This window comes from Oryzias latipes, chromosome 7 (assembly GCF_002234675.1).
Source record: "Oryzias latipes chromosome 7, ASM223467v1".
Lineage (NCBI taxonomy): Eukaryota > Metazoa > Chordata > Actinopteri > Beloniformes > Adrianichthyidae > Oryzias > Oryzias latipes.
The window spans coordinates 19,102,266-19,383,436 of NC_019865.2; the positions used below are offsets into that span (position 1 = coordinate 19,102,266).

At 39.6% G+C, this 281,171-nt stretch overlaps 13 protein-coding genes and 1 long non-coding RNA gene across 25 annotated transcripts; 6 read left to right on the top strand and 8 right to left on the bottom strand.

Moving 5' to 3' along the window:
• The first annotated feature begins 4,873 nt into the window (after positions 1-4,873).
• ddx23 (DEAD-box helicase 23) lies at positions 4,874-11,555 on the top strand. Its single transcript, XM_004070809.4, has 17 exons — positions 4,874-5,004; positions 5,680-5,837; positions 5,928-6,035; positions 6,202-6,295; positions 6,564-6,629; positions 6,709-6,847; positions 6,936-7,069; positions 8,449-8,561; positions 8,651-8,794; positions 8,896-9,121; positions 9,215-9,360; positions 9,481-9,658; positions 9,753-9,995; positions 10,073-10,224; positions 10,305-10,413; positions 10,807-10,981; positions 11,056-11,555. Exons 2-17 carry the CDS (start codon positions 5,680-5,682, stop codon positions 11,277-11,279), a joined length of 2,409 nt encoding a protein of 802 aa, XP_004070857.1. The 5' UTR covers positions 4,874-5,004; the 3' UTR covers positions 11,280-11,555.
• A 998-nt stretch (positions 11,556-12,553) lies between these two features.
• On the bottom strand, positions 12,554-44,756 carry LOC101157698 (voltage-dependent L-type calcium channel subunit beta-4). Of its 4 annotated transcripts, XM_011477395.3 has the most exons (15): positions 44,411-44,755; positions 43,348-43,440; positions 27,447-27,566; positions 26,708-26,830; positions 26,507-26,622; positions 26,336-26,415; positions 26,225-26,244; positions 25,816-25,893; positions 20,035-20,093; positions 19,847-19,947; positions 19,602-19,753; positions 19,440-19,535; positions 18,264-18,434; positions 18,029-18,074; positions 16,063-16,172 (listed from the first exon to the last, which is right to left on the bottom strand). In XM_011477395.3, the coding sequence occupies exons 1-14, from the start codon at positions 44,489-44,491 to the stop codon at positions 18,045-18,047; spliced, it is 1,320 nt and encodes a 439-aa protein (XP_011475697.1). In that variant the 5' UTR covers positions 44,492-44,755; the 3' UTR covers positions 16,063-16,172; positions 18,029-18,044. The 4 variants fall into 4 exon arrangements, with proteins under 4 accessions (XP_020560008.1, XP_004070858.1, XP_011475697.1 ...); XM_020704349.2 differs by lacking the exons at positions 16,063-16,172; positions 18,029-18,074 and adding an exon at positions 12,554-12,654 and having other exon boundaries at positions 44,411-44,756; XM_004070810.4 differs by lacking the exon at positions 18,029-18,074 and having other exon boundaries at positions 13,761-16,172; positions 44,411-44,754.
• LOC111947695 lies at positions 36,052-37,427 on the bottom strand. Its single transcript, XR_002873588.1, has 2 exons — positions 37,155-37,427; positions 36,052-36,492 (listed from the first exon to the last, which is right to left on the bottom strand). It is a non-coding gene; the product is annotated as an uncharacterized LOC111947695 (long non-coding RNA).
• A 13,370-nt stretch (positions 44,757-58,126) lies between the features above and the next one.
• adcy6 (adenylate cyclase 6) lies at positions 58,127-102,571 on the top strand. Of its 2 annotated transcripts, none has more exons than XM_023957129.1 (24): positions 58,127-58,343; positions 60,883-61,132; positions 61,225-62,164; positions 87,635-87,784; positions 88,969-89,090; positions 89,701-89,812; positions 89,900-90,027; positions 90,125-90,283; positions 90,663-90,804; positions 92,915-93,043; positions 93,139-93,167; positions 93,257-93,404; positions 93,511-93,608; positions 94,698-94,785; positions 94,871-94,987; positions 95,063-95,221; positions 95,332-95,507; positions 95,901-95,927; positions 97,016-97,045; positions 97,177-97,309; positions 97,478-97,741; positions 97,842-98,046; positions 98,118-98,242; positions 99,782-102,571. In XM_023957129.1, the coding sequence occupies exons 2-24, from the start codon at positions 61,113-61,115 to the stop codon at positions 99,908-99,910; spliced, it is 3,630 nt and encodes a 1,209-aa protein (XP_023812897.1). In that variant the 5' UTR covers positions 58,127-58,343; positions 60,883-61,112; the 3' UTR covers positions 99,911-102,571. The 2 variants fall into 2 exon arrangements, with proteins under 2 accessions (XP_023812897.1, XP_023812898.1); XM_023957130.1 differs by lacking the exon at positions 58,127-58,343 and adding an exon at positions 58,427-58,542.
• Positions 102,572-103,248: 677 nt separating this feature from the next.
• Positions 103,249-112,711, bottom strand: LOC101158608 (testis-expressed protein 49). 2 transcript variants are annotated; one of them, XR_002873587.1, is made up of 4 exons: positions 112,512-112,711; positions 105,676-105,825; positions 103,436-103,559; positions 103,249-103,351 (listed from the first exon to the last, which is right to left on the bottom strand). XR_002873587.1 is itself a non-coding variant. In XM_004070813.3 (4 exons), the coding sequence occupies exons 1-4, from the start codon at positions 106,943-106,945 to the stop codon at positions 103,303-103,305; spliced, it is 411 nt and encodes a 136-aa protein (XP_004070861.1). In that variant the 5' UTR covers positions 106,946-107,064; the 3' UTR covers positions 103,249-103,302. The 2 variants fall into 2 exon arrangements, 1 of the variants encoding a protein (XP_004070861.1); XM_004070813.3 differs by lacking the exon at positions 112,512-112,711 and adding an exon at positions 106,858-107,064.
• Positions 110,955-120,248, top strand: LOC101158357 (glucose-6-phosphate 1-dehydrogenase). 2 transcript variants are annotated; one of them, XM_023957141.1, is made up of 13 exons: positions 110,955-111,052; positions 113,018-113,139; positions 116,377-116,414; positions 116,493-116,601; positions 116,702-116,919; positions 117,198-117,356; positions 117,713-117,838; positions 118,177-118,270; positions 118,364-118,550; positions 118,626-118,861; positions 118,975-119,051; positions 119,174-119,266; positions 119,351-120,248. In XM_023957141.1, the coding sequence occupies exons 1-13, from the start codon at positions 111,031-111,033 to the stop codon at positions 119,439-119,441; spliced, it is 1,572 nt and encodes a 523-aa protein (XP_023812909.1). In that variant the 5' UTR covers positions 110,955-111,030; the 3' UTR covers positions 119,442-120,248. The 2 variants fall into 2 exon arrangements, with proteins under 2 accessions (XP_023812909.1, XP_023812910.1); XM_023957142.1 differs by lacking the exon at positions 110,955-111,052 and adding an exon at positions 111,093-111,239.
• A 418-nt stretch (positions 120,249-120,666) lies between these two features.
• On the bottom strand, positions 120,667-124,394 carry LOC101158855 (glycerol-3-phosphate dehydrogenase [NAD(+)], cytoplasmic). Its single transcript, XM_004070814.4, has 8 exons — positions 124,273-124,394; positions 123,364-123,541; positions 123,083-123,223; positions 122,868-123,006; positions 122,523-122,635; positions 122,129-122,365; positions 121,717-121,823; positions 120,667-121,622 (listed from the first exon to the last, which is right to left on the bottom strand). The coding sequence occupies exons 1-8, from the start codon at positions 124,314-124,316 to the stop codon at positions 121,526-121,528; spliced, it is 1,056 nt and encodes a 351-aa protein (XP_004070862.1). The 5' UTR covers positions 124,317-124,394; the 3' UTR covers positions 120,667-121,525.
• Positions 124,395-126,541: 2,147 nt separating this feature from the next.
• LOC101159102 (acid-sensing ion channel 1) lies at positions 126,542-186,730 on the bottom strand. Its single transcript, XM_004070815.4, has 10 exons — positions 185,360-186,730; positions 176,576-176,771; positions 133,177-133,327; positions 132,942-133,069; positions 132,080-132,230; positions 131,892-131,948; positions 131,422-131,575; positions 130,912-131,003; positions 130,748-130,827; positions 126,542-130,266 (listed from the first exon to the last, which is right to left on the bottom strand). The coding sequence occupies exons 1-10, from the start codon at positions 185,719-185,721 to the stop codon at positions 130,156-130,158; spliced, it is 1,482 nt and encodes a 493-aa protein (XP_004070863.1). The 5' UTR covers positions 185,722-186,730; the 3' UTR covers positions 126,542-130,155.
• Positions 186,731-192,579: 5,849 nt separating this feature from the next.
• spryd4 (SPRY domain containing 4) lies at positions 192,580-194,178 on the top strand. The gene is made up of 2 exons (XM_004070816.4): positions 192,580-192,854; positions 193,229-194,178. Exons 1-2 carry the CDS (start codon positions 192,722-192,724, stop codon positions 193,768-193,770), a joined length of 675 nt encoding a protein of 224 aa, XP_004070864.1. The 5' UTR covers positions 192,580-192,721; the 3' UTR covers positions 193,771-194,178.
• Positions 194,177-205,985, bottom strand: LOC101162292 (glutaminase kidney isoform, mitochondrial). Of its 2 annotated transcripts, XM_020704348.2 has the most exons (19): positions 205,674-205,786; positions 204,144-204,209; positions 203,563-203,650; positions 202,048-202,169; positions 200,946-201,075; positions 200,793-200,872; positions 200,538-200,701; positions 200,182-200,240; positions 198,581-198,613; positions 198,439-198,497; positions 198,276-198,342; positions 198,136-198,186; positions 197,033-197,209; positions 196,789-196,920; positions 196,601-196,693; positions 196,395-196,456; positions 196,018-196,094; positions 195,817-195,880; positions 194,177-195,744 (listed from the first exon to the last, which is right to left on the bottom strand). In XM_020704348.2, exons 3-19 carry the CDS (start codon positions 203,638-203,640, stop codon positions 195,588-195,590), a joined length of 1,605 nt encoding a protein of 534 aa, XP_020560007.1. In that variant the 5' UTR covers positions 203,641-203,650; positions 204,144-204,209; positions 205,674-205,786; the 3' UTR covers positions 194,177-195,587. The 2 variants fall into 2 exon arrangements, with proteins under 2 accessions (XP_020560007.1, XP_004070960.1); XM_004070912.4 differs by lacking the exon at positions 204,144-204,209 and having other exon boundaries at positions 205,674-205,985.
• Positions 205,986-212,615: 6,630 nt separating this feature from the next.
• LOC100529192 (collagen alpha-1(II) chain) lies at positions 212,616-233,950 on the top strand. 2 transcript variants are annotated; one of them, XM_023957127.1, is made up of 54 exons: positions 212,616-212,921; positions 214,320-214,526; positions 215,608-215,624; positions 215,755-215,787; positions 216,311-216,343; positions 216,541-216,594; positions 216,870-216,971; positions 217,418-217,495; positions 217,846-217,890; positions 218,004-218,057; positions 218,313-218,366; positions 218,896-218,949; positions 219,094-219,147; positions 219,255-219,308; positions 219,407-219,451; positions 219,557-219,610; positions 219,728-219,772; positions 219,848-219,901; positions 220,181-220,279; positions 220,393-220,437; positions 220,555-220,653; positions 220,748-220,801; positions 220,913-221,020; positions 221,141-221,194; positions 221,305-221,403; positions 221,496-221,549; positions 221,798-221,896; positions 222,006-222,059; positions 222,165-222,218; positions 222,300-222,353; positions 222,517-222,570; positions 222,835-222,879; positions 223,077-223,175; positions 224,300-224,407; positions 224,529-224,582; positions 224,682-224,735; positions 224,847-224,900; positions 225,034-225,087; positions 225,169-225,276; positions 225,427-225,480; positions 228,072-228,125; positions 228,221-228,382; positions 228,531-228,638; positions 228,986-229,093; positions 229,210-229,263; positions 229,360-229,467; positions 229,567-229,620; positions 229,732-229,839; positions 229,922-229,975; positions 230,459-230,566; positions 230,653-230,941; positions 231,870-232,057; positions 232,639-232,881; positions 232,964-233,950. In XM_023957127.1, the coding sequence occupies exons 1-54, from the start codon at positions 212,831-212,833 to the stop codon at positions 233,108-233,110; spliced, it is 4,470 nt and encodes a 1,489-aa protein (XP_023812895.1). In that variant the 5' UTR covers positions 212,616-212,830; the 3' UTR covers positions 233,111-233,950. The 2 variants fall into 2 exon arrangements, with proteins under 2 accessions (XP_023812895.1, XP_023812896.1); XM_023957128.1 differs by lacking the exon at positions 214,320-214,526 and having other exon boundaries at positions 212,617-212,921.
• A 2,104-nt stretch (positions 233,951-236,054) lies between these two features.
• On the bottom strand, positions 236,055-245,041 carry aaas (aladin WD repeat nucleoporin). 3 transcript variants are annotated; one of them, XM_004070817.4, is made up of 17 exons: positions 244,907-245,041; positions 244,597-244,709; positions 244,276-244,403; positions 243,891-243,946; positions 243,713-243,804; positions 243,570-243,616; positions 243,315-243,413; positions 242,089-242,232; positions 241,667-241,787; positions 241,452-241,576; positions 241,257-241,317; positions 241,087-241,177; positions 240,903-240,996; positions 237,354-237,421; positions 237,184-237,265; positions 236,985-237,069; positions 236,055-236,329 (listed from the first exon to the last, which is right to left on the bottom strand). In XM_004070817.4, exons 2-17 carry the CDS (start codon positions 244,690-244,692, stop codon positions 236,174-236,176), a joined length of 1,545 nt encoding a protein of 514 aa, XP_004070865.1. In that variant the 5' UTR covers positions 244,693-244,709; positions 244,907-245,041; the 3' UTR covers positions 236,055-236,173. The 3 variants fall into 3 exon arrangements, with proteins under 3 accessions (XP_004070865.1, XP_011475704.1, XP_011475705.1); XM_011477402.3 differs by having other exon boundaries at positions 240,903-240,999; XM_011477403.3 differs by having other exon boundaries at positions 240,903-240,999; positions 244,912-245,037.
• Positions 245,042-246,514: 1,473 nt separating this feature from the next.
• LOC101162759 (mitogen-activated protein kinase kinase kinase 12) lies at positions 246,515-257,788 on the top strand. The gene is made up of 14 exons (XM_011477404.3): positions 246,515-246,764; positions 247,826-248,345; positions 249,398-249,581; positions 249,676-249,867; positions 249,960-250,118; positions 250,225-250,383; positions 250,549-250,657; positions 252,733-252,842; positions 253,083-253,199; positions 253,281-253,415; positions 253,519-254,242; positions 254,333-254,400; positions 254,545-254,842; positions 255,564-257,788. The coding sequence occupies exons 2-14, from the start codon at positions 247,886-247,888 to the stop codon at positions 255,717-255,719; spliced, it is 2,871 nt and encodes a 956-aa protein (XP_011475706.1). The 5' UTR covers positions 246,515-246,764; positions 247,826-247,885; the 3' UTR covers positions 255,720-257,788.
• A 129-nt stretch (positions 257,789-257,917) lies between these two features.
• LOC101159823 (poly(rC)-binding protein 2-like) lies at positions 257,918-267,961 on the bottom strand. Of its 2 annotated transcripts, none has more exons than XM_004070818.4 (13): positions 267,800-267,961; positions 266,865-267,000; positions 263,246-263,269; positions 263,122-263,154; positions 262,873-262,989; positions 262,660-262,791; positions 262,450-262,578; positions 262,292-262,366; positions 262,082-262,123; positions 260,395-260,467; positions 260,255-260,310; positions 259,996-260,165; positions 257,918-259,102 (listed from the first exon to the last, which is right to left on the bottom strand). In XM_004070818.4, the coding sequence occupies exons 2-13, from the start codon at positions 266,931-266,933 to the stop codon at positions 259,066-259,068; spliced, it is 957 nt and encodes a 318-aa protein (XP_004070866.1). In that variant the 5' UTR covers positions 266,934-267,000; positions 267,800-267,961; the 3' UTR covers positions 257,918-259,065. The 2 variants fall into 2 exon arrangements, with proteins under 2 accessions (XP_004070866.1, XP_011475707.1); XM_011477405.3 differs by having other exon boundaries at positions 262,064-262,123.
• Positions 267,962-281,171: the final 13,210 nt, after the last annotated feature.

The window sequence follows — 281,171 nt, forward strand, 5'->3', positions numbered from 1 at the left end:
CCAACACGTTCCTTAATTGTTAGCTTTGCCTTAAAACAGAAAATTTAAGACTTTTTTGCCTCTTGAGCTTGGAAATTTAACTGACAAAAATGCAAAGAGCACAAACATTAAATCCTGCTGTCTATTGTGAGAACATTCAAACTTATCCATGAAGAAAAGTAAATTTTTCTTGAAATGAATTGATTTGTTTCCAAAACATCTCAAATTGACCAGTAAAATAAACATAAATGAAAAACAGTTTTGAATCATGCAGATGTAAAAATCGTCAGACATGGCAAAGCGCCTGAGCTCCTGTCAGGACGTTTAACAGGATTTTGTTAAAGGCTCAGCTGGAGGAGGACTAAGGGAAAAAGTCCTGCGGGAGCATCCATCCTGTGTCGTAAGCAGATGAGGTCCATATCATAAATTCCTGCATAACATACATTTTTGTAAAGCTTTATGTCTGATGGTGATGACAAAGACATCATGTTTTGAAGTCTGAATTCAGCTGATAGTTGGTTTGTTTAAAGCTTGACTAAAGCCTGAGCTCATCAAGGTCTGATATAGGAAACCGTCTTTCCCATGATGGCTTTTACTCTGGTCTTTTGCAATGAAAGGAGAAATGTTCAATGGCCTTGTGGTAGAGTGTTTGCCTTTGAAAGAGGAAGGTTATGAGTTCAAATACACAGTTGAGTCATGCCAAACCCTCTAAAAATGGGACCCAATGACCCCCTGCTTGATAACTTTGAACCATTCACTCTCAACACTTGGGTTATTTCTTCAGCCCAATTCTTGAGTGATCACGTTGGGGCATATTTTGGAGACAATACTATTTTTTGGGGTTACAGTGGTTTTATTTAAACCGAATTTATGAGATTTGGGATAAAAACAACCCAACTGTGGTTATTTTGTTATGTTTAGATTAACCTCATTTTAAATAAAACATTTTAAAACTATTGTAGCTTTAAATCTTAGCTAAAGAAAAAAAGGAAGGAAATCTGGCATCTGTGGCAGTAAATTGAAAAGTTCATTTTTGCTTCAGGCAGCTCCCAGCTTGTTTTTTCTGCTTCCTAGAGAAGGCAGACGTCACCACAGAGAAAATCTGTTGGTCTGAACCCTGAGGACTTACTCCCGTTAATTAAATATATCAACCACTAAACAGCATGTTAGCATCAGCAGGCCGCTAAAATGTGCCAGAAGTCAAATCAGACACTGAGTGAAATTAAGTGAAATATGTGTCACTGGGTCAGTCCAATTATCAGACCACGTTTTGGCCTCTGACTGAGCTGGATGGCCGTCCATGCATGAATACGCACACGCGTATTGGCGTATGAATGTGTTTGCTGCATATAGTGGATGGTATCTTCTGTATGCTCTGAGTGTATTTCTTTAGCTCGAGTGCAGCAAGGTGAGTCTGGTTAATGCTCAGCAGAGGTCAGGGAAGCTCTGCTGTCAGGACGAAACCCCCACTTCTGGCATGACAATCCTGCTCTAACCCTTCCCCATCCACCAGAACTCCCATTTACTGATTCCGCTCACCTTTCAAAGATCTAACGGCCCCCGCCCAGCCCTTTTCTCTTCTGGTGCTCATGCACATGTGCCCTGTTTGGCACAGCCTGGGGGCATGTCAGGAGCGAACGCTCCTCTGGCTCTTTAATCAGACGACTGGCATCAGGGAGTATGGGGGGGAAGGGAAAGGAGGCAGATGAGGTGCCCGTGATGGGGGTGGACTTGATATTGGAGTTGGGGGGGGGTATGCTGTGGATGAACTTTATGCATCTGAGCAGCTTCACTTAATCCTATCTGTGTCGTACTTTCATGACAGCCTGAAACAGCTCAAATAGTCTTTCAGCACTTGCTAAATGGCATTCTAAATAGATTTTTGCTCACACAGAGCCGCCTTTCTCAATCACTTTTGAGGCGTTAGGAAGGAGAGCTACAGTCAGTGTTACGCAACCATGGTTAAGAGCAGGTCAACAGTGAGACGTGTGGAATCACTATTTGTGTTGAAAACATTTTAAAAGATCTACACAAGGAAATTATTACTTGTTCTATTACAAAAACGTTGTAAAAATTCAACATCTACTAACTTGCCACATTATTTCAGACCATCACAAAAATAAGAGACCCTCTAGGTTGTAAAAAAATGACTCAGTTCTAGGAGTATGGAACTGGAAGTCAGTAAGATAACAGAGGCATTCTCCTGCGTAGGAAATAGATAAACCTAGATCGGAATTTCCACCCGGTTGGTTTTTTAACTTTGTTATGAAACCAAAAGTTTTTGACCAGCAGATGTCTGAAGAAAACTAACAAATGAATAGTTCAGAAATGTACCTGATTGGGTTTGTTTTTTATATAAATAAATAAATTATTTAAATACTTAACCTTTTAATTTTTTTTTTTTTTTTTTTACTTTGTCATTCATGTGAATAGATGCTAAGTCTACAGATCAGGAGGTGGAGTAGATGAATACGTTTGTAGTTTGATTCCCATCTTTATCATTGTGTCCTTCATTAATATGGATGTGAAAATGTGACAAGCTTTCAGGACTTCCTCCTGCCCTTGTTTCCATGAATTGTTTGGCCATTTCTTTTCTTGAGTAAATCAGGAATTTAGTCCAGACTCCTGTCTGTTTGAATAATAATCATTCTCTGGCTTGGCTTGGATGGATTTGAGTGAATGTTCTGACATGAGAGAACAATATTTTTAGTATTAGTGACTTACAAAAGTGTAAAACTTGATTCAATATGTTATCCTGAAGCTATTCCTTGTAAAATTGTACAAGTACTTGTCGTAAAAGTGTATTGTATTGTGTATTTAAGAATTAATTTATGTACTTTAGCTAAGCATCTTTGAAGTCTGACTCCTCCCTTTGAGGAGCTTATAAAACCAGTTCTCAAACCAGTTTGTTTCAGAATTGGGAAATCCTCTTGGATAAATGTTTTCAACTGATGACCCTTTCTTTAAAAGTTATGCAACGGAAGCACAAAAATGCATCTCTAAATGTTTGTTTGTTTGAAATAACCTGATTTCTGCCTGAGCTGTACGGTGGTGTCGTGGTTAGCACTCTTACTACATAGAAAAAGGGCCCTGGTGCAAATCCTCGCACATCCTGTCCAGAGTGTACTCAATCTTCAGCCGACAGTGGCTGGGACAGGCTCCAGCAACCCTGTAAGTAGCAGGTTTGGAAGATGACTTGATGATTACTGCCACTCTGCTCTCTAAAGGACAAGTATTTTGTGTTTCTTTTAGCTCTGACCATTTGAAAAATTACTATTTTAACTTTGCATTTGCTTTAATCTATAGCATCTAACACGCTTCTCACATGTGAGGACAGTGTGACATTTAGTGATAGGCTTCAGGACAAAATGACCACCAGGCTTCAAATTTGAACTCCTGACCAGCAAACTGGCTGATGGCTGTTCAACCCAGTAAACTAAGGCCATCGCCTCAAGATGCAACAATACGAACTGCTTCACCGTTTTACATGACATGGCTTGGACATGGCCTAAATACTGTGGCTTAGTTCATATTAACGGTTTTTAATATTTAGACTTTTTGTTAAAGTTAATTTGTTTCTGTTAATTAAACAGTTTCAAAACGGAGACCCTACACTAATTTAAAAAAATGATCCATGCTATGTTTTCTAGAGGATCAAATGTAATAGATCTATCTTTTGGCTTGGTCTTCTTAGACTTTTGCTTCTCTCTTTCTTATTCTTCCTATTCCAGCAGCTTTCTATTTTTATCTGTTTCAAACTGAAACAAATTACATTTTTGTATTTCAGTGGTTATATTTCAGATTTTTGCTTCAGATATTTTTTGATCAACTGGTGAAGGCCGAAAATAGAAATATGTGCGTGCGTAGCCAATTTGAACTCAAATTCAGCACACAGACATACATTTTGATTTCACTGAGGGGTCTGGGATCCATCATTTCTACAAAGTTTCATAAAAAGAATTTTAACTGCTAAATGTATGCATTTTTGCAAAAGGGAAAGTAACTACAAAATACATTCAGAATAATTAATTTATTTTCCATGGAGACTGCTCTTATTTGGAATAACAAATCTTTTTATATCTCAACCACAACCACACTTCTTAATTTAAACAATTTGAGTTTTAAAGTATCTATCTATCTATAGAGTGGCCTTTTCTTGTGGCCAGTCTAAGGCACACCTATGGCAGGCCATTTTAACATCAAAAGGCTAAGTTTGACTATCCGGAATGAACATTGTAGATATCAGCAACGTATTTCTGACTAGTCGTAATTACATTTTGGATAGTTGGAATTGTAATTCAAGATATCTGTAACGTAATTGTGATAGTCGAAACGACCGATAGAGATATGGCCTGCCATACACACCTGTGCAATAATCTTACTGTCTAATCAGCATCTTGATATGGCACACCTGTGAGGTGGGATGGATTGTCTTGGCAAAGGAGAAGTGCTCACTATCACAGATTTAGACAAATTTGTGAACAATATTTCAGAGAACTGGTTATTTTGTGTATGTGGAAAATGTTTCACGTCTTTGAGTTCATACCATAAAATATGGGAGCAATAACAAAAGTGTTGCGTTCATATTTTTGGTCTATCTATCTATCTATCTATCTATCTATCTATCTATCTATCTATCTATCTATCTATCTATCTATCTATCTATCTATCTATCTATCTATCTATCTATCTATCTATCTATCTATCTATCTATCTATCTATCTATCTATCTATCTATCTATCTATCTCAGATAAATGCATCGCGATCGCCACCCTGTGCCCAAAATGAAAAATAAACTGAATTTTATACAGGCATTTAGGTGGACATACATTAAACAATCTGGGTCCTCAGAAAGGTCACGAGATTGCTGGGTAGTGTAGTTGATATTTGCTTTTCATGCACGGATCACCAAAGCACGAAACTTCAACTCCCACGTACCCTTGCGAGGAAAGCTTATTTCGAGCGTTATGGAGTCTTCTTGAATCGTTTCTCTATCGCAGTACGTTTGTTGACAAGTGAAAAGGGTAAGTTAACAATCTGCTAAATATAAAGCCTCTGAGCGGGTTAAACTTATGGTTATCATAATGTGTTTTATATGATGTCGGTGGTGCAGAATTGGAGAGTTAATGTAGAAAGAAGCGGCCTTTGTAGCTAAGTCGTTTGCTAGCTAGTGTGTTACTAGCGCTAACTCGCGCTGGATATGCATAGCAGCAACATTCATTTCCCAAAGATTGAGTAAATCACGTTTCCTTGTCTTTTTTTTTTTAAAATATACATTATTTTTTAAAGTTCCTTTTGCTTTTGTATCTATATATTTTACTCGAAAGTTCAAACTCTAAGCATGTTTTTTTTCTTTTATGATTTACAATTTACATAAGAAATTGTTCTTTTTGTGGGAAAAACAATTCATTTAACTGGAACTTCGTAAAGAAATTGTTGTGAAAAAGCGAAATGTCAAGTTGTGACGCTGATGTATAAAATTTTTTTTTGGTAATGTGAATTTTAATGCAAAATTAATGAGCATTATGTCTTGTTTTCCAGTTAGTGCTTCTATCCATATATGTGAATATAATAAAACAGCACTTTATTTTGATATGTTGCAAAAACAATAAAAAAAATACAGAAACTAACTTTTATGATGTATTTCCCAGGTGATGGTTTTAAAAAAAAGTTCTGCTTACATGTTATTGTGTTTGCAGATGGCAGCTGACTCCACAGATAAGAAAGATGCTGAATCCTCAGCGAGCAAGGACAGGGAGAGGAAACGCAGCCGCTCCCGGGACCGAGATCGCAAAGCGTCTCCACTGCGCAAACGTCATCGCTCTCGCGAACGGAACCGCTCCAAATCCGCAGAAAGGTTGCTACACACGCAGAACTGTGTCAGTGTATCATGGCTAATTGGGTTCACGTTCTAATGTTTTTTTTCTGATTTGTTTTATATTTACAGAGACCGACGCATGAAGGACAGAGACAAGGACCGCGACAGGGATAAAGACAGGGACAGGGGCCGCAAGGACAGAGAGAGGGACAGCCATCGCCGGGATCGCAATAAAAGGTCTAGATATCTCGCAGAGAACACATCATTATTAATATACTGTGAGAGGAAATGGGAAAGGAACTCCCTTTGGCATTCTTGGGTTTGTAGAGACTTACGATGACCCGGAAATGGCTCTAACGGCTTGAGGTTATTTTATTTTTTTATATGTTTTTATCTTTTATAGAAGTCCGTCTCCAAAGTCAAAGGATGGCAGGATGAAGAAGGAAAAAGAGATCAAAACAGAGGAGGAAGAAGAGGAAAATAAAAAGAAAGAAAAGGTTTGATTTTTCTATCTATAAAAAAAACTTGAATAATAATCATTTACTCCACAAACAAGGCAAAGAGGGGCAGACATGGTTGTTTTTTAAGCTTCATTTTTTTAAACATATTTTTTAACCAAGATTTAGGAGTTTGAACAAAGAAAGATCCAAAAGTTTAATTTTTGATTGGGATTTCTTCTTGTTTTTTTAAGTTTCAAAAGTTTTGTGCTGATTTAGAAACAATACTTGAAGTGATGCACTGAACCTGCATTGTGTTGTGGTTCAGGTCCAACCGCTTTCGTTGGAGGAGCTTTTGGCCAAGAAGAAGGCAGAAGAAGAAGCAGAATCCAAGGTTGGATTATTCCCGAGAGAAGTGTTTCTTCTTTCTCATTTTTCTATTGTAAATTTTATTTTTTTGTTTTGTTTTTCAGCCCAAGTTTCTGTCAAGAGCAGAGAGAGAAGCCGAGGCTATAAAGCGCAGGGAGCAGCAGGTGGAGGAGAAGAAGAAATTGATGGAAGACGAGAGGAAGAAGAGGAGGGTGTTTCAGGATATGGGTAGAAAAATGTTGGGTGAGTTTCTAACTTGTTCCTCGAAAACAACCCGGCATTTTACTTTGCTAAAGAGACGTGTTAAAAAAGATGTGGCTGTCTCTCCCAGAGGACCCACAGGAGCGGGAGAGACGTGAGAGGAGGGAACGAATGGACCGAGAGAATAATGGAAATGAAGAGGACGATGAGCGCCTAAAGATGCGGGAGGAGAAAGATAAAACTAAAGAACTCCATGCCATCAAGGTTGGTTGCAATCCCAGTTGCGTCAAATGCTTTGATAAAGACAGGAAGGAAGCAGCTTTTGGGTTGTTTCTCTTAAATATACCTTATCTAGAGGCTTCGGGGTACTTTTAAGAGCAGTTTCCTGGTCTCTGGATTGTTCCATGTACCATAATTTCAGGATTATAAATCGCTATTTTTGTCACACGCTTTCAACCCTGTGGCTTATTCAATGATGCAGCTAATTTATGCATTTTTAAATGCAATTTTTCGAGCAGAAAGGGAAAGCGTGAGGCAGGGGGAATACGGTATATGTGTCGAGGAAGACGCAAGTTTAATGTAAATTCCTGCTTTGTGAATGAATAGCACAAACAGACCCTCATCATGGAAAATGCAAGAAGAAATGCATATGATGCAGCTTTCAAGTTAAAAGCGATCATTAAAAGCAGTGTGAAAAAAATCCACCATCACCAACGGGTTTGGAAAAGGTGGTCTGCTGCATGATGGAGAGGACAGCGCAAGCTCAGGAGAGAATTTGCCTCAGGATGAGAGTGACACTGACAGTGACAACGAAGGAGAGATGGAGAGAGAGTGTGGCGAAGAATCTCTGACGCTATTCCAATCAACACTGAGGAGGAAGACTTCCATGGTTTCAGTGCACAAGTGGCCGCACTGACGGAGCGGACGCCTTCAAGTTACTGCTGCTCTCAGTGACTCTTTTTTTTTTCTCTCTGTGATTTTTACCGGTATGTTTTTTTTACCAGCCCTGTTAGTGCTGTTACTACCATATTGCTGCCGTGTTACTGCCGCGTCACAGGCACTGTTTGGAATAGAGCTGTGACGGTGTGGGATTTTTCATCACTGCGGTGATGAAGCAGCAGGAATTGAGGTGTTGCGGTTTGCCCCTCACACACACACACACACACACACACACACACACAAAATCCCCAGGTGTCGCAAATGAATACCGGTACATGTAATAATTACATCACACGATTCTTTATTAACAAATAACAGTAACTACTAACTAATGAACTAACTATATAGGTGTTGTAGAATGAGTATGTGTGTGTGTCAGCGCGTTGCGTGTGTAAGAGGAAGGAGCGTGAGCAGAGCACGAGTGAGTGAGAGAGCGCTCCCTCTGGCGCTGCACGAATTCTCCCCTTTTTCTTACACACACACGTGGTTTCAGCACATACACATCCTCATTCTGCAGCACGTTTCAATATGGGCACATGCAGGTGCGGCTTATGTATGTACAAAATAGTTTAACCTTTAAAAATGTAATGTGTGCGGCTTATAATCAGGTATGCTCTATAGTTCGGAAATCACGGTACATTCAGCCTTTCTTGTCCAGTCGTTACATTTTTATAGAACTGTTAAAATGATTGACTCTTCTATAGGAACGTTACCTGGGCGGCATCAAAAAACGGCGGAGAACTCGCCACCTCAATGACAGGAAGTTTGTGTTTGAGTGGGACGCTTCAGAAGACACATCCGTGGACTACAATCCCATGTGAGTCTGCAAACCCCCTCCTGTCTCATTCGTTTAGTTTTTAATTTCCATGGCTGTAAAAAAAAATATATATATTTTTTTCCTTTTAGATATAAAGAGAAGCATCAGGTGCAGCTGTATGGGCGTGGCTTCATAGCCGGCATCGACTTGAAGCAGCAGAAACGAGACCAGTCTCGTTTCTATGGCGACCTGATGGAAAAGAGAAGAACTCTGGAGGAGAAGGAGCAGGAAGAGTGAGATAACCATGACACCGTCTGTACTTAAAAAAACTAACCCGAAGAAAAAGAAAGTTACTTGGTGAATAATTAAAATCCTTGATTTTCCTCTCCCTCAGGACAAGGTTGAAGAAGGTGCGCAAGAAGGAGGCCAAGCAGCGCTGGGATGACAGGCACTGGTCTCAGAAGAAGCTGGACGAGATGACGGACAGAGACTGGCGTATCTTCAGAGAGGATTACAGCATCACCACCAAGGGAGGAAAGATCCCCAACCCCATCAGGAACTGGAAGGAGTATGCGCTGCCCGCACACATCCTGGAGGTCATCGACAAATGCGGCTACAAGGTGGGATTATGAGGGCGCCGTCTGTCCTGCCCGAAACCACGGCCTTTGGGGAAAATGTTGATTAAAATCGTGTCCAATTTTTTTATTTTTTAGGAACCAACTCCAATTCAGAGGCAGGCCATTCCTATTGGCTTACAAAACCGTGACATCATCGGTGTGGCTGAGACCGGTAGCGGTAAAACGGCTGCCTTCCTCATTCCACTGCTGGTCTGGATCACCACTCTGCCCAAAATTGACAGGTAAACCTTGAGAAGTGGAACGAACTCGTAAATGTCAACATTTTTGCCCTCTTTTGCCCCTGATTTTCGGTTTTGTCATCTGCCTCTGTCTGTTCTGCCCCTCTGCTCTCCGCATGGCAGGATCGAAGACTCCGATCAAGGTCCTTACGCTGTGATCTTGGCTCCAACTCGTGAGCTGGCCCAGCAGATTGAAGAGGAGACCATCAAGTTTGGAAAACCTCTCGGTATTCGGACGGTGGCGGTGATTGGAGGAATCTCTCGAGAGGACCAAGGATTCAAACTCCGGATGGGCTGTGAGGTATTTGGAAGAGGATTGATTGGAGAAACCGTTGACAGCTAGAATTAAAAGCGAAGCATCGATGTGGTGAAAATTGTCCGTCTTTGCTGAACAGATTGTGATTGCCACTCCCGGCCGTCTGATCGATGTTTTGGAGAACCGCTACCTGGTCCTGGGCCGCTGCACCTACGTGGTTCTGGATGAGGCAGATCGCATGATTGACATGGGCTTTGAGCCCGATGTCCAAAAGATTCTGGAGTACATCCCAGTGACCAATCAGAAACCAGACACTGACGAAGCAGAAGACCCTGAGAAAATGACCATGAACTTTGAATCTGGGAAGCATAAATACAGACAGGTATGCCCGTGTCTCCGCTGTGCTCTGCTCCAGCTGGCATCTTCAGCTCAATCAGCTGTCTTTGTTGATCCCTGCAGACCGTCATGTTCACTGCTACCATGCCTCCTGCTGTGGAGAGGCTGGCCAGGAGCTACCTGAGGCGGGCTGCTGTGGTGTACATCGGTTCTGCTGGAAAACCTCACGAGAGGGTGGAGCAGAAGGTCATGCTGATGTCAGAGGGAGAGAAGAGGTGAGAGCTGGCGCCGACTGTAGAAACGAACATCCTCTTCTCATGGGGTTGCTGAGCGTGTTTGTGTCCCGTCCGTGCAGGAAGAAGATGCTGGAGGTTTTGGCCAGTGGCTTCGAGCCTCCCATCATCATCTTCGTCAACCAGAAGAAGGGTTGCGATGTGTTGGCCAAGTCCCTGGAGAAGATGGGGGTACGTTACCGCACTCAGACCAGCATCAGTTACTGGGTTGATTCTTGGTTTTGTCCTATATATTTTCCCAGAAATTTGCATAAAACCAGTGTGCAGCAATGGTCACTGGCAAGTATTGACCACAATGCATTGTGTTTGAATGTTTTTTTTTTGGGTGTGTTTTATTTTTAATAAACCATCCAAATTTTAATCAGCAACAAGGCAGATTTGAAAATAGTTTTTGTAAAATCTTGTTTATTAGGATTTTTTTTGGGAAAACTGTGACATCGTTCATAAAAATCCTAGTTTTAAAGCCTTGTGCTTTTGTAACTTTGGTGTTTATCATCTTCAGTTATTCGACTTAGGTTATTCTTGGTATTGTTTTTGGGCTGATGACCATCTTTATCTTTTTAGTACAATGCTTGCACGCTGCACGGTGGCAAAGGTCAGGAGCAGAGAGAGTTTGCGCTCTCCAACCTTAAGGCTGGAGCCAAAGATATCTTGGTGGCCACAGATGTTGCTGGTCGTGGTATCGACATTCACGACGTGTCCATGGTCATCAACTACGACATGGCGAAGAACATTGAAGGTAAATGTTTTTTCCCTTGGCTGTTTTATCATTGTTTTTTCAAGAATAACTCACCGTTCTCCTGCCTTTTATAGATTACATCCATCGTATTGGTCGTACCGGTCGTGCTGGTAAGAGCGGCGTGGCCATGACTTTCCTCACCAAAGAGGACTCTGCTGTCTTCTATGACTTGAAGCAGGCCATCCTGGAGAGTCCCGTCTCCAACTGCCCGCCGGAGCTGGCCAACCACCCAGACGCTCAGCACAAACCTGGAACCATCCTGACCAAGAAAAGGCGCGAGGAGACCATCTTTGCTTGATTATTATCTTTTTATGTCAAATGTTATTATAAAAAATAAAAGAAGGAGAAAAAAAAGCCCACTTCAGACCTCTGGGTCATGTCATCCCGGTTTGCATTCAGGATTTTGTGATCAGGTTAGTTATTTACCAGTTTTTTTTCCCCACCTTATTTTTTGTCTCATCAGTGAGCAGGACTCTGATCTACATTGTATACATGTGAAAAATAGCAGTTAGATGTTATGAAAATGAAAATTGACATTTTTTTTTTTTTTTTTAAATAAATGTCTTTCTCCAGACACATGTCTGAATGAATGTTTAAGAAACCTGAGTAGCAGCCCTGGACTAAAGACCCTTGAGCTAATTTATATAAAAACATTTGTATTAGTGATGGCTGCTTCTTTAAACCACAGCTACTTAAAAGAACATCAATGATGTATATGGATACAGAAATAATGGGATTTTTACTTCCTAATGGAAACTTGTTTAAATGTTGGTGGAAAAACACCAAAGTTATAATAAAAAATGTAACAAACTTTCATAGGGCCTTTAAGATGTCAGCACCTAAAACTAAAATGAATCACTGCTAATGAGTCACCTGATCCATACTTTCTTTTCTCACCAAATGAAAAACTAGCATTCATGACTAATGCAATTTAAATGGTAGCATCTACTGAACATTGACTTCAGCTGTTTGCATATTTATTATTAAATTAAGGAATAATTTCAACCATCCTATAAAGATTTTTGTTTGACAGTTAACAAATGTTAGCATGCATAACATGCTGTGCACATAAAGTTCTACATTTAAGGGGAAAAAAGGAAATTTAACACTTAAAGGGAAACCTTACATTTGTTTTTTCAGACTTCAATGGAAGTACAAACATTTAGAAGTTTTTTCGACTTTTTGTTTGCTTCATCTATGTAAAACAAAACAAACTAATTTTAGTCAAATACCATCCTAATCTAATATTAGCGTGATTTTTTTTATAGGCATCAAACAAATCAGCATTTTCTTTTTGAATCAGTAACAGTGTCACATAAAAATGTATCCTAAGGTTGTTGTACATGTCGAAGGAAATGTCTTCCAATCAAAATGGAAGGTTTACACTTTTTTCCTTTGGTAACCATTAGCAAAAGTTACTCTATTTAAGTTTACTTCAACTATACTTAGTCTATACTAAAAGTGAGGCATTATAGTTGAAATTTACTTTTTATATTCTATCTATGCATTATAAAGCTAAAATGCTTTAATTTCGTCTGAAGGATTCAGTTGGTATACTGGTACTTACTATGTAACAGAGATTAGACAGGAATCACCATGGACTATCATGTTTGCAGACGATACTGTGATTTGTAGCGAGAGCAGCGAACAAGTGGAGGAGGTGGAGGTTTGCCCTGGAAAGGAGATGACTGAAGGTTAGCCACAGCAAGATGGAGTACGTGTGTGAATGAGAGGGACCCAAGCGCAAGAGTGAGGTTTCATGGAGATAACGAAGGTGGAGGATTTTACGTATCTATGGTCAACAGTCCAGAGTAATGGAGCATGTGGAAAAAAAGTAAAGAAGCGAATGCAGGCAGCTTGGAATGGTTGGACAAAAATGTCCAGTGTGACGTGTGATTAAAGAGTTTCAGGTGTACAAAACTGGTGAGACCAGCCGTGTTGTTCGACGTAACCCTTGTGCTATCCTAGGCACTTTAACATTGGGAGTTGGGTCATCTAGACCCACTAGACAGTGCGCTGAACCTTTTTTCTTCAATGATTTGTGATCTTCACTGGTGTCCATGGATTACATGAAATCTTTCCACCTTTATCCACCTTTGTCATGGGAGGGAGAACATGTCAATGTAAGGGTGGGGTCATCTAAGATAACACAAGGGCTAGAGACAGTGGGGAAAAGACAAGAAGCAGAGCTGGAGGTAGCAGAGATGAAGATCCTGAGGTTCTCTTTGGGAGAGACCTGGATGGATAGGATCAGGAATGAGGACATTGGAGGGACAGTTCATGTTGGAGGTTTTGGAGACTGAGAAGGTTCTGACATGTTCAGAGGAGAGACTGTGAATATATTGGTAGAAGGATGCAGAGTCGAGAGCTGCTAGGCAAGAGGTCTAGCGGAAAACCAAAGAGGAGGTTTATGGATGCAGTGAACAAAGACATGAAGGTAGTTGGTGTTAGAGGAGACGATGAAGAAGACAGGGTTAGATGGACGAAGCTGATACGCTGGGAAACCTCCTGAAGGGAAAATCTGAAAGGAAAAGATACTTCTTACACTACACATTCATGGTTTATAGTAGACTTGCTATAATTAAAGTATAAATAAACTTTAAGTGCATAACTTTTTGCTAAGGGAAGTAACATTTTATTTTATTATAAACTGCTAAATTTGGACAAACAGATAATATCTCATATTCTGAAATCCAAATTAATTTTGAGAGCAAAGTTGATCTGTAATTTCCTTTTAGAAGTTGTCGGCATTCCAGAGACAGAAGACGCAGAACAAAAGTACATAAAATGTCATGTTTATTTTGTTTAAGTCATAATTCACTTGTCATTGTAAACTATTTTCAAATACAAAGCATTCTTTACAGCATCAGGCAGGAAATGTCTCAGTTTTTACACATTTTCTGTCTCTTTTGATAAATAGAGGGAAGAGGCGTGTCTGGTCACGCTAGCACGCTGCAGTAGTGTGGTGGATATATGATTATATTTAGTGCACTTATTGCATTACAATGCAACCATCCCAAAATTAAGTAGTGCAACTTTATTTTCTACTCACACAAAAGAGGAAGTCCAGATGGTCTAAGGCGATTATAGATTTTCAATGTTAGACTTCATATTGCATACAGAATGAGACAGGAGATTAAACAATAACCTTTGTAAAAATTGTGCTTCATAAATTGGAAAAAGCTTCAACTGCTTACGAGCTGGAAAATTGGTCTGTTCAGAAGAACGTTCTTTGCCAAAATAGAAGGAAAATATCTAACTAGGAAACTGAGACATGTTCAGAAATCATTTAATTCAGGTTTATTTAATTTGAGGGAATAAAGTTCAACTTATTTTTAATTTGGGACTGGTTATTATGAGTTCTTATGAAAGTGCTTCAGTGAGAAATATTGTCGTCTTAAGTGGTAAAAGAGAACAAAGTTATTATTTTTTTTGTAATAAGTGGTGTGAGGAGTGAGTAGCTCCAAAGACAAGAATATCCCTACAAGACAACAAGGAGAGTCGGATCAATGCATTATTAAAGTACTTAACAGTGGAAAAAAAGAAACCCCCCCAAAAAAGGAACGAACGTAAGAATTTCATGCAACACTTGCATAGATTTTTCTTTAACCATGCTAATTTTTTTCTATTAAAAATATACAGAACACTAGGTAAATACCCGTGAGACATGGAAGCAGTAACCCAGTAAAACACTGACCCTGTGAACGGACGGCGACGGTTCAGCCACTCTGCAGCCTCACGTCAAACTCGTCATCGGTTCAAGGACTAGAAATAATGCAGGAACAGAATGACGTCATGTCACAGGTGCTACGAGTCCCTTCAGGAGCCTGACGTGGAGTTGACTTACACATGAGAGGCCATCTTTTTTACAACCCATCTGTCAAACCAGTGTGATGCGATGTCGCACACAGAGAGGGTGTGACCAGCTTTGGGGGAATGTGGATGCTACAATCAGTAACGTGCTACAATCAGATCGAGTGTGAGCGTGGGAGACGCAGGTGGCGAGGGAGGTGCAAAAGGCATGCGTGCTTACATTCTTGATTCCAAGAGGAGCTGCGGCGTTGCAGCGTGTGCTTGACGTGGGTGAAATGGCAGGATGTAAACAAACGTTTTGGACGCCCAGCTTTTAGAGACTGATTGTGCAACAGCAAAGGCGAGTGATGCACCGTGGGTGACGCTCTTCTGCAGCCCCCACACGGCAGGGACTCGCACGGCGGCTGTTACGGAGGCTGCATGTGCTTGATCATTCAGCCAAAACATGGCGGGCAACAAACAAGTCAGCATCCACAGATTCAAACAAATGAAGAAGCAATTGAACAAAAGTGCCCATTAAGTATTTACACTGGAATCATTACTTAGTAGCCATAAATGAAGTCAACACGGGACATTCTTTCTTTACTGAGTCCATAAAGATCATTCGCTTCCTGTTCAGACGCAATGTGCAAAAAAAGTCTTCAAATAATTATCCATGCAATAGTAAAGATAGAAGTTTTAAGGCCAGTATAAGAGACATCCTACCGTTGACAAACCTTAAGCAAAGACGCTAAAGTTTGAGTTTGTGTACAGCTGGCAGCCTGAAACCTTCCTGTTCCAGGTGGGAGGGGCCCTGCTTCTACATGACTAGAGCCCACTCAGGACAAGCTTGAGAGTTATTAACTGAGATGTTGGATCATAAACCTGTCTGTGGATCTTCTAGACAAGGACTTTGCTTTAAATAATTATTTAGGGAATGTGTGGCAGTCGAAGGGCTTGGGGGACCTTGATGGAGGCTGGTGGGGCCCGTGCTTCAGTAGGTGTCTCGGGGCCACGGGCGGCTCCGCTGGCGGTTGTTCCTCTGGTTGTGACCCTGCTGAGCGTCGCGCTGCAGCAGCCTGTCCTGGGACTCGTGCCCGTTGGCGTTGTGGGGGCCGCCCGTGTGCCCGCGCTGAGACGGGTACATGTCCCTGTATGTGCGAACGTGGCGGGGGGAGGTGTACTCGTCGTCTTCCTCGTCTTCTTCCTCCTCCTCCTCTTCATCCTCCACAGCCACCCTGTGACAGGGGCTCCCCCTGAAGCCGCGGGACACAGAGTCGCTGGCCTCGTCTGATGGCATAAGGCTGTCCTGCTCCAAAGGGGAATGGACCTCTTCGCCTGCCTCCTCCTCGTCGGCCTCCAAGCCCTCCGTCTCATGTGGGGGTGTCTGGTTCTTGTTCTTGAGGAGGCAGGAATTTGTAGAAAAAAAAACAGGTCAAAAAGGAAGGTTTAGAGCAAAAACTACAGCCTCCAGAGGCAGCTGCTGTTAATATCCCCAAAGGTGATCTGGTTCCAATCTGCATTTTTAAGGGTGGACACTGAGGAGATGTTCTTTAGTATGACCCCTTAATCGTAACATCTCCAGAAACCTCCTCCCTACCGCCACTGTTTTGTGCTGAACAAATCTTACATGGATTTATTTTTCTAACAATAAATCCCCAATCATAAATATATAATTCACTGAATATGTTCAGGAAAAATCCTTTCTGCTCCATACGGAATAGTTCATGTTTGCCCCTCTAAAACATACTGACCAGCTACATAGATTTTGTTTAAATATATGATATAACCTCACAATCTAAAAAAAACATGAAATGCAAGTTTCTTTTAAGCTGATTTCAGATCCAAAGAAACCAGTATGATCATTCTCAACTCACCTAAACAAAAAATACAAAAATGTCATTTAAAAATAATAATTCTAGGCTGTCAATGGGATTTAATCGTTGTATGAATGTTTGACAAGACTATGAAATAAGGCTTTTGTTTTGTAGACAACAAGAACGTCTAAGAAGCAGATCAAATTACAGTCTGAAGGTGTTCATGTGGAACTCTGTTTTAACAAACAAATGAAATGGTCCATAACAGAGCTGCCTAAACCCAGGCCTGTAAGACTGACCACTTAACTTGTTTTCCAGTCATACCTGCAGATATCTTCTTTGGAAGAGTTTCCGGGTTCTGATTAATGGACTACAGCAAACCCGAGAACAGTTTAGACAGCTTCAAACAAGTAGGGTGGAGAACCTGAGGACTAAGTTTGGGCAACTCTGGTCTAAAAGCTTAAAAAATGCTAAACTATTAAAGCCTTAGTCACATTGGGGGTACGTGGAATTCACCCGTACTTGTGCTGCGGGTAATTGGGTTGTCCGGGTCCGTGGAGGCTCATAGAGAAGAGTGGCTGCATCTTCAACGGAGTGCAGGTGTGTGTTGTAGCCCTGGAGGCTCATAGGGCCACCTTAAGGGATGTCATGAAAATGGAACTTTGTCGTTAGGACCGGGCGGTTAATCGATTTAATCCATCGATTCGAATTTGTTGTATTTATTTTTTTGGGGAAAAAAAAAAAAAAATCGAGATTTTATCTTCCCAGGACTCTGCTAACTAATGGGCCCGTGGCACAGTACACAGGATTTGAGGGGGTTGAAAAAAAAAAGAAAAATCTGTACAACATGCCTGCGACTCACCTACGTCCCCCTGTAGTGTTTGCTACACCCAGCATGCCCGTAGAAAAACATGCACAAACATTCTATGGGCTCATCGAGTGGTCTGGGATCTTTATAATTCCTCCGGACCACCAACAGACAGCCCGTATCCACCCGTAAGGGGCAGATGTGACTAAGGCTTAAAACAAGCATTATGGGAGATCCTGACTTTTTACATGTAATCTGCGTTTACAGAAACAATCATCATGAATGACTAAACCACTCAAATACATGTGACTGTAGTGTTTACTTGCATTTAAATGGGCACCATCCAGTGAGAGTGTGAATATTCACAAACGTACCTTGCAAAAAGTCACTAGAATAGTAATCTTCATTGGATTACAGTGTAATCCCACAGGTGATCTCTGAATTATGGAGAGACCTCCCATAAAAAGTGTATGAGACAGTGATTTACAAGAAAAAAACAAACAAAAACAAAAAACACACAGAAAGAAACCAAGATGCAGAACAAAACCCCAAAAAATAAATCAGCAGGTGTTGGGGGCTTGAGGGTGGGTGGGTGGGGGGCAAATGCATATTATAAACCCTACTACTCACCCCTCTTTGTAAGCAGTCATTCAATTAATTCCTTTGTTTCAGAAAACTGCAAGAACGTTAAGCACGGATGAGTGAGGAGACAGACAACTGCAGGCAAAGCGAGACGCAGGAGTGAGTCTGAGATGAGAGAAGCTGGTAAACACAGTGACAACAAACGCCTTCAAAACCAGAGTCCCCAGTCAGGAGTCTTCCAAAAGCTGCGGGCCAAATGTCTGAGCCTGCAGATCGGGCTTACCTGGAGGCTGGACATGGCAGTGGGCGGGGTTATCAGACTCTGCTCCAGTAAAGGGTTCAGAGGGGTGTTGCCAGGGAGGTGAGTGGCTCGCCAGTAGACTTCCAGGTATTCGGCCAAGTGCTCACAGGCATCTTCCAGCTGGTTCTCATCCAAAATGACATCAAACATGTCCTGTAGGTAAACATCAGTAAAAGTCCAATTTTGGTATTCTATTTTAAAACAGACACCTTCTCAAATATGAGTGAGTTTAAGATAGAAGTGGATTTTGGGTGAGTTTTATTTTGAATAATTTAAAAGCAATAAAATAATACATAAATAATTAAACAGGAGCAGAGATCTGACACAAACACATTTTTGTCAGTGGATGCTTTTGGTGTTTTTAACATGTTCTTGTAGCATTTTTCTCACAATGGAGGACATGTATAAAGAAAATTAAACTTAAACCAGCAATTCCAATCGTTGTGATTCAGGAGCAGACAAAAAATCCTGTTTAAAAAACATTGTATTTGTGACGTAGAAACTAAAATTGGCAGACTACAAGCTATCTGCTCTGCTTCATTCTGACGCATCCACTTATAGACTAATAGATCCATGTACGTCTTTGTTTTCCTCGTCTGAGTTGGATCAACACTGTACAGCTGGATAGCTACAATATTGCTCACCTTTTTTGTTGCACTGGTAATGTTGGGTTGTGTGAGGGGCTGTAAGATAGCGGGAGAGAGTGCAAACAAATGGATGACGGGAAGTGGGGGGAGGTCTGCTCCTGGAAAACTGTCACACCCGCAACTCAGAGGGGAATTTCTAATGAACATCTCTCGCTAAGCAGAAACTATGTTCAAGAAAACGACACAGGTTTCTTGATTTTGGCTATAAACAGCATCATCAAAATGAAAAGATCGCTGGGAACACTTTTAGAATAGAAAAAAGTGAAGTTGGAGTGGGACTATAACACCGGCTGCTTTTTGGAGAACATTAAAAAAAACCATTGCTTTTGTACAGACCGTCATCAAGCCCGGCTTTCTCCACCATACTTTCCATGGAGACATTCATTCCATGAACTGGGGGCTGACAGACTCAACAGGGTCTCAGTCCCCTCCCTGAACATCTGGAGCATATTTATCATGGAAGCTTAGACGGAACAGGAACCCGTGCACTATGGAGAACATGTTAACTCACAGGAGGACACTGAGTGAGTTTGTCAGAAGCCATCATCTGCACATTCAGGTGTTTGCTCTGAGACTTGCCCCGGGACTTGATCAGCCTCTGCAGCACCTGAGACAGAAGAAGGATCAGACAGGACGGAGCGGTCTGAAGCTAGCGCTCGAGAGTGCCACGTACCTTTGGCGAGGAAACCTTAACGTAAACAATGATAGGAGCAAGGGAGGTTTTGGCGAGCTGTGCTGGGTGGTTGATGGTGTCGGCATCCAGAACCACCAACTGCAAAGTTTTGGCGAGCTCAAATATCCTCTCAATCTCACTCTGGACTTCAGCTGCTCAGAAAAAAAACAACACTTTGATGCATGCAGTCTTTCTTTGATACGTTCAAACCTATGCCGGTTTGGAGCTCACATTAAAGCAGTTACCTAGGCTAGAGCGGGTGTTGGATCGCTCCATTATGGGTCTTTTATTGAGGACAGACCTCTTTGCTAAGGAGAGGTCGGCAGTTACGTGGGTGATTGAAATTCTGTAAACAAACAGAAAAATCTCACAGAAATGTAAAAGAAATTCAATTTTTAGCAGTGTTGTTTTTGTCTCCATTTTTTCTACTGACCTTCCTTCAAATCTGTGTTTCAGAAAATCAAAAAGAGCTTTCTGCATCATATCGGTGACCTGGATGTAAAAAAAAAACATTAGAATGACCTTTTTTTCCAAGTTTAGTGTGCTTCACTGCTCATATGAAGACCATTTGTATCTTCACTCTCATTTTCAGTTGATCTAAAAACAGTTGGTAACGCTTTCTTTTACAGTACAGTACTTACAGTGTACTTAAGTGGTATTTACATGGTACTTATTGTGTAACTACTGGGTACTTTCAGGGTACTTACATGGTACTTTTTATGGAATTTACTGGGTACTTACAGTGTGTTTACATGATACTTTCTATGGGACTTTACTGGGTACTTACATGGTACTTTTTGTGTCTACTCTGTACTTGCATGGTACTTACCATGTATTTATATAGTGCTATTTGGTTCATACCTATGTGGTACATACTGTGTATTTATAATATTCTTACTGGGTATTCACATGTTGGCAAAGGTGTCTTTTGTGGTACTTACCACATGTAAGAACAAGGTAAGTACAAATAAAGTACCTTGACCTTTAGGTCTGCAGTCGCTGCATGTTTAATGATATTTACCATGAATTTACCACAGAAACTACCCCTTAAGTACACTAAAACTGTACTGTAAAAGAAAGTCAGCCCTATTTCCACTCAACTACATGGTACTTTCATTACTAAATACTGGGTATGTTCACTTGAATATTACTTGGTACTTACCCCTTAAGTACAATGAAACTGTACTGTAAAAGAAGGTCAGCCCTATTTCCACTCAACTACATGGTACTTTCAGTACTAAATACTGGGTATGTTCACTTGAATATTACTTGGTACTTACCCCTTAAGTACAATGAAACTGTACTGTAAAAGAAGGTCAGCCCTATTTCCACTCAACTACATGGTACTTTCAGTACTAAATACTGGGTATGTTCACTTGAATATTGCTTAGTACTTACCCCTTAAGTACAATGAAACTGGGCTGTAAAAGAAAGTCAGCCCTATTTCCACTCAACTACATGGTACTTTCAGTACTAAATACTGGGTATGTTCACTTGAATATTGCTTAGTACTTACCCCTTAAGTACAATAAAACTGTACTGTAAAAGAAAGTCAGCCCTATTTCCACTCTATTACTTGGTATTTTCATTACTAAATACTGGGTATGTTCACTTGAATATTGCTTAGTACTTACCCCTTGAGTACAATGAAACTGGGCTGTAAAAGAAAGTCAGCCCTATTTCCACTCAACTACATGGTAATTTCAGTAGTAAATGCTGGGTATGTTCACGTATTACCTTCCCGTACAGTGTACATACACACTTGGTCTTCTGACCTTACCAAATGAGACAATGTTAACTTGTTGGTAAAGGTCAAATAACTGCATTGTAAAAACATATTCCTACTTCTTGTAACATGAGGCAAATTTAAAGAGAAACAAGACAGCAGTGAAAACAACAATCTTTAATATGATACACTTCTGCAGCATACAAAGTGTCATCACAATGAAATATGTTTTAAGTACAAAACAGTGCAATGGAGCATTCCAAAAAACACATTATTGGCCTGAGGGTCGTGCTTTTTGTCCGACAGAATTCTTTCAGCAGAGTTTGGTAACGGTGCAGGACTTCTTCAGGGGTTGTAACTGCAAGAAAAATCAAAATAAAAGCTCAACTGAACCTAAAAAGCATTACGACTTTGATGAAGTACAAAATGTATTTTACTTATTTAATTATTTCTGTATTGAGTTTGATAAATCCCTGAATTCCTTATTGCTTTGACTGCAATGCTTGAAATTAATCAATTATCCTCATTTATAAACATGATAATAAATTATTCAAAACTTGACTTTTTTAAAATATTGTTCTAAATATGAACTTGTTTTAATATAAAATGTCAGGAAAATATGTAAAACAACAATGCTAAATATTTACTTTTAATACTAAAATCCCCCCGAGTGTGTGTTTTGGTTAAATAGATCGGGGCGAGCAAAGGTGCAAATTCCCAGCGCACTTGAATGCCGCATGACAACCACCATGGTAAACGTGCATTAATCCGGAGAGCCTCGAGGCGCGTGAAAGTTTGAAGTTCTCTTCATTTAGCAGGTAAGCCAGTGTTTTTGTTTTAGTAAATATTGGATAAATTACATGTAAATATTTAAACTGATCAAACTTTATAAAGAAGCTAATTTCGTGATTTCAGCTGCTCTCTCTCTCTGTGTTTGAAACGTGACGTAAGAGCATGTCTGCTACTGCAATAATTCAGTTATTTCATGTATAAATTTTCAAAGTTTGTAATGAAAATCTACAAACATTGTTGTTACTTACCAGGAGAGGGGCACCTAAACAAGCACGTCGCCTAAATGATAAAGTCTGTTGTTCTGTGCACGTTTGACTGAGCTCACGTCTTTCTGGGAAAATCAAAGAAAGGCGTTTATTTAAAATAATGATGACGTACTTCCGTTTTTTTACCGCTTCAGATCAGCTATGGTGAAGAAGACATCCCAGACGAATCCGTGAAGCCACAGGAGAGTAAGCAAAGTAAGTTAAATCCACCAAGTGGACATATTATTTACAATAATGAAGAGTTTAACTGCATTTTCCCCATTTTCTTTTCTTTCTTTGTTTTATTTTATTTTTATTTATTTATTTATTTTCAAATATGATAGAGACAATACCACCCAACAGTGAAGGTAACTGTTTGAAAATTTAAAACATATTTTTGAGTAACTGTGTTGACTTTGAAATTGCCTATTTATTTATTTTTTTCCTTTTCTTTTACACTGCCATGTTTTTCATGCTAATGCAAATTAGGTGCGAATAATATTTATAAAAAAGAAATACACACAGCAATTGCCAATTAAAACATTACTAAGACATTCTTTGTCTAAACAAATTAGATTTTTTATGGCAATTTTGATTTTTTTCTTTGATTTCTTTTTTGTTGTTTTTGTTTATGTAACTAAAATATAAAGTTGTGAATGATTTATCATGTTTTTATACCATGGTCCGGTTGAATACTCGATTCTGATTGGCTGCTGGGTACGCGTTAAAACCTGATAACCGCACGGTGAAAAAAGAAGTTCCGGTCGGCTAGCTTAAATGATTTGTATCACTGCGCCGGCTTCTGTAAAACAACCTTTTGCTTCATCATCGGGGCAAAAACAAGCGGTAAGCGATTAACTTTCCCTCTGAATTGATGCTTTATTCAACCCATCGGGACGATCAGCATATATATATCGCCGAATCTTAACTGCAGCGGTGGTGCTGCGCGACGCGGACTATATGTCACGTAACATATAGTCCGCTATTTATGAGAAAAGTGATACAAATCGAAAAAAAAAACCAAGAATTAAGGACTAAAACCTGGTTAATATGTATTGCTTTTGTAAGTGACCATGGTATAAGCGGGTTAATGGCCTTCGAAGTGTGCGGTTACTACTTTCGCGTCGGACGGTTCAGGCTTCCACGGCGTGCGTTAAAAAGTAGTAACCGCACACTTCGTCGGCCATTAACCCTTACATAAATGAGGATAATAGATTAATTTCAAGCATTGCAGTCAAAGCGATAAAAAATGCACAGAGATTTATCAAACTCATTACAGAAATGATTAAATAAGTAAATATATTTTGTACTTCATCAAAGTCGTAATGCTTTTTAGGTTCAGTTGAGCTTTTATTTTGATTTTTCTTGCAGTTACAACCCCTGAAGAAGTCCTGCACCGTTACCAAACTCTGCTGAAAGAATTCTGACGGACAAAAAGCACGACCCTCAGGCCAATAATGTGTTTTTTGGAATGCTCCATTGCACTGTTTTGTACTTAAAACATATTTCATTGTGATGACACTTTGTATGCTGCAGAAGTGTATCATATTAAAGATTGTTGTTTTCACTGCTGTCTTGTTTCTCTTTAAATTTGCCTCATGTTACAAGAAGTAGGAATATGTTTTTACAATGCAGTTATTTGACCTTTACCAACAAGTTAACATTGTCTCATTTGGTAAGGTCAGAAGACCAAGTGTGTATGTACACTGTACGGGAAGGTAATACGTGAACATACCCAGCATTTACTACTGAAAGTACCATGTAATAGAGTGGAAATAGGGCTGACTTTCTTTTACAGCCCAGTTTCATTGTACTTAAGGGGTAAGTACCAAGTAATATTCAAGTGAACATACCCAGTATTTAGTAATGAAAATACCAAGTAATAGAGTGGAAATAGGGCTGACTTTCTTTTACAGTACAGTTTTATTGTACTTAAGGGGTAAGTACCAAGTAATATTCAAGTGAACATACCCAGTATTTAGTACTGAAAGTACCATGTAGTTGAGTGGAAATAGGGCTGACTTTCTTTTACAGTACAGTTTTAGTGTACTTAAGGGGTAGTTTCTGTGGTAAATTCATGGTAAATACCATGAAACATGCAGCGAGTGCAGACCTAAAGGTCAAGGTACTTTATTTGTACTTACCTTGTTCTTACATGTGGTAAGTACCATAAAAGACACCTTTGCCAACATGTGAATACCCAGTAAGAATATTATAAATACACAGTATGTACCACATAGGTATGAACCAAATAGCACTACAGAGTAGACACAAAAAGTACCATGTAAGTACCCAGTAAAGTCCCATAGAAAGTACCATGTAAACACACTGTAAGTACCCAGTAAATTCCATAAAAAGTACCATGTAAGTACCCTGAAAGTACCCAGTAGTTACACAATAAGTACCATGTAAATACCACTTAAGTACACTGTAAGTAATGTACTGTAAAAGAAAGCGTTACCAAACAGTTTTTTTCTTTTTCTTTACATTTGACTGGGCATTGGGTGAGTGGGATACAACCTAGAAAGGCCCAGTATAAACAGTTGAGAGCAAAGTTCTGGACCTGAATCACACTGGAAGTTCAGACCGTGTTTGCTGCTGCCCCCTACTGGAGTTGTGGACTTACTGTCCAGGTTAATGCTAAAAAAACACAAGGACAAGCCTCTTTCCTTCTTTCCTTCTTCACTGCTGGTGTCTGGGTTTAGTGTTTGGTATATAGATTTCCTTCCTTAAAAATGTAGCCCTTTTTTTTTTGGCAGGAAGTGTCTGGATACATTTTCTGGTTTTCAATTGTTTGTGTCCGAGGCTTAAATGTGTAGCTTGCTTGTTCGTGTTTATTGAATGTAACTGAATGGCAAATCCAGAATAGCGGTAATCTGAAACTAAAGAAAGTGGATTAAGTACCTCTTTGTGTTCTAATTTGGTCTCCTAAACAAGAAGCTACAGTCACACCAAGAGGAAAGATCTGACTCTATAAAAGACCTCTCATTTGATTTGAGAAATACCCTGGGAGATAAAATATTCAGATTAAGGTTGTAGATTTTAGGAACAATCTACTAACTGGACATTTATGCAAAATAAGCTAGCTTCATGTTTGTCAGAACTATATGCTCTTTGTTGGCCAAACGGATGTTTAGTAACTTTGTCTAAAGAGAAACATTATTTATATTTGGAACTTTTTCTTTGTTCTCTCTGACATTCCTCTGCAGACATTTTCACTTTATGTTGACATAAATTCATGACAGTCATTTTCTTTATCACTATGAAAATCCCAAATACTCACAATGTTCAGTAACAACTTTCCGAAATCATAATTGATCTGGATGAGTTTAGCACTTACTAATCTACAACAAAAGTCTTTAGTGTTTCTAACGAGTTTGAATACAGTAACCCCTCAGAGTGAATGAAGCATCTGTGCTGTCAGCAGGAGGCGTCAGAAGGAGATGCTGACCTCGTATCCCTTCAGAGAAGGCCCCACGAGGACCACCGGCCTCATGGAGGGCACCACGTCATAAGGAGGGACATGCTCCTGCAAGAAACAGACAGAGAACAAAAGGGGAGAAGATGAAGAGTTGATAACACAGAGAAAAGGTTATTCCACAGTTAAGTTTTACTTGATAGTACATTTTGGGTTTTTTCATTTATGATTTTATAAAGAAAGATAATTCCTTGAACAACTTTAGATGCAAAGAGTAAAATTTTATAATGTATAATTTGTTTTTTATAATGTATAATTTGTTTTTCTTTACATAAAGATATAAATTAATCTTTGCTTCACTTTTTTGTGAAAAAAAATATAAATATTTATAAAGAACATTTTGTATTAGAAAATCTTGTATAGTTAAAAAGTAGAGACCTACCTGTTTTTGCTTCTGTTTGGCTTGTGAAAACAAACAGAAACAGTAAATGAGTGCAGAAAAGGCAGCAACAATGTGGCATTTTGCAGGAGTGAAGAAGTTTGCAATACTTACATTCACCTGCAGATGGCGGTGTGGTCCTCCAGCTCCCTGTCACCATGTCGCCTAAACTGGAGGAGTTTCCTCCAGTCTTCCTGCAACGGCATTGTCACGCTGAATTACCAGCCTTCTAAAGGGAATATGAACCCTTTAAGAAGCCTCATGCACCAGAATGCATTTTCCTACCTTTGTTTCTGCTCCTGTTTGAGTCTCATGGCTTCCAGTCGCAGAGGGCTGGGGATGAAGGCGATGTCTGCTCCTTCTTTCACTAACCGACCAATCCACCAGTCATTGTTGTACTTCTGTAGAACCCAGCGAAAGCAAGGTGTGACGCAGGTTTCTCCTAAATACTGCACAGTAATGCAGTGCACTGTCATGGCTGCTCACTTCTTTGATGTGCAGGAAGTCTTTGGCATCAAAGTTGACTGCAGCTCCTTGGACGGGACAGTCCTCATCCAGCGCTCCACAGTAACTCACATTTGTCTTGACCGCAAATGCTACAGGTTTGGACTACGGTAACAACAAAACCAACACATTCTTGAAGGAAAAGAGGTATAGACACTGCTATCTGGAAAAATACTTAAAACAAAGGCGCATTTATTGCAAATTCTTTTTCTTTCTGACAAAATAGCTGGACTCCGCCTTAGAGAAGCCCAACACAAACCGCCCAACAAGCTGTGCTTGGTTGCAGACTGGATAATAATTGATGTTTATTTAAAAAAAAAACAAGTGAGAAACAGCAGATAATCTATAGAATTTTACACAAGTGGGTCCTTGTTCAGTCCATTTTGGAACTTCACGATAGAAGCTAAAAAAATCTGTCTAAACAGCAGATCATGATAAATATAGACATTAGTTTTTGTATAATTTTCAACATTAACATTTAATTTAACATTTTTAACATAACATTTTGTTTTTTGCGGGCATTTTAAGGTTATTTCATTGAAGTTCCCATCAATAAATGTTATTTTTTTCCCGTTATACTTTCTCGTCAAACTCAAACCTTCAGGCTGACAATGACCATGCACATGTCCTCCTACATTCACGCTTCTACAAGCGTTCATCATGAAGAGTGAAGTATATTGCATGTTTTGGCTGGTGAATCCCATCAAACTGCATGGAATACCTTAGCTCTGTCGAGCTGTTGTTGTGCCTGGCGTTCGGCTTCGCGCCGATACGCCTCGCGGTCCTCCTCGGCTGACAGGTCTGAATCCGACGGTCTACTGGTATACGAATCAGCCGACCCCTGCAAAAAAACAGAGCTGTCATCGTTTTTTCATGTTCTTGCTAAGATATCTTCTATTACCTCCCCCTAAAAGCATGATTACTTCGCTGTAATAAACTGAGATCCCAGTGAGCTTTCATGTGTTGTTTTTGCTCTGCAGGTGTGAGTGCAAATTTGTGTCTCACATTCATGCGCGGACCCACCAAACAATGTGTTCCTCTCACACACCAGCCATCTTCTGACAAACCAAATATAGCACAAAGGAGCCAACTGCTTCCTCCTCTCTCCTGCTTGGCCCCAATCCATTCCAGCGTCCCCCACAGTGCAGCACATATACATCCTTTCTTCCCCCACTTTTTCCTCCAAGGACATCTTCTCATTAGCAAAATACATGCTGGTTATCCATTTTCAATGTAAGCAGTTTAGGGACACGGCCCATGGGATGCAACGGACGTTGAGCCAAAAGACAAAGCAAAGCCGTCACACTGTGTGACCTGTCATCACTTCCACACATGTCTGATGCTTGTAGATTAGTGCTGGTATTCAATCAGAGAAGTAAGTGAAGGGGGCATTAACTGGCACTAGGACTAATTTGTTATGATTTGATCAGTCCGTAGAAAAAAAAAAAAAAGATCTCTGGAAATTGAAAATCTATATTACAATTAATCATCGTTGCTGCAGCCTGTGTATAATGTGTTGTAAGTTAATGAAAAGACACAAAAAAAAGTCTGCAACCATATTGCTGATTTCCACAGAGAAAAGACCAAAAAGACAACATCATGAAGGCTCTGTGGAGGCAGCAGGAGTATGTTATGAGCGTCTGACAAGTCTCCTTTATTTGGCGCCCACCTGATTTTTCTGAGAGGAAAACGATGCCGCGGAAACCAAACCAAGTCGGGTAAGAACATCATGAGAAAAAAAAAAGAGATGGAAAGAATCTGCTGCTGAAGAAAAAGAAAGATGGGAAATGGTCAGTTAATCTCACAATATGTTGTAAACAAACCAAAATCTTCACTACCATAACCACAATACTTTTTTGTGCTTCTACAGTACAACAGCTTGGTCCTGGTCATCCATCTTGCAAGCGTACACCAACAGATCCTCGGGAGAACCAATTAACATCAGCACAAGTTCAGGCACCAAACCCAAAAAGAAAGGCCTAAATACCAAAAACAACAACCTCCTTTCATCCCTCCCCCTGCAACTCAGAAAGCGTGCATGCAACACCAGAAAAATGCTCAGCGACTGCACCGATACAAGCAAACACCTCTCCTCGTTTCTTTTTCCGGTGTGGCATTGGCGTTAGATAACCATATCTGATTTCTAGCACTCAGAATCTCTGCGGGGCAACACTGCACCAGCGCCGGCGGAGAGGAGGGTGAGGCGGAACAGGCGGAAAGAGGAGAGGGGAGGGGAAAGATCAGATGAGGGAACAACTGACACGATACACAGGGAGCGCTGTTTATAAGAAACTGATGGATGGTTGGCGAGAAGAAAGAAGCGAGTCTTCCTTCAGCGGGAGATGAAAATAGACCAGAAAAAATAAAGAAGTGGCATGATGATGATGGCTTTAGACTAATAGGAGAAACGAGGGAGGAAAAGGACAATAGTCCCATCATGCAGACATACACGGACAGACAGAGTTGCATACCTGGCTGATTAAAAGAACAACGCTGGAGTCGGAGAAAGACATGAATGTGAATTTTCTTACAGCAGTGGCTTTCCTGTGTGCGCTGGGAAAGCTCATAAGGACTAACAGACATGAAAGCAGAATAAACGTGGTGGTGGGTGCAGATCTATTTTGTTATTTTAGAAAATGTGACGCCACAGGTCTTTGCCTGTATGCTCACACATCTGTGTTTCGAGACAGAAAGCAGAAGGTTAAATCTAACTTTTTCTTTGCTTCTGTGGTTTTTTTTTCTTACTTACTGCAACACCGTTGGCCTCAACTCCTCAGAGAGGGACTGAGGAAGAAGTGTGTCATCCAGCTGGTTATGTCCTAGCGAGGGAAAGCTTCCTACTGTATGCGACACAACTATCATTTGATTAAAGATAACTGATTATTCTTTTTGACAGATATATTGAATCCAACATTTATTTAATATATAACTACTTGCTTGGTTTACCATTAATTTGATACTAAGACGACCTTTTATTTGAAGGTTTTTAGTCCATGTCATGGTACTCAGGGAAATTGTTATTGTTAAACAGCTAAATGTTCATTTATATTTAGGTGGATGGATAGTGTTAGTTTCCCTCTAGTAAATGGTAAATGGCGTATACTTATATAGCGCCTTTCTTCCTACAAGGACAAAGTGCTTTACAGTCACAGACCCATTCACCCAGTCACACACATGTGGCGGCTCTGCTGCCAAACACAGGCGCCCGCCTACCACCAGAGGCAAGGTGGGGTTCAGTGTCTTGCCCAAGGACACTTCCACTCATGGGCGTGCAAAGCGGGAATCGAACCTGCAATCTTACGATCATGGGTCGACCGCCCTACCGCTGCACCACGGCCGCCCGTCTTGTGCTTTGGTTTCAGGGTTTTCATTTGCTTTGTTCTTTGCAGGTTAGCTGTGCCTTCTCCTAGATGCCCTGTCCCCCTTGGTTCTCTTGGAAATGGTCACAGCTGCCTGCAGTTATCTCATTTGTTCTCATTATTTAAGGCGGTATCTTTTGTATGTTAATTGTCAGAGCATCCTTTGTATTGGTCTATTTTGCTATTAAACCTTTTAAATGATCTGGACTTGTTCGAGTCTTCCTGCTCCTGGGTTTATCTCTACCGTAACAGATGGTAGAGAACCAGCATCAACAGAGCTTCAAAACCTCTACTCCTAGAGCTAAATGATAAATTGCTGACAAAGAAGTGATTTTCTGAACCACTTGGAGAAAAACAGCTTATAAATGTGTGTAATACTAGTTACTTCTTTCTCATTTTTCTAGGTGACGTCCTTAGCCCCCTCTCCCATTTTTGTCCAGACAGTGAACAGGACTATCCTGAGGAAAATCACTTGTCACTAAAGCTACGTTCCCACCGCCCTCTGCAATGTGCGTTCAAGCAACCATTTCCAATGAAAAGTCTATGTAAACAGTCGTATAAGCGTGTTCGAGCTTCCACATTCAAACAAACACAAGTTTCTATGACTCTTCATTGAAAACTTTGACCAATCAGGGACTTGGATTTGGTATTCAACTCATGGAAGTGCCAACCGTTTGAAAATTGATCAGTAAGGAAAAATGATTAATTGCGGTTTGTGCCCGGCTGGAACTATAGGACACCAAGTCCTTAATTTATTGGAATAGAGCTGTGATAGAAAAAGCCTGGAACAAGAATTGCGATATTAGCAATGCTTCAACATTTTGCACCAAGCTTCTTCCTACTGTAGGTGACGGGCATGCACTAGTATTGGGTAGCAACAGTCCAGTGTAATCATCATATGCTTGATGTGCGTTCAAGAATGCGCTTTTAGCATAAACTTGAACGTGCATCGCATGCACAGAGTGGACTTTACTGAATTGAGCAATACATTTGTGTGACGTTTGTTTGGTTTATTTTAAATACAAGCCTAAGCTGTTTTTGATGCACTGGACTTTATATTCTATATTTATATTTGTTTTGTTTTTAGTCTCTAAGAAAAGCGTTTTTCTGAGTTTCTATTGTTGGGATTGAAATTCACAAACATGCTACATCTGGAGCAAACTCTTCAACGCTTGAGGTTCTGCTGCAGTTGGAATGAAAATGACCATCTTTTTTCTTTTAGATAAAGTTCCATAAAGTTCTTCACAGTTTTCTTAGGTGAAGGGGATGTCCACTTTGGCAATCCATGGATTCAAAATTATTTCTTGAGCCTTTGGGCTTCTTTTGTTTTCCAGTTGATGATAACTTCATCTGTAGACATCAGTCTACATCAGTATAAGATCAGAGACATTCCAAGTTTGACATCATAACTTTTACAAAGGAAACCTCTGTAAAGTTTTATGTAATTCACATCTTTGACAGGAAAAGAACCAAAAATCACTGCAGATGCTGAGATGCTTTGTCATATCTAGGTCACAAAACAACAATGTTAATGCAGAAGGAAGAACAGTAAAGAGTTCATTCTGTTGGACATTTTACAGCTGTGCTGACAGTCATGCAGGTTTTACCACAACATTTTAATTCGTTTGAGGTCTAATTTTTGATTGAATGGCTTAAAAAACAAATTTTCGTGGTTCCTCTTAATAGATAGGTACGTGTGTTTCAAATTTTCCAGATTCATATCAAGCTTTATCTGACAATCTTTAGGTCTTAAACGTACATCTAAAAAGCCCCAGCACTTTGGAGTCATTTTGTTTGGATATCCACCATTTTTAATCCTTAAACTTGTTATTCATGAATCTTTCTTGAAGTTATGCACTACACTTCATCATATTTGCCAATATTTTACCATCCTTTATACATTACCTGCCCAAGATAATTGCTAATGTCTTACCTTATTGACATAACTTGAAAACCCGTCTAAAGAGGCAGTTTTTAAATGGAGGTCAGCAAATAAGTTAATAAAAATGTTTTACCAAAGGCTGATATTCATTATCTACAACATACTTCTTTAAATCCTACAGAAGCAGTAAGAGACTTTTTTAAAATGTTTTTGTAAGTGGTTAAAACATGATTTGTCATTTGGTTGTATTTGTCTATCACCATCTTTTTAAGTTTTTTTGTGTTTGAATGTTCATGTTTAACTGGTATAACATTTCTGTATATATTTTAGATGGTTCTCATGAATGTGACTCTTTCATGGAATAGTGGAAAAACCAACAAACTCAAAATATTACGGCTGTGGATCGTTACTTAGGTGGCGTCTGATTCTATTCACAAATGAAGATTAACGATATACAGATTAAACTACAATTCTTACTATTTTATATACTATCTTTGAATGGTTGCTATATGTATTTTTTTTACAGGAAATATTAAAATATGCATTTTAACAACATCATTTATACCTTTATTTAGAACAGCGGATTAGAATTAAATAAACATTAGAGATAAAAACAAAGATTTTAAAAAGAAAGAAAAGGCATAACATAAATCTCACTGCTGCTTTGTATCATGTGACAACAAACCCAGATAAAATTATCAAGTTTTTCCATCCTCAAAGTTTTGCTGACTACATTTCCAATGACAGATGAGAGTGATGTATATCTGGGGAAAAAAAGAGGGAGAGAGAAAGGGTAGGGTAAGGGGGGTGAGCGAGTGATGAAAATTACAAGAAGATGTTAAATTAGGACACAGCAACACCTAAATAAAAATGACTTTATAAAATGCTTGCAACTGGCGAGTGTCAATTTCGTATATTTCGTATATTGCAATAGACTAAGTATTCTAGGCTAGAAAAGGGTAGATCGTGATTTATATCGTTATCGTTTTATCCCCAAGCCCTCTGGCATTCACAATGACACATAATTTATCACACAAGTTTTGTAAAATTCTTAATTTCATATTCATTATAATTTCTTTTCAATTGTCAACTATATTTACAACAAAATTGGTTCTGCAGAGCTGATATCGGTAAATAAAACTTTCTTCATTTTTTTTCAACACATTTTCTTCAACACTTGATTGCTGTACAGTGTTCCCTCCTTTTTCTCAGAAGTTACGCACCAAAACTAACTCACGATAGGTGAAATCTGCGAAGTAAGATTATAGATATTTTATAGGGTTGTAACAATTAATTTCAACGTTTTGATTCAAATCATAAATAGTGGTCAACAATACCACTTCATAGTGGATATTGGTTCATTTTGACGGAGTCGATTCTATTCGATTCACTGATCTAAAATCGATCCAGGATATATTTCGCTAAACACTTCAACCAGTGTGACTCAGAGCTAGATATCTGGGGATGGGCGATATATCAGTAACAGTATAGGCATTGGCCGATATTTGCAATTTTTTTAAGTTTATCGGTATCTGTCCGATATTAAAAAATCTACTGATATTCTTCTGACTGTTTTCAGAAACATTTTCTTTTTTAAATGTTTTCTTGTTCCTAATAGATTGGGAAACTTCTGTTTACAGTCATAGTCAGTAATTGACTGTTTTCAGGTAAATGTTATTTTTGATAGGGATACATGTTGTTCCTAATAGATCCCTGGCAATGGGGAGCTTATGGTGAATGCTGTATGTTAAAAAGGTCAAGTACAATGTGATTGCAAAGTTGTGCATTTCTAATACAGAAACTAAAAGGAAATCTAAACTTTGTGTTACTGTTGACGCTTAAGTATTGGTATTGGAAAATATCGGCTATCGGCCACAGTTGCAGGGGAAATTCGGTTATCTGTATCGGCTGGAATTTTTTTTATCATCCCATCTCTACTGGGTACTGAACAGTGCAGGTCGATTTTTCCAGATTCCTTGTATTTAAATCTTCAAGATACCAGTAATCAAATTTAAATTAAATATATCTACAAACAAACAAGTAAACGAGAATTAATGAAAAATCCAATCACATTTTAGTTCCATCAAGTTCAGCCCACTGTTGTTTTTCCACATCAAAATAATAAAATGGAACATTATTATAACATTCTACTACACTGTATTGTCACAGGTCTTTGCTAAATTCAAACTGTTTCCACACATTGGACTGGAATGATGGCCTGATCACTTTTGATGTCATCTCATGTGTGTTGTCTACTATAATGCACTTGGTCGTTTTTCCGTTATAGTAAAATAAAACTACCATATCTCAATCGCAGTAGTGTTTTCCAATAAAAATTTTATGATTCATTTATTTCTGAATCAATTTTATAAGTTGATTCGATTCAGTTTGGTTAATAACTTGCCTCAGACAGATCCATTTGGTTGGACAAATCGATTCATCATTTTATCGTTACACCCCTAATGTTTTAAGGCTGTAAAACCCCTCACTTTAAACCCTCATCTAAGACAAGACTTGCTCTTTTGTTTAAACTCTCAAAGTTCAAACCTTCATAGAAAAATAAGCCCAACTGTAGTGAATAAAAAACAAAGATCTCAATCAAAGATTTTTGAGAAGATTTGGCAAGCTGAACGCATTCTGTTCAAGAATAGGTATGGAGGTCATTGATTGACAATGGTCTACAGCAGGGGTCGGGAACCTTTTTGGCCAAGAGAGCCATAAACGCCACATATTTTGAAATGTAATTTCGAAAGAGCCATACAATAATGTAGTGTCCCTTTCCCACACTGAGGCACGGAGACTTAACCTCTTTTAAGGTTCTTTATTCGGGTTACTGCAGACCGCGACAAACGCCGAACAATTAATTCAGCAACTCCTGAATCTCTCCCGCCGAGACGAGAGCGCGTCTCCCAACTTTATATTCCCCTGCTCCCGCTGCAGCCCCTCCCCTTTCCCTTATTCGGCCCATAGCTGAACCCCATTGGTCCAAACTACCTAACAACAGGCTGAGCGACAGAACTGAGAGCCAATCAGCTCTCTGCTTGATGCGGTCAATGAACTCCAGAACTTTTAACGCGGCCCAACAGCCATCCAACTCAGTCCGCGACAATATGTTTAAAACTAAAATACAAGTGAATGTGTGCATTTGATGTAATTTCAACCTTTTTAAAGTACAATAAGTCTGTGGATTCTTTTTAATAACATTGTTATGCTGTTTCTAATAAATGATGAGTATTTCTCGTGGTAGTTTTGCTGATGGTCTAGTCTGGTTTACGTGGTGAGTTTCTGCTTCATGCAGGCGTTGAGACTTTAAACGTGATCTTAGGTTGGTATGAATGTTTTGTAGATGTGAGACAGACTGCTCACATGCGGACCTGGAGCCAAACACACACTCACACGCCGCAGTGACTGACGGGCAGCGGGTTTTACGTTTTTACAATCCCTGCGCGATTCACCTGCTGCCTGTCCCCACAACACCTCAGCCCCACCCCCCTGCTTTCTCCCTCACACATCCCGTCCCCGCAACTGCGCGCTCTTTCTCAGAGACGGGAGCGCGCAGTTTTAGGCACGGCAATTCACAGGTTTCCGGGTGGTACAAACTCTGTGAATTAATAGACAATTTTAAACTTATACTAGTGCTGGCGCAGATTTGTCTCTCTAAGCACCGCTACTACTGCGCGCCTCTGCCATCGCATCGCGCACGAGAAGGACTGGTCTAATGAAGAAAAAAAATTTGAATTAAAGATTTGTCTGCGAGCCACATGATGTAGGGACGTTACTAAAATTTTAAAGTTAACTGGATTTACCTAATTCTTATGTCATTGGAAAGGCCTTAAAGAGAGCTTTCCAATGACATAAAGATCATCCAGATAGCTCAAAGAATGAGAAAGTTATGCCACTTTAAGTGAGCAAATTTTGTCCGAAAATTCTGCCCCAGATAAACAGCAAAATTGTACAATTCGTGTGACCAAAAACAAGGATGAGAGGCTTCAAAGTGTCATAACTTTCTCATTCTTTGTCCGATTCAAGAAAGGGAGGCATCATTACAAAGCTAGTGAAAAGAGCTACAAGAAGGAAACAGCAAATCTTCTGTCAAATCTATATTTATTTCCAAATGATCGCATAAACATAACTTTTCTTCTATTATTGAGATGTAGATGGATGAGACAATTTAAATTTATCAGAAACTGATGGGGCCTCAGGTGAAGGCTGAGCTGAGGTGTGGCAAGTAAATTCTTGGTCACACACATCATGAAAATGCTGCTTATCACTTTCACGTGTGAAATGTGGGTATTTTCTTATTGTTTTTTTCAGCAAATAATTAATCTGCCATGGTTTCACTACGACATTTGATCCTAAGATCTTGGATATTTCCTGGATGGTCTGCGTAACTTTACGCTTTTGCTGGAAGAAAATGTTTAGCACATGCCCATTCCTCAATGGTGGAGCATCTGGGATGTTGCCATATTTCTCAGCAATGAATTCAACCATTGCCCCAGGTTTCTTTGGAGGCATGCTGAAAAAATCTGAAAGCACAGAAAAGATAAAATATTAATAACCAAGTGGCAGATCCAATTTTACACAGAAATCAAACGAGAAAGCATGATGAATTAAGTAAAAAAAACTAAAAAAAAAAAAAGTTAGGTCTAAAGAAATGTAAAAATTATAAAAATAAGTATAAAAATATATAATATTTCTAAAGTTCTTGTTTAGTGTTATTTAAAAAAAAAAGACTATACAACGTTTTACTGGCATTTACTCAGTTACATTTGCTCCTGTATGATTGTAAACAATGGTAGAAGCAAATCGCCTTGCTAGAACCGACCACGTGACCACGAGGCTCCAATCTAAACCTCTGTGAAAGCCTAAAAACAATCTACTTAAATCTCAGTAATCCAACGTTAAAATAAGATTTAACTGTTGTTAATTCGTAGAAAAAAGTCTTAAAAGTCATTTAGAGCTAATTTTACACGACGATTATAGAAAATAACAGAATTACGAAAGAGTATTGTGAGCCCTTTAAACAAAGGATTTTCCATCATGGCGGAGGCGGCGGACATTCACAACGCGGACTTGCGGTCTTAAAAAAGGTATTTGCTCGTTTGAATTTTGTCATGAAATTTGCAGGAGATGAAGAAAACACATATACAAATAGTCTCATGGCAAAATTATGATTCGACACACTCACCTTAAAATCTGCAAAGTGGTTTTTGACGACCGAAGTTTTTGCCGAATAAATTTCGGTGAATACCGCACGGTCAAAAAAAAAATGGAATGGAATTGAAACGACAAATATGTCGAGTAAGTTTTTAAAAAATTTGCCCAACTTTAGACGACCTCTCGAGAAAGTTATGTTCGTTCGAACAGAGAGTGGTTCTGCAGCTCATGCGTAGTCACGCCCGCTGTGTTTGGCAGAAAGAGTTCCGCCGGAAGCGCTGCTCAGCGCGCGTGCCTACCACATGTGACCATCAAAAGAGCCATATATGGCTCGCGAGCCTTAGGTTCCCGACCCCTGGTCTACAGCCAATCTGGATGCAGAATATGCGCTGTAAAAAAAGAAAAACATGCAAAACTGCACGAAAAAAAAAGCCGAACAGTAAGATGGCGATTGACGAAAAGCATATATTGAGGGAACACTGTACTTTGAAGACAGGTGACACTGACGTACATTTCATCATTTTTCTGCAATGTTGGAGCGGTACATACATTGCCCAAAGTGAATTTTTACTATACTTTGCATTAATTATAAAAATTGTGAATCAGTAATCTGGGACATCACAAATATTTGTACTTGACTGTTCGTGGATCGTGGACATCCAAATATTCTGATATGCGTTACAGCTTTACTAAATATACAGTAATATTGGAGAGGCTGGGACACCCAAAACACCAAATTTCCAAGCCACAGAAAAGCGAAAATCAAGCAGACTTTATACTTTATTTAAATTTTTCTATCAACAGCTGTATTAACGAAATAAACTGCTCTATGATAGAAGTGGTAAAAAAAATCCAGAGTGCTGCATACCAAATCAATCAGCCATAAGACTTAGCAAAACAGAGAAAAGAACCTCAAAGCTGTGGTGACCACAGTAAATTAGCTGAAAGAATGAAGAGGAAAAAAAGCACCGGAAAGAGGAGATCAGGTGAAGGCTGAAGAAAAAAAAAAAAGAGAAAAGATGTGATGGAAACAATGCAGACTGGAGTGAAAGAAAAACAGATGATGGGGAAAAAACCAGATCCCAGGAGTCTTTTGCACTTACTCGGTTAATGAAGTGATGGTCCTGCCCCAATCCTCTGTCTTTATACTACATGCCGTATGCAGACTGCACTGTCCCGTCCCCTAATAAAGGGACAACCTGCACTGGAGGCACCGGCAGCATCTTCTCCTTTACTCTTCCCATCACAACAGCAGCATTTGCGTCACTCGCTAACCCCCCTCACCCCACCCTTTCTTTCTTTCTTTCTTTTTTTATTTACATCACTCTCATTTGTTCAACCCTGGCAGTCCAATTCACCAGCACAGAGGAAACTGTTGTTATATCATGCACCCCTCCCTTTAAGATGTTTCTTGTTCCACAGCCTCATGTTCTACATAGAACACCATAGATCCATACTGTATCCTGCTGCAGAAATGAGTCATACTCCACTGCTCCTCCATCGTCACCCCACCCCTATCACAGCCAAGAAGGGATCTGCTCTGTTTGTGATTTTAACTCCCTCTGCATAAAACACTTTGTCACATCACCAGTGGGAGCAGGAGGGGGCGGGGGGTGTGGAGGGAATGATTGAATAAAAAAGGTGGTGTTCGATGAACCCACTCCTCTCCACCCGGCCTAAGGCCTTTGAAATGAGCAGAATAAATATTTTATTCTTTTGGAATCTGAAGAATTTCAGTTTTTCTTCCCCACCAATCAGGATAACAAATGGTCCTTCTGAAGACGCCAGCTCAGCTTTTTCCCTTTTTCAATACCCCCTTAAAGATAGAAGAAATCTGATTTTTATGGTTTTTAAAGCTTTTAAAAATGTCAGTGCTGTTGTTAATCAACTCAGGAAAATATGTCTTTTTTTTTAGATTCACAATTATGAAAGATGTCCATTTAAAAAAAATGATAAAACAGCACAGATAATACTGAAAGGCTTTTTTAAAATAATCTAATTAATTTAAATAAAATTAAATCAGAATTAATCTTGGAATAGTATGTTTTGATTTTTCCCAATAACCTTCTTAAAACAACAGAAAATTATATCATATACTAAAATAATAACAATAATAAAACAAAAAGCTGTAGTTGAGAAATGTTGATTATTCCTTTAAAAAGACTGTTACTTGAAATCAGCATTATAAATAATAATAAATAAACATTAGTATTATTAAATGTTGTCACAATATCCATTGCCATACATTTTAGACTTTTTGATTATTGTCCAGACTAAAATCTCCATGTAATAAAATTAAATCTACACCAAACATACTGTCATCAATTACAGACAACATAATCAACAAATTTAGATTCACATTTAACGTACAACAATTAGGTTTAGGATCCATGTTTAGCCATAAATATTGTTTTACATTTTTTATGCAGTATTTAAAACACATAACACTCTGTTTTTAGATCTACATTTTAGGTAACAATTAACTTTTACATTTTGAATTTTAATTTGGAATTTAAATGTAGATTTCGTGTTGGTTGAAAATTTATATTTTGCATTTTCCAACTTACACATTTAAAATTTAGGTTTGGAATTAAACTGACTTCTCTAAGATAAAAAAGCCACAAAGTTGGCAAACATAGGATTAATTGGATGAAACTGTAAACTTTAGTGTTTGATATGTCGTCAATTTTCAGACACAACAAACAATGTCTGCGTCTTTCAGTGCAATCCAATTGAAAGGTTTTCTACAAACCAAAATTCAGGATAAAACTTTATTATGTAATCTTGTATTCTAACTGTACACTAATGCAAAAACATTAATTTTATTCCATTTATTATAAATATTTGCAAAAAGTTTCCTACTAAAATAATTGACACTGGAATGAAATGAGGAAACAAAAAGTTGAATTTCACTGAATGTGTTTTGAGGATTTTTTAGGGCTTGTGTCCAATCAGGGTGACATGCTGAGTCCAGATCTAAATGAATTACAGCTCACAGTTAAAAATAGACCAACGCAATAAAGTGGACCTTAGACGAGACAACAATGCCATCTAGCTGCGTATCTGACATCTTGCTTGCAGCTTCCCTGCAAAACAACACATCTGTGTTGTTTTCTGGGACGTCGTTTCTGCAGAGCGGCAGGAGTTCATTAAAGTTGTGGGTGGGACCGTTGCTGTGGAGTAACCCCGCCCCTCTTCCCGTTCTCATTGTAGAGAGCTCAGCGCAAGGAGCTTGTGGCCCACCCAGAATATTTTCTTCATCAAAAATAAACTCTTTTTCAAACAGCATTTTTTTTGTCTGCTCCCGATTCACAACAATTTGAATAAAAAAATAATTAGAAAGGGAACTTTAAGCTTAATTTTCTTTCTATATGTCCTCCATTATTAGAAACATGCCACCAGAACATGCTGAAAACACATTTTTCAGTGTTCACACCCACAGGCATAGGGCATCCTCTTACTAAACACCCAATAGGTCTGTTGTCGGTTTCTAAGGAGACCAAAAATCAGAAAAGCTGTATTGAAATATAGATACAAAAAAATGTAGAAGTAATTTATTTAAACATGTAGATGCTTACCAACTGTATAGGAAAAAAAGCAGGACTAATATCAGGGACGTACCATCATGTGATGTATACGAACAGTAAACAAACATTTGTCCACTGATCTGTGCAATAAATGCAATTTCTTTATGATTTCATTTCAATCGTTTTTATAACTAACTTGGCTTACATCATAATGAGAGATGAGGCAGCAACAAGCTCTGTCTCAGGTTAGATGGTGAAATCCTTTGCAAACTGGGCTGAGTACTGTCTTCTCATAACTTAGTATTTGCTTCCAATACGATGCTTTAATAAGTGTTTTCATATATTGTAAACCTTTTTATCATATGTCCTCAGATCTGACATAAAGCTGCATTGAAAAGACAGAAGGCAAAGCAGGCAGTAGCTCTGCTGCAAGTGTAGCGTGCGCACGTGAGCTCACATTTGCTCGTTGGGGGTTGCTAATAAAGTTCAATAGGAATCAGTTACTTTGTTTTGCTCTGACTGCGAAAATGTGGGATGAGTTTCTCAAAATTGGACTTTCAATTAAAACTTGAAGACCAATAAAAGCTTCAAAGAAGAAGACAATAGGTTTCAAAACGCTTCTCAAACTAAAACAAAATAAAGACGAGTTGTACACCAAAAATCTGAGATTTTTGTATAGAAGGAGGGATTTTTTGGGAGCCATATTGCACCACTATACATTTCACATTCTTCATTAGCTCAACATGCACATGATATGTGTATAAAAAGAATGCTAATGTTCATTCATTTTCTTAACCGCTTTTCCCTTTCGGGGTCACGGGGCTGCCGGAGCCTATCCCGGCCACTTGTGGGCGAAGGCAGGGGACACCCTGGACAGGTCGCCAGTCTGTCGCAGCGTAGAATGTCCGCAAACACACACCCATTCACTCTCACACTCACACCTATGGACAATTTAGAATTGCCAATTAACCTATAAAGCATGCTTTTGGACGGTGGGAGGAAGCCAAAGACCCCGGAGAGAACCCACGCTTGAACGGGGAGAACATGCAAACTCCAAAGAGAAAGGTCCCCCGTTGATGTAGTTTTTCACATCCCCCAGCCGGGACCTGAACCGGAGACCTTCTTGCTGTGAGGCAAGAGCGCTAACCACTGTGACACTGTGCAGCCAGAGAATGCTAATATGAGATATGAAATCCAACCAGTAGTCTGCGAATATATTGGGTTCATGTTAGAGCTCGGTTGATCCAATCAATTAATCAATCTGAATTGATCAAAGACTAATAAAAAAATAATCAATTAATAAGAGTAGAGATCGATCTTTTGTGCATTTCCTTTACCGGTGTCTTAACGCATACCAGCAGTAAAGTTGAAGTCACTTAGCCTGATGCTAACGTATAATGAAATTTCCCATAGGACGGCTAATGCTAACGCTCGGTCGACCTTAACACATGTGTCGCTGACTAAATGAACAGCTTTATATACTCCAAATATACTCCAAACTATTTCAAGGAAACATTATTTTTTAAGTAACCATTTGTGGTCTAAAGCATCGTTTTTTACTCAAATCTTCTCGTAGAATGTGTGACGCAATAGCGTTAGCTCCACCTAGTGGCCAAACTGAAACGCCCTCCAGGAGAGGCAGAACACAACGATCTGCACATTTTTGTTGGAGCTTCTCTGTTGTTGAAACCTATGTAACACAGTATGGTGCCAACAACGTAATTGGTGTATTATTTCACTAATACATTTTACAGTATGTGAACTGTATCAGATTCATATGAATATCTTTAAAACATGTATAGATTATTCATGGATTTCTATGCAATTATGTCTAAATGTGTAAACCATGTAAATTCAAAAATAAATGGAATCAGTCCAAGCCTGGTGAATCAAATTGATTCTCGAAATATTTGGTGATACCCAGCTCTAGTTCATATATTTGTAAATCTGGCTCTGAAAGGGAGTCTTAAAAGTTTCAATGAGAAGCACTTCTGCATCAAACAGGTCAAGCTGGCCATTTATCTGCGTTTTTTCTGTCATTGGCAGATCCTGCTGTTTTCTTTCCAAAGACTGTACACATCTGGAGCTCAAACTCCTCACACCAAACAGAAAACCTCATAAACAGCAGTGTGGTCAATAACAACTCTTCTTTTGAAGGAACTCTTACCAAATCGACTGACTAGGAAGACATAACTAACAAACACAGGACGACAACTTTGTGCTTTTTTTCGCATCCAGACATATCACCTTAAATAAAGCGGATTCTCCACCTGAGTCTTCCTGAAAACAGTAATTAAAAAGCAGAAGATTGTGTTGGGATTGTTTTTAAACACAAACCTTTGGCTGCCCTTTGCTGGTAATATATATGTAAGCAACTAAAGACTGCTGGGTGAAAAAAATGAACAGAAACTGTCAATTATTGCAACACAAAAATGAAAAAGACCCAGCTAGAAATATCTTTGTGACTGCCTCATAGAACTAGTTAATCTTGAAAAATAGTGGTTGATGGCTTATAGTCCAGTGAAACACTACAAACACGGCTAGTAGTGTTCAAGAGCTTTGTTCAACGCTCATCTACATTTTCCATAGGATATTTCCAACTGCTGTCACTGATAGTCTTTGATGATCTGTGTTTGAATGTCAGCGGCAGCCAGAAATACACACGGAATAAATGAATGCAGGAACAGAGCTGTTTACCTGCCGTTTGATGAAGCTGGAGGTGGTGTCAGAAGAAGTGCTGCCATCGGAGCGTTTGAAGCGGCTCTTGCGCTTAGGCAGTTTCCTGGGCAGCTGAGTGGGGAAAAAAGACACAGAGGAGTTTAGAAGACAAAAAAAAAAAGACTCAGATGGAAGGTTTCTTAATGCTTAGATGGTTTTTAGAAGGTGTTGGAATGAATGGAATTCTTACTTTTGTGCACCGAAGTCCTTTTGGTGCACAAAAGTAGTGTATTTTCAAGACTGTCAAGCCCATAAGAGATGACATTTAGAACATTTGTTATAAAGTATACGTGAATGCAAACAAGATCATCCAAGAATCAAATGAGGCACAAAATAAAATAACTTTGATGTAACATTTTTGTTAGACAAAAATGGCAAAAATGCTATTTAAGAAAAGAAAAAAAAAGTCACAAATGAACTTGGATGTAATGCAAACTAACTAATCATCTGAAAACACCACAAACTACATGATTAGTGAGTGTCCTAGTGCTTTAAAGCAGATGTGGGAGTTTATATTTTTTGTGGTGCTCTCTGCTGCCTAAATTTCACAATCTTGCCATACCCACAGAAGAAGCAGGAGCTGCAAAAATCCCAGGGATACTTAGATTGTATAAAATTATATATGTGTGCGTGTGTGGATTTAGGCCACAGGTGGCACAGAGTGACAGAGTCTGCACGCTAACACCAACAAAAACACCTGCAAAACCGGGATGCTGCTGTGTGGCTGCACTGACTGTCAGAAAAACACACAGAATTTGATAGGAAAGCTTTAAAAAATTATATTTAGGCCTGATATGTGGCCAAAAATCCATCGATATTTAAGCGGAGTATAATTAAAACATGGTGGATGAATGTATGGGCTCGATGATCGATCCGCAGTGAGGTGGGAGTACAGCGGGGAAAAGAACTATCAGCTTGCCAAAAAAAAAACCAGAGAAAAAACGCGACGCCTCGAAATGGAACAACAAGTAGCTTTTTTAGACACCAGCGAGCCATTTTCCATCGCACCTCCCCTGCTGCGGACGGAGGGGCCGAGATTTACCTGAAAATACTGCGACTGCGAGCCGGTTTCCACGGCAGACAGCGGGTCCACAGGCGATTTGGACATTTTGACTTGCACCATCTATCGAAAGCGCAGGGAGGCGGGATGCACACACAGACATGGGTTACTGGAGGGAGCCAGAAGAACTAAGTGCATCAGGCGGAGCGAAGAGACGGTCGATAGCAAAGAAAGAAATATGTCAAATAAGCCATAATATCTTCCAATAAGAAAGAAAAAAACATGTTCTGATGGAGCAAACGTTGAGCGAGTGGGGGAAAACGGAGGTTTATTTGAACCGTTGACGCCGAGGCGTCATCGCACGAGCTCGGTAGGTCCGTACTAAGTGTGCGGGTTTGCCGGGGGTGTCGCGGTCGACTGAACCGACGCCAAATTTAATCTAAACAAGCATACAAACACTAAACTGCAAACCTTTTTACCTAAATAAAAATACGAATTCATTTTAAATTCCGTTTTTTTCTTAATTTCTGAAAGCGTTCTTTTTTTTCTCTCACGGGGAGCAAAAAACCTGAAAGCCGATGAGTAAAAGTGGGACTTCAGGAGATTCGGGTTGTTTAGATTTAGGAGAGGTTTCCCTACACGTTTTTTTCTTTATTTTATTATTATTTTTTTTAGCTAAACAATTGCAGAAAACACAAACGTCAACTATTACAAACACAGTTTCATCCTTGCTATACTTCTTTAACTTTTTTTTTAGATTAAAGTCCCATTCCAATAAAAATCGTATTTTGGATGTAAACATGGTCTTGTGCCTTTTTCTCATAATGGAGGAAAGATTTAAACTCAATTTCTTGGTATTTCTTTATTCAAATCGTTGTGAATCAAGGGCAGATGAAAAACTGCAGTTGGAAAAAGCTTTTTGCAGTGACGTACGTGCTACAGTAGGCGACGAGCTCCCTGCTCTCTTTTTCATTTGTTGCTGTTTTCCTTTGGCCCCTTTGTTTAATTTTGTCTTTCTTTGCGCAATTCTATGAAAAAAAGTGTGAATTTTCTTAAATGTTTTTAAATAAAGAAATAAATAACAAGCTCCCTGCTGTGCTCCATTCTGATGCATCCACTTGCAGACAAATAGATCCACATCTTTGTTTTCCTTGTCATTGGCATCGGGCTCAAAACTGTACGACTGGATAGCTCCAACATTGCTCACCGTTTTTGTTGCACCGATAATGTTAACTTGGGGTTTTGAGGGGCTGTAAACTAGCAGGAGGAAGTGTAAAGAAAGGGATGATGGCAAATGAGGGCAGGCTTACTCTGCGCTATCAGTCCTGCCAAAATTGGGAGGCGAATTTCTGATCAACTCTTGCCAGTTCCTCTAAGAATCAGGGCCTATGGAGGCTGGACTTGAATTGACGTTGCTGATGACATCAAAAACTTGGTAAAACCCTTGAGGAGGACACGAGTCTTAAAGCTCCTGATGTTCTTCTATTATCTAGGCACTAGGTTCCCCTCTTAATAAAAGGGCAGGTCATTATCTTATACTACAAGATAATGACATTGAGGTTGTTTTTTAGATATGAAACACTAGACCAGCTCTTTGGATTGGTGTAATCCTTAAAGTTTTCATGTCCCAAAACAATTTGTTGACTTGGGAAAAGCATTTAACTGCCTGCCTTGGGATACTTAGTTGTGTAATAAACATGGTCCCACAATTAATGTGGTACTATTTCACAATGAAGGTACAACTGTTTTGAACCAACAAAAGTGTTTGTCATAGTGAAAGGGTTGAAGATTAGGATTAGACAGCCTAAACCACATGGCATCAAAATGAACCAAAACCTCTTTCTGCAAGGTGCCATAACCTAATGGAGAAAAAACAAAGAACCATCCTATCCATCTTCAGAACCCACTGAATCCCTTTTGGGGTGCCAATCCAGCCACTATTGGGTGAAGGCATAGTTCTCCCTTAACAGGTTGTCAGTCTCTTGCAGGGCCACACATTCACACCTAGAGGCAATTTTTAGAGACACCAATTAGCCTATGAAGTACGTTATTGGACTGTGGGAGGATGTGCCCGAGTGCCTGAAGAAAATCCATGCATGTATGAGAAGAATGGGCAAGCTCCACATGGAGGAGCGCAGCTAACTGGAAGAAAAGCCAGGCGCTTATTGCTGTGAGGCAAGAGGGCTAACCACTACACCACTGTGCAGCCCCAAATAAACCTTATACTTCTCATTGTAAAAAATGGAAAAAAAGGTCTTCTGCTTTTAAACACAGTGATAGTCTTGCTATGCACTAAGCTAATGACTTTGATTAAAGTGAAGGAAAAATCGAACATTTGAAAAAAACAAAAAAAACAACAACCAATAATCGTGAGTGTTGCTTGTTTCCTAACTGTCCCTTTACACTTCTGTTTACTTGTTTTTTTTTTTTTTGGGTTGTCTTCTGCATTTGGGTCCTTTTACCAACTATATGAGCATCAATTTTCATAGACAGAACATGTTCTCTCATATCTTCAAACAATTCAGTTGAGTCCAGCTTATGTTTGCAAAAAATCTGTAAGTAGCACCAATCTAAGGTAAAAGATTACATAGTTTTATCTTAATTTTTAGGTTGTCATAGTCAGTCCAGTTCAATGTAAAATAAAAAAGCCTATAGACACATATATAAAAACCAAATCTGTGGACACTTGAAAACTGTAATGAAATTTAACATTTGAAAAAAAATCTTTTGTATAATTTCTAGCATAATGTACAGCCTACTTCTATGTGTAGAACATTCATTACATGTGACAAGCATAATTAAAGTGGAAGCTGATTGAAACTCATTTCCCTTCCTGAATTAACCTCAGATTGTAGGAGTAGCCAAAGTGACTAGGGTTTTTATTTGTGCAACATTTCTGAGTGGCAGTACATTTTTTAAAGTAAGGAAAAGCGCAAAAAAGACTCTGGCCAGCCCCAAAACAGTTCAGGTGAATAATAGAGTTTGAGTGCATCCACAAAGAGAAAATACACCACACACTGTTGCTGAAGATAACCGGTGCTACTCCAGGTTAATTACCCAAAAACATGTCATTTATTTTACATATCATGTATTTCATTTTAAACTGTATCTCACAGTTAATTATGTAGTTTTTGCATTTTAACACAATGACATTTGAACAGTTCACCCGGATATTTCTATGGGAGAGCTGAGAGATATCTGTCTTCCATCTCTCAGTTCTGCTCTGAAGCTTTTTCTTGAACGAGCATGTCCCACATACCTCGGATGAAATAGATAAAAAAGGATGCTCAAACTGCCTGAGCCAACTCATTTTGATGCAGATAAGTGACAGTTTTCCTCTGAGATCTTGTCTGGGTTGGATCTGGCATGCTTTTCAGGAAAATAGTTTCAGCGGATTATTTTCAACTGTAGATTTTAGGATTCATTGCCATATTGACCCACCATCTGCAGGGAATACCACAAGGCGTTGTTGTTGAGTGATTTGGGTGACTGGAAATGGGCTACAACTATCAGGACCTAACGGAATGTCACTTCAATGAGCTGGGAAGAGCCTGAGCTTGTGCTGGAGGTTGAGCTTTACAAGGTAGAGACAGTCAGGCTCGCCTCCGGGCATAGTTTGACCCCTGAAACTGAACTCCTAAGTGTACAATGACAATGACACCTGGAAAGGCGTGATCTGGAGGAATGGCCTCCTTGATCTAAACCAAAACTTTCGCCTTTGCCGCTTTGCTCACCCCACAAAATCTGCTATGAATTCACTTCAGCAACCAGTAACGTCAAATATACTGGTTGATAAATGTGAAAACTTTGGGATAAAGGGCTATTTGACAATTTTTGTTTGCAAAAGCTATCTGTATTCAGTTACTCCCTGAAACAAGCATGCATCGGGCCAATGAAATACGCACTGAAAAATATTAATGAAAATTATTTTTCATGAGCCTTGGAGGTAAAACAACTGGGAGTATACCAGCTAAAACCCCATCTAGTATACAATTTGAAGCCCCCACATTAGTTGAAATGCACACTATTCCAATCCTCAGTAGTAGGAAGAAGTTCTCTCCCCTCTTGGGAGGCGTTGGAGGAGCTATAACCCAAAGCTGACCTGGGAGCGCCTCGGAAAACTTAAAGTTTCTGTGGAGAGTGAGGTCTGAGCATTTCTTCTTAGATTTCTGGCTTCACAACCTGCTTCCTAATAGGCGGGATGGGATTTGTAGAAACGCAGGGCTGTATAGGAACACTGGAGTTCATGCATCCATGTTTCCAGAGTTATTTTGAAAAAATGTTGGTGCTCACGTTTTGACATGCCCTCTATAATGTATTTAGCTATAGTTGGAAAGAAGCTGTTCTAAAACTGGCTTTGTGATTGGGGATGCTCTGTGGCCAGTGCTGTCTCCAGATCCTCCCACATTACCTCCACTTTAATAGAGCAATGGCTGGATGGTTCCTGTCCCTGAGGATGTGTTGTGTATATATCCTGTCCATGGAAGGGAAGCTGGTGCTTCTAATCCTCCCTGCTGCCTTAACGACTCCTCAAAGTGATTTCCTCTCAGTCATAGTTTTGTTTCTGAACCATGTAAAGGGGGAGGAGGAGCCATCCTCTGGTGTGGATGCTTTCAACCAGAGCTGTGTAGAGTCTCGTAGAGGGAATGATGGCTGGGTCTGGCCTTCTTCAGCATCCTGATAGTGATGAAGTACAGGGACATCTCAACATTTTTTTTCCCTGTTTCACTTGGTTTTTGTAAAAGATCAGTTTTTGTCCTTGTGGAGGCCCAGTAACCCAAAAGCCTGTTCAACCTGTATTTTTTAATGGTTAAGGGGACAAACAAGGATTCTATGGTGCTGTAGGCTTATTTAGGGTGCATTGACAGCACCCAGTCTACACAAAACCATGCCAATAATTCAAGGGGGTGGGGGGTTGATTGCTTGGCTTGAACTAAAAACACTCTTTTACCCTTCATGCCTGGGCACAGATGTTACATTCACAGGAATGCTAGGGGATGGTGTTTACTCCCTTTTCGTCACAGCTTGCCTACAGCACCAATATTCGACCATTTATATCAAAATACAATGTCTGGGTTGAGAGGCAAGATAACACAGGAGGGCAAAATCAGACAATGAGGTTGGACATGTGCTTTCATTTGATTGCTACAGACCCATGGCTTTCGCATTGTCTGTCTGTGATCATTATACATTTTTGATACCTGCGAGTAGCAGTCTGCCTGGAGACTTCCATAATGGACTAAAATCAAGCATGGTTGCAGGTGTGCAGATCTGAATGGGAAACAGAAAAAAACTGGGGCCAAAACTCTGGAAGCATATCAGACTCCCTACGTGTTTGTATGCTGACGCATGGACATTTATTATCATTATTTTTTGTGGTATTTTTGATCACACAGCACAGTAGAAACATGTAAACGGACACCTTTTTTTTGGGTTATCTGGTTAAAATATTGATTTTATTACGGATTCATGAAGTGTTGACTTTAAAATCAATATGAATGCTAAATAAATCACATTTTTTGACATGGTGCCTCTGTCAATTACCTACCTCCTCCCCCTGTCCTGATCTGCTCTGGACTCGACCAGCTGGTTCCACTCACCTCATCTTCATCCCCGCCTACTTAAGGAGATCCAGGACCTGTTTTCAACGCCAGTCCGTTGTTCCTTCCACGGTGCTTATGTCTGGCCAGCTCATGTTTTGTGCCTTGTCTAGTTCCAGCCTCGCTGACTGTTCCTCTCTGCTCCACTCTCAGGAAATATCCTCATCACGAGTGAACCATGGGTCGCAATCCTCCGCTTTCGCTCCCCTCCTTGGATTCAGCCGAAGCCACGCACTCAGGGCCGTCCTGCCACAAACCTCCAGTCAGCCGCCACGCCACATCAAGAATCCTGCAACATACTCCCCCTCTGAGAATTAAACTCTCTTAACTCGCCTTACGTCTCCTAGTGTCCTTCTGGGTTCCAGCGTTTGGGTCTGTCAGAAATCCCGCGAGATCATGACATTTTTCTTTGTAAAAACAACAATAAAACAACTCTCCTGCAGCTGTACTGTGGTGGACCGAGCAGTATAAGACAAGGACAGTAAACACTGTTATCAAAAATGTTCAAATTTATTTTTCAAAACATGTAAATAGGCCCTTAAAAGAGGTCAAAGTAACAAAATTAACTCAAGCTTTAAATTTAACAGAGGACAACTGAACAGACCAGCAAACTTACTTAAACTGACCTACCTAATTGAAACACAAGGGAACGTATATAGTAGCTGATCAGACCAACTAGACACACAAGGGGAAACTTAAAAAGACTAAGACATAATACAGCAAACAAACTAAACTAATGTCCATCCTGTGGTAAGTTAACATCCACAATGTTTGGGTTATGTTTGAAAAAAGAAATCTATATGCAAAGAATTAAAGTAAACAGATATATGTAGGGTGTGGTGCAGGAGGTTAGTGCCATGATGGGATGGCAGCGTGGGCAGCCATCACATGTACCCAAACATGAAAAGAAATCAATCACTCAGGTCAGTAACTGTAAGTGACATGCAATCTAACAAGTTTTCATGACAGAGCGTTGTAGCAATTTGATCTGTCTCAGCAAGGTTACTCTGACGTTATGTCAAGTGTACCAGAATGACTGGTGTTCTGTAGTTCCTCATCTCTCCTCTTTTAAATACCAACAATGGACCTGTCACCTACATACTTAGATATAATTCTGCTGTATATTATCTGCATGATGGATTATGAACAGGAAAATGAGCTCATGGTTGAGACAGTGATCTGGATGTGTTCGGTTTTGCTCTTACGTAAACTCAAGGTCTCATTCCTCAACTTCACCTTCCTCTAATCTGTCCACCAAGAAGTCTTGAAAAGGAATTGGATGGATTTTAGGAAAAAGGGGATCGCTGATCTGTTTGAGTGCTGAGAAAAACTGACAGGGATGTGTGGAAACAACAGACCTGCTGTGTGTAAAATAAGCTTTTTTGGACAATTCATGGTGGCTGGTGTGAGCAAGTCTCCTCTGCGTGTGTCCATAGTTATTACAGGCTTTCTTTAAAGAATAAAAATAAAAATTGTGTTTTTAACATGTTCTTGTGGTGTTTTTCTGATCATGGAGGACATTTACAAAAAATTTAAAGCTTAAATTGCATTTCTGTGTATTTATTCAAATTCTTGGTAATCAGGAACAGACAAAAATGCCATTTGACAAAGAACACATTTGTTTAGTGGTTGGGCCACAAGCTTCCTGCTCCGCTTCATTCTGATACATCCACTTGAAGACAAATACACTTAATTACCAAAAGTATTTCCTCACCAGTCCAGATGATCAAAATCAGGTGTCCTAATCACTCGGCCTGGCCACAGGTGTAAAAAATCAAGCACCTAGGCATACAGACTGTTTTAACAAACGTTTGTGAAAGAATGGCTGAGCTCAGTGAATTTTGACGTGGAACTGTCATAGGATGCCACTTGTGCAACAAATCCAGTTGTGAATTTCCTCACTCCTAAATATTCCACAGTCAGCTGTCAGCTCTATCATAGCAAAATGGAAGAGTTTGGGAACTACAGCAACTCAGCCACTGAGTGTTAGACCACATGAACTGACAGAGAGGGGTCAGCCTCTCTGTCAGTTCAACTTTCTGCACAGTCAATTACTACAGAGCTCCAAACTTCATGTGACCTTCAGATAAGCCCAAGTACAGTACACAGAGAGCTTCATGGAATGGGTCTCCATGACCAAGCAGCTGCATCCAAGCCACACATCACCAAGTGCGAGGCAAAGCATCAGATGCAGTGATGTAAAGCAACTACTACTGGACTCTAGAGTGGAGATGTGTCCTGCAGGGTGATGAATCATACTTTTCCATCTGGGAATCTGATGGAAAGGAGGTTGCCAGGAAAACTGTACATTCTGGACTGCATTATGCCAGGTGGGAAATTTGGTGGAGGAGGAATTATGGTATGGGGTTGTTTTTCAAGACTTGGGCTTTGCCCCTTAGTTCCATTGAAAAGAACTCTGAATGCTTCAGGATACCAAAACATTTTGGACAATTCCATGCTCCCAATATTGTGGGAACAGTTTGGAGCGGGCCCCCTCCTCTTCCAACATGACTGTGCACCAGTGCACATAACAAGGTCCATAAAGACATGGATGACAGAGTCTGGTGTGAATGAACTTGACTGGCCTGCACAGAGTCCTGACCTGAACCAGATAGAACACTTGGAATAAATTAGAGTGGAGGCTGAGAGCCAGGCCTTCTCCACCAACATTGGTATGTGACCTCACCTATGCACTTTTGAAAGAAAGTATGTCGATGAAAACTCTCATTCATCCATGTTGATTCCATCATAGTTAGTCGGATTGACCTAAAATGGATCCAGGACATCTTTAACCAAAAATTCTATCAGTGTTACTCAGAAATAAATACCTTGGCACTAACGGTGCGGGTGAAGTTTTCCAGATTCCTTGTTCTTGCAAGATAATCAATAGAAAATTAAATATGTGTACAAACAAACAAGTAAACAAGAATTGATGGCAATTCGATTCATGTTTTAGTTTCATAAAGTTCAGCACACTGTTGTTTTTCCACATCAACATAATACAAAGAGAACATTATTAGAACATTCTACCACACTGTATATGGTCACATGTCTGAGTCTACACACAGGACTGCAATGATGGAATGATCAATTTTTGTTGCATTATATGTGTTGTCCGCTGTGATGCACTTTGCTGTTGTAGTCAAATTAAACTGCTTTACCTCTTTCCAAATAGTATTTCCAATATCGATATAATTGATTGATTTCATTTTGAAAGAATTTCGTAATGGTAGAAGTCAATTCGATTAATATCTTGTCTCAGACAATTCGAGCTGGTTGGCTCGTAAGAATATAAATCGATTCATAGAGTAAGTTGATTACTGTAATCGTTACATCACTATTTATAATGCGCCACTTGTGGGCATAATTTTCTCATATTTAGTTTAACTTTCAATCTTGCAGTTGGTCGTTTTTAATTATTCTTCTGTAGTGGTATGCTGTTTTTCAATCTTTTGTAAAGCTTTAGTAAAATTCTAAATTAATCAAGTTTTTTCATTATGACTTCTGCAGAAAGCTGAACATTGACAGTCTGGGTAATGTTCTTCTTCCCTCCCTTCTCCTCTGGTGGGAGGCGCGCGTGCTGGACATCACAGCTGGAGGGGCTTCTTCTCCTCTAGAGGGAGTACCAAGTTAGCGAGAGTGTGGGAAGAGCAGCGGCGCGCCTGAGCTGAACCGGGCTGCGCCAAGTGAGCGATAGTTTCAGCACATGACACCGGAAGTTGTCGGAGCTTTATTTCAAAATAAAAGACACGAGGCCATCAAAGATTGACACTTGGCGCAAATGTTAACTAAATTAAATAAACGCTTTTCCCAATAAATATAAATGTATTGCGTCATTGCACAGGTTTTACAGAAGTGTGTCCAAATTTCAGTTTTCAAAAGTAATTTCTCCCCTTTTGTTTTTTTAAAGACATTTACAAAGTTTTACTTCTCAAATGAAAAACAAATTTGTTTTTAAAACTTATTAGTTCCAATTTAGAGTCATTTTAGATTTCTTTGAAATTTAGTTTTTAACTGTTTAAAAAAAAATCAAATTCATTTTCGGCATAGGTTTAACGCATAAGACTAATGTATTATTCTTGTGTTGGCATTTACACAATGTATTTTTTCCAAGGATCCTGTGTACATTTTTTGAGTCTTCTTTCTCTTTCGGCTTTTCCCATCAGGGGTCGCCACAGTGAATCATCCTTTTCCACCTCACTCTATCATGAACATCTTCTACCCTAACGTTAGCCAACTTCATGTCCTCTGTTAAGACATCCATATATCTCCTCTTTGGCCGTCCTCTTGCCCTCCGGCCAGGCAGCTCCATCTCCAACATCCTTCTACCAATATATCCACTATCCCTCCTCTGAACATGTCCAAACCATCTCAGTCTGGCTTCTCTGACTTTGTCGCTAACACAGGCAACATGAGCCGTCCCTCTGATGTACTCGTTCCTTATCCTGTCTAACCTGGTCACTCCTAAGGAGAACCTCAACATCTTCATCTCTGCTACCTCCATCTCAGCCTCTTGTCTTTGTCTCACTGCTACCGTCTCTAACCCATAGAGCAGAGCTGGTCTCACCACTGTCTTGTACACCTTTCCTTTGAGTCTTGCTGGCACTTTTCTGTCACACAACACTCCTGACACTTTCCTCCAACCGCTCCAACCTGCCTGCACTCGCCTCTTCACCTCTTTTCCACAATCCCCATCACACTGAACTGTTGACCCCAAGTACTTAAACTCCTGCACCTTCTTCACCTCAGCCCCCTGTAACCTAACGCTTCTACCTTGATCCCTCTCGTTCAGACACATGTATTCTGTCTTACTACGACTGACCTTCATACCTCTTCTTTCCAGAGCAAACCTCCACCTCTCTAGCTGTTCCTCCACCTGCTCTCTACTCTCACTGCAAATTACGATGTCATCCGCAAACATCATTGTCCAGGGAGATTCCTGTCTGACCTCGTCTGTCAGCCTGTCCATCAGCATAGCAAACAAAAAAGGACTCAAAGCTGATCCTTGGTGTAGTCCCACCTCCACCTTGAACTCCTCTGTCTGACCTACAGCACATCTCACCACTGTCATACTTCTCTCATACATGTCCTGAACTACTCTGACATACTTCTCTGCCACTCCAGACGACCTCATACAGTACCACAGCTCCTCCCTCGGCACCCTGTCATACGCCTTCTCTAAATCTACGAACACACAATGCAGCTCCTTCTGACCTTCTCTGTACTTTTCCATCAACATTCTCAAAGCAAAAATGGCATCAGTGGTGCTCTTACGGGGCATGAAACCATACTGCTGCTCACAAATCTCCACCTTCTTCCTAAGCCTGGCTTCCACTACTCTTTCCCACAGCTTCATTGTGTGGCTCATCAACTTTATTCCTCTATAGTTGCTGCAGTTCTGCATGTCACCCTTGTTCTTAAAGATCGGGACCAGAACGCTTCTCCTCCATTCCTCAGGCATCTTCTCACTCTCTAAAATCCTATTGAACAACCTTGTTAGAAATTCCACTGCTGTCTCTCCTAGGCACTTCCATACCTCCACAGGTACGTCATCAGGACCAACGGCCTTTCCGCTCTTCATCCTTTTCAGAGCCTTCCTAACCTCATCCTTTCCAATCTCTGCTACTTCCTGCTCCACAACAACCACATCTTCCTCCCTTCTTTCCCTGCCATTTTCCTTGTTCATCAGCTCCTCAAAATACTCCTTCCATCTTTTCTGTACACTCTCCTGGGTTGTTAGCACCTTTCCATCTCTGTCCTTAATCACCCTTATCTGTTGTACGTCCTTCCCATCTCTGTCTCTCTGTCTGGCTAGCCTGTACAAGTCCTTCTCTCCTTCCTTTGTGTCTAACCTGTCATATAGCTCATCGTAAGCTTTCTGTTTGGCCTTTGCCACCTCTCTCTTCACTCTACGCTGCGCTTCCTTGTACTCCTGTCTACCTTCCTCAGTCCTTTCTACATCCCACTTCCTTTTAGCCAACCTCTTCCTCTGGACGCATTCCTGTACTTCCTCATTCCACCACCAAGTCTCTTTACCGTCTTTCCCCTTTCCAGATGACACACCTAGCACCTTCCTACCTGTTTCCCTGATAATCTCTGCTGTAGTTTTCCAGTCCTCTGGAAGCTCATCCTGACCACCCAGGACCTGCCTCAACTTCTGCCTAAATTCCTCACAAGTTTCTTCATTCTGTAGCTTCCACCACTTGGTCTTCTTTTCTGTTTTCCCTCTCTTCTTCTTCCTGACCTCCAGAGTCATTTTACACACCACCATGCGGTGCTGTCTGGCTACACTCTCTCCTACCACCACTTTGCAGTCATTAACCTCTCTCAAATGACCTCGTCTACATAGGATGTAGTCCACCTGAGTACTCCTACCTCCACTTCTGTATGTCACTCTATGTTCCTCTCTCTTCTGGAAGTAAGTGTTGACTACAGCCATTTCCATCCTCTTCGCAAAGTCCACCACCATCTGTCCCTCCAGATTCCTTTCCTTCACACCAAACCTGCCCATCACCTCCTCATCACCTCTGTTGCCCTCACCAACATGCCCATTAAAGTCTGCTCCAATAACAACTCTCTCTCCTCTGGGAAAACTCTCTATGACCTCATCCAACTCACTCCAGAATCTCTCCTTCACTTCTAACTCACAGCCAACCTGTGGCGCATACCCACTGACTACATTCACCATCACCCCTTCAATTTCTAACTTTAGGCTCATCATCCTGTCTGAGACTCTTTTCACCTCTAGAACACTGTTCACAAACTCCCCCTTCAGAATCACTCCTACCCCGTTTCTCTTCCTATCAACACCATGATAGAACAGTTTGTATCCTCCTCCAATACTACGTGCCTTGCTGCCCTTCCACCTTGTCTCCTGCACACACAGTACATCTACCTTCCTTCTCTCCATCATGTCTGCCAGCTCTCTGCCTTTCCCTGTCATTGTGCCAATGTTAAGAGTCCCTATTCTCAAACCTATGTTCCTGCCTTTCCCCTTCTCTCTCTGGCCACGGACCCTTCTGCCTCCCCTCTTTCTTCCACCAAAATGTACAACTGTACATTTTTTGAGTAATATGTTAAAAAATACTAAACAAAACAAAAATACTCTTTCTGCAGATGCTGAACACAGACTGATTTTAAATTGGTGTCAGCTTATTTATATTATTATAAAAGTAGATTTTCTTTTTAATTCAGGGCCCACATTGAAATAAACTTTTGCGATGGCCTGTAATCCAAAAGGTGAGTCTTGACCAAAACATCTCTACATTTTGAATAAAATTGTTAAATTTTTTTCAAAATAAGATGTTTTAAGTTAGACTGGAAAGAATGTACACTGGATTAATCCTAATATTTGATCAAAATATTCAAGGACTTTGAAATAAGTTTTCATTCATTCGTGCATCTTCTAAACCAGTTTTGTCCTTTTAAGCCACTTGGGCAGGGGACATCCTAGAAAGGGTTGCCAGTCTGTCGCAGGGCCACAAATCCCACACACATGCACACTCACACCTGGGATGATTTAGGGTAACCAGTTAACCAGTGAATTATGTTTTTGGATGGTGGGAGGAAGTCGGAGTCCCTGGAGAAAACAGGGAGAACATGCGAACTCCACACAGAAAGGTCCCCCATTGGTGTTCCATTTCAGGTCCCCCAGCTGGGACTTTAACCAGGGGCCCTCTTGCTGTAAGCCAGGAGCCCTAACCACTGCACCATAATAAGTTTTCAGTGACTCAATTATTGATACTCCGCAAATCCCTTAAAATTTTGAGGTTTCAAAAGTGAAATAAACTGGCCAGAGATTATCATTATTATTATTATTATTATTATTTTTGATGAAAAGGGGGTTTGTACAAATATAAATCTCGTGTGTCAGAACAGTCATACCCCTGTTGTAACAGCTCTGATCTGTTTGCTTATAGCTGCTTGACAGGACAACTAAAAAATAAAATAAAAAGTTGATTAATCGTTACACCACGATTACTACCAAAAGAAAACTTTGATCAATTGTTATAATGCTTTTAAAATAAATAATTTACCAATCAAAATATAAAACAATTTTTGTTAAAAAAAAAGGTTGGAATTGCCTGAGAGACTTTTAGTTTGAAAAGAAAAACCGGAAGTAGCGCGTTTGTATCACAGTTGACGTGACAGTAGCGCTTGAAGCCGAGAGGGTCAGGGGGAGGAGAGGCAGGGGAGTGTAGCGAGAGGACGACAGGAGGAGATCCACCACAGGGTGACCAGTTTAAACGGACCATCCTTTCACAGCTTGTCCACAAATGCTCCTCTACCCTGGAGGCTCCGAGCGACAGCGGCGCCGATCCGGATCGTCATCTGCGAACCTGTCTGTCGGGGAACAGAAACTGAAGATGATCACGGTAAGCCCCCCCCCCTCGCACACTGCAGGCCCATCCATACATGTAATGCTTGCACTCCTATCACACACACGAGCGTCTGAAACGCAGTGGCGCTGAGCCGGGGGCGCCTCAGCCACCGTCCGCCACAATGACAGCGCAGGCGACAGATCCTCTGAGGCCTGCGCGTTTGTGGCGGTGGAACTTCGGGAAAGGAGACATGGTCAGTGCATGTTTTTCCACTGGAGGCCAATAACAACACATCTATGCGTGTGCGGAGTGGACTGGGGGTGGTGGGGTGTTGAGGGATGATGAGCTGCATCCCTGCGCGTTCTTCGGCGCAGCTGACAGTCCCGAAGGGTGTTAACATCATTCTTTGGCGCTCAGAATAAAAACGCGTCTTTATTATTCTCGTAAAACAGGATTTTAACCTTTTTTTGCGGGCCTTGTTCAGGGCTAATCCTCAATCCACACACTGATGCTGTGGAATGTGTAGGAACAAAAAGAATCCTCATTTATTTTATCAAAAAATGCGCGTCATCACAGTAATCTGAGGAAGTGAAATGTGGCACAGAGGAGCAGATGCTTGACAGAGGGGAGTGTGCGTCCCAGGACGCGGCGGAGCGGCTATATGATTCCAGCTATGGCTGTCACACAGGCCACGGTGTTATGTAACGAGAAGCCTACGCTGCTTGAATGCGGGTCCTCACGCACGGCCTGCCCGTGCGCCGCAAGCCCGACTGCAAACACATCACCTGCAAATGATGGCGAAGGGAGCGCAGAAACAGCGTCAGAAATCATGATCCTTTAAATAAGAAGCAAAGGGGAGGCGCGCGCACTTTTATACTTGCGTTTAATGAAATTCTGCATCACACTGAACGATGACAAGTGAGACTGCGTGCCAAATAACTTAATGCTCGCTGCTTGTGTCCGGCCAAATGTCCCCCCGTCCTCCTTCTCCTTCTCACCCCAGAAATGCCCCCCCCCCCCCCCCCCCCAATAGCACTATCTGGCGAAACCGGAGAAGACAGCCGGGCAAAGACCCCCCCCTACAGACACACAAACACACGCACAGGCGACTGGCAGCAGCTAGACGTTGGGAGTTGGGTATGAGCTGGTCGACCTTGTGCGGGCGAGCGAGGGACGCAGCCGGGGAGGTGGAGGTGGGAGGAAGAGGTGGAGGGAGGGTGGTGGTGGTGGGGGGGTTGAGGAAGAAAAGAGGTGGATGTTAGTGTTGTAGTAGTTGTTGGTGGAGGTGGTGGTGGAGCTTCCTTGAATCTTGTCAAGCTGCCATGAGAGGTAGAGGGAGGTAAAGGGGGTGGAGGGCTCGGACGGAGAGGCGCGTGCCAGGGAAAGCGAGGAAATGCTATTTTTGCCCCAGCTGCGCAGCGGGACTCTCCGCTCAAAACCCAAGCGGCTGCGGCCGCAGAGGTGAAGGGATGCGCTTTTCCTATTCGCCCCCCCCCCCCCCCCCCCCCCCCCCCCCGGGGGTTGGGCTGGTGCGATCAGCTGGCCGCTATAGGCCACATATGGACGATCCATAATTCAATCAGGACTCCACGCAGCCATCTTCTTATTACATATACCGCCATAAACGTCCTGTAGTGATGCTTTAATTGGCAGCGCCTCACCATAAAAAGCGACCAGGTCACCAGAAAACCATCAAGGAACACCCACTGCTTTGATCCACTATCAAAAAAGTTAATTCGTCACATGTTTGGATGATTTTACTCACACAAAAGCAAAATATAATTGATCAAACATGGGACTTTCTGAGAAACATACTTTCTAAGCATTACTGACAAGCTTGTAAGTGTTTGGAAAGCCTATAAGGAGCATTTTCCATGATAACTGTCAGAGTTTAGGACACTCTGTCTGTCTGTTTGCATAGATGCTGAACTTTAAAGTTTTGTCACTGATGAGGACCAGAGTGAGGGAGCCTCGGCTTCTTCAGCTCAGCTGACTCCAAATTAAATCTTTGTTTATACAAGGGTTTTTCTTTACTCTGTTAGTCAACGTGTTTAAATAAGTTGCTATTTTGGGTTTCAGCCTCCTGCTTTCCTTTTCTGCAGTTTAGAGTTGGAGGTGTTTAAAATGTACAGGATCCAGACCAACAGAATTCAGTATATTTGACTTACTGTCTTTCCATCGTCAATTATTTCAGAAGCTTCAATGGGTCAGGGTTCTGAGGGCTTGCTCCATTTGAATTTGTGGGTTGTACCCTGGGCAGGTGGTTCAGTGTCACGAGACACGAGTCAGATGATTGCAAACACCAAACCTTTTGGGTTGTGGAGAGTAGAGGATTCTGGAAAATCGGGTTTAAAGACCCACTCCAATGGAAACCGTGGTTTTGGTGTTTTTAACATGTTCTTTTCTGATGATAGAGGACATAAATAAAGAAACTTATATTATTCTGCGCCAACAGTCACACCCACAACTCAGAGGCAAATTTCCAATGAACAACTGACGCTCTGCAGAAACTATGAACTTTAAACAATTACAATTTTATTAAATTCGATTCTGGTTGTCGTCTTATCATATGTGTGCTTGACTCTTCCTATAGACCCAGCAGAAGCCGTGGAGATAGGCCTGGCAGCAGGGATGCTCTTTCAACTTGGCTGATCTCTGGATCTTGGTCCAAACATCTGGAGTTTTGTCCACCATTTGACCTGCATCCACTCACTCCTGCCCAGTAGCCCAGCAGCCTGGGCTCTATAAACATCTCTGCACTTCATCCATATTTCATCCAAGGGGATAAATGAGTGAACCGGGTGGAAGGGAAAGGGCTGGGACATGTACCAGAACCCAGACAGGTGAGGAAATGGCTCCCAAAGGGGAACATGGAGGAAATGGTTTGTTGTCTAACTGCGTGAAGTGCCTGAGTACTCCTCTCTCTGTTTCACAGAATGTCCTGGTTCAGTGGTCTCCTAGTGGCCAGAGTGGATGACCGCAAGACTGCGTGGGGGGAGCGCAATGGCAAGAAGTCCAAACGGAAGGGAGGCTCATCTCTCTGCAACCCGCGTTACATGAGCTGTTTGCGGGATCCGGATGCTATGGAGCCCCCTTCCGGAGCCCCCCTCCATCAGCACCATCGCGGAGTGGTGGCTGGGGCCATGGGAGGTGGAGGCAACTTTGGTGTCCGTTGTGTATGGCAGGAGGACCACTACGGCAAAAGGGGAGGGGGTCCAGGAGAAGGAGTGGGGCTGAAATCTGTCAACCTGGGCTTTGAGGATGGGGAGTTGAAAGGAAGGAAAGGAGGTTGTAACGGAGGAAGTGGAGACGTGGGCGATGAGGGTCCCAACGGCGCGGGAGGGGTGATGACGGCTGCGGACTGTTGGCTCAGGGTGGTGCGAGTATTCCAGTCCAAAAAGTTCCAGTCCCGCAAACTGGAACGCCTATACCAGCGTTATTTCTTTAGGCTGAACCAGAGCTCCTTGACTATGCTCATGGGGGTGCTTGTGATCGTGTGCGGCATCATGCTGACCTTCCACTGTGTCCACGCCGCCCCTCACGTGGCTTATTCTTCTGCCCTTTCGGTGGCGATGGCTCTCTTTATGGCTCTCATGGTAGTTTGCAACCGCAACGGCTTCCACCAGGACTACATGTGGATGGTCAGTTACCTGGTAATTGGAGTTCTGGTGTCGGTACAGGTCTTTGGGGTGCTCATGGTGGCGCCCAGGAGCGCTTCTGAAGGAATCTGGTGGTCTGTGTTCTTCATTTACATCATCTACACTCTGCTGCCTGTGAGGATGAGGGCTGCGGTCCTGAGCGGAGCTGTGCTGTCCATCATACATGTGGTCACCACCTGGCAGATCAACCAGGAAGACAAGTTCCTCTGGAAACAAGTAAGAGAAGCTTGATGTTGGAATCTCTTTTCTTTGATTGTCATTTGATCTGAATTGGGAGGAGGCCAGTCTAATTGTTTTTCTGTTTACGGCACAGCATATTGATACTCTTTTTTTGATAAATGTTTAGGAAACAGCAGTAGCTACAGTCAGAACAAGCACATATGCATAAATAGGCTATTTAAATTTTCCCACCAATCACAAGCTCAAATGAGAGAAAATGCTATTTTATTGACTGACTTTGGTTGGACTTTTGGTTTTTTGAAAGCACAAAGCTTTAGCACAGGGGTCGGGAACCTATGGCTCGCGAGCCATATATGGCTCTTTTGATGGTCACATGTGGCTCGCAGACAAATCTTTAATTATAGTTTTTTTTTTTCATTAGACCAGTCCTTCTCGGGCGCGATGCGATGCCAGAGGCGCGCAGTAGTAGCGGTGCTTAGAGAGAGAAATCTGCGCCAGCGCTATCAGTTACTATTATCTATTATTTCACAGAGTTTGTACCAGCTGGAAACCTGTGAATTGACGTGCCTAAAACTGCGCGCTCCCGTCTCTGAGAAAGAGCGCGCAGATGCGGGGACGGGATGTTAGAGGGAGAAAGCAGAGGGTGGGGTGTTCTGGGGACAGGCAGCAGGTGAATCGCGCAGGGATTGTAAAAACGTAAAACCCGCTTCCCGTCACTCACTGCAGCGTGTGAGTGTGTGTTTGGCTCCCCGTCTGCATGTGAGCAGTCTTTGTCACATCTACAGAACATTCAGACCTAAGATCCCGTTTAAAGTCTCAACGCCTGAACGAAGCAGAAACTCACCACGTATCAACCAGACTAGACCATCAGCAAAACTACCACGAGAAATACTCATCATTTATTAGCAACAGAATAACAATGTTATTAAAAAGAATCCACAGACTTATTGTACTTTAAAAATGTTGAAATTAAATCAAATGCACACATTCATTTGTATATTTAGTTTTAAACAAATTGTCGCGGACTGAGTTGGATGGCTGTTGGGTCGCGTTAAAAGTTCTGGAGTTCATTGAACGCGTCAAGCAGAGCTCTGATTGGCCCTCAGTTCTGTCGCTCAGCCTGTTGTTAGGTAGTTTGGACCAATGGGGTTCAGCTATGGGCCGAATAAGGGAAATGGGAGGGCTGCAGCGGGAGCAGGGGAATATAAAGTTGGGAGAAGCGCTCTCGTGTCGGCGGGAGAGATTCAGGAGTTGCTGAATTAATTGAAGGGCGTTTGTTGCGGTCTGCAGTAATCGGAATAAAGAACTTTAAAAGAGGTTAAGTCTCCGTGCCTCAGTGTGGGGAAGGGACACTACATTATTGTATGGCTCTTTCGAAATTACATTTCAAAATATGTGGGGTTTATGGCTCTCTTGGCCAAAAAGGTTCCCGACCCCTGCTTTAGCACCTCTGTAATAACACAAGTTGTGTATATTTTTTCAAATTAAAAACATAATAATGAAAAAGGCAGGCTGCACGGTGGCACAGTGATTAGATTAGCACTCTTGCCTTGCTACGGGAAGCCCCTAGTTCAAATCCTGTCTAGGACCGTTCATGTGTGCATGGGTTTTCTCTGGTTATAGGTCAACTGGTTACTCTTAAAGTGTCCTTGGGTGTGAGTGTGTGGTTGTGTGGCTGGAACAGACTGCGACTGGGCCAGAGTGTACCCCGCTTTTGCCCAACAGTCACCAGGATAGGCTCCAGAGACCCCGTGACTCTGAAAGGGATAGAATGGGTTGAGAAAATGGAGAGTGAACATGAAACATGCAAGAAAATATTTATTGGGTTGTTTTGACACTCAGGCTTTTATTAGACAGAAACAGTTTTTTTCTGGGAAATTTGTATTGAAATATTCTCCTGTTTGGGCTCATAGAAAGCCTGCCACCATTTTTGGCATGCAAGCTACTTTTTGAAATGATCTACGTACCCATATTTAGGAATTATTATGAAAACCAGATTTATTTAGGATATTTCCGAAATGCTTTAAAGGAAAAACAGGACACGATAAAAAAACAAAAAAAAAAACAAGATAATATCCAAAAAGGAGTGAGAAGAAGTAAAAAGCTTATAGATTCTTACCCCCATGCCCTAGATTGAACTTACATCTAGTGCACCCACTTTTAAAGTTATTCAGGCAATTATTTTGAAACAAATCCGCAATCCAAATCAAACAAGTGACATACTTCACGGGGAGGATAATTATTGGCTGACAGCAATTCTTATAAAAAATATAAATAATTTTTTGTTTATCTATTTTTGGTTACCCACAGTATACCTACACATACTTTGATAAACGTGCTGGGGACCCCTGGCTTAAAGCAACTGTTGCATCAGTCCATTTGGACTCGTTCTTTACTTATAGAGTATATCCAAAACAAAAGCATGGCTTTGGCTGCTCAGAAGAGCATTTGCCCTGTAGACGGGTGGATTTCTCAAGTTGCTCATCCTGCCACACCACAGAGAAGAGAGACGTTAAGACAGATTCATCTCTCCTGTGAACGTCTTTTTGTTTGTTCTTCTTGTTTGCATTTAAGTTCAAGCCAAAGTCAAGGCAAAATATTGGATGTTATGATCAGGCTCTCCAGCACAAATCCTGTCTAGATGAATCAGAAATAGTTCTTCTTTCAAGCGGTGTTCCGCTTTATGAGGTGTAATCTTTCCTTGTAAAGCTACGGACCCACTGGGCATGTCATAAGCTTTTTAAAAATTTGCTAAATGTGGGTTCTTGATTCTGTGTTTAGTTCATGGTGTTCACACTGGACTAGCAGGGAGGGGCTTTTCTTCTTTTTCCACTGTTTTCTAGCGCATGTCCTCCATTCACAGATGGAAGAGGCTTGGTGCTAAATGTCGAAGCGGTGCAAATCGTGTGAATCTTGCTCTAGGCTTGTTTTTTCACAGCTCCATTCTGATATATAAAAGACTTGGTGTCATATGATTCCATCCGGGCACAAACTGCAACTACTAATTTTCTCCACCATGATCAATTTTCAAACGGTTGGAACTTCTGTTACTTAAAAGGGGCGCTATCTTTGTGTCACCTCCAAATCCAAGTCTTTGATTGGTCAAAATTTGACGTGTGTTCAATGGCCGCACGTTATGTACATGGAACCCAAAAACAGTCTTAAAAATGTTTGTAGCGATGAGTTAATGCCTGAGTTTTAAACACGAATGCGGCAACTTACGCACTTTTACATTGATCTATCATTGAAAGTGGTGGCTTGAACGCGCATTGCCAAGGGCAGTGTGAACATAGCTTTAGCTTTGTTTGGTCTAAAGCAGACCATAAAGGAAAAATATTCCTATTTAGAGGAAAGATGTATTATCTCATCACTAATTAGTTTTATCAGATGAATATTTTTATGTTTGTGTATTTAAAATTAAATCTTATAGATTACAGATTAATCCACAAGAAGTTTTTGTCTATAAAAAAGGGAAGCACTGAGGTTCAGTTCATTGGATCAAAGGCAGTTTCCAGTTTTGCTTCTTCAGTTTAACAGCTTAAAAAGAGCTTAAAAAGAGGCCATTTTCCCTTTCTTTTTTAAAGGAAGTGAGGTGGTTGCATATTTGTGAATGAGAAAAAGGGAAAATGTACTTTTACAGCACTTAAAAACCATTTTATGGGGAATTCTTGCTAAATCAAGTTCTCAAAAGTTGAAATCATATTTCTTAACCGAGTTTCCTAGAAAGTAAAAGCAAACGTGTAAACATGGCTCCCGGTAAAGGTGTTGTTAAGCACACCAAGCTGCAGCTGAAACATGATATTTATGATGGGGTAGGCGGTGGGTGGGGGTGGGGGGGGGGTAGCGTGTGAACCAGTGATGGCGACACTACAGTGTAAATTGCTCTGCTGTGATTTGTCACCGTGTTGAAGCAGTGTATTTGTGGCTTGTGTGGCCGGCTGCACAGTGTGTTGTTTGTGCGTCATGCCAAGGACCTGGGGGCTCGCTGAAGGTCAGTGGGCTGAATGAGGAACTCTGGCTGGACGGCAGCATGCCTGTTCTGGTGTGTGACAGTGGGAGAAAACCATGATATAAAGCAGTATCACTCAGGTCTCTGTGCTCATGCACAAGGGACTCTTTGTACTTTTCTCCAAGGGTGGGGTGACAGGGGTGAGGCCAGGCAAGGGGATGGCGGGGAGGGGTGACTGTCTTCTGTACTGTCTCAGCCATTTTTTGCAACTGTCATGTCCTCAGGGGACGAGTTATGCGAAAGCCACTGTACCAAAACAATGGGGGGATATCAGCCTTCATTATCACTGATTGTCACTTGAATGTGTTAGAGGTATGCATTCATTCAGATATCCTTTCACGTGTTTAGCCCAGTTATAAAAAAAAAACATTCTCACCAATCACGTCTCGTGCAATTGTTAAATTTGCATTAATTGTTGAGCTAAAGGACTGTCTGGAGCCTCCATGGGAATTCAGTAATTGCGATGTGCTCTCCAACATCCTGCGTGATATACGTAGTAGGAGGATAATCCATCACAGATCCAACATTGTTTGCCTTCATTACGTGAACGAACGCCACAAGATAGCTGCAGCACAGCAGTGCGGAGTACAGCCCCATCAATCACCGCTTCACTATTGTGCGCAAGTGTTTCCTCTTTCTCCGATAACTCATTAACCTCTTTGAATTTATGTCCATCTTGATTGGGTTGGAGGATTCATGTGTTTAAAGGAGGAATCCTTCTTTCACAGGTTTAGAGTTGATGGTTTTAACTCCTCATTGGGGAGCATTGAAAACTTTTCACTGCGTAATTTGCTCTGCTCTGCTTCCATGCTGAAGCTGACCAAACCTGCTGGAAACTCCTTTTTGAGTCATGAACCTCCAAACAGTCACAACTCTTGCATGTTGACTTTCTCTTGTCTTCATGAGTGTAAAATCCCTATAATTAAATTTTGATATCATATAGTTTTGGGCAAAAATGCTGTCCACAAGTTTAAATTATGTTAGACAGGCTTAATTGCAGTCCAGAGAACTTAAAATCCGATGTACTTCGATGAATTTGCACGCCACTTTACAGAAAGAAAGAACACAGACCAGGAAGTAAAAAAAAAAAACACAAGGAAGAAAACTGGCTAGTCCTGACTGACTTCTATATAATAAGTGTGTGCACCACCCTTAATAGCCTGTGGGCCTTTTTTTTTTTTTTTACTGTACTTTGATGTTTGGTAACTCTTGGTTTGCGCTTTCAAACTGGGCTGTTTGGTTGCCACCAGAGTTTAATTTCTCTGAATAACTTGTGGGGTGTACAATCAAACTGTTGAACCCTGGTGTGGGCCATTAGCAGCATGAATGCAGATGAAGTATTCAGTTTACTGAAGGAGCCACAAATACACACGTTAGGTCCTTCTCTATGATAGTTCTAAACCCATCACTGTTTTCACATGCACCCATATGGGTGCTGTGGGTTTTGGGTTGTCTGTGGAGGGTCCTAGAGAGTAGTGGCCAGTTTAAGTAAGTGTCTTACAGTTCCCTTAAGGCTCACTCGCACTCGCACGCTCTTATGACATGAATAGCACTCGCAGGCCCATTGCACATTCCACAGGAATTGCATCTCACCCCTACTCACCCTTTTATGTTGTATGTGTTTGCTACAACCTGTCACCGGCAGCATGCCTGTAGATAAAAGAAATGTGAACAAACATTTTCACAGAACCAGTGAAAACAGGTCTACAACCTTGATATTTCTTGCCAGTTACCTTCATGTCCTGTTCAGGTTTGCCTGCAGACAGCCTGTATTCACCTGTTTGGACAGTCATAACTAAGCCATAAACCACATCCAGATCAAGACACATCAAGATCTTGGTTTTTGGCCAGACCAGAGTTTGCTGTTTTGGGCCAGTCTAGAATTGACCAATTTTCTTAGAAACCTAAAAAAAAAACAAGCTCTGGTTTACTAAGTTGTTTATTTGTTGAGAACCTTGCACAGATGTGTTTGAGAGAGTCTTTAGTATTATTCTCAGCAGCTGCCTTCACAACTTAGGGCAGATTTGATCGGGGCAGTTGTTTTTTCCCATTCACAGTTTGTATTTAGTAATGACAAGGGCTTCCCTGCTTGGGAATGACAGAGACACACAAAGATGTGAAAACAAACTCTGTGAGGACAGCTTGGTTAGAGTCTTGACAGTTTCTCCACAAGAAGGGTCACCAGGAATGTGAAAAACCTCAAATTCCCAAAGCAGTCATGACAGAACTGTGTCTCTCAAAAAATCTCTATTGGGCTTTTTCATTTTAAAAACAGGACAAGTTCCATTTCCAAGTGCGTTTATGTGAGATCTTGTCATTGTGGTTGTATGTTTTCTTTTTGACAACAGCTTTAATCAACATGTTGTCATTAAAATTATTTCAAATGAAGCAAACAAAAATATACCCATGACCCATGGGAAATTTTGCTCGAATTCACTAAAGGCCATTTCTACCTATAATTAGATCATGCAGAGTTTTACACTTGCAGATAGAAAAATGTCATGACAAACAGAAGCAAGCAGCACATTGATGCTTTAATTCTTCATAAATACACAGTAAAGATGTAGATAAATACCTGATATTCTTGCACATAATTAAAATTATGTTTATTCTCTTGAGAATTTTCCATTGTTTCTGTTTCTATTGTTTGAGTGTGTGCGGGGATCTTCCTATCGGAATTTTTTGACACTCAACCCCAGCAAGGCTTTTTAAACAAATGTATTTATTTTATTTTTTTTGGGACTGTTTATTTGTTACAGTGCAGATCTTTACAGTTGTAGTTTTAAAAAGCTTCATCACCCAAAATCTGGAACCGCTTGCATATGCAAAGACTGGAAAAACACCAGCTGCTGGTGGACTTGTTGGACGTCAATTTCAGTCAGCTGCTAATCCTCATGTCTGCATGTTACCAAGTTTTGTAATTGCTTGTTGAAATCAATTAGCCGTAACAGTTCAGTTCGTGCGTGCGTGGATGCTGCAGCGGCTCTGTCCTGCTTTGTTGTGGTTGATCCCTTCCTTTCTGGTTGCTGTTGATTTTCCATCAGGCTGTTTGTTGGTCTTTGGGAAGGTACAGCACCAAACAAACGGTCCTTACCGCGTTCGGTTGTGCCCACATTTGTGTGCACGCCAGTGTTCTTTTGGACATGGGCTCGTGTTTCGCACTCAAAGTCACTCGCTGGTCACTGCTGATAAGCTCGTCAATGACTTTTTCTTTCTAGATATGGTCACATTCTTCACCGCCGAAATATTTCCTTTATGGCCCCTGACAATGGCACGCATTGTTGCATGGGACGTTGTTGACACAACTGCTGTGAGAGGTCAAACTCTGGCTCCTAAAAATCCCAGGTCCCTTGGTGTTTCTGCAAACTGTTGCGTCACACAAGACGATCTTATCGGAGTTTGCGTCAGAGCACTAGACAGATCACTCCATCCCTCTTTTTCTCTCTGAACACACACCACCCATCTATGTTTTCACGCACACACACCTCACACATTTCACACACACCTTGATACACATTCAGTTTGTTGTCAATAGTGAAATCCCAAACGAGATTTCCACAATTGCACAATCTGAAAACAAACAAAAGCCTTTGCTTTTTTTGTGTTTTCAGACAATGTCATCTGATCTTTAAAATCCTGTCCTCCTATCAGGTAGAATTAGGACGTAAAAAATGTGACTTGCAGTCATGAAATAAGATTGATTTTACATTTATTTTTAAAAAGATTGTCTTGTTTATGTGCAAAATTGTGTAAGCAGACTTAGATTTGACTAAACAAAATCACTTTTGCAGGTGATTTCATGATTTTTCTCCTGAGAATAAACAAACTTCTGTCCAAACAAATAAACCGTAATGGCTGATCCTAGGTTCATGGCAGCTTCTCTTCGGTGTGGAACAACCATGTGTACTTCCTGTCAGGTGAGAAGCTCGGATCTGGAAGGAGGTGTCACCTTGTGATGATCAGCAGTAGTAGGAGCTGCTGCTTGGTGCTGCGGAAAAAAAAGCATGGTACTAAAGAAAGAAGAATCTGTGAGGCGGAGCACCCGGAGGAGAATCTGATATTCTCCCCACGCACTCCTCGCTCAGCCTCCTTAATAAATAATTTGTGTCTTTAACTCGGCCGCAGCATCTTAACGAGGATACCTGTCATATGCACAGTTGCACACAACTAGGATTCTGACAAATTGAATATTTTAAAATAAAAAAACAAACAAACACGTTTAAGAAATTCAACCCTAAATTGGTTTAAAAAATCTTTTTCCCCCCTCGTTTTTATTAAACCTATAAGTTATAAACCCCTATGATTGTGCACACACAGCATTGTACATCATAATCCAAACTATGAACCAATAGGAGCTCAGGGAAAGGAGTGATCACTTTAGCATCACTTCAGAAGCTTGTGGGGAATAAACAGCATAACAAAGTGTCTCTGTCAGTTCTCCTGTTTAGTTGGTCAACCTGTTGTCATGGAAACAACTACAGCACAAGCAGTCAAGACCCAGTTTGGTAACTGCTGCCCGAAGTAACAATAATAAAAATGTTAAAAAAGAAAGAAAAAAAGGCTTTGAAAAACCAGGTCAAACTTGCAGCTGGGAAACAAAAAGGTTTTTGAAGGACAGGAAAACGGGAACCCTGGTTTTGCTCTCAATGAGGGAGTTTATAATTAAACATGGTGGAGATGGGGCCATATGAGAGGGGGTGGTGAGTAGTTGAGATGGAGAAACACACAGGATGTCATCAGCTCTTGGTGTTAGCATCACGACTGCATAGCCACCAGTCCTGCCGACACTTAGTGCTGGATTTTTGTTTGAAAAAAAAAGGTTTTCTTTTCCTATTTTTATGCTGATATTGTTGGTATTTTAACAAATACACACTTGCAACTCCAGTGCTATAGAAAGCTTGGATGTTCACACTCTCTGCAGAAGTCACACCCGCCTGCTTGCCAACAGAAATGTGTGGTGTGTGATTCTTCAGTGTTAGGACCCCCAGCTTGTCCCAAACTGTGTTTACAGAAACACAACTGAGGAATGAGGGGTTCTGCGATGGGCTGGCAATCTGTCCTGGCCGTACCGACAGTTGCTGGGTAGGCTCCAGCAATTCTGTGATTAAAAAAATGAGGGTTTAACACGAGTTTAGAAGATGGATTAATGGATGGATGGAAGGAGGAATTAAGGAACACTGGATTGTGTGGCAACTCCTACTGTAAAGCTGCGTTCCCACCATGCATGTGACGCGCGTTCAGGAACGCGCTGAACACGGACTCTTAAACGTGCTTTTAGCCCACAGTGTTCACACTGGAAAAGCTATAGGAGAGGATTTTTCTTTTTCTTCTGTTTACTAGCGCGTTTTCGCCTTCTACAGCTGGAAAAGGCTTGATGAGAGATGTTGAAGCGGTTCATATCTTATGAATCTTGCTCCTGGCTTTTTCTTTCACAGCTCTATTCCCACAGATGAAAGATTTGGTGTCATATAATTCTGGCTGGGAACAAACCACAATTATTAATTTATTCTCCATTATCACTTTTTGGTTGATGCTTCTGTGAATTGAAAGGGCGCCATACGTCACTATCAAATTTGAGTTCCTGATTGTTTAAAGTTCAACCGGGTTTTGCTTTACGCGCACATTCAGTTACTGCGCCTTTTGTAAGTAGAGCCTGAAAACGGTCGTAAAACTTGCTTAATGATGTGTGAACGTGAAAGTTTTGAAGACGGGAGCCTGAAATGCGCATTTATGCACGTTCATCAGACTTATCATTGAAAGTGGGCGATGCGGAGGGCGTTGTGAACGGAGCTCAAGGCATTACTGCTGTATGAGTGCAGGTGGAATTTCTCAGGAAGGAACTCTTCACCAGCCTTTCCTCAACCTCATGAAGTTTTGCTTTTCTAATAAATGAAGTCTGAATAAATACACAAAGTTGTTAATATTGTCTAATATTATGCTGGTAAATAGCTTATAAACTCCTCTCAGGTGCAGGTCTGCCGGTGATCCCTAAAACCACGGTAAGGCCTCTTTCCGCCTTGTGGAACCTGAGGATATGAGGTCTTCATCCACTCTTGAAGTTTTTAGGAAAAAAAATAAAACTCATCTTTGTCCATCAGCTTTTAAGTTAGTTAATTACATTTTTTCATGTTTTAACTTGATTTTATGGTTTATGGCTGCATGGTGGAGCAGTGCTTAGCACACTTGCCTCCCAACAAAAAGGGCCCGGTTCAAGAGATAATCACATGTGGAGGACCTTTCTGTGTGGAGTTTGCACGTTGTCCCAGTGCGTGTGTGGGTTTTGTTTTGGAACTCCGGCTTCCTCCCACCGTCCAAAAACATGCTTCATAGGTTAATTGGTTACTCTAAATTGTCCCTGTGACAATTTATACACAGTGTGTGACTGTGGCCCTGCATCAGACTGGTGACCTGTCCAGGGTCTACCCTGCCTTTGCCCACGATTGGCTGGGATAGGCTCCAGCACACCCATGACCCCAAAAGGGACAAAACTGGATTAGAGGATGGATGGATGGATGGATGGTTTTTCCCTGTTGGTTTTTGAATAATGTGTGTGTGTTGGCAGGCTTTCATTATGAGTACTATTTTTACCCACATGTTTATTTTCTATTTTATGTAAAGCACTTCAAGGTGTTGGTTACAGGAACAGTATTTTATAAATAAAGTTGAATATGAATTTGAATTATTTCTCGAAGCATTCAGAAACCGCCTGTGGAGCCACAATACACAGTGTTTTAGTTCAGGTCCACAATTCCTGTTTTGAGTCAAATCTTTAACCCTTGTGCTATCTTAGATGACCCCGCCCTTACATTGATGTGTTCTCCCTACCATGACAAAGGTGGATAAAGGTGGAGAAGATTTCATGTAATCCATGGACACCAGTGAAGATCACAAATCATTGAAGAAAAAAGGTTCAGCGCACTGTCTAGTGGGTCTAGATGACCCAACTCCCAATGGTAAAGTGCCTAGGATAGCACAAGGGTTAAAAGATCCTGCACGAGAAATTTAAATATATATAGATAGATAGATCTGTATATATATATAAATTTAAATATATATAGATAGATAGATCTGTATATATATATATATATATATATATATATATATATATATATATATATATATATATATATATATATAAATATCTATATTTATATCTCATTCATCAACTACCGTTTTTCCCTTTCGGGGTCACGGGGCCACCGGAGCCTATCCCGGCCACATGCAGGTGAAGGCAGGGAACACCCTGGACAGGTCGCCAGGCCACAATCACACACCCAGTCAGTTTCATACTCACACCTAGGGACAATTTAGAGTTGCTAATTAACCTATGGTTTTGGACAGTGGAAGGATGGGGAGACCTAGCAAACTCCACACAGTAAGGTCCCCCATTAATGTTCTGTTTCGGATGAAATGGACTATATATATATATATATCTATATCTAGATCTAGATCTAGATCTAGATATAGATATAAATATATATATCTATAGATATAAATATATCTACGTGTAGATAGATTTATTTTACTCTAAAAACAGTGGAAAATCAGCTATGTCTGTAATTACATACTTGACATTTCAAGTTTAAAATAAAACCCAGACTTGCGTTTCAACACGTGGACCAGAAGGGTGCTCTTTTTTTTGTCCAAATGACACTGTTTCATGTCAGCAGCACAGATGACAGTATTTAGAGACTAAGAATAACTTTGAGAATGAGACTGTTGTGGAAACTTCCTGGAAAACGAATTCCAAAGTCACTGGTTCTGCTGTATATTCCAGACTTACAAGACGAGCACAGCGATATCACTTTAGCACAGTTGTATTTACTCTAAAATATTCTTTTCTTATGTCTGTTGCTTCTAAGCTCATCTGTGATGGGACACATAATCACCAAGGGAGCAGACATTTTACTCCAGACAGACGGCGTGAAGGGGTGAGGCAGCAGAGCGAGCAGGCGGGGTTCACTCTTTATCTGTTGATGTGCTGCTGGTCATTTCAGATAAGGGCAGGGTGAGCTGTGGGTAGACATGAAGCTCAATCTGAGTACACAAAGCTAGCATACTTGCCACCAAACACACATGCAAGTCTGTGAGTGGACTGAAAGTGACGGAGGGGAAAGAAATCACAAAATAAGTTGAACATCAAGAAAGAATTGCCCACGATTATGTTCTGACTTGACTAAAGCTCTGTCTATATATCGGTGGTGCTGCAGCATGTTTTTCTGATCTTTATTTACAACAAATGTTTAGGAATTTCCAGATGCCTGCACTTTTCACTGGCTCTGGTTCAGATACAGTGTCCCAGTAGTTGCTCTGTATAAGAACAAATCAAAATCTCTTGTAATCAAATCAAATCAAATCAACCTTTATTTATATAGCACTTTTACAACAACAATGTCACTCAAAGTGACAAATATTTTAAAACAAGATGACAAGACAAACAGTGCGACCCCCCCCCCCCCCAATACACACACACACACATACACACACACACAGACATACATATGCACACCATGATAAAAAAAAGTGATTGAATTATAGAATGTAGTGACCTGGCTTTGTCCTGAAGAGGGGAAACGATATTTTGGGGACATGTCCACATCAGTGACGCCCCACCCAAGTTCACGGAGAACACCTCCACAGAACCCCCCAGATCTGATCAAAAGAGTCAGACCCAGGAGATCCCACTGCAGCGACCCCGTTCACTGAGAAGGGTCAGTCACCGATGTGGAGGATCCCTCAGGGGAAAACACTGGCGTTACAAATAAAATGTAAAAGGAATAAAATTCAAATTAAAATATATTTAAAACATGAAAAAGAAACAAATAATTACATAAACCTTAATAGACATATGAAATGGTAAGACGGACTAAAAAATTATAAATAAATAAAATAAATAAATAAATGTATTTACACACATATATAAAACTAGTAAAAAGAAAAAAATAAATAATTAAAATATCAAATAAATTCCTAAAATTCAACTGAAAGCTAAATTAAAAAGGTAGGTCTTAAGCCTTCCTTTAAAAACATGAACAGTCTCTGCAGCCCTGAGGCTCTCTGGGAGGCTGTTCCACAGGCGAGGTCCGTAAAAACTGAATGAGGCCTCGCCGTGTGTTTTACTTCTAACTTTTGGAATAACCAAAAGGCCGGTATCAGAGGACCTCAGGGTCCGTGAGGGCTCATACTTTAAAATCATGTCAGATAAATATGAAGGCCCGAGACCATAAAAACTTAATACAAAATATACGCAGGCTGTTCACTTCAGCTGACATGTCTATTTTTAATGTGAGCTTTAAAAGGAATCCAGGGAATTCTGAAATTCCTGATTAACTTCTAAATTATAAACTCCAGTAAAGACCCACCCTAATGAAAATGGCGTTTTGATGTTTTACCATGTTATTGCAGCATTTTTTGATAATGGCAGACATACATTAAGGAAAATTTCAAAAAATTTAAAATTGTTTTTTTTTTTTTTAAATTGAAATCGTTGTGAATCAGGAGCAGACGAAAAAAGTACCATTTGAAAAAGCTTGTAGTTGTTATGTAGAAACTACAATCAGCTCCCCTGCCTAAAAACGGCATAACCATAGTTAAAAGACCACTTGGGAACATTTTCACAATAGGTCAAAAGATGATCAGTGTGGGACTTGAAAGATATACATCATAAAAAAGCATTTTGCACCTGTTAAATGAATAATAAAAACAGAAACCATGTTTGGGCAGTTGACCTATAAAGAAACAGCAGATTTGTTGCTTTCAAAGAGACTATAAATGCACATTCCTTAAATATTTTCCTCATTAACAACCACATGGTTGTCAAAGACACATGGAAAGAGCAGACCTTGCGTGAAGAGAAAATAACCGTTTGGTATCAGGAAAGATGAGCTTGACCACTGGCAATCTAAGCTCAAAGACTAAAAAACATAAATGCAACTTTTCATTAACTGGAGTGTCTCAGCTGGCCTCATGCAGCCTGAAAAACTTTGGGAGATCAGAGCTTTTTCGGGGAATTTTTTTCTGCCTCTTCCTGTTAAACCTGGCATGGGTGGGAAGTTCACGTTCAGTTAAAAGCTTTGTAAATGTTTGTCCAGGCGGCGTCTTTCACAAAGGCTCAAACTGTAGCCCAACAAAAGCTTTCTGCTGAGGTGTGATCCTCACCTGTGAGAAAGAGCGTCCTCACTCACTTGTTATCGCCACCTTCGCTGTCATAAAGGTCACATGGTTTCTTCCATTCACTGTTTCTATGGGTTCATCCATCGAGCTCTTGAATGTGGGCTTTTTTTGCTTGATGTCGAGGTGAAAGTGCGTGACTGACCAAAAGGGCACATAGATATGAAATCAATCACCATTTATGTTGGATCAAACTCCATTAGGCAACGATATTTTTATTAAATCAAATTTTATTATGAAAAAAAGTCCACAAAACCTTTCATAAACTTTCAAAACATTTTAAAAGTCATATATTTATAGATTTTTTTTTAAATATTAAGCTGTTGTGACCACTATATTTAAAAATACAACACATTTCTTCCAACATAAGCAGTGAATTTTTACTTTTAAAAAATTAATTTACCTGAATTAAACCTGTTATTTATATTTTTCTGTATTTTAGGTTTGATGAGATTAAAAGAATGTGAGGAATTTAGACGTCATTTAATTATGAAAGTTTGAGTAAAATTCCAGTTAGCCAACGGTTTATGTAAGGGAATGTTTAATCTGTGGTCATAAAGACAGGAGTTTATACAGGCTGCAAAAACATTATACCTTAGACTTAAAAAATCACAGAAAATGTACGACAGTTTAATTACAGCAAAGTTCTGCAAACGTTCAACAGAAGAACCTAATGGAATAAAAATGAATGGAACTGCATAATTCAGAATTATAGATTATGTATCAGCAGTTCTTTATTACCATGGCTTTATTTGCATGGAGGATTTTTTGTCAATTGCCTGTTTTATGAATATCGAAACAATGTCTAAAGGTTACTAATGATTACTTATCAGCTGGGTCAGTTTACACTTGAGCTGTTCATGAAGGAGTTGGATGACATAGAGATAATAATTGCAGAACTTTTGATCCCCGCTACAATCTTGAAGATTTCCTTTGTTTTCTTTGATTTTACACTCCATCTAAGAGAGTTTAATTTTGATTTCAGAGACTCTGGATTGGAAAACCTGGGTGGCAGATCTGGTCTTTAGAAAGAATTTTAGGGAGGTGTGTGGCAACTAAAAAACAAGTATAACCTTCACCCTTCCTTAAGGAAATTTGACGCTAGATTAGGTAGCTGAATCTCAGAAACAAAGTGGGTTCTGTGCTGGTAATTCTGAGTTGTTCACATCCTGCTGGGGTAGTGACAGTTTGCTTAACTCTATGGATTTGAGAAAAGCAGCTGATGGTGTTGGTCAATGCTTTTCAAGTGTCCATCATAAAGGTTGAGTTTTGCAGCCATGGTTAAATCTTCCATTAGAATCCACATCTCTAGGTCGGAAGGTTTAGCATTTTTAAACAAGACTGGACGTTGATTGGCTGCTCCCACATCAAGTCAAACTCCTTTACAAACAGCAAATGTGAAAACATACTGACCTAGTTATTTTTCATGCGTTTGCCTTAACCAGAAAATTTAATGCATGCGTTTTATAAAATATAAATGTTTCTTAGGCTTAGTTGAATCCATTTTGAACTATTTTAAAGGCAGAGTTCATTAGCCTCATTTGCCTCTGAGTTTTAAGGAAAGCAGGACTCAATTCCCATCATCCAGCCATAGTTTACAGCCCCTCACACTCCCGGCCTAACATTACTGCTGCAACAAAAACTGTGAGCAATATTGCAGCTTTCCAATCATGCAGTTTTGATTCAGATTCCAGCTCAGCCGAGAAAAACAAAGACGTGCATGGATCTATTTGTCTACAAGTGGATGCATCAGAATGATGCGGAGCAGGGGGCTTGCAGCCTACTCAGTGTATTTTCAACATATCAAATAAGTAATTTTTCAATGTCATTTATTTGTCTGCTCCTGATTCAAAACGAGACTCAGACAGGCAATTTTGAGATCTATCCTCCATTATCAGAAAAATGCCACAGCTAAAAACACCAAAAGTACGATTTTTATTGAAATGGGTCTTAAAAAACGATTTTCATTTTTCTACATTATTAAGTTTAAAATAAATAAACAATGAACGTCTCAATGTGAATCAATAAAGCTTAAGTGTGGTGCCTTGTTGCACTAATCCTAAAATCCTTTATCTGTTTGAAATGTCTCAAACTACGTCTTTGAAGATTGAATTATTATAAACAATATGGACTCTTCTATCTGAGCCTTTTTGTTATCTTGTGCTTCACAGACAGAACTTCTTCGGCTTATCTCCCTCTTAGATAAAGTTTATGGTAGCTCCATGGGATTTCTTTTATTGATTTATTTAAATTTCAGTGCTGATAAAAAAAAGATTGGCAAATCAATGAGTATTGTAACAACGCCAGCCTTTTGGTTTATTTTTTAGGAACTCAGACATGTGATGTGTCTCAGACTAAGTCTAAAAAAAAAGTTTTGAAACTGGTCTCTAGATGTTTGCATCTTAAAAGGCAGAAAATCAGTAGTTTTTTTTGGACCGAGAAGTTTGTTTGGTAGTAAACTGGTGTTTCTTCGGAGGTTGCCAGGCAGATAATTAACTCTATGACATTTCTTATGACAAGCCCTTCGCTTAGTATCTAGTGTTAAAGGCTTTGTTCTTATCTTTGGGTTCTCTGGTCTTTAGGAATTCCAACACTGCTGCGGATAACGCACTTTCTCTGAGTCATTGTACTAAAATGGTTCTATCTGCATTAAAAACCGGCGATGCTTATTTCCATCACTTTGAGATCCAACAAGATGCAGTTACCATAATGTACTGGATAGTGACTGTATATTAAATATTGTCAGTGACTCTTTATATAGTATATACAAAGCTAGTAAGTTCAGATATTTTTTTTAAAGACAGGTTCATCTTAATTTTTATTTAATCCAGAAATTACAGCTGTGTGGCATATTTGAATTTTAATGCTATCTTCTGTTTAATAAGCTACTTTTCAATATAACAACAACACAAACATTAATGCACCTTTTTCAGTGTTTGTCAACTTTGTAGCACATTTTCATGACCGTACCTTTTAGTTGAGTTTTTTTAAAAGGCCTTATGCCAGAAAAAGATCTGAGACCCTGTGCAACATACACTAAATGTATACTATTGACATAAAAATACCATATTGCAATATTAATTACAATACAAATAAAGCAGTAATGCATTTTTCTCTTCCATGCAAACGAAAGATGAGCAGAGCAACAACTTTTCATGATAATTTAGTTCTTCCAACGGCAGCTGCTTAGAAAGTGTGGAAGTATTTTGTTACTCAAATTATGCAAACCACCAAAAATATACAGGAGTGTTACAGTTAGTTTTGTTTCTTTGCCTGAAGCAACTAATCTATGAATACATAGTAAGAGGAAGTATGAGCTACGGGTGGCGGGAAGCCCAGAAGTAAACAAATCCTTCAAACAGAGATCACTATAGGAGAGTGCTGGTAGAAAAACATCCAAGCTACAAAATGCAAAATAAAAAAACATTTTCCTGACTTTCCTACTGTTATGTTATAGGTGCTGCAAGAAGTTACTGGCAACATTTTTGTTTTGCTTTTGCACATCTGCAAGGAGTCAGAAGAGCACAATTCCACCAGTTAAAAAGAATAAAAGTGTTTTCGGAAGAGTGTGTAACAAGTGTGTGTAATTGCAAACAGTGGGGTGAATGCCATTAGAGCTGATCTGAATAGCTGAACCAGCAGAAATTGCTGACACTGATAAATACATTGGAAATTAAGACTCAGGCATCGCTTGAAACACTAAAGTCAGAACATCTGTCAAAAAAGGATGTGATTATATCTCTTCAGTCTTATACTTTTAATCACAGACATTTTTTTTATTCTGCTACTTGAAACTATAAATTCTTATCTTGTTTTATATATACATTGTTTTAAAAAAAATAGGATTTATTTTCTGGATCATTTTGTCGACACCAATTGTGCAGCCTGTTTATTTCATTCAGAATAACCTTTATACAGTACTGCAAAAAAATCAACCTTGTGAAAAAGTGGGTCAGTTCATTTTCTCACATTAGACACCACTGAAAGTACATTAACCGCGTATAATGTCTTATTAATGTATGGTCCTCTGGTGTTTTCAACATGACCTTGAAAAGGCCAAGTAACACCGACATAAATCTGTGTTTGACTGCTGAGATTAGAAAATCTTAAAAATACTTGCTTATAAAGTTGGAAATAATTTCAAAAAATAGTTTAAAATGTAGTTTTGAAGAAATTCTTGACTGGAATATTTGCTGTGTTCTAGTGTTGCAATGCAATGCAACACTAGAACAGCACCTGTAACCCCCTGGCACGAGTTCCTCCCTGAGACTGAGAGGAGGACTGTTGGCCTTGCCAAAAAGAAAAAAGTGGTGCTGATGTTTGTAAGATATTACAGAACTGTTCATGAGAAATAGATGCAGAAAATGTAACGTGTAACATGCATGTCATCGCTTCTTTCGACAGTTATGGGTCCTACAGCCGGCATGAACAGTTTCAAATCGAGGTATATAAGTGCAGCGGGCGCACACAAAACCTACATAAACATTACAGCCATGATCATCACAGTTAATGATGTGTTTGTTCCTTGTTGTCCAGCGTTCCCCCGAATCAAAGGAGTTTCAGAAATCCCACATTTTGACTGAGTTTTACTGTTTGGTCTTCTCTCTGTGCTGGCTTCCAACCAAGATTACATTCTGCAGTTGTTGTACAGAGGTAGAGCAGTTGACCTCTGATTAAAGCATCGCAGGTTCAATTTCTGCCTTGCTTGGCCATGTGTCGAAGTGTCTTTGGGCAAGACACATTGTTCCCGGTGGTAACAGGTTGGCGCCAGTGTTCCGCAGCGGGGCCACTATCATTGTGTGAATGTGCATGGGTGAATGGGACTGTGACAGTTGAAGGCTTTGGGCCTTCTAAAAAGGTAGTAAAGCGCAATGTAAGTAGAAGCCGTTTACCATTTAGGCCATTCTAAGGTTTTTGGGAGCCTTATGCTAACACGCCCTCCTTCTCATGAGCAATGCTGGGATAAGGGAGGATGCACATGTAGCTGCATACACTCATTGATTAAAGAAAAAGGCTATCCACATGCTTTAATTAGTATAATAATGGTGCAGCTAAAAATAAAATCTTACTGTCAGAAAATTGTTTTGCTGATATGTCACTGCACACGTTATTATGTCCTGTTTGGTATGATGTATACTGTAGTTTTTTTTTTACCTCAGCTTGTTTCTCAGGTAAAGGTGGACTGTTTATCCCATAAGTACTCAATGATTAGTCTTAAAGTTTTTCTTTCTGTTTTGTTTTGGCTGTAAAAGTTACAGTCCTGGAAATGAAAAACAAAGAGTAAAAAGATACATTAAAGATACTCCTTCAGGCTAATAGTGACAAAGAGATTTTCTTCACAACCGTGATCCATTATTGATGTGAAGACATTGATTTTCACAATAATGGATGATTCTCATGGAGAACTTTTGGGAACCATTTAACATCTCGTTTGTGAGTTCCTCTTCTTCTTTAGAGGACTATACCAATTACCAAAGGGAAATCTGATGACCTCAAAAGTCTGTGGGGTTTTTTACTCGTTGGTATTGTTGTCCCGCTAAAGTCTACTGCTGCAGTGTTAAATTCATCATAAAACATGGGGAAAATTACAAGTATATTTTTCTGAATATTTCTCTTACACACTAAGATTCAGGTTTGCTCACGTAGATGACATTTATTTCAGAAGACAGAATCGAGAGACATGGCTGCTGTTTGATCCTGGATAGAGGAGCAGGGAAGATTGGATTGTCATAAAGATAATATTTTGTGTGTCATCGCTAACTGAGGCCATGCTGTGTTTATATAAAGTAATAAATCAAACCTTCAAAACCCTTGAGAGTGAATGTTTTCCAAAAACAAGTGAGTTGGATGAAATGAATGCCTAATAACAATCACAACAGATTAAAAAAAGGTTATCAGCTTATGAAAGGCTGAAATGAATAAAACATGTAATCGAACGATTTGTTTTCACGATTGAGTAATGATTTTTATTGATTCAGTAATGCATCCCGAGTCACGCAGCTTGATTATTAAGTGTTACTCTTGCGTTTCCTGTTCGGTGAAGTTCAGATCAGCTCTTACATAATGCCATTTTGATGTCCAGGGATTAGGCCGAGTTCCTCTCTGCAGCCTGACTGGATGGCTGAACCCCCCCCCCTTAAGTCACCTCTGGGGAAATGATGACAGGAATAAACAAAACAAAAACAAAAGATGAGAAACTTTTCTTTTTCTTAACTTCCATTTTAGCAGCTTGGTCGTGGCAAAAATTAAGATTTTAAAGATAGCAAAAAGACAAGCTAACAGTGATGAATGGGGCTGAGTGAGTGCTGCTGAACGCAGTGAACAGGTGTTCTCGCTCCGGAAGTGTGGTTGTCTCTTGCCGGTAGCAGGTAAAAGCTGCCAGGAAGGGATCCTAAAAAAAAAAAAGGTGGAGGACTGTTGCGCAAATACAGGACCTTACTGTGTACTCTGTAAACCGACTGGCCCGTGAACTCTGGAAAAACCAAGCAATGACTTTGGTTCTGGTCAGACACTGAGTTTGAGGGAATCCCTACACAATAGTTTTCAGGAGCTGTGGCTCATAGAAATAAAAATGTTTTTACTGTACGTTCACGCAAACATCCACATGCAAACACGCGGCGGGTTTTGCTTTTCTCTTATGCCTGCTTTTGCTTGAACAGTGAGAGTAAAGTAAACAGAGCTGAGCACTCTGAGCCATCTGCCTAATGTCACTGTGGCCCATATCTGTCATGCCCCCCTTTCACCCTCTCACTCATTTGTACTCTTCCTACTGCTGTCATCCTTACATTGTCCTTTTCCTTTCTCATCCTGTCTCTTTAGACCACTTATTTCCTTTTTACCCTCAACAACTGTCATTTGTCAGCGTTATCTGAGTTGTCTGGTGTTTTATCCCGCCCCTTGTTTGCCTTTTTTTTTTTTAAACTCCCTTCTCCATTACCCATCTGTTTCTATTTTCCCTTCACAGAATTCATTGCAGCCACGATACATATGCATGCATCCATTTATGCTTCTGTTTGCACGTGAATACAGTCGTAATAATGTGTGTTTATCATTCATTTTAGTTAGACGTTAGAAAAAGCTGAATACTATCGATCATTTAAATGTGAGTGGAGGTTTCCTCGTCATGGAGATGTAAAAAAAAAAAATCCACAACACAGACATAGCAACCCGTCCTCACAAAGACGTGTTTTGCTGTGTCTGTTGTGTTGTGATTCTAGCCAGGATCATTTTACTGAACTGCTGCAATTATTGGTACAGGAAAAATCTATACCCTTTAGTGGACGTTTGACGAGAAGAAGGTAGCAGAGCAGTGGTAACATAATCTAGGATAACAGCAGCTGACGCACAGAGAGTCTGCATGAACTACACCTCTGGGTTTTTACAAATAAAAAAGTTTGTAATGCGAGAGGGACGATGCACGTCAGCGAATCATGCTTATGAACAAAAAGGGACGATTCAATCAAGGCAGGTGTGTGCCTTCAGCTAGAGCCGACAAATAAATTGCTTCGTGCATATTCAGATGCATATTTTTGTGTTTTTTCTGAAACAAATATCTTAATCTATACCAGAGTTTTCCATGTTTCTGAAGATGAATTTACAACAGTTGCCCTCTCCATGCCCTCTTGATTGACCAGTTTCCGTTTAGCATGTTCTTCTGGAGTAAGTTCAGAACACGGTGCCTTCAGCGGCATGTTTACTGATTGTCTCCGTATTCACCTTGGTGAATTTGGGTGTCTGTTGTGCAGTTTATTTATAGCTTCTCGGGTTATCTAAATGCTAAAATAGTGTGTTTTTGGCTGCAGAAGACGGCAAAGTTGTTTGTCATTCCCACATGATATTTATGGCAGAAAGCAGTGGATGCAGTTTGTTTATTCTAAGAAAGAAATGTAGTGTTGGCGGTTTTGTTTATTTTTGGTGTACTTACTCAAAAAACCTGAAAGAAACCATCTGTGGGACCTGAGTTGAGTGAGAAAGTCATACTCTTTTGTGGAAAATAAGAGTTGTACCTCTGATTCAAAGGAAAAAATGTGTTTTGTGTTTGTCAACAAAAAATCTGGAGCAAGTGTTTGCCCTGACAGCAGTTTGTACTATCAGTTTTTAAGTTTTGATGCTGCTCATTTGTCCTTTGGATATGGTGCTTTGGGGGGAAAGAGTTTTAGAGTCTTGAAGCTGCAGACCATCCTTATTTTGCACAGAGAGAGGCTTGGTTTGCATTACTTACAGCAAGTTCAACTCAATATAATGGGAGATTGCACTGTTTTACATATTGTTTACATGTTTTTATTTTATGGATACAATTATATCTCAGTAACATGGTGGGGGGTTTCCTGTCCAGTTCATGTGAGATTCTTTCTTTGTAGTCTTTCTTTTTGTATTTGCTATGACTTTTTTATTTTTTATTTTTTTATAAGTACAGACTTGTAGGAGGTGCTAAGGATGTTCACCAGTGCAGGAGGTCCTCATTGCAGGGACCAGAGGTTGCCTTAAATTTCCGATTAGTAACAGACAGAAACAGTTAAAGAAAAAAAAACTAGATTCTCCAAAAGTTTCACATTTGTTTTGACTTATGTATGTTAATCCAAACTGTGTTCACATGATAGAATGGGAGTTATTTTATGACCAAACACATCCAAAAACAACATGTTTCTAAAATCTAAAGATGATGTGATCAGCAGATTTAATTTGGTATTTAAAAAAAGGCAAATATGATCTTCATTAACCAAGAGAAAAGAGATTAGAAATTACCAATGTTTTTCACACACTAATTTGCTACAATAAACTCAAGTTTGGTATTTGTAGTGCTTCTCCTTGCTTACTTTTCAGTGTTGCTTAGTGACTTTACATCTCAAATTTATCCTAATTATAAAAACACAATTTGGTTTGTCCATTTTAATACTGGATTTTCAAAGAAACCTTAGAGTTTTTGGATTTATTTTTATTTGGTTGCTGCAAAAGCAGCACTTTCTTGACAAAAAAAGCAATGACTACTTTTTTACATTTTGCCAATATAGTTAAAGATGTTTAGCTTTGGGCTATGATGTTTTAAAACATTAAAAGAAGAATAATGTCCTCTTGTTCGAGTTGTCTTTTTTATCTTTGTGTGGAAAAACATGGGATAACTGCTGGATCACAGCACCATGACAGACATGATTTGCTTTTGCAAATGTACAAAGAACAGATTTCAGTAGCCATTGTTTGTGTAGGGAATCTTATGATATAAATTCATGTTTGGTTTTTTAAATATTGTATTTTTAACACCTTAAATGAAAGATTTATTGTTCATTTTGCTGTTGTGTCGTTACATTTTTATCCAGTAGATGTTTGTAAAAAATCTTGGAAGAGTTTTTTCTTGTAAATTTACGACTTTATCTCGTAATTTTATGTTTTGGTGGCCCTAAAACTGAGTTGTAAAAAATAAAATTCTTTTAGAATTTTTTTTATAAATAATTGTGAAATGTTTGTAAAAATTCAACAGTTTCAAACCACAATCTCTTTTTAAATGAACATATACAAATATTTATCCTTGACCCTGTTGGCGGAGACTTTCCCTCTGGTGCACACTCCCCCAGTTCTTAGTGTCCATATGAGTGAGGAGCTGTCTAGTACAGCCTGGGAATCAGAGCAACTTTTTAAAGGAAGTGGCCCTGTGTCAGGTCAACAACAATTCCCACAAATCAGATAGGAAAACATTTTGGAAGCAGGAGGTTATCCTATCACTTTTTCACATTAAACCACTGAGTCACATCAGCTGATTGCAACCTTATTGTGTAGAGTTTATGGCTGCAGCACACATGGCTGCTGTAATAATGACAAGGAGATTAGGGGTGGTGGTGGGGAGGGGGGTAACAACCCAAACAACTGGGACTATTTCCTGTTGAAGGAAATATGTGTGTTCTGTAAAACATATCCGACAGTGGAGGAACCATAACATTTGAAATATTTATGAAATTACAGTGAGAACAATGAATTACCAAAACACAGAGCAACAGACAACCAAAGGATTATTGTTGCATTCATAGATTTTGCAATTTGTTGTGGTTTTATTGTTTTAACTTAATTTCTGATGTGAATAGGAAATTCATTGAGTATCTTAACCAAATATAAGTCCCAGATCAGAGCATTGAAAATGTAACCAGCCAGTAGCTAAAGAGTCCCACTCCAATCATATTTTGAACTTTTCTAAAGTCGTTCCAAAGGGTCTTTTAATTATGATTACCGGTACACTGTTTTTGGGCCAAAATAAGAAAAAACTGTAGTTTTCTAGGACATAGTTTCTGCAGATCAGCAGGAGTTCATCAGAAATTTGACTCAGAGTTGTGGGTGGGACTGTTGGTGCTGAAGTAAGCCTCTGCTGATATCCTATCCTCCCTTTGTTTACACTCTCTCCCGCTAGCTTACAGCCCCTTGCAACCTCAAGCTGACATGAGTGGTGCAACTAAAATGGCGAGCAACACTGGAGCTATCAAGCTGTACCTTTTTGAGCCAGATGTCAGCTCAGACGAGGAAAAACGAAGACGTACATGAATCTTGTTTTTCACAAGTGGATGCATCAGAATGGGGCGGAGCAGGGAGACTTTGGCCCGCCCATTTCAGTTGCTCCTGATTCACAGCGAATTCACAGAAATATTCAGAAATGCAATTTTTATTCTTATTTATATGTCCTCCACCAACAAAAAAAAGGAAACAAAAATAAGTTTTAAACACCAAAAATTAGATTTTCATTGGAGTGGGTCTTTAAAGAACCAAATTAAAAAAAATTTGGAAATATCCCTTTTTGAGTATTATTGGTAACACTTAAACAAATCTTTTATTTAAATAAACAATACATTCTATATATATATTTTTTAATTTAAAATGTATTTTTGATTATTTAAAAAAAGGCATAAATGTATGCTTATTGTACGCCTGTCACAAAGCTGAGCTTTGTCTGTGCACGCACAATTCATAACAGAATGATTGTTATATTATTATAATATTATTATTATATAATATTATACAAGAGTCTCAGAATGGCCCATGAAGTGCCACTCTTTGCTTCTGCAAGGCTTTTTGATGTAACACGGATGTTTTTCCGAGTGTTCCCAGCTTTTTTGCTGGAAAACGTTCTCACAGGCCGTCTATTAAATCTCTGATAAACATTCATGTGTGGTAGTGATTTGCTAAGTCTGAATGTCTGGTATCACTAAGCAAAGAAGGAAACCGTGTCAAAAGTGATCCAAAGAAGAGACTTTTCCCCAAGTATTTCATAGATTTTGTTTCACATTAGTGAAGTTAGATTTGTGGTGCAGTCATGCTGAATGCGTGTTTCCTGATTGTGTCCTCTGCAGGTGAGTGCTAATGTCCTGATCTTCCTGTGCACCAACATCATTGGCATCTGCACCCACTACCCTGCTGAAGTTTCACAGAGACAAGCCTTTCAGGAGACGAGAGGATACATCCAAGCCAGGCTTCATCTACAAAGGGAGAATCAGCAGCAGGTGGGGATGCACATACTCCTTCCTTGTATCTGTTCTCTGAAACATTAAGACTTATAGATGAATCAAAAAAGATTCTGAAAAATAAAAGATTGCATATTGGGTTTTGGTTATCTTTCCACCTAATAAAATCATTCCTTTTATGGAATACTTTACTGCAAAGTAATTTTGCTTCAGAAAATGACGGGTCTTGCCAAAATACATAATTAAAATTCACATATGAAACCTCTAAACCTTACAATACATATTCTGGACACAGTAATGAGGTACTACGATGAAAAAAAGGAGGAGCTGGAAATTTTTTACTGCTGCAACATTCTCACACAAACGCCATGTATCCCATCCAACATCTCCAGCGTATACATCCCTGCACGTGTACCATCAGACAATGGCTACAAGGAGAGTTCATGTTGCTGCCGTCCTGGGATGCTTTTGTGTACCTCTGTGCGTGAGGGGGAAGACATTTTCCAATTATGTCATCCTTTAGTGCGGTTCTCTGCCTCTTACTATGAGCAATTACAGAAGAGAAAAACTAAAACTGTTAAACAATTTATACAACTCTGTAGTTTATTTTGAAAAAAAAAAAGTGAAAATCTGCAATATTTTAAATCATAAATGATGCCTCGTTGGCATCATGTTGGGCGTCAAAAACCCGACTTTAAATTACTGTAGATTCAATATTTTAAAAGTATGAGATAAGTAGATTTTAGGGCTTATTGACCTTAGTTGCTAAACTGTTAATCCATTTTTTTGCATTAAACTTCAGTTATCAATGCAGGTTAGCAAAACTTCTGGCAAAAAGTAAACAGCAGCTGAGCAGATGACATTAGAAATCACCCAAAATGTGCTGCATTTAAAGTCCAAAATAAAGAAAAATAATTCCATTCTGAAACCATGAAGTTCATTCTGAACCTTGTGATATCAAAGTTAGATGAAAGGTTATATTTAAAGATGTTTCAGCTGAAACAGCGTGTTGATAAAGGTGACACTAGAGATGATGCAGTTTTGCATGACAGAGCGATAAAAAATCCGATTTAATCCATTAAATCCAAGAATCAACAGAGTTTTTCTTTCACAAGAAAAGAAATCCCTTGTAAACACCCGATGTTCACACATACTAGTAGAAATGCGACACCTTACGCAGTTTGAATGGTTTTGATCTGTTTTCTTTTTTGTGTGTTTCCCAGGAACGCCTGCTGCTTTCAGTGTTGCCAAGGCACGTTGCCATGGAAATGAAGGCTGACATCAATGCTAAGAAGGAAGACATGATGTTTCACAAGATCTACATCCAAAAACACGACAATGTTAGGTGAGTCGCTCTGATGAGTTGGCTGTGAATCAGGATGTTGGCATCTAAATGATCTTTATGTTTAATTTTTTGCTTTTCTGGATAAATTAATAAAATATTTTATGTCTTTTGACATGTTACACTGTGGAAAATGTGAAATTTAGAAGTAAAAAAGTATGTTTAGAGGTGTTGCTCTTCTAAAGCAATCTAACCCACAACAAAAACGAACTCCAAACCCTTTTGGTGCAGACATGAAGACCAGTAGAGTCCAGGAGTCACAGTCAGAGGAGGGTGGAATGGTTTGGTAGTGTAGGCTAATTAACACTGTTCAGGGAATACTTCATTTCTCACAACCAATATAAGAAAATCCCAAAAGATGGAGAGCTTCAGCACACTTTCAATTACAGCAATAAGCAAATCCTGCGTGCACAGTCCCTCATGTAAACCCTGCCTCCACACACGCTGTTCATGCACAGGGAGGACCTCAAGGGCAAATGTCACCTTTCTCCCAGAGTCAGCTGCCCTGACAGGAACAAATCATAATTATAAAGGCTGCTGGGGTTAAAACTGTTACTAAAAGCTAGTTTTGCACAACCTTAATTATTCTTTTCTCTATTTTCTACCTGTCCAGTATTTTGTTTGCAGACATTGAGGGTTTCACCAGTCTGGCATCACAGTGCACAGCTCAGGAGCTTGTCATGACGCTCAATGAACTCTTTGCCCGTTTTGACAAGCTGGCATCGGTAAGGAGACCTGGATAAAAAGTTTCCAAAATATTTTTCCTTTAAAAAACAACAACAACTCCATGTATTTTGTGTCTTGGTTTTCAGGAGAACCACTGTCTCCGAATAAAAATTTTGGGCGATTGTTACTACTGCGTGTCTGGACTGCCTGAGCCGCGAGCGGACCACGCCCACTGCTGTGTTGAGATGGGCGTCGACATGATTGAGGCCATATCGTGAGTCACACTGGTGTTTTTTGGATGTTGTTCTCTCTGCAGGTCTGTTTATGGCCTGCTTGCTGAATGGGGGAAACTGACGGTGGTGTCTCTGCAGGTTGGTGCGCGAGGTCACAGGGGTCAATGTTAACATGCGCGTTGGCATTCACAGCGGCCGCGTGCACTGCGGCGTGCTCGGACTCAGGAAGTGGCAGTTTGACGTGTGGTCAAACGATGTCACGTTGGCCAATCACATGGAGGCTGGAGGCAAGGCAGGGTGAGAGGACAGCAATACAATAAAAGCAACAAAGAAAAAGACAAATTTGAGGTTGTTCATTTAAAAACAGCTTTTTGAAACAGATTTTTTAAAGGCCAGTTCTGATGATTTTTATTTTTTATTAACCCAGGTTCTGGAACAGCAATAAGTATCAAGTAAAAACTTTTTAAAAAGGTTTAAACCTTTGCTTTTTACTGAACTAACTTTCCTACTGAGTACATAGTATTTAAAAAAGTTAAAGCAGTTGTTAAAACTTTAAGATGATAAAACAAAATAAGGAAGAATCATGAAGTTCTGATTAATTGATTCATGCACAAATGTCTATCAAGATAAAGGATGAAGGGATAAAAGCAGCTACCTTTTCTTCCCTGCGACACAGGCGCATCCACATCACAAAGGCCACATTGCAGTACCTGAACGGCGACTATGAGGTGGAGCCAGGCTTCGGAGGGGAGAGGAACGCGTATCTGAAGGAGAACAGCATCGAGACCTTTCTGGTCCTCGGCTGCAGCCAGAAACGGGTCAGTGGACAAACAATTAAGAGGCTTAGAATTCCACAGAGAAACTGCACATATTTTTGTTAAAGTTTGTGTTATAAAAGATAAAAAGTTGAAGTGGGATTTATTGATCTGGGAGGGTGAAGGTGGTAAAAACCAATGAATTCTCTGTGTGTTATCATGACCTGGAGCCAAAGTTACGGAAAGAAACCTTCATTTAGCGGCCGTTGTTTTGTAACCTTTTGCAATCAACAACACAACCATTCAGCTCATTGTGGTTTGGATTTCACAGCATTGAATGCTGAACTTCATTTAGTTTTTTATTTATTCTTTTAATAAAAACACAGCGGTTTAAATGTATGTTAATATGAGAAGCCATTAACGTCTGAAAGAAAACAGACCACCAGATCAGACAAAGTAATTATATTTAACTACATAATAAAATGGGTACAATAATCTATTCATTTATAGAAGCATCTCTGAATACTGAAAGTCTTTTGTTCTAATTATGCAAACCTGCCTCAGTATTTATGCTTCAGTAGTAAGAAATAAAAAGAAGAACTCAACAAAATGAATTCCTTATAATGAGTTCATGGTCTTTATTTTGAGCAAACTGTCCACTGAACACACACATACTGTGCTTCAGCTGATGGTAGAATCCCCTTAAGGTGCTCTAAGTAGAATAGTTCAAAACCAGTTTTTGGTCTGAAAAAAACAATAAATCCAATTGCTTCAAAAACCTAAAGAACTTAATAAATGAATTGATTATATTCTATTCCTGCTTTCAGCACTTGTAGTCTTTGGTAGTAAAGTAATTATCGGGCCAAAGATATTTTATGGAACAATTTTCATTTTTTCCAAATTCTTAGATTATTTCAATCAGTTTGAGCCCATGCATCCAGACTGAGCAAGAAACGCGCTGCACCTCCTTCAACCTTTGCTCACGCTGTGGCCTCCTCCCAAAGCCCCTGCAGATGATCTGTTTACGGTCTCCTGCATTGGCTCTGCTCTACACTGCTGTCCCTCTGGCCTTGATGCTGATGTTTTTTGTTGACCTCGCTGAGTCCCACCTGGATTTCAAATGATTTCAACAAGCTTGCCTACTTTTGCTCTGTTCTGGGTTTCTTTACAGGAACGCTGCTTTAATACCCTTTCAAAATAAAGTACAACTTTAAAGCCCAGATTATATGTTCACACCCTACACAGACAAAACAATGTATAATCTTTATAATTCTTTTATCTCTTTGTAAATATTTTGAGATTACACTAAGTAGAAATGAATAAACCATCACCATGAACTTAAAGAATATAGTGTTTTAAAATCAAAACATATTGTTATTTTAGGTACACTTTAAAAAAATACTTGATTTGATCCTTTTCTGTAATGTTTTAATTTTATAAGAGGCTCCAATTCATATATTGTTTCATTAGTTTCTTGCAAAATGAAGCTTTTCATGGTAATTTTCTGTTTGACCACACCTTCTGGGATTTGTTTTTCAGATATTTAACTGCCAATCTTTTTATGAAGCTTTTGTATGTTACTAAGAAAGAATGTCAATTAAATTTTAACCTGGAAAGCAAAAATATTTTCTGCACCTAAAGCTTAGCATCTGTTCTCAAATACAACAGTTCACTAAGTGAAGCATTTTTGCAGTGAGCTTAGCTTCAACAGCAGTTGATAGAAGCTGAAGCTTCATATAATCATCTTTCTTCACTATTGGCTGAAAAGAAGGAGCTGCAACTAATTCAGACTTTCCAAGTACCATCATGGACAATGTCTGCAGAGACATCCTCAACACCAGTTCCAATGTATGTTTATTAACGAACATTTTAAGTCAGATTTCCTTCTTAAACGCAGTTCTTGATTTGTAAAACTAAATTGGACGGCTGGATCGAGGTCAAACAAAGTGTGCACAAACTGAAACATAAACTAAAGGAGAAAAGAGTAGCCGACTGCAGGGTGTATCATTTTTTTAAGAGAAGCTCTAGCAGATTTGTATCATCTTGCAGATGGGCTTGTCAGGGAAGTCCTCTCTTCTCTTGTTGGTGAAACACAAAAGTGCTTTTGCTCACACAGTTCGCTGCGCTGAATGAGAACGGTTGGTCTAAGTTTGGTGTTGTTCCCTCCGAGCAGAAAGAGGAGAAGGCGATGATGGCCAAGATGCAACGGACGAGAGCCAACTCCAACGAGGGGCTGATGCCACACTGGGTCCCTGAGAGAACCTTCTCCAGGCCCAAAGACTCTAAGGTCTTCAGACAAATGGTAAGGCTGGACACCAGTATGAAGCTGCGCTGTGAAAGAGGCAGCCTGTGCTTTTTCTGAGTGTCATAATTCTGCACCACTTCATTATTTTACAGGGTATTGAAGAGTCCTCCACTAAAGACAAGTGAGTGCACACTCTTGCAGCACTTCACGGCTGAATTTCAATGATCCTGTTCCACTGTGCTGAGCATGCATCCTCTTTTGTTTCTGCAGCCGTGGTGTGCAGGAGGTCATGAACCCAGAAGACGAGGTGGATGAGTTTCTTGGGCGGGCTATTGACGCGCGCAGTATTGACCAGCTCAGAAAAGACCACGTGAAGAAGTTCCTTCTCACTTTTCAGACCCCCAGCCTAGAGAAAAAGGTGCAAACTAACATCTCTGATCCTGAACCAAGTCCCTTTCTTTTTAATTGCAAGTGACTAAAAACATCAACGTTTGATCATGATTTTTTCATTTGATTTCTTACAGTATTCGAAGAAAGTTGATGACCGCTTTGGGGGCTATGTTGCCTGCACTCTGCTTGTTTTCTGCTTCATATCTTTCATACAGATTGTCATCTTTCCGCAGTAAGTAGTTCATATCACAGATGTAAAACTGAATAATTCAACTTCTGTAGAAAAGCTTCAAAGATTTTTCAAAAATAACTTTTTAGTAAAATAAACTACAACAAAATAGATGCTAAAAAGGTGGTAATAATTTATGATGACATTTCAAGTTATTTACTTGTAGGGTTATTTATATCTATATCTATGATTATGGATAACAAATGCCATTCTCAATCTATTTTTTTACTATCATTTTATTTACATGCATATACTTTGTATGCTATCAATGAAGTATCCTGTTGTAAACCTAATAAAAACTAACTTTATAAACAGCAGAACCAGTGTTAAAAATCCTGAATTTGTTTTGACTTTTTACAAAAAAAAAAAGTACTAACACAGTGCCAAAGATAAGTTTAGTTGGAATAGTTAACTTTATTATTAATTGGAATTATTATTAGGAAACTTGTGAGCCAACTGCCACTTTCTGTCCTGTTATGGTCACACTAAGGTCATATCATAAAGCATTTAAAAAAATGACAAATGTGACAAATTAAAAGAAAATTTAAATTAGAGCTATCTTTGGTGTTTTTAAATTCTGAATGACAGCACTTGTTGAGTATTTTGAAGTGAAAACAGAAACATTTTTTTGTTTGTTTAATAATTTCACCTAATATATCATAATTTTATGATGTTCTAACTTGTTTAAAGTTGTAATACTTTAGGTTATCAACTGTTACAGACTACATTATTGGTTATGATTAGATAGATTCTTTGCAATGAACAGATATTATTGAACAATTACTGTAAATCCTTCAATTTAATAAATAATATTTGAATCACTCTGAGGATGAGCTCAAAAAGACAAAACGCTGATCTTTTTTTTGTTTTGATTTTTGTCGACAACAATAGGTTTCATAGGAAACAGGCGTCGATATAAACAGTCCATATCTGTAACTTTGTAACAAAATGTATTAACATGGTTGTCATGATGAGCGTTGTCCTCATCTGAACTGCTGCAAGAAACTAAAAATTAAGCCACGGGTAAAAAAACATAAACAATTACAGAAAAAATACTTATTTAAAGGTGTGTTTCTGGCTTTTGTTCTTCAGCACCCCAGTAATGCTGGGAATCTACGTGTCTATCTTCTTTATCATGGCCAATATCCTCTTCATCTGTGCCATATACTCTTGCATCAAGGTACTTGAGCTCATGCTGACACAATGACCAAACTACACGTGTGTGTTTGTGTAGTTCAAAAAAAAAACCTGATTTGTGTTTGCAGCTGTTTCCAGCCGCCATGCAGACAATTTCAAAGAAGATTGTTCAGTCCCGCACCAACAGCACGCTGGTTGGGGTGTTTTCTATCATTCTCGTCTTTATCTCTGCCTTTGTTAATATGGTAAGATCGGCCTTCCTCATAAACTAAACAAAAGGAGGGAATTATCTGGATGCTAAATGTTTGCTCCTCCTGAAGTTTGCCTGTGACACCAAGAGTTTGGCAGAGTGCGTTGCGGAGAAGCTGAACACATCTGCGACACTGGTGACACCCTGCCTGATCCGCAGCTTGAATGTGTCCGTTGAGGGGGGTTTAGAGATCTGTCCTAGCCAAGGCCCTTCCTGCCCCTTCCCGGAAGTGAGTGTATCACGTGTCACTGTTTGCCCTCAGATAGAAAACCTTACATTTCCACGTGCTTTCACTGTGATCTGTTGTTGCTGACGCTGTTTGTCTCCCGTTTGCCACAGTATTTCAGCTACAGCGTGCTGCTGACGCTGCTGGCCTGCTCAGTGTTCCTGCAGATCAGCAGCATTGGGAAGCTCACCCTCATGCTGCTCATCCAGTTCACTTTCTTGCTGCTGGTGGAGTGGCCACAAGTAGCATTATTTGACAACGCTGACCTCTTTGTCACCTCCAATGCCATGTGAGTGCAACAGCATGTTTACAGTATGATGTGAAAACAGCGAGTTGTCCCCCACTTCTACTTGTATCAAAGCAGAAAAACGTCAAATATTCATCTGAAATATGTTTGCTTCTGTTTCATGATAATTCTCTGATCAAACAGATAATCTACACATTGAAGTTTCTCAACCAAAACAGACTCCTTTAAAATGAACAGATGAACGAAGACATCCTTTCTTAAAATGTGCAAATGTTTCATTCCAGATTTTTACCTCTAGGTCTCCAGTAGGCGCCAGTATTAATGACAAAAACACATGAAAATGGGGAAAACGATACAGATCTGTTTATGTCCTATTAAAATGCTTTTTGTATTACTTTTATCTTCTAATACGGATTTTTCTGTTGTCTTTTGTAGTGATTTGAACGAAACAGTTTTTCAGTGGTAAGTTTATTATAACTCACTTATAATTGTCCTGTTTTTAATTATTATTTGTGTTCATTTATAAAGATAAATACATTGATTGATTTGTTTTGAAAGGCTTCAGTGTGTTGTAAAGGTTTACAGTCTTTGATTTAAATTGACCTGCTTGATGATACGTGAAGTCCTTCACTGCAGCTCTGTAACATACAAGTGGAACGTAGCCAGGAAATCTGAAAAGTTTAATTAATTTGCCTGATAAATTAAAGTTAAAAGGGATGAAAAGTAGAATGGTGTAGAATAAGAAGAGATTGTCAAACTCAACTCAGATTGAAATACTTTAAAATTTAGATTCAAATTGTCTTGATTTCATCAGATCTAATTTTAGAAACATACCATGTTTAGGGGCGGCTGTGGTGTAGTGGTTAGCACTCTTACCTTACAGTGAGAAACCCCGAGTTAGAATCCTGCTTGGGTCCGTTCTGTGTGGCGTTTGTATGTTTTCCTCGTGCATATGTAGGTTTTTTGCCGGTTCCCCCCACAGTCCAAAAACATGCTTCAAGGGTAAATTAGTCATCCTAAACTGTCCTTTTGGTGTATGTATGTGTGGTGATAGACTGATGAACTGTCCGGGGTGTCCCCCATGCACCTTTGCCCAACAGTAGCTGGAACAGAGCAACCCCGTGAGGGATTAAGCAAGTTTAGCCAGAGGATGGATGGTCCAGAGGTTATCAGGTCTTAGCAGAACAGTTTCAGATAGTAAAATTCTCCATCAGAATACCGTAGTAAAACTAAAAAATCTGTAATGTATCAAAAGAAACTCTCTAAACTCTTCTCATTTTACTCAAAATGTCATGGTTGTGCTGTTTGTTTGCTTGTGACACTTGCACAGCAACTGTTAACACTTTAAGTGTTCATTTTATGTTTATTTACATTTAAAAAATGGATAAAATGCTAAACATATGTTCACCTAATAATAACCTATGTTTTGCTGCTTTTTAAATGTCAGGAGTGTTGATGGAAATATTTGTATAGTGCTTTAACTTTCTTAAATTGAAAGTAAATTATCCATTTGCACTCACAATAAAACAATTTTTTTTGTGTAATTTTAGGACCAGCTTCAACGAAACCACGAATCAGTGGTAAGGCTCGTTTCAAAATGGTTTAAAAGTCTGTTTTGGAATCTATGGTTTATCTTCACTTGTTTAGATTCAGTTATGGTTGTATGATCACAGTAAAATTGGCCATCCTTCATTTCTTGTTCTCATTGCAGCCCATACGCTGTGACCAAAGTGTCGCTGCGGGTCATGACCCCGGTCATCCTCACAGTCTTCGTCTTGGCGCTGTACCTGCACGCACAGCAAGTGGAATCTACTGCTCGCCTCGACTTCCTGTGGAAACTGCAGGTATAAACTAAAAAGTCCACTAGAGGGCAGCATCAGCATCAGCTTTAGTCCATATGGATTCATTCACATGTAAAGTTGACCAACAATGAGCACAGCCTGGACCTGATTTGACTTTGTGGTGACTTATTACAAAGCCTCTGAAATCAAAGCTCTACCAACCCCTTTTAGGCTACAGAGGAGAAGGAGGAGATGGAAGAACTCCAGGCCTACAATCGCCGCCTCCTCCATAACATCCTGCCGAAAGATGTTGCTGCTCACTTTTTGGCTCGTGAGCGGCGAAACGACGAGCTTTACTACCAGTCCTGTGAGTGTGTGGCTGTGATGTTTGCTTCCATCAGCAATTTTTCTGAGTTCTACGTAGAGCTGGAGGCCAACAATGAGGGAGTGGAGTGTCTCCGGCTGCTCAATGAGATCATCGCCGACTTCGACGAGGTAAAAAACACACATCTGACCATTTCAGGGCAGAACTAATATTTGCTGATTGGCAATTGATTTAGAAATTATTCCTTTTTTTTATCCTTTTGCTTGCCAGATCATCAGTGAAGAGAAGTACCGGCAGCTAGAGAAGATCAAGACCATTGGTTCCACCTACATGGCGGCCTCAGGTCTCAACGACTCCACTTATGACAAAGAGGGCCGCTCTCACATTACTGCCCTGGCAGACTATTCTATGAGACTACGAGAACAGATGAAATACATCAATGAGCATTCCTTCAACAATTTCCAGATGAAAATAGGTACGTCAAAGCAAAATATTGAGGAAGGTGCAGCAGAAAAGTGTGTAAATTAAACATGTTTGTGTTACCAGGTTTGAACATTGGGCCAGTGGTAGCAGGGGTTATTGGGGCACGGAAACCCCAGTATGATATCTGGGGAAACACAGTGAATGTGGCCAGTCGCATGGACAGCACAGGTGTACCAGACCGCATACAGGTAAGCTGCATGGTCCAAAAATAACAAAAGTAAAGCCATTAGAACCTTAAATTATTAACTTCTGTGTTTTTATAATTAGGTCTGTGTCACTATGTTACTTCATTCAAACTAAGTTTTAAAGAAAAGGAAGTTTTCCCATTATCAGTTTGAGCTGCACCTCTACATGGTCCCCTTAAAGTAGAAAATAGAATATAGAATAGAATGTCACTAAGATTTAGGGTGTATTCAGACTGGACACATTTGGTTAGCTTAACCCTTGTGTTATCTTAGATGACCCCACCCTTACATTGACGTGTTCTCCCTACCATGACAAAGGTGGATAAAGGTGGAAAGATTTCATGTTATCCATGGACACCAGTGAGATCACAAATCATTGAAGAAAAAAGGTTCAGAGCACTGTCTAGTGGGTCTAGATGACCCAACTCCCAACGTTAAAGTGCCTAGGATAGCACAAGGGTTAAAAGGAACCAGAGTTTCTTTCCCCCAATAATCTGGAACAAACTTTCAGTCTCAATACAACCAAGCGGACCCTGGTCCAGGATCAGGAACCGCTCTCTGGACCCATCTTTCGAGATGGTCTCTGTTTGTTTCCAATTGGATCGAGCTTCAGTTCACTCTGAGTTTTTCTTGGTCTAAATAGGCTCTGTGTTCAAAGCGGAACAACTGGACCAAATAGCCACTGTAGCCAACATTACAGGATGTAAACAGAGTAGAAAGGAAGCAGCCATTACGATGAGCCACAGAAACTCATTGAAATGAGATCGGATGAATGCAGGCTCAATTAAACAGCTTTTAACGTGATACATATTGCGTTTCACCTTTTCCCGGACAATCTATACATCTTAAACACTTATCAGTGCACCTTCTTTGCTGACATCTTCTTAGTAACAGCCCTGCAGCATGATTCCGCTGAACCAAAGTTCACACAGATGATACAAATGTTCAAAATTGGTCAACAAAATATGAAGTTTGAGTGAGTGAACTATCCAGAAAAAGATTGCAAAAGCGCAGGACTTCCATTATTCTTTCTCGTAAATCCTGGCCAAAGACTGAAAAGACATTTAATCCCGTACTTTTGTTAACAGACTTGGGTTTAAACAGAAATGTCTGGTTGAAAGGCAGTCTGATTACAGACCAAATGCAAGGTTAAGGTCTCAATACTGATAAAATAAAGCAGACTCTGTCTGGACAAAGGGACTTTTCCAGTCTGAAAACACCCTTAGTTTGCATCGGAACACGTGTGTATGTGTCAAAATCAAGACAGGTATCTGAAAAAAGCTGCTAAAAACCAGTCACTGTCAAAACGAGCTGAAAAAAAACAAACCTGAAGTAACAACAATATAATGGACAAAGTTTTGGTCGCATGTTACAAGATGTCCTAACTAGGTTTGACATGTTTTTGTAAATATATTTTTATGTTTGTCTTTTTTGTATGTTGCTGGGTTTTTTGTTTTGTTTTGATTTTTAAAATACTGGACATCAATTCCAATTTGAAATTCTTCTGAGACTCTAAAAATGTCTATTTCAATTTCTTTTTAGGTGACCACAGACCTCTTCCAGGTGCTTTCAAGCAAAGGCTACGTGCTTGAGTGTCGCGGGGTTGTTAAGGTCAAAGGGAAAGGAGAAATGACAACTTACTTCCTGAACGATGCGCCACCCAACAGTTAGCAGCCATCACAGCAGCAGATGCTGGAATTGATCCCCAGTGCAAGGACACGGGCACCACTTGGCGAGCACTCACAGTTGCCACCGATAGAACTACAGCCGCCATCACTTGAATCCCAAGCAAAGAGGGAGGGGGGGGGGGGCAACAAACTTTTAAGACTTCGAAAACGACCCCGAAGAGAGGGCAAAGTTCTCATTTGGCAGCCATTTTGGCCCTCCTACATGTCAAAAGACACGTGTTTTTTCTCATGTCTAGCCTCTCTCTCAGGCTTCTTGAAAGATGCAAAGTCTGTTTGTTCAAAACAACGCCTTTTAGCCTTTGTCTAAAGAAGATTTACGCTGTACATAAGGCTACGTTTGTTTTCCCTCGTTTTTCTTTTTGATAACTCCATTTTACATGGAAGACAAACCGGTACCCATGTTTTGTTTATGCGTTCACTATTTATTTGGATCTCAATGTTTTGTGCTAAAAGGTCCTTGACGAAAAAAAGTGTGAACACATACGTGCACAAATATCCAGTTTATTACACGGTTTTTAAGTGTGTATGTACATGCATATTTGTGTGTGTATGGCTATATGTATAAACTGAGGAAGAATATATTGACCAAAGACTAAAGTATTTACTAAAAGCAAAGCAAGACATGTTGATGTGTTCTCGCTGGTGTCAGCAATGATCCCTATTCCTGGTTTTCAGGCCGAAGCCCTCGAGGTTTCCGTCCTTTTGCCCGACTGCTGTCGATGAAGGCTGCTCCATAGTTTTCATAGAATAGGTAGAGTTTATTTATTTTGTCTGTCATTATGGCAGCAGAGAGCAGATTTCTAAGTCTAAATTTATTGAAAAATTTATTGATTGCCCTGAAATATTAAAATAAGCAAAATGCAACATGTGAAATGAAGGATGTTATTTAAGAAATGTTATTTTTTAATCCCATCTGAGGGGACAGATCTGGCTAGCATTCGGGTCATCTACATCCATATTATGAGCTAGGTGCCACAGAGGTGGCATATAACCTGAATTGTTCCCTTTTTTGAAAAATAAAAAGGTACTTTTGGTGAAGGTGAAGATCCGTGGGAGTCAGAAAGTTGCTCCAGAGTCTTCAGAAGAGCATTGGATTTCAACACAGTGGCATCCAAACAGCCAGATTCTTCTATGAAGAAGAAATAGATGAAAAGGAAGAAAATATCTATTGATTTTGACTAAATACTGTGCTTTGTAATCCTGAGGGGGCATAACTATTTTCACTGTGAGGTTTTTATGATACAGCAAAACTGCTTTCTTGCCAAACTTAACTGCTTTGAAGCATGTCCGACTGTGGAATCTTCATTTCATTTTTGTTTGTTTTCAGCGTAGGGTATTTTGTATCGATTCTGTATCCATCATTTGTATATTCTTAATGGTGTTATGATTATGATGATTCTGGTTAATTATTATGCTTAGTGATGATTCCATTCCGACGAGAAAGGATCAAAGACCAGCACGCTTTCTACAGGAAAATGCCAGTTTTAAGTCTGGTACCAACTGATCAACTGCAGTCCGTGACTTGAACCCGCTGTGCAGTCCCAACGCACGCGACAGTGTTTCAGCTGGCAATAAGTGAGACCACTTATGTGATAAATCATAACCACTGGCTGCTTCGGCATCTTATTTTGAGATGTGCACAGCATAAGATTCAAATGGATTGCTCCCCGCACCCTTTCGCTCAGACCACTGCGGCAGCGTACACCCTCAGTCTAACAGTGAGGGGCCTTCTGCTTCCACACTTTGAACCTCTCAGTGGAAACAACACCCCCCACCCCTGATCCTGCTGTGTGTTAGGAAGAGAAGGCAGGATAAGCAGGCCTCCACATTTATTTACCCTCCCTCCACTGCTTGATCTTAGGAAGAAACACAGGGACTAGTTCGATTGCCTTAACTGAAGAGAGATTTTTCTTTATATATGTAACAGATTGAGTGTACACGTGCCTGCTTACCCTGCCTATGGATGCTCAGACAGACAGAAGGGAATAAGGGCTTGTTGATGGTATATATATATATATATATATACATATATATATATATATATATTTTTTTTTTTGGGGTCAACTTTCCATTATTGCAATGATCTTGGTTTCTCCAGCTCAGCTGGAAGAAGTCGGCGCAGACTTAGCTATTCCCTCTCACCCAGCACTGGCAGCCAACAGTTGATCACGTTCGTACCAAAGCCGGCTCATCAGGTCCCTCCTGTGCAATGACATTTGGGCTCGGACGTGGTGGCAGCACCAGCGGGCAGAAATTACAAATGATGAGTGATAATTCTAAGCAAAAGGTTAAAGAATGAACAGAAACCTATAAAGATGTTCATTGTGTGTATTCTATTTCTATTGGCTGTCTATAGACTTGTTTTGGTTGTTAACTCTTGGGATGCTTTTTTGGGCGGCATTGGGAGTGGGGAGGAAGCGTGTCCCCATACTACTGAAACAGTGTTTTGCTCAGGCCTGATAAATCCTTCCGCACTTGTTTTTATTTTATTTTATTTTATTTTTTCTTTAATTTGTATTTTCCCTGAGTTGGAGGAGTTGAAAGGGGAAGTGTTTTGCTAAGCTGAAAGACAAAAAGAGTTGAGGACTATGACAAAGAGAAAAATAACATTTCCCCGTGAAGATAAAATAAATAAAAAACAAAAAAAAGTTTTGTCTATGTGCTTATTTTTGCAGTAATAATATATCACACTTTATATTTCCCTTCAATTTTGTTAATTCAAAAAATGAACAACTTGAAATACTTTTAAAATATTTTTAATTTAGAATCCATTCTAAGAAAAGTATGGAATGAAAAGGTTAATTTTTTTTAAAGCCCACAAAGTTTGATGTAGATGAGGAAAACAAGTAAGAAATGTGGGGCTTGAGGAATGCAATAAAGACTAAAATGCAACTAAAACCAATAATGTCCATGTGATCATGCACACATGCCCTGTGGAGCTTCATTCTCTCCACAGCGACAGTAACTCTTCAAAGTACAGAAAGACCTTAAAACCTGTAAAGGAATAGGGACCAGTGCTGAATATTTGAACAAAATGGATCCAATCTTTGGACCGCCTTCCCCAGGTTTTCCCCATCACCTTTCAGGATCTCTTATTACTGTTCCACAAAAATAAGCCCTTTCATGATGAGATGCACCAAAGAGCAAATGTGTCTTTATTATTGCCTATTTATCAAAGTATTGGAATTAGTAAGGGCAAAACCTTTTTCATTCTTTGAAACCACAAGTGTGTGAGGTAAGCATTATTACGCAGCTCGTATAAAGGCGTCTTTCAATCTAAAGGTATGACAACTGATGCAAGTTTAACACAAAGTGCAAGAATGTGCATTTCTTCTTGGTTTATTTTTAGACATTTTCAAAGCTTACATGTCTTCATCAAAAAGGGCAAAACGTCCGGTCTGTCATTAACATTTGTTCAACAAACCTGCAAAAACACAATTTGAAGGAATTTAGAGAAACACAGAAGACAAGCAGATAAAATTGGGATTTGGTTATTCTAGTTACCCACTTTGAGACGTCGCTGTTCCTTCGGGGAAAGCGATTAATTTTGGTCCATGGTTTGGGAGTGTCCGACACCATCCATCCGTACTGCTGGTTGCCTGTCAGAGGCATTACGTACAAGTCCTTTGGAGCTGCATGAAAGAAGAGATTATTGTGTGCCCCTGCTCATTTTAATCTGTTCCTTTGAATTTGACACACAACCGTGAATCATGTCTACAGACAAACCCACAACAGTTGTTGAAATTAAACTGAAAAAAAGCTTCTGGAAGATTTTGGACAGACAAGACTAAAATGGAGCTGAACTGCTTACATCAACTCTGTGTTAATGGATGCAAACCAAAGAATAACCAAAAACAAAACAGAAGACTGTCCCTTATGGGAAATATGAAAGAGGGTACGTTCTGTACTGGGTCTTCTTAGCTGTGTCTTAAATCTTTTCGGGTTTCTACAAAATCTCAAGGGTTCCTCAATCAAGGGATTCTGGTGTAAAACGTGCAGTCAAGTGTTGAAAAGCTTGGTCTCAGTCCGAGGTCACAGGCTTTCGAAATAGATAATGACTTCAATCGTAAAGCTAAATACAATTACAGGCGAAATGCTGGACTATTCTTGTCAGGAACTGGTGGTGAAGGACCCAAAATGCAGGAGACCAGGCTTGGTGACAGGAAATAAAACATTTAATAAACAAACTGAAACATGACAAAACTGAAACAAAAAGGTGACACAACAGTGCAGATGACCTGACAAGGATGACCAGAAACCAAGGCACATAAATAGGCTGAGGGTAATTAACTGAACTGAAGACGGCTGTGGATCATGAACCTGAAACTGGAGTGACTGACAAAATGAAAACCAAAAACATGACCAAGAACAGCACCACAGAATCCTTACAGTACGCCTCCCCTAAATGGCAGATCCCAGATGCCCAAACAAACATAGAGAAGGGGACCTGGAGGAACAGGAAAAGAAAAACACAAGTCCAGAACACAGTTTGGGTTCCTGCAGCCTAGCAGAAGGGAGGGGGTGACCTGGCAAACCCCTCCTCAGGAACAGGCATGAAGAGGAGCAGTCCCAATTACTCTCCCCAGGGACAGGAACCATGAAGGGGGGCAGCACTGGTGACCCTCTTCTGGACCAGGAGACAGCCAAGGGGGAATGAATGGTGACCACCCTCAGGGACAGTGGACATGAAGTGTGGTCCCAGCGACCCTCCTCAGCAACACACATGAAGAGGAGCGGCCCTGGTGACACTTGAAGGATGGTCCCGGCAATCCCCCTCAGGAACAGATTAGCTGGATGTGGATTGGCATGACTTGTGGCTGCAGGAAACCCCATCTGACATGGCGTGGACTCCAGTAGCAAAGAAAAAGCCCTGCTACTGCAGCAAAAATTGTCCTGCTGGGTCCAAGGTGGTCGGTCATTGAGGGGGGGATGTTGTTGTCATGTCTCGTCATTCTTATCTTTTGTCCTAAGTTGTGCACTTTTGTTCGATGTCTGTCACTTCTGTTGTCTCGTCTTGCACTTCCTGTTTTATTTTGAAACACTAACTCTCCTCTCGCTTCAGGCCTGTTTCTTCCTGTCCTTGTCTGTTGCCCTACAGATGTGACTGTGTAATCTTCCCTGATTGTTTCCACCTGTGTTTCCCTTCCTCATGTCTTAAATAGTCTGAGAGTCTCCCCTTGTCCTGTGCCAGGTTGTTTGGTTAAATTCACGAGCCACTAGCATAGGGGGAGCATACAGGTTCCACACAGGGAGGTCCCCCCATTGATGTTCTGTTTCGGGTCCCCCAGCCGGGGCTTGAGCCGGGGGCCTTCTTGCTGTGGAGCAAGGGTGCTGACCGCTACGGCACCGTGCAATCCCATTGTTAATGTGTGGAAGGAAACGACTGGAGATTGAAGCTCTCAAACCTGAGGCAATTCAGGACGTGTGCCTATTCGGGATCAAAATACCTGCTGCAGCAGCAGAATTCTCAGTGACAGTAATAAATTTGATTGGATGTCAGTAAATACTTGATAAATTCATGCAACACATTTTTTTTATAAAGGGCTATTTTTTTAGACTTTCTTGAAATGATTATGTTGTACAGCAATTCAAAGCAACACAAGATGTATATTTGTTAAATTTCAAATATTTATAGATTGTATTTTGACATTTTTACCAGTTTCAAGTGATTTCATGGGATTTTCTTTTCCATTAAACAGACAGGAACCAGCAGCTTTGTCAACTTGTGTTGCGGTGTTGTGTACTTACATGCAGGAAGTTGAGCCTGTCTGACCATTTCTCTATAATGCTTGTTGCTCTTTTGATGCATGCTGGGATTTTTTAAAGTTGCTGAGGTGGGAAAGGTTCTTTCGTTTTCTTGAAGTGGTAGATCGACCCCTGTTGTCACTTGAACACCATCTATAATAAAAGAATGTTATTTTGCAAACTGACTACATTAACAACACTTTTCTGCAGATTTTTAACATCTTACAACAGCATCTCACTTTCATACTATCAACAAACCACTTTTGAATGCAAAACAGAAATCTTAGTCCAGAAAAACAAACGAGTGGGTAAAGATTTTACACATTCCAAAATGATTGTCTATATGCATCAGTTGCTTCAAATCAAGGCTAAAAATGTAATGATCAAGTAAAGTATCAATCTCTTGACACTTGTTTTGGAATTATTGTCAACCTATTCATTTATTTATTATGTTTTCTTTTTTAAACAAATCTTGGCACATACTCAAAGTTCGCTGAGATCACTTGATCTCATGGCTTGGAATTGAAGAAACTAGAAAAAAAATAGAAATAATTTGACATTCATATTTTAAAAAGTTTATTTTGAAAGAAAAATTAGTTTCTTGTTTGATTTTAATTCTTTAAGATGCAGTTTTCGACAAGTAGCATAAAAGGGTTTAGATCTAAAACAATTTTAAAGGAATTTAGCAGATTTTGTTTAATAAATTAACATTTTAGACAATATTAAATTTTGTTTTCCCCTTAGCTTCCAATGTTTTTGTTTACAGTTTATCTTGCCATAATATTGTCTTTTATTATCCTGCTGTTACGTATGAATTTCTACACTTTAGCTCCAGAAAAAAAGTCAGTGGGTCAGGAGCCTTAGAGAAAGAATATTTAAGTATCCTGCAAAAAGCTTTACTCGTGACACACAAGCAGGTGTGATTCAAGTAAATACAGTAAAACTTACATGTCTTCAACTTGTTAGCAAAAAGGCCTGTCGCATACGGTCAGTTACCACTGCATCACCAAGGATCTTTCATGGACAAAGAAGATGGATACTGACAAAGTTTCAATTAAAGTTTTAGTTTGCTACGCTGTAATGATCTGGATTGCAGGCATCCGTAACTTTAAACCCACAAATAACAAACGAGCTACAGGCACGCGCTCTCATTTGCTAAACCGCAGGCAGCCCAGCTTGTTTTACCTTCAGAGGGGGACGCTCTCTGGAAATGTATCATGGTTTCGCCTATTGGGTTCTGATAGCCAAGCCTTGTTAAACCGAAGAAAGACATTGTGTATCACAGGCTCTAACGGCAACGACTAACGACGCTGTCATCGACAGATAAACAAATAGTTTTTAAATAGATAAGAACTGTTTTGCTTTGCGCGTCCCCTTGGGAACAAGCCCCGCCCCCCCGTCCTCCAACAGGAAAAGGGAGAAAGGTAAATACTTGCACTGCTTTAACAGAACTGTGATGTGGAGAAATAGGTTTTAAATGGAAGCTTCCATAGTTTTACAGCTGGCACTGATAAAAGCATGTTTTTAAAATGAGATTGCCACAAAACCCCATGTTATCTCTGTAGTACTATTACAGAGATAACATAGGTTTGGTTGTAGAATTCAGTGGGAAAATGTTTGGTCCCTGCCCCAAAAAATATATTTCATCCCCAATAAAATTAAATAAATTTCTTTCAAAAATCGTAATATATTTCAAACCGTGAAAAAAATAAAATAACCCTTGTGCTATCCTAGGCACTTTAACATTGGGAGTTGGGTCATCTAGACCCACTAGACAGTGCGCTGAACCTTTTTTCTTCAATTATTTGTGATCTCACTGGTGTCCATGGATTACATGAAATCTTTCCACCTTTATCCACCTTTGTCATGGTAGGGATAACATGTCAGTGTAAGGGTGGGGTCATCTAAGATAGCACAAGGGTTAAACCAAATTTAAAAAAAAGATCTGGACATAACTGTTCTTTTTTTCATTCCTCACCAGAAACTGTGCCTCATCTTTTTAGGTATTGCTCCTTCACTCAAACATTTTGGAAAGATTTGACACATTTTATAAGAACCCATTTATGTGAAGACCATAAATTATTCTATGAACATATTATTATGGGATATTTTACACAAGGCAGAGAAAATATATATAGTTAACTTACTTACACTTATGACTATATATTTCATACACAGGTGTAAATATGCCAAAAAAAAGAAGGTTTATGTGTTTTCCATGAAAGAAATGATTGTATGTAAACAGTATTAAATCCTGCACTAACAAAAAAGCTGTTAGAACAGTTGAAACATGATCTCTTTTGAAACTTTAACAGATTCCTTAACCTTTATTGTTTTCGTTTTGTTTTGCTTAACCTGTTTTATATTGCTATTATGGCTTAATGACATTTCTGTTTATTTTTATGGCAAATGTGAAAATTTTGTCTTTTGCACATCATGTGTAGTGTCAATATTTGGTATTTTGAATGTGCAATATTTGATAATGAAGTAAAAGAAAAAAAAACACAGACAACAGCAGCAAACGAAACAAAAAACAAACAAAAATTTTGACAAGTTAGACAGCGGCTTTCCTTTCAAAATAAAAGGCATCTTGTGTTAAATAAAACTTGATAACATTGGTGTAGAATTCAATTTTTAAAAGGAATAAAGACATGTTAAAACATTTATTTTAGAAGTCACCACAACTAAACACGGTTGTGTAGCAGAAGATAAGAATGTACTTTAAGCTTATGCAAATAAAAAATTACTCTGAAAATTGATTAAACCTTTTACCATCAAGATGCAGTTTTTACTACAAGATTATTACTGAAGATATTGAATATATATTGTATAATGCATATTACACTGTTATAAAGAAAGTTTAGGACCATCCAAGATACTCCTTTAAAATGTCAAATCGTTTTCTTTTTGAACAACCTAAATAACCGTGAGTTGGTAAAAATTGTAAAAGGTTGACTCCCAGCCTGAATAGTTGCATTCATATGCACAGTGGTTGCACCTCACTATGGAGCAGATCTGCTAGTTTAGCACAGAGCAGCTGCCTCAGCTGGGAACATGATACATAACTTTTGCAGTTCTTTGAAAAATTCTCAATACTCGTAAAATAAAAACAGTGCTCTAAGATTTCTAAAGTAGCTCAGCACAAATTTTAGAGTACAGCCTTATCAAAACACAGATTAAACACACATTCTGCACACACTGACCCATATCATGTGATTGCACTGAAACAATGTCTTTTGAATTGTATTAATTAGTGGATAAAGCAGCACCATAGTCTGCTTGGAACATGTATGTGGGCACAATTTGTAGCAGCTCATGTTACCACACAACCCTTGCAGTTAAGCATTTCCTCATTCTTGTCAGTCTTTCTCTGAATGCAACTCCTCTTATAGGATATTATAAAATATTCTGTTTACTGAGAATCTACTTTAAAAAATCTTTTTTGAGAATATTTGACATTTATGCGGGATATTTGACATTGGGATTGTTTGCTTATGCAGTGGAAGAAATCATGCCTTGAGGCTGGTCACGAAGATTTCACCCATGGGTTGCATTACTCATTAAAGGAGCCATCAGTTTTGCAATTAAGTTTTATAACAGCAAAATCGAGGAGATGGTGAATGAATGTTCTCTTTTTTCAGAGTCAGAAGGATTTTTAATGTTACACAGACCTTAAGGGCATTATCCAGTGGTACTGTAAAGCATTTGTCAAACAGGAAGGAACTCGTGCTTTTACACAATCTGGTTGAGCTACAGCTATACTTTTAAAGTCATTTTGCACTTAATAAGGGATTTGGCTCCAGCGGTTTCAGGGTCTAGTTGCATAAAGTATCACTTAATTTCAAATGCAAATAGGGGATTTAAAGCTGTTTGACTATCATCTAACATTCTTTATTGACAATATTTCTTTCCAGTTTTTCAACAACAAATCTGAAAATATTCTTTATCTTTTTAAAATAAGTACAAAATCAACCAGTGTTGACTCTCCTCTTTTCCCACATTGATTTAGTCAGTTATTACATAGGCAGGAAGCTATTATTAGTAACAGTAATGTGAATGACACAACATCACAAGTAAATATTTAACTCAGTTGACTCTACTTTTTAGTACGATGGAGTTTTAGGGCCACCAGAAAATAGAGATATTAAAGAAAATTTTAAAATTTAAGGTTCTTTTGGTTTTGGTTCAGCTGAAGAGATACAAAGCCAAACATAACAAAAACCTGTAAAAAAAAAAAAAAAAAAGTGTGCACATTATTTGAAGAGGTCCATAAAACAAGTTCTGATAAATTAATAAAAAAATAAGATAAAATGTGTAATATGTCCAGGCTGTGCCATGCCTTTTACCTCCTAACAGAAAAGATTCAGCATACTCAAAAAAAAGAGTATAACAAAGGAATGAATGGATAAAAAAAAACAGTCAAACTTAGTTCATTAAATGTCTATATAAATACAGTTTTAAGAACATCAAACCTACACTGCTAACTTAATATATTGATATAAAACTAGAGATAAATGTAATAAAAAACATCTAGATTTCTTTTTATTTATAGAGAACTTCTGTGTACTAATAGGTTAGCTCTGGTGTCTGTAACCTGGGGCTCTGTTGCCGCATGCAGCACATTTCAACACGTTTAGTTTGTTCATTTGACAGACCACAGCATGCAAAGCTTAAATAGCTTAAATTAGGCTAATTGCTATTCAGAGGAAAAGTTCTTTAAGTATATTACATTAATGCATTTTTGTGTCCAGATTTTATTTTGAAATAAGTGCGTTCCTCACCATTATTATCATGTTTATATTTAATAGTAAAATATCAAAGTCATCATGATAAAAAATGCCATGCTTAACTGTCTTTCATTTTTAATTCGAGTAAATCTGCTGCAGCAGGAGGATCTTATTTAACACAGGGTGTATTTTATTTTGAAAGGGACTTGCAAGTGCTGCTGTCAAAAGTAAAAGAAGGCAAAATTTTCACAAAAAGAAAATTTTTACGTTGTTAAAACGTATTAGTATTGTAAATACCAAAAAGCTACATTTTAAAAATGAATAGATTAATGACCATGATAGAATAAAGTGTACTTTTCTACCAGGCAAATAAGACTTTGTGGCTCCAGCTGTACCCCCCCACCCCCACCCCAGTCATTTTCAAAGCGCAAAAAGATTTTTTTAAATGTTCTATTTAATTGCAGTAATCTGCAGAGAAGAGCTAAAACCACGCCCGCCCTTATTACTGTTAGAAACAGGAATGTGTACCAGCAGCCACCCATGTGGACAATACACAAGGCTTGGGAGGCGGAGTCATAGTCAAAGCCCTGCCCACTTGTAATTACCAATGACGTAAGCGGCTTCGACTGTGATGGGATCTCGAGCGAGCACTGGTGAGTTTCTCCCAAACCAATAAAATCTCTCAATTCTGCTTTGTCATTTCAACAGGGAAGTAGACAGCACACAAATCTGAAACAAACGCCCGGTTCTGCTGTCAGTTCAGTCTGCACACACAGGCTGTGTTCTGTCTGCGAGTCAGTCTTTCCTCACGGCTTAACCGGCGGTTTGTCTCCTTTGGCTGTGAGTAGCCGCGGTATTCTCTGTTAACTTAATGGCTGTTTGTGTTTTGTTCTTAGTTCGGTGTAAGCTAAGGGCTGAATTAGCCACAGACATCTATATTTTCGTGTATCTCACGCCAGCTGCGAGGCTTTGGACGAAGACTTCCTTAAAGAGCCTAAACATAAATCATTAGCATATGCCATATCCGGGCTTTTTTCTCTCTCTGTTTTTTTATCTAGCACGCGCGAACATCAATGAGCTTTATGTTTTCGGAGATGTTAGCCAAATGCACCTAGCTTTGTGTTCGAGTGTAATGCAGTTAGGTTTAGGCGTCTAACACAGGAATTAGGAAGGATTGGACTAATAACATTACGGTGTTGTGGCAAAAGGGCTATTTGGGGTGCACCTGGGGGTTATCTGACTAAAAACCAGACAAACAAATAAACAAACATGGGCTAGGTCGAGATATTCGTGAAATCTGTTGAAATTCCTTCACAAACTAGCTCCTCCTGAATGGGTTTGGCCGGAATAAGCTTCATAAGAAATCCAGTTTAGCTTTTTCTCACTTATATTTTTGCTTCGTCATTTTTTGATGGCAATCTAATTACAAACGTAGCAAATGATGAGTCACATTCCTAAACCTGTTTTTATTTGTAGATTTATTACATTCAACGTTGTAATGTTTATTTTTGTCATTATTATGCAATTATCCATTTTTTTAACCTCAGCTAAAGGTTTCTGTTCCTAAAAGACATTTATTTAAATGCATTTACTCTTTGATTAAAAACAATCTGTTTACAAGGAAAGGAAAATTGTTAAAACATTTAGAACAAAATTGTATGTTTTCCTCTATTTAAATCTGCATTGTGATGATGGCTTAAGACAAAACATTTCTGGAATTAATCATTTTGTGGTTTCCTAATTCTATGACCAAATGAGTGTAACTGAAAATAATCACTAGCATTCAATTTTGATGGAAACCAGGTAAAGGAGCATTATGGAAAGAACAAAACTAAAAAAAAAAAGACTTTTTCTGTGAGTACAGCTGGAAAACCTATTAAACATCCCCCTAAAAGTGGCAGAAATGCAAACTCAACACATTGCATTCATGTACAACTATTTTACTTTCTTTTGCCAACTACGTATTTAAATCCCAAATGTTTGCTGTTCGGCTTGAATTGAAAATGTAAAAATCAAAGTCATTAGTGTAAGCAGAGAGCTCTATCATGTGTTTGCTTGACGACACACAGGGACAATATATTTTCTAAGTGCCTTAAAGGAATAGAAACTTACATTAGTAACTGGTCATATGCATCGGTTTATGCAGCTCTGCATAAAGGTTTTCCACTTGTTTCATCTAGAACTCTTCTTAACGTGTGATGCATTTGCTGGTCTTTGTCATCCTTAGTCCTGAAGAACCAGCTGCACAGCATAAAAGGATTTGAGAGCCCAGCTGCAGGTGTTGAGGTTCTGATTTTAACATCACAGACCTGCCAGTGATTACACAAAGAGTAATCACCACTATTTATATGCAAATTAAGCACAGGCATGTGTTCAAAAAAATACCTGCAGCGTTTTGAAATAAGATATTTCCAAAAAAGAAATATTAAACCCTTTGTGAAAAAAAAAAAAAGCTTTTGTCCGAAACTAAATTTAAATTTCTTTTTTTGTATTGGTAATGTGCAGAGGTGTAGTTCTGTGAAGGAGTCCATATTTTACTTTCTCAGACTTGATCATTTGTGTAGATGACTTGTTTAATCCCTTTTCTCAAACATCTGTTTGTTTACTTTTTATTTTAGAGAAAATGAATCGCCTTCCCCTCTCTCGCTCTGAAGTGTTTGGAGAACTGAGGAAGGAGCTTTACGATGATGAGGAGTTCCACCAATCAGATGTGCATATCTTCATCATCATGGGAGCATCGGTAAGCACTCGGTGGTTCAAGCAATGTCACTTTTAGTTTGGGGATGTTGACAGTGTGAGGCAATCGGGCAATAATAAGTTGGCCATTATTTCCGAGAAAGCATGTGGAAATTCAAAAGAGCGATGCAGTAAGAGTTGGGAAATTTCACAAATGTTGAAGCAGATTTCATCAAGGTCTGCTTTCAAAACCCCTTAAAGCCTCTTTATTTCTCTTTGAACATTACTGCAGTCAAATCAATCGGGACATTTCAAAAAAATTTGTTTGTTCATTTCACATACGACAGCATGCAAACATTGATCTATTAATATGGCTTATTTGCTCCTTTTAAGCCTCATTTGATCAGAGCGTTAAAGTCCCACTCCAATCATCTTTTGATCTATTCTAAAAGTGCTCCCAGTGGTCTTTTATACGGTGGCCCAGAAGGGTCACAACACATTAACTCGCAACACAACACATTAACTCACAACACAACACATTAACTCGCAACACACCACATTAACTCGCAACACATCACATTAACTCACAACACAACACATTAACTCACAACACAACACATTAACTCGCAACACACCACATTAACTCGCAACACACCACATTAACTCGCAACACAACACATTAACTCGCAACACACCACATTAACTCGCAACACAACACATTAACTCGCAACACACCACATTAACTCGCAACACAACACATTAACTCGCAACACAACACATTAACTCGCAACACAACACATTAACTCGCAACACAACACATTAACTCGCAACACAACACATTAACTCGCAACACAACACATTAACTCACTACACAATAAATACATTAACTCACTACACAATAAATACATTAACTCACAACACACCACATTAACTCACAACACAACACATTAACTCACAACGGAAGTAAAGCTGCAATGGAAGTGCTTTTATTCTGAAATTTCCACTGTGCTGAGCGGCTAACTACCTAACAGAAAGTAACGTCATAGTGAGCTGTGGAGTTTTTTCTACAAGAGAAGCTAGCAGCAGTGTTGCCAGATTGGGTGGTTTTGATTCTAAATTTGCGGGTAAAAATGGCTTTGGGCGGGTTTCCATAATTTGGGCGGATTTAGGGTCGGTTCGGCGGGTGCTTTAAAGCTTGACACCGCGGCCGCGTGTGGGAGGAGCTAAAAGCTAAAGTTATCGTCTGATCGCTACATAGAGCAGTGTCTGTGTTTATCAATGCATGGTAGACACAGAGAATGTGGAGAGATCAGGTTTATTATTTTGAAGAGTTTTACTTGGTAATCATGTTTCCATGTTTGAATTCATGAGATCATCCTAGAGAAAGTCTCTGCTTCAACTCCTGCAGTGAAAGCTGCGTCTAAATCTGACGCCCGGGTTTCCATCTGAGAGTTTGAAGCCAAAGCCCCTCCCCCGCCTCTCTACCTGCTTTTCCTCTCTACCTGTTTACCTGTTCATATCCTCTGCAGCTGAGAGTTTTTCCCCGCCCGCGCTCCTCAGTGTATTACACAGAGAGCGCAAAATACGGTTGACACGTTAGTCGGGGCGCTCTGGCGCAAACAAGGATGAAAGAGCCGCACGCAGGTTGGAGCGGGGATACAGCGGTTTAAAAAAATGAATGGAATGGCCGGTCCGCTGAAGAAATTTTCAATACTGTACGGTACTCATTTTATTATTCTGAACTATCTTTAACTATCTTTTTAATTCGCCTCTGAGTGCTGGGTGGGAATGTTGGAGTAAGCCCATCACCACTTTCAATCATTCATCTGCATACACACTCTCCCACTGGCTTACAGCCCCTCACACCCCAAACCTAGCATTACAGGTGCAACAAAAAGGGCAAGCCGAATTGGAGCTATCCGGCAGTACGGTTTTGAGCCAGATGCCAGCTCAGATGAGGAAACGAAGCAGATGCATTGGCATGGAGCAGAGCAGGGGGCTTGTGACCCGCTGATTGTAACTTCTACATCCCACCTATAATCTTTTTTTAAACCACATTTTTTTTCTTCTCCTTATTCACGATTTGAATCAAGATATACTCAAAAAATGTAATTTAAATTTAACTTTTTTATTTTTATTTTTTTACATGTTCTCCATCAACAGAAACATAACGCAAAAACATGTTAAATACACCAAAAACACAATTTTATCAGTGTAGGACTTTAACATGCATCTATTGGATTCTGTCTGTAGGATCCATTTAAAAAACGTTTGTTTCCTCGTTCTTTTCAACTGGATCAAAATTTAAGCATTTTCAAGCATTTTCCTGTTTGTTTTCTGCACCCATACTTCTCCTTACTTCTTGAAATATAATGAATCAGTCTTTAAAAGAGGCGTTTTGATAATCATGATATAGCAATGCATCATGTGAAAATAACTGAACTTTGCTCTGTTTTCTGACTTTTAAACAGCGGTTCACTGTTTGCCCCCCCCCCCCCCCCCCATTTTGTTTCTTTCTGCTCTTTGTTGTACGATTTTTGCAGTGTCATGTTCTGTCAGCACTTTTCTTTCAGAGAAGTGTGTATGCAGGTCAAGGGAACGGCTCGACCAGCTTCAGCCTGTGCTGTGCCTGTTTTATAGATACACTCTGGGATGAAGTTTAGTGATCTCACCTGCAGAGGCATGGCTGCTGCTTTTATTTTAAACATTTACCGTGATAAAGGACTGGTTGTTTTTTATTTATTTATTTATTTATTTTTTTTAGAAATGTGTGCGCCGGATGAGCTGAGGATAATTTCTAATAAGAAACTCCCAGCCTTAAACAAAGGGACAGGATTAGAAAATGGGAACCTCCCAGGTTAGGATTAGTGTTGTAACGGCTGATAAGATGCAACTAAACTTGTCAGATTGAATTCTAGGCCAGCAGGAAAGCTGTTATGGAAGTTGATTTTTAATTGATTCCTTGCGAAGTCTTGTTTTTTTTTCTTTTTCTTTTAAATTTTTTTTAGTTTAGATTTGTTTTAGCGCTCTCAGATAACCTGTGGTTTCCCCATAATTACCCGGCACTGATGTACAAAGCCTTTTGTGTTGTGGCTAAACTGTGTGGCTGTTGCATCACCAACACAGCAGGTTCTTCAAGTACATGGTTTAAGGAAGTATTTGGACATTCTCTCAGTTTACTTCCTCAGGGATTACTTGTGTAAATTTTGACCAACCTCAGTTTTTACTGTTTATCAGTTTAATTGCTCTAAAGGTCACTTTGTGACCTTTCTAACACAAGCAGCTGCTTTTGCACTTGTAGGGGGATCTGGCCAAGAAAAAGATCTACCCAACTCTTTGGTGAGTGAAGTTTATTTGAAAACGTTTGACAAATTCTTTGAAATCTGAGATAAGTAGGGTGGAATCCTCCGTTTGCAGGTGGTTGTTCAGAGACGGACTCCTCCCCGAATCGACCTTTTTTGTCGGCTTTGCCCGCTCTGACTTGACCGTCGACGCCATACGAACCGGGTGCATGCCATACATGAAGGTAAAAATATGAAAAACATCCTTTTTTTTTTACAAAATGTGGACCCTATTTAGGATTCCTTTTTTTATGGACGTGTGAATGGTGTCTTTTTCTTTCACAGGTGGCGGACACGGAAGCAGACCGCTTGTCAGTCTTCTTCAGCAGGAACTCGTACATCAGTGGGAAATATGCAGATGAGAGCTCCTTCTCCAAGCTTAACTCGCACATCCTGTCTCTCCCTGGAGGAAACGAGGCCAACCGCCTCTTCTACCTGGCCCTGCCGCCGACCGTCTACCACGACGTGACCAAAAACCTCAAACTGCAATGCATGAGCACCAAGTCGGTAGAAAATCTGCTCGGTGGCTTCAGATTTGTCACAGTAACTTGATGTTCTGCTATCTGATTCGTGCATCAATAGTTGACTTTAAAGGAATGATATAGACATGCAGATCTCACTCCTCTATAGCTGCTAATTGCTTTAAATGTCTTTATGTTTTATTTACACTCTGGTCAGATGCTGAAATGTTTGTAATCCTGTCAAATGTTTTTTAAAACCCTGAGCTGATTAATGAGACCCTCTACGGGAGTTCATGTATTGATATTTCGTTTTGTTTTAGGGGCTGGAACAGGGTCATCGTAGAAAAACCGTTTGGACATGATCTTCAGAGCTCAGAGGAGCTCTCCTCCCATCTGTCTTCTCTTTTTGCCGAGGACCAGATTTACCGCATCGATCATTATCTGGGCAAAGAAATGGTGCAGAATCTCATGGTGCTCAGGTGAGTCATATTTTTAAAGGTTTTAATCTTCATTACTATACGTTTTTCTCCATCTCTCCTCAGCTGAATAGCAGAGTTTTTGTTGTTTTTTTCCTTCCAGAGAAAGCACAGGTCCATCTATTTTTAAGTTCATGCTGTTGGTTTAAGAGGATTTCGAGGATGTTCCACTTCATTTTCAGATGGCCTCTGGTTTAAAAATAACAAAAAGTGCTCCTTGAACATGACACAATATAAAGAGTAGTTGGCTTCTAACCAAAAAGCAGAGTAAAGATAAACGTTTAAGCGTGTGATCATGAACAGCTGTACTGTTGCCGCACCCTGCTGAGGGGAAAATAATTATTGGATATCCACTACAGGTTTGGGAACCGAATCTTTGGACCAATCTGGAACAGAGACAGTGTGGCATGCGTTGTTCTTACCTTCAAAGAACCTTTTGGCACTCAGGGGCGAGGAGGCTACTTTGATGATTTTGGTATCATTCGGTAAGAAAAAAAACCTCACTATTTGTTTGTTCTAGCTTTTTAAAATTTGATGACTTAACCTTTTGTAGACTAGTTTAAAGGGGAATTACACTTAATCAACTTTTTGTCTTATACTTAGTGAGTTTTCAAAATATTTTTATAGAATCTTAATTTGTTGGTTAAAAAAATGTATCAATGACAAAATGGAGAACATAAACAAACTGTAGATGTTTTTATTGCGTATTACTTAAGGTTTCCAAGTTTTTCCAGTACTATTGGAAAATCTACTTTTAATTTGGCTCAACTGTCGCAGCAGTCTGCCTTTTTATGTGACCACCTGCTCCCTTTGTTGTGATCAGAGATGTCATGCAGAACCACTTGCTCCAGATGCTCTGCCTGGTTGCCATGGAGAAACCAGCCTCCACAAGCTCAGATGATGTGAGAGATGAAAAGGTACATGGAACAAACCTCTTTAATGGTCTGTAATGTGACAGATGGTTAGAGGCTTTTGATCCATTATTGCATGTTTTTTTCTCCCCCTCATAGGTAAAGGTGTTGAAGTGCATTGCTCCAGTGACCATGTCTGATGTGGTGCTGGGTCAATATATGGGGAATCCAGACGGTGAAGGAGAAGCCAAACTGGGTTATCTCGATGACCCCACAGTACCTAAAGGATCCACTCAGGCTACGTTTGCCACTGCTGTGCTCTATGTGCACAACGAACGCTGGGATGGTAAACGAATCAAACCCACACTTTATCTAGTGCTGCTTGCTCAGACATCAGAAATCTACGTATGTTTTTCCTTAGGTGTTCCGTTCATCCTTCGCTGTGGAAAAGCCCTGAATGAGAGGAAAGCCGAGGTGCGGCTGCAGTTCACGGATGTCCCAGGAGACATTTTTGGAAACCAGTGTCAGAGGAATGAGCTTGTCGTTCGAGTGCAGCCCAATGAGGCCATCTACGCCAAAATGATGAGCAAGAAACCTGGCGTTTACTTCAGCCCGGAAGAGACGGAGCTGGACCTCACATACAAGAGCAGATACAAAGTAAGCCAGAGGAGCCTTTAGTGTCCAACAAGGAAAGACATTTAGTCAAACTGTATCAGGTGTAATTTCATGTGAATAGATGCAATGATGCTGTCAAACTCGTATGCTCAAAGGATGTGAAGCTTCCAGACGCCTACGAACGGCTCATCCTGGATGTCTTCTGTGGGAGTCAGATGCATTTCGTCCGCAGGTCAGTTTGTTCTCATCAGCACTAGATGGCAGCACAGAGCTTTGTCTCCTCAGAATTCTGACTTGCAAAAACATCTGGGTTTTGATCCTTCCTGTCATTCATCAAACTGCTGTTGTGTGCAGTGATGAACTGAGAGAAGCATGGCGGATATTCACTCCTCTCCTTCATCAAATAGACAAAGAGAAGCCAAAACCAATTCCTTACAAATATGGAAGGTAAGGAACTCCAGTTTTTCTAGTTGCTTTTAATTTTTCTCCTTTTAAACGACAATTTTTTTACTCTTTTTTTTTTTCATTTAGCCGAGGCCCGGCAGAAGCAGATGAGCTTGTACAGAGAGTTGGATTTCGCTATGAAGGCACTTATAAGTGGGTCAACCCTCACAAACTTTAAGTTGTAATAAGATTAGAAAGTGGAGGGGGGGGGGGGGGTAGTCAGTAGCATAAGTGAGCTAGCATGTTGCAAAATCTGGGCGTCTTTGAGGATGGAACTGTTTCCACTGTGTGGATCCATCAAGCAGCAAAAAGATGACTTAAAACAACAATTCTCAGGTAACTCAGTCATTCATTGGAGCTCATCCATCAAACATTTGTTTACACGGCATTTGACATGAAAATGACGTTTTTCATCCATTCCTGGAAACTTTTAAAGGGAATGTTGTGGAGTGATCCAAAAAAAAAAAACCCAGGAAATATTATTTGGTGAATTAATAATGGGTGGAATTCTATTTTCCAGGGATTAAGGTGTTAGGATGATGGAAGTAGGTGACAAAAACAGGCTTTGTCATGATTAGGAAGGACAAACCAAAGAATGAAAGAGTAGGAACTGGGATGTACCAAGTAGCACTTAGAACCTTGAATGTAACACAAGGATGCTCTCATTGCATTACAGGATTCCATTTGCAATGTCTTTTTCTTTCCATTCCTAGAGCCGAGAACTGTTAGTTTGCTGAAAGTAACAGAACTTATTTTAAAGAATTAATTCCGAAATAGTCTTAACTGTTCTTCTGGGAATATTACAGATTGTATTAACTTTCCTTTGAGCATTATTTTTTTAGTTAGACTTTCTTTTCCAAATGATTAAAGATGCATTTCTTATTTTAATAAAGCCAGCGAACATCAAAGTTGGTGAATTTTTGCGATTGCACACATGGAGTAGCCGAACTTTCACCATTTGTAATAAACTAGATTTGCTTAAGAAGAATGTCTCTGTAGTTTTGTCCACGCTGTATCAAGTTTTTCTAAAGGAACAAGATATTCATTTATGTTGCAGTAACGAACACATTTTACTAAAATTACAGCTGCTTTGATGGGCAATTTTCCAGCTCGGTGGCAATGTGGTAGAGTGTCCACCCTGAGACTGGAAGGTCGTGAGTTCAAACGGTTAATTTTGAGTCAAATGGTTGAGTCATCCCAAATGGGACCCAATGCCTCCCACTCAGCATCAAGGGGTTGGATTGGGGGGTAAAACAACCAAATGGTTCCCGAGCACAGCTGTTTCTGCAGCTCACCGCTCCTAGGCGATGGCTCAAATGCCGTGCACAAATTTCACACACCTAGCCGTGCAACAGCTTGTGGGACTTTACCTTTAACTTAATGACACACTGAAAAAAAGACACTTTGGATTTTTAAATCAATTTAATCCAGACACATCCAGATTATGCTGAACTCCTATTGGTCGAGTAGAACTGTGCGTATGCAGAATCACAGTAACAAACATTTAATGAATAATTCTATTAAATTTGAACAATCTTCTGTTCTTAATCAGTTTGGCAACTGGGACTTAGCAGCTTCCCAGGATGCATTGCAGTTTTTAACAGGTAAATATTCCTGACAGAAGGATCAGAAAAGCTTTTAACAAGCTGTTCCATAACACTACACTGTAGCTGGGAGTTAACCAGACCAAATAAAAGTACTTTAGAAAAACAAACATGCAGTTTAAGGCACATTCCCTTCACATTAAATATAGTTAATGCTATTAGAATGATGTTGCAGACCATAATTGAGATGAGGTTCTGCACCTTATGATCAAACATCTGAGTGTTCAGTGGACGGTGGCATTAAGAACGCATCAACAAAGCATCTTTACTGAAGATGAATTCAATATTTGTCACTACGTAACCATAACGGCAGTGGGTGTTGAGTTTTAACCTAAACTGAATTTGTTAGTTTTCTGAGAAGAGGAGATTTCCATATTAGTACTAGGATTAAAAAGACACCAAAGGCTGTCGTTATAATATTGGAAGTACAAAAACGTCTAAAAAGTTATCCTCCATATGGAACAGGAGCACAAAAAAACCCTCATTTGATGCATGTAATTAAAACAAAGCTGAGCACTTGTTCCCGACCTCGATGTGGGCTCACAAGTTAAATATGTCAAGTCGCCCGGCAGCTGTGGAGTGCTGCGTTGTCCTCCGTTCACTTATGGCAGTAAACTGTAAAGTGGTCGTGTCCACCATGAAGGAAGCACGCTACCCTCTACATGTGCTCGGGGTGGTTCTGCAAACAGCTGATGAACTCTGTGACCGGATGGCCCTGGAAGCAGATCTGGTACACCGCGTTGAACAAAGGGAACCTGCAGCAGGGGGGAGAAGTTAATGGTCGCTGTGTGCCGAGCCCTTGGTGACGTAGAAATGGTCATCCCACGTGGGAGTGCTGCTCTGACGTACTTGTCAATCAAGTTTTTGTGTTTGAGAATGAGGTGAACCTCTGCTGCGGTCGCTGGTCCCTGCAGCTTCTGACCATTCAGCATCTCTTTCTCCAGCTCCTCGATGGACTGAGCAGGGCGAAAAGTGAATATGAGGCAGAACGTTCTTTTGAAAACACTAAAATGTTTCCTTAACCCTTGTGATATCTTAGATGTCCCCACCCCTACATTGACGTGTTCTCCCTACCATGACAAAGGTGGATAAAGGTGGAAAGATTTCATGTAATCCATGGACACCAGTGAAGATCACAAATCATTGAAGAAAAAAGGTTCAGAGCACTGTCTAGTGGGTCTAGATGACCCAACTCCCAACGTTAAAGTGCCTAGGATAGCACAAAGGTTACAAAAATTGGGGGAGAACTTCAAGCTTTCACCTTTCCAGTCTTCACAAAAGCCTCGGCCACCCTACGGTTGCGTCCGCCATAGCAGGTGGTTATGAGATCAGCCACGCCGCAGCTCTCCAGGAAGGTTGCGGAGGACACGGGTCCGGCGGTGCAGAAAATGCGGGCGAAGGCGATCATCTCCATCAAGCCCAGCCGAATCACCGCTGCTTTGGTGTTGTCCCCGAAGCCCAAGCCGTCACAGAAGCCTGCACCTACCGCCACAATGTTCTGCCAGGAACGTGGAGGACGTTAGGAGCTCCGGAACCACATTCATCTAATCTGCTCCGTCGCTCCATGCATTTCACTTTGGAGATTATCATTCCTTTCCAGATAATTTGGGTCAGATTAAATTAGATTTGTCACTGCTGTTTTTCCAGGAGCTCACCTTCAGGGCGCCGCAGATTTCCACCACGTCAAGCTCTTCAACTACAGTCACTCTGAAGTTCTTGGTCTGCATGAGCTCCTTCAGCAGAGATCCGTGGTTCTTGTTCTTACAGCCTACGAGCCAAAAAGACAAACGGAAATGAATGACGCAGCCAATATCAATTCGCAGAATGCAAATATGTGAACAAAGGAAAAATTAGAGCAAAGATTAAACTTTGATCCCCACACCACCCTCACACAATGAGATTACGCCTGCATATTTGGATTTTTAGTTTCCATTTCAAACTAGGACACGATGTTCCTTCTCCCAAAACAAAGATTCTGTTCAGAGCTGCGACCATCTCACCAATCGTGGTCTCGCAAAACTTCTCGTCTGCAACCTCATTGGCAATGTTGGCCCCCATCAGCACGCTCATTGTGATGCCGAGTTTCTCTTGGATGACATCAGAAATGAGTTTGAGTCCATCAGGGCCCTCGTCTATGCCCTGGAGGGACAGAAACGTGAAGAAGTTAGCAGCTGGCCCAGAAACAACCCTGAAGCTTCAGGGTAAAAAAGCAAACCTTAATGAGGGATATCCCCAGTGCGTCACTCTTAATCTTGCCCTTCATGGTGTCGCACACTTTACCGATGAACTGATGGGGGATCACAAAGACCAGGATGTCTGCATCTTTAGAGGCGTCCACCAGGTCTGGCACTGCCAGCTGGGAAGCGATGGAGGAGGTGAGGGCACAAGAGAGGGAAGGGTAATTAAAGTCTGAAGGCAATCTAAATCAAGCACCGACTTCAAGAGCAACCTCAAGGGAGCCGGGCCATTTACAGGCCACACAAACGGTCTCCTCACCACATTCTCTGGGAGTTTGTGTCCGGGAAGATACTTGACGTTCTCATGGGTGGTGTTGATGATTTCAGTCAGCTTGCTGCCATTCACCATCTCCTCAAACACCCACATTTTCACCACGTTGTCAAACTTTGAATTGTGAGTGGCATTGGTCCCCACGATCTTGGCGATGGCAGAGCCCCTGCAGTATTAGAGGTGACTGCTTATGAGGGTTGAAGTTCAGTAAAACACACATATTTATGGCTCTTCTTTGATCTGTAGAAAAAACCCGGCGTGCTGCCAACAAAAATCACTTTACTGTTGTTGGGCCTGCATGACTTATTAAGAACTCCAGTGATTTAATTTTTCATAAATCAACAAATTACAAAAAGTTACTACCAATTCAGTGGATGACTTGTTTGACAATAAAGAAATGAAACTTTTTCATACAAAAAAGACAAACAATATACATTCTGTTCAGTTATGAGAGTAAAAGCCAGAGCCGAATTCACAAATACATTTGCGTCTGTAGTTTTTTAGAGTTAAATGTACATTTAAGTACTGTAAGATTTCAATATCGCCACGTTTACTTTAATCTGCCAGATTTAAAGCGGACTTCCTGTCCAGCAGGCAGGCTAACATCAGCACATTTCGCAGCTAACTTCGAGGGCGTTTTAATCCCGGAGTTCCAGCCTGACATGTGGTCTGTTTCCCTGCGCGCAGACAGCGTCTCGTCGCGTGACGGAAACCACAGAGTTTGTGTCAATCAAGCAATCCGTAGCCTCGCGCAAGAGCGGTGCGACATTTGGAAACTTCCCCCCCGTTGCTATGGAGGGGATTGCTAGATAACGGCGCATATAAGCACCGCGGCAGCTCTTTAGCATGTTCTCCCGTGCCGCTGTGACAGTTCATCACATTCGCGCGTCCACTTGCCAGTTTCCAGAGCCCACGATGCAGACTTTCTTCGGAGCTGCCATGATTGGGGAAAACGAGCAGAGGAAAGGCAGCGCTGACTGACTGCGGTGCTGTTACGCAATGACAGCGTGAATTTATTGGCCTGAGGGGGGGCGGACCGGACCGCCCACTTGAGACCGCGCGCGCCACGGCCACCCGTTCGTGGTACAGGGGTCAACAGATTCAAGGTAAGGGGGTCAAAGGTCAACATTTATGACGAGTGTAATATTGAAAATTTACCTTCAGCAAGCTCCAGGTTTTTCTAAACACATTCACCACGTAGGGCAGTAAAACACAAACATACACAATAAAAAAATTTGAAATAAAGGTTCATGAGAAAAACAACAAAAGACTATAATGACTTAGTCCTGACACACACACGCACATCTTTTTTTTAAAGTCGCTTTTCAGATACAACACACTGTTAAAGACTCACTCAGATGAAAATCGTGTTTTTTGGTGTTTTTGGGGCATTTTCTGATGAAGTAGGACATGTCTTTAAAAAATGTAGCTCAAACTTGCATTTCTGAGTGTCTATTGATTTAAAATGTGGTGAATCAGGAGCAGATGAAAAAATGCTTTTGGAAAAATTTGTATTGGTGACTAAGAAGATAAAGCTGGGCGGAACGCAAGCTCCCTGCTCTGGTCCACCTTTATGCTTCCATCTGTAGATGAATATATCCATGTACGTCGCTGTTTTCTCTGTCCGAGCTGGCATCTGGATCAAAACTGTACAGCTGCATAATTCCGATACTGCTCGCCATTTTGGTTGTGCCGGCAATGTTAGGTTAGAGTCGTTAGGGGCTTCAAGCAAGTGGGAGAGCCCGTCAACGGATAGTTTTAGGTGCCGGGAACGGGGGCGGGGTTATTCCGTGCCAACAGTCCTGGCCACACCTCAGAGGTGAATTTTTAATGAACTCCTGCTGCCCTAAGGATATGATGTCCTAGAAAAAGATGCTGGTTTTTGATTTTGCCTAAAAATGGCATAATCATAATTATCATATTATTATATAAAAATCTTTGTTTTTTTTTATGCACATCATTTCAACCGTACACAATATTAAACGCAACTTGTACAATAGATTCAACTTAATCCTATTCAAATTTGCATCTTTGTTCTGCATGTTAATAAAACTATTTCCTGTGACTGCTACAAAAAATGTATGTCATCAAATCACACTGGTTTATATCAGAATTCATGAAATGCATTAGAACAGTATTGTTGAAAGTGAAATTCAAAAATTAATAATATGTATTTTTTGTTAATAATTTTGTTAATAATTTACTGATAACATAATAAAAACACAACTTAGACACTAAATAGTCCCAATACAGAAACTCTGTATTTTCCAGCTCTCTGCCCTGAACTAAGTTTCTGCTCATCTCCAAAGGCAGACAACAGTCTGTTTAGATATCTTTTTCTAAACAACAAAGCCAGGATATTAACATTCAAAGAGATCACTGGGAGCAAATATTTGCTCCAGTGGGCTCAAACAAAAGCGGACCTTGTTGCATAAGAGTCACACAGCAAAGAGAAGAGTGACTGCAGGGAGGAACAAGCTCAGCAGTCTGGTTTCTGCGAGCAGAAATCTAGCATTTTAGGTGAAAAAAGGTCACGATTGTGTCCTCACCGCAGACTCAGTCACATTTTAATGAGCCGAGACGACTTCCCCTTTTTCTGCTTTTTTATAAAAAGAAAACTCAGCTGAATTTTTGCTTTCACAGATGTGACATTCAGAAAAATAAATGTTTAAACAAAAGTAATTTTTAGATCAATCTGCAACACTAACTAATTCCAGTTTTAGCAACACTTTGACTTCTTGTGTCTGCCATGCTTGAAGTTTGAAAACAGGCACATTTGAATTTTTCACATTTTCTTGTAAAGGCAAAGATTCAGTAATGGAATTTCCAGCCAATATGGCTACAGCAGTAAATATGAAAAACTGTCTGCAGATTGGCCTAATAAAAAAAAGAAAAACATCTAGTCATGTGACCACACGGTTTGTAAATTTCTACATACACTCGGTGGCCTTCGTTGTCTCCTCTGACATTTAGCTGGATTTCTGCCCATGTCTGGGTCCATTTCTTCGATAGTTTCAAATTTGAACTTGAACCAGATTGTTTATAAAGAATTCAACCTCCAAGCTTCAATGTGAATTTTTTGCATCGCACACCGTCTACCTTCAATTATGCAAACAGAACAAAGAATTATGACTCTTGAGTCCTGAAATAAGAACAGACATCTGCATTTGGTTATTAAGTGTTTATTATAACAACTGCTGCAAGTCCATATTTCATAAACATTAACAGACTGAAACAGCATACTTTCTTCACGAGTAAAAATACAAAATTATTAACAAAGCAAAAAGAAAAAAGTTTGAACTTGGTTAAGGTTAAATAACTTGGTGCAATGCACAAGCAACAACCTGGCAGTTTATTTTCATGTTCTCAGAAGTATAGCTCTATAATAATATACCTATAATAAATAAACTATCTGCAATGGCACAATATAGAAAACTGAGACACACAAGCAGCTTATGCAAATAAACCCTCACAACTATAACACCTGACAGACCAAACGATGCTAACACGTCAACTTTATTGCAACAAGTCATTACAATATTTACATTAAATTACAGCTGATGGCATGATGGCACTCGATAGCAACAAAACACTGCAACGCATTCCTGTTTCCTGCTGAGACAAACGCAAAGCTCTGCGTCGAGTGGATTCACTGCGGCGAAACTTTTAAGATGGTCCAGCTTTTGAAACAACAGTCAGAAAAGGATCCATTGAACATGCACCGGCAAAGCCAACACATTCACCAATATCAGCATCTGAGTTTGGCGCCAGCATCAGCCAACACAGAGAGAGACACAAAACGTAGAACAATATGCAGCCAGGCACAGGAAACGATGAAGCAAATCAGTCAGAGCCGACGGAGAGCGGATGGACTACATTTAAAGATGGCTACATGCACTTTGGAGCCCTGGAAGATGGAAAAAAAAAACATTCAGTACATTAATCCACAGTGTTCCATAACATGATGAAATGGAAATGTAGCATTAGAAAATGCAAATTTCAAATACGATAAACAGTGTAATGATGTGCTTCTTCCAAAATACTGAAATCCGAGACCTTGAGAATTCAGTCCACAAATCTGGAAAAGCGTCATGTTTTTTTTTTTTTCAATGCACTGACTTTAAAAAAAAAAAAAAACAAAGATCAGTGTAGGCACAGGAATACATGTTTTATAAAGTAATAAAGATGTTTTTCCACTGTAACATAGTCATTGGTCTTTGGACACAATAAAATCCTACATTGATCAACCTCGTTTTTTAGGAATTATCATGTTTCTGATGCTTCTTTACTGCACATTTTTGTATACCTTAAGCATTGAAAAATTAGTTTTCAATGTAGTATTTGAACCAATAATCTCAAAGTCATTTTTAATTTAAATCAAAGACCTGTCCCTCCTCCTAAAGCACCAAACAAGATGAGCATTGACTTTGTTTCTGTTGCCTTATCATCCTTTGATTATTTGGGACTGAATAACCCCTTCAGTAAGTTACACATAGGACAATATGAAACTTTGGACTCTCTAAGGGTAAAGCAGATAAAGGCTTCAGTCCTTAGCAGTACAGCAGTTGCAAACATGTGATGATGTGCACCCAAGATATTTGCACTTTTGGCTGATTGTTTTAAAATGCTTTCAGAGCCTTTTTGACAGCTAAATATTTATAAATTCTTCTTCTAGGTACTGCAGTTATGCTCTAAAGTTTCCCAAGCTAGATTGTTGGTTTGGTTCGTGGGTTCTGTGGTTCTAGTAAAGGAGCTCAGGGAAGTAACTCCTAAAATATGTTGGTGTCAAATTCCTCTCCTTGATAGACACTGTTCTGCTTGTTTTCTAATTGTCCAAAGGGAACCTTTCTGAAGAAGCGCCAAGCTCAGCATATTCTTCTTCTTATAGATAAAATAGTCTCTGTTATATTACTTTCCAAACCAGCCTGTACACCAATAGTTTTTTTGACTTTCATGGCCAACAATTTCCACCAAAGCTTAGAGTTTGTATTTTTTTAATGCGTCCACCACCGGTAACTTTTCTTTCTTTGTGATAAAACAGTTTATAGAAATTGAAACATGCTATTTGTGTATTCTTTATCCATAAAGTTGACATTAGTTCTTTCTCGAACAAAATCTTTTACTTATAGTTCATGGAAAATTGTTGTACTTCATCACAGGGGGCACTTGAGAATCTCACAATCACAACCCAACAATTTTTTGAATGATGACAAAGAACAATTTCTTTTTACTAGGAATTGCAGTAATAGTATTTTTTCATTTACAATCCGATTTAATAAAAAAATGCGTTACAGTGTTTTCAAAAAACATATGATCTTGCAATTAAAAATAATATTTTTAGACGTCTTTTGCAAAAGTACTCTTTTGGAGATGTACAGTTTGATAACTACGCTAGTTTTATATTGAAAGATTAATTCTGTGCTCAGTTCTAATATGTTTGAATTCAAAAAACTTTTCAGTTGAAAAACAGTAAGGTCCTCTTCAGTCTTATTTTTTTTTTAAATAAAAGTGCAGATTTGCTTTCTTAACGAAGATTTTGAAGCAACTTAAAATCCCAAACCCATAGCCAAACATAAAAAAAACAATATTCACAACATAAAACATGTTTAAAAAATAGTAGAAGTCAGGATATTTTTCTTATATATTCGGGCGTTTGTTAGGCTTTACCATCAGATTAAGAATGAATGCACTGATGCGGCAGGACAAATGCCACCTTTAAGAATATAGTTTGATTCTGGATTCTGCTGAAAGCTGGGCCGCATATTGGTTTGAGTGGAACTGCAGATACCTCAGGATCCAGCTTGAAAGTTGTCGGGCTTATTGTTGTATATTGACGTCTTCCTGTTTGCAGCACCTCCATCAGAACAGCAATATCAAGGCAAAGGTAGTGCTGCTAAAATCAAATGCTAAAACATACAACCTGCTGCTTGGTGTCTGGGTTTACATAAAAACGATTAATCAGAAAAAAAGCAGAAGAACGCTCAGGACCACTTCTGGTTTGGAGGGAAAATATTAGTTTGTGGTGTTACTTTCTGGCCTACTGATGGGTTGGAGTTTGCCGATGTTGCGATCCAGCAGCAGGTGGAACCACAGCCTCAGCATGGTACGGCGCAAAGTAGATATCCCATTAATCAGAGTAGAGCGGGACCATGCAGGACAGAGTAGGGCTTCTGGGTAAGTGGCTAAACTTTGGCCTGCTTCCACTTCTGCTTTACTCTTGTGTTTGGTCGTCCTACTTTTTAAATAATAAAAATAACCTTTATGTTTTTCAGTTTCCATGGTTCATGGGTTGTCTGTGGTTCCGGCCTCCTTGAGAGATGAGGTAGTACATACTATTGGCAGAACGCACTGAGATTAACAAGGGAAGACAGTCTTAAGATGAAAATGGATGACATGAATGGAAATATAAAGAGTGGTGGCAAGAAAAGCAACAGTGTGAACTGAGAACATTTCTGCTGAAGAACAGTACTTCCACATACAGCACAGCTGAAAGGACACGCGACGAAAACCACAGAAATGCTGAGCACGCAAACCCTCATTCACATCATGCCCTGATAACTGTTACCGTCCAGGAAAGTTGTTTATAGATGACCATGCAGTTTTTCTACCATCACAGCATGTCGATCACAGCTGGCCACTCGTCGTGGCTCACGTGTTCAGCGCGTCGCTCAGAAACCTCGGCAAGGCACAGTCCCGTCACACACGCTCTGCTGCTGCAGGAGTCCACTAAGTGCCGTGAACAAAGTCCTGGAGGAGGGTTCCTGCTCAGGTGGCAGAGGCTTAGTGAAAGTTACTGACGTGACACTTGACATCATCTAAGCTCAGGACGGTTCCTTGGTCGGTGTTGTTGTGCTTCTTATCAGAGCAGCGACACAGCTTGTACTTTATCACCTATGTGGATTAGAAAAAAAATTAACCTAACAAAGACAGCTGGAGAAATGTGAATTATATTATATTTCAGAATTCTAATCTAAGTGCCTCCTGTCTCCTCTATCTGATTACTGCTGTCACTCTAAATATGATTACAATTCAATATTTTGTACAAAGATGAAAGAACTATGCTTTAAAACACCAGAAATGAGACACATTTGGGTCCAATATGAATTTCTCAGCACTATGTGGGCAGACTTAGCTTAAAACTCATGATGTAGACCCAGTTTGACATGTGCTCAAAGTAAAAATTTAACTCAAGTGGCTTTGAGGGCAGATGTGGTCTCAGGCTCAGAGAAAAATACAGACTTGTGCCATCTGAGTCAACATTCTTGGTCAAGGTCAAACTATGGAGAAAAGAATCTGCAGAGATCTGCCGTGTTTGAGTTAGTCTGGGAGAAGAACATGCACAACTCTTTTTATTTGATTTTAAACCCTTTACCTCATAAAGGTAGTCAAAGATCTCTAGAATTGTCAGGATGCTTGCCCCAATGAAAAGCCCCATCTGACCGCCAATATCACCTGTAGGAAAAAACATGATTAAGAGCAAGCATTAACGCTCTGGTTTTTAACCCATCTACTGTTCATAAAGGCTTACAGGCATACCTAAAAGTCCGGCCACTTCGTATGCTTTCTTCTGTTCGATAGTTTCATAGTTGAGAGCCTCAAAAAAGATGTCTAATACCAGAATATTGTCTCTGCGAAGTCAGGATAAACACATTAATGCTTCATCATAGAAAAAAATCCTCTTAGACTTAATGAGCTGGAGGGTTTTTTTTTAAATAAAAGCTGAAATCAGACTCCTACGATGAGTTTGGAACTGCAGTTGAAACATTTGCTTTTTCATGTAGATATCATAAACAAATATGTAATATATTTTTTCGGAGTGTAAGTTGCTCCGGACTATAAGTCGCAGCAGGCAAAAAATGCATAATAACGAAGAAGAAATTCATATATATAAGTTGTACCCCTGGCCAAACTATGCAAAAAACCACGACTTATAAATATGGTCGATTTACTAATTTAATCAAATTTACAAAGTCATTGATCATCAGCTGCAGCCCCAAGTGCATTATTTTATTAAAAACCGTTACAGACTGTACGGTTTGTTCTTACTTAATGTACTGCTCAGATTTGTTGTATTTCTTTGCGAGATACTTTGCAGACGCCTTGCTGGGGATCTTGACAAAAGACAGCTCTTTGTTGTATCTGGTCATGTTGCAGGGTGTCTCACACACACAGAAGTCGTTGTCTCGTTGCACCAAGAAATCTGAGGAGAGGAAAACCAGAGCACACTGTGACTCCTGAACCATTGTGGCTTAAACATTTTGTAGGGAGCTGCGAGTGACAGCTTTTTCAAGTTGCAGGCATACAAAGCAGTGGGGATGTAAATCCTTTTTTAAAATCTTATAAAACGATTTTGGATTATGGCATCCTGATAGGTGTTAGAATAGAGAAGAGCTGTGTTTAGGGCATTCGCTGAAAAGGGATGGAAGTCAATATAACGTCCTTGGAAGTCATGCAAACACAGCTGCATGTGTATCTGTTCTTTTCAATCGTAAACATGGCCGAGGTCTCTTTCTTACCGAGAGCTGGGTCAGCACATTCTTTGTACAGCTCTGGGGAGCAGTAAGGCGCGTCGCCTGCAGCCAAAACAACAGTCGCATCAGTATTTGCTTCTCCCTTCTTTCCACTCCATGAAGTGGATATTTCCTCTGCTCCAGAGCAACTGATGTTACTCCGATTCAACTGAAAGAAAGAGTTGTTCTCCTACCCGGCATATACACCATGCGACAGTTGCAGTTGTCCACTAGGTAGCGTGTTTCACAGTCAACGCGGCAGGCTGTGATGCTGTAGCTGTCGAAAAAGTCGGAATCCATGGGGGTCACTTTACAGTCTCCCCACGGTGGGGGCAGATAGATGAGCTGCAACAGTAGAAACAGTAGAGTTAAAAACAATAAAATGTAACAGAAAACCCTGTTTTAAATACCAAAACTCTTGACATAAATAAAAACAAAAGTCAAATAGATTGAAAGAACTCTTGGAGGACAACTTTCAAAAAATAAATTTGTTTTACTCAAAAAACCCCAAATTAAATATATATGAAAAACAATAAAATAATGTGAAAAACTACAGTATACTTTTTATTCTGATGACTCTTTTAAGCATTTAACTCCATTAACAAGATGTGCTAATATAAAAAATGTCAAGTGATGATGTTTTCCAGGAACTTTTTCTTTAAAACTCCTTCTGCAGATGTATTCATGAGATGATGAATACACTCATCGTTTTTAAAATCTTTGTCTTCTATGTTGTTTTATTAGAGCATTCCTAAATACTCTTAAAAATGACCTTTACAGGCTGCAGATAAATGAGTGGAATTTCAGTGAACCTTTATTTGTCAGTATCAGAATGCACATCATCATTATTAAAGGCAGTTGTGTACAAACACACCACCACATACACCTCTGTCTGTTCTTAATGGCTGGCCATTTTTGTTTTCAGTGCAGAACTGAACAGGCAAACAATTAACTGTGGAATTTTGGAATATAATCATATTTTTTATATGAAATGACTGGAAAAATGAATAAATAAATAAGGAAAAATTAATGATTGCTATGTTGAACGGCTTGTACCCTCTGCTCCTGGCAAGAAACAAAAGTCTGGAAGCCGGGCGCCACTCCAAAACCGAGCTGATCGATGGACGGCGGCTCGTCTTGACTGTGGATCTGAACTTTGACCCCAGCTTCAAATGACGTTTCATCTGGCGAGACAAAAGTAAAAACATTTGTAAAATCTAGACACTTAAAGGATTTTTGTCTCTCAGTCTCACAAAGCATTGACATGAAAAAAGACGGACTCCACTCTCACCTGTATCTCCCCAGACAGGCAAGTATTCATCCTGCTGGATGTCCAGCATGAGCTCCAGGCCGTTTCCCATTCCTCCTTTAGTGGTGATGAGAGGAGGCCGTCCATCACCGCCAGCGTTAAAGGTGTAGCACTTCCCATAGCGAGTGAAAACCTGAGGGATTCACAAGAGGAGAAAGTGAATCTAATATCCTGTTCTAAGTCTTATCACAGCTTTTCCACTGGGGGTCAGTGTTAGATACTCACACGGTTCCATTAAAAAAAGAGGAGTGAGGGGAGTGGAGGACGAAACAGGAAAAAAGGAAGTCTTGCTGTGGGTGTGGGAGTTATACAATCAACCCACTGAGGGGATGTAGCCTGTAGACAGGAGATTTAACATTCCCTCGGATACTCTTTATGCCACTTACAATAGGCCTGATGTTACCATGGAGACCCAGCATCCCAGCCAGGAAGAATGCAGCCTTAATTTTCAAAGAAAGCTTAGGCACAGATGCTAAATTGATCCTCTGTGCAAACCCCAGAACAGCCTATATGTGACCGAAACAACATGAGGCTTTGCAGAACTCTAACATCTGACTGTTGAGTCCCAGAATCCAAGTGTGTGGGGGGGAAATGAGCGAGATGGTGACAGAGTCGGGTGTGAAGGAGGGTCAGGATGAAAAGTGAAAGAGACAGAGGGATAGAGGGACTTTAGCTGCTACTGCCTGGGGCAAGCTATCTTTCAGCGTTTTGGCAAAGACTGACATGTCCATGATTAGAAACAACAAACCAACCAAGTAATTGTGCAGAGTTGGGATATTGCCGATGGCAGTTCAGACATTTGGGCCATTGATCATGTAAAGTCAGAAGGGACTGCTGCTGGTTACTGCAGATGCAGACATCAATCTGAGACAAAAAAAAAAACCCACAATACAGCGCTACAATCACCAGACAGAGTACTGTGTCCACAATGGATATCCATATTCTCAGTTTCTATGTGTTTTGAAGTAAAAGCATTGGTAAAAATACTTTTAAAAATAACTCTTGTGCAGGTCTGACATCAGACCTGTGGTGACAGGAGGGTTTTTTACCAGCACTGTACTTCTCTGAAGCCAACAGTGTAACTTACAACCGTAGAACACTGTATGGCCTCTTTATGCTTTGCATTATTCACTGTTATGCAATTTAAATAACTTATTTCAACTTTGTTTGTCTCCTTAGCATCTTAAATTATGATGAAAACATGTTCTACAAAATTCACTGATACGTGTGGACATTAATAAAATGACCCCAGCTGAATACTGTAAAGAAATATGTCTATAAAATACAGCTCGGGGGTAAAAAATGTATGCAATTTTAAGGGCTGAGCTTCTGACTGCCGCAGGTCCATCACCTCTTTTTTTTAAATTTCAAACCAGTTTGGGACATATATCGTGTTCTTTTGTTATGGAAATGGATTAATTGTCAACCTAACAAATGTTTCAAGGATTTTTTTTTTCAATAGCTGAAACATTTTGAGTCTTCTGTGCTCATTTGTATTTCCAAGAATGAGAATTTTTGGTAACCAAAAGAAACCTCTTTGTATGGTTTTGTTTGATTCTGTTTTGTTGGAAAAATGCCCTAAATAAGACATTATATCCACCAAGTTTTAGATTAAATAATCTTAAATCCAAACAGTAAAAAAAAACAAATAAAAACAAAATTATAGTTTTATTTGCCACTGTGCCACACTTCGGTCACCCCCTGGTGTACATAGAAAAGTGTCATTACATTACAAATGTATCTTTAAGTAGGTCTGCTCACTGATCATACAGTTTTGATGAAACATCGCCTGGAGGAGGACTTCAGCCCCGTGTAAAAAAGGGCAAATGATGAAAACATAAAGTGTATGTTAACCTGTCAACAAATTGGACAAAATGACGCAGCCCCTACCTTGATATGCTCTCAGTGCCACAGAGAGAAATGATTGCTGATTTATTTTCAAAACTGAATGCAGTTGCTTAGCAGCTGGAACTTTATTGTCCCCACATGTTTTGTTCTTGTCCAGGTGAAGTGAGAAAAGCTAAAGGCTGTTACTGAGTGACAGAACCTGTGTTAGGAAAAGACCAAAAATAAAAGATCACACTGGTTCTCGTCCAGAAATAATCCACATTTTGTTTCTTTTCCACTATCAGAATGCAGATTCAGAACATTGACTGTTTAAGAAAACTGGACTGAGTGACCCCTCCTCTGTCGTGTTCCGTACAGGAAGTCCCCACCGGCTCCAAGACGCCAAAATCCCTTAGACTTCTATTGAGAAATATACAGCTATTTGACAGTCATTGTATTTGTCAGAATGACCATTCTTGATCTCATACTTTTTTTTACTTACTTTTTTCCTGTAGTGCATGTTATTCAAAATATAAACTGGCCAATCTGATGCTCTAATAAAATTAGGTGGTCTCATGTCCAATTTTGAAACGTATGATTCAAAGATTCACCCAACCCCATTTTCAAGTTGTAGGGGTGTGGCCTTCCAACAACCGCACACCTGATTGGCGAGAGTGATTGCAATAGAAATGTTGAGTCAGACCGACTTGGACCAATCACTGCTTACTGACGGGGTCTGGCTCCAGCATGGCAAATTCCATACTGCAAAGAAATGGTGACTAAATTAACTCAATTAAGATGTGGCTGAAACATTCACTAAGTCCAGTTCTCTTATGCATTCAATGATCCAGAATTACAATGACACATTACAAAGCCATAGCATGATGTCCTTCATCTGTGTTGTAAACAATTAAGCTTATAAAAAATGCTTTTATGTAAATGTATCTTTTTTTAACCCTTGTGCTATCCTAGGCACATTAACATTGGGAGTTGGGTCATCTAGACCCACTAGACAGTGCGCTGAACCTTTTTTCTTCTATGATTTGTGATCTTCACTGGTGTCCATGGATCACATGAAATCTTTCCACCTTTATCCACCTTTGTCATGGTAGGGAGAACACGTCAAAGTAAGGGTGGGGGGTCATCTAAGATAGCACAAGGGTTAAAAAATGATTTTCTTTTCAAGCTAGATTTATTTTTCTGAATCAGCACACAGTGTTTTTCATTCCTGATTTGCTCCAAACATGTGAAAGGAAGCAGAGAGATGGACTACAGACTCCATCTATGCCTAATGCACAAAAGACTAAAGTTTTAGCTTCTGTGAGGGAGGAATATAAAAAATACAGTTTTAGGGGAAATAAAATTGTCCTTTGAATAAAAAAATCCCGTCATATTTCACAATCCACAAGTTTTGTAATTTGGAGGTTTAAAACTAAGTGTTATAATTTGTAGAATTTGTAATGATGTGGTTTTATTTCACTTTTTTTTTACTAGATTTTGTAGTGGCCATACAAAAGGGATCATGTGAGATACAAGGAGGCACTGGCTTCACAGTTCATTTATTTTCTCTTCAGCTGTTCTTCAAGCAGTGTGCAGAGAGAAAACCAAAACATATCTCAGACAGAAAAAAATATTTTCTGCATTTGAAGGTCACGAAATTGGCCAAAAGATTCGGATCTGCAGGGCACTATGATTTTTTGCAGAAAATATCATCAGCAGTCTTCTTAATAAGGCTCCAGCTTCTAAAGAATCGTATGCAACAACACAGGTGACAAGTTCTGCACCGATGAGAATGGAATCTGACTCATTTAGCTGATTGTCTTTATTTATTAGGCGATAAGACAACACATCGACCCTTTCTTCACATATCTTACTTAATTAAAAGCAGCAGTTTAGAAAGACTATAAACTTCCCTGATCTGTGATCAGTAAAACTGTCTCTTGCACACAATTTCACTTGTATTAAAGAGCACTCTGAGCTCTGTTTTTGCAGCTCATTAGGCACATAATTATTAATATCTGTTTCTGCAGTCAAATCCAATTTATACAGAATCTTCATACAGACAAACCCGTGCACTTTCTCAACTATTTCAGTGAGGTTTTAATATTGTCTAATATACAGTCTGCGAAAAGATGTCTCAGAAGGCCAAGTTCAATCCATTAGTGCTCCCTTGTTTTTATGGGGATGTTTTTAAAGACTTAAAAGCTGTCTCTGTAAAGTGCAAAACACTCACAGATATTAATCAGCATGCATATACAGCAGCAGTAAAAACTTCCTTGAAAATGTTTAAATGCAAATGCCAGTAGACACTGGACTAGAATTCAAATAAAACAGAGCAAGAACAAGTCTAGATTTTGATTTAGAGGAGTTTTCAAAGTTTGAATAGAAAATGTGTGAAATGTTGCACTTTGCTTTTCTTTTTACGTAACCAAACTAAAGGTTTATATGAACGTAGAATAACCTCTGCACTTACTTCGTCAGACTATACGCCCTGATGCTTCAATCTCATATCTAAATGTATTCTCCAGATGTCCTTAAATAGGATTTTCACCTTAATATTTGATTTTATTCTCTTAGTTTTTGGAGTGGGCTGCCCAGTGTAGCAATGGTCACAGCCAAAATGTAATAATTAATATGTAAAGTGTTCATACCTCACATTTTGATCATCTTACATTTGCAAGGACGGTGTCACAAGAGCAGGCTGTATGGTGTGTAGTGATTAGCGCTCTTACCTCACAGCGAGAAGGCACCGGCTACATGTTTCATAGGTTGATTGATTACTCTAAATGATAAATGGCGTATACTTATATAGCGCTTTTCTACCTACAAGGCCCAAAGCGCTTTACAGTCACAGACCCATTCACCCAGTCACACACATATTCACACACACATCCACACACTGATGGCAGCTCCGATTACTGGCGCCAACCTACCATCAGAGGCAAGGTGGGGTTCAGTGTCTTGCCCAAGGACACATCGACTAATGGGCATGCAAGGTGCGAATCAAACCTGCAATATTACGACCATGGGTCGACCGCCCTCTGTATCCCCGGCCGACTCCAAAATTGCCCCTAGGTGAGTGTGTTTGTGCTCGTTTGACCCTGTGACAGGATGGCGACCTGTCCAAGATGTACCCTGCCTAACAGTAACTTGGACAGTCTGGGGGTTTGTGTAACGAGGAATAAAGACTTGTGACCTTACTTTTTTACACATAACTTTTGTTTTCTTTTTTAACAATGACTTGTTGTTTTTAAAAAGAGTTTTGCACCAGAATTTTGAAGTTAACTAATCTTATAAGCAAAATACTTATCACGGGTGTCAAAACTAAATGTTCATCTATTGAGCTGATCTCTGGCTGCAGGCAAGTCTGTTTTATACAGCATGGTATAATGAAAAAATGTAAAATTTAAGGAACATTAAGTTGATTGTGGGTTTATTTTAAAGGCAACTTCACAGTCTTATCCCAGCCTTTGCAGCACACGGCATAAAAGCTGTCAAAAAATAAGGCCAATCAGAGACAAAGTGCTCACTACTGCTCTCAAACATAAATAGCTGACTCATCACACTAATATCCAGCCTTGGATGGAAAGTACAGCAACTCTGAAGAGAACTGAAACATAAGGAGAGGATTAAAGCCGAAGACAGCGGGTTTGTATGTGCAGCTATGTATTAAAACGATGACCAGGCTGTGAACCATCTTCAGGCCTTAAGTAACCCTGAGTCACTACTTGTCAAATCAAAATATATGGGAAATGCGGAAAACGTGATGAAAAAGAAGCAGGACATGACCAAAGTCTTTATACAGAGAAATCTTTTTGTAATGAAAGAGCCAAGATCACCCTGGCATGGGAAAAGAGGATGCTTTGTCCCTGCAAATGTAAGATGGTCACAACGTGAGATTTTAACACATTACATATTAAATATTATATTAAACATTACCAATATCCTTGTCTTTGTTTAATAGCACCCGAGCTATTAGCAGTAACATCAACACAGAAAGGACATGATTGGTTATAAAAAAGAGGTGGATTTTAAAATTTCTTATGTGGTGCAGTAATTTTGCTGTTCATTCTGATTTTTTTTTTTTAGAAACACACTCCCATAACCCTTTAACACCAGAGCTTTAGCTTCAGTGTTGACATTCTTTCGTCTACCATAACCCTTTTTGATACAGCTAACGTAATTCCAGTGAATTCTGAAGAAAAGCAGCCTTGTGCTAGTCTACACCACTTTACAGTATTAAAGTGCTTATAGATTAATGTAAATCAGCTGATTTTTTTACAGAGAGCAAGTTGTAAGCCAGCAGCAGTGTTACAAGGGATAATGGGAAATGAGTGCAGCCCGCTCACAGGTGTATTTTTGATGAACTCCTGCTGCTCTGCAGAAAATACTGGAATGTCTTAGAAAACAACACAGTTTTTTATTTTGGCTAAAAACAGCATAGTTTTAATAAAAGACCACTAGAAATACTAGATCAGAAGATTGGAGTGGGGCTTTAAAGGATAAAAACAAATACGTAATTATCCACGTACGTAAGAAAGGAGCAAATAGCATTGATTTAAAGGCTGTCCTGCTAACCTTCATACATTCTTTTACTTCTTCAATAGGAGCTCAAAACCTTCTGGTTCTCTCTGAGCTGGCAGCAATTTTTTTTAGCATCTTAACAAGCACAAATGCAGGGGAACATTTGCTTCAAAGCTGTTTTGCTCTGACAGAAATGTCAGCACATCTATTGGATGCTTTGACGCGACACTTTGGCAACACCCTCAAAGTCTTTAAAAGATCACACCCAGAGTTTTTTGACAAAAAGTCCATGAGAAGAATAAGAATCCTCAGCTCTTTAAATAAAGCATTAACTTTCTTCTTTGAGCTCACATCATTTGCAGCACTAAAGTAATATTAATTGATAAGCGTTTGTACGCTGCCTGGATCACTACTTAAGCTGCTTAAATGTCCACCTGATGGCGGTCCTCTGTCTTAGAATAATTGGGTCAGGGAGATGTATTGACCCGATACCCAGAGTTTTCTCCCACTGTGTTTGTTATTGCACACAGGGTTTGTGTTTAACTTCAGATTAAAATGGTAAATATTAAATGGCGTGTTCTAATATAGCGCTTTTTTTACATACAGCCCAAAGTGCTTTACAGTCACAGACCCATTCACCCAGTCACACACACATTCACACACACATTCACACACTGGTGGGGGCTCTGCTGCCAAACACAGGCGCCAACCTACCACCAGAGGCAAAGTGGGGTTCAGTGTCTTGCCCAAGGACACATCAACTCATGGCCGTGCAAGGCGGGAATTAAACCTGCAATATTACGATCATGGGTCGACCGCCCTACCGCTGCACCATGGCCGCCCCAAAAAAGCCTTGTGAATAAAATAAAAAGGTGATTTTCTTGAAAAAATAAAAAACAAACTAAGAGCTGCTGCATGAAAACACACAGTGGTGGACAAAAGTGTTGGTTCCCCATCAGTTAAAGAGAGAAAGTCCACAATGCTCACTGAAATGACTTGAAAGGTTCAAAAGTAACAATAAAGTAAAATTTATTGAAAATTAAATGATCAAAATCAGCCATTACTTTTGAGTTGTTGATTAACAGAATTATTAAAAAAAATCAAACCAATGAAATGGGCTGGACAAAAATGATGGTACCTCCATAAAAGACTGAGAACTAATTGCCCAGGGGGTCATGATGAACTCAGGTATGTCCGTTATTGACATCACAGCTGTTTTCAAACCCATAATCAGTCAGTCTGACTATTTAAAGGGAGACAAATAGTCATGTTGCTGTTTGGTAAAAAGGTGTGAACCACACTGAACATGGACAACAGAAAGAGAAGGAGAGAATTGTCCCAGGACATTAGAAACAAAATTATAGACAAACATTGTAAAGGTAAAGGCTAGAAAACCATCTCTAAGCAGCTTGAATTTGCTGTGACGACAGTAGCACATATTATTCAGAAGTTCAAGACCAACGGGACAGTAGCCAACCTCCCTGGACGTGGCTGGAAGAGGAAAATTGATGACAAATTGAGGAGACTGATAGTTGGAACTGTATCCAAAGAGCCCAGAAGAACCTCCAAAGACATTAGAGGTGAACTCCTAGATCAAGGTACATCAGTGTCAGATCGCACCATTCGTCGTTGTTTGAGCCAGAGTGGACTTCATGGGAGACGACCATGGAGGACACCACTGTTGAAAGGAAATCATGAAAAAACCAGACTGGAATTTGCAGAAATGCATGTTGACAAGCCACAAAGCTTCTGGGAAAATGTCCTTTGGACAGATGAGACAAAACTGGAGCTTTTTGGTAAGGCGCATCAGCTCTGTGATCGTAGACTCAAAAATGAAGCATACAACGAAAAGAACACCGTCCCTACTGTGAAACATGGAGGAGGCTCAGTTCTGTTTGGGGCTGATTTGCTGCATCTGCCACAGGTGTCTTGAAGTTGTGCAAGGCAGAATGAAATCTCAAGATTATCAAGACATTCTGGATAGAAATGTGCTGCCTAGTGTCAGAAAGCTTGGTCTCAGTCACAGGTCATGGGTCTTCCAACAGGACAACGATCCAAAACACACAGCCAAGAATGGCTAAGAGAAAAGCGTTGGACTATTCTGAAGTGGCCTTCTATGAGCCCAGATCTGAATCCCATTGAACATCTGTGGAAGGAGCTGAAACATGCCATTTGGAGAAGACACCCGTCAAACCTGAGACAACTGGAGCAGTTTGCTCATAAGGAGTGGGCCAAAATACCTGTGGACAGGTGCAAAAGGCTCATTCACAAATACAGAAACCGTTTCATTGCAGTGATTGCCTCAAAAGGTTGTGCAACAAAGTTATGGGTACCATCATTTTTGTCCAGCCCTATTTCATTAGTTTGTTTTTTTAAATAATTCTGTTAATCAACAACTCAAACGTAATGGCTGATTTTGATTATTTAATTTTCTATAAATTTTAATTTATTGTTACTGTTGAATGTTTCAAGATAATTCAGTGAGCATTGTGTATCTGAGGGGTACCTGTCATGGTTTGAGTTTCTTTTGTATTGGTTTTTGCTTTCTGTCTTGTTCTGTCATGGTTAAGTTCTGTTTCCTGTTTTATTTTGAAAGGTTTCCTGTCTTGTCTTGTTTCTTGAGTTTTACTTCCTTTGGTCCCCATCTGCCCTGATTGTGTTCACCTGTGTCTTGTCTGCCCTGTCTGTTTATAAGTTCTGTCTCTGCCTTCCTCCTTTGCTGGTCCATTAACTTCTGGTCGTGTGTTTAACGTCTTCATGTGTCTTCGTCCGTTCATGCCATGTTTCATGCCCCGCCACAGTGAGTTTTTGTTTTGTCATCCTGCTCTGCAGCGCTTTTTGTTATAATTAAACCCCTTGCCCTTGAACCCGTTTGCCTCCCGTCTCTGCGCCTGGGTCCTACCGGCTCTCGAGCCTCCCGCACATGACAGTACCGACAATTTTGTCCACCATTGTAATTTACTTTTAAAGATGCATCCCTTTTCTCAAGGTTGAAACAAAATGCTGCTATAAACTGGACAACAACTCATTCATTCATTCATCTTCAAAACCAGTTTAGTCTCTTTCGGGGTCACAGGACAACAGCTCTGTTTACAAATTAAAACTCGCAGAAGATGGAATGCATTCCACATTTTCTCTTCATTAGGAAGGTCAAAAAACAGAGCCAGGCAGTTAAAGAGATCTTTTTTTTGCCATGTTGCCATAGAAACCACGACTGCTCACTAAGTGGCATGGAAATTGACAAAAACATTTTTCTTTTGTATGTTTTCGGACAAAAACAGTGCTTGCAACGTGACCGTGCATGTTGAAATGAGTGATTTCAATGCCCTTGAATGAGGAGTCACCAGGTAAATTTGTTATGACCACTTAATGGATCTAAATGCAATCCCTTTTGATTTTAATTAGAGGAGAAACCAAAAATCCACCAGCAGCTGTAAGACAAACCACATCTCCAATCCCCAAATTTAAAGATTCATGTCACACATCTGGAGTTTCTCTGTAGCCCCACCAGATCCAAAGAAAAAAACATAATGAAACCTCCTCCACTGCTTTGGGGGGATTATTTTCTGTCATAAGTGGGAATTTATACCTAAACCCCCACACAACAAAACTATACCCTATCCCCCCACCCCGATCGCTCTGCTCCTTTGCGAATCCCCGTGTGCCTCCTGCACTATGATGTTCTGTTCCCTTTGGACTCCATTCCATATCCTGTCCCACTTCCCCACCCACCCTTGCCTCATTTGATGAATATTTCACAGGCCAGTAGAGACAGGCCTCCTCCTCTCGCATCCTATTCCCAGACACCGTCCAGCTCTCATAACCTACCACTGGAAGACACGACTCACGACTCCAACATAGTGCTGAATAAGCACACAGCAGGAAAACAGTGCCTTTCAAAAAAGAGGAAGGCTGTATTTATGTATTTATAAAGTATCTATGTACATTTTTATTTGCCACTCAGTTATGGCTCTGTCTAAATGTCTGACCTGCACTGATATTATATAATTCTTGCATAGCCTGAGTGAGTATGAGATACTTGAACTAAAGCAGACACTGCTCGAAGGTAACAGAAATCTCCAGCACCTTTGTAACTGTTGTGGCTGCACAAAGTCCTTCTGTAGAGGAGAATGCATTCATGCATTTAGTTTCAGCAAACCCAGGATCTCAATTGCTAAATGCTTAGACATATAAACAATAAAAATCATTATATTTCATCAGATATCTAAGACTTATGCATCAATCCCAGAGAAATTTGTTTTCTTGCACGATACTATTTATCTATTTATTTTAGTAGGAATACAGTTATCATTTCTGTTTTGACAAACATGGCAACATTAAACATGCCTTTAAGAAATGTCAGAAAAAAATCGGAGCTAGCAAAATTTTCTAATTAAACGTTATTGTCAACTAGGAGGTGGCTGATTCACTATGATGACCCTGAAAGGTAAGAATGAAAGGAAAAGAAGAAGATCGATTAGTCTGGATGTGAATGAATCAGTAATTTTAACTTTAAAGGGAAATCTGTTTTTTCATAGTGAAGATTTGCCACAATTTCAATAAGGAAGATCAACCTCAACTTCAGGTATGCTGGGTAGCTGATTCTTCACTCCACATGTCACTCATCAATTAGTCCTCACTATGAGCCAATGGCTAAATTGTTCACTCTCTTTCCAGCCAATCACAACCATCCTGCATTTAAATTCATAGAAGTTTGTTTATCCGCATTCCAGACATTTTGCTGGCCCACCTCCATCCCGTTCTCCTATTGGCTCTTTACTTTAAAACGGTCTGGCCTCAACCACCATCAGCGTCTGGGCTCTGGTGTCTCTTCACCTGGTCTGAGGTCTTCCCAAGCATGCAAGATGTCTCTGGCCCAGAGCCAAACCTCCAAAAGAGTATTTCATGGACAAATTCTTATTTCACTATTAAATATTTTAATCTTTCAAGAGCTCTCCTTATTAAAATATTTTTGAGGAAGTTGCTTTGTACTCTAACAATTAATCGAATTTATAGAAGTCATTCTTCTGTAAAAAATCAAGAAAACACAAATAATTATTTAGCTCACTTAGAGATTTAAAAGAGGTTCATGTTTTCTGTTTGTATTAGATACCACTCACTTTTAATGACAAAACACCCAAAGCACTTTACAGTCACAGTCCCATTCACCCATCCATGCACACATTAGCATAGTGATGGCGGCATTAGCCACATTGACCACCAGCAATAGTGTGGGGTTGTAAGGTAGTGCCAAAGCACACTTCGACACAAGGGAGGGCAAAACGTGCCTTTACACCACAGCCATCCCAGATGAGCTTTCACACCTCCCCAAACAAACAGATGGAAAAATCAAGACAAGTTTGAAACTGATGGACATAAACAACAACATTATTGCCTTTTTTTAACAGATGAAAAAACAATTTGCATGCTGATACCTACATTTGTCCAATAAAAGTTAAAAGTCATTACAAATTGTTTATCATAGTGAACTCAGTTTCACATAAAAATGACAAAAGTGATCAAGAAAAGAAGAAATGACAGTAGACTCTGTTCTGCCCTTTATCAAAATTAATGCCTGGTGTCAATAGCAGATAGGATTGCCTCACTCCTGCACACTAGAATGAATAAAATGACAGAAAAAAAGATGAATACGTTTTAGTTTCTCCTCGTGAAATGTGAAAAACATGAAACTTTTTGTTTATACTTATATACCGACATGATTCAAATCTCAAAAATCAGTTTAGAAATATGGATGAATATGGCTATGAATATGGCTGTCGTACTACAATGTCTACACACAGTGTCAAATATGTGCCTTAAAAATGCTGACACTGCTTTCAGATTCGGGTGTAAAATTGTTCTAAGTTCGCTAACGCCATCCGTTGTGCCAGAGCAAGAAACGCCGCACTCATGTCTTGATTGTCACACTCGCCCACAAATCTCCTGTCAGCCAGCCTTATGCAGGTCCCACGCTCTCGGTCTGCAGGGAGGAAATGCCAGTCAAGCACAGAGACCGTCACAACAGCAGATAGAAGCAGAGTAAAGCTTGTGCAGTCCAGAGTCCTGCACAGCACAGCAGACTACACACTACACGATGACAGCCATTGTTAATGCTGAAGTGGATGCTGCACTACCAGAAGATTTTATGTGAATCTCAAACCATAATCCCAAACACAAACATTACTAATAATAAATATAAAATGCTAACAATGAGTGAAATATGTGAAGTTTTACACAACTTCAGAGTCAAAGAAGAGCATGATAGGATTTAACACGAATCCCAGAGGAAAACCTCTGCTGTAGCTTTACCTCTGTTATAACACCTGTGTTGTTTGCTCAAAACTATTGTAAAAAGAAGCTAAACTGTTAGGATATCACTGGGATAATTGTTGTTTCACTTTAAGGCTTTTAATTTAACATTTAAAAGCAAGCTATTAACCCTATTGTTTACAAGAATGTATAAGTAATATAGTCTTTGCTCTTCAATTTTAATATCACTTAAGTAAGCAAAAATACACTCAAGGTTTAGTGTCATGACAAAGGTTTCAGCTTAGTGGGGTGTCATTTCTTAGCTGTGAAGAGAAGAGAAAAGAGGAGGATACTTTTTGGTGGATTAGAAGGTAAACATTTAGCTGCATCATGGATAAAGGTATGATCATCTGAGCATTGTAGTTTTTAGGGAAATTGTTGTATTTCTCTCAGTGTCAAAGTTCTATTTAATCCTCACATAATGCCTCCAGTATTTGTCTGTTTGTTGCGTTATGTTTTAGTCCAAGAACACATTTACTTCAGGGCTGCTTTGTCTCTAGACCAAGTTTCACTTCCCCTGAGAATCTGCTTGTTTTTGTAGGTGTGCAAACTCATCTGATCTCTGGTACGGACCTAACAAGAAACCATCGTCTATCTGGCAACAGTTTGCTTGCAAGTGAATCCTATTGGGGTTCACAACAGTGTGAATGCAGCAAACCAAATCAGGATAGTAAACCAAAGAGATTATTTATTGTACTATTAATCGCTCCAGAGTTCAAATCCCATTAGCCAAAAACAGCATAATTAAGAAGAAAATAATTATACGTAAGTCACACTTTGGGAGAAATGTATTTAACTAAATACAGGAATAAGAACAGACATTTCATCTTAAAAGGCAAATCATAATAAAATAGATATCTATAATAGACTGAATGTCTGCACACTTCACTGCCGTAACACATTTATTCTTATATACCTGTAGCTTAATGAAAGAAATTTAGTTTATTAGCCAATATATGAACAATTACTGAGGTAACCATACCATGAAGAACATGCTAACAAGTCATCTGAACTCTTGACTTCACTTCAAATCATGAAATCTGTGGAATTTCTCATCCTTTGTGTCAATTTCAAACAGTTCTGCCAAAGCTGGGGTAAGACTGAGCACCACTTCTTCTTTTGCGTCATTGTCTCTAACAAAGACTGATACACACACCTACATTGCCATGCAGTGATTGTTGCAATTTATTTTACAGAAATCACATTTAAATGGCACCTGAACATAAGTTTCTCCCAATCCGGCCAATCTATGCAATTAACTGCAATTTATACTCCAAACAATAAGGTAGATTATTTAAATGTGGTGTATTTTGAGTTGTAATAAGGAAACAGCTTGCGGCACAATCCTACAAAGCAAATGTCACCTTTGAGCTGTGTGTTAGTATTTTTATTGTGTGAGTTTGTGTGCTGTTTAGTTTTGCAGCAGTAGCTATCTCTCTGTGGGAACTGTCACCCCAGAAAAATGCCGATTGCTGTCTGCTGACAGGTATCAGCTGCTTGATTGAGGCCAGTGGACTGCGCAGAGCCAATCAGCTGCAGCAGTTTTGAAAGTGTGAAGGAGTTTAGACGGAGGAAGATCCTCCCTGTCTTCCATGTGTCGTGCCAAACTGATTCCCTCTATTGTTGTGTTTCAACTGCTGCATGTTTGTTACTGTAAGTAGGTGTATAAAGCATCTGTAAATAACCCATTTTTTTACAAATTTGATCATCGTGGTTTTTGCATGTCCTCCTTCATTGGTTTTTCTGAGTTTTCTTCTTTTTATTTTTACCTTTTGTAGCCAGGCGTTCTCCCCACCACCTTTATAATACCCCTTGCTGCATCAAGCAGACGGGCGTTTATTTTTCCACAACCCACAAAGATTTGGCATGACTGGTCACTGTTGCCGCAGGAGTCTCAGAGACTTTTGTACTTTTCCTGACAGCTGAGACACTGTCCTGCATTGTGTGCCTGAAGAAAAACACAGTGCTGTTCTGACAAATTAGCCTAACCAGGAGTTTGGTCATACCAGCAGCTTTCAACCCCTATTCGGAGCCTCACACTAAAAGGTAACACATGGGTTGTTACACCAAGACTCATTTTATTACTATTATTTTTAAATAACCAGCCTTTATTTAGGCTCGTCTGTTTCCAAACCAGCAGCTGTTGTAATTCTGTGACATTTTCACAGATTTAGTCTGCTTAAAAATGCATGCTGAAAGCAGACCACAATGAATGAAGGTAGGAAATATTTTAGCATTCCTCACTCATTTCAACCAAGCTCCCCAGCCTAGCCTTGTCTGACAGTAACCCATCTGAGTTTGAATCCTAAAAAGTCTGCAGAGTCACTGCATGGCTATTGAGAGATGGAGACCAAATTTTGACGGCTTGATACGACATGATTACCTGTAATAGGAGGAACCATATTTCAGGCAAGTATTAAGTACATTTATTAAAGGTCATGCATGTGTGCAAGTGCGTGCACAGTCCTTTGAACATTGAAATTTAGGTTTCTTCCATGTCTACGTACATGCAGTGTGCAATAAATTGAAGAAAATATCTATTTTGGAGTGCCACATAGAATTTTTACTGACTTGAACTATGTCATCTGTGTTGAAGTGCAGCTGAAATCATGTGTTACACGTTGCAGGCCCTGGCTCTTTGCATATTCTTCACTTGCATAAACTTGTAATGTCTGAAAAAATTTTTTTTACGAAATATAGTCCCAGATGTGTTAAAGTTATTTCTAAGATTGTTTTAAAGGCCCGCTCTGATAAAATAGTGATTTAGGTTTTTTTAACATGTTCTAACAATTTAGCATTTTTCTCATGGTGGAGGACATACTGAATATAAAGAAAATTAAGCCTAAAGTTGCATATTCAAATCGTTTTGAATCATAAGAAGACAAAAAACGCTTCAAAAAAAGCTGGTAGATGTACCATAAGACCTACAAATGCAAGCCACAAGCTCCCTGCTCCGCTCCATTGCGATGCATCTGCTTGTAGACGTCTAGATCCATGTACATCTGAGCTGGCATCTGGCTCAAAACTGTACAGCTGAATAGCTACACAATATTGCTCACCATTTTTGTTGCACCCATAATGTTATAGGTTGGGGTTGTGAAAGGCTATAAAAGTGTCCTAGAAACTATCTCTTTGGAAATGTCTGTTTTTTTCTTTTTGGCTAAAAATGACAATCATAATTAGAAGACCACTTTTAAAATGGATAAAAAGAGGATCAGAGTGGAATTTTATGTGAAGCTTTGAGCAGTACTAAAGCGATCTGTTGAGGTGAATCTGTTCTGTTGCCATGTGCTGTAAAAACACGACACAACCTCACATTTAGAAATGTTGTATTTGCCATGAAACATGCAGCCAGACAGCTTCCTAGAATAAAGCCACATAAATAAGTCAAACATTGTGCTTTGGTTTGATGAACAACAGAGGACCTTTCTTGACGGTAACAGAGGTAAAATGCAAAACAAAAACCAAGTCATGCATGACTTAAAGACACACATGTCTCTTTTCCCTCAACACACAACCTGTAAAAAACTGGATAGTTACACAATGGAGTACTCTTACATTTATTTTAGGAAGAGTACTATGATTCAACATCTGAGTGGCAGTAATGAAGCAGCTGAGCTCATGTGGGGGCTGGGCTGGCACCTGTGTGGAATGATACGTCCTGAGCTGAGACCTGGATAGCACAGTCACGGCAAACAGCATTAAGCCTTGTTTGCCTGAAAATGATCCCTGGGGACTGCATCAAAAGAGAGAAGGAAGCCCTCGACCTATTTAATGAAAGCACATCAGAATGGATAAAGGGAGGCGGACATCCCCTCCACACCTTTTCACTTCATGTATTTATTGGTTCATCACACATTTTTTGGTTTTATTTTACCAAAATAGTATCGAGGTGAAACACAACCAATAAATGCACCCATAACAGCTACCCGCGTCATCTTTGGTGCAGTTTGGAGGATGGGAGGATGTAGAGACGATAGGGACCCCACAGCTCTGGCCCCGAAGTGAATCCCCACTGTGAGACAAATTTCACACTCTGCTGAGATAGGTCTACTGGGACCAGAGGTTTCTGAGCTTGTCACATTCTGTTCCCAAGTCCCAAGAGATTAATACATTTTGCAAATAATGCATCTAAGCAACTCCAACTCCCAAGCATGGCGCATTCACGCTGTCACTACCTGTGCAATCTCAAAGCACCAAGACAGCACCACTCAAGGTGTGAGCAGAGATACCAGACAGTTACCCGCCACACAAAGGCTGGAGCTTTGAACAAAAATACCCCACTTAGAGACTAAAGCAAGTGCAGTACAATGTCAAAGTAATTCAACAGCCTTTGGGTGTAATTAAATTCATGAATAATTGATTAAATGTATTATCTCTGAGAGTTTACAGCAGTCGCAGCAGTCAGTGCACAAAATAAAAATGTACTGATTCTTCATCAAGTGAGCTGGAGAGTCATGGGGAGTTTAATTAAAGGCATTATCATGCTTTTCACAGAAGCAGAGCTCAGACTGGGGTCAAAGTGTGTTAGCAGACACGTTTGAAACATTAAGAACCCCATGTCTTGGGCACTGGCATGTCTGATTTCACTCAGCAATTATAAAACATGTTTTTAAAATCGTTTTATAGATTTTGTGTTTTGTACAATGTTTTTAAGAGTGAGTGTCTTTGTCTGTTCTACTCTGTGTGTCTTTTTTTTGTTGGTTGTGATGACACTCTGGAACCCTGCTGTGCACTGTCTGACAGCAAATAGAAGCAGTTTAAAACATCCCAGAAATCATACAGTATTAAACACACACACCTATGCACACCTTTTCTCTGCTTTCATAAACAAAACGAATAACTAAGATGGATGTCTAATGTTTGCCTCTTTTATATTTGTTTTTATCACAAAAAGAAATATAAAATCTTTACTTCAACAATGGCTTTTTGTGTTTGACTTTGCTTTTATCCATTTAGTTTCTGTTAAGCAAAAAACAAACAGAAAGCTTTTTTATTATTCTTTTGACCTTCAGTCTACACAAAAACAAAGCCCTGTTCATTTTTGTTGGTATTCTTTTTTTTGCCGTACAATATTTACAGCATCACACAACTTGATGCAGTGTCAGCATGCGAAGCATCAACATGACTTGGTCAGGGCACATCTATCCATCCATCCATCCATCCATCCATGGATCCCCCGGGCAGACCCCCCCCCCCCCCCCCCCCCCCCAGCCAGGCGCACAGGGAGGCATAGTCGAACCCAGGGCTCCCAGGCCACAGGACAGGTGCGCTCGGCCGTACCAGGCGACAGCCATGGGGGTCACCGGGCGCCGGACACGAGACGTGGGCCGTGGACGAAGCTAGGGCCCCCGGGACCCATGAGCCGCCCACCACCCAGCCGGAGCCCCGTCTCCGCAAGCCAGCCCCGGCACCCGACCCAAGCAGCCCAGAGATCACAGCAGACCCACAGCTCCACCCCCCTGTCCCCCACTACTCTACCCTCTACGACCCCCTCACCTGCCATGTTACTTGACTCTTTATCCCTATCCCCCCTAATGCCTTACCTCCTATTATTCAGAGTCGCCTTCACCTGCTGAGGAGACTGAGGTCCTTTGGCGTGTGCAGACAGCTGCTGAGGACCTTTTACGACACTGTGGTGGCCTCAGTGGTCCTTTATGGAATTGTGTGCTGGGCGGGGGGCAGTGCAGGCAGAGACTTGAAGAGGCTTAACAAACTGGTTAGGAGGGCCGGCTCTGTCCTGGGCTGCACACTTGAGTCCATCGAGGAGGTGGCGGACAGGAGGATGTTAGCTAAGCTGACATCCATCATGGATAACCCCTCCCACCCCCTGCACAAAACTGTAGAGGCGCTGACCAGCTCCTTCAGCACAAGACTGTTGCACCCTCAGTGTAAGAAGGAGCGCTACCGCAGGTCATTCCTCCCCACAGCCATCAGACTGTACAACACCGTGTCAAAGTGACACTCCACGGTCCCAGGGGTGTTTTTCTGTTTAGTCATTGATTCATTTACTTTTGTTGTAGTTGTTGTTTTTCAATTTTAAATTGTTTTTTGTTCCTGAACAGTTGTTTGTTTTTGTTCTTGGTGTGAACTTCATTAGTTATTTCTGTATTTTGAAAAAATTTGTAATGTTTTTTTACAGTTTACATGTTTTGCAGACCGCATGTTTTTTACACTTTTGCAGATGTATTTATTTAATATTTATTTCTTTATTTAATAAGAATCTCATTTTTGATAATAATTTTTCATAATAATTTTAGTAATATTTTTAATTATCTAATATAAATGTAATTTGTGATGTCCTTTATTGATGTTATATTATATAGATTATTTCTGAATGTCGTGTTGCTGCCACAGATAAATGAAATTTCCCCATTGTGGGATTAATAAAGTCATCTATCTATCTATCTATCTATCTATTATACTTCACTGTAGGTTTTTGTTTTGTAATTGTTTGAGTTACATTTTAATCTGTCCTGCTTTTGCCATGTTTCTCCGTCAGCCTCCTATTCTGTTCTCTACAGTCCTTCACACATTTTAGAGAAGTGTTGGTGAATGTACACCATTCTTCTCCTAAGTGTTTGTCTGTTTTATGCAATGTTCTGAATTTTTCTATTAAAACCTTGATTATTTCCACCAATTTTTTATCGATTTCTGTGTGTGTTTATGTGAGTGTTTATACTCATAGTCGAATCTATTCCTTGTCGTTTGTCACTCCAGTTATTCTCTTTGTTCATACCTTGTTTTCTGTATTGCTGTGAGATCTCTTGGATTGCTTTGTTTTGTGTTTATTTGTACCCTTCCACCTCTTTTGCATTTAATAAAGGCCTTTTGTTTCCTTGAGTGTCACAAATTTAAGTTGGTCCTTCCACATCTCTCAACAATGGACTCTAAGATCACTGCATTTTGAGCATAAGAACAAATAAACCTTTATAGATCTTCTAGGTGAGACTGGGGTGCTGTCAAAAACTCATAATTGGGTCACACTATGATCATCTTTTGATTTATTTTAAAAGTGTTCCCAATGATCTTTTAATTTTGATTACGACAAAATAACTCTGACATTTTCAATGGCAGAGTTTCTGCAGAAACAAGTTCCAAATCTGGACTCACTTCTATAGTTACAGGACAATGCACTTAAGTACAGACAGGAATGATGAAGTAATGTCTGAGTGGCGTACAAAGAAAAATTGGAGAGCTGGTGAAACACTCTAACACAGCTATCAGTAAGCTCTGGCATCAACCCATTCAGAACCTCAGACTTTCTGGAGACTATGACAGCGATGACCCAGATTTTAACACCAAAAAAACGCCTCTTACGTTCCTCTATTTGCAGAACTCCAGAGTTTCTTTCATGTTGTAGCAGCTTGTCAGTAAACCCACAAAAATACTTGTACTTCTCAAGTCAAATTGCTCCTAAAAATGGAGGTCCAATTTTTAAAACAAGTGGCAAAGAAGTGAGGCTATTATAAGCAGACATCCAAAGACAAACCGATATGAAAGTGATTTCTGTCTGTGAAAATTGGGCTCCTGTATAGTTAAACATGACTCATCCAGATTAATCTGTTGAAGACCTTTTGGGTTTTAATTATTTTTGCCGAAGTCTTTGGTTTTCTTTCTTTAGTCTAACTGGGGACTAAGGTTTTTAGTTTCAGGAAAACTCATCTGTGTCATTTTTTTATTCCACAGGCTGAAATGCTTTAAAGATGAGCTGCAAAAAGGGGGAAAAGAAAACAGTGAACTTGACAGTCAGTCATTTACCTTGTTTAAAAGAAAGGTCCAGGTCTGATAATCAACTAATGAGAGGCATCATTCAAGGTGACAGCTTTTCTTTTTTCCTTTTTAGCCTCCATTTGGCTCAAAAGAAATGACAATGAAGTCAAATAATGAATTGATAAACACCTCACAGAAGCACCAATCAGGCAGAAAGCCTCAGAGCAGCATTTTCAAACTGATGTTTTCCAACTGCATCAGTTTGCCTGAAATATATAAAATCTGAAAACACCAAAAACAAGAGAAGTAGTTCCAGCTGGTAGTGTGAAGCTGAATGAGCTTTGCTAAGAGCTGAAGGAGATCCCTAGAGGGAGAAATAGACAGAAAGTAAAGATTTTCAGACTGCTTTTGTACTTTTATGGCTGCAACTGTCTGTAAACTATTTCCCTCCACAGCATCAGCTGGCTCTCCAACCAATGCTGCTATCTTGAACTTGATTTCTGCTCATCCACTTTGACATTCTCTCAGTGTTTGACAGCGCTCAGAATCACTGATGTTTGTGTAGAGCTTCATCTGAAATCTGGGCTGTAACTGTTCGGTTGTTGCTTTTCGGACTAAATAAGAAGCAGAATATTTTAGAATGATACATCAAGACTTTGTATCTTGCTTTTGGATTTCACGTCAGTGTTTTTAAAAACTACTTTATTCAACTTTGGGATCTCCTGCTTCAGTGGTTCCTCAAAGCATTACAGTCCTGAGGGCATCCATGTTCCTGTAGGTATTCAGGTCATGTGTCCTCGCTGGCTCTGAATGAAACAGAGCTGGTGCAGAAAGTGGATGCATGGTTATGCAAAGTTTCAGTTTGCACTTCTAATCTTTGATTCTTTCTAACACAATTTTTACTAATTATTACTCCTCTGACTGAGTAATGGTGAGCTGAGTGGTACATGCCTTAATTATGAGAGCAAAACTGTCATAATTGCATGATGGTCATAATAGTTGTAATGTTTACTTTTCATATAGACTATAAATATGAAAGGCTCCGACAGAGGGGGAAAAAGTATTTGTTAGTCACCACTCAAAACATGAGAAAGTTCTGTAGCGTTCACTTAGTTATACTTCAACTGTGACAGACAGATTCTAAAAAAGAATTCAGGAAATTACATTGTATTTTTTTTAAAGAATTTTTTTGCAAAGAAGTGCAGAAAATAGTTATTTAGCTTCAACAAACAAGCATCAATTCTATCCCTCACAGACCTGGTACTTCTTCTTCACAAAGCTTCTCTGTCTTCCACTGGTTACCTGTTTTAATGTCACCTGTTTGAACTGGTTATCTCTATAGAAGACACCTGTCCAGCTCCTTAAACAGTGAGACTGAGACCCCTCCACCAAGACAAAGGAGCTGTCAAAGGACACCAGGGACAAGATTGTACATCTGAACAAGACTGGGATGAAACAATATACAATAAACAAGTAGCTTGGAGAGAAGACATCAACTGTCGGGGCAATTATTCAGAAATTGAAGAAAAACAAGATCACTGACAAGCTCCCTCCACCTGGAACTCCTTAAAAAAATCTCACCTGGTGGGAAAAAAAGATCTTGAGAATGATGAGGAAACAGCCAGGAACTACATGGATGAACTGGTCAATGATCTGGAGAGAGCTGGGACCACAATGACTAAGGTTTCCATGAACACACTACATGGTCATTCAAATCCTCCGGTGCCCCAATGGTCCCCCTGCTTAATCCAGCACATCCAGACTTGTGTAAAGTTCTCCAGAAACCATCTGGATGATCCAGAGGAGGATTAAAAAAATGTGATATGGTCAGAGGAGAGCCAAATGGAATTGAGATAAAAACACCACTTGCTGTGTTTGGAAGGAGTAAGTACTGTTGAGTTGAAGAATTCCCACATCATACCCCCCATGAAGCAAGGAGGTGGAAACATCATGCTTTGGAGCTATTCTTCTGTAAGGGGGGCAGGATGACTGATGTGTGTTAAGGAAAGGATGAATGAGGCCATCCACGTATTATGAGTTTTGGGCAAAACTTGCTCAGCTCCATCTTTTGAGGAGTCTAATTATCAACTTGCTTCTTCTGGCCTTTCATGACCCTTGCAACTTTGTTAAAGCCCAACTTGCTGATTAAATTCTTAGACATTAAAAGGTATCAACAAAATGGACAAAGTTAATATGAAGGTCAGATCAATAATTCATTAACCACAAAAACGTACTTTGACCATAAATGACCGTTTTTTTTAACAATTATCTGTAAATATCAATTAATCTGATTATTTTTGGATGCAGCAGGCTCTCTTATATAAATTATCTGTTCTAACTAGCACATTTAAATAATGTAAATGCATCTTTAGAAAAAGGGGTTAACCCACTGACATCTATGTAAAACTGCTGTGTTCAGCAACATCCATTACAGGATACTGAACACACAAACAATGGCAAAAAAAATATATGATTTTTTGAGGTTTGTAGTAACACTTAAAGACCTAATAATCTTAAACATTTTCAAACCATTGGTCTATTAATTATGATTATGCCGTCTTTTTTTTTTTTCCAAAATCAAAATACTGGTGTAGTTTTCTAGGTCATAGTTTCGTTCCTAATGAAATTTACATTTTTTTGTGTTTTTAACATATTGTGTTGGCATTTTTCTCATGATGGAAGACATATATATTAAGAAAATGAAGAGAGAATTAAGAGAGTGTGCAAACAGATGGATGATGGGATATGGGGGCAGACTTACTCAGTGCTCACAACTCAGAGGAGAATTTCTAATGAACTGCTGCTGCTCTGTGGAAACTATAACCTAGAAAATTACAGTTTTTTTTATTTTGGCTGAAAATGGTATAATCATTGTTAAAAGACCACTGAGAATGCTTTTACAATTGATCAAAAGATGATCGGAGTAGAGCTTTAAGTAAAAAGCAAAACAACAGGTAAAGCCGTGCTGATCAGATGTGGCCAAGTACTGGAAAAAGGGACTTTAATATACACTATATTGCCAAAATTATTCAATAGCTTAAGATGTTATAACAGAAGTGGAAGTAGTTAGGAAAGACATGCAGTTGTAGGCTAAACTAACCAAGTGTAGTCAGAGGATGCTGCTGATTCAGAGTTCCCCAACTTTCTGCAGAGTCAATTACTACAGACGACCCCACTGAGATATATAAAGAAACAAGACTGTGGAGAAAAAAACAGCTATCGTTCAGTGGACCTACACTTTCTTAATGAAAAATATCATTCTGGCCACTGTTTGCCACTTTTCCATTATATTCAACCAAGCTGACGGTTTTATTTGTGTGAGTATTCTCTGAAGAAAAAGGGGTTTACTGCAGTTTTATGTGCTTGTCCTCTTCTCTTTCTTTAACTAAGGTGTCTCAATCAGCCTTCACAATTCATCCTGCAATTTTCTTCCCTTTTTGCCATATCGGAACCGTTGCAGCACACGTTTGCAAAGTGGAACTCATTTGCCTGTCTTCAAATGCTAATGAAACACATAATGAATGCCACTCAAAATTATCTCCACTCGCTGATATCAGAGTATAATTAAAACTACTCTGTCCTTAATAAGGTGTCAGAGGTGATCACCGCAGGGCGCTGATAATTCTGCAGAGACTCACTCGCGCTCGCACGCGTCCAATCACGCCCGTGAGGACACACAACAATACATTTATAATGAGTGAGACCATCATTCCAAAACTAATTCCCAAGTGAAAAGACAAATGCTCTGATTGCTCAGGGGCTTTCAAAAGTAAGTTATTGCCTCCAGTTATTAACTGTTTTAATTAATCTCCTCTGTACACATATAATTACTGCTAAACATGCCTTACGCTGTTCTAAAGCTTAGCAGTGATCTTCTGCTGTGAGCTGCCGCATTTGCCCACAATTGACCTCTAAAGAGTTCTGAACGCCTTTCAGCTTACATGAAGGTGTGCAAAAAAATACTACTTGTCGGATGAAAAAGTCTATGTGCACAAGAGTGCAAACAAAGGCTAATATTGCTAAATGTGTAAGAGACAGATAGCTGAAACCTTAAAATGTTTGTTGTAGACATTTTGAAACTAAACCGCAAAAAATGTCAGTTTTGATAATAATTTTGATAATTTATTGCATTTTTAAAATGTTTTGGGTGTCATAATACCGTAATTAAGTGTAAGAAAATGTTTCTGCAATAATAAAACGAAGCACATTAAGTAAATTTTGAGGGGAGTGAGATTGAAATTTAAGAAAGTCCTCTACAGTTACCTACAGCTCTGAAGGCAGTTGTCTGCTAATTGGAAAGTTGGTTATTCAGTCTGTATAGCTAAATAGAAGCATATTAATGCAATTAATGCAGTTGATTTATGTGAATTTCAGTCTCGTGTTAATATTGATGTGGATGTCACTATGTGAAGGTCACCTAAATCTTAATGCAGTCCTCAACCCAGGGCTGATGCAGAAACATTATGCAGATTCTTTATGATAAAACATTGAGACAAAAGTTGTAAAAAATTGGGTTTGCTCAGTTTTAAAGTTTAATCCGTCTGGAATAGTGTGAAACTTTTGTCTTATTTATGCATCACCTATGCAGCTAGCCTAGTTTTTTCTAAAGAGCATTCCTAAAAGAAGATTTAAGTCATCTGAGAGGCTAAATTTAACAGCCTGAGAGTCTGAAAAGGGAAGATGCAGTGTTTCACAAACCCTGATGGTCTCAATGAAAACACATTTTCATGCTTCCTTAATTAACAGAAGAAGTGTCTCTGAGGCTGACTGGTGGGGTCTTGCAGGGCAGACAGCAGCATCTGCCAGCGGCAGACACTGAGGACTGGAGAGCATATTAATCTGCTACTGTTGCTTTAACCAGGTATGTCCTTGTCATCCGAAGGACGGAGAAAGGGAAGGTCCACCTGCCCATTCATTTATGGTGCAAAAGGGAATCTAACACTTTGGCTGGGACCACACACACTGCAGCGACTCACTCATCATGTCCGTCTTGTGTGAGCACTACTCACTTAAATGGCAACGATTTTTTTTAGCTGCACACCAGCATGAAAAATGACTTTCATTCTGTTTCATTATGAGGAAGAACAACTCGGGATCACATTTTTTGGTGAGACATAAAAGAAATGGCAATTCTTCCTCTGAGTCATCTTAAGTGTTTAAGGTTGTCTGAAGTGTTTAAAATCTATTATAAAAAGATACATCTCTCTTCTTTGTCAGATCTACACCAGTTCATAATCATTTGTTCAAGCCTCTAGAGCTTTTCACATCTGTTTTTTAAATGACAGAGGAAGTCAGTGAGGAATGGTGTTCACGAGAAGGTAAAATGTTATTTGACCAACTGAGGCTCGGTCCATCCAAAATGGGTTTTGAATGCATAGGGTTGAACAAAAAGTCACAAAACAGAAAATTGATTTGCAGGAAATTTGGATTGTGACTGTTATTGGAAAAAATAACCCTCTAACTGTTGCTGTTTTCTAAAACAATAATCAATGTCTTGTGCACTAACTAGATAAAACAGTGTTTAAATTTCACTCAGCTCATAGTGTGCAGATGGGGGAGGATGGCTCCATGCACACATTGTCACACACAAGTCATACAAAAGTCACAGGTGCAGGAGAACTACACTGCTTACATAATGGGCAGTGGCCTTTATGTCATGCTGGGCTGAAAGACATGAAGAGGTGCAAAACTGCCGTTTTTATTGTATAGTTTTCTACCGTGTGCACCTGCTGCATGATGCTTTTACCAACCAAAGATCCCCAATTTAGTTTGAGTAACCCTCTGGGAGACAAGCTGAGAGTGGAAGATAGTCGGTCAAGAACAAACTCAAAATGGCGGGAAGGTCTATAATTAACTCATAAAGCACTTAAGCAGAAATGAGCATTTCTTTTGTAACGACTGAGCATACTAAGATGAACCGACTGACAGCAGATAGCAGCAACGTTGAGGAAGTCAGGTGCAGAGTATGCTCTGACTGATTATCACCTATGTGGAAAATAAAAATGAGATTATGTAATTGTGCATCTGCCTACAATTTTTTTCCATACAAAACTGTGCTTTTGTCATTTTTGTGAAGGTTTTCCCCAGAAATGGTATGTTGATAATTTTTTTAGGCTTACCGCTTGTTGGAAACATTAAGCCTGTTATCAATTACATTTATGTGGTCGAAAAATAGCATTAATTACATTTATTTGGTGCAATAGCTGTGGTACTGTAAAGATCTTTTAAAGTCCCACTCCAATCATCTTTTTATTGTTGAAGCGTGTCCAGTTTTCTTTCAATTATGATTGTGCCATTTTTATCCAAAACCCAAAATCCTGTGTCATTTTATAGGTCATAGTTCCTGCAGAGCAGCAGGAGTTCATTAGAAATTCACCTCTGAGTCGTGGGAGTGACTGTTGGTATGGAAAAAGCCCACCCCCTTCATGGACCCATCGTCCATCTGTTTACAATCTCTCCCGCTATCTTACAGCCCCTCACACTCCCAACCTAACATTAGCAGTGCAACATAAATGGTGAGCAATATTGGAGCTATCTAGATTTACAGTTCTGAGCCAGGTGTCAGCTCAGATGGGGAAAAACTAAGACGTACATGAATCTGTTTGTCTGCGAGCAGATGCATGTCCTACAGAAGATCCATGCATGGCATGGAGAACAATGCCCAACCCCTGTGTGACATGGAAATTGTCATGGTAATAGCTCTAAGCAGCTCTTTCAGCGACAGACTGTGTCACTAGTCATTTCCACCTGATGCTGTGAGGCTTTATAATCAATGCTGTTTATTTGTGTTTCTAGTCACTTTACTCTATGTGGCACTCACTTTAAAAAAATATGTAAGTGTGTTAAAATACAGTAGGAACAAGCAGGGTGACTGTTTGTCCAACCAAAATCATTCAATTGATTAGTAGCTTTAATGATGATAAAGGCTAAAACAGCCACTGAATAAGGAGAAGGAAAAGTCTCTTGGGACTAAAAGTCAAGTTTTTCAAAAAGATCTGATCAGGAAGGAAAAACCAGAATATTAAAAACGACCAAACACGCAACAGAGATACGACCAGATCTTGCTGCGATTTCTCCTGTACTGAAAACTTCAGATTATATTTTTTTCCACTTAACAACTTCCTTGACTACATTGTGCCATTACCTTTTCTTTTCCCCACATCTGTCACTCTATAAATATTTTCTCCTCTCTTGCTCCTCAGTCTGCATTGTGTTCTTAGACATAAATACACATAAAATCACAAAAATAATCCTTAAAAAAACCCTCCTGCATCCAGAGTTGTCAAGGTCCTAGCAAATCCGCCATGTACCAAGGCCAGAAACATACAGGCGAGCTGGGTTCACATAAGGCAGCAAACTCCTGGCTCCTGCCTCTGTTTTTCACAGCAGGGCCATTATTTGTCATGGACACAGTAAAAGGGAAAATGAGCGGAAAGAAAGGTTGCCTGAACCCATCCAGCAAGCAAAAGCAGAGCCATCAGTGTTTAACTGATTGGCTCTGTAATTGCGCTGGAAGTGCGATTCTGAGGTTGATTAAAAAAGAGGTGCAACTGCACATCCAGGAAATGCTAATCGTTCCACCGGCTGTTCTCCCAGGAGGCTGCAGTTTGGGTTGTTTTTTCGAATGCAACTGCCTCCTGCAGGAGTGTTGCACCTGTGTTCAAGTTTGGACATTTGTCTCCTCCTTTTCTCAACAGTTTTCTCTTTGATGGGCATGAAAATGATAATACTGATCCGTGGGTTGGGCCCTTCTCCTCATGAAATACATGAAAAAATATTACACTATTGGTGGTAGACATGTAAGGAGCCTTCTTTCTTCAAGACCTCAGTCTCATGAAGTCTACTTTTGCTATAAATAATGACAAGCCTGAGGCTCCTTCAGTCCCCACATTTTCACCCCCATGTCCCTACCTCATTCTGAGCTTTTGTCTCCGTCAGGTTTTGCACCTACAGACTGCCGTCTACATCTTCACCTGTCACTACAACTGCTCCCATCTGTCCTTTCTCACTTTCTCTTGCCCTAAGTCCATCTCCCCGACCTGGTTACATACAGAGACCCCATCTGCCTTCTCTGTTCTTTGCAGTTTACGGAGACAACCATGCATGCAAAGACTTGAGGCAGGGTCTTTTGAAAGACACTTTGAGCCCAACGAAAAACATAACTCCTTCCTCTCCCCTCCCAGCATTGTTTATTCTTAGGAAAGATTGTTTGCAGGTTCAGAGCATTTCCGCTACCAATGTGTTTACTGTGTAAATGACAACACAGGATTACTGAGATGCAACCGACTCGACGGCCTCCTTAAAACCAGTAACGTTCACAGACTTCCAGTTCAATTTCTATAGCACAGCTCCAGTTTTTTCCACTGTGATGGGCAATCTTTCACACATCCTGCATCTGCTTGTTACTGCGCTTCACTAAAGCAGAGCATGCAAACAGAGGCAGATATGCAAAACCAAAAATGCCCCGTTTTTCTGACTTGCATTTCAATTTGGAGCTTAGTTTTGCATTTTGACCTTTTTGTTTTTAGTATTACATTAGCCTCAGTGAGTGAGGCTAGTGACATCATGATGGCTCTTTTTTTTTAATGAGCACAATAAACATTTGACACGAATATTTGTGTGTTCTTAAGCATCTTTTGAATCTATTCAAAGAATACAAAGAATACATTCTCTTCTTCAAAGTCAACACTGCGTAGGTGAAAAAACGGTTAAAATGGTTAATTTGTTGGGCAAATAAGGTGTATCCTAGATTCCTTCTCTTTTTTTTCAAACTTTATCAAACTATTTATTTTGTCTCAAAAGTTTTATTTAAGACAATCTCTAAGTACTCCGTACTTTTATTTTCTGTATTTAAAGCCACATCTAGATGAATGTCTAATAATGTATTAAGCCTACTGTACATTAGCATTTGGTTCTACTTAATAGCTCAAAACATGGCAACTTAAATTGTATTTTATCTTTATTTTTTCATGTTTTTCTTGACCTTTTTAATTGAACACAACACACTTGTGTCTTTTTGCTACTCTTTGTTGCCTAATGTTTTCTCAAAGATCTTAAGGAAATTATAATCTCTTCAAGACTTGCTGAGAAAAGGTTTTCAATCAGAAACAATTTGGAAAGAAGAGACCTGATTGTAGGAAAGTTGGAAAGGTTTTTGACATGCTCCATGATCTCTGATGCCCTCCCACCTGCCTGAATGACTACAGACTAGTAGCACTCACTCCGATCATTATGAAGTGCTTTGAGAGAGTGATGCTGACCCACATCCAGAGCAGCATTCCAGACACACTAGACCCCCTGCAGTACGCATACCGGCCCAAAAGGTCCACTCGGACGCCATTGCTGCAGCACTGCACACCTCCCTTTCACACCTGGAGAATAAAGACTCCTACATCAGGATGCTCTTTATTGACTACAGTTCTGCTTTCCCCACAAGCTCACCCACAAACTGTTCTCCCTTGGAATGCACCCCATCATCTGTGACTGGCTCCTGGACTTTCTTACTGGCAGGCCTCAGTCTGTCAGAATAGGGAACAGGACTTCAGCCAGCATCATCACAAACACTGGCACACCACAGGGCTGTGTTCTCAGCCCGATCCTCACACCCTGTTCACCCACGACTGTGTGGCCTCTCACAAGGACAACATCATCCTGAAGTTCGCCGACGACACCGCTGTGATAGGACGCATCACTGGCGGAGACGAAGCAGCCTACAGGAGGGAGGTGGCCAGTCTGGTGACATGGTGTGGGGACAACAACCTCACCCTCAACACAGACAAGACAAAGGAGATGATAGTGGACATGAGGAAGGAGAGGAGGAACCCTCATCAGCCGCTTCTTATCCGGGGTCTGGAAGTGGAGAGAGTGAGCAGCTTAAGATATCTGGGGGTCCACCTCAGCCAGGACCTCACCTGGACACTAAACACATCACAGCTGGTAAAGAAAGCTCATCAGCGGCTGTACTTTCTGAGGAGGCTGAGGAGGTTCGGCATGTCCCCAAAGATCCTCAGCAACTTCTACAGCTGCATGGTTGAGTCCGTTCTGACCAGCTGCATCACGGTGTGGTACGGCAGCTCTACCGCCATGGCCCGCAAACGCCTGCAGAGAGTAGTGAAGACTGCGTCCAAGATCACCAGGACTCCTCTTCCCTCGCTGCAGACGCAGGGTCTGCAGGAGAGCTGCCTCCATCATCAAGGACCCCACCCACCCGCAACAAGGACTGTTCACTTTCCTCCCCTCAGGATGGAGGTACAGGAGTGTGAAGTGCAGGACCACCAGATTTAGGAACTCTTTCTTTCCCTCTGCCATCAGACTCCTTAACAGCTGACTGGAGTCTGGAAAAACAAACTGCACCTTTGCTCGTCCTAATTGTTACTATTGTCATTGTCACTTTTGCACATTTGCACTTTTAGAACTGCCACTTGACATCTTGTGTTTTTGTGTGTATGATGTGAGTGAATTGTTTTGTGTCCTCTATACTTTTGGCATTTGGAGCAGACAGCAAAGAAAGAATTTCATTGTGCAGGGAAACCCGTTTCTTTACAGTGCATATGATAATAAACCCTTTGAATCTTGAATCTGAAAGTTATCTTTAGCAGAGACAGCTAATAGAGACTTTTTTTTTCTTTTTACAGATGCAGCCTCTAAGGATTGTCAACACTCAGCCATTCTTTAGCCAGCTCTCAGCCAGCATAGTTCTCCAGCCTCCCCAGGACCTGGCAGTGAACCAGCTGAGATTTGAACGACTCATGCATGAAGCAGCTGGCAGTTTTAACTGGCTGCACTGGTAAGAGATTGAAGAAAATGTTTTCTGGGTCATGAGGGAGAAAAAAAGACGAGGAAGCATAAGTTAGCATAATGAATGGCATCCTGCGTGTTTTTTGGCAATCTTTGTGAGCTTTTCCTCAAGTTCCTCTGTTTGCCTAGTCTGCATTTGATTTGCATCACTCCAGCTTTTTCTTTATAAAAAATAAAATAAAATCGCTGTCTTTCATCACTTTTCTACACTTGTGTTCCCAGCTTCTAATAAAATGTTTTATTTAGTTAAACAATCTCTACTCTTGCAATGCATTCTGTCATATAAGGGCATCAGGGAATTGTCGTAATTTCAGTGTTGAATGAGTTTTACATTCCAGGGCTAAAAGCTTTGCCTGTGATCAAAATTACTTCAGTGATTTAGACACAGAGGTCTCATGGAGAGGTCCTGATGAGCTCTAAAGTCTGAAACTGAGACATTAGACCATCCATATGAGTCACAACCAACCATTTGTAAGCTTCAATCCAGTCCACACTGAAGCCGTCCCTCAAGTCACCTGCACTGATCCTTAGAATAAATAAACCATGTGCACAGCAGTGCAGCTAGCCTTTGCTATTTTCAGCGTCACTGTCCTTGCTCTCCCATCCTTCTCCCAGAGTCCAAGATGTCCTTATAAGAACTGTAGAACTGTCTCCGCCTCTCAGGCTGTTTATGTGAGAATGTTCTCTGGTATCATGAAGATACTGTGAGCCTGAACCAAAGAAGGTTAGACGTGTCATTTAGCATTCCTTTAAAGTCATTTGCATTGTCATGTTTGAGTGGTTGATGTACAGATGCTGTATGAAAGGAGGCAGAGTGGTTTAAAATAGAATAGTGTTGCACTGGAGCCCTCCTGCTGTGATGTTAAGTCTTCCTGCTGACAGATGGCCTTTGTTCTGTTGTGAACACTGTGCACGGTCGACGCAAAAACTCCTTCCACTCAGTGCTTAGGGATGGTCAGCACTAATTACGACATGTTCAGCACTTTGGTGTAAAAAATCCTTTTGATCCCTTGTGACCATCTGCACTAGTTCATCACTGTGCTGTTGTGAAAAGTTTAGTGGCTTTTAGCAAGTCACAACGTTTAGTTTCACTCTGCCTCACAATGTTTCTTTTGAAACTCTGGGCTCATAATTTAAGGAGTCAAACAGGAGTATCATGGAAACATGGAGAACAAAGAGGAGGGCATGTAGAGGAGTGATGTATTGTAAGAACAGGTAAGAAACAGGGCCTTAAGGAAAGGGCAGGGCATGGCATGAAAACACAACGAGAAATGACACGCTCATGGGAGCCGATGAGGAAAAATGCTCTGTGCAGGACTTGTGATGAAGCAAGAACGCAGAGATATTTGGAAAAAAAAGAACAGAGGAAGATGAAAGGACAAGAGAAGTGACAAAACTTTGCAGCTGGACCACATGAGGAGACATGACAGCTGCTGCTCTGACCTGAGAGTGACAGGCTGATGTGAGTAGCAGCTTTACCTTTTTTTTAAAGGAAATCTTTAGGAATTTCAGGCGTGAAACTAGCAAATAGATGACAAGACTGGCTATGAAAATAATTATTTTTTTCAAAAAAAAATGAAACTACACTAAAATTGAGCCAAAATGTACTTACATAGACCAAAGAATCAATAATCTTTATCAAATGCATTTGGAACAGCAGCAAATGCAATTACAATGGGTTTTTTTTGAGCATTTTTAGTGACACATGCTCCTTCTTTAGAACGCTGCTGATTTAGGATCATTCCAGCAGTCTGAGAAAAAAATCACTGTAGGAAAATTAATTACCAGTTGTTCAGTTGTTTATTTTGAAAGTTCTTCTCAATTATTGTGTTAGGCTGTTGGCAAATGGAAAACTGAAAGAGACAATGTTTTTTTAAACATATGCACTAAAACCTGGAATAAAACATACAGAGTTGACACTTAAAGTTCCTTCAATTGGACCCTTCAATGTCTCTGCTGCCATCCAACTCACAAATGATGAAATACATAAATGGGTTAATCCTCTGTGTTGTCTCATCTTTTCTATCAAGCGCAACTTGTAAAAAGCTACAAATGCATGTTGCTTCTTGAGACTCGACAGCAGCGATCAGACTACAGAAATTATAGCGCGACTGTCATGACAGCAGGGAGCTGAGAGTTCACAAACTTACATCTATTCCTAAGGTGAAGCTGTCATAAACAAAAAAAATCAAATCAAGCAAAGCTCTGTCAAAACTCACTCAGTCAGGCTTTGGTGGAATTCATTGCCAAGAGCATTTAAAAAAACCCCAAACCACTCTGCGGTCTTTACCAGAAATACCTAAGAGCCCAATTAGCAGTGATGATTCCCTTCAAACACAGAGGAGCTCTGGAAGCTGTCGATAACTCTGTTGGAACTACTGGAGCATTCCTTTATCTGTCAAAGTAACACTCTGAGTGATAGAAGTATTTTGACTGAAAAAAGTAGAGTTTTATTTTACCCGAGGACAGGGACAGCGCTGTCTCTGCTGCAAGTCTTTCTCCAAAGTCGTCATGGGAATTAATGTCAAGCTAACAAGCGTGTTATGAAAAATGGCAGTGGATGACAACAGCCTGAAATGTTGATAGAAAAACAGCTTTGGCTGCTTTAAGCAGTTTTCTCTCCTCCTTTGGTTAATAATCAGTCAAAACTGTTTATTGTGGCTTGAACTGCTGGGTTGTTTCTTTATTTTTAGTATAGATCTGTTAAATTCCTGTCAGAAGACAAATGAATCCAAGGATACTTTGTGAAATTAGAAACAGCACTTATACCTGCTCTCTCCAACAACTTTAATGAGGTGCGCCTGTGCAAAGTGTTCAAAGGCATTCTAATCAGCTGTTGACACGACCCTTGTTGTAATTGTGTATGCTTTTTCTTTTAATTTGTTTCCTGTATATTGAACATTGTGTGCGGCCTAAAAGTTCTTTTTGTATGTGTGTAGGTTCTTTGTTTTGTTTCAAGTGATCTGGTTTGCTGCAATAAGACCTTGTGGCTGCACTGGATTGGAGGATGAGAGACTGGTGCCGGCTCAGGATTGTAGGGAGGAAGATTGGTGGCTGCACGTGATTGGAGGGAGGGATTTTGAATACCTGGCATCCCCACTTCCCCCTGGGTGTGTTTCTGGCTGAAGTTTCTGTCCCTCTGCCTTAGTTGCAAAGCAGTAGAGGTAAACTGCCATTTTGTTAGACTCTTTTCTCCATTTTTTGTTAGGTTCAGGGTAACAGGTCAAACTCTGTCATTTATTTTCCTAGTGTTTGACTGGATGTCAGAGAGCATTTAACATTTCAGTTTTGTTTATTTTGGCCGTGGTTCACACTGAAGTTTTTTTTTTTTTAAATGGTTTATTTCAAGCAATCAAATAGAAATGATACACAAAAGCAATATAATCATCAGTTATACATTCATACAGTAACTAATGAAACTTAGGATAATTAGGCATATTAATATATATTGCTTGAAAGGGAGTGGAAGGAAGCGAACTTGTATAATCCCACCCCGTTAGTTAGAAGCCTCCATTTTTCTTTTGTTATATTTACATCTGGGACAATAAACTTTTCTATTATTTTCCCAGGAGAATATGTTAAAAAGTTGTCAAAATATTATTCAATTTAAACGGATGTATAAAGCTAAAAAAATTAGTTTGTACAAATTTGACTGTTGAATGGAATTTTTGGAATGTATGTATTAAATGAATGGAATGTATTTACTGTGTAGTGGAACTGTATATTGTGAAATCTGAGCACAGGTGATGGTGTGAGAAATGTAAATGTAATGTTTAAAAGGGAGCAGACAATTATAAGAATTGTATTCTTCAATTCTGCTACCTTCTAATCATGAAAATGTTCAATATGTAAGAGAAACATGTTAACATTTGATCATCAATTTTCATGAAAGGATCAAATAAATAAATGAAATGAAAAAAAAATGAAAAATGAAAAAACAGTAAATTGTCTTGGCCGCATTATTAAATATTTTTAGTGGTTTGAGTGCTTACTTATTAGCATTGGGGTTCATTTTTCTCTTATGCCCCACATCTCTAGACATGAGGTGGATAACAGCTGTCCATCTTAAATTCTGCTTCTTTAGGGTGAGAGTTTATTCGTTTTTGGATTGAAACCAGCTGAATGTTAACGTCTCATCTATTTCCGTTTAGCTGAGTTGATTGATGTGAGAGTATGAGGAATGAAAATCCCACCAAAAACAGTAATTGGTAGAATTAGGATTATAAAGGGGCATCGATAAATACAGAAAAATTCAAGTTGGATTAAAATGTTTTCTCTTAGTGCTACTTTACTGTCATTGTTAATAAGCTATACGAAGCAGATCAGTTGTCACTCAATGAAAAAGGTCAGGAAATTAAAAAAAATACCTCTAAAAAATGAAGAAAATGCTTTAAAAGAACAGTGGAGATTAGTAAACATGTCACTGATCAAAAACACGTGTTTTCTTCTTTACTACTATAGGAAATGTTCATGTTATCAAATTGATTAAAATAGGCATAATTATTGTGATCAAATGCATCATAAACAAAGCATATTTCTTCATTGATTTCTTATAAAGGCTCAATTTGTGACAAAAATTCTTGCAAATGATCAAAATGTAAGCAATGCACCTGTGTACCATGAACCTTTGGTGTAGAATTATGCTAAATTCAGGACTGAATTTTTTTCATATTTAGATCATTTCTTATCTTACAGGTTTATCAAATTTTCATTCATCATTCATTCATTTTCTATACTGTTTTTTTCCCTTTTGGAGTCACAGGGCTGCCGGAGCCTATCCCGGCCACTTATGGGCGAAGGCAAGGGACACCCTGGACAGGTCGCCAGTCTGTCGCAGGGTAGAATGTCCACAATCACACATCCATTCACTCTGACAGCCATACCTATGGTCAATTTAGAGTTGCCAATCAACCTATGAAGCATGTGTATGGACAGTGGGAGGAAGCCGGAGACCCCGGAGAGAACCCACACCTGCACGGGGAGAACATGCAAACTGCACACAGAAAGGTCCCCCGTTGATGTTGTTTTTCATGTCCCCCAGCCGGGACTTGAACCGGCTGGGGGGCGGTTTTGAACCTCTTGCTGTGAGGCAATAGCGCTAACCACTGCGCCACCGTGCGGCCTTTATCAAATTCATCCTTTTAATTTTTATAAAGTTTGTAACAATCACTCATGTGTCACAGTACAGAATAATATATAAACAGGTGGTTCTAATTGTTTGACCATAAAAGGAGGGACAAAACACCAATTTTCCACAATTGAGCTCAAGTTAATGGGTGTGCTGTGTGCTTCTTATGCAGCCCTCTGCCATACATTAATTTGATATATTCCAAGAACATAAAACAAAATTGGTCTTTAATTTGATTTAGAAAAAAATCTCAGTGCAGTGTTCTGCTGAACCTTTTCTTTGTTGTTTTTTTAAACAACTTTAAAAGTTTTCATGCGACCAAAATAAAGACCACAAAACTTTTTTTCTGATTAACATTTTCTGACAGTACACACTTTCTAAATGTATTAGCACAAATACATTTAAAAAATGATAATTAAAAGTCATAATAGGTGTAAATTTTATATGCATTATCACAAAAGCCTGTAATAAATTCAAATCTTTATTTTTTTGAGGCACATTTATCACAAAAGAACCAGGACCAACTTATTCCGAAGACAACTAAAACAGAACTCATTTTGCAAGCGGCTTCAGGGAGTTTATTTTCATTATCCTGGTACCTTTTTTCTTGGTATGATCCTTTTAAAAAAGATCAGTCAGTTGGCATTGGAATCTCTTTCATCAAGCCTCAAAATGAAATGATGTAAAGATTAACAATGCCGACCATCAAAGACGGTCTTCAAAGGAAGGCTGTTTTACTGTTTTGGGAGCTGAGATGGGGTGAACATTAGAAAAAGCACTTGAGAAGGGAAAAATAATGGCCTCAAATCTTTCTAGGGAGAACCCCTTGCTACAGTCACCTCTTTTTTGTTTGATGTTTTTTTTTCCCTGAACCTCTATTCTCTCTTTTTTCTGAGATACGGGGGTCTTAGTACTAGAATCACTGCTGGACTCATAATTTCACCACCACATAAATTATCCACCTCTCTCATTTCAAGAGAAGCAGAAAGGTCAGTAAGATGCTAGACAAGGAATTAAGTTAACACACACAGACGCACAAATGTCAACACGCACACACACATGATACAAACAACAATTTATATGATTTATCTGTGTCTACTTTATATTCCAGTGCTGGTAAGAATTGCCAAAGCAGAAGTGATCAAATATTTGAAAGGATGGGGTCACAAGCAGAATCTGCTGGGAATCTTGGAAAGGCGAATTCTTGAGGAAAATGTTTGGGCTTAAGGAGACCAATGGCTACTAAAGTGCTAAAGCTCATTGCAGCTCATCACACAACTCTCACCTCAAAAGGCTGTTTACCCTATGCGTGACAGCTATTTCACAGCTATTTTCTTCTAATCTTTTTCTAAAACTGACTAAGCACACTTTTTTTTTTTAAATATGTGAGACCAGTGCTGAACTTTCTTCTTGCCCCCGCAGACCCTGAGGAATTGTTAAGGTTGGAGTTAGAGTTAGGTTAATAAGTCTGACCATGAATTATGTGTTGCCAAAGAGAATTTCCATTAGTTTTTGTGCTTGGTCGCATATAAATATGCGCAAATAACATCTGCCATTTTTTTCCCATCATGTCCATTTCCAGCAGCTGAGGAGAAACTGCAAAATGTTTGTGCTGGACAGATTTGACTGTAACAAACTCCAAAAACTGAATCTTAAGACAGTAAAAGACCTCTGTTTAAGAAAAAAAAGTTTTTTTTCTGTCTTACAGGATAAATAATCTCAAAAAGAAAGTTTTTCAGTAGCAAAAAAGATATAGTTTTGAAGCCAGCATTTTTATTTTTATTAGGTACACGCACACTTTTAAAAACCATCATCCTTTTTCGAAAGCTATTATGGTTTTCTTTGTATTGACCCTTTTTTTTTAAATTATGTACGTAATTATATGAGGTACCACAGATATCAAGAGGAGTCTTTACTGCCTTGTGTTTTTGAGCAGAGGTTTAGGAAAGGCGGCTCTCTGAAAGAAACAAAGTCCTGAGTTTTAAAGGTCAGTGAAACCACACTGATCAGACAGATTAATTACACCAACTAAAGCACACTCACAGTTTTACCTCTAAAAATAAAGTTTAAAGGTCTTTTTGGGGCATTAGTTTAAAAAAAACTACATTAATGCATTGGTTTTAAATTGTAGACAGACCCATAACATTCCATCAAATGACTCTGCTTGCACCGAGCGAGGCCATGGAAAATGGCACACAACAACCGATTTTCCTTCAAAGCTCCAACAGCAGATCTGACACGCCGTGTGAAGAGCTGCTCTTTGATGTCATTGTCTGCGAGTGCTTGTTAGCCTGTTCCCAGGTTGATGCTTGTGCTGTACAGTCCAGCCTATGGGGAGTGACACTCTGAAGATCAAGAATAAATAAATAACGGCACATTGTTCTGGCGAGGTTCATGACTTGAGAAGGGATGATTGCTGTTGACTACCAACCACTGCCTTATGCCTAATGTAGCAACGACTATGAAACAGAATTATGAATTTGGTTACATCTAGGTCAAGTGTCAGCCATGCCAATAAATAAATCCTTCGGATAAGCTTAATTAGAAAGAAGTCAATAATTATTTTCTAAAAATAACTTATTTGTCACCTTATTACATCTTTACAGCCAGGTCATGATATGAGACTAGCAAATGTAATGCCATGGTCCAGATGAATACTCAACTCTTATTGGCTGCAGGGTGTTCATTATCACTGTATAATGAAGTGACCCAAATGTTCTATATTATTTCACTGGCCTAAAACTAACCCTTGGAACAAAGGTTTATGTGTAATTTTATTATTAATTCATTAAAAGAAAATGTTTGTTTTCTGATAAGGATCAGAGTTAATGGCTGATTGTCTTACATAAAAACCGATCTAGGAAACTATTTGTGAACTTTGAAACAAACTTTTGCTTCATCATCTGGACGAAAACTAGCAGTAAGACATGAGCTTTCTCTCTGAAATGATTCCGTGTTTAACTTCTCATGACGGTCAGCACGTATACCACTTTTCTCCGCTGCGGCAGAGTGAGATCTGTGCTGGCGCGGAGGCCGTTACCATGACAACACGCTGGCACTGCATGTCAAACAGTCCGCTTCTTGTAAAAATAGGATTTAAACATAACAAACCATTAGACAAAATTGTTAATATTTCATATTTAGAATTTTACATTATCAGAAATTACTGGACCTCAGGGAATCTGCTATCCTTGGGCGATTCATGCCTCTGCATCGTCCATTAATTATTATTATTATTATTTTTTTAAACTTGTCCTGTCCAACAGCTGAGCAAGCAGATCAGAGCTGAAGGCCTCTTGTGTTGGACAGATTCTACTGTTACAATAGGGGTTTATGGATCTTAAGACAGAGTGTTTATCTGTATAAACCCCTTTTGTATTTGAGGCTAAGCTTTATTTATAATAATTATATTTGTATACAGTCTTGTTGGACCAGACAGAAGGAAAGAAGAAGGAAAGAAATAGAGTGTTATGTTAAAGTGTGGGGATAAGGGGTTAGAATGGGGGGAGATGGGGGGGCAGTCGATAATACAAAGTTGAAACATAAGAGTGTTATAAGTAAATTGCATGACTTAGTTCACACATCAACAAATAGCCTGCACACAACTATTTACAGGTTAGAAGTATATTCATACATTCATGATGGGAGATTTATCTCACAAGACTGGTGAACAGACACATGTACCCACAAGATTTGCATTACCAATATTCTTGAAGAGGGGTGTAAAAACAATACTCATGCTTATATTTGTGCAAAGGTGAATGAGCAGGTGGGTTGAGTGAATGTGTGCTTCTTAGAGTGTATCTTGATCACACTGACTGCTCCAGCAAAGGCATGAGGCCTGGCACCCCACACCCCATAGCCAGAGGCAGACAGCGCAATCGTCCATTAATTTCTAATAATGGACACCTCATTGGGCATTATCCCCTACATAAAGGCCCTCATTTGTCAGAAATAAAGACAGGCAAAATGTACACGTAAATGGACTGGAGCGGGAAATAACGCTAAACATGTAATAATTAATTTAAAATACCTTTTTAAATTAGAAATAAAGATGACTTCATCACAATTTTTGCTTTGGGTTATGGTGATTTATTTACTGTGGCACATCAAGTTAAAAGGAAATCTTTATGTGCATAAAGGTTTCCTCATTTGCCAAAAAAACAATATAATGACTACACCAGCTTATGATGACATTAAATCTGCAAAAGAAACCATCAAACTGAATTCAGTCTAGTCCAAATAAAAGAACAATTTGCTGATTTAAATTCTGTGTAAATACATTTGCAGCCACTTCAGTTTTTGCGAGGGCCAAATTAAACCGCATGCTTTTATTCTGAAGCAGCTCTGCTCCTGTGTTGCACGGCTGACTGACATCTGCTGCCGATGAGGGGTGTGGTCCTGTGTTTTAAAGAATAAAAATGTCATAAGCATGTAGACTAGATACAAATATTTCATTTTTTAATTCAATTCACAGTTATTTGCAAAAAAAAATGAAAATGATGGCATTTTCCTCATTTTTGAGTCCTTGACAGAAAAAGTGAAGAAAAAAAGGCAAAGACGCAGAAAAAGCCAAAGTAATTCACCAATTCAGGTTTTAGATACTGTAAGGCTTTTCTTATTGAAGCAGGAACTTGAGAGCACACATGCAAAATATCCTCCATACTCAATCCTCATTGTCAGGAATAATCAAAAACCCATATCCATTTAATTGTGGGTTAAATTTTTTTGTTGAGATCAAGCAGTTTGGTTGATGACTTTTCAAAGTTTTGTTATAGAAAACCTGTGTATTTTAAAGTTTAATCATTTTTCAATGTACCTAGAACTTTCTGTTTTGCCTCTAACACAGACATAAAACCCAATAGGCCCTGCATATTACCTCAAATGAATGGATTGCAGGGGAAAATAGTGTTAAGTGCCTCACTCAAAGACACGTGTCCGTGCAGACTGTCAAATTCAGGAGTCAAACTACTCTATCAAACAGACGACTATTGTACCCCTGAAGTAAGGATTAGAAAAAAGAAAATATTACTTTGAAGGCTGGATATGATTTTGTAGCTCTAATGTTGGCCTGCAGTTGGAATAAAGCATTTACCTGCTCATACAGACGAGCAGTGACACATCACTATGACCGAAGGCGGTGAGAACGCAGAAGCTATAGTCTGGCGAGAAAACATTGCAGCTCTCCTTTGATTCCACTGCCAGGTCTGCTCATTGTGGGCTTGAACATTCAGAAAACACCACTGACAGTGTTCACTACATGATTTTCTAAATCTTCTTTACACTTTTACAATATTTAAGCTGTCATTGACCATTAAAAGTGAAAGAAATTATTTTACTGACTCAAAAGGTGTCATTATATAATACTACAGTTTTGCATTGATGTAACTTCCTGAATTTTCTGACCGTTCATTGCCCTTCAGTGTGCTGAGCCCAGGGCAGGATAACAGAGCGGTGGAGCATAGCTCTAAACCTCTGATACACCTCAGTACTGATGCCAGTGGAAAAGCCAACACAGTGGAAAACAATCCTCCTAACAACAGGCCTGCTGTCACTCAGCTGATTATGTGATGCCACTTTGGTTTCCTTAAGGGGAACAGCTGTGGTTTAATGAAGACATGTTTTCCCTCTGATATGTGGCACCGCAGATACGAGAAGAACACTAACGACGAACCCAACAGAGGAAATGAACTGTCTTTGATTCCTGGGACCAAGTATCTGAAGACATGTCTTTCCTTTCTATAACTAACTGAGCTCATGAGCGTAAATAATAGAGTGGGGAAATCTGCAACATAAGGACTGCATTACATTTGAGTAATTCATTGTGAGTACACTTGAAAAGAATACAATGCAGCCTCTGAGGGATCTGCATGCTTGTTTATATTTCTGAACTCACATCATCATATGCTAAGTCCTGAATAATTCTTGAAGTCAACCCTCAACTTAAGAAATGATAAGATGCCATAATTTAGTTTGTCGTCTAACATGTATAGTTAGCACTGACCCAGAATGAATGTATGTTATGTAAACATATTGCTATTCTTTATCTTTTCTTTAGAATATGTAGAAGTGTGAATATTTACGTGACACAACAGATGGGGGAACAATGAACATAACAAACATAAAAGCATGAGAGGGAAATATATAAAACTAAAAACACTTTAGGCTTGTGGAAATGTAAATTTCTCAAAGAATACTATCTGAAAGACATAACTTGAATTATTGGTTTTGGATTAAAAAAGATCAAGTATTCCCAGCTTAAGAGCAAGGTTTTGATGTTTTGTTACATTTCATGCTTGAATTTCACATCAAATTTCTAACTTGTATTTTTCTTTTTCTTTTTGTACCATCATGGGTCAAAGCTGCAGCTCTTAGTTAAGTCAAATCTAAGTATGGTTGGCTAAAGTTAGCCTGGTGCAATATCTGTGTGGGTGGACATTAATAATGAATTATAATATCACTTCCATTTCACTGACTACACATCAATCAGGCAGCTGAGGTGCTGACTTTAGCTGCTGCATGGTCCCATCTGTGATGTGAGCATTTGCAGGATGACAAACGCTCACAAGCAGAATCCCCGTTCTGCTGGTTTCATTTCTCTAAAACTGGCTCCACGTCACTGACTAACAAGTTTGCTCCCTAGATAGTCCGTTGTATTCAGACGTGGGTTTAGTGAATGGACGAATGAATGAGTTCTAGTTACAGAGCCGAGGCTGTATTTGAACTCTACATTCACCTTCGCATTTATTCCAGTCTCCCATGAATGGACACTAAACAGTTAGCTTGATTTGGCCTTTAGATGCAGCCGTAAAGGCGTTATTTTCTGCTTTGGGAAAGAAAAGCGATGATGAATTGATGGCAAAGGGAGCGGAGAACAAGCTATGCAATTTTTAGTCCAGTGGGGAATTTTAATGTTAGACCCAGACAGGCAGACATCCATTATGTTATACATGTTCTGATGCATAAACAATGGCTAACTGAAAAACAGATAGAAAAAGTAAATGATATTTCAATAAAACTTTTTTTGTCATGTTTTAAATGTTGATTTTACAGATTCAGAGTCCATTTGGAGATCAGACTTACCACTTTGAAGTCCCCTGGTCTGCACTCTGTGCCGTGGAAGTGGCAGGACAGCAGCATGTCTTTAATGTCGTGACCTGTGCGGTCGTAGAATTCCCTCATGTTGAAGGGCCGCGGTTTAAAATTGTGGAAGTCAGCCTTAACCTTCAGACTCTCCAGAACGCTCTCCTCCACAAGGTGCACGTCTCGTATTTCATATCTAACAAAGGGAATTATGGGTTAGAGAAATTTCATTTGGCATGGATTCACATTAATAATTATGAGTAGGTTATAAAGCTGTTTTTTGTGTGCATGTGTGCTTTACACTTTCAAAAAAATGGTCAAGTAAAAAACAGAAAATAACAGCATTTGTTGCTTTTGTCGCTCTGAAATAAGTGAAAATGTTTATTGTGTTGTTCGTAATATAGTTCAGACACAGCCCCATAAACCTTGCTGGACAGTCGCTGCCATAACAGCAGCCTCCAGGCTAGAGCTTTGAATTCAAGACTCACTTTTCAGGATTCAAGAGAGAAAGAAGCGTTTCTGTTTGACTGTGTAGTTTTGGCCACGAGACGCCTGCTTAAATTTTTATGCGAGTTCTTAAACTGAATAACACCTTCAAACCTAAGATGCAATGAATTATTAAAGAAAGGGAATTTTTAGCAGTGGGGAAATCACAAGCGCCAGTTGAACAATGGAGTTAGCAGCCCAAAGCAGAACAAAACAACTACTGAGGAGCCCGTTTATGCTGTGTGAGGGGTGAGCTTCATCCTCAGGGTAACAAAGACAGATGAACTCGCACATCTTTTGAAGCGCTACACTTGTGTTAATGTCTGAACAGAAGAAAACAGAAACCACAAGAGCACGCGACTTCCACAGTAGACATCGTCACAAAGTCTTATCACTTTTTTGCCAGGCAACAGTTATAGCCACAAATAGTTGCGAGTTAAAGGCAGAGGAAGTAGGGGAGGTTATTGAATTTCCATGATCAAAACTCCATGTCATAATATCACACTGTCATGTAATTATATCATTGACATGTCGGTGGAAGGCACTCAAAGCTTTGCAAAATAATGAAAATGGACATTAAACCGCAGCACTAAACATTCAGCCACGGCCTCATAAAAATGGCTGCATTTTAATGAGCATGTTCACACACTTCTGTGACACGGGCTATAATGAGGGACGATGTGCTGCAGCAATGTGCCACAACAAAAAAAAACATTACTGATGCTTGGTAAAGCGCCATGTCAACTGCCTGTGTCACGCATCAGTTTTAGTTGCTAGTTTTGGATGCTGCTGCAGACCAGATGATAAAAAAAGAGACTCAGTAACAGTGTGAGGGTATACAGTTACAGAGAGATGAGGGTTTGTAAAGCTGCTGAAGTCTTAGAGTTTAGGAAAATAAATAGATGTAACTATGTTTTTTCTTTTGCACATAAGGGAAAATGCATCGTTTTTGAATTTTCTTTGGATATTTACTGACACCAATCATGTAACCACTATGTGGGCACAGTTAATGTCACCAATTTCTACTGGGATTTTTTCTAAATCAAAACATCCTCAAATACAGTTCAAGTTTAGCCACAGGAAACACGCAGTGTCTTGTTTTGAAAATCAAGCAGATTTTGTGTGATAAATGTATCACACAAACAGACTTTCTCTATGTCTGATCATGTTAAGATTTCACATTTGTCCTTAAGTGTTGAGTTGCCGTGCAAATCTGGCAGGATGTGTCAGGTGTGCCCACACCCACTGAGCAGAATACTAGTACAAATACTAATCCAGAGGTGGGCAAACTATGGCTCGGGGATCATATGCGGGCCTTTAATGATTTAATCTGGCACGCCAAACTGGAGTTAATTACATTGATAAACCTTATTGTTTTATTTTCTCTGTAAGTTTGGTATCTACCCACAGATGGTGCATTAACCTTTGTTTAGGTTCATTAGTTTCAGAAGATTTTGTTGTTTTTATGATGTTCATGTGTTGAGTTGGACAGTCATTCTTCCGATCATTCCAACACCACATAAATGCAGCATTTCTCTAAGTTTGTGTTTTTTCCTGAGGAACATCAACCCATTGGCACAATGGCAATAAAATATGATACAAAGGTCCATATGTCTCATTGGATTTTTTGTTTGAGAAAGATTAAAATTCCAAAATGTTCTGTTGTAAAATATATGCACATTGATTTTCAATTAAAATCAAAGCGTGTTTTTGTCCAGATTCCAATTTTTTTCTTTCACTTATGGGGTGGATTACCAAAACACAGTCCAGCCCTTCTGAAACATTTTAGAACCCTTTGTTGCCCACAAGTCAAAAGGTTTTCCCACCCCAGTACTAGACCCTGCAGCAAAACTTTTACTCTGAGTATTAAGACTAGTTCTGTCAAGTGCCAGAAATGTATTTTTAAGAAGGGGTAATATAAGATTTAGCAAGAAATCAAAAGAAATGCACATTATTCTTCCATTTTAGGCCGCCTATTTGATGTTTTGCCCCAAAACTCAGTTGTAAAAATAATTGGGGAATTTCTTTTTAAATAAGATCATTTTTAATGATCAATTTGAGTATTTGTAGTACAGATGAATGAAGAATAAATTGTTACTCACACAAAGTTTGGGTATCGCAATGCATAAGCACCTCATGCTAAGATGTAACAGGTGACTTGTTTTCTGTCACATATCTTAATGCATCTGTTGCTTTATATTTGTTTAGCCTTACTATCCCCTTTAACAGCCCAACCAAGAACAAAAAAATCAATGGAAACATGTTTTTTTCCACTTCTTTTGGCCTTAGCTGGGTAATACACACAATCAATGTCTTCAAAAATATGTTTTCAACCATTGGTTGAGCAGGCAGTTAAAGGGTTAAGGAGCTTTTAGAATAAAGGTTGGGGGGCAACTGAATCAGCTTTACACCCAGCATTATCTGTTAAAATGTAGCTATAATAATATATAATAGTGTAAATAATGAAACTTTCATATTGCCGAGCTCTCTTAAGGCTGGCCATGCCGTGCTGTGCCAAACAGAGAGCAAAATAGCTGTAAATGCTACTGCTGCCTACCCTCACTCTGATCTCACACCATGCTATTATTAAAAATGTCACCATTTTAATGGACTCACCAAAGAGCAGATTGCTACTAGCTTTTTTTTTTTTTTAACACCGCCTCAAATAAAAAGCTTTCTGAAAATTTCTCATATGAATGTACCCTTATGCAAGTCTGGCCTTTTATTGATCCTTGGTGAAAAATACTATCAAAACACTTTGTCTGTTTTCATGGATTTTATGAATAAGAATGAGCTTCAGGAGCTTGCCTTATTAAACCCAGGCCGGGTGACTTCAAAATACGTTTTTAAAGACACTTAGTTATTAAATCTCTCCAAAACCCAGAGGTATTTAGTCATTTCCATTTTCTTGAGGGTAAAAGGATGTCTGACTTTTAAAACCAAATCCATGGTAATCACTAAAAATAACTAACCGACCTCACCTAAGATGAAAACGCATGAACGGACTTTTGTACGTTTTACATCAAGCCGACCTATCTGAGATAGAAAAAAATTAAGAAATTCTCTTTTCACTGGCACTTTTATAACTCAGGACTGAAAAATTGATCGACAGTTTTAACAGTAACATTTTTAATTCTATAGTGACAGAAGAAATATTTCTGTGGTCATGATCAACTTGGAAAAACGAATAATAAATATGATCATGTAAAAAAGGAATTTCTGTACTGATCTGTGTTTTTGATGTTTGTTCTGCAATATTTTGTATTCTTATCATTAACAAGTGTAAAACTGATTTCATGCATTTTTTGATCTAATATGGCAACAAATCTGCACAAACATCTTGTGTTTGCCCTTTTCAAAACACACTGTTGGAAATAGCTGCCGCTCATTGCTGCAGCCAGAGTTTTAACAAGAACCAAAGGAACCCATCACACTCCTATTCTCAGGTTATTACTCTGGCTACCAGTATGTGGCGGGGTCCCGCCGAGAAAGGATGCAGAGGAGCCAAGGTGAGGAGGTTCTGTGTTTATTTCATAAACAGTTGCTACACGCAGGGCCATGCAGCACGCAGCACACTCTGTCACTCCTCTCTTTTCGCCACCTGCAGTGCTCACCTTTAAGTGGGATGCCACACCCACGGGGCGTTGCTCTCAATTCCCAGCCAGGCGGCACCACAGGTGGAAATTATAACATACAATGAATAACAAAACACATTATTACACAAACAATAAAATCCGGTGTGGCCTCCCCTCGGCATCTGACGGTGCCACACCGTCACACAGTAAAACACAGCATTGATTTTTTTTTAGCTCTGCTGCTAGTTTGTAAATCACTAAACGGTGTGGGACCCACACTTTTGTCCGATCCGAATGTGCCTCTCTAACCAAGCAAGGATCTGTGATCTACTGGAAAAAGGGAGAGACAGTGAGGATTTTGTCCTTTAGTTTTGCTTTTTTTAAATGCAAATGATGTTTTCTTGGTTCTTGTCACGTTTTTTCAGGTTCGCGGATCAAGTGAATCATCAACAGCTGTCTTCAATAGATGAATGATCAATATATTTGAATGACTAGTTTGCGAGTCAACCGCTATTTTGTATATAGTTTTTTATGCTTTGAATTTTGTTCTTAACCCTTGTGCTATCGTAGGCACTTTAACATTGGGAGTCTAGACCCACTAGACAGTGCTCTGAACCTTTTTTCTTCAATGATTTGTGATCTTCACTGGTTTCCATGGATTACATGAAATCTTTCCACCTTTATCCACCTTTGTCATGGTAGGAATAACACCTCAATGTAAGGGTGGGGTCATCTAAGATAGCATAAGGGTTATAGTACCACCCCAACAATATTTTTATCTATTTTAAAACTGTACCCCGTGGTCTTTTAATTATGATTATGCAGTTTTTGAAGAAAATCAAAAAGCCTTTGTCATTTCTTAAGACGTATTTTCTGCAGCGCGGCACTTCATCAGAAATTCGCCTCTGGGTTGTGGACACGAATGTTAGCGCGGAAGTTTGCTTATCTTTGTTTACGCTCTCTCCCATTAGCTCACAGCCGCTCACAACTCCAAACTAACATAAGAGAAGCAAAAAAATGGCTAGCGATATCGGAGCTATGCAGCCGTGCAGTTTTAAGTCAGATGGCAGCTCAGACGAGGAAAACAAGGACATACATGAATTTTTTTTCTTCTGTGACTGGATGCATCAGAATTGGAGCAGAGCAGGGAGACTTGGGCCTGTCCATGGCAGTTGCTGCGTCACATACCCAAGCTTTTTCAAACAGCAGGTTTTTACCGTCACGATTTGAATAAAGAAATATGCAGAAATGCAGTTTTAAAAAATATTTTATACATGTCCTTCATCATGAGAAAAATCCTGCAAGAACTTGTTAAAAACACCAAAAACATGATTTTCATTGGAGTTGGTGTTTAAACTTTTAGTTCTTGCCCTTAAACCCGCATTTTCATTCCTGTATCATCAGTTCCAGACAATCAAAGAGCTTTTCTGCTCCCTTTAATCTAAAACACCCCTCCTATTGCATCAATTAGTGTTCTTCTGTGATTTTGTTATATTTATTTAATTTGACTGTATTTTATCAAATGGTTTGCATAATGTTTTGGCCTAACGAAAATAATTTTCTTATCTATTTAGATATGAAGCACAGATAATATATACATAAACATAAATATATGCATAATCTCCTTGCCAACAGTCTCGCCCACAACTCAGAGTTAAATATCTAATGAACTACTGTTGCTCTGTAGAAACTATGTCCTACAACAACACTGGATTTTTGGACTTTGGCTAAAGATTGCATAATAATAATTAAAAGACAACTGGGAACACTTTTACAACAGATCAAAAGATGATCAGAGTGGGACTTTAAGAGAGTTGTTGTGCTAAAACAACATGTCAGGAAACCTTTCTTAAGAAAAATCTGCATCCATTGTGCAAAAGGTTGCATGGAGATCTCTGGGCGTCCACAACCCTGCGATCTTTAGGGATAAACCATAAAAAGAATGTTATAATACGGGTTATTTATGCAGCGGGGTAAGCCATCCACAAGCTGACACACGCAGTGAAGACTGATCCTTAAACATGTGTGCAGCTTCAATAAACAACAGGCGATTTCCTAAACCAGTGACTCTGAGGGAGGGAGGGAGGGTGGGTGGAGAAAAATCCTTTCCTGCAACAGTTGCTTTCATTTGTATTTGGGTGGGGGGTTAACAGCTAGAGGAGCCCTTGGTTTTTTATTCTTTTTTCTTTTCTTTTGATTTGAGAAACCTGCAATATAAAACTTAGATATTTTTGTTAAAATCTCTAATGAGAGAATAGTTAACTAATAAATTCAAAGACACATTTAGCATTTTTTGAGTAGATTTTTGATGAGGCTTCAGGTTTACTGAAGTAAACCTGTTTATTTAATCAGATCACACACTGTGAGCTTTTTTTTATCAAGCAGCAAAGGAAGATGCTTTCCTGCGACTGCATTCATGGTTGCCAAGTTGAGTACCCAAAAATTGTTCTCAAGCATAATAAAAAATTAAAGACCCCAGAAGAACAAATGGAACTCAAAGTGGAACCCAAGGACATGGACTTGGCATCTAGAGGAAAAATCTCATCATCTAAACTAATCCTTAATTAAAGTTACTAGCAACTTGATTTATTCATTTTCAGAGTTTAACCCTAATTTTTTTGCATGTTTGGTCAGAGGTGGGACTTATACTCCAGTGTGACATATATATGATTTATTTTTTCTTCATTATGCATTTTTAGGCTGCTGTGACCCGTGGGTGACTTTTACTCTAAAATACGGTACTTGTCATTGTCAAGTAACTGGTATACGCCTTGAATTACTGTTGTCTGCCTCTAAGATTTTACAATAGCTCCTCCTCCCCGACATACCAAACGTTTTGCAAACACAGATTTTTTTAAGTGATTTGAAGTCAATTAAAGTGCTTATAGCAACCCCCACCCCCCAAATAAAAGCAATAAAACAAATGTTGGTGGTTATGGTGAGCTAAATTTGCCTTTCCAAGTTGGAATAAGATTGACTCCAAGTTGTTTTAAAATAACAACAAAAAGTCAAGACTTTGGTTTAATCCTCAGCGTCACAACCATCAATTTGTTTATATTTTCTATTTTTAAGCCAGAACTAGAGTCACATAAAAACAAACAGCAACGAACTGAAATCTACTACTACAGTAAAATGTCTTGTCAGTGAAATACACAACGGAATTTTTGAGAGCTGCAATCAAATGTAACATTGATGTAATGCACAATGCCACTAAAAACTGTATCACTAAATGTTCTGTAAAAGTAAAGTAATATCCATCTGAGGAGAGGAAAAAAACAGGTTTGTTCTGAAAATAATATATACGGATCAAAGATAAATGATCTTCAAGCTTACCTAAACTTTTTTTTAAACTTTTTTTTTTTATTGTGTGTTACCCAGTCACCATTTACTTACAGAGCACAACAAAAATAGGCAAACAAAATACACACTAACGGGGACGTTTTCTTTTTTAATACCAAGCTTTAGGTGTACAACTCCTCTATTAATTTTAAGTTGATTTCCACATATTTCCCATTTTCTGTTGAAAATGTATCCTTTTATTTTTGTTGAAACATCTATTTTTCCATTGAGTAAATGGTCCTTATCTCAGTCATCCTTTCTGAAGCTTACTTATACTTTAAATTGTGTGGAGTGTAATTAGTTCTTCAGTTTTACTATGGTCAAATGAATTTAAACAGGAAAAGTGTTCATGTCCTCACATTAATTTAATAAGCAAACTGAATAGGTTAAAAAAAATAAAATGTGTATATACAGCATTTGCTTTAAACTAACACTTAAAATGGATTAAAGAGGCCAGTCATAAAGAAAGGAAATGTGACTCCGACACATTTACTTAGATTGGCGTATTTTGTTGAGATAGGGAAAAAAATATTGCAATAGTTTTCTCTTCAAGTATCCTGCAGGAGCTGCAGACGGAAGTTTGAATTCAGCCGACATTTCCACCACCCAGCGATGGATCTGATTCATTCATAACCTTTCTTTCATTTTTGTTGGTCTATTTCGAGCGAAAGTCACATTTTTTATCAAAGCAAATCCATAAAATTAGGATATATTCAAATTATGCAATTTAGAAAAGTCACGTTAATTTTCAAGGGTTGACTTTTGAGTCAAAGTTGAGCTTCATCTCAAACACTTATTCATATTGACCTTTTTTTGCAATTACTCACTCTTACCATTATTGTGTTAATATTATGTTGAAAACATAACTAACAAGAAAGCAATTTGACAAATAAAGCCTATCTGACTAAGAGTTGTTTTACACGCTAAAAATTCAAACTCTAAGGTTCTAAGGGGACTAACTTTCTTCTGGGTTATTTTAAATCCGGGGGGGAAAAACGTCAAAAAAACACAAGTTGAGCTAAAATGAAAGCAATGTAACCCCCTAAATAATTTGTTTTGCTACAAAAAGTAACCTAAATATACATCCCAACATGGATAACCCAAGAATTGTATTAAAGAAATAACCGAATTGTTTAAGAGTAAATCTTCCAAAGGAAAAGTAAAAAAAAAAATTAAAAAAAAGTAAATGCTTTTAAAACTACAATTTTTGCACAATAGTTATGAAATGTAGCTGTATTATTTGCAGGAGTTGGTCAAAAGCTTTTTATATTATTATTTTCTATTTTCTCTCCTACCATGAAAACTTAACATCTGAGCAACAAGTTTCTTCTTCTGCGCATTCCCTCAGTGAGGTCTCTGGTGTCAGAGGGGTTTGTTGGCCCACCTGTGGTTGAGCAGGGCCAGCAGCTCCCCTGCGTGGTACAGGTCGTTGCGCGTGACCCGGCTGAAGCGGAACGCGTTCAGGTTGCAGAAGGTGATGGCGGGGAACGTCATGATCGGGGTCGCGACCTCATCCAGTCTGGTGACGTGCGGGTACTCCAGGTAATAGTGGATCCGGTCCACGCAGACGTACAGCAGGAGCGTCAAGGAGCACAGGAACACCAGGAGCCACAGGCAGCGTTTGATGCAGAGGCGCTCGTACGTGAAGATGTGCGCGATGCCGTGCAGGGTCGAGCTGTGCGCGAAAACTTCTATGGGCGGCGGTCGGTTGGAGTCGATTTCCTCGGGTTCTACTTTGAGATCCATGGCTACGCAAAGGATGCAGAAAGTGTCTCAGAGAGAGCCGCCGCGGTTCAGATGCTCTGCAGGAATGCATGCATCTGTGGCACAGTCCACCCGGGAGAAGAAGCCGCTGACTTTTGGTTCGGTTCTGTCGCCATCACTCACTTACCACATGGGGGGAAACCCGGACGCTTAAGAGCAGGAGGAGGATTTGTTTTTAGCGGCATCGGGATGCGTGCATCAGCGCAGCGCCACAGCGGCGCACCGCACCGAAGATCTGCAGTTTTCTAAGCAGGGCGCAGAAGAAAACACAAGGCTGCTCAAAGTGGCTCATCGGCTCCCGAATCGGCTAGAAGTCTGATTCCGCAGGAGCAGAGCAAAAGCTCACGGAGAGGACGGGATCCTGGAGCGCAGTAGAGTTGCTCTGCAGCGCCGAGCGTGGCCCTGTCCGCCCGCAGGTTTACAGGTTACACAGGGAGGAGGGAGGAGGGGGGTGAGCGTCGCTGCTGAGTGGTGAGCTTTTTCCTCCGCTCCTGTCAGGCTGACAGCAACAGCAGCAAAAGCAACAGCAGCAGCGGAGGATGGGAAGAGCGCACGGACGCTCCGCGCGGATCACCTGAGAGCTGCTGCTTTTATAAGGACTTCACTGCCACACGAGCGCGCGCTGAAATGAGAGAGGCAAGGAAGGGAGGGTCTAAGGGTGGAAAAGTATAATCATGGACTCTAATACTTATGGGATTGGCACATTACATATACATTAAAATTACTAGTTTAAAAGAGATTCCTTTTATTGATATTCCACCTGCTTTTTATTTTATCTACTATTTTTAATTGACTTGAGCCACATACAGCCTCAATTTTATTTTATTTAAAAGGGGTGTAGCTATTTATCAACTTAATCAATTAATACATTACTATTCCTAGGATCAAATCAGATTGATCGGTCTGAGGCAGAATTGAATCGACCGACACTATTAAAAAATTGTTTCAAAATGAGATAAATTCATAATTGAAATTGGAAAATACCATATGGATTGCGACCACCTCTGCCGGTTCCAAGCCCGGTTTGAGAAGGTTGCGTCAGGAAGGGCATCCGGCGTAAAACATTGCCAAATCTACCATGCGACTCGTTCGCTGTGGCGACCCCAGATGGGAAAAGCCAAAAGAGAAAGAAGACCATATGGATTGCGACATGGTAGGTTTATTTTAATTTAAAAAACCGACCAAGTGCATCACAGTAGACAACACACATGTTATGGCAGCAAAAAATGATCAAACCATCATTAAAGTCCAATGTGTGGAAACAGTTTGAATTTAGCAAAGACATGGGACCATACAGTGTAGTAGAATGTTATAATGTTCCCATTGGAACATTTTCATGTGGAAAAACAACAGTGGGCTGAAAATTATTGAACTAAAATGTGAATGGATTTGCCAGTAATTCTTGGTTTCTTGTTTGTTTGTACACATATTTAATTTACACTTAATTATCTTGCAATAAATACAAGGAATCTGGAAAACTTCCCCTGCACTGTTCAGTACACGGTTATCTCTGAGTCACGCTGGTTGAAGTCTTGGCTAAAGATGTCCTGGATTCATTTTAGGTCAATGAATCTGATCATTCAACATGAACTAATACTGACTATGAATCGTATCATTAACTACAAGTTATAGTAATCAAATTCTTTTGAGAAAAAGATCGTTACACCCCCCCCAAAAAGTCTACATTTGGGATGGACCCAATTTTTGTTGCGCCCAATACCTTAGATCACTAAGTGAGGCTCAAGGTTAAACCTCATTTCATTTACTTTTTCCCATCATAATATGAGGAAAATCACTCAAATGCCAATATTGCTTTATTTTTTACGAGTGTACTATGATGATTTCAGCTTTTTAGGTAATTCAAAAACTTTTGATGTTTTATTTTTCATGCTATGAGGGGGGAAACAGATCTGCTTTAAAAATGCTCTGCAGAGCAAATCATACGCCTGGGTTTGTTTATGTGTCATAATGAATTCATTGCTCTGAAATACATTTTAACGAGCTTCTAGATTGGAGCAAATCTTTGAAATGAAAATAGTTGCCTCCCACAAAGTAACTGGGTGTTTGTCATTAAGTCTCACTGATAGAGTGTTGCTCATGCAGACTCTGCTTAAAGTTAACCTGTTGGGAGAGTCTCAAATGCTTCCCGGCATTTTGATGATCCACTGAACGAAAACACAAGAACCTCCTGGATAAGAATCAAGAACTGAAAGATGTTGAGAAATATTGGCCACTGGACCATAATCTCAGGCATAGTGAGACAATCTGGCAGCAAATGTGAAGCTCCTGAGGAGTTTTGAGTCTGCAATTTGATGTGCTTATGGCCCCAGATGTGCACAAAGAAAACACAACGATAAAGAACATTAAGGGAAAAAAATTAAAAACCCTGCAGCCATGACAGGAAAACCATAAATACAAAGAGTCTAAATATTGAGATGGCAATGATTCAACATTCCATGTAATATGAGATTGTTGGGCCCATTTACGAAATGTCATGTTACAGTGGTATCATAAAGCATGTCATCTTTAAGTTTCCTAATACTTATGACTTTAGAAACTACAGAAAGAGAATCTATGATTCAATATTTGTGAGTCATTGATCAGGTTTGAAATAAACAACCAACACAAGAGAATAATGGAAAAATGTGTCAGTGATTTCGTTTTTTAATTTTGGTCACATGGGGTTATTTTACAAACTTAAAGGTCGGAGTCACTTGTTTTGTGGCAATTTGTTCAAGGTTTTCCTCTGCCTCGGTGGAGATTCTGCGACACAGAGTTTAAAGCCTTTCTCTGTGTTGTGTAGCATAAAAACGTCCGCTGATGGAACACACCTGCTGTTCTGGAGCCTTTAGGGCTGTATCGCCAGGCCTCTTTCAGATCATGACCTCTTTGCGAAACCCAAACCACCTCCACATAATGAATCATGAGACATGTTTACTGTAAATCAAATGATTTGTTTAATAATTCATTTCCATCTTTTGAAACACATAAAGCTCGATGCTTGTACTCAAACTGAAAACTTTTTTTTTTCCCCAATGGAACAACAGTATTAGGCAATACTGTATGTCATTCACTGTGACCGTTTGAGTTAAAAGTTAATTAATCATTTGACCCCATAATCATCTAAACTCTACACAAAAATGTTAACATAGGAAAATAAAACAGTGTTAGCTCCAGAGGACTGTCACTATGCAGAACACATTATTTGAACCTGACTCTTGAAAGGCTTAAGTCAAAGGTTGAGGTGAGACAGATTAATGGCAGTCAGACTTTCTGTTTATGAATATAATTTATGAAATGATGCATTTTCTGCACAAACAAATCAAACCTTAATCCCAGGCTCACTTCCAGAAATTAACTTTAACCAGAAGACTGCTCAAAGAAAGAAACAATGCAAGGTAGTGTGAGGAAACCTTAACGAAACATTTAAGGAATTTTGTATTTCATCTTTAAAAAAATAAGCACGAGAGGCAAAATTCTTATCACGCGTAGCTCTCCTTCATTTTCATTCCTAATTCATTCATTTTTTTGTCAGCTCTTTATCTGTTCCAGGGATATGGTCAGGTCTGGATTCTTTCCCAGCTCCCATGAGAACAGGGTGCACCCTGGGCATGACACCCGTCCATGCTGGGGCCAAACTAAGTTCACTGTGTGATCAAAGAGCCACCCGAATCCAGACAACAAACAGAGACCCACTGCTGCACCCACAAACAGATCAGATCAGCATTTGAGGCCACACAGCGGAATAGATCTTATTTTCATGAGGTTTGGTCTGACTGAATTAAAAATGAAAAGTTTGGTTATAGTTATTATTGTTGTTTGGAGGAAAAGGGAGAAACCTGCCAGTGTCAGAGGAACATTCCAGCAGGAAAGTTAAAAAAAAAAACAGCATTTTGATTTAGGACTTCTTTCTTGTAGATTTTATGTGTGTCCCTGTCAGAAATGAGAGCTCTGTCTCCCCCTTTGGTCACCGGCGGGAGCCGTCCCCAGAGTTCGTAACACACTTCATCTCCCAGCAACCCCAGCACACAGTTTCTGGATGCCACACAGCTGACTTTCATTCGTTTTTAGTTTATATCTGCACTGTTACTTTAAGCTTCCTTTCAATTCAACTCTTTGTTGCTGTCTTTCAATTTTTATTTTAATGATCACTCCTTTGATATTTCTTTTACATGTTTCTTTGATGTTATATGTAAAGCTTTGAGTTCTCTTTATACACAAAATGCACCATACAAATAAACTTGCCTTGCCTTTTAAACAAAGAAAATATAGTACAAATGAGATGTTCACAACAAAAAGGAGAAATGCTCAGAAAGGAGCTGCATTGTCTCTTTGTAGATCCATAGAAAGCTCATAGCAGGGTGCAGAGACAGGACGTCTGGAGTGGCAGAGAGGTAAATGACGTGTGAGAGCTGTAAGGTTGAACTGGATGAAGGGTTGGTCTTGAACCCCTTCTTGTTTGCTGGTGTGATGGACAGACTGACAGATGAGGTCAGACAGGAAGCTCCATGAACCATGATTCCTGTAGATGACACTGTCATCTGTGGTGAGAGGGGTGCGCAGGTGGAAGGAAATGTGGAAGGGTAGTGGCTTTGCTCTGGAAATAAATTGGTATGAAAGTTCACTGCACACTGCAAAATCAGGCCCCTTAGAATTAAGTCAAAAATTCTTACCCTATTGACAGATTTTCTTTAAATAAGTAAAATAATCTGCGAATGGGGTAAGAAAAACCAAGAATTCCGGGTTTAGGAAAAAAATTTGTTTGTTTTCTCAAACATTTTGTTGTTGAAAAACTTTCATGATACGATTATTTTTCTTGCAAGACAGAGACGAGTCATTTTACTTTCTTAGATTCAGTTTTTCCAGTGGACAGAACAAACTGAGTTTATTGGGAACATGGATGAAGATGGCTAAGGGTTTCAGTCCAGGGAAAGAAGTAAAAGCAGGTTAGAACAGGTGAAGAATTGGTCAAGGAGTAGACAAGATAAGACCAGTGATGAAGTTTAGAGACAGTGACAAAGAAAAAATGACAGTAAATAAGCTGACGATTCTCAGGTTCTCTGGGAGGTATCAGGATCGCCAGATGTGAAGCTCAAGTTGGATGTTTTAAGATGAAACCAAGGAAGCCCGATTAAGGCTTGTACACGTTAGAGCTGCCAGGTAGTAGTAAACCTGGGGGGTTAATCCAGTAATATGATTCTCAATCATATCACTGGATTTTATAAGAACAATACAGAGAATATGGTGAAATGGTGGCAGTCCATTTTCAGTGAAAGGCGAAAGCTGAAGAATAAAAAGACTTATAGCTTTGATCCTTTAATTTGATCCCCTTCTGAGCCACAGGAGACCGCTTTGACCAACGTCTGCAATCTTCTGGTTGGAAGGAGGGAAAGCCCTTGGGAAAGATGCCAGTTCTTAGATTGTTTTGCTACCACTCAGACACTCATCTTTAATAAGATGTAACCAGAGAATCCCTCTGAAAAAGACAAAGGTAATGAATCAGCAGAATGCATAATTATCTAAATGCTGCAGCTCTTGTTGTGCTTAGCTTAATTCCATTATAAAATCTTTCAGCGAGAGACTTAATAGTATGCACAGTAAGATATGCACAGTGTGCATGCCAGTGGATGATGTGATGAGATGCTATTCCTGTCTTGTCGTCTTACTTTATTAAATTAACTTTCTTCACCTGCATGTGAGAAAAAGAAACATTTCAGCATAAAGTAAAGATACTTTAGAAGGATCCTAGAGGAGAGAAAATACTGTGTTTTCCTCCAAAACAAAACCATTATCCACAACATCACAAAGAAATATAATATGGGCTGTGTTTAGATTGGACCCATAAATAAGCGATGACATTCAGCCCCCAGCTGGATACTGGCGTGAAAATCTGATCTGGCTGTGTGATGAGGCCAAATGAAGCTTTGTTAATATCACTAAATATTTATCGGATGTGATAAAAGATGCATCACCCATCCTACATGCATCATCTTAAAAAGGAAATCCTCATCTGAGCCATTAAGAGCCTTTCATTTTCAATGGGGCCTGGGAGCAGTTCTCATTTCAGATCGGAAAAGGTAGAAATGCAGAAGGAAATTTATATATCAAACTTTGCAAAGCAAACTTTTATGTTTTTGAATAAAAAACACACACCTTTGACAATTTTTTTAACTGTTTGGAATTTTAAGAAGTACATTTAGTTGAATTAGTTTGAATCTCTGAACCATTTTTTTTCACTAAAAATAAGTAAATAAATTACATTGCTGTTTTTTCTTTCATAGTTTTTAGAGTGAGGCAGTACAGCTTGTTGCATTATGCTGAGCATCTGACTCCACTAAAAAGCAGTATTGAGCCAAGTTTGTTTGATCATTTTATTTAGTTATAACAAAATGCCAGTTTGCAAACAAGAAATAGATGCAAAAACATGTGTCAAACACAATAACAAATTGGTTTTAATAAAACAATGGCATCAGTATTTAAGGTTGATTTACAAAAATGTAATATACCTAGCACAAATAAAAATGATGGAAACAGGGACAATAATAATAATAATAATAATAATAATAATAATAATAATAATAATAATAATAATAATAATAATAAAGGGGAAATTATGGAAAAACACACGCAACCCCCTACCCACAAGATCGATAAAGAAATAAATTAATTCAACAAAAAACTGTGGGGGTGTGGTTTATATAGGCCTAACACGCCTTAAAGATTGGCATTGATCGTTTTTTCAACCTTTTTATTTTGTCGAAGGAGAGATTTGTTCTCAAAAACAGAATCAGTGATTCATTTGTTGAAGTTAGTGAATGGTTGCATTATTTTAGCAACCGCGTGTTAGTCTGACAAAATCCATGTTCCTGAGTTGATATTCCTCTCCAGGCCTGCAGGGGGCAGAAGAGTGTCGTAGCCCTGACAACAGGAGCAGAAGGAAGCGCACGTGAAGGTAAAGCAGCAGTGAGGCGCGGGGAGAAACATGGCGCTCACCGTGTGTGTTGCTCGTTTCTGTCGTCTGACTGGACGAACAGCGTCCACGCTGTCAACCGGATACCGGCGAGCCGTTAGTGTACCGGGGAGCAGCCGCTCCGTCTCCACAGCGGCCGCTAACTGTGAGTTAATGCTTTAGTCTCAGTGAAAGACTGATCCTCAGAGGTCAGTGCCCTTCACAGCCCGACATGAGGATGATGATGATCAGAGTTCACTTATGGGCTTTTCCTCACACAACGTCATGAAAACGTTTTACCCTTTGTAGTTTTTATGCTAGAGGTCACCTTTAATTACCAGATTTTTCCTGTGTTTTTCCTACAACAACTACAACACGTGTTGTCTGTTTTCCTGCTGTGTAATTGAATATAAAATCTGAAGTTGAAGCATTATTGGGGTACATAGATATTGTCCTGTAGTATAAAAGATTTCAGTTATATTTATCATACCCTTTGGATGTTGTAATGATTATACATTTCTGTTGTTTTTACCCACACAGATATTCAGTTCAAACTTGATGAGCGCACTGCCCACAGCAGCTTGGACCTCTTCAAAAAAGACACGGGTGTCATCTACCGCATGCTGGGCATAGACCCCACCCAGGTCCAGGACAACCCAGAGCGCTTCAGAGACTGGGCTGTTGTGTTCGGCGACGAGCACATCAGCAGCGGGAGACACTACTGGGAGGTGACGGTCAAAAAGTCCCAAGAGTTTCGCCTGGGCGTTGCAGAGGCCCAGATGTCCAGACACGACTGCGTGGGCACCAACAGCTCCTCCTGGGTGTTCGGCTACGCTCAGCGGAAGTGGTTTGCCATGACCAACAGAAAGACGGTCCCGGTGACACTGGTGGGGAAGCCGGAGCGCGTAGGAATCCTGCTGGACTATGAAGCAGGCCTCCTGGGGCTGGTGGACGTGGAGAACCCTCGGATCGTTTACGCACTCAGGGCTCGGTTCACTGCTCCTCTCTGCCCTGCATTTGGACTTTGGGACGGGGAGCTGCTCACTCACACCGGCTTAGAGGAGCCTGAAGGCCTCAAATGAATCTATCGACTGTAATGATTTTTGGGGCTTCAAAATGAATTTAGCTGCGTTGAAGACCTTAAGGAAAACAAAATCCTAACAGCATCCTAAATGACTGAGGAGGAAAGAAAAGCATTACATTCACTGGAAATCATTTTCAGCAACAGTGATTCATTTTCAGAATCATACTTACGAACAATGCAACTCTGTTCTTGGTGCATGCATATGCGTCTCATCTGTGTGTCAAAAACAGCTTTGAGTGTCTACGATGATTGAACTGAGAACAAAAAAGCTCAAAGATGTTTAGCTTTGAGAAACATTAGCTGCTAGGTCTATCATACCACTAAATTATTGTTTGTTTTTTAACACGCCATCAACCACCCAAAGCCTTTTCTTAGTGTCATTTATTGAATAAAATATTCTCACAGATGGTGTTTTCATCTTTATTCACCTTACATTGCATTTAGGGACTTATTTGAATGTAAATATTGTTAATATTGCACATGCCTACAGCAGAGTATTTACAGTGACAAACACAAATATAGCTCACAGAACAATACTGCTAACTTTATATGAAATATAAACATTAACTTAATTTGAGATCATTACTATTTGTATTTACAAAAGAAATGTTTACAAATACAATGTATTTACAGTATTTTATAATACTAAAAACTAGTGCATAATAGCTACTTAGACTGAAGAATGTGCAACGTAAAAGTGATCACAGAAGTCAGTACTGCTTTGGTTTTAGATACTTCTTCACAGCAAGTTTTTAAAGTTGGTGCATAAATTATAAAGTGTCCAGCTTTATGAACTTAAACCAGTTCTCAGGGTACTGAAGATAAAGTAGATGTGGGAATTAAATAAAAAAAAGTTATTTAGTTATATTTTTATATTGAAATGTACAGTATATTTCACATACATATGACCAAAAAATACTTAATTTTTTTGGGAAAATAAATCAGAGAATATTACAGTATTTACATGCTCAAAAACTCTACTAAATGTACAGTTATCTACAGTGTTTTTCTTCATAATGCTGATCCAACCAGTCACAAAAATATGCGTTGTTGAAGAAATGATACTCTCATTTTTACATTTCAAACAAAAGCCCTTATTTGTTGGTGTTTTGAAAAAAAGGTGGGTTGTATGCAAAATTCCCTTTTATTGTTAGAAGGCTGTCTCCTGAACTGCAGCTGTAGAAATCTGGTTGTATTTGACTAAATTTCACCACATTACTGTAAGTGATCTTAACCCTCTTGTTATCCTAGGCACTTTAACATTGGGAGTTGGGTCATCTAGACCCACTAGACAGTGCTCTGAACCTTTTTTCTTCAATGATTTGTGATCTTCACTGGTGTCCATGGATTACATGAAATCTTTCCACCTTTATCCACCTTTGTCATGGTAGGGAGAACACGTCAATGTAAGGGTGGGGTCATCTTAAGATAGCACAAGGTTTAAATGGTTTGACTTGTTTTGCCTTGCATCCTTGGTATGGTGTCATGAGATGAACTCCATCGTAAATTGATTAATAAATTAATTGCATCGAACACTCAGAATGACTAATGTTCACTGTTTTATGCCATGCGTGTGTGGAGAGTATGTTTTCTTCTCCTAATGGTGACATAAAAATATGAAAGGAGGAAAAATACTGAGCATGAAAGGACAAACAAAACGGATGTGAGTTTACAAGCTGATACAGAAAATAAAAATGACAAACCACTTTTGCCATACAGTAAAAAATTGCACTTTCAATGAGAAAAACAAAAAACTGTCACCAGTTTTTTTTTTGCAATCCACCAAAGGACAAGCAGACCATCTCCACCTGTGATTTACAGAGAGCTCTTCATGCTGTCTAGGGCGGCACTGTGCGCCTCTGGGCTGGTTGACGAGCGTTTCTCTACGTACTCATTCTGGTACTTTTGCAGGATAGAAACAACGGCGTCATGGCCAAACTGCATGGCATCATCGAGGGGGGTGTTGCCCCATCTGATAGACGACAGTTCAAACTTAGAAAAAAATGAGGTTGCAGTTTATGCAAATATCAGTGCGAATTCTTACCTGTCTTTTCCATGAGGATTCACTTTACATATCTCAGTTAGGAACATTACAGCTTCCTGGTGGCCTGGCAGATAAAAACAACAGGGGAACAAATGAGTATCAAAGCATCTACAATGTTGTAGAGAACTTTTCTGATTTTTGCATAAATGTCAGAGTCCATGCTATTGAAGTAAAAAATAGGCTGCTGTTGAGAGGTGTCACCTTCTGCAGCAGCAACGTGGAGCGCCGTGCGAGAGTCGTAGTCCCTCTGCTCCATGTCCACAGCAGAAAGGGCAAACCTGTCAGACAGCAAAGACAAAAAAAGAGGGACGCAGCCAGAAATATTACCGCTCAAGGACCAGAAAGTCGCAGTGGCGGACATAACACTTTTATCATTAAAAAGCAGAGACCATGCTGAAATTTTTTTCTACTTTTTTTCTTGAAAAAGCAAAGCTCTTTTCCTGTACCCATAAACTCAACATGCATGTATTACAGTCAAAACTTCCTGTTTGAGTGTGGACCATTAAAAATGGATCTATTTACTGAAATCAGCTGCTTAGTTTGGTTTATTCATAAATACAAGTTTGTGTTTATCTTACCTTCTCAGAGCAGATATGTCACCGCTGTATGCAGCAAACATCAGGTTTACCACTGATTTATTCTGATGGATTAATAACAAAACATTAATAAATCAGCTTTTCAAAAAGTCTTGTGACTTTTTGTGTTTACTGCTTTTAGTATCAATTTATAAGCATTTAAGCTTTAAGTCTTCCTTGCAATATTTTGTAACATTCAATGAACTTACTGGGTCATCATCTGATCGTCTCCTGGGATCGTGCTTCTTGTTGAAATGCCTCAGGTTGTCATAATTGTGGAAGCTGAAGTAAGACACAAGGTCCTGGCAGGAAGCAAATCAAAACTATTCAATAAAAGGACTTTTGCAACACCTTCTGCTTTACTGTTATTCAATATTAGAAACTTTAAAGAGCATACATTACAGAAGTGAATACCCCGAACACTGTTTCCAAGACGATCTAAAGGCGGGGACCAACACATCATGCCCATGACATTTGGAACCACCAGCAGCACGGCCCCGGAAACGCCAGATTTTGCTGGTAGGCCCACCTTAGGAAAACAGATGGTTATGAGAAAACAGAAGCTTGAAAGTGCCCTGTCTGAATTTTTCCTGGTTAATCTTCATGATCAGTCGACCCTTAACAAAAGTAAAGGTGCTCACATGAAAGGCGAACTGTCCGGAAAAGTCATACATGCCACAGGAGTGCATGAGACTCAGGGTGTTGCGCACAGCTTCAGCACTCAGTACACGATCACCTGTGATTGGACAAATCCCCCCATTGGCAAGCGTGGCAGCCATGACACTTCCTGACTCACAGGTGACCTCTATGGAGCACAACTGAAGAAAAAAACATAAGACTCCCTTCACATGTTGATTTACAGCATTAAAATTCCAGACTAAGCTTTTCAGCCTAGCCCAAATTATGTGTGTAAAGGAATTCCCCTAACTCTACATTAACATTGGTATCACATTTGATACATACATTTCACAGGGTTGATCCAAACATTTCTTACAAACCCATTGGATTCAACTTGTTGTTTTCTGTCCTGTAGTATATCAACAATCCACTGGGGGGCATACAGGGGCTTTTCCTGGCTGCCTCCGAAAAATCTCTTTTGGCGGAAAAGGTTTTTCAAATTTAATAACTTTATAGTAAGAATACCTAATCAATTCTTATACTTTTTTTTTAAATGAGTACTTGCTGTATTGAAGAAAGTTAAATGTTTTGATTATGTGAACAAAACCTACCAAATCACCCATTGTATCATAATTGATACTTTTTTATGTGTCATTTAAAAAATGAGATAAATTTAAGCCAATTTAAAATTCAAGAATTTATTGCAATTTTTAATGGATTTCATCAAAGGGTTTAAAAAGCTTTTTAATAAAAACAAGTATAATCTTCTGTTGATTATTTGATGCAGTGGGCCTCACAGGGTTAAAGCTGTCATGATAATATGAAAGAAATAAGGTTTTGGAATAGCTTTTTTTCTTGTAATACTTTAAAATATATTTTGCACAAAGACTACACAAAGAAAAACTATTATATTTAAAACAATATTTGTATGTTTGTAATTTGCTGTGACGTGGACATGGATAAGGACGTTGACAGGTAAAAATACACATACATGGCATCATATAGTATATAGGTTTAGTGCAATACATTTTTAAAAACACATACTTGATGATTTTTTTTTAAATATTTGAATTTTTAACTTGATGAAAGTGGTCAACTGACAAGCTGAAAACCTGTCAAGTCTCACCTGAAAGTAGAAGTCAAGTGCTGCCATCATATCTGCATTCTCTGGAAAACACTGCAACATTGATAGTCAGAGTCAGCATAAGCGGATTGAAAGAGGTAATCTAAATGTAAAAGAAGCTGTAAGACACTAAGACAGCAAACCTTTTTCTCTTTGAGGTAATAACCAATCGCGTAATTTCTATCGCCAGTCTCCCTCTCTGACTGGAAGCTGCAGGGAGAAGGATGCGTTTGAACATATTCAGTGATCAGCTGCACTAATTCTATTTAAAATAAAGGAGTGGAATCATTTATGAGTATATCTTACGTTGCATTGCTGAATCCCACATATTCTGCACCCACCATGCTTTTCAGGAACTCCATCACCTGTAGTGACATCACATTGGTTCGATGATAACAATAAAAAAATAAAAATTCAAAATTTAAATAAAAATAAAGCTTTTACTTACATGATCAAACCTCTCTGCTTTGTTTGCATTAGGCTGTGAAAGGAGGGAGGACATTATATCAGTTTCTGATGTGAGTCGGTGAGTCCCTGCAGATGGCAGTGTTTGAGTGCCTTCCCATGGAGACATGCTTTCGATTACACACTTGGTTGGGTGTCATTGTGTTACGTGGAAATGTTGTCACGCAGTGTGCCGGTCCATGTGTCAGCGTGCTCAATGTAGCGTGGGGCTGTTTATGGCTGTGCTTGAATTTCATGGACCAGTAAAAGAGCATTTCCAAGTTGTGCAGTAACCAAAATGAAATAGAACTCACATTCATATTTGACTCCTCAAAAATGGTCAAAGGCGGTATTAATAGTTAGAGTAACGCTGTGAATACAAAGGGAAATGACCCAAAATGAACTGTGCTGGTTTTCTGACATAAAATAAAATCGCCCCCTGTGTTCTCACTGACGTTTGAAAGAGCTGTGGTCACAAGGTCACCACTCTAGCATACCTTATCTCTGAGTGTGCATGACCTTCACGCCAAGTCATATGCAAATACATTACACAAACCTGTTTGTTCCAAACCCCTCTCCACTCTGCACACACGCAAGAAGAAGCAGGGCGGCAAACACAACCACCGCTTCTAAGGCTGCAATTGGGCGAAAGCACAAACGCACCTCTTATCCTCCCACTGCTGAACTTGACCCACATATGATAAGAGGACTCACAAATCTCTTTAGTCAAAGGTGAAACTTCAAAAGCCCAGAAAAGAAAACTCAGCCGTACGAAGCACCCTCTAATGTGTTTTAGTTTGTGTTGAAGCAAACAGGATTACAGCAAGTCGTGTTGTGGAGACCAGAATAGCAAGTGTGGCACCATGGTGTGTGCCTTTCATATAATAAACTGCATAATATTTCTAAATCTTTATTGCACTAAAAATACACTAATATGGTTTTGAATAAAACCACTCTGCTGTTTACACAGATTCTTCAGTCTTACATAATCACAACAAACAACAAGGTGCCAAGAAAATAACCTGCAGTTACACAAAGACAAAAATCTAATTTCATGTTCATTATACATTTACCGGTATGAAGCCCTTTGAGATCACTGTTGTTATAATATTGGGCTATATAAATAAAATAGAATTGAATAGAATTGAATTGAAATGAAGTGATGACATTCATGTATGGAAAACCATTACGAGTGAAAGCTTCTGGTTACCTCCCTTCGTTCCCCTTTCTTTGAACTGGTATCCATTACAGTGTTGTACATTGGGGCCTTAGCAGGGGGTTGTGTTCACAGCCCCCAAACCCTCAGCTGCCCTTTGCCCTTCCTAGAGATCTCCAATTCCAAAAACCTCAGAGGGGCCAAGTCTATTCTGACTGACTCTTCACACAAAGACAACATGTCCCTGATCAAGGACCTCAGGCAGAATGTCATCCACATGTCTTTCACTATTCTATTCTATTCTATTCTATTCTATTCTATTCTATTCTATTCTATTCTATTCTATTCTATTCTATTCTATTCTATTCTGTATTTACTTTCTGAAAAACAAACTTTTAAATTCAGTGAATATAAATGATCAATTGTGCGGGGATATCTTTAGATGTTACCTTAATCAAAGAACTGATGACAATGGCTCCAGCGTTCACCATGGGGTTATGTGGTTTATCTGCATAGTAAATAAAAGCATGCTGTCACTGATTTTCCCCCAACCACAAGTGAAAAAAGAAAAAGAAAAAAACATTAAGCAATTAATAACTTGAGTCAGAAAAAAATAGTTAAAAAATCTATGTAAACTCCATCAGGAGACATTTTATTTCATGCAAACTAGCTGATTTGTTAATTCTCTGTTTTTTTATTTAAGAAAATAAATGAATGAGTTTGTATTAATTAGAACCCAAAAGGTGAGCAGCGTAACATTGGAATGTTAGTGCACAGAGGAAAACTGGTGTTGTTGTACACTTGCCTTCTTCATTTAGCGACAGTTTGTTGAATTTAAATCCGCTGGGCTCTTTGCCCACAAACCGGTGAACGTGCTCGCTGCCGAGCTCGTGAACAGCAATGGCATACTCCAGAGGCTTCACACACGACTGCATGCAGAAGGGGACCTTAGTGTTGCCGACACTGTGCCTGCATTGTAGGAATAGAGGACAGTAGCTACACAAAGTGGAGACTACAGAATGGGAAAAATAAATATATGAAATTCTGACAGATGCCACACCTCTGTCCATCGATGGTGCACAGAGATACACCCCAAAGGTCGGGGCTGAACTTAGCCAGCTGAGGGATATAATCAGCCACCTGAGTGAAGACATGATGCACCTACTAAATGATTCTCCGCACACACATATTTGTAAGTGTCTCCGTCACTTACCTGCCCTCCATCTTGATGCTTTGCACTTTCATATATCTTATCGATCTGGTGGGTGAACTGTTCAAAGTCAGGGATGATGAAATGTTTTCTGAACGCATTTGTCAACAACATGACGTTGTTGCCCACACACCTACAAGAAAACACAAGAGGAAAACAATGTATGTGCAGTACAGATTCTTCTCATTTTGATCCAAACTATTATTTCAGAATACTTACAAATTATTTTTAAAAATTGAGTTTTTAAAATATTGTTCAAACCTAAAAATACAGTATTAAAGACAAAGGCGTTGCTTTGAACAGAATCTTTTCCCAGAGGAATACAATACAAAATATTTTGCAAACGTCTTATGGGGATAACTGCAATTAAAGCAAAGTACAAGTGAAAAAAAGGGGAGCGAATTTCCAGTTTTTGAAGAAGCCAATCCCATACATTATTAAAACATTTCATTGCTCTGGTTTATCCAGCAATGCTGCATGCTTTCAAGAAACGGTAAGCCCGTCTTCTGCTCACTATCTGACTTATCTGTGTGGAAAAGGGAGATTTTAAGGTGCCATAAAAAGAGAACTTCCATTATCTACACAGGTGACTTTGTAAGAAAAAAAATCAAAAATAGGTCAGTCTATCTTGTAGCATGGACTTTCTGAAGTGATTGAGGGCCTCAGAATGTAAAAGACTAAAGAGGAACAAAAAACCCAATGGGTGATTATTTTTTAACTGGAAGGGGAAGATACACCACTGTGTTAATTTAGAAAATGACACCATTAGGACGGCAGGAGGGCTGGTGCTTATGGGCCTGTTGAACCTGTTGAGGTAACTACCACTCTGCAGCTCAGCCTTTCATTACCAGCTGCAGAGACCCTCTGTCCTCCTCCACCGTCCATGTTCTGGCTGACATGCCTGTGTGGGAATATAGATCACGGCAGCTGTCAGCTCCACGGCTCCTGTGTCTGTCAGTCCCGTGGCCTCAAATAGCGCTGACCACCAATCCCCTTCCTTACATAAGAGCAGATTCCCAGAGATCATATATCATGACCTGCACACCTGAATCCTGTCCCGCACAGTCAGTCTTCCTTGTACATAGATACACAAGGCCATTCTTACCTTCTGAAAAGCGTCTTGTCTATCAAGACCGATCCAGAGGAGTCGTGTGAGGACTGCCGCATCTGATGGATGCCGTGCTGCAGTCGGGGGTCGGATGGCTGCAATCCTGTTTTTTTCAAAGCCTGGAAAAGAAAAGAGGGTAACTTGCTTCACAGAGAATACAAGTTCATTGGTGACATAATTTATGAAGACACGGATGTATGTAACTGAAAGGGGGGCGTTAAAGGTCACTGAATGAAGCATGTGGGTCTCCTTTAGGGACACCACGTGCACAGGCCTCCTGACCGCACAGAATGGACTGTTTTTGTTCTGTGTCACTCATCAGAACTGATAAGTGTCTCTAAGGACTCACAGAACCCAAAACTTTGCCCACCAGTTTCAGCTCCAGGACGTCATTGATTCAAATATGCATCAATAACCACAATTTAGCATCTAAATGAAAGCAAAAACACACGTGATTTTTAAAAATAATTTCAAGTGTAATGTTGAGGGCCGAAATATGAATATTTTGTGATGTCTCTCTGATATTTTTTGAGTTTCAAACTTTAAACGACTGCATAAATATTTTTTTTTAATTCTCTATTTTACCATTAAAGTTCTGACATTGATTTTCATGCAATTCTCGATTGAAAATCTTACCTAACTTTCGCTAAACAGCTTTTGGGTCAAAGGGAGTTTACAGAATGTGCTTAGTATTCTGTAACATATTGATCAGCGCTGTTAGCATCATCTACCTTCTCCTGCACTGCTTATTCAAACACATCCACTCAACTGTGATGTAACACGCTGCCACCTGTGTTGACACAAGAGCTTTCTCCTAAAAGCATGCCTGTTTTTCAAACGACTGAGGTCACCAAGCTACCAGACGTAAGCATAGCCATGCGTTTATGGGCCACAACTCATACAAAAAGGAAAAGAAAAAAAAACAGATTTTTTTGCCTTAATTGGTGATACATTTTAATTTTGACAAAAACTAAAACACATTTTGGAGGACTTAATTATGTATTCCTTTTTAAATGTGTCTTGGTTATTCACTGTGAAATGTTTATGCCTCATTAAGATCAAATTTACTTTCTCAACATGCTTGTTTTTAACGGGTTAATAGTTTGTTCAATACAATTCTAATGACGTCTGCCAGTACAACATAAAAGACCAAATGTATATCGGTAATTAAAGACTAGACATAATTAAACTGCAGTTTGAAAAAGGAACATTGCTCCCTGAGTGTAATTACTTTGGTCCATGGTGTCACAGCTTCTATATTTAGTCAGGTTTCATAAGAAAATCCCTGAAGACATTTTAAACCTCAACCTGGAATCTGCTGGAGATGCTCAGGCTTTCTGTTGCAGGCTTCCATGTGTTAATCCTGATCAATTTAACTAAAGACTGAGTAATTTTTGGAGAAACATATCTGTAGGAGCCGTGGATTATCACACATTTTGTGGATTTTCACATGTGCCACCGGAAGTCCAGGCATCTCCAGCTGTGACGGAGGACGTGTGAATGCTGACTCACTGAGATGAACTGGGAAAAGGGGATCATCTCTTTGCCATCCGTGATGGTGTAGAAAAGCAAGTCCACCATGCTGAACATCAGGCGCCTTCTGTCGAAAACACAAACACAGAGGTTGCTAATCTTGAAATTGGATGAGCGCCCATCTATTGATTCAAAACAGCAACGAGCTTGGGTCAACATCGTGGTTCCAAGAAAAATAGTGGCACATTTCCAGGTCAGGTTATCACATGGACTTCGAATTAGTTTGAAATCATAAAAATTATAGAAAAAAAGCAAAACAAATGTATGTGGTCTAGCATGCTTTAAAGCTGAAAATGATACACCGTGATCATGACCTGTACAATGTGCACGTTTCTAAGACAACCGGAAAACCAAGTGTGTTCACACAAAGTCTTAATGGTAAAGCTGGGGGGGGGGATAACTTCTGAGCTCTCAAACTGCACACATGTGAGCCAGATTTGCTGTGTCAATTTTACTGAAGCATCAAAGGATGTTGAGCTTGTGTTATTCGTCAATGTATTGAGGAATCGTCAGCGTATTGATCAGAACGATGATGCATCTGCACCACAGTACCATCATACCTGCCACACTTTCAGCTTCTGTTTAACTGGCCATTGATGTGAATCTTCAATTACTAAATTTTGAGGCTGCAGCAAAACAAAAAGAACAAAGGTATTCAGACGTGGTTTTGGTGGGCTGCTGAGGTTCAATCTGGAGCTTCAAATAAGAAAGAGAATCGAAGTGGTTGTACAGAATTAGTTTTTTATAAGCACAGCCATCTCTAGGAGTTTATAGATTATAGTCTTGAAACAAGAGACTAGAGAAAATCTGGAGAACTTTCAGCTCAAATGACCCTTCAAACTCAAACTATCCTGCAGAAAACCATTTATAAATGCACAACCCCTTCTAGCAGACTGGTTGTGTGAGTCACAGAAAATACCATGTTCTTGGCCTCAGTTGAAAATGTAAAAGTTCATTTTGTTCATTGTAAAATTACTTTGGAGGAAAAATAAGGGTTAGTGATGGTTTTTTTTTGTGTTTCAGCATTACACAAGTATTTTATAGAGTAGTCAATCCACAACACTGCAATAAATTGATAAAATTGTTTTCATGTTTTCTGTCAAGTTAGTGTGCATATTGGAGGCATGAGGAATGCAAAAACTGTCAACTGTGTCAAAGATGAATGCCAAAAGTGGTAGAATCTGTGAACAACAACTGTCTGGTGTAAAGAGTTGACAAAAAATTCTATATATGATGTTGATGGAAGAGAGTTCCAACTGATAGTCTAATCTATTTTTTTTTTTTTTTAAGATTTAAGCTTATCTCTGTAACATTTAAGCGTAGTGAAGGATTTGAGCTGCAAAATAGGCAGATAGGTGTGAAGAAAACAGGGGCTTTCATGTGGCCCAGAAACAGGTGTAAACAAGGAGATAAGGGACGAACAAAGACAATTAAAGACTAAAGATCTGGAACTCAGGAGATGCAACCTTGGAGTATAAATACTGAGAAAGATAAAGAAGTACAGGTGATGCAACATCATTCCAAGCAACTTGATGCAGATTTGCCAATAAGCAAATAAAGCATATCTGTGAAAATACAGACAGGAAGCAAAACAAAACAAAAAAGTACTTCACAGAATTGACCATATATAGGTTAAATTACGCAAAAAGTACATTTCTAAAAACAACAAATCTCAATGTATGTAAAAGAAGTATCAAAATAAATAACATTTAAAGTGGAAAATCAGTTAAATGATCAGGTGTAGGCACTCATACAAACCAAATACAGGTTTACATTAAATGTAAGGATTTAATATACAGTATTACATATTGTTTACACATACATAATGTGTTTCTTTGACAATAACTATGATAATAGACAGCATTGCATTAATAACCAAACATTTGCTTGAATTTCTGGGGAAAATAGCTTTTAAAAAATGTATTCTGTAATTAATTTAGCTACATTATAGGCTGGAATATTTTTTTAATAAAAAATGTAAAGTTAGCTGCAGCCACTTTTAGGTTTTGTAAGATAAACACCCTTTTGTCAAACACTTGATCAAAGATACTGCTGCTTTTTGGTGGTGTTGAAAGTCTGCTGCCACCTACTTGTCTTGTTCTTGGTCCAATTCGGGGCCAGGTTGTTTGTGAAAGGCCCTCAGTGTGTGGGATGATGCTGCCCATTTGAGGAGGGAAGCAGGTTGCTGACTCCTGAGCAGGTCTGGTCCAACTCTGCCAGGGAGAACTTCACTCTTAAGCAGCTTCAGGACTCCTGGACTGGTTGTCTTTAGATTTTTTAGGCAGTGCATTATGAGCAGAGGGGCTTATCTGGTGTGACTGGATAGAGTTTGGTTTGTGTTGTTTTCCTCCCTTCCAACTAGATGTGCTTGGTGCCCTTTGGTCCTCGGGGCTTTAATAGCAGCTGCAGTCTGGATCTTGTACAGAACAGGCGTTAGCATGGGGGCGGAGCCTGCCTTAAGGGGGGTTCAGTGACCTGCAGACTCTCAACACGTGCGCGTGTTTGAGACAGCTGACCATTGGAGAATGTGATCATGACATTCACTAACTTTTATTTACATATGTATTTTGGGTCTTTCAGAATAGAATGTGGTTCATAAATTCATTTATTCATTTGAATTCAGCATTTTAGTATTGTAATGAAAAACAACATGGATTTTTTTTAAACTAAAGAAAAGTAAAACACTCTTTAAAGAAGCTTTTTTGTTACAATTATTATTATTTTGTTTAGATGTCACTGATTTAGTGGAGATAAAAATATACAGTTTAGCTATAGCATAAAATACGGAAGAAGAAGCAATAAATTAGGTGTATTTTATTTTATTTTTGATTCGGTGATCATCCATCCAAGGACTAAACCTGCTCAATTTCCAAATTCAGAAGTTATCGTAGACACAGAGATTGTATCACCCAAACGTTAAAATATTAAAGAACTACTGTAAGAAAAACGTTCGTTTTTTATTCTTCCATTCTAATTTATTATTTGTTTTGATTCACAATCAATAAAGTTAACTCATAAGATTTTTTTTTAGTTTAAATCTGCATGTGGAACATTTCTTTTTTTCCCACCGTCTACAGATGGAAGTTTCTCTTGCTGAGACGCAGTGACACCACATGGTGGGTTTCCCTCATTGTTTTTCTAACTCTTCCCTGTCTGCTCCACTAGGTGGCGCACTCACTCCAGTATCCTTGACCTCAGCCCGGTTTTGATGTTTAATACGGTTGTTTTAGACTAAGAAAAGGTCGGAGATTCTTCCTCTCTGGAGACTTTTTCTTCTGAAACATAAATATTTTAGTGTTTCTCTATGAAAATTTTTGAAATTTGAGGTCCAGCTGTCTGCTTTTGATCGTAGCTGCTCTGCATGATACTCAGCAAGGTGCATAAGACACTTTAAGGTTTTTTTAATAATGAAATTCTTCTTTTGTGTGTGGAAATTTTATGTAGTTGTAAAAAAAATAATGTTAGCCAGAATTAACAGTTTCCTAGTTGAATTAAAAAGAAAGTGTATTTGGTGATGTTTTCATACAATTATTTCTTTTTTTATTTTGATTTAGCTCTTGTTTGCTTCAATTTTCCCAGACTTTTCAAAATACATCAAGCTAGGACTTTTAACAGCAATAGGTGACATTATCTTTCATACCAAATAATTAATGTTTCTGCAGTCTCTGCTCATATCCTCTTCATTTTTAGGCATGTGACTTCTCCAAAGGGTGCACACCAACCGATGGCCTCTCCGCGCCACTTCTGCCGGTTGTAGCTTCTCTGTTTCAGAGGAAAATGTTTTCCATTCCTGGGCCAGTGAATGCCACCTTTGTCTCTTCATCCTCCATCTTATGTGAAAAAAGCCCCCCTTGCTGCACCCACCAAGCCTGCACAAACTTAACCTCTCCCCCCTCCACCTCACACAGGAAAAGAAACATACAGGGTCTGGTACTTTGATTTTGTCTGTAATTTGGAGGCTAAAGCTCCGGCCGAGAGGCCAATTTTAGAGCTTAATGAAAAAGAACAGTGATGTTGAGTGTTTATATTTGACTGAGCATATTTTTAGAACTGATCGGACAGAGATGCTACTTTTGAATCGTAAATCAAAACATATAAAACGATCTGATCACAAATGCAGACAACAAAGAGTCTAAGAACTGGGAGCAGATCAGGGGATGAACACAAGTTTGCAGTGTGTCAAAAATTTCTCAATTAAGGGAAAAGACTAACTCATTCAGTCTTTATTTTAGAAACCATTCGTAGAAACTTTATTTAAATATGAACGCTCTAGAGCTGAAACCAGTCCACTTGAACTTGAAGCGTTGGTAAAATGATGATGCAAACATCTACAAAAGTCACAAGGTTTGTTGGTTCTTTGTTTTTTTTTTATACTCATCAGGATAGAAAAGTAGCTAACTCAGTCTTTTATTAGCATAGGGACCATACAAAAGTGTATGTTTACATGACTCATCGATTCATAGTGAGCCTATTTTTCAGCCATTTTGGATGAATGATGACTGAATTGATAAGTCAATTGAGTCAATTTCCCCAAACCTGCAAACAAATGAAACGCAGAGGAAGTAAAAACTACCTGTCAATCAAATAAACACAGCCCATTTGAGATAATCTTTAAGTAAAAGGTTAAAATAAATTTTGTAATATGACAATTATCCGGAATATTAAATCTCACCACAGAGGTGAAACAAAGATTTCAGTAACAGACTGTATGCCTATTTCATTTGTAAAGATGCTTGTGCAATGAACCACCCACTAATTACTTGTTGGTTCATTTGTTTTTAAACTGGCATCTAACTGGAAATTCAAGTGTGCACATGTGAGTCAGAAACATCATGTTATCAGTGTTTTGCATATGTAGCAAGTCAATTCAACTCAATTCATTTTATTTTATTTATGTAGCCCAACACTATAACATAGTTGTGATTGCTAAACAGACTAAACTACACTGGCCATCCCTGCCCCTTAGACCCTCCTTCTCAAAAAGGGAAAATTCCTAAAAAAGAACGAAGAAGGGACAGGGATGCCCACATTTGATTTAGATTTTTTGATTTTATTGATTTATTTCAAGCATTGTAGTCAAAGCAATAAAGAATTTACACATATTTATCAAACTTATTACAGAAATGATGAAATGCATAGATTTAAAAGACAGAAAACAAAACAAAAATGTCACTTAAATCACATTTGCTTAATTAAATACAGTGATCATTAACTGAGGTATAAGTAGAGTTTGATTTATTGCTTGAAAAGGAGTGGGAAGAAGCAAGTTTATATAATCCCACCCCTACTGAGTTCATTCATTTGATAGTTTTACAGTGTTTTAAATCCGGTTCTGATCAGATAGATTCTCTTGAAGTAACAAAATCCAGTGCCCATTAATGATTGATGATCTTCAAAAAACATTCATTCATGATTTCAGTAAACAGTAACGATACCGGTATGTAATAATAATTGATTATCAGTAGAACACATGATAACATTAAACCAGAAATTATTGCTACATATTGCAGATCAAGGAAACAAAATTAATTGCTTATTGATTGTAATTTAAACATTTCAGTAATCATTTTTGCACATTACAATGTAACACTCAGTGGTTGTAATTAAAAGAGCTTTGATTATTTCACCACAATCAAGTTCACACATGAAGGAGGTTTCCTCTCCCAGGATGGACAGGCGATATGGCAGGACTGCTAAAGAAGCATATCTAACTCTACAACTACAGTAATGAAAAACATGTCCAAACATTTCTGACCTGTCCAGGTTTTGCAGACAAACAGACATAAAAACACGTCACTGTAATCATAAGGGATATATAGGAATACATGCTATGTTTAATTATTCACTAGACATATTCCAAGTTCCAAAGCAATTTTAGATTAAAAATGTTATTTCAGAAGAATGATGTGATTTCTATCTGAACGTCAGTGAGCTTGTTTCACTCACCATTTTATTTTCCATTATTAGGTCAACAAAGGAAAAAACGTATTATATCTCCCCCTATATTTTCAGTTTTAGTCTGCTTTTGTGGATCATACTTTACATGAAGTAACACAATCTAATAACAGCAAAAAGTAAACTGCATTTATGATAAATATGATTTGCAAACCATAGTATCATCACTTTTTGTCTTGGATTGCTGAGAATCTTGGATTGATCCCATTTAGTATGTGTTCATGCCACATACTAAACAGCTATGCGTTCAATGTGGTTGTTCCCCACAAGCTCAAACAAAATCTGTTCTCCCTTGGACTACATCCCATCATCTGTGACTGGCTCCTGGACGTTTTGACTGGCAGGCTGTTAGAATAGGGAACAATACTTCAGCCAGCATCATCACAAACATTGGCACACTACAGAGCTGTGTCCTCAACCCCATCCTCTACACCCTGTTCACCCGCGACTGTGTGGCCAAGGATAACATCATCCTAAGGTTTGATGAAGTCACAGCCATGATGGGACGCATCAGTGGTGGCGACGATGCAGCCTACAGGAGGGAGGTGGCCACACGGGTGACACGGTGTGATGACAACAACCTCACCCTCAACACAGATAAGACAAAGGAGATGAAAGTGGACATGGGGAAAGAAAAAGAACCCTCATCAGCAGCTGCTTATCTGGGGTCTGGAAGTGGAGAGGATGAGCAGCTTTAAATATCTGGGGGTCTACCTCAGCCAGGACCTCACCTGGACACTCAACAGCACACAGCTGGTAAAGAAAGCTCATCAGCGGCTGTCCTTCCTGAGGACGTTTGGCATGTCCCCAAAGATCCTCAGCAACTGCGTTGGTCAGCTCATCTTGACCAACTGCATCACATGTGGTATGGCAGCTCTGCCGCCATGGACCACAAACCCCTGTAGAGAGTGGTGAAAACTGGGTCCAAGATCACCAGGACTGCCTTGCCCTCGCTGCAGAGCATCTACAAGCGCAGGGTCCACAGGAGAGCTGCGTCCATTAGCAAGGACCCCACCCACCCACAACGAGGTCTGTTCTCTCCTCCCCTCAGGTTGGAGGTACAGGAGTGTGAAGTGCAGGACTACCAGACTCTGGAACTCTTACTTTCCCTCTGCCATCAGACTCCTTAACAACTGACAGTGTCTGTTCAAACAATTCAAACAAAATATAGAAAATAGAGCAAAAAATATTTATTTTCCTAGATGCTTCTTTTTGCTCTTCTTCATGTGATCACTGGCTGCCCACTCGTCACCGTTTTGTGTTTATATAACCTATTTTTAACCAGGTATGTCAGGTGACAGCAATACTCCTTTAGAAGGCCATAAGGAACAACATAAATGCCTTAAAAAGCAGCAGTTCAACAACAACATAACAAAAAATTGCAAAAAGAACATTTTTAAATTTGGTGTAAATAGTAATATAATTTACAGCCAGGTGTCAGAAAGAGAATGGTTAATAGCATGTGCAGGTATTTTGGATAACAGCTTATAGGAGTTCTTTAGAGGGGCCACTGGTATAAATGGGTTTGCTAAGAGTCCTGCAGTCACTCCGCTGAGATGGTCACTGCACTGAAACCTGGACACCCTGTAGACCCCTGGAGCCTCTGTGCACCCGCACAGTAGGGAAATCAGCCCCTCCATCTCCACCCTCCTTCCATCTCGTCTCCTTCCCCAACCCCTCGAACCAACCCCACTCCACCTCCTCCCCGTTTTTCATCCTCAGAGCCTCCACACCCTTCCTCACCCACCAACCCCCATCCTCACCATGCAGCTATCCCACTGCCCTGCCATCTCACAGCATTCCACGGGCCGTGCACACAGAGGCCTATTGTGCCTGCTGGGAAGCGGCAGAAGGCAGCATACAGGCTGAGCAGCAGAGAAAAATGATGTGGAAAGGCTGCAGTGGATTCAGAACTGGTGCTGAACACTCTCAAAGATCCTCTTCACACTTTCAGTGCCAGTACTGCTACATTGTTTCAGGCTGTTAAGAGTAGATCTCTCCTGTGTTTGAAGGGGAATTTGTAGCAATTGCTTGACACTTTCAGCATCATGGGAGTTACTCCAGGGGTATACAGGGAGTTACTTTATCAAAACAGCAAAGTCTCAATCTTTGTCCAAATGTATTGTGGACGGAGGGCTTGCAGAGTGACACTGTACAGACATGCTTAAGGAAAATGACTTGATTTTAGAGAAAGACATAAGAGTCCGAAATGTCCTCTCTGTACAACACACATGGCTGGAATGTCATTACCCTGAAATCCCTGTGCTTCTTCTGATGATAAAGAGCTCTTTTAAAACGGCTCACCTGGCCTTAACTGTAGCACACGGAACTGTGTATAATCACAGAAATATTCCAACAATCTATGAACAACTTAATGAGGATGGTTGCTACTGAACTCAGTTCTTTAATCATGGACATAAAAATTGCAAATGAAAAAAAGCAAAGAGGCACAAACACTATTTTATGGTCTGAAGTCTCAAAACAAAATGACGTATTTTGAAAGGCCATTTCCTTTTGCCGGACCTCATGACCTTTTGCTTTTTTTTTCAATACAGAGGGTTTAACAGTAACAGGAATGTGACACAAATTGGTCCACGTTTAAAGGTTGTCTCAAGTTTGCAGATTAATCCATAATCCAAGAGTCTTGAGCAGAACAAAGAACCCTCTTGACCCTCTGCTGATCTCTATAATCTACAACTTGGCCTGTAAACCAAAACAGCCTCAGTCTTCACTTATTTTAGGCTTAAGGTAACTTTTTTCACTGATATACTTTTCTGATTTGGCATACCTCACTGGTATTACCTCTCACAAAAATGTGTGGTGATGTTTTTAAGATTCTTTTCCATTTGTCCTGCACTAGAATTTACACAATGAGATGTCGCTGCCCGCAGTGAGAAAGGTGCATCCTTTGTCAGGCCAAGCAGGTCAAAAGAAGGAGGGATTTGCTTGAAAAAGAAAAATCCGGAGAGTGGATGCTGTGAGATCGAGGGGAGGGGGGAGTAGATTCGGGTTTCAGCCTCACAGGGGGTCTGGGGGAAGGACTGGCATTTTGGAATATACGAAGATCCATACAAGGCACAGTGGACATAAAACCGCGGTACTTGCCCTGACGCGCTGGGTGCAGGGTGCCAGCTGGGGCCCCGCGTTGGATTCCACTTAGACTTTGGAGGGTTTGACTGTATGGTGCTTTGAGTCTCTGGGAACACACACCTAACACCACACCCCACTAAAGACCTGGTCACCGGTGTCCCTGCACTTCTCACCCAAGCTCCTGCATGTCTAATATTTAGACATGTTCAGCTTAGTGGACTCAAGGACTGTTCTGCTACTTGTAGCATCTCAAGTTGTTTTACTATCCGTGGTTAGATGTCAGGAGGACGATGGTAAGTTTCTGTTTTCAAGACTCTGCTTTTCTACAGTTTGATCTTTTGTTTTTTAGCAATTTTAGAAGAAAAGTACATGTTAAATCAGTGAATGTATTTGTGCCCATAGTGTGTCGATTGTAAAATCTGAATCCTCAATATTCTTAAGAATGAAAAATGAATACAGAACTGTATCTGTCAGGTTGAAGCTTTGTGGGATGAAACATGTTTGCACCTGATCAACCCTTCCTGATGTGTGTTGCCAGGTTTTGGTTTCTAGCAAAGACAGTGTGTACAAAAGCCTGTTGATGCCTTCCTTGTCGTGGCCTCTGCGGCCGACCAGAGAGTTGAAACCTCCATTAAAATGTTGATCGTGAACCTCACTCACAAAGCTTGGCTAGGCTGTTCATGACGTGAGGGTCAGACAGGGCTTGACCTCAGACTAGAAGGCTCAAGGGGTTGCAGGTAGAGAGCAGACAAGTAGCTGCAGTGCACAACAGGGAGTCCAAAAATGAAGGATACATTCTTCTGAGACTTTACTGTGCAAGAAAAGGAAACTGAGATGTTCCCTCTTTTTTGCTATTCACCTTTAGCATTTTATTAATTCAAAGCTCAAATCAAACCTTAAGTGGATTCTTGGAAGGATCTAAACTAACCCTTTAGTGCTTAAGTCTGCTTCCACAAACATGTTTAATAAAACCCACAGTGGCAGCTTGCGGGCCTCGTTGTGCTCATCAAACACATCACTCATTCTTTCTTCTTCAATCCGTGTGTGAACTGGGGCTATGAAATCCAGATGGAGAAATTTAGAAAGAGCCCCTGTTTACTTACAGCAACAGCTTGTCAATTGGGCACAGTATGGCTGTAAGAGAGGTTCATTCATGTGAGGGGCAGAGCAGGCCTGCAGGTTAAACACACTCCGTGAAATACCGTAGCTCGGGTTTCAGAAACAACTGTTAGCTGTGCCTGTGTTGACATTGCACCTTTTACGGCAGTAAAACACTCTTTATGTCAAATCTGGCTTTTTTTTTTTTTTAAAAATGTCTTCCCTTTACTGATTGCAATACCAGATTATAGGGTTGAACTTGCACTTGTTATATTCAAAGGATTGTCTAACTTTTAAGTTTTTAAAATATTTGTTCAAATCATGAAATTATCTTATGCTTCATATTTTCTCCATTTATAAACAGCTCCATGAAGTTTTATTAAAAAACATCCTTTTGTGTCTTCATGTGACTCCCTCCCCTGGTGACTCCACCCTGTTGTTACTCCTCCTACTTCCTCATTTTTCCCCTTTGACCATTTCTTTACTTTTTCTTCATTCAACCTTCTTATCTTCTGCTTCTTCTTATCTTCTTCTTCTTCTCTTCATTTTTCTCTCATCGCCTGCATCCAACCTCCAACCTGCATCCCCCAAAGAGGATGCAGGTGCCTGCATCCAGGATGAGCAGCAGTATTACAATAAGGATGTGTGGAAACCAGAGCCCTGCCGCATCTGTGTGTGTGACAGCGGAGCGGTTCTGTGTGATGAAATTATCTGCGAGGAGATCAAAGAGTGCCCCAACCCTGTCATCCCATCTGGAGAGTGCTGCCCCATCTGCCCGGCTGATGCCAGTGCGCCCATTGGTTGTAATTTATTTATTCACAAACCCATAAATAAATTACTCTTCAATCTTGCAGTTCTACCTTTTCTGGCTCTCTCTTAACCACATGGAACTCTTTTAGATTAAAACATTAGGTCCAGTCAGACCTGGATTCTCTGAAAGAGTCTGGTTGTGCCTGTCCTAGATTTTACTACACTAGAGAAGACTTGTGATTTAGAATTCTTTTTCATTTAGTGACTTTCTGCTCATTCTTTTCTTTTCTGCAGTGCTTAATGCATGTTTTTTCCCGGAAGCTAGAAAAGGCAACACAAGTGTGGGATGGGAATTTGAAGATCTGCTGTCTAGTCTCCACCTCAAGCAGCAGGCAAACTTCTGACCAGTTTCATCCAGACTGACTCTGAAGTTTGTCTTAGTAAGGACTTACAACAATAATCATGTGAATGAGGACACAGTGAATGTTTTTCCAACAAATTATTGAATTTTATCAAAACGTCAAAGAGGACAGTTTACTTTTTGATGGATTTAAATAGTTGATGCATCCTTTGTAAACAACTTGGGGTAATTAGATTTTTACCTATTACAATTCTAAATGCGCATTGTGTTACGAACAGACAATTTTTTAAACAATTAAGGTTATTAAAAGTAATATTTATTTTTTTTCCATCTAAGATGGTTTTATGTTTATAAAACAGAAAACAAAAGCATAAAAAACAGATTTAAAATGACAAAAAAAAATCTTTAAGGCAAAAAGAGAGCTTTCCCAGTTGTTGCTTTGCTACATTACATGATTTATGGCAGACACATACAATGGCTCTCACATGCATTTTTCATGCTTTTTTAAGTTAACATGTAAAATCAGATCTAAGCACTCCCCTCTGTGCTGGCCTCTGCTTCCATTCTTCCATCATTAATGTAATCTGGATGGGGTCTTTGCCTTTGGGTTTGGTGAGTGGTATTTGATCTCTGCAGAATCCTCAGATTTGCTTGCAGGTCTCCTCTTTAGAGATGTTGGTGAGCTTTTGAAGAAATTGTCTGTTTGAAATGTTTCAGTTCAATTTTAACATTTCTGTCTTTTTCCCACCTCAATGTCTTTCCAACTCTAGAGAGGATTGGTGCAAAGGTAAGAAATAAGAACAGGAAACAACGTGATATTTGTAAAACTATATATATATATATATATATATATATTAATTGAATCATAGTATTTTTACAGTCAATGCTTGATTTTAAATATTTGTTTCATCTAACAGGGCCAAAAAGGAGAACCAGGAGACGTTGCAAATGTGAGTCAAGACCACCACAAGTTCATGTCATTCATAACATAATTTTTTTGGATCTTCAAGTTGACCAAATTTGATCAAGTTAAGTTCCTTCAATTGAAGACTCCAACACTGCTACATTATTTCGAATTCAAATACTTCCTCTGATTTAACATAACAGTTTCTCCGGGATATGTGACCAAATGACCAAATATAACGTTTCTGACAATGGGAGGGGGGGGGGGTGAAGCTGCATTCCAGGTGGATAATGAACCCAATCAAATCCTCTTTGCTTCAAGTGCACATCAGGTGGAAAAACCCAGCCAAATTAGAGGTTAAGGCAAGGTGATGTTTATTAAAAAAAAGTCTCTCATCAACTGAATTTTCATCATATGGGGTTTGAGGTTTATTTACTGTAAAGCTGGAATGTCCTCAAGTACAAAAACAGACACAAAGACATGTTGTGAAACAAGTGAGACAATCATTCTTGAAAGATGCAAAAGCAAACAATTGACTAACTATTTTTTTGGTTCTTACATTTTTTCAGGTTGTAGGACCTAAGGGACCACCAGGCCCAATGGTAAACATATAGTTTATTCTGATTATTAAAACTCTTTAAAACAAAAGTACATCATTCTGAAACTACCACAGAGTTTTGCATCAATACAATACAACTGAACAGTCAGTCAGAATAGGAATTCTACTGGGAAAAGGAATTCTTGGTTTTATGTCAGAGGTAATGAAAAGATTAAATTCAGACTATGCATATTTTGACAGGGCCCCCCAGGTGAGCAAGGACCACGCGGAGAAGCTGGCGCTAAGGGTGATAAGGTACGATATAATACAAAGATTTCACTCCTGGATAGAAATGTGGAAATATTAAGACACAAAAGATTTTAGATTTGTCTTCAATTACATCACCCTTGACCAGAAAACCAAAGAATGCACACTTTGTCATGCACACGTTGAGAAAGTTTGCAATATGCATCTAAAATTTAGTGAGCACAAAGCACGTTTAAAGAAATTTCCACAGACAGTGTTATTTTTCTTCAATTGTTCTTTGACGTCCTTTTTAAATTCTAATGAAAACTCATTTTCTTCCTCAGGGAAATCCTGGACCTCGAGGAAGAGATGGTGAGCCTGGCACCCCTGGAAACCCCGGACCCCCTGGCCCACCTGGACCACCTGGGCCACCAGGACTTGGAGGGGTAAGTCTGATGACCTAGCTGTTCTGTATTTAAGATAAAGATCTCAAGAGGAAAGTACCCCCACATCACAGGATCACAGATAACATGTTGGCCTTAACCAGAATACATAAATGGTTTGAGAGTAGAAATCTAAACAAATAGTTCACGATTTGTATCAGTTTCTTTGTTTCACTGTCAGTTTTCACATACAAGTCTATTGAAGCAGACACTAGAATTTTTTTTAAACTCTACCTGCACTTAATTCTCCTCAATCAAATGACTAATATTAAGAAAATCATCACAGCAGATGAACACACATTTATTTATGACGGAAAAGTCAAACAGGCAAAATTCTCCAATAAGATTTTTACTGATTATTTGAAATAATCATGTGAGGATTGTGTAGCAAAGTCAGATAAACCTTAGAAACCTTCATTAAATTTTAGTCTTTTTTGTTGTCTTCTCAGAACTTTGCTGCTCAGATGGCTGGGGGTTCAGATGAGAAGGCCGGCGGTGCGCAGATGGGAGTGATGCAAGGACCAATGGTGAGTGGAAGCCCACATTTTTATCAGATAAATCAGAGAAAAAAATCCTATCGCTCAGCTGAAACCTGAAAGCAACACTGCCACCTTGTGGTTTAAGAAGTTCTCTCTAGTCTGTCTAACATTGACTCTCTTTCATTCATTTTCATTCAGTTTTGTACAAAACAACATTTAGAAAAAGCCAATAGAGTACTATACTGAATGTATTATAAAAAAAAAGCACCTTGTGTCAATATTTTTACGAGGACTGATAATTTAAAAAGTCAAAACCAGGTAAAGGGTGGAGAATGTACGGTATTGATCAGGGATGTCGGGATGTTGACATTGTCTGCATGTCTTTTGTGTCTCTGCAGGGTCCCATGGGTCCTCGTGGTCCCCCTGGACCTTCCGGTGCTCCGGTAAGTCTATTTTTTGAAGGAATGATTTGGTCGATAGAAAAGGCAGGACCACAGAGTTACCAAGGAGATCGTGAACATTTTCCTGATACTTTATTTGTTATTTGCACTAACAGGGACCACAGGGTTTCCAAGGTGCCCCGGGGGAGCCTGGAGAGTCAGGTCCAGCTGTAAGTGTGAACAGCAACAACAATGCATGGTTTTTCTGTTGAATGACTGTACAATGTATTACGTTAAGATAGATTTTTTGCAACAGTGCTTTGCTTGACATTAATATTAATAAAATGTGTTATTGTGTTACTTTAAAATAGTATAATCTGATAAAATAAATCACCTGTTGGGCTGAACTTGTTTTTGTGGGATAAAATTATTTACAAGTTCTTTATATATGCAAGTAAATAACTGGTGGTTTTGCTTTATGATAGGGACCTATGGGACCTCGTGGACCACCTGGACCTTCTGGGAAACCAGGAAGTGACGTAAGTTTCAGCGCCATAGCAACACGAGTCATCATTTTGTAACTGAATCAAAATCCAGCAAAAAATGTAATTCAATTCAATTCATTTATTTTATTTACACAGCCCAATGTTACAACACAGTTGTCTCAACTGACTTTACTAATTGTACAAAACATAAAATCAGTTATAAAATACAAAAGCTGATTGCCAAACTAAACCGATGAAATTAAATTTAGCAACCCTGCCCTTAGACCCTCCTTCTCACTTACGTTTTTGTACTTTCCTTTTTCAACATTATTTAACATTTGTCAACCACTATATCAAATGCGGCATTTTTCATTTTAAAAATGCTTACAAATCAGCTGTTGCAGCATTTTCTGTGTCCATATTGTTGCTCTGCTCTACCACTAGGGGGCACTGTAAGTCTAAATGCTGTCAATGAATTGCTTTACAGCATGTAAACAGGGAGCTGCCACTGCAGCAAAAGGCACTGAACACCATCATATCTCCATGCATATCTTCTCTTATTAATCCTCTTTTTTTCTTCAAGGGAGAATCTGGAAAACCGGGAAAACCTGGTGAGCGTGGACCTGCAGGGCCTCAGGTGTGGAATCACCTTTTGTTTTTACCGTTCACCTGCTTCTTTCCTCTCTCTGCTCGTTTCTAACTTCAGGATTGCTTCTCATCTGAAAGTTCCAAATGAATGAATGTTAAATAAAACTCAGTAAATGTGCGTGTTTTGTTTCAGGGAGCCCGCGGATTCCCTGGAACTCCTGGACTTCCTGGAATCAAAGGACACAGAGTGAGTCCTGAAATCCTTCATGTTTCACAAAACTGACCTTGCACTCAGACCTACAGAGCTTCAGTTTCTTGTGGTGCCCTGATGGGCATTTCCTTGCTTTATTTTAGGGTCACCCTGGCCTGGATGGAGCTAAAGGAGAAACTGGTGCTGCAGGAGCCAAGGTAGGGTCATCTGTGGTGTTCACATTCTGCTTCCTAATTCCACAACTTGATGCTGTTTTGTGTTCACATTATCTTTTTTGCATCCCTTTTCCCATTAGGGTGAGGCTGGTGCTTCTGGAGAAAATGGTGCACCTGGACCCATGGTGAGACTGAGCTGTCTTGCAATATTTCAGTCATATTCAATTTAGTTGTAGGTAATATTCTATGTAAAATCAGACATTAAAAACAAGTTATGTTATCTGTTATAGGGTCCACGTGGTCTGCCTGGTGAGAGGGGTCGCCCTGGTGCTGCTGGAGCTGCTGTGAGTAACCCTCCTTTTATATTTAGGAAAAATAACTGAAATGTGACTCCAGTTTTGGAAATTTTATTCTGTTAAAAAGTTTATCATTGTGACGCATCCTTTCTTTGCACTCTTCAGGGTGCCCGTGGAAACGACGGCCTGCCTGGTCCTGCTGGTCCACCTGTACGTGTCCCCTTCTCGCTTACAGTTCATTTGGGATCTTTTTTTTAGAAATGACGAATTTTCTTCTTCTCACAGGGCCCAGTTGGTCCTGCAGGAGCTCCTGGCTTCCCAGGATCCCCAGGAGCCAAGGTTTGTACAAATCACTTGTCCATGGAAAATAGCTTCCAATACAAAATGTATGACTATAAATATAAAATAAAATCTGTTGCTTTTTATTCTATCTGGTAACATGTTATTGTATAAAACAGTAGCTGCAAAGTCCTTTCATTTGTACCTCAGTCTGTAGAATTTAAATCTGTATCATTTAAATTGGGACATGCAATGTTTCTGCCATCATGCCAGTCTGCAGTTGAAGCATAAAAAGTTGTAATTTATTGTTGAAGACTTTATAAACTGTTTTCCTGTCAGGGAGAAGCTGGCCCAACTGGTCTTCGAGGAGCTGAAGGACCACAGGGACCCCGTGGAGAGGCCGGAACACCAGGATCTCCCGGACCTGCCGGAGCATCGGTTTGTTCACTGATTCCAATCATCCAGAATGAGATTTAAAAACTGCACAAAGCAGTTTTACACTCAGTCCTTCTTTTTTGTAAATGAACATGCTTTTTACCACCTCTCTATAGGGTAACCCAGGAACTGATGGTATCCCTGGAGCAAAAGGATCAGCTGTAAGAACATTATCTTAGCAGTTGTTTGTGGATTCATTGTTTTCTCATAATGTTTTTAAAAATAAAAACCTAATTTTTGCAAGTTTAAAACGTTTCCTCACATCTTTCTCCACTAAGGGTGCTCCTGGTATTGCTGGTGCTCCAGGATTCCCTGGCCCTCGGGGCCCACCAGGACCACAGGGAGCAACTGGGCCTTTGGGCCCCAAAGGACAGTCTGTGAGTCTGCTGGACCATTTAATACTCTGAGAAACATTCACATATTCCTGTGGTATAATCATTAACTGTCTCTATGTTGTTATGTAATATTTAGGGAGACCCTGGTCTTCCTGGTTTCAAAGGTGAAGTTGGACCAAAGGGAGAGCTTGTGAGTCATCAAATTTTGTATTACATTTCAAAGATTCTTTTGTCATGCTTGTTGTAGAGAGTGGAAATCCCCTGGGAAAAAATAAACATATCAGCATTTCAATATCTGTAGGGCCCTGTTGGTCCTCAAGGTCCTCCTGGCCCTGCTGGAGAGGAAGGAAAGAGGGGTGCAAGAGGAGAACCTGGCACTGCAGGACCACTTGGACCTCCTGGAGAAAGAGTTAGTAACTGGCATGCTTCTACTGTTAAGACTGTAACACATGACCATAGGCTGTCATGGCACCATGGAAGTCAAATCAGTGGATTGACCAGTCGGTTTTCTTGTTCTGATTCTTTGTAGGGGCCACCTGGTAACCGTGGTTTCCCTGGTCAAGATGGTCTGGCTGGTGCCAAGGTGGGTCCTCCTTAAATACGTTTTTGATGTACAGAAAAACAATGAGCAAACTTCAGGTGAAGGCTGATTTGAAAACAAACAAGTAAATTTTTTATTTTGATCTATTTCAGGGAGCTCCTGGTGACCGTGGTGTCGCTGGTGCTTCTGGCCCTAAAGGTGCCACTGGAGATCCTGGGCGCACTGGAGAGCCTGGTCTCCCTGGAGCCAGAGTGAGTCTTGTTAAAGTCAATTTTTCCAGATTTATTATTGCTGCTGGACCGTGTTCCACTTTCTCAATCTCTAACATGCATACATTTCACAGGGTCTTACTGGTCGTCCTGGAGATGCTGGTCCTCAAGGCAAAGTTGGACCTACTGTGAGTAAAATGACCAAGAAAAAGCAATATAACACAATATCTGCATGTGTTTTCAACTTTAAACAAAGAGCTGCAGATATTCCAGAAATGTTAGGCTCACTTTTGAATAGTTTGAGTCTTTTTTGGCAGCCTTAAAAACATTATAATCTAAAAACAAAGTAAATGCACACTAATATTCATGAAAAGGAGCTATACATTTTTACTTGGTATTTTCTGGTTTTTGAATTGTGTTTTTGTGCCTGTGGTAGGGGGCTTCTGGTGAGGACGGTCGCCCCGGCCCACCTGGCCCTCAGGGAGCGCGTGGACAGCCTGGAGTGATGGGGTTCCCTGGACCAAAGGGAGCTAATGTAAGTAGTAGGATAGAAGCACCACATATTCAGCTCACATCATTCTAAATTTGTGTACTACTGAATACAATTTTAAAGGAAAAATCAAAGAAAATGTTTCTCAAAACAGGGTGAACCAGGAAAACCGGGAGAGAAGGGGCTTGTTGGTCGTCCTGGTTTGAGGGTAAGTACATTAATTTATCATCAATACTGAACCTACACCAACTCTCTAACATGTCTTATTTCTTCTGAGATCACCTTTCTAAGTTTAGCCATCTTTTCTGAACAGGGTCTGCCTGGAAAAGATGGCGAGACTGGCTCTGCAGGACCTCCCGGCCCTGCTGTGAGTACTTCAGTGCACCAACATGTTGTGAGCTGACATTCTGTGCGTCTGATCCTTCATGTTTGGATTTATTAACTTTAGGGACCAGCTGGAGAAAGAGGAGAGCAAGGACAGCCTGGACCTTCTGGCTTCCAAGTGAGCTTCTATTTTGATCAAACCTTTGAGAGTACATGAAACGTGATTGGAAAGATACTTATGCCCATTGTATCCAACATCAGCTTGCAGCAGAAACACAACATAAAGAATCACAAGTCATGAAATTTATTATTTTACTAACCTATTTCCTGTTGTGGGACAGGGTCTACCTGGACCAGCTGGACCTCCAGGAGAGGCTGGAAAGCCTGGAGACCAGGTGAGTCTGTCCTTACTAAGCTGACAGGGTCTGTGACCAGTTTTTAATTTCTGTCAATCACAATATTCTGTCCTGTTCTCACTCTCTGTCACAAATGACTCCTTCAGTGGCTGCACTCATTCTGTTTGTAGTTTCATTTAAAATGTCTATTTTTGTTTTCTAGTTTCATACAATAGGTTATGAAATCCATAATCAACTGTAAAAGTTGTATTTGCTGCATCAGAACAGGCTGTGATTTGATACCTTATGCCTGTTTCTCTGCAGGGTGTTTCTGGAGAGGCTGGTGCTCCCGGTGCTGTTGGACAAAGAGTGAGTACAGACTCCCACAATCAGAGGACTTCTAGAGCAAAAGGTTCAGAACAGTCATTTATAGACTTTGTGCACAAACACATGTAAAGGTTAGGCCTTTTTAACACTAATGAACAAAAGGTAAGTCAGTCAAGCTGAGCTGTTACTGAGTGTCTCTGCCGCTGATCCGGGTTTGGGTTTTTTTTGTCTCCAAACAGGGTGAGCGTGGTTTTCCTGGTGAGAGAGGCGGTGCTGGACCTCAGGGTCTCCAGGGCCCTCGTGGACTTCCAGGAACACCTGGAAGTGATGGACCAAAGGTGATGACTCAACACACAACTACATTTTTTCTAACAGGCTGATAAATGTCACATTAAAAAAAACAGAATGCATGTTTGGCCTCATGGGCCTCTAAAAAAAACACCCCAGAAACATGAAAATCATAATACAGCAGAAAAAAATCAGGGTCATCAGAGTAACATCTGAAATTAAGACTAATAGCAACCGTTCTTACTTTCTATTTCACCTAATGAGCAATCAGATCACCATAGCAATTATTTTGCCATTTATTTCATCTATATTACAATGAAACAAAATATAGTGTAAAATACTGTACTAAACTATATCAGGCTTTCAACTAACAACCTCAAGTTATAATTGATACAAACATTATTTGTATTTATTCTATGAAAAATGTGTTTATTAAACTGTGAAAACCAATAAAGGTCACAGGGCTTAAATGATCTGCCATTTTTGTGAACTTTATACAACATTTAATGAAGAAAAGCAAGTTATTTGTAAAGCAGCATTAGAAGAAATCTTACATTGAAGCACTAAAATAGTATTTTACCTCCTTTATTTTGTTAAAAATTGCACGCTTTCATTATACTACAACTTGGAGTTAGCTGAATTCCCTCTCATTCAGCTGGAACTTGAAAGCTTTTGCAGGTTAATGTTGATAAAGAACCGCTCACCATCAGCCACTATCCTACAAGTTTGCTGATCTTTTGATTGCAGGCGCTGTCGGTCACTCCAGACGTTTCTGCTGTAACATATATTTGTCTCCATAAAAAGTTCAGGCCTGTATTTTTTTAGAGTAAGAAAAATATCCATCATATAACTTTAAGCTACATAGACTTATTTATATTCAAGGCAAAAAAACTTAAATGAATGAAACTCCAAATGTGCTACAGAAAACATTAAACTTATCTGATGTTTAAAATGATTAAACACGTTAATTATGAAGCTGCGTCCTGATTTAACCTCTTTGTATTGTTTCTTTAAACTTTCTTAACTGTCATTCAAATAAAGATATTTAGATGTATTGAAATTTAATTAAGACATCCCCCACACACACACACACACACAAATGCTAGCATATTGAATTTGTATTTTTCATTTGAAATACTAGATTTAATCAACTTTTTTTCTTCTTTTTAAATAGGGAGCAATAGGACCAGCGGGTGCTGCCGGACCCCAGGGCCCCCCAGGTCTCCAGGGTATGCCTGGAGAAAGAGGAGCTGGTGGAATTCCAGGAGCGAAAGGAGACAGAGTCAGTACTGGATCAGCAAAATTTGTGTTACAATGATTTATATTCCTTGAGGGGAAAAAGTATTAAAGTTCCCTAAATGTGTGTTATATGAATAAATAATAATAATTATCGTGTTTTGCAGGGTGACAATGGGCAGAAGGGACCAGAAGGTGCTCCTGGAAAGGATGGTGCAAGAGTAAGTTCAACATGAACCCCTAGCAATTTCTTTTATCTCATCCTATCTGTTTTTTCCCTTTTTAATTCTGTGATATTGTTTTTTTCCTTTTCTACCCAGGGTTTGACTGGCCCTATTGGTCCTCCTGGCCCAGCTGGACCTAACGGTGCCAAGGTAGAATAAAACTGATAACCTCCATCTTTGCCAAATCAAGTTCTACTACAGAATTTATTTTGAATGTTATGGATCCTGAAGCTTTTACCCAAGAGTTAATTTTACTTTTAGGGTGAGACTGGATCTACTGGCCCCATTGGGGCCCCTGGTGTTCGAGGCGCTCCTGTAAGTAACCTCCTAAAGCCTCAAACATAAGAATGTGCATGGCACACCATTGTTGACCACTTAAATAGAAGAAAAAAAATATTTGATCCAATCTCTGATTTGATCTCATTCAATGCATTCTGCACTTTTACAGGGCGACCGTGGTGAGGTGGGACCTCCAGGGCCTGCTGGATTTGCTGGACCTCCTGTAAGTTTAGAGCTCAGGTAGTATAACCTGAAGCAATTGGGTAAGTGATGCTCATTTTACTGCTCTGCTGGATATATTTAGGGTGCAGATGGTCAGCCTGGAGCCAAAGGAGAGCTTGGAGAGTCTGGACAGAAAGGTGAATCTGGTGCTCCAGGACCTCAGGGACCATCTGGAGCTCCTGGACCTGTAGTAAGTATTTAACCTGGAAACTGAGACCTGAACAAGGTGCTCTGTATCTTGTATTCATTTATAGAAATACATAGTAAAAAGCAGAAACCAAACATTTCTAGTTCTGAAGTGTGATATGGGGATAAATTAACTGTTTTTCTGTGTTTTAAGGGACCTACTGGTGTATCTGGACCTAAAGGAGCACGTGGTGCTCAGGGAGCTCCTGTAAGTAACTTATTGTTACATTTTAGAAGATAAATGATTTATCAATTCCTCAAGTAAATTGCTCATTTTATTTGAATTTCTGGAAACCTGTTCCTCAAAAAAAAAAAACAACAACATAGAAATGTATTAAATTATTCAAAACCATTGAAAACAGTAGCTAACGCTCACAAACCATTATGTTAGGCAAATGATTAAGGCTGAACAAAGAATAAATTTGGTTTTAGTCAAAATTTGCAATAAACAATTTTTATATTTCCATTCAAATGTAATTTTTTGGGTTATAAAAGCATTTTTCATAGAGCCAGTGACATGAACTGAACAAGGTTGTCCCTCTATTGGTAAAAACTAAGTTTTTTTGTATAAGCACTAACTGAAGCTGTTTTTGTCTGAAAAACATTCAAGAAATCACAAAAAGAGATTCATGGATTTGACTAAACAGTATTGATTTGTTCTTTTGAAGATTTCATTTTATTAGTAAAAGTTATACATTTTTGCATAAAATAACTAATTGAAGCCATTTTTTGTCTGAAAAACATTCTCAAAATTATCTTGAAAAAAATAAATAAATGAATGGATTTGGCTAATTGGTATTGATTTTTTGTTGTAAAGATCTGATTTGGACTTTTTAAAACTCAATTCCACACATTATCTACAATCACAAATGCCTGTCCCCTATTCTATTATACTTAGTTTAGTCTGTTCTGAGGGTTTAAAGCTCTAAACATGTTTCCATTTCAAATAAGGATATGAATATGGAAAAGTTGCAAATAAAAACAAACATCTTGCATTTATCCAGAGGATATAGATCATGGTGGCAGATAGAGGCAGGGGGAAAACAGTCATATGGAAAACATGAGTTCAGACCAAAACTCAGTATTTTATCATACAACATGAAGGAATTTTTTAGGTCAATAAGATTGTTGCGAAGCCTCTTTGCTCACTTAATAAACATTTCAAGTGTGTTCAGTCCTGGGATCTGTAGCCTTTAATGCTAAAAAAGCAATTAGGTTTAGTTTCTTACAGACCAAAACCCAGCGAAAGCTTTAAAGTACTACTTTACTGTTAAAAAAAATACTATTTTTTAAAGTTTCTGTGGCCATTAAGCCTTACAATTGTCAAATTTAGCTTTTACTTTTTTACAATAATTGAATTATAATGTGTTATATTATACAACAGAGGCTGCAGAAAAGGTTGCAGGTTGCAGAAACGTGATATAGATGTTGCAAAGAAGTAGGATGTGTGCATTTTTCCATTCAACCACAGAAGCCAAGCTGCAAAAGAAACAGAACAACTGATTAAAAGTCAGCATGTTGGATAAGGAATCCATAAAATAAAGCATCAAACCAAATGTTCTTTTTTTTTAAAGGAAAAGTAATAAAACTAACATTTAATGGATTCTCACTTTTATCTTAATCTGAAATTATTGCATGAAGACACTAATTCTGAACTGTGAAAAATGTATAACCTTATTTCTTGAGGGATGAATCAATCTTGCTTGAAAAAAATACACCTGCTTGTCCACAGTGAATGGAAATATACAGTGCGATACATAAAAAAAATCCTTGAACTTATTAACCTGCTTCTTATTTTGGGAAAAATACAATTGCTAAAGATTTAATAGTTTTCTAACTCAAAATGCAAAACAAAAAAAGGCAATTCCCTATTTGAGAGTTAAGATATGAATGTTCTATAGAAGACGGATTTAATTACAACCTCTAATGAGTTTTAGCTGGACAAAAAAGATTCCACTCAAAAATAGTCTCTTTCTCTTTTACAAGATCACAGTGTTTATCACCCACTTTAGACATGTGCTTCAGGCAAACAATTTTATTTGCTGTAGAAATTAGGAGATCAGTACTAGACGAACCATCTCATGTTGTGCATGATCTGATTAATCTCTTTGTAGTCCTTCTAAAAATGTCACTAAATGAGATCCAGCTGTTATTAAATATGAAAGAGCAGTTCAATCACAGTGCTACAAAAGACACTATAAAAAGCCTTTTCACAGCAGGTCGTTCAGAAAAGCTCGGCGTAGCAGAAAGTCTTGATGGTCCCACACTGAACCAACTGATGCAGCTCAACGGGATCCTTTAAAAAAAAAAAGTCTTCTCCGATTAGTCAAAGCATTACCAGTCAGAAAAAGGCTTTTAAGATCTACAACTTTCTACATTTCAAATGAATGTGCGCTTGCTATATTGTGTTTCACTTTTAGGAGTTTGAAATGTTTTTGACTCAACTTCTGGTGTGAAAGTTCTCACAGCTTAAATGACACACATAAGTCTGCTATCGGAAGACTGATACTCTTAAACAGGCTTTGTCTCTTGTTATTGCTCTATTCACTGGCGCTTTTGATATTTATTTATAATCAAAAATTACAAAAGAATTTTAAATAAAAAGACAGGAAACCCCCAGAATTCCAACAATAATTCTGCTCAAATAAACCAGATCAAGTTGTTTGTTTTCTAGCAGTTTCCTTCTGTTAAACCTAAACATAATTCTACAGACTTAAAAAAAAAACAGTTTTCCTCATTAATAGATTTTAAAAAATCTTAGCAATTGGCACCTTAGCTGCATCTCTCTCCTCTCAACAGGGTGCCACAGGTTTCCCTGGAGCTGCTGGCAGAGTTGGACCTCCTGGCCCTAATGTGAGTCTTACTTCAAAGAACAAAAGAAATTTTCATTTTACATTCTACGTATTTATTATCTTACCCTTTTACTTTGTTTTTTTTTCTCATCACAGGGCAACCCTGGCCCTGCTGGTCCCGCTGGCGCTGCTGGTAAAGATGGGCCAAAGGGTACTCGTGGTGATGCCGGCCCACCAGGTAGACCTGGAGATGCTGGACTGCGTGGACCCGCTGGACCTCCAGGAGAGAAAGGAGAGCCTGGAGAGGAAGGAAAACCAGTGAGATTCTTATTTTATTTCTTTTGCATTTTAACTTAAAACTCCTCTTGTGAGCTAATAATAAAAGACAGCACCCATGATCAAATGTCCCACTTTGAGTTCTGCTTTGTCCAGTCATCGTTATTTAATTGCTCACTTCTGTCTGCAGGGTACCGATGGACCCCCGGGTCCTCAGGGTCTGGCTGGATCCCGTGGTATTGTAGGTTTACCTGGTCAGCGAGGAGAAAGAGGCTTCCCAGGTCTCCCTGGACCATCCGTGAGTGCTTCTGAAAAAGCCTTTTTTCTTTTCTTTTAACAGCTTTTAGCCAATATATTGAACATTTGAAAAATTTAATTTAATTTCAGTGATCCAAAATGCTTCCAAATATCCTTGTAACCCAGATTATTGACATTTTATTTGACTTTTGGTCAAAGACGATGTCAGACAATAAATCTTTATGGAAAACAAAAGTTCATGGATCTTTTTTGTGATTTCACTGCACGGTGAAACACAATTTGTAACACTTGTCCTGAGCCAGCCAATCACAGAGCAAATAAAAACATCAATATGGTAAAGTTAAAGAACAACCTAAAATTTGATCCTATTTTTCTTCTTGTGTTTAGGGAGAGCCTGGTAAACAGGGAGCGCCTGGTGGTTCTGGTGACCGTGGACCTCCTGGACCTGTTGGGCCACCTGGACTCACTGGACCTGCTGGAGAGCCTGGCAGAGAGGTCAGAACACAGTTCCAACAGTCAACCGCACATCCACATACATCATAACGGACATGACCCTTCCAATAAATTCGGTGAATTTATGTTTTCTTCTGAATACTGTGTTTATTTTTTAGGGAACTCCTGGATCAGATGGACCTCCGGGTAGGGATGGAGCCACTGGAATCAAGGTGACAAAAGCTTAATGAAAAGTGAAAAGTAAAAAAATAAATCCACTCCACCTGGAATAGGTAGCGGGGAAAACTCAATATTCTCTGTGTCTTTAGGGAGAGCGAGGAAACACCGGCCCGGCTGGCGCCCCTGGAGCTCCTGGTGCTCCTGGTGCTCCTGGACCTGTTGGACCTCTTGGCAAGCAGGGTGACAGAGGAGAGAATGTGAGTCATCCAGGACCCTCAAAATGACCACAGGAAGATAATGGCTAAAATCTCCAGTCAATGCACAAAGAAGCACCAATGATCTTTGTCTGTCTTCAGGGTGCTCAAGGACCTGCTGGCCCACCCGGACCAGCTGGGGCTCGAGGAATGGCCGTGAGTAGCATCCTTCCTGACTGAAGTAGTATGAGATGGGGTTTTTTGTAAGTTATCACAAGTTAAGTGTTACACACTTAATTTGTTTGTATGGTTATTTGTTTCCCCCAGGGGCCACAAGGACCACGTGGAGATAAGGGGGAGGCTGGTGAATCTGGAGAAAGAGGACAGAAGGGTCACCGTGGGTTCACCGGTCTGCAGGGTCTTCCTGGACCCCCTGTAAGAGATCTAACAGCTTAAATTTGTGTCACTAGTGTCGTTTTACTCAGCGTCTAACCTGGTGCTGTGCTTGTCCTCACAGGGTCCTGCTGGAGACTCTGGACCGGCTGGACCTGCAGGACCAAGCGGAGCTAAGGTGAGAGAACTAACCGAATACAAGTAGCATTTATGAAATGACGTGGAAGTGAAGAGCACGTTTTTGAGATGGCTCCAGAGGAGGTCATTTTAATTACAAACCTTTGTGATAAGACTGGCTGCTAGGAAAAGTGTCAGGCAGACAGGCAGGAGGGTGATTTGTGAAAGAACCCCTGCTGAGATCAAACCAAAGCTTAAAGATCTATTCTAGATTTTCACTGCAGTGTGCATGATAATAAAAACAGGTCACCAAGCAATCTTTGTGCTCAGTAACTGAAGGCTTCATTTGAAAATTGAGAGAAAACCACTGCTGCAGCCACATGTTTGCATTTAGATATTTTATTTTTGAAAAGAATTCATGTTAAAACTAGTTACAAAAAATTAAATAGTTTTGTGATTTGGATAGGAAAGTCCAAATTTACTAAAACAATCAGGTTTTGGTTAAAGAATGTTTTGAGTTGATTGACAATTTCTTTGGTTAAAGGGGCCACCTGGACCAGTTGGACCTGCTGGCAAAGATGGAAACAATGGACAAGCTGGCCCCATTGGACCACCTGGACCTCGTGGACGCTCTGGAGAGACTGGCCCTGCTGTATGTCTAAACATATAAAAAGCAAAAAAATCAACAGTCCACGTTATTCCATTTCAGTTATATCTCATTTTTGTTTTTTCTTACAGGGTCCTCCTGGTAATCCTGGACCCCCTGGTCCTCCTGGTCCTCCAGGCCCCGGCATCGACCTGTCTGCCTTTGCCGGTCTGGGTCAGACTGAGAAGTCTCCAGATCCTCTCAGATACATGAGGGCCGATGAGGCCTCCAACTCCCTGAGGCAGCACGATGTTGAGGTCGATTCCACGCTCAAATCCCTCAACAGTCAGATCGAGAACATGCGCAGTCCAGACGGCACCCAGAAGAACCCTGCTCGCACATGCAGAGACCTCAAGCTGTGTCATCCTGAGTGGAAGAGTGGTAAGTAAAGCAAATGTTAAAGTTTAAAATTATCTATTTTATTCTTAAATATTTATTATTAGAGAAGGAAATGAATAGGTCCAGTTTTTATAATCAATTGGACACAACGAGGGGCAACAAGCTGAAAGTCCTTCAAAAGTCTGGGAAAAGATGTCCACTTTCATTTAACTGACCTGGAAAACAGATATTTACTTGATCTGATACGGGATGTTAACAGGTTCCATCACTGTTTCATGTTGTGCTTTTATCATAATTACATTTAAATCAAGTTTGAATTTCTGGCAGTCATTACTGATGAGGGTTTTAATTGGAAATCCCATATTAATAATATCAAAACAAAAATAGCAAAAACAGCTGCTGTGGCACTGTACTTATTGTGTAACTCCTTGATTGTTCCACGTTTTAAACTACCGGTACTCCATTGAAATTTTGAGAAACACATGTAAAACATCCTGAAGTTCAATTTTTAATTTACACAAATAGCAATAAAAAACTATATCTGGCAGTAATAAAGAAATCCCTCCAATCCATTATTTAGTCAATTAAAAATGATTTAAATATAAAGTTTAGTTGATAGAAGTATTGTAAATTTATCGCATTACAATTGTCTGCCACACATTAAACAGAAGATTAAAAAAAAAAGTAGTTAAAAAGGATGTGAGATCTTCTCATTGCCAAAATCCAGAGCAAAAACAAAGGAAAGATTTATTTCAATTCAATGAGTCAGGATGTGGAACAATCTATAACAATCAATTCAAGAAACCAAATAACATTCAAAAACTGGTTTGGAAATAAAATTCAAAAATACTCTTTTTGTTCTCTTTCATTTCCTAGGTTTAAAATCTTTGGTTTTTGTCTATTTATGAAAATGACAAGAAATATTTAATTCAATTTAATTAAATAATTAACCCAAGTCTGTTTCCACCAGGTGACTTCTGGATTGATCCCAATCTGGGCTGCACTGCTGACGCCATCAAAGTCTTCTGTAACATGGAGACTGGAGAGACCTGTGTCTACCCAAGAATCAGCAAAGTACCAAAGAAAAACTGGTGGAGCAGCAAGAGCAAGAATCTCAAGCACATCTGGTTTGGAGAAACAATCAGCGGAGGCTTCCATGTAAGTACTTAACCCTATATAACCATTTGTATCATATTTCTTTGATCCATGTGTGTTATGTTTTGATAGAAAAATAAATGTATAAATAAAATGTAATTTTATTTGATTTCTTTGACTCCTATCTCATCAGCATGATCCAAACTTTCCTTTAAAGCACATTATCTTTAACTTGGTCCAAAAATAACTCATCTGTTGTTACTCGTTTCTTTAAATGACTACTTACTATTTTGAAAGAATACAAAATGTGTATATATTTTATTTTTTGTTGTACTGTTACACCATGTTAAAAAGTGTGGACCAAATTTGAGACAGTGGGTAAATAAGGTGCTTTTTTCCTGAACACTGGTGACAATATTTTTGCATCTTAAACTAACATTGTTGTGAGAAATACCATTTGTGACATCTATCTTTAGATTTTTCAAAAAATTATATTGCCATTTTTGTGTGTGTGTCACTTTCTCCAATATTTAGTTTTCTGTCAATTTGCTGATGTTTTGGGTTTTAAAGGGTTAAACACATCACAAAAGGGCCATCTTCTGAGTGGAAATATTGAATTGTTCTCTTGCTGTTTGGCTCCACAGTTCAGCTATGGTCAGGACGGCCCTATTCCCAACTCTGCCAACATCCAGCTGAATTTCCTAAGGCTCTTGTCCACTGAAGCATCCCAGAACCTCACCTATCACTGCAAAAACAGTATTGCTTACATGGACCAGGCCACAGGAAACCTGAAGAAGGCGTTGGTTCTGCAGGGATCCAATGATGTGGAAATCCGTGCAGAGGGTAACAGCCGCTTCACCTACAGTGTGATGGAGGATGGCTGCAAGGTGGGTACAAATATCAATATGAAAACCAGTTTCTGTTCAAATAAAAGGCTGTAGTCACACAATGTCTGCTTTCACCCAACAGAGGCATTCAGGCCGGTGGAGCAATACCGTCTTTGAGTACAAAACAATGAAAACATCCCGCCTGCCAATCGTGGACATTGCTCCCATGGACATTGGAGGAGCAGATCAGGAATTTGGAGTTGACATAGGCCCCGTCTGCTTTTTGTAAAGTTGAGTATTGCAACGGCCCCCCAAAAACACAGGAAATAAACAAACTCAACCAAGAAAACATAACACTCTTCCACAATAAAAGAAGACTGGAAATCTAAAAAAAAAAAAAGAAAAAAAAAGAAAATTGACACTTTTATTTTCTCTCACAACGAAGTGCTCTCCATGTTGGATGTTGGCACTTAAGGGCACCGGCAATAATAGCAGCACATTTTCTGTCAACCCGCCTCCTGAGATCCAGTCATGTTTCCCATGGCCTACTGGTGACAAGAATGATTCTGAGCCAGGAGTGAGAGGGACCAAGCAAACCAAGTTATGGAGAACAGAAACATGACTTGATGTCACTTATTTATTGTCTAACCGGAGTGGGCAGAGTTGAGGTAGGACTGGAGGGGTTCACTTTGGTAAGCAACACAAGCCCCCTTTTCCACTAAAGAACAGCTGCACGGCCTCTGTCCCAGTCCTACTCCACACTCCCTCCCCGTTTCCCTTCTGAAACATTAATATGGCCTTTTGAATCAGGGTAGAAAAACAAAACAAAAAAACGCCTTATTTCAGTTCAGGCCTGTCTATTGAGAGCAGCAGCAAAAGCGTTACCGTGTATGATAAACCCTTGGTTCTAATGTTGTAAAAGTCTGTGTTTATAAACAACCAGATCGTTTTATATATATATATATATTTCCACATATGTGTGTGTACATGTGTCTATATGCACACCAACACTTTTTTTTTTGGAGAATAAGGTTACATTTGGGATGTATGATTTTTATGTCCTGTACCCCCCTTTACTGCCCATCAAAAGAAGGCCCCGATCTTATTAAAAAAAAAAAAAAACAGAAGGAATTGGAAAAGCGTAATTTTTTTTTTTTTTTTTGGTTTGTTTTGTCTCGGTCATCCAGATTGTTCAAGAGCTACCTCACGGTGAAAAACAAGGAAAACTGTTCAGCTGAGCAAACCATCAGCTTCCAGATGGATCTGGGGTCGACCGACGGCCATTTTTGCTTTCGGTTTCCTCAGAAGGTGCTATCATCCCCCCCCCAAAACCCCACCACCATCCTGATCATCCCCATCCTTAAATCCCACTAGCCTCACACCACACATTCACATTCCACCTTAGAGGAGGGGTGCAGTTGGGGGAACGGGCTGCAAAGAGGCCTCCTTTGGACCCCCCCGCTGCTGAGAGTCGGACTCCATGGACAGTCTCTTGAAAATCAACCAGGGTGGCATGTTTTTGTGTGTGTGAGGGCGTGTACATGTTTGACTTTATTTTGTTACGATCTCTTTTTCTTTCTTCTTCTTGTTTTTGTTGCACCGCTGATTATTGTAAATTGGAAAAATAAAAGGAAAAACTTATTCATAATGGAACTGATTTTTGAGTGAAGATCCAGAAAATGGTGTGGAAACATTTTCTCCTCTTAAACATAAAAAAGATTTTGTTTTATTTCTTGAGTCAGATCCTCCAGTGCGTGTGAGGGAACAAGTTCCCATAAAGTTAAAAAAACAAAATGAATGTTTGAGCTAACAGACATCAATACAGAACACTGTTGACTGAAATAAAGTTATTCTTTGTCACAGAACAAATGCCTGGTCTACAATAAAGGCTCAAATGTGATCAAAGAAAAATATCAATATTTAGAATCTTTTGAAAATTAACTTTGATGAAAACAATTTAACACAACTCCCAACACAATGTTGGAAAAAATGCTGATAAAACTCCTTTGACAGTGAATCCCTCTCTCTAAATAAACTCAAAAGATTAGTGATAGCTTTGGCAAAACCAAAAACCGTTACGGTTAGGGTTAAATTACATGGGCAAAATGCAGCAATGTGCATCTTGGCCTCACGTATTACATGTGTGCATCTCGACTTTCCATCAGTTTGTTATGGCAGGTGAACAGCGTTTTGTACGACGTTTTTTTGCCGATTTATGATGCCTTTCGCTTGCCACCATTTTTGTGCTTGGTCCCATGTAAATACATGCAGATAACATCAACCTCAAAAGATTGAAATCCTTTGAAAATGAACCACTTCTCTTATTGTGGCAACTCTTGTGTAGATAGCAAATACAACCTGACATTTCACAATAAACAGAAAATAAAAATAAAGAATGGAAGTGGCAACCTTAACCCTTGTGCTATCTTAGATGACCCCACCCTTACATTGACGTGTTCTCCCTACCATGACAAAGGTGGATAAAGGTGGAAAGATTTCATGTAATCCATGGACACCAGTGAAGATCACAAATCATTGAAGAAAAAAGGTTCAGAGCACTGTCTTGTGGGTCTAGATGACCCAACTCCCAATGTTAAAGGGCCTAGGATAGCACAAGGGTTAAACCTATAACCTTTTTCTCACAGTACTTTAAAAAAAAGCCTGAATAAATTAATGACAAGTTTTAACCACAAAGAGGAAAAGTCTAAAAGACTCAAAACTGCAGTTTTTTATGTTTAAAGCTGTTATGTCAAAGATATTGTTTTGTAGCTTAAAATAAAATGAGCCAGTAAAAAAATACATTTTCATTCATAATTTTAAATACCAAATGAATATAAATATCTAGATTGTTTCCATTTAGGTGAAAGAGCTGGACCAGTATCACCACAAAGTTAGTTGAATCTTTTACGTATCAGTTCTTAGACAATGTATTGAGATGCATATCGAACCATGTGAGAGGGAACAATACACACCCCTACTCATAACACTTTTCCCAAAACTATTTAAAATGTAGCAATCAAAAGAGAATATTATTTGAAAAAAACGAACATTTTCTATAAGACAACGTCAGTAGGTGGACATGTTTGGCCCAAACAGAAATTTACATGTGAAGCTCACATATACCAGGAGAATATGAAAGTCCTGTACATTAAGCATTTACCCAATAATCAAAAGAATAAAACCTAATTACAAATAAAATACTTCATGGTTTTTAAATAAAAAAAATCAAAACCTTGTCATTTTACTCAAAAATGTTTATTATGTTCAAATGTTTAAACAAAACCTTTTTCTCCAGAAACTTTTTAACAATCCATACATGTTGGCAGGATTTGGAATTCCAGTTTTTGTTCCGTCAAGATAAGAGTTCTGTAAAAAGTGACTGACTGGCAAAGTCAGCAGGCCTCTCTAGGGGATGAAGCAGGGATGGACTCCCACTGAGACCAACAAGGGGGACAGCAGAAGTCAGGAAGTAGAAAGGAACGTGAGTAATTCTTCCACTGGACCAGCACTGAGAACGGAGAACAGAGGCCATTTTAACATCACTTCAAAATTAGTTTGGAGGAACTTCACTCAAATTTATCACAATTACTTTTTGACATGGAAAAAAAATACTGTTTGGTTGAAGCAGTTTTACTTTTATTTTCATTGTTTGTTACTTTTTTTTAACCCCCTGCCGTTGTCTTAAAAGAAAAAAAGTTATTGTTTTATGGTTCTCACTGTATGTCATTCCTATGTTCTGAATAAGATTTAAAAAAAGAAAAAAACTTAACATAATGTAGCAAAGTGAATCTTTTCAGATATTCAATGTCAAACAGAAAAACACAAGATGTGCTGCACAGAGTTGTTTGACCAAGAATGACTTGGAGACAGAGGCCAATGACCTTTGTGAAAAACAAAAAAAACGCAGTGACAAATGAAGGGATTTATGTTGCATATTATCTGATCTGTTTAGTAGCACATTTAAAAAATATTAAACATAAAACTTTCAATTTCAAAAATAGCCACAAAAAAACAATTTAACTACTGATATTTACTCTTTTTCACAAACACAAGGACAGACATTTTTATAACTTATAAAGGCGTATAAATGGTGTTTATGGCCAAAGCCACAACATTAATGCTCTAAAGATGGGAAATGAACATTACAAGAGCATCAGACTGACCACAGTGAGTAGCGCCCCGTGCTGGAAATTAGGGTGAAACTGCATCATTCTTGGCTCCACGCCGGGTTCTCCCTGGACAAAACCGCTAACCCAGAACAGAAATTCTACATCAGTAATGGCTAAGCAGAAACTGAAAAACTACACTTGTGAGTACTATTTTAATGCAAAAGCATCAAGTAAAAATAAATAAAGCACCAACCAAGGCAAAAGCTCAAAAATGGGGCTTGTTCTTGTTTTGAAGACTGCAATGATTGCAGGCCGGTTTGTCGCTTGTGGATCCCCTGCAGAAAAACAGAAAGAAGGTCCTTATAACTAGAGCTGTGAGTTTCACAACAACCAGCAGAGGAAACAAACAACAACAACAACAACCTTTGAGCAGCACAGCCAGTCTCTCTCCTCTTGGATCCCAGGCTAAAGACTGAATCTCTCCACCAACACTGACAAAAGGCACAAGATCAGTAACACAAAAGAAGACAAATTAACTGACAACTTTGAATGATAGGAGATACAGTTACACTGGACAATTAGTTCTTTCTTAGGTTTTTGCAACCCACCTAACAAAGTCAAATGATAATAAAAAAATATTTATATATATTTTCAGAGCAAACCATTTAAATCAGTAGAAACAAATGTATGAAGTTTTCTGGATTTCTATCAGAGGGCTGCAACACTTTCTGCCACTTTGACCTGAAAGATGAATCTAGTGCCTCTGATTTCTAAACATTTTAGATAAAAAAAATACATGAAATAGATTTTAACTTTATAAAAACATCATAATAATGACCATAATTTACCAGGGATGCCAAAATTCTTGTTTGAAAACTGAACCGTATGTTACACCATTCAACCAAACCACAGGAAAAATGTATCGTCGCATCTCTACTGCAAACGTTTGCATTAGGGGTATGACGATAACCGCATCACTGCACTTTTTTTTTTAAAGTTCTGTATATTGTGCGTAATTGGAACTATAATAAACACAATTATTCATCCTTGCTGATCATTTACTTTTTCTGCTAGTCCTGTGTTCAGACTTCAAGGGTTTCTGGGGGAAACCTTTTACTACTGTTCTCCTACACTCCCTGTGCCCCGCCTCTCACTCCCTCTTGCGCTGCACGTGCGCGCTCTCTCTTCTTACACACGCGCAGTCTCAGAAGCACACACACATCCTCATTCTACAACAGAAGTTTCCGTCTCGCGAAGAAATACGACAAATTTACTAAGTTCTAATTATTCATTTCCGCTACAAGCTGCGTGCGTTCTTTAGTGCGCAACACAGCCGCCCGCCGGAGGATTTTTAATTTTTCTTCTTACATAATTGCTATTCGTTATTTTACTTTATTACTTTATTGATTTTCTTTCCCAAATAATGACTCATCCGCGATGATCCAGTCTAAACTGAGGGAAGTGAATTTAAAAAAATAAAATAAACAAAATTAGAAAAGAAGTGGTCCGGTCCTGCGTTTGATTAGACCGGTGGAGCGAGCGACCGTGTCTCTAGCAGAGCAGACAGACTTACAGTTTTGTGTTTTAGGGAAAGTAAGGATGCTTTGTTACGTGTGGGAGACTTAGGACTGTGATCCGTCCCGCAGCTCTACGCGAACGAGCAACCGGAATTTAGGAGAACCGGGTCTCCCGGTAAAAGTGTGTGTCGGGGCAGAGCTCGGAGCGCTAGCTAACGCAGTGTGTAAGCTTTGAAGCAGAAAGGCCGCTCAGTCCTTAGAAACCGTTCAAACATTTGTGTTTCCAGTCGTGTCCCGACAAAATAAAGGCTGATGTTATTCCCATAAATTTACGTGCAGCCAGGATGCAGATTGCAGCGTTTCACGCATGGATTTATGTTCATGCTAATGTTGTTAGCCCATGTTAGCATACTGCTAATTCTGTCTTCTTTCTGGCTCCGTTTTTCAACAGAAAAAGCACTGACCACATGGATTAAAATGATGAGCGAACAGGTGCTTCATAATGACCGTAACATTAATAAAAGCACGTTTACGAGATCATCTTGTATAATCAGTGATGAAAGTCAGGCAAGGAAAAAATCCCTGAACTTTTCTTTGAGCGATATGGCGGGCACAGAGCGAAATTTTGGAAAAATACGTGGTCTTAAATGCATTCTGGTGCATTCTGGCAGCTAGTTATTCACTTCTTTATCAAGAAACTAAGACTAATTGGAGCATCATGATTTGTCATTCAAACCCCTAGTTTGACTCTCCATTAAGGACTTGCTGGTCCTAAAAAAGAATTTGGAAAATTGCTCAAAGTAACACAATCCTACAATCTACGCTTTTCCTTAAAGCTGCAAAACATACAATTGCTAAAATATAGTAACATCAAAGCCCCAAATGGCAAAAAGAACACCAGTAACTATGATATTCTATGAAAATACCTCAGTTATTTATACATTATTTCTGCTTTAGAAATGACTGATGTACAACATCCACTTGCACTGTTTTCTCAAACTATAATTACATCAAAATATGGGATCTGCTTTAAACTATAATTCTTTAACATAATACATCAATTCTTTAACACCAATACTAAGTAATCTGGGAAATATCAAAACAAACATACAAACTAAACAAAACATTGTAAACATTATTTTTTAAGGGAGTGCGGGTCCAAACCATCAAATACTTATAATTAATGTTAACTATACTGAACTAAATCATGGTAATTAGGAAATACAAATAAATTAGATAAAGAAATGTATTCAAAATAAAAACTGAAACTCAAAACTAAAATTGAAATTATTTCAAAATGTGGTTTTGAGATTATTTTACACAAAAAAGTATTTGACCTACACTACCTTAAAAATCTTTTTTTTTTTTCCAGCCAAGACCACTTCAATTTGTTTTTTATCGTCTTCTCACAACTGAGGTCGTGACCACGCTCAATAATGACGATGCCTGCCATTATTTGAACACAAATTTGATCGCAAACTCTTCAGATGTGTTTGTGAAAGTTTAGCGTGGGTCCGCCAGTTTTGGTCTCTAGGGAAGCAAGTCACGCTGACCACGTGGTGCAGACAGAGCCAATCAGACCCGTCGACGCATCCGAAAGCAACTAAAACGTCCCGTCATTGGTCAATTAGGCCGGGAAGACGAAAGATGGCCACGACCATAGAGGAAGCGATCTGCGGAGAAATATAGAAAATAAAGCTAAAATTAGCTGATTTCAGACCATTTTCTAATCCGGAAAGCGATTTGTCCGTAGAGATCAGGTCTTTATTTCCCGGAAAGTACGTTCGGTTTGCTCAAAAACCCGGATTTCCGGGAATTCCCGGAAGACTTTCATCACTGAACCGAGCTGACGTATCTATGTATGTAGCGGAACTAAGTTTTGCTTCCGGTTTTTAAAAACACTACTGCGCATGTGCGAATGATTTATTCCGACCGAAAGTGTGACCCATGTGAATGTTTTTTATAATCTGAAAAAGTTTTTCTGGGCCCATCTACACGGTTGGATTCTAATCCGACCAATAATCCTTATAAAGATATTTTGCACATATGACCGCGTTTTATGGTGTCCACTCGTGGCGTGGCGGGGGCGTGGCATCACGATGGTGTCTCTCCATCGTGATGTCAGTTACCCATCATGATGGACGATGGTATCGTCCATCGGCACAACCCTACAATGCACCCCCTGCTGGTTCATCACCGTCACAGCTATACTTTTACGTTGAAAGTGTCAAACACGTGTTGTGCTAAATGTAATACTATTATTAGCAAATTAAAAAATGATTTTCCTGAATTTTTACTTTATTGTTGTTTTTTAATACACAAGTCATATATTGAACTGAAAAAACTGGGACCCAAAATTCAAGGTTTGAACTGAATTGTGGCAAAGGTTTATCGTTACCTTCCAATCATTCACTTTAAATAATAGTAAATGATCCACTGAGTGGGTTGTTCTCACATGAGATCTCCATCTTCTGTGTGAAATGTTGTTTCTGAAAGGTCAGCCACGACGGCTGCTGCTTGAGGTCCCTTCAGCGAGCTCGTAGAAATATCTGCTGGAAACAGACGTCGCTCATAAAGGGCAGCTTCTAATATTGTCATCCTTTTTAATCTGTACTTGGTTTTTGTCTTCAACAGTTAACCTGGTGCTCCAGCGAAGGTCAGAGCATAGATGACTGTCTCCCCCTCAACAGCAAACAGAAGTCGACTCCCGTCAGGGCTCCAACACCCAGACTGACAGAAGCAAACAAAGGATTTAGACAATATTCTGTCATTTACATCAGCAATGACTGCAGTTCTGCTGAGGTTTCACCTGGCAGCGCCCTTTCAGACACGGCCATCGCTCACAGGTCCACATCCTGGTCTCCCAAACCCTGAAAAGTAGATTTTAGTTTGTCTTTGCATAAAAACTTGTATTCTACTTTTTAAACCTTTTACTTCAATGTTTGAATTTACCACTATTGCGCCCTGGTTAGTGACTCCAAAGAGCCAAGTTTGAAGATCTAACCTGAACAAGGCGGACGGTGTGGAAGCCAACACATGGCTGCCATCTGGAGACCAGGAGAGGAAGGTGACACCACCCCCACCAACCCTCTGAAGTGGTACGCAAGACTCTGCTGCAACATCCCAAACCTGAAAGACGCATTTCTTGTCGATAAAGATTCCAGGAGGATCTCGGATATTTATTGGCTTAGTCGTAAATATAAAGCAGCCGTTGCGAACCATCATGGATGTGTCCATCGGTGAGGCCGACAAGAGGAGAGCGCCGCTCGGGGACCAGGCAATGGATGTGACCGGGGCGTGGCCAGGATGAGACAACACTTGGGCACAACTGGATGAAGGCCTGAACGAGATCATGGCAAGAAAAAAAGAAAAGAAAAGCATGAGTGACAAAGAAAGCCCAAAACAATATAAGAATCTTTACACGGATTTATGAATTTGTTAAACATAAAAACCAGAACTGCTAAACAGATGAATCAAGAAAAAGAACAATCAGATAATCCAAACATTTTGTCTGGATGAATGCACCTGATAAAATAAAAGTCTAGATCTTGTTAGCAATTATTACCTTTGCCCCTTGTTTGGCTTTTTCTTAGAAATTCTAAGGGGGGTCTATTGGTCAAAACCCTTTGAAAAAGACCCACCTGGCTGACAGGGAGCAGGGGTCCACGTGCCACACCAGTACACAGTTCTGACATGCGACCGCCAGGGCAGAGGCGCATAACGGCTTCCACTGCATAGCTGCCACGTTCCTCTGCAGACGGTGTTTTAGTGTGGGAGTTGTGGTGCTGAGGAAGAACAAAAGGAGAAGAAGCATCAACAATACCGTCCCAGAATCGGAGGACAAGAACACATTCAAAAACTTATTTTCATCGATTTTCACAAGAATATTAGAAAAGTTTGAGTTTTTTTTCTTAGAAATGCTTAATACTATAACTACACTTAAGGTTTTGAAATAGAGTTAATAAAGACAACAAGATGGAGGTAACAGAATCAAAAGACAATAAATAGAAGTACAAGAGGGACAGCTGGGAATCGCTGCCAAAATAGAAAACTGATTTGAATTTTTTTTTCTTTTATTCAAAACCAATTTCATCTAGTCAAGAAAAACAGTTTTTCCATTAATAGTAATAAAAACTAAGCACATGAAGAACTTTACTAAAGAAATTTTACATTCTAAAAAAATAAATAAACTCGGTCTCTGCCTCAAGTATACAAAAATATATTTGAATAAAACAACAACAAAAAAACTTCAAATTATGGATCTGAGGCATTGATGTTGATTTTCTAAAGAAAGACTGATTCTATACCAGAAATTAACTTTTTAAACACACTAAGCACAGCTGGCCTGTTAATGCCATGAACAACATGAACTATGATACAAACATCTTTTTAACTTTCCAAATTAAAAGGTTCTCATCTCAAAGCAGAGGTAATTACGAGGGCTGGGTTGATAAAATTGATTAATCGAATTAAATCGATCCTAGATTAATAAATCAATAATCAATCTCAATCTTTTATGCCTTTCCTTTTCCTGTGTCTTAACGTAAAACACCAGTAAAGCCAATGTCCACTAGCTCAATGCTAACATATAATGGAATTTAAACTGTTATTGATTAATATCAATACCTTTAAAACATATATAGATTACTAATGTATTTCTATACAAATATGTCTAAATGTGTAAACCGTGTAAAATCAAAATTGAATAGAATCAAGTGGATCGGGGGGAAAAAATTGAAAAAATGTAACTAATCGACCTAGATGCTGGTGAATCGAATCTAATCTAATCGATTCTGGAAATTATTGGCGATACCCAGCCCTAGTAATTACTGCTAAGCTACAAATTGTTCAACACTACAGAAAATACCTCTTGGGGTTGTAGATCTTGATGGATTCGTCGAGCAGAGCTACAGCAAATTTGTCAGTGTGAGGGTGCCAGGCAAATGCTCGCACCACGCAGTCAGACCTGTTACAGGAAATGCAATGGTTAAATATTTTTTTATTATTTAGCACACTAACAAGAGTGGTAGAAAGGTTAAATGCCTACCCAATTCACATATACTTTATATCCCTGTTAAAACCGCTTAATAGCTAATGTAGACATTTTAATTTAAAAGCTTACCAGTTCAGCACTTGTGAAAACTCAGCAATCATATCCTCACTGCTCAGCTTTAAAAAAAAATGAAAAGAAACAAAACAGGTAGCAAAAAATTATTACCACAACAAAGAAATCATACAATTAAAAAAAGAAAATAAGTGGCTCACAGTGAGGTGTGGAAACAGAGAGCCGTGGAAGGAGGACATCCATCTCAGCAGCGCCAGGATGCAACCAGAACCAACTGAGAGCCATTTAGGCACTTCAGGAGGTACAAAAATGTTACCAAGTTGGCAGATTTATTGCAGTGTCTCCATAAAAGAAATCAGATTTTTGGGCTCTACATACCCTCCGAATTTGAGTCAGTAATTTCATTGAGCAGCCCTGTGAGCCCACCGTCACGCCTGGAACAGAAAAAAGATCAAATCGAGGTTCTCTCAATACTGGATTATTAAAAACTACAACCAAATCTTGTTCATTTAATTTTATGGAACTACCAAGACACAAATGACATGTTTAACAAATGTTCAAGCAAATTCATAATGACTTAGCTAGTTGTGTCAGTTATTTGTAAGAGTGATACTTATACTAAATATTAGGAATTGAATCAATCAAGGGTTTATTTATGGTATTCTTATGATGGTGCCCTTACTTTGAAATTTTGAGAAAGCTGCACAATAACAGCATTGTCATGTTTAATGCAATGCTTTTATTGTGTGGTACACATCTTTACCATGCTGCAGCACTCCTCATCCACAGGGTTTCAGAATGGTCCAGAAAAGCTGCTTTGCTGCTACTTTCTGTTCGACTGTGAAGCTTCAGAGACTCCCTTGGAAAATGCAGACTCATGGGACTAGCATTCTGCACAGAATACAGGGGGGGGGGGGGGGGGTGCATCTATAGTCTTAAAATGTAATTTTATCTGGATATCATTTATGGATCCTGAAAACGATCATCAGTCGTGGGAAAATAAACAATGCATACTACCATGTACATTATTGCTAATGCTAGTGCTTCTGTTGTGAAAACGCTGTGTGAGAACTAAAAGGCAGACCTGTGTGTTGTTCCCGGACAGAAGCTCGTTGTTGGACTCGCAGAGAGTTGTCTGGCCATCGGGCAGCGGAGGCGGGAATAAAGTTAGCGAACACATCTTCTTCGTCCCTCACGCTTCAGACACAACAACAAGGGCAAACTCGTCAATTAATAATAACCTCGAAACGTTACATACACGGCCAAAAGCAGCGTAGCTAGCTAGTTAGCTAACTTTCAGAAACATGCATCATTCCGAACTTCACTTTTTTGGCATAATGACAAGAACTTGACATAAAACCTAAAACACTTTGATTTCCTCTAGGGAACGTTACCTTACACTGCGTTCTCTGCAAATGTCTCAATTGTCACTTTTCTATTTATTTACAGCCCGTTTTGTAGCATTTCAAATCAGACTTTTCAGCCAGTCGCGCCGAGCGGTCTACGGCAAGCAAGATGGACAAAAAGAGCAGCGTTTACAAACAAACACGAATCAAATGCTGCCCTCTTTGGGGCAGACAGTGACATTGCATGTCCTTTTGGACAAAATGTACAGTAAAGAAAAAAAAAACAAATAGAATACAGTTTATATGTCTCATACATAAAAACATGTATAGACTATGCATCTATATACATTGGACATATAATTGTGTGTCTTTAAATATATCTGATGATTTGGATTTTTTTTCACTAAGTATGGAAGCCCGGAGGCGCCAAACCAAACAAGAAGCTAATCTCAATGACATCCATTAAAAGCACAACGTCATAACAAATTCATAATACCAACCAATAGCATCTCTCAGGAAGTAATTCTAGAAAAACATGACTTTGTGGGAATAAATAAATGTAAAAATACTGACTAAAGTCTGAATTCTAGATATTTATCCCCACTCTCTGAAAACACGTGGGTTATATCTTCAACCCAATTCTTGAGTTGTTGGGATATAGTTTTGGGCAGGGGTAAAGATACAGAGGAGCAAAGTGGGGTGGACAACCCCCAGAAAAAAAGCTCAAAAAATAATATTTCTCTTCTGTATCTTTATTTTCTGTTACTACTAAGACAAAATTGATATGTTTAACAAATATTCAATTCAAATTTGCACCCAAATTTTAAGTCAATATTGACAAAGGTAAAGCTTTTTTGAGCATTGCAAAAATAACAAAAGCTCTTTTAAATTAGTTGGGTCGCCCCCTTTTTATTTTTTGCTACTGCTTCACATTATTAACAGCACCACAGCTAAAATAACTGCTTTTTAAAAAAATATTAATGACAGTAAAAATAAAAATAAACTAGTTCAAACATTTTGATTTGTGATCATTTTATTAGAAGCCTTCAACTGCTGTTCTTCTGCCCCTCTCCTTCCCTCCCTATAGAATAACAATTTTGGGTTATAGTGGTTGCCTTTTAACACGATTTATGTTTTCTTTTTCATGACTTTTTTTCTTCCCTGGTCAAGAGAAGCCAGCAAAATACTAGGTTCCTTTTTAACCTTGGAGTCAGGTAAAAAAAAATCATTAGGTGAAAATTTATTAAAATCAGTCTATAAATCAAGTGTTTTTTTAGGTTATTTTAAGTTTTATTTGTGATAGTATTGTTATGTAATTTTTTTGTATACTGCAGTATTATCTGCACAATAAACCTGCTATTGTCATCTTACAATGTTTAAGAAGTTTCACTACAGACATGAATATTCAAAGCGATGGTTCAGTTCTCTCCATCATGGTCTGTCTGAATGAAGTGTGTGTTGCTCAAAGGCACATCATCAGCATCAGATCATTTGACGCTAAGGCCCCTAAACTCCTTTGGCACCTTTTGCGAATGAAAAAGAAGAATGTGATGGCAAGCAGTCTGGGTCCAAAACTGTTTCAGGATGGGGGTGGCAGCGCCATCTCGCGGCGCAATTTGCCTCATCGTGACGTCAATTCAGCACTGGGAAGAAGACAGCTCCCTCCCTCCTTCCCTCCCTCCCCCCCAAAACCCCAGCGCGCCTCACGTTGCTTGGGTCCCCAGCACTTGATAACACAATTTACCCTCTGGCTTCCATCCCAGTTACGTGAAACTCGTGGATACAAGGCGCTGGAGATGCGAGAGCCACCAAGCGAGGAGAAACAGCGACTGGCTCCTTGACACGGACAAATACAAAGCCGAGCCCACCCCTTCACTTAACAACGCGACATCAAGCAGGCAGAAAGGTATGGGAATGTCACACTATCCGCTTAAAACACCGTAAGAAACCAGATGTCTCGGGATGTTCGGGCTGGATGCCGTTGCCTGGCGGCGAGGCTTTCCGAGTCCCTTCACACTGCAGCACCGAACTGATGCTGCCAACAAGCGAATCACCGTCGACGGCTGATACAAAATCATATCTGTGTGCAGCACGAACGCGCACATTACGAAATGTGTGCGTTGATGCCAGCGGTGGGAGACGTTCAGGCGCTGCGGCAGTTTCTCTTGGCATGATGGACCACAGCGGGCGATTCACGCGCGTCGACGGTGATGCCGCTGAGTGTCATCATCACATCCTCGGTTATTTAAAGGTTGATCTTCGCGCGCGTGCTTGTGCGTGAGGGCACTTCGCACGGGGCCCGCTGGATGTTTGTTTTTTCACGCGCTAGGTCGGGACGCTCAGCTCCTTTCGAGTAGTGCTGCAGTGGAAATCTATGTGAAACAGGCACATGTGCTCTTTTCACGCACACACGGGTTTACGTCTACATCCACTCTGACGGTTATGCAATCTGTCATCCTCTTCATTGCATTCGATGGTCTTAGAGTGTGATGCTACTAAGGTGTGCAGGAATGGAGCAGGTGACAGTCAGAGGGGGAGGTTTTTTTTTTGGGGGGGGGGGGGGGGGGGGGGGGGGGGCTGCACACAGTCCTGCGCTTGATTCATTCACAAAGCTTGTCTCCTCTTGGGGTAATGGCTCCACTGGGCCTCCTGCTTCTCCCATTCATAGACACGATGCTTGTGGAAATGACACAATCTTGTGGAAATGAAATGACTGAGTGGACTAACAGAGACGCTGGCTAAAAGCCCATGTCACATCACGACTGCTCTATTTTTGGTGTTTTGCATTTTCTGAATGAAAGAAAACTGTGGTGGTTTCAGCACTGGACAGCTCCTTATGTGCTGTGAGTAGACCGGATATGGAGTTCCTGCGGACAGTCAATGGCTGTGAGTGGAGCTGTCCAGTGCTGAAATGAAATCCAAGTATGTTTAGGACTTGTTTTCTTATCATAAATCTTTCCTCCACAGGCTTTCTTCAAGCTCTTCATCCTCCATCCACCCTAACTTGAGGTGTTGGGGAACCCCCTGATGAGTGGGACCTGTATCCATGAGCCCCGTGCCCCTTCCCCCTCCCTGTCAGGCTTCAGCACACCCATCTCTGAACCCCCATATCGACGACTCGATGGAGACACCCCTGCTTGCACCCCTGAAACGGACCTGACCCCCACACAGTGTGTTCTCCGTAACGTGCTGTCCATTGACACCGGTGGACAAGGGGCACCCTGCGGCAGCAGCCCCACTCCCAGTGATGGACCCTCAGCTCAGTTTGACAACAGCGTGCTAAAATTACATGAACATGAGGCCTGCCACTGCGGCGGAGCCGAAGCAGACCACAGTCCGGAGGCTGGAGCCGTCCGGAGCCAGTCTGAGAGCATTCGGCTACAGTCGGGAAGCGGAGGGTTTTTGGAGGGATTGTTTGGCTGCCTAAAACCAGTCTGGACAATGATCGGAAAAGCCTACTCTACTGAACACAAACATAACCATGAAGGTATGTTCTATTGCAGCACCGCCTGCTTTTGGAAGATGAGGTTAAAGCACTTTACACATGTTAGCTTCTGATTCAATAGAGGTATGCTTTCACAGTTATTCACGCACCAATGAATATGAATGTCTGAAGATTCAATTCACAGTGCACTTAAGTTCATCCACATTTTTATTCTTTAACAGAAGTAATGGGAATGTATGCTTTGCCTGGTATGACCTGACACTTGATCTGGATCTCTCTTTAAACTATAGGTGTGTAGCAAATACCTGCAGAAAATTCTGGTTGTTGCTGTTTTTAACTCCAATAATTCATAATTTAGCTGTTTTATGTATTTTTTCCAGGGTTTGAACTTGAAAAGTATCTTAACCTGTTAGGTTCTTCAGGTAAATTTAATATGTGAATTGGAATGGAGCAGAAAAAGATATAAGTTCCATTGAAGACCTTCAAACGAGTTCTTGGCCTAAGTGATGTAGAAATCCTGAATGCCTCCGTGTGCGCCTTGTCGATGCTTTTCATCCCAGCTCAGCCGCCGTCACTGAGTTTTCACAGCTGGTCTGGGGGAAGCATTATGTGCTTTTGCCTCTCAAGAGATCTCAGCCCCACAGTGGACCTCATGAAGAATTAATCTGCTTGTCTCTTTCACTCTACCAGGCTCGTTCGTCTTTGGTCACCATGCTTTCACTGTCATTTAAGCGATGTCACTGTGACAGATCACAGACAGATCAGGCTATTAGAGGACTTTGAATTTTTCCTCCATTTGTTTCTTATCTCGTCATGTGAAAATAACATTCTGGTTGATTAGTTGCCGATAGGCCATTCGTTTGAATATGACTTGGGTCTTCTGGGATGGAGTTGTGTCCTGCTGGCTCATTCTGATATCGAATATGAACAGTATTTCCACAGCCAACCTCTTCAGTCCATCTTGTATGATAGGAGTTCACAGAGTCTGCTCTTCTTGTGGGCGGACCCCCAGCTCACTAACCACAGAAAGTTGGCATAAAAAATATTTTTTCATCATCAATTAAGCTTTGTTTTTGTTTTTCTTCTGAGCACAGAATCATGGGAAGTTCCTTTTGAAGAAATCTCTGACCTGCAATGGGTGGGCAGTGGCGCTCAGGGGGCTGTCTTCCTCGGGAAGTTTCACGGAGAGGAGGTGGCCGTGAAAAAAGTGCGGGACATCAAAGAGACGGAGATCAAACACCTGCGCAAACTCAAGCATCCTAACATCATTACCTTCAAGTGTGAAACTATTGCTGATATTTTACTCCAACAATCGTTTACATGTGCAGCTCTAAATGTGCCGCCTGCCTCTCTTCACCTGCTGTTCTTCCAGGGGTGTGTGCACCCAGGCTCCCTGCTACTGTATCTTGATGGAATATTGTGCTCAAGGCCAGCTGTATGAGGTGCTCAGGGCAGGCCGTAAAATCACTCCCTCCCTCCTGGTTGACTGGTCCATGGGCATTGCGGGTGGCATGAACTACCTACACCTCCACAAAATCATCCACAGAGACCTCAAGTCCCCAAAGTAAGTCAACTGGGCCACTTTGTCTTCCAGCACCAGAGCTGGAATTTTACAAGCATCGCCATCATTACTTGTGTTTTATATCTCCTTCCCAGTATGCTAATCACACACGATGATCTGGTGAAGATCTCTGACTTTGGCACCTCAAAGGAGCTCAGTGACAAGAGCACTAAGATGTCGTTCGCTGGCACTGTTGCCTGGATGGCTCCTGAAGTCATTCGGAATGAGCCAGTGTCAGAAAAAGTGGATATCTGGTAAGATCATCCACCATTTTTAATATTTTTCCATTTTTTGAAAAAAAAAAAAAAAAAACACAACACAAGAGGTTTCTAAAAAAATTAAGCTGCATTCACTTTAAAGGTCTTTTGGAGTTGTGCTATGGGAGATGCTAACTGGAGAGATCCCATATAAAGACGTGGACTCTTCTGCCATTATCTGGGGTGTGGGAAACAACAGCCTACAGCTACCAATTCCAGAGAGCTGCCCAGATGGCTTCAAGATCCTCCTCAGACAGTGCTGGTGAGTAGATCCTTGAAAACAGGGAGAATAAGGAAGTGAGAGCAAACAAAAGATGTAGGCAATTGTTAAGTGAAGTTGCATGGTGAGATGTTAGCATGAAGAGTTTATTGATTTTACTTTGCATCAAAAGTGTACACAGCTGTGTTTCCCATCTTGGATTTGCAGGAACTGTAAGCCCCGAAATAGACCTTCTTTTCGTCAGATTCTTCTTCATCTGGATATAGCCTCAGCTGATGTACTATCAACCCCACAGGAAACCTACTTTAAGTCTCAGGTGTGTGCCTTTTTGAAGAGTTTAAGCTTATTTTAATCTTTTGGGTATGTTGATTTTATAGAAAAGAGAAAATACATGCAAACAAATGAGTCTTGGGTAATTTTACCAAGGTTTAATACCACACTTAACTCTCTCAGACACTCATTTAGAGGTGAGGCTGAGAGTTATAAATATTATGCATTAATAAAAACTCTTAAACTTGTCCCATTAGTCAGCAGCAGGTGGCTCATTTGCACAGCTTCCCATGACTCTGCAAAGTAGAGATATATTATTTCCACAGAGCAAGGCACGGCTAAAAGAAGAAAGGTAGCTGCTTTCTCAGCTTGGAGCATAATTAAAAATGAGTACAACAAGATATGAGGTCCTGAAAACCTAGAAAGCTTTTCAATTCAATTCAATTCAATTTTATTTGTATAGCCCAAAATCACAACAACAGTCGTCTCGATGGGCTTCGAAGTAAAACATGAAATCAAAAGGATCACGAATACAAAGAGTTCAATAGAAAAATACTAAAATGAACTAACAAACTGACTAAGCTATACTGGCATCCCTGCCCTTAGACCCCCCTTCGCGGTAAGGAAAAACTCCCAAAAAAACCGGATTCCGGAAAAAACGAAGAAACCTCAGGGGTGCCCACATGAAGGAGGGATCCTCCCCCAGGACGGACAGGCGATTTACCAGAAATCTTAGAGAAGAATTAACTTATCTAAATCTACAACTACATATATAAAAGTCCAGCAGACGAGCTTCATCCAGCCGTGGTTGTGGGGACAGTCAAAGGCGCGAGTCGAGCCGGAGACAGGAACCACAGCCAGGTGTAGGAGCAGGAGCAGAGGCGAGGTACTCGGTCAGGTACAGAGCAGAGACGAGCCAGAGATGAGCCAGAGGCAGGATCCACAGCCAGGTGTAGGAGCAGGAGCAAAGGCGAGGTAAACGGTCAGGAACTGGAGCACGGATGAGCCAACTGGAGCCTGGGAGCACTCCCACTCCCCAGGAGGGGAGAGGAAAAGAGGGACAATACATGAATCGCACTGCACCAAACAGAGGCATGGAGAACTAAATGATAAATTATGATCAAGAATAGAGGAGAGGAAGGGTAGAAGTAAAAACAGGAAAGAGGACAGAACCCCAGTGCACCATAGTTACCCCAGCTTCAACTTCTAGCAGCTAGTCTGACAATAAGCCTGTCCAAAGAGGAATGTTTTCAGTCTAGCTTTGAATGTAGAAACTGAGTCGGCCTCTCTTACATGAGCTGGGAGTTTATTCCATAAGACAGGGGCTTGGTGACTAAACGCTCTACCTCCAACCGTACTTTTACTAATTCTAGGAACCATAAGCAGTCCTGCATTTTGCGAGCGAAGTGTTCTCATTGGATGGTAAGGGACTATGAGGTCCTTAATATAGGACGGGGCCATTCCATGTAAGGCCTTATAGGTTAACAGGAGGATCTTGAACTTGATTCTGGAATCAACTGGGAGCCAATGGAGCGAAACTAACACAGGAGTGATGTGATCTCTTCTGCTAGTTCCAGCTAACAATCTAGCTGCTGCTTTTCAAGACAGATTTGTGCAGTCATAAAAGGCAAAAATCGTGAAAAGTAAAAATGTTTGTAAAAATATGGCTTTATGGAAGAACTTTTTTTTTTAATCTTCAATTTCCAGCTTTATGCATTTGTGACAATACTTTTACATGCTTTTTTTCATTTTAATAAAAAACTTGAAAAAAAGGATTAATAGAAGCAATTTATTCCAATTAAGATGAAAAAAGAGATATTAAAAGTAAAAAACAAAACAAAGGTTGCTCTTCAACTGTAGAGCACAGAGGTAGAGTTATCATAATTTGGCTAAATGTTGCAACCTGCACTAAAGAGATGGAAAGTGCCTTGGGTTAACTCAAGATGTGCAAAAGCTGAAGATCTTTAAACCGTATTTCTTCCTTATTCATTGAGGTGCACACACAAAACAAAAATAATCTCACATAAAGTCACAAAAGACTTAGTTAAATAAAAACACAACAAAGAAAAAAGGTACTTTCTAGCAAGACGGGGCCAGATAACAGACTTGTGCTCTCATCAGGCTGAATGGCGAGAGGAGGTGAAACAGCACTTTGAGAAGATTAAATCCGAGGGCACTTGTCTCCACCGACTCGATGAGGAACTGATCAACCGACGCAGAGAGGAGCTCAGGTTTGTTGAAGTTTCAGTTAGTGTTCAATAATGTTGCCACATTATTATAAGTCAGTGCGTGTTGGTATCTGAATGATGTGTGCATAAAGCCACTTCCCCCTGACTCTTTTTTAAAAAATTTTTTGCTGCCTCTGCTCTGTCTTCCTGTCTGAAATAAATGAATGCTTTAGGTCTAATGTAAAGCTTTTGGAACCCGTTTTGCAGATAAATTCTCACAAGAGCGGTTCCTTTGCTTCCCAGGCATGCTTTGGACATTCGTGAACACTATGAGAGGAAACTGGAGAGGGCTAACAACCTTTACATGGAGCTAAGTGCCGTCATGCTGCAGTTGGAGCTCAAAGAGAAGGAGTTGCAGAGGTGTGAATAAGTCCACAAATATGTCTTTCTAGTTATGGATGCATTTAGTGAGTTTTTATTTATTCCAAAATCCCCCTGCAGGCGAGAACAGTCTTTGGATAAAAAATATCCGGGATTGTTTAAGCACCACAGCTCCAGACAGGGTAGCTCCTCTAACACCATGGACAAAATCATCAAGAAGAGGAATGTCCCACAGAAACTGCCCTCTGGAAAGAGGTGCAAGAGCTCATATCTGTTGTTATTTGATTCTAATAGAAACAAATAGATATTTGTATGACTTGCTTGTAATAAATGTTGGCTTATCTTTCTTGCTTTACAGGCCGGATATCCCTAAGTCTGAATTAATCATTCCTAAAATGGATTCCTCCGTCATGCAAGTCACTTTCCCAACCTGTCCCAACAGAGGCTCCACTTCTCCCAGCCGGTCTAGGAGAGTGAAGACTCGCCATCGTAAGCCTGGCAAGGGCAGCAGTGGGGATCTAGCTGGACTGAAAGCAAATCAGCCTTCCCCTAACAGGGACACAACTGTCCAGACTAACAGTTCAACCAACAACACCTCGAATCAGCTCCTGGAGCCCTCTGCAGCCCTGCGAGGCCTGGGGCATGAGCAGCAGCAGAGGCAGCTGTCCTCCTCCAGCCCTGACCTCATCTGCAACACGCTGGAGGCGGACGGCCAGGGGAAAAGGGAGCCCCCTGTGAGCGGGCGGGAGAGAGGGGGAAGCCTCGGCGCCTCTCCTGGTTTAGGGGTTTCAGAAGGAGGAGCAGCTGGTCTGGACGATCTCACAGAAACCCCTCCAAGAAGTGACACCCCCAGTGAGGATGCTGCGTCATTTCCTTTCTCCAGCAGTCCAGACTCACCATGCGGAAAGGGAGCAGCAGCAGGGAGAGGATCCCTGGGATCTCCTCGTCTGCCCCATGATGGGGAGGACAAGGAAGATGGAGCCGGTGCTGTGAGGCTACCTCGGGGGGCATCGGGGGGAATTGGAAGCCAACACCTGACACCTTCAGCCATCTTGTATAGGGCAGCTATCACACGCAAACAGGTGCTGCCATGGATGAGCACTCATTTCTTCTCACTCCCTGATGACACTTTGAAGATCACACTGAATCACTTTTTCTGTATTGGGATTTAGAGGCGTGGAGTGTCATCGGAAGAGGAGGAAGGTGAAGTTGACAGTGAGTTTGAGTTGCCACGGAGACGGTGAGTAACTTCCTTCAACTCATCTTCTCCTTCTAAAAAGTGGCTGATTGATTCATAGGACTACGAGTACCTTTAGAAATGACGTCACTCTTTCACGTCATCAGACTTTAAAAGCATTTTATGATTACCTTTTTTGTTTTTCAGACGCCCGACCAGCATTACCAAGTGCCAGTCGGTGTCCACGTTCAGCTCTGAGAACCTGTCAGTGTCAGACGGTGAGGAGGGTCACACCACAGACCATTCTCACAGCGGCACCCCAGACGTGGTCAGCACTAACACTGACGACAAGCTGGACGACCGCAGTGACGACCTCCTCTCTCAGGGATCCGAGATCCCTGTGGACAACACTGATCCTGCGCAGACCTCTGACGGCCTGTCCGAGAGAGACGGCGGTTTAGGGCAGGCCAAAGCCCAGCTCGAAGCCGGGCAGAATTCTAATGAAGTAAGAAAACGCCTCAGCGTGTCTCCTACACCAGTTTCCATTGTCCAAAGAAATCAAACAAATACATTTTAAACTGTAATTCAAGCCTTTTTTTTTATTGCGAGATCATTGTAGTCATCTTATTGTTTTACTGGAGTGCAGTGACAATAAATAAAAATAAATTAATAAAAAAAAAAAAAGAGAGAGATTGGGACTGCACAGTGGTGCAGTGGATAGGACTCTGGCCTCACAGTGAGAAGACCCTGGTTTGAATCCTGGTTGGGACTTTTCTTTGTGGAATGTGTGCTCTCCCCCTACAGTTTTTCACTGGGCACCCCGGTTTCCTCCCAGTCTAAAAATACACTGCATAGGTTAATTGCTAAATGTGTGCATGTGAGGGTGAGGCTCTGCAACGACTGGCTATCTGTTCAGGGTGTAACCTGCCTTGGCTCCAGCAGCACTATGAACCCAAAAGGGATAAAGCAGATTCTGAAGATGATGGGAGAAAAATTTTCCTTGAATAGTTTCAAATCAATCTCAACAGCATATCTGATAAATTCCACCTAAAACACTTATATTTATAACCTAAATATGGATAAATCTTTAGATTTAGATAGATCAAACACCGGCTATTTTCTTCAGATTTTGTACTGATACATGGAACAAATCAGCTTCTCCCTCAAAGAGGAACATAGCAAATATTTTTTTTAGTTTTTAACGTGGGACACCTTTCTGCTTCTAGAGCCGGGCTCTGTGTGACGACTCTGACTGTGACAGTGCTGAGCTGGATCAGTCCGGGAGCGGGGAGCCGAGCCGTCCTCCCAGCGCTGGAGCGTGGGTGTCCCCGTCTCAGCCCTACCAGGGTTCTCCACAGACGCCCAACACGGGACCTCCGTAGACCTGGGCACAAGCAAAGACCTGCAGCTACCACGTGACCACCAAGAAGGCATCTGAATCTGTCAGCGGAGAACATTTCCTTTTGCTGCGAAGGATCACTCCCACCACACCACTCAGACTATGATAGGATGATTTATGATGTCTGAAGACTGGCAGGTAAATCTGCATCAGAGGACATTCATCATAACATCAGATATTTTGGCAGCTTGCGGGATTAGGTTAATGTCATACAGGTTAGGTAGGATTTAGGAAGATAATAAAAAAACAAAACAACATAGGTTACCACGGTTACCATTTTTCCTGTTTTGCATAAAATCCTTCCTGGGATGCACAAGTAAATACCAGACACTAAGTCCTTAAAGTACTAACCCATCACTCTGGGAGCATCCTCCATTTATACTCAAGACACGAATGCATCAAGTACTAATGAAAAATAATGTAAATACTCATGAAAAACCACATGGAAAATATCTAACTTTATTTTGTTTGTAAGATAAATTGTATGACTTAAAATGGTATGCAGCCCTGTGAACAAATGCATGACGATATGTTTATAATTTATGGTTTGAAAGTGTCCGTTTTATATTTTGTGAAAGTTTACACTTTTTTAATCCTGAAAGTATTATGTCTGCATTTTTTTGTAAATGACTGCACTTAAAGCAAAAGGAAAAAATAATAATAAATGAATGAATATGTTACCAAAACACTGATCATGATGCATAGCTAGGGATCTCAGTTGATTTTATATATATGTGTATGTATGTATATATATATATATATATATATATATATATACTCCCTGCAACCAAGTCTTTGTTAAGTTTAACAAATATGGACACAGACTTTTAGGTTCACCGATCAGGCATTTCCGTCATTCTCTTGGAGTGAAGCAATTTTATGGGAAAGTTCTATAGAAAGCTATTTTTTATGTGCATCAGAATATGTGGGATGTTAAAGATAATACGAGCATCTGCAAAAACTAAAAATCTGCATTATGACCTCTTCTTCTATGGTGGGACTGTTACATATAAGCAATGTGCAATTTCATCGACTTAATTGAGTTGTGAATGTTGCAGGTCCTTCAATCTGACCTCTAACACTAAGCACTAAGTGCTGGTTGACCAACGTCAGGCGCAGAATAGATTCATATAGATTCAACTTATGGTGATATTAGAAGATTTACATACTCCTTCAAACTGCCGCTTAACCCACAATGCATCACATGTTGAGATTAAGATAAAAGGGGCACAGCGCTAATTGCTGGTATTCCCCCATATAGTTTCAAGTCTACAGAATGGTATCTTTTGTACCTCAAAAATTTGAACAGTTTACAAAGTAAGGCTGTTTTTTTTAAGAAGATTGTTATTTGCATTTTTAGAAAGCTTGGAAAAATACTCATTTAACAGTGTTTCTTTTAGTCTTCTTCCGCCAAGTTTGTTTACGCTGCATTCAGGTCATGTAGTTTTAATGGTAAATCACATACAGCCAAGTGAGGAGAGCCTCCAACCTCTTCAGTTTGAGAGAGTAACACAGTAGAAGCACTTTATTCAGGTTATTTACATTAGCAGGAGGCCCGCCACCTCAGATAGTGTATAAACACCCCTGACTCAGTCTCTGAACACCATTTACGTCTCATGAATGCTGCACCAAGTAATGATTAAGATCTATGAATTAAATAAAATGTAAAAATAAAAAAGGAAGTTTCTAGTTACTGTTTTATAACAAAGGCCTCTGTAGACCATAATGTTGATGGGCTTAAAAAAGAAAAATATTGATTTTACCCTTTAAGATTACTGCAGGGAGTAGCCAGATAAAGAAAACAGTACTTCTCTGTGTTGGTACTAGTAAACAGTAAGTTTCCTTTTAGGGTTCAAATATGCGTTTTGTTTTTATACAGCATTGCATCTGTAACATAGGAGTTCTATTAAAGGCAGAATATTATGTGCAACAAAAAATGATGTATTGGTTAAAAAAAAAACAAATGTGTGACATTTGATAAATAATGGGCCACGAAATAGAGCTCTTTTTTCTTCCCTCCCCTGATGTTGCATCACAAAAATACAGTTAAACGAGAAATAAATTTTTATTTTCAGTCATTTTAATCGTGTCAGGTCTGTCTTTTCATTTTATCCACAACTCTAGGTTAGTGCAGAACACTGGAGGCATTAATACATATAAAAACATACAAATGACAAGAAATTCCTTGAAGCATTTCACATCTTTTATTTCTGCATTTCATGTCTTCAACATTTTAATTGCACCCAGATCTACAATAGTTTGAAAACGTGCACAAAAACTTGTTTCTTCATCCTGCAAAGAATAGTAAAAATAAAAATCTGACCCAGGCAAAAAGAAGATAGCAGGAAACTAGTGTTAATTCTATAGTTATCCTTCTAGTTAATCATAATTTAATATCTCAGTATAATATACTTATAAAGACCAACGTGTCTTGGTAGTTTTTGCCCCTTGCAGCATTCCCCAAGCCCTGCAGTTAAAAAAAATATTTTCTCTATTTAAAACAAACATTTCAATGTTATCGTGTTCTTTGTCATTTCCGAGAAAAGAAAATATTTTTCCATCTTTTACCACCCCCCCATCTGATGACCAAGCCCCACCCACCCCATGCTAATTAGATTCCAATGCTCAAACGTCCTGATCGCAAACCCATGGAAACAAAGGAATGACAAAAACCAAATAAATCAGCAGGTTAGAGAAAAGACAGGAAGTAGCTTAAAATCCATCGACCTGAAAAATTACTTTCCAACTTCAAAGTTTCCCCTGCAAACACCTCCAGCGCCCCGACGCCGCCTGAAACCCGTGAAACCCTCGAACGCATCATTTAGGAAGTACAGCTTTCAAATAGTAAAAGGCAATTATCAATATGAATTCTAATTGTACAAGGAACGGTGTATTAAATAAAAATAAATAGATACCTGCATTTCAAAGGAAGGGAACAGTCCATCTATGTTATCATTTTTTTCTACATTTTTTTTGAATATTTTCTAAGAAAAATCCGACATAAAAAAAAACATTTATGCCTTTTCCAGATTTTTCTGAAACATTGAGTTACAATATATCAAGATCGTACAGATATACAGCAAAAGAAAAGTAAAAGTACAACAGAAAGGAGTCTTTCAAAACTATATGCAAAAGGGATTTTAAAAGTATAATAAATAAATAAAATACTAATATCCTGACGACGCTGTAATTACAACTGAGGAAGTGTCTAACCAAAGCATGGGAAAAAACGGCGAGTTTCAAAGTACTTGGTTTTTGCATTAAGTTCAATAAGGGACCTCTTGGTAAAAAGTAGGGGGTGGGGGAAGGTTTGCTGAAGATCCTCCATGTCAGTTTGCTGCAAGTCCAGTAGCTTCAGAGGAAAGCCTAAAAAGATAAATAAAAAACAAATTTCAGAGTCTCTTGCTTTAAAAAACAAGATAACTACATTTCAGTCACCATGTAGGGTGGAGCTTATGATTTCCCTAAAAGTCCTATTCCACTCATCTTTGAAGCTATTTTCAAAGCGTTCCCACTGGTCTTTTAATTCTAGTTATTCAGTTTTTACCCCAAATCAAAAAAACTTGTGTTTTCTAGGACATAGTTTCTGCAGAGCGGCAGTAGTTCATTAGAAAGATCAGATTACTGTTGGTGTGGAGCAGCCCCGATCAGTTTCTGTTGTGGACCAGGTAGCTTGTTTCCCGCTCAGCATATTTTTTAATATTCTAAAGCTCTTTTTCCAAACTGCATTTTTTCCTCCACATATTGTTATGGGGGGGGGTCTGATTGGTCAGTTTATAACTTAAATAATTTGAGAAAAAAAAAAGGGGGGGGGGGGTCATGAAAAAACATAATGATTAGCAAAAACATGTTAAAAAAGGGCATCAGAACAAGAATGGGTATTTTGTTAAATAAATTTCCCTTAATCTATGGGATCTTGGATTCTTGGGGGGTCGTCACAGACCAGTTCTCCTATACAGTCAATGAATGTATGTCATCTATCATGAGAAAAATACCACAAGAACATGCTAAGAACATCAAAAACACAGTTTTCCTCAGAGTGAAAGTTTAACCCCTTAAATTCATTTCTCCAGTTCTGAAAATAAAACACTAAATCCACTCCATGTTTTAACAGATCAAGATAGAACCCAGTAAGATGTTTTTGTTCTCCAAAAACTACTGGAGTAAATAGCGTTCGAGTTCCAGCAGAGATGTCAAACGCTCCCACTAAAGCCAAGATAACCTCCTTCAAACAGACACGCTGGAGCGGCTTTTCTTACCGGGCATTGATCAGGTACTCGGCCAAGCTGATGCTGGCGTGGGAGCCGGTGATGGTGACCTGTCTGTCAGTCGAGCCTTCCACTGGGTTTGCAATCTTGATCTGAGCGCCCGACATCTGACGGATCTCATTGATCTTTGCGCCCTGACGACCAATGATGCAGCCGATGAGCTGAGATAACAAGGGAAGAGGCTCATTACTGAGGAAATGAAGTTTTTACGAATAAGAATGTAAAAAAAACAAAACCAAGAATGCCTCACATCGTTTGGAATGGTCAGCTCGTGAGAGCCAGTTTGTGCAGAGGCATCCATCCCAGCTTAAGGATTGAAAAGAAACCCCATGAGAGTGGATAACACAAAAATAGAACAATAGCATTCCTGGTTTCAGCAAGCTCACATACCCTGGAAGCCCTGGTTGCTGTGTGCGATGGGGAAGGGGCTTTGCTGCATGGCCAGCTGGTGAAGTTTGGTGAGCTGTTAAAACAATGACACACAGAGAACAAACACACAAATACAAACAAGTTAGACAAAAAAAAGGAAAAACACGCACTGACTAAAATGTTTGAATCCTCTTTTTGCATGCAATTATGAGCAGAAATTATGAAATGGATCAAGGAAGTCATGATTCAGGCTTAAATGCAGAGTGAAACGTGAAAAGTGAAACACACGATTTCATTGTGTCGCCATCATCTGCTTAGCATGCAGCAAAGCTGTCCAGAAATGGAACTAATCCAGGTTATTTGGATATTCCTTTGCAATTTAAATAGGCAGATTAAGATTAGAAAATTCTGTAGATACGAAAAGATGGAATTTTCTGAGAAATTGTGACCTAGTTGACTTAAAGCCTGACCTTTTGGTTAGCTCATAGAGGGCTGATCTAAAGCTGCACACGAAGAAGAGTCTACTTTAGCCCCATTTAAAAAAATTACAATTCTAAAAAGAAATCCTAAATAAAAAGCCAAAAAAATAAAAATGTACTTGAGTCCACATCAACACAGACTTAACCAGGAACGCAACTGTGAACTTGCTGACATGCAAAAGACGCTCTAAGCTAAATAAAAAACATAAAAACAGTGCATTCAAATCTTTTCTTTACTTATAATTATCTTAAGCAAAAATCTGCATTAAATTGGGGCTAAAGCAAAGCTGAAATAGGAGTCACTCAAGCCCAAGTGCAAGTACCTCACTTAAAGGAGCAAGTGGCCGCTCAATGCTTTCACATGCAACGGGTGTGTCTAGTTTATTAAAACTCATTTTTAAACAAGCATTGAGCATCAAATTTGATGCATGTCAAAAGAGAGGCGGCAGACATGCGACTAATACATGTTTTATTTTCTATTTTGTCATGCTTTTTTTTTTGCTGCTATGACTTACAGCCAGAAAAATCAAAACAAAGGCTTAAATTAAATCCTGGTTAGTTGAGTTGATCAGGAAGATGCAACTGCTTTAGTTTTTATTTCTACAGATTCTTTAACCGTTTGACATCAGAGATGTTGTCCAGGACATCCAAATAACAAACACTCTGACATACCATCACTCTTTGACCGTTGACACAATAGACTTGAATCAGACTGATTCGGACTCGGAGAAGACTATGCAACACATACTAATGTTAAGTGTTGCATAACGGCGCACAGCTGATTTTCTCTGTGACACAATCAGCTGATTCACTTTGATTTTGTAAACACGTCACTACTGTAAAGTGCTGCACATTAGTGCAAGTCTGCTTTTCTCCACTGGAATGATGTTAATTGGGTAAACGGTTGAAGAGTTGGAGTAGTCGAAAGAATGAAAACACTGGAGCTAAAGCTCTGCTGTTATTGACAGACTGTTTTTTTTCTTTTTCTTGTATTTTTAAATGGATTTGACTTTTTGGGTACTTTTAAAATTCAGTGGTCTAATCCTTTATAGAAATGTGAAAGCATCTATATATGGTGGAATGTATTTTTTGTCAGCTTGACAAGAAATACATCAAAACTTCAGAGTGGTGGTGGTGGGTGAAAGAGGGATGAGATAAGAGGGTGGCATGGCTTCCCAGGACTGAACTTAGATATGTATTGGATCACTTACAGAGGGCCCTTCACTTACATCAGGCTGTGGAATGGCATGCTGGCCTTGGACAGCGTAGGCCTGCAAGGAGAGAACAGCACTTACAAGAACGCAGCAGTGAGCACCTGTTTCCTGTCCGCTGTTCTAGCAGAGCAAGAACAAAGCTAGTAGCTCTATTAATAGAACGCCTACTACTTAAGGCTTCTCCCAAGCATTTTTTCCTTAAAAAACAAACAAACTTTTCTTTACCTGTCCACCTGCAAAGATGACAGGAGAGCCTGAGGGTTTGGGTCTGTAAGGGATGGTCACTCCTTTAGGTGGGGACTTCAAGAAAGAACACAAAAAGTGAACAAGCATGATCAGAAGTCACAGCATTCTGATAAAAACATTTCATAAATACTTTGTACCTCAAGCATAACAATGCAGATCTGCTTGACACACTCAATAATGGACTGGGGGGTCCCTGCAACAGTAATGGCACGCTCTGTTGAGTTGGGTAGCATGTCCCCTGCTACTTGTACCTGAGCTCCTGCTGACTAGAGAGACACACAGCCGTATTCAGCAATGCAAAAGAAACTATTTCAACTCAAACTGCAGGAAAGATTAGCAGAACCAACCTCCCGGATTTCTTTGATCTTACAGCCACCTTTGCCAATGAGTGAGCCGCACTGGCTGGCAGGCACAACAAGGCGCATGGTGACTGGAGGTTTGCTGGTGGCTGTACTGTTGGTCATCGAGTTGCTGATGTCCTGCAGATAAAGGGAGGTTTTGAAAAACGTTTGTTCCATTGCAGCAGCACATTTATGATCAATGCAGGGAGCGTATCTAACCTCCTCTAGCTTCTCAATGATCATGGAGAACGCTTTAAAGATTGAAGTAGTGGGTCCGGCGAGGGTTATAATCCTTTCAGGACAGTTCCCCTCTGAGATGTTTATGCGAGCGCCACTCTGCACAGACAGGGGAATGAAAACGAGACATTTCAGCACTATTCGTTTATCAGACTATGTGCAGATCAACTGAGATGAATCTACAGGTTTCTACTTATTTGCTCCAGTTTTGGGGGGAGAAAAAAAGCGTACCTCCTCTCTCATCTTCTTCACTGATTCCCCTTTCTTTTAAGAAAGCAGAAAATGCAAGTTACAAATAATAAGATACAGGGATGATCATTGATGCAACAGCAGAGAGAAAAGTTATAATTCTTACTTTGCCAATGATGCTCCCCACCTCCTAAAGAAGAGAGAGATAAAGTGCATATTAACAGGGGATACGCATCATCTAGAAAGAGCTGCTTCATTTTCAGATTCAGAAAACATCTGTCTTGCAAACAACAAGAAAGAGACTGACGTGCTGCGCTTCACAATCCTTATCGGGACGGTTAACTTATTAAAACTTTATATGTCGATTACCGGCTTTGAACGTCAGGAACAACACTTTTTACTTGTTGCAAGGCGGTTACTGGAAAGGAGATGTGGCATGTGTGCTTTAACTCCGAGGATGCTCGCAAATGCAGTGATGAGGAGACGTCGGGGTAGAAGGTACGCCAAGTGTTTAGGACATATAGATTGTTGGGAAAAGAGAGTGAGAAGCAATATGTGTCATGGTAAAATTGTTTTAATGAGCCAGCATTCAGCTGATCACATTTCAATGAGTTGCTGAATCTCATCGTTTTGGTTTGATGCCATTGCTTTTAAGAGAATTCTGTTAAGGAAATACAATGTAGCTTTTAGGATTACGTCACAGCAGCGCTTATCGGCGCGTGCCGCATATTGAGACACAGAAAAGCATGTAAGAAGCGTTTTCAGTGGTGTTCAAATAAACGTTCCAACAAGTAAACAGTTGGACTCTTCTCTCTGTTTGAAAACACGCCAGTCGTTGCTTATGTCCAACTGTGTTTACGTCGGCTACAGTAGTGGTTTTGTTTGTGTCGCTCCGAGGACGGATTGTATTCAGACTGAGGAATCTCAGAGCGAACGGAAGCTCAGTCTGATTGAAAAAAAAACCAAGACCCCCTCCAAAGATGTGTCTGAGAGCGGTTCCTGGTCCCGAACCAGGGTTGTCTTGGGTGTATTCAGACTGAATATTCGGATTATAGGAGGAAACAAACTCTGGTTCACTTTAAGTGACTAAATGTGTCCAGTCTGAATACACCTTTAGTTTTACGTCATCTGTGATCAGTGCAACTAAAAGTGAAAGGGCTCTCTGGCATTCAAAATTTTATTTTTGGTGGATGAAATTGAAAAGTTTTTATCCCCTTTACTTCCCCCTAAAAACCTATGGTAACTAAGGCTACGTTTATACTGCAGGCTGAAACGACCCAATCCGATTTTTTTCCCCCCTATGCGACCTGGATCTGATCTTTTCATGACAGTCTGAACGACACAGAACGGATCTGTTCAAATGTGACCCAGGCCACCTGGGTTTGTGGTCCTGAATCCGATACGTATCCGATCTTTTCAAATGCGACCTCTGTCTGAATGGCCAGGCCACATGTATCCGACCCGTACGTCATCATTCTGCATTGAAGTAGGCGGGAACGAGAACATAAACACCAACCATGGCGGACGATGCTGCTGAGACCAGTCAGTGGAAGGGAAGCCAGGTCACCGATTGGATTCATATTTGGGGTGACAGCTCTATTCAGGCCGAACTCAAGGGCTCTTATCACAATCGGGCAGTTTTTGAAAACATTTCCATCGAAATGCCCGAGCGTGGGTACAGACGATCCAACGCGTTTCTGCACTGTTATGGGCCGCCTTAGACATGTTTCTTCTCGTGACAGAGTTAACCGAAGGCGCTCACAAACATAATCGAAGGTGGATCTGGTCATTCGAAAGTTACTGATAAATTCTGCATCTGTGAAGCCACTCACATCAGTATCCCACCACTCCTGGCTGCGACTCCGCACCCACACGTTTCTCTGTGCCGACTTGGCTAACACTGCTACACAAAACGCCATGGCAAAAACCTTGCTACCCTCCTTTTTATTTTTCTTCTTAAAATGAGAAGATTGTAATTGTGCTGGCTCCTTTGTGAAAATAAATGTATTAATGCAAAAAGAGCTCCGCTGTTGACAACACTGTTGGTGACATCCATGTTAACGTTAGCTACTTCCGCAAACAACGAGTAACGTCGGTCAGCGTTGAGTACTCTTCTGCGCATGCGGGTCACTTCACACAGGAGCTCACAAAGGTTTGCATTTAATTGGAAATGTGCAAAAAAAAAAAAAAAAAAAAACGAATCTTTTCAAAAATTGGAATTGAGCATTAGGCCCTGCTGTGTGAACATAGCCTAAGGTTTGATTTAAAGACATTCCAATTTGCGATATTTATTTTAAAGTCCCACTCAGATCAGCATCGGATCTGATTTAAAAGTGTTCCCAGTGGTCCTTTAATTATGACTTTGCCATTTTTAGCCAAAATAAAATGATAAAAAAACAGTTGTTTTCTAGGACATAGTTTCTGAAGAGCGGCAGTAGTTCATCAGAAATTTGTTTGAGTCGTGGGCCCATCCCTAATACGTGCCATCCATCTGTTTACAATCTCTCTTGCTAGCTTACAGTCCCTCACATCCCCAACCTAACTAAACCGGTGAAAATAAAAGACGAGTTATATTGGAGCAATGCAGCAGTACAGTTTTGATCCAGATGTCAGCTCAGCCGAAGAAAACAAAGACGTACATGGGTCTAGTCGTCTACAAGTGGATGCATCAGAATGGAGCGGAGCAGGGGGCCTGTGGCCTGCTGACTGAAGCTTCTACGTCACTGCTACCAGTTTTTTCATAACCATTCGAATAAAGAAATATTCAAAAATGAAATTTTAAGGTCAAATTTTTTTTTACACATGTCCTCCATCAGAAAATGAAAAAAAACAACAACAAAATTTTCATTATAGGGGTCTTTACATCAAAACGTAAATACTATAATATCTTGGTACAATGCAAGCTTTTTCCCCTTCACTACAAGATGAGTGAAAATATATATAAAATGACAAGGAGATTGGTTTTCAGGATACTGCAACACTTCAATAATATCATGCGGGCATCAGTGGAGCTCCACAGTGGACTGGAGTAACGCCTGCCTGCTCGCGTAGGAGTCCCAACTTTCTCGCAGCCCTTCTGTCAGGACCACCTGTTCCTCCCTTCTTACAGTTAAAGGGACATGGCCGTTCAGCCCAGAGTCCCCAAATCCTACATTTCCCCCAGTCTTCTAAGAAAAAGAAGAGGGTTTTTTGTTGTTCTGCTGCATTTTGGACAATGAAACAAAATCTGAACTACTTAGTAAGTAGATATTTTGATGAGCAGCCACTATGGAGTGTGGGAATTACTGACTCAGTGTGTCATGAATGGAGTAGAAAAGCTGTAAAGTATGGAAGGAAGTAAGCAGCAATAGACGTGAACATGGCTGTGCATTTGTTTTTCTTTAAGCCTGCTATAGTCCACTGAGGGCAGCATCTGAAATGTGTCGAAGTTCGGACCTCTTTTAGTCAAGCAGGTGCTTTGCTTAAGAAACACAAGCTGAGTTGTGAGAATATGAAAGTAGTGAGTAACAACATCTTTTTATCTAAATTCTCCTTGCTGTGTATTCATTTGAAACAGAACGGGCTGACGGAACTGTGGTAACTTTTCTCAATTCATGCTAAGGGGGCGCAAGAAGCAGCATAAACAAACTAATATTTAATCAAGCTTGTCACTTCTTTAAAAAAATAAACCTTTAATATATGAAAGGACACATCTCTAAAATTAACAGTAGACCCAATCACTGAAAGTTTTTTTCTTTAGGGGGAAAAAGACTGATTTCAGATGATGCAGCAGCTCCAACACTCACCTTCCCATGCATGAGCAGCCTGATGGTTAAAGTGACATTAAGTCCTCCTTCAACCAGACTGGAGTCCATCCCTGCTACTATCCAGACTGCTTACTGGCCAACAAGAGGAGATTTTGGCTGCTGCCTGAATGAAATTCTACAAAAAGTGAAAAAACGTCAGGAACATGCAGTTAGTAGAAACAGTGAAAATCCTTTTTGTTTACTAGGAGCCTCCTGTGTCAGAGCAGCTCAATTATAAAGTGATGCAGGCGGGTAACCGCGTCGTGGATGAGCTTTCGTTTGCAGTGTGCTAACGTCTGTTTGCCCCGTCTAAAGACCGACAAGGTTCAAGTACAGTAATTCGCATTAGATTGGCCGGAATTCACCCATTCACGTTGGCACAATGACCCACTGTCTCCGTGGGGCTGCGTCTATTTCCTGATGACACGGACCAGCTAAAGCAATATCACAACTTTCTTTCAGTACATGCACACACATTAGAACCTACTCCAAAAACCACGATAACTTGATATGCACAAATCTGTAGTTATAACAAGTTGAAAAATGTAGACACAAACATTGCGAGCATCGTGGCTAGGTACACAACCAAGGTCTGGACGCCGAGTTAGCGCCAAAACCATTTCACGTTAACTTCCCCAAATCCTCCTCGCTTTCTACAGAAATTGCTTAAATATTTTCAAGGAAAAATATTTAAACTCTACTTTTGTCAGAATCACAAAAACCACGAGGCAAAGAATTACTCCTCGGGCCCCTTTGAGTTGACCACAATTTAGTAATTTTCCATTCGCAATGCTAGCACTAGCGTTGCATGATCCAGGAAATAGCTGGACCCCGCGGCCTACGGACTGCATTGAGTTCCCCCTGCCCTTCCCTCTGATTGGGAAAAAAAATGTTGAGAGGTGGGAAAAATCAAAACGTATCCCTGGAAGTCTTACCGGAACTGTCCCTTGAGGTGTGCTCTGGGGGTGGGTAGGGTGGCAAGGGTAGAAGGGGAGAGGTTCGGGAGGGAGTTTTAAAAGGATCCGGGGAAGAGGGAAGAGACGCCGCTGTCTGATCGGACTTCACTCTTCTGCTTACCACAAAAGACAAAACACGCTGAGCTATGACCCTGTCCCTGCCCCGCCCCTGCACTGGGTCACCACGCCCACCAGGGGTCCAAGGCCCTCCAACCCAGACCACAACAGAAACATGCACACCTTTTTATGTTTTATTTTTAAATGGTTGTGTATTTAGAAGACTAAAACACAATAATAAAGACATTTTACACATAATGAACACAAAAAAGTCCTAAATGATGATTTTCTCAGACACTGTTTTAAGAATTATTGTGGATTTTTTTTTAAAACAAGGAAGTTTTTTTTATTAAGTTTATGACATGAACAAACAAACAAACATAAATAATTTATCAAAAGACAGTGACAATATCCTACAATGAATCATGTATAAAAATATCAAATGTGTGTGTTTGTATTTGGGAAAATTGTTCAATATTGTATCTTGGTCTCATTTGTCATACCTTTTAAAGGTGTTTGGATAAAAGATACACAGTTTTACTTTACTAAATGTTACATTAATACTAAATTTTACAATAACAAATTATTGCTTTAAATTAATAATTTGAGACCACAAATTAGTATTTTTTGGCAACATATTAGCATTTGCTGTGCACAAATTAATATACCGGTACTGTGTACACAAATGAGCATTTTGTGCACACAAATTTGTATTTTGTGGCCAAAAATTATTGGTATGAATTAAAGATGCTACTAATACTAAATACAAAAAATTATTGTAATGTCTTACAACGAATTATAGATAAAGAATGCAACAGTTTCAGTGACATTTAAAAACAAGACAAAAAAAAAATTTTTTTTGCCTCAAATGACTCATTCGTAGCCATGAAATAGTATTTTGTGCGGTTAAATTAGCATGTGCATTTTGTGGGCATAGATTTAGCATTTTGAACAGACAAATTAACATTTTGTGTGCATAAATTAGTATTTTGTGGCATTGACGATAATACTAATACTTAATACAAACACTAAATTTAGCACACAAAATTTTAATTTTTGCCCCCATTTTTTTTTTATTTGTGCACACAAATTACTTTTTTGTGGGAATAATTTTTAGATTGTCGTGCACAGGTTTCCATATTTGCAGACTATATTAGTGGAGCAAAATAAATAAATAAATATAAAATTGTTATTAATAAAGTAAATTGATAGTTTATCAACAATAAAACAAGGTTTGCATTCTGGATCTTTAAAAAATCAAAATGTAAGAAAAGCATGGCTGTTTTTGCCAGCATGTCATCATGACAGATGGTGTAGTTCCCAAAATACCTCAGACAAATAATTACTAAGTGGTCATTTATTAACTTTACACATTGTAATTTTGGTCTTATTTTTAGTGGTTTGAGATTACCTTTAATCCTTGTGATCGGTTTCTCTTTCTGTGAGGACGCCATTGTACTTTTTTCCACCAGATGGCGCAATATCACCACACGAGTTTCCATGTTCATTTGTTTCCCTCTTTTTTTTTCGGTGTTTAATCTAAAGAAAAGTGGACTAAGATAAATTATGATTCTAGTGTGCATCTGGAGAACATTCCTCACAAATCGAACAAAGTTAAATAAAAAGATGAAAGTACATTTTAATGGATACAGAGTATTTTTTAGTTACACCGCAGGACAAAAAAAGAAACAATTGAATAATTAATACAGCTGGAGATAGCCTTTCAGCATAGCCAGGATGCCTAAATTTACCATGAAGGATCACTCATGTTTTATTCTGCTAATGCCTAAGATGCTACAGCTTTTTAGACATTTTATTAAATGCTGATAATTACAATAAAATGGTTAATTGATTCTGGATCTCTTTCTGTGTTTGATTTAAATGATTTTTAGGTTTGTTTTGCTAATTTCACTTTATATTATTTTGCCACATAAAGCGAAAACAGACCTGTGGAGGTAAATCCAAAAAAGCAGGACAAAGTGGAGCAGTAAAGCCCTTTGACCATGTGTACATGATCTAGTTGACCCTGCATTCTTCCTGAACTCATGCGGCACATGTTCATTATTCTGGTGCACATCAGAGCACACACTTTGGAAATAGCTCTTGGCCAGAACAGCCTGCTATTGTCTGTAACCAACTTTCCACAGGGCTCTCAACGGGTAAAGCCAGTTCTCTAACAGAGTCAATGCTCTACACAGCATGGTTTGCACTTGTGTTTGTGAGGATGACTCATGAATCATGTCTGGCTCTGTGTCATGGATTCAAAATCACTCATTGCCTCCACACGAAAAGGAATGGAGCTCAGCTAATCTGAAAGGATTTTGTTTCAGCACTTCCTGTTTTCTCTCCTCCTGCAAAGGATGAATTCAGGCGATCCATGTTGCAGCCTGCTACACTGCACAAGCCATCTGCAAGCGCTTCCTGCATGGAGCCAAACCCCCACAGCCAGTGATGCTTAAAAAAAAAAAAAAACATGAACCCCAAACCCCAAACCTACAACTTTGGTAATGTGTCAAATATGTTCTAGCATTTGAGCAGAGGTAAAGAAAGAAAAGGAGTTTGCAAAAACAAAAGGCAATCTGTTTTTGTCAAAAACATTTTTGTAATTAGCATTAAAATACCCTCCTCTTTCATGTGTTTCATGGTTAATTGAGACCCAGATGATGGAGCAGAGAGTTGTATAAGCAGTTTAGTATTTCCTGTTTTAATGTGGTCCCCGTGGCCTTTTAAGCCAGTGCCCATAGTGTTTAATGTAACAGAATTCTCAGTTTGTCCTTTTTCTCATATCTTCTCAGTTTCTCACCCATTGAATCTAGTTTTGGTTTGTTCCCGATTTATCTACTGTTATGCTTTTATCAAACATGCCAGCTTCCTCTTCTTTCCCTTTCCATCTCCCAATTCATTATTTTCTTCACTTCATTGATTATTATACATGGGTTGTATAATAAAATGCCACTCGCCCACTTCATGTCCTCTTGTCAGCTGCACCTGACATCCCACTGCCTCTGTGCGTTGCAGGCTTCCTTTGCTTCAACCCATGACAGAAAAAAGTAGGAATTTGTTGTTCTTGGAAAATAATAGTTTGCAGAGAACCAAAAAGCATATACCACAAATAAGACCTAATGTATTTAAAAAGTTGGCATTCAAGCTTTGTAAAACATTCCACGTCAGTTGAATGACCAAAACTAAAAGGGAATATTTGACACAGTGCAATAAGTATGAAGTACTTCCTGTAAGTCATTTTAGATGCTGTAAAATAATTAAGATACGTGGACAAAATGTGCAAAAATTGACAAAAGGAAATCATTTAGCATTTAAGAGAAAAATATACAACAATACAATACAACACAACACAACACAACACAATACAATACAATACAATACAATATAATATGGTATAACATAACTGTCATGATCTTGCGAGAGTGACAGACCCAGATGCTGGAACCCGGAAGGAGACTCGGGAGGCGGCGTGTTCGATGGGAAAAGTTTTAATACTTTTCACAGTTGGGAAGGCATTTATGAACAATGGATAAATCCCAGGATACTTGGATGACCAGAGGAGGAGGCTGGAGGGTCTTGATGGCAGTAACCGTGATTTCCAAGATGGAGTCAGAGAAGAAGCATGGTGAGGCGAGCGGATGATGGACTGCAACCAGGTGAGCTTCTCGTGGGTGAGGTTTCCTGAAGCAGCATAGAAACAAAGTATTAGCGAGGAGCAGACAGGCATGAGGGAAGACTTGAAGTGGCCAGACTAAGCACCGTAGGAACAACAACGAACTGGCGTCGAATAATGATCCAGGGTCTCCTTAAGAGGCTGCAGGGTGATTAGGTGAGCAGGAACAGCTGGTTGCGACAGGTGAAGCTGAAGAGGGGGAGGAGTCTGACAGAGGCACCATGACAATAACATGATATAATAGAATAGAATAGAATAGAATAGAATAGAATAGAATAGAATAGAATAGAATGGAATAGAATAGAATATATAATATAGATATAGAATAGAATATAGAATATAGATATACAGTGATCCCTCGCTATAACACGGTTTACTTTTCACGGTTTCGCTACTTCACGGATTTGCGTCGTGCATTGTGTTCTGCATTCTGATTGGCTAAAAAGCCACTCTGCTTCTTCTCTACCTGTGCGTCAATAACGTTGCAGTTTAATATGTACACGTACGTAAAACAGCTTGCCAAATTTACATTATGTACTTGCAAATTCTCTTGATGTTGGCATGTCGGTGTATAAGGATGTTTTTGCGAAGAAGAAAAAAGAGCGACAACAACTGCCTATCACTATGTTCTTCTCCCGAACAAACACACCTGCAGCTGCACCGCGGGCTTTAAAAGAAGAAAAATCTGCAGAGCGGAGTCAGGATACAGCGGCTCAGTCGGAACTTAGAGCAGCTAAATACACCCGAGTCACTATTTGTGCGACTGTACTTTGTATTTTTTCTTAATCATAATTTTATATTTTCTCCCGTTTAATCCAATTACGCGGGTCGCGGTGGGCGGGGCTAATCTCCGCGATTTGAAGCCTTCTGTTCACATTGATGATTAAAATTATTATTTGACAGTACAGAACAGAAGTTATTTGTTAAAAAACGTTTCTAAAGTACTTTGATTTGTGAAACAAATGTTTGAGCCTATAAAATGGTTTGTTCTTTCTTTTCAATGTATAATAGAGTATTTAATTGTATCATAATTGAAAAAAAAATAGAGGTTTCTACTTCACGGTTTTTGCCTATCACGGGTTCTTTCTGGAACGTAACCCCCGCGAAAAACAAGGGTTTACTGTACAGAATATATGTTTCTGTTTCCATTATTCCATTGATCAAAACGTATATCAACTTCTTCACAGACTTTTTCAGATTTGTTCAGTTTTTATTGTTCTAAAAACAAGCTTTGCAAGTATTAAGCCTGAAAGCAGCTATTTATATGTGAATGCCAGCCGTTATCTGGATATCTGGTTATGGAGTCACAAATCGCTTTGTCCACAGCCAAAAGCTCTCACTACAGCAGGATTAACATGCACTGGGATCCACTGCTCAGGTCTTTTTCTGAACAATCTGCCTATTGCGCCACAACAGACACAGACCTTTCAGCCTCTCTTTTTTTGTTTCGTATTTAAAGACAAAAATAAAATATTTAACTTGAACCATCAACCTAAGTAGAATAAGGATGTCCAAAATAAAACATGGCTAAAAAACACGCATCATTCAATGTAATTCTGTAAAAAAGATACACAACATCTTAATACTCATTTTACTCCAGTAACTACAAATATTTTGCACACAAAACCATTTCAAGTGTGAAAAACAATGCACAGCAATACACTCAAATATCAAATCCAATGAATTAGACATTTCTGGTTTGCTGATTGGAAACACAATTTTAAGTCAAATGCAAACAGTGATACCCGATGATTAAAATCTCAGAAGTGAAATAATATTATAATTAGCAGGTTAATGGTGTTTAAGAATGAAAGATTGTGCTAAGAAATGCACCTGATTGGCCAATTTAATGGTTTTCTTTTTACATCTAATCCCTGTTATTATTGAACAAATCTATTAAAATAGTTTTTTTATTGTGGTTTTTGGATATTCACTAAAAGATGCCCTGTTTTATAAGAACAAAGCTGAGAAAAGGTTGGCATTCATGCTCATCAGAGCTTTGGGCAACTTGTGCAGATCTGAAATAAAGATGCAGGGATTCACAGTGAGACTGAATTCTCTCTGCAGGGGTGTGAAAAGATCCTCGAGCCTGTGCTGTACGGTGACCGCAAAGTCACCACCTTTCCACAGCTATAGTTAGATGGCTCTGTCGTTTCACAGCTGGCGGTGACACGTGCTTGCATAAACTGTCCATACAGGAACCAGGAAGACCGTTGTGCCACAGTGAGTTCCCACTCTTATTTTAAGATGGTCTTCCACAAATAGGTTTCCCCCACTGAGACTGATAATTGTTGTTATGTCTTGGGGGCTAGGTGCAGACTGCAATTTATCAAACCCTCTGCAAGAACTCCATGGTTCTGCGCAGCACTGATCACGTTTTCTGGACTTTAGTTTTAGAGTGAAACACAAAAGTGAGGCAAAAAATTAAAAAACTCAACTGACTACAGGTGTTTAGCTTTATACTTTGGAAAAAAAATTCTGGGCTTCTCGATAAGGAGCAAATGCATTTTACAGTTTGTATTCAATATTTAATATCTGGTATTTTGATTTATTGTTTCATTTTAACATAACACTTTATCTATTGTCCTTCAAGTGTTTTGTTATATTATATTTAGAATTAACACCTTTTTTACAAGTTTCAGAACTTTTTGTCCTTAATGAACTCCAGTGTCACTGCAAGAAACTGAGGGTTAATTGCATTTTTAGCACAGAAAAGTAACCTCTGAGGCATTGTTCTTTGATTTACACTTACATATGTAGTTTAGAGACTGGTGACCTGTCTGGGGTGTGCCCTGCCTTTGCTCAGCAGTAGCTGGGACACCCGTGATCCCAAAAGGGAAATGGCCAGTTAAGAAAATGGATGGATGGACTTGAAGTTTGGATTTAGCATCCCTTGCACATATTTTTCACACAATGACAGTTCATTACAGTTTGTAGATTAAGAGTGTTCCTTGTTTATTTTGGATATATTTACTCTGTAAAACAAAGGGCTGCTTTTAAGTTTAAATCATGGTGTTAACCTTTCGAGACGTTGTCCCGTTCTTGGTAAGCTCTAAATATACAGTGCAAAACTGAAAAACACAACAACTGTTTGTCTAACGATGACATCAAATTGTTTTGACATAGAAAAGAAAACTACTTCACCCAGGGTGAACTTGATTCTTAACTGAAAAGAAGTAGCAATGCACCTACAGGATAAGGCAAAGATCCCAAAATAATGTAGAATTGAATTTTACATTTTTCTATGACAAATATTTCCCCATTTTTACTTGAATTACAAACAACAGTTTGTTAACAGTAGAGTTTTGTTTCAGGCTCTAGACTCAACTTTCTCATCTAGACTTTCTATTGTTTATCCATGAACACTACAGCCAATATGGCTAAATTCAATCATTTTGTTTTTTTCTCTTCTATAATTTTTAAATTCATGTTGTTGATTTCATTTTAGCATCAACTCGGTGAAGAAGTGATTCCTCTTTCACCTAAACTGTAGAGACAACAACTCGTCTTTTTGCGTGAGATTTGTTTTAGGCTGCGAGAGATTTAAGAGTTTGTTCAGCCTTCCCAAAGAAGAGCCTACTCGTCAGAAATGGTTGGAGTTGAAATAGGCGGCACCAACAAGGAGCGTAAGGCGATGCCTCAGAGACCGAGGCGTCTTACTTCCGGGCAGGAAAAGGAACTAATAATCCATATTTCATGACAAATAGTTTTTTTAGTGTCCCAAAGGTAATATATTATCATATAAATGGATATAGAATGGCATAGGCCTTTTAAGTTTAAGAAAGCAAACGACCTGGTAAATGTTTGAAGACCTCAGACCAGGCAACTCCAAAACGTGTTTTAGTTCAAGAAAAAATAAAATCAAACTTCAAACTTTGGACTCAAATTGAAAAACATTTAGAAGAACTTCTGATTTTCAGGGATCATGCATTCAAGGGTTGAGAGCATTTCTATGGATTTTAATGAGGCTGAAAAGTAGCTTTACTAAACACTAACCTAGATGGCGGTAATTAGATTACTGTCATTCTGAGTAATGATATGACTTTTATGATGAATAAAACTATGACTTTCTTTCTCTTTTTAAAAAAAACACTTCACCTTATGGTGCATTACGTAACACCATTTTAGATCTATTTCCTAAGGAGCTGTAGGCATTGAGAACGTGGACAGAAAAAGTGTTACACACTCATTTTTTGGACACAAATAACAAAAAAATCCTTCTGAGTTTCCTAAGACTGGTTTTCAGACTCATTATATGGAGATTGTGACGTTAAACAGAGAGGATGGACTCACAGAAAAAAACGATCTGATCAATCTCACAAGGAGTTTGGCAGCTGAAGATGGAAAGCCTTTTTCTCTCCTCTTTTTATACATCACACACTCTCCACTGAGTGTGTGATGTAAGCTCAGTGTGTAAACTGATCTTACATCACACAGTCTTCACTGGTGTGTATGTAAACTGAGCATGCACACAGCGAGGCCAGAGACAAAGGCAACGCAATTGCCATCATTTCACACTTTCTGGCCGCGCTGTCACGTTTTTTATGCTTTTCAAAGAAACTGTTAACAGACTCAACACATTTTCTGCAAAGGCAAAGAAAGATGAATGTCTTGATTTAAAAATCAGTTCAATTATTTAGCAAATACATTCAAACTGACTCACAGAATATTCAACATTCAACCCAAGGGGTTGAGCACTTTTATTCAAGTATAATCTAATTATCAATGATAATTATACAATTGTAGACAAAAAACACATGTGTAATATTTGTTATGCTTTTGAGGACTTTAAAAGCATTTATAAATGAAAAGGAACTAAATTGATTGATTTAAATCCCAGCATCAGCCATTTGTTGTGTTCTGAAAACTTCCTCTCACAAACATATCTATATATATATATATATATATATATATATATATATATATATATATATATATATATATATATATATATATATATATATATATAGGAACAAGACTCACATGAATTTACTAGTTTACCTTAATTTGGATTTAAGGCATCCCATAATAGACTGGATCACAGAAAAACACTGTGAAGTAATCATATTATAATTGGCAGTGTAATGTTTAGGGGTTTAGTACACATTTGTCCATAGCAAACCACAATTACTAAAACTCAAAGTAATGTAGGTTGTGTCTTGGCAAAAGGGTACAAAATCTGGTAGCACAGGAATTTCAGCCCCTCACAAACTAATATGGAAATGGCTATTTAATCCACTGAGCTAAAGGTGAGCTGCAGCCAACCCATCTGCACCATTTCCAGCTTTTAAATTCCAAGGTACTGATAAAGGTCAATACTTCTCCCCATGATTCCGAACTGTTCAATTGGAACATTTGAACTCTGGTTGAGTTAATGAGTTTCTTCTTGCGTTATTCCCTTAACTGGTGTCCCAACTCTTCCCAAACCTGAGCCCAAGAGTCTCTTTTGAAATTCACCACACCCCTTCTTGAAAAAAAAAGATCCAGAACTTTTTTTTTCACATCTTGTTGGACTACATGTTGGAAAACATTTTGCTGCTTCTGCTGCAGGCCCTCTGAGTAAAATCAAGTCAGGGTAAACATAAAACGACTGTAATCCCTTCCAGGCATTTGTAACCTCAAGGATTCAGTATGTCAAGAGAGGATGGATCTCCTTTTAGGCATGTGCTGCTTTGCAGCTCCCCGGTTAGAAGAGGTCAAAATGGACTGTGAGCCCTTGTGGGCATTTGGTGCCAACTCAAGTTTAACGTTTTGCAACTCAAAAACTGTTCTTGAGTACAGCTTTTTGTAGCTTGCCAGAATGTTCAATTTATCTTTATGTATAATATAACTTCAAAATTGGTATCAATAGAATTACAGTGCAAGCAGTTGTATCATTATACACCTACTATGATTTAAAAGCACATTTTGCTTTGGGATGTGATGTGTCAAAATCAAAGTCTAATCATGTAAAGAAGACTGGAGAGAAAAAGGAGGTGGACGTTTCACCAACAGGGAGAAAAAAGGAGGCAGCATATAGAAGACAAGGAGACAGTGTGCCAAATGGAGGCAGTAATAATAAAGAGGAGCAGGATTAGGTAGTGATGCAATATGAAGAGGACAAGGCACCTGCATGACAAAGAGGACATTCAAGTGTTTGCAAAAATAAATAAAAAATGAAAGGAGGAGGCTATAACACACCAGGTGGAATAACTTATTTCAGAACACACAAACAAAACAGGGGACTAACACAATATTTGCATCTGACAATGCAGACTAGTCTTTAAATCTGAGTAGGATGTAAAAATTGTTACTTTGGAGAAAATAAACACCTAAAGATTTAATCAACAACCTCAAAGGTGAAATTTTTCTGGAAAAAATAAATAAGGAAAATCATCTCACCATAGAGTTATTATACATATTTTGAGTACACATCTAAAAATCTCTTTTCAAATTTCAAATGTCACTTCACCATGACATGGATTTACACTATCAGCCACTAGAGGCCGCTGTACGTTTAAAGTAACCTGTCACCTTTATCAAATACGGAGCTGAGCACAAAAGTGATGTTATTACACATTAGCGCAGATTTTTGGATCTACAACAACGAATTCACTAAAAAGTACATAAAGGAACAGGAACAACACAAAAGATGCATCTTATAAAGCCAAATCCACAGCCAGACATGTAAATAATACTGCAGGAGGGAAGCGGAAAGAAAACCTTGAAATGTGTTTTGCCTTTCATGAACAAGTTCAGAGGAGAAGAGCTAAAAAAGTCAACAGGCAGAGGTAATGTGATACATGGGAACCCAAATGCATATTCTTACATATCAATCACAGTTTGATGTTGCTGTTGTTTCAATTCTTTTGAGACATTTTCCAATAAGTGCTTTATGTTTTTGATGCAAGCTGCAAGGCTGCAGAATTTCATCCCCGTCCATTTTCTTGTTCAGAAGATCTACAAAAAGTTCACAAAGAGATTCATTTTAACTTTGAAAGGTTTTTCATATCATTTCAGTGCCACCAATGCTGGTGCATGGTGCAGGACCATATGGTGACACATCCACGGAAGGAAAACAGCAAATAGCACTCTCCTCTTTGCAGCTTTTGTAGTTCTTAGTATATTTTTCCTTGACCTAACCACACTCTAAACAGCCATGCATCTGCTGCTATTATCACATTGACTTTTCTGCTAACCAACCACGTGTGACCTTGTATTAAAAATTCAAAGGAAAAAACAAGACTTTCTGTTCTTTTCATCCTCTCTTATTAGGAAAGCACTGCTGAGAACCTGTCTGGAGCAATTGTGCGAGCAAAGGAAGTGATTGCACGGGATCTCTGACTTCCCCGTTGAAATCTGTAAAAACACTCAGTGTTGCACATTTGTCACCCTCTTTGTGAAGATCTGTGTATCACTGCGATGGATCAGACTGTGAAGGTGATGATGTTGCTTTCTTTCTTATACAAAGTCCTCAAGCCGAGCTTGCAGTTGACAGTCTGGCCGTCCAGCTGGCAGTTCGGTAATCTTCTTTTGGCAGGGGTAGAAGTGTAATCTATCTTATGGCCCACCTCAGCTTGTACTTTGTTGACATTATTCTGGAGGATCCAGTGGGCAGGTTTGTCAGTTGCGTCATCCATCTGTACCAAACAGATGCTTCCATCCTTGGAAATCTCTTACTGGAATTTCAACCCTCATGGGAAGTCACAATTCTGTACCTGTAGGTGTTGTATTTGTGGTGTGTTACAGTACAAAAATACATTACAAAAAAAGTTTAGATGTAATTTTTATATTCAATATACGTGCTGCATGTATCAAATAAAACACATGTAACAACAGAGTCTATGCATGAAAGAAGTATTTGTTGAAAAAACTGAATGAACATGAAGTGGTTTTAAAATGTACTTCATTAAATCTTGTTAAAAATTGCTTATTAAAAAATAATCCTGTGTGTTTATTACCTATTTTCTTCTGACAAAAAGAAACACATATTATTAAGATTACAAACATATTTGGGCATACTGCTCCATTAATGAGCGTTACTTATAAACAACTCAGTTAGTTAAAAGTCAGGGTTCCTTAAGTAATTTATACAAATGTAAACTTTGCTGATTATTGTTTAATATATATTGTTGCATACATGATTTTTGATTTTGTTTTTGGAAATTTTTGTTGTGCTAGGAGATTGTTTAATTCCTACACTTGAAGTCCCACTCTAATCATTCTCAATGGTCTTTTAACTACAATTTGAGCCAAAATCAACAAACCTGTGTGGTTCATAAAGGACATAGTTTCTGTAGAGCAGCAATTCAGTAGAAATGTGCCTTTGAGTTGTGGGCAGGAATGTTGGCACAGAGCAACCCTGATCCCACTTCCCCTGATCCATCTCTTTACAGGCTCTCCCACTTGCTTATAGACCTTCACACCCCCCAACCTGACATTAACAAAAATAATAATCAACATTGGAGCTATCCAATTGTAGAGTTTTGAGCCAGATGAATGCTCGGACGAGGACAATGAAGACGTACTTGGATCTAGTTGATCAAGTGGATGCATCAAAATGGAAAGGAGCAGGGAGCTTGTGGCTCACCCAGCGTATTTTCTAGGTCACAAATAGAATATTTTTCAAATGGCATTTCTTCATCTGTTCCTGATTCACTATAGTTTAAATAAAGAAATAATCAGAAAAGGCAATTTTAAGCTAAATTTTCTTTATACATGTCTTCCATCATCAGAAAAATGCCTTCAGAACATACTAAATCTCACCAAACATTTGATTTATAAGAGTGGGTCTTTGAGGCACAAATTGCCTTACATGGGCTTCTTGTAAAACAGTTTTAATGGAGTTCCACAAAATAAAAAATTTTCATAACATTTTCAAAATGTAGAAATGTGTATAAATCAAAGATGGGCCTCTTCTTGTCCACTCCGAACAAGACTGTTTAATTAATCATCCATCCTAATTGAGACACAACTCCTTGGGGCATCAGATAACTCCTCTCAGTCTTTCAGAAAAGGACAAGCCGCACAAAAAAAAGATCTCAGTTTGTGACACAACCATTTTCTGCCTCAGTGGCCCTTTCAGATATCCAGCTTGAATCAGACGCAGAGTTATTAGTCATGGTTTTATCCAATCAGCCATGCTTAATGCTTTGCTGGTGGGCATGACTCTGTGGAGGAAAGATTGTCTTTTATTGTCAGCTTGACTTCATATTTAAGATTAGTCATCTTCACTCAGTTGCTGGTGGCAAAAACAGTTCTGTGCAAACATCTGGGCATACAAACATCTAAATGACCATTATTCACTTATTGAAATTTTAATGTCAAACAACTAAACTTCACATGTCTCCTTTTGATTGTTACCTGGTGTTTGGCGTGTGAAGTGAGGCCACATTAACAAATGTTTCTGACAATTTTCACAAGCATTCATCCTAACTGAGAGGACAGAAAAAAAAACAATGAGATAATGTGACTTCAATATGAGTACATGTGTATATGTATATGTGTAAATACAGCCATGGTGGAAAGCTCAGCCACCCCGAAAAGGCTGATCTCAGACCAGCCTGAAGGAACCACGGAGTACTTAAACAAGACAGAGTTCTTTTGAACTGAACCAAACAGCTTCCATTGCATTTAGTC

Bases quoted from the DNA above. Each gene is read 5' to 3' on its own strand.
- LOC101159823 (XM_011477405.3), bottom strand. From the start codon at position 266,933: ATGGACTCCAGTCTGGTTGAAGGAGGACTTAATGTCACTTTAACCATC. The intron at 262,990-263,121 runs GTACGCTTTTTT...CTGTCTGTGCAG, and splicing joins TGAAGAAGATGAGAGAGGAG to AGTGGCGCTCGCATAAACAT. The intron at 262,367-262,449 runs GTACAAAGTATT...TCTTTCTTGAAG, and splicing joins TCTGCATTGTTATGCTTGAG to TCCCCACCTAAAGGAGTGAC.
- LOC101158608 (XM_004070813.3), bottom strand. From the start codon at position 106,945: ATGTCTTTCTTCGGTTTAACAAGGCTTGGCTATCAGAACCCAATAGGC. The intron at 103,560-105,675 runs GTAAGTACACAA...TCTTTCATGCAG, and splicing joins ACAGGCTCAACTTCCTGCAT to CTCCAAAGGACTTGTACGTA. The intron at 103,352-103,435 runs GTGGGTAACTAG...GTGTTTTTGCAG, and splicing joins AGGAACAGCGACGTCTCAAA to GTTTGTTGAACAAATGTTAA.
- LOC100529192 (XM_023957127.1), top strand. From the start codon at position 212,831: ATGTTCAGCTTAGTGGACTCAAGGACTGTTCTGCTACTTGTAGCATCT. The intron at 218,950-219,093 runs GTGTGGAATCAC...GTTTTGTTTCAG, and splicing joins GTGGACCTGCAGGGCCTCAG to GGAGCCCGCGGATTCCCTGG. The intron at 219,611-219,727 runs GTGAGTAACCCT...TGCACTCTTCAG, and splicing joins CTGGTGCTGCTGGAGCTGCT to GGTGCCCGTGGAAACGACGG.
- LOC101162292 (XM_004070912.4), bottom strand. From the start codon at position 205,873: ATGCACTGCCTAAAAAATCTAAAGACAACCAGTCCAGGAGTCCTGAAG. The intron at 202,170-203,562 runs GTGAGTCAGCAT...TTTCTTTTCCAG, and splicing joins CCTTTTCCCAGTTCATCTCA to GCTTTGAAAAAAACAGGATT. The intron at 198,343-198,438 runs GTAAGATATACT...TTCTCCCTGCAG, and splicing joins GTGGGATTCAGCAATGCAAC to CTTCCAGTCAGAGAGGGAGA.
- ddx23 (XM_004070809.4), top strand. From the start codon at position 5,680: ATGGCAGCTGACTCCACAGATAAGAAAGATGCTGAATCCTCAGCGAGC. The intron at 6,296-6,563 runs GTTTGATTTTTC...GTTGTGGTTCAG, and splicing joins AAAATAAAAAGAAAGAAAAG to GTCCAACCGCTTTCGTTGGA. The intron at 9,122-9,214 runs GTGGGATTATGA...TTTATTTTTTAG, and splicing joins TCGACAAATGCGGCTACAAG to GAACCAACTCCAATTCAGAG.
- spryd4 (XM_004070816.4), top strand. From the start codon at position 192,722: ATGGCGCTCACCGTGTGTGTTGCTCGTTTCTGTCGTCTGACTGGACGA. The intron at 192,855-193,228 runs GTGAGTTAATGC...TTACCCACACAG, and splicing joins CTCCACAGCGGCCGCTAACT to ATATTCAGTTCAAACTTGAT.
- LOC101158855 (XM_004070814.4), bottom strand. From the start codon at position 124,316: ATGGCAGCTCCGAAGAAAGTCTGCATCGTGGGCTCTGGAAACTG. The intron at 122,636-122,867 runs GTGAGATGGTCG...TTTGGCTCGTAG, and splicing joins GTTTTGCGAGACCACGATTG to GCTGTAAGAACAAGAACCAC. The intron at 121,824-122,128 runs GTGAAAGCTTGA...CGCCCTGCTCAG, and splicing joins CTTTTGTGAAGACTGGAAAG to TCCATCGAGGAGCTGGAGAA.
- aaas (XM_011477402.3), bottom strand. From the start codon at position 244,692: ATGTGTTCGCTAACTTTATTCCCGCCTCCGCTGCCCGATGGCCAGACA. The intron at 241,000-241,086 runs GTTAACTGTTGA...GTCTGTTTCCAG, and splicing joins GACCTTCGCTGGAGCACCAG to CAGATATTTCTACGAGCTCG. The intron at 237,266-237,353 runs GTTGTTGTTGTT...GTTTTTCTGCAG, and splicing joins ACTGGCTGTGCTGCTCAAAG to GGGATCCACAAGCGACAAAC.
- LOC101158357 (XM_023957141.1), top strand. From the start codon at position 111,031: ATGGGATCTCGAGCGAGCACTG. The intron at 111,053-113,017 runs GTGAGTTTCTCC...TTTTTATTTTAG, and splicing joins GGGATCTCGAGCGAGCACTG to AGAAAATGAATCGCCTTCCC. The intron at 116,415-116,492 runs GTGAGTGAAGTT...CTCCGTTTGCAG, and splicing joins AAGATCTACCCAACTCTTTG to GTGGTTGTTCAGAGACGGAC.
- LOC101159102 (XM_004070815.4), bottom strand. From the start codon at position 185,721: ATGGATCTCAAAGTAGAACCCGAGGAAATCGACTCCAACCGACCGCCG. The intron at 131,576-131,891 runs GTAAGAAAGAGA...TCCTCTCCTCAG, and splicing joins ATGTGCTGACCCAGCTCTCG to ATTTCTTGGTGCAACGAGAC. The intron at 131,004-131,421 runs GTAAGAACAAAC...CTGACTTCGCAG, and splicing joins AAATCTGAGCAGTACATTAA to AGACAATATTCTGGTATTAG.
- adcy6 (XM_023957129.1), top strand. From the start codon at position 61,113: ATGTACCAGAACCCAGACAG. The intron at 94,786-94,870 runs GTACTTGAGCTC...TTGTGTTTGCAG, and splicing joins CCATATACTCTTGCATCAAG to CTGTTTCCAGCCGCCATGCA. The intron at 97,310-97,477 runs GTATAAACTAAA...AACCCCTTTTAG, and splicing joins ACTTCCTGTGGAAACTGCAG to GCTACAGAGGAGAAGGAGGA.
- LOC101157698 (XM_004070810.4), bottom strand. From the start codon at position 44,491: ATGGTGCAAGTCAAAATGTCCAAATCGCCTGTGGACCCGCTGTCTGCC. The intron at 25,894-26,224 runs GTAGGTCTCTAC...TGTTTCTTGCAG, and splicing joins CCAAACAGAAGCAAAAACAG to GAGCATGTCCCTCCTTATGA. The intron at 16,173-18,263 runs GTAAGCCCGATC...TGCCTCCTCAAG, and splicing joins CTGCCATGTCCAGCCTCCAG to AACAAGAACCAGACACCCCC.
- LOC101162759 (XM_011477404.3), top strand. From the start codon at position 247,886: ATGAGTGGGACCTGTATCCATGAGCCCCGTGCCCCTTCCCCCTCCCTG. The intron at 249,582-249,675 runs GTGTGAAACTAT...CTGTTCTTCCAG, and splicing joins CCTAACATCATTACCTTCAA to GGGTGTGTGCACCCAGGCTC. The intron at 253,200-253,280 runs GTGTGAATAAGT...ATCCCCCTGCAG, and splicing joins AAAGAGAAGGAGTTGCAGAG to GCGAGAACAGTCTTTGGATA.